We start from the raw sequence: 259,321 nt of genomic DNA on the forward strand, positions 1-259,321 counted from the left end.
ATCATGTTGCCCTGATATGTAAAGTTCAAACCTTAAGGCCTGGGCTTGTGATCTTGTTCTCTCTGCAGGGGAAAACCCAAACACCAAAAACATTGTGTTTTGGTTTTTTTTTTTTTTGTTTGTTTGTTTTTTGTCAAGAAAAATTCACGAGTTAGATTTTTAGGAAACGCTATAATTGACTTGTGAGGCATCAGTGTTTTGGTATCTGAAAACAAACAGGAACACATTCATAGAGATTAGTGAATATTTTCCGCAAATAGTGTTTAACTTGTTACTTGAGGTTCAACGTGGCACACTGATGTATTCACATTCAGTTTGCTGATGTTTCTCTAACCTCACTTTCACTTACAATTGTGATTTTAGGACATTACACCGAGTTTGGAAAGAAGTCACAGTCCACTATAAAAGTGTGAGTTGGAAACTTGAAACATTGTTCAGAGAAAAGTTGTTTTGAGTTGTTAAACTTTTAAAATGAAAATATTGGCATATTTGTAGATTTTGGAGTTCATTTTTAATCAGGGTGAAGGGATCCATGTACTGAAGATTACATTTTTCTGCACCTTGTGAAAACGAAGCATATAAGATCCACAAAAAAAACCAATTCAACCAACAACCTGATTTCAAACCTACTTTTTCAGAGCTCCCTTCAGACTCAACAACAGCCATGCAAAGCTTCTAAGTTCAGGATATGAGCAGCACTTTCAGTTTATAAAATCCCCCAAATCTTCTCACCAGACAAACACACAAACAACTCAGCTGTATGAGCATGTGATTATAAAATCTAGGTCATGCTATCTTAATGTGATGCTCTGCTGACACCAATAATGAAGTGTTTGTCTCTCCCATCTCTGAGAATGAGAACTGTTCACCCTTGTTGCTCCCCACCGTCTCAGTGGTGTAGGCAGTTTTAATGCCGGTGAGCACCTTTCATGGGTGGTGTCACCAACCACTGGCCCACCCTCGCCCATCCTTATTCTCTCTGTATCAAGCTGAATGATAATAGTGGAGGTTGTAGTGGATAATAGCACTTCTGACCCAAACCTAACCTTTCTGTTACAGCATGACAATTTTCTGTATCCCCTTTCTTTTTTAGTTGTTTACAATGTGACATGCTTGACTTTTAGGCACACGAAAGATCACGTCTGCTTGTGTGAACATTCACTATGATATTTGCTTACAAAGGCGAATGGCTCTTGCCCTCTTTAGCCAACACCCATATCTAAAGGTTGCCTGACTCATGTGTGATACAATATGGGAAGACCGATATGATACTAGTGACTAGAGTAGTGGTTAAAAGAAGAAAGAGCTGGGTGGGTGTTCTTTCAACAATGAGAATTGTTTCCAAGATGACCGTCAGGATTGCAGAAGATCCTCTTTTCTGTCACTCACTGCAGTGAGTCACAGTATTAGATGTACAGCAGGCATGTTTCTGTTGAGTAACGGTTTCATTTTAGCTCTAAATTTAGGGTTTGCTGCGCAATGGTTTTCCCCTCTCGCTTCTTTTTCTTTAAAATCAGTCAGATGACACCATGTAATAATCTAAATCACTTTATTAATTTAAGTTAGGTAGAGACACTAAACATTGGAACCACATTTGCTCGGTTATGGAGCAGTCTTCAGAAAAAAGAAAAAAAAAAAAAAAAAAAAAAAGGCTTATGTCATACTGTCAAAAAAAAAAGGCAAAAATTAAGAGGTAGAGAATTTAGGCTCATCACTGTGACTAGAGGAATGATGCCTATTGGAATGTAGTTGAAAGTCAAAAACGCTTTGTCATCCCAAAGGTATATAAAATATTCATAAACCAAATATTGTAGAGACAGCCATTTTGGGATATTGGGGTATTCACAACATTTAAACATTTACATTTCACTTTAACTGTACACAGTGGACAGGAGCATTAAAGTGTTACTTTGGAAATAAAAATGGAAAACACATTTCACTCAACCACACATCAGTGTTGGGACAGCGGTTTGCCTGGATTTACAGTCTTTGTCAGGATTTTTTCTTCTTTATTAAACAAATAATATCGGAAACATAAATTTACAATATTAACACCACAGAGCCTGAAAATAAAGATGAGAGAGAAATAAAAATGTATTTCCTCTCAGTTTCTCCCAAAGCAGTACACTCTGAATGCCAGTTCAACCAAGGACACTGAATCCCTCATTTACATTTCATTTGAGAGGTTAGTCAATAAAGACCTGAAATAAGTGGACCGTTAAGGGACACTGTTGAGTGTCATTACACTGGAAACGCCTTTGATTTAAAAATCAGCCACAATCTCGACTTTAAATGTCCTACTTGGAATGCATAGACTTCATTTTTCAACATGACACGTCTGAAACGCATTACCAAATGGAAAATATGGTAAAAATTAAATTGTGAAATGTTTGATTATTTTAAATAGTAAACGCTAGAATCCGTGCCGTAAAGGCCACAAACCAATTTCCTGACCTGCTGAAGAGACTGTGTGTGGGAGAGGTTGGTAGATTGACTGGCTGTGTTGAACCTACACAGAATGCTGGCAGTGTAGAGAAAAATCTGAAATTACAGTGCATGTCTACAAAAATAAAATATAAGTGAAACAAACAAAAAAAAAAAAAAAAAAAAAGATTTACTGTTTGTACAGTAACATACTGTATATTTCCACAATGACACTAGATAAGGCTGGTGACTACATTATGTAAATAGTTAATTATTGGATATCTTTTCTGTATGATTTCAAAACTAGTGACATAGTATATAGATGTTGGTTTCTTTAAACAAACCTAAAAAAAAAAAAAAAAAAAGACAAAGTCAAATAAATCCTTTGTGTAGTACACAGCTTTCTTTGTTCCAGAGGAACAATATGGTAAACCTTTGCATTTACTCAATGCAAGTGCACCAGTCTAGATTCAGTCTTTTCATTCTTGCTTCTTCCACATTTTCATCCTCAGTGGTTGTTTCCTCATGCTTGCAGGTTTATGTGCCCCTGTTCGTATTACAAACAGCGCCCCCTAGATTCCATTCTTTGCCTCATTGTTGTTCATGGCCTCCTTTCTTTGAGCTAGGAAGGGGTACATGCACTTGTCGGCACCTAGGAACCGGTACATGCACACAATGGCCTCGAAGGGCAGGATGCTGCGAAGGCGAGACAGAGATAAGATTAGTGTCACCAGAAGTCACTGAGCATTTTACTATGAGCTGATGGAGCAAAAGACGTGAAAGAAAGGGGATGTAGAGCAGGAAAAAGGCTGTTAGATCGTAAGAAGCGGCTCACCTTTTCATGAAGTTGACCATATAGACGATGCGAGGTGTGCAAATCATGGGCTGGTCAGTGAGGATGGCCCTCATGGCCTGTTTAACGCAGAACTCTGGCTTGAGCGGAGGCAGGAAAGGCTCAATCTCTTTCCTGAAGGAGCAGAAAAAAGAAGACCCAGATTGAAAATGTACATTTGATGAATTTATTTAATTTCAGCTAAACTTTAAAGAGCCAGAGTCAGAGGAACAGCTCCACAGTCAAGAGTAAAGCTGGAGGATGTGCCGCCTGCTGACTGTAGCCATCAAACAAAGTGAGCACTATTAGAGAAGCTGGGGGGGTTCAGACCAGGTGCACCTGTTGGGGGACGCTTTCCCCAGGGAAAGTCGCCCTCTTTGTTTAAGCAGAGCACTGACCGGTTCAATACAAGTGACTTTTTAATGCAGCCTCACAAAACTGAAACTGTCAGCTGCTGCTTTGAAGTTCAAAAGGTGTTTGTGAGGCAATTTCATACGGTGAAAATTACAGATGACAAACTCTTCCCAGGTGCAAGGAGAGAAAGAAAAAAAAAAAAAAAGAATGGCATGTACAAAAACAATTAGAGTGGGTGGCGTGCATTGAAACTAACCTTATCCTGCAGCCTTTGAACATTCCTGTATCGACCAGGTAAGGGCACACCAGAGTCATGTTGATGCCATCCTTCTCTGAGGCCTTCAGCTCATGGCTCAGTGACTCGTGGAACCCGATGGCACCGAATTTACTGGCGCAGTAATCCTAAAGGGAATAAAGAGAGAACAGGTTACTCCTGTAAAACTCTGCCCCTGCCCGCACCCAGGAACCACAGAACATTATCAAACATGCCCTGTGGGCACAGAGGTCTCTCCTTGCTGTTAATGATACAGCCACAAAAACCCGAGCAAGGCCGTCCGCTGCTCTACGGTTTCATTAGCATTCTTCTCCCGTGCATCAGGAGACTGCTCGGCTTGGTGGGAAGGTTTTGATGTGGTTCGCCGTGGAAATAATCTTTAAAAAAAAGGTTTGAGCAAACACAGATGCATGTTGATAAACACGGGGAGGATAAAAAGATTCAAATGGGCCCACATGACAAGCGAGGGCTTTGGTTCCCTGAAATTAATGCGTGCGTCTGAAATCCCATTCAAGGCAATTCCAGGAAGCACAATACGTTAACAAAAACTGACTACACCTCACTCTCTTTGAAGGGAGACTTAATCATTATGGATGAATGCTTTTACAACAAAAGCAAACGTGCAGCTATAAAAACAAAGGCAAATGGAGTAGTAGTCCCCACAGACTGGCTCAAAATGACACCGTTCTCCGCTTCAGAGATAAATGAGAACTCTGTTCTCTGAAATAGTGAAATAAAACCTAGGAGGGCCACCGAGTCCAAACCCGCTGTGGCTATGGAGATAAATGACTTCACTAGATATTTTAATATGCATTTAAATAACAAAAAGAATCTATACTGAGGAAGAATTTATATGGATAAATTAAAAAAAAAAAAAAAAAAAAACTATAGGAAGGAAAAACCAAAACTTTTATTCGATGAAAGCTGCTGTGAGCTGAATACTGAGTGAGCACCGAGTTGTTCACAAAGCAGTGATGAAGATGTCTCTGTCCCTTGGGGAGCTGTCAGCTCATTCTGGCCCCAGGGCCAGAGCCCCATAGGGGCCCCACACCCCCACTGCTGCAGATAGAGGAATCCATAAGAGGCTCCCCAACGCTCATCTGTGTCCCTTAATTTAACGGGTGGAGGGACAACTAGAGAAAGGGGGCCTAACCTCCCCCGGCTCAGTGTGCTAGCTGGCATGCTGATGGTTTTGGAGAGCAGCACTGGTTTTTGATGGTGGGAACGATGGGATGTGTATGTGTTGTTGTGTATGATACTAACCTCCACTCCAGCTGTGCTGAATAAACCCAGAGAGCTGGCAACCGTCACAATGTGACCATGATTCAGCTCCAGCATCTTGGGGAGAAACGCCTTGGTGGTCTGGGGGAAGGACAGAAGAGACAGAAGGGCAAAAGGGAAAAAAAGGAGGAAGGTTAGTTCACTTGTGCAGTTTGTCTGTGCCAAAGCCCTTTGATCCTCTCTGCTTCCCTCTCGTTCCCCCATCTGTTTCTGCCTCTTCTCCATGGTGATGCAGAGAGAGGCGTCTGAATGAGAATTCATAACACACACAAAAAAAAAAAAAAAAAAAAAAAAAACGCGGGTAGGGAGGGGGACTCCACATTGGAGGTGCAGTATTATTTACATTCATAAACACCATTTAAGTCATTCTCCTCTGTGGCAGCTGTGAATAAGTCAGGGAGGAGAGTGATGGAGGTTTCCCCTCTACAGGTAGTCAGTGAACAAACAGGGATGAGGTGTGTGTGCTGCTGTACACTCTGTTCTTTTCCCACACAGATCTGGTACCCGTCGTCGGGCCTGGCTCTAAAGAGTTGGTGACAACACCAATCATAGGCCTCCGTTCACTCAACACTTCCAACAATACAATTCAGCCCATCATCTAATCCTCGCAGCCTCACGCCCAGCCCAAGCAGCAGTCGGCAGAACGATCTGAGGCGGATGAGGCTGGAGATGAAAGAGTTTCACCACAGTGCCACGTGAGAGCCTGAGCGGTTCCACCAGCCCGTCCGACAATAGCTAGTGAGGTGAAGAGAAGAGCAACACCAGGAGCAGATTCAGTGGGTTACACTTGATTAACCTACAGATACATTCCTCATTGTGCCTGACTGCCAGACACAGTGTGAGCCAATCAGCAGGTGTAACATGTGACAGCGCTGATAGGAACTGACCAATCACTCTCCCTGTAGGAGGCCTACAAACGCCCGGCAGGCCTTTTCTTAGCAGCAAAACGACATCTATTCAAGTCCAATGTGTGCTACCATAGTGATAAACAATGCATAGAGCCTACAACACTCACTTTAAATGTCACTAAGGTTACAAAACACTCTGGGAAACTATATTTTATAACGAGATTCCCAACACTGCCGCAACTGTTATTGGATAAGTTTGATAATTACAGTATGTTGAAATTTAATTACGGCCAATTTTAATGAATAAAAACACTCATCCTCTGCTGGTTGCAGTTTGTAGTGTAAAATATGGTACCTAGAGTTTGTAAAATATCACCTCAGGCTTTGGAAAATTGGGGTTAGCATTTCTTGTTATGTTTGACAGTTTCATTCCTACTTTCCGATTATTTTTGTGGTTATATAAATGAAAGGTAGCGTTTTTATTGCCGGGTACAGTGTGTAAGCCCAGCCAGAGAAATGATTCAGGCTCCTTTGTAAACATTTACTTGAGGGGAGCAGAGCTGAGAGAGCATGGTACCACGTAGTACAGCCATGAAACCGCTGGCAGGGGAGGAGAAGCCTCATTAAAACTGCACACAGAGATTAACTGCATCAGACCTACTGACTTCTAGTGGAACCTCTGAAAGGCTTTATGTCTTTCTCCTCGTTTTGTGAGATAAATGAAACTGGAAGCAATAAGTCAAGTCTGTGCAGGGGAAGGCTGGTTCGGGAAGGTGACGTCATTCTGATGGAAGATTGTTCGATAGGCAGGTAGAGTATAACTGATCTGACTCAGCTTCAAACATCTGCATTTTCACAGAACAGAAATCTTGAAGCAGCTGCAAAATGTTCAACTCATCGAACGATGGGGCCCAAAGAGAGGCAGCGAAAGAGCACAAGCCCTCTGCGAGCCAGAATGGCAGTGGCATGAGGAAGGGAGTTGCGTGCAAATGAAGCATTAACTTAAAATATGCCCATACCTGACCTGAGCCAAACTTTCCCCACTCCTAGCACGGAACGACTTGATCAGGCCCAATATTCTACAGCTGAGGCCAACACTCAGATTCAACCAGACAATTTTGCTGAGTGGTCTGAAAATAACTGGAAGTGATCGAGGGGTGGGGGCCGATTCCTTCAGCTGGAGGACGGCGCTAAACGTGACCAACCGTCCTTTCCTGCTCCCACCCTCCAGTGATGTTCTGCTTCTCATGGCAGCTCTGGCATGCGGGTATGACCCTCGCCGACCTCCCAGACACAAAATGTGTGAAGGCAACGAGGGGCTCGTGTCTTACATCAGAGCTGCCGTAATTGGGTCTCAACGCTCCCTTGTTACGCTAAATTACCCGCTGACACAGCCGGGCCTCCTTGGCCTATGAGGATGTGCCCTGCCCATTGCACCCCCTAATTGGTGTGTGCCCCCAGGAGCATTTAAGGCACACAAAGCTTCTTGCAGCTGGGGTGTCAGGCTGTATTAGTGCTAGTATCTGACCAACAGGAATATGAACAAAATATTGGCCTTTGTGAAGGGCCAGATGGCCATTTAATTGGGCTGACTTCTCCCAGGACAAGAGGACGATGGGGAGAGAGGGAGAAAGGCCAGGAGCCCGTCTGATCCTATACCAGATCGTGGAATTTGAGTGGGTCGGGTTTAGTGGTCATCTGGGACGATGGATGCAGATCAGTCACATTGTGGTGGCTACACACTGAACTAATCCAACAGTTGACTAAACCCCCTGCTGACTGTGACACTTGCATCCACTTTACCTAGAAAGCAGAGGAAGTGCCATCAAGTTACTGGAAACATGATACAATAGTCCGATAATACAATGCAGTGAGTAAACTAAAAATTAAATATATCCAAAAAACTACTATATCTTGGTCAGATTTCTGCTGAGCATTTGCTTAAAAAAAGTTGGTGTCTTCAGGCTTTGAACTCTGGCTTGTGAATCTTTACTTAAGTCTGTAGAATGGTTTTGTCTGTCTGGCTTTGTCTAATCCATTATATGAAGTGTTTTACTATACTATGAGGTTTTTTTGGATGTTACACCTGTTACACCAGTTCTGTGAAGCCATTTTTCTGCCTCTAAAATGTTAGGACAGTGGTTGTCACCCGATGAAGAAGCATCTGCGTTTATCGGCTAAAACAAGACGTTTCTAACAACAAATGGTATTTTCACTGTATAGTAACAGAGCAACAAGAAGAGGGTCGTGCCCTAGTCCCATCCATGAATGTCCAACAGGTGCATGTTAAGGGAGCGGCCCAACATGGGAGAACTCATGGCTGAGGAGGAGTACAGGTGCACGAGGCCGGAGGAGGGGCCCATATAAAACCAGTCAAGTAGGACCCTTCTGCCTGGCTGCTTCCTTTCTCTGGCTGCAGCAGGAATGCAGCCTGCGGAACTTGGCTCCTGTCGCCTGGCATCTTGTCAAGCTGATCCACAGACAAGAAACCAATTGTCAGATAAAGTGGGTCAGCAGCAGCTTACCATTACCCTCTCGCCTCGCCTGTGGATGGGATGGCACTGCCTTCCTTCCTCTTTTCTTTCCTCTGCTCTTTTCCCGCCACGGCACTGTCAAGTGTGTGGCGGGTTCATGTCATTGTGCAAGAGGCTGGATTTCCACAAGAGGGGGAACTACCGCTTAGTGTTCAGCTGTTGGATAACCAGCTCAAGATGCTGAAGATTATTTTTTTCTTTTTTTATAAATATCATTCCACAAGACACACAGTGATCCTCAAACAAACTCTGGTGACACTTAGAGTATAAATGACCGCACATTCCCCATCCCAAACCAGATGACTAAAACTGAGCCTCAAATATCACAAATTGCCAGCTGGACTAATCAAAGCATCAGACAAATTGAACATGATGACCCCCTGCCTCATAAAAACCTCAAGGGAGCAAGGGACTGAATCATAGTGTGTGTGTGTGTGTGTGTGTGTGTGTGTGTGTGTGTGTGTGTGTGGTAGAACCGGATGAACAGAGCTGGCCTCCATGACTCCAATGCAGCTGCACCCACTGCCTCCAAATCAGGTTGGGAGGAGCCAGAGGGGCCTGTGGAAGGAGGACTGAAGTGTGGATTCTAAGCTGGCAGACATACTATGATTACACTTCCTCTTCTGCGTGTCTCCATCACTGCCCCAGTCCCACTACACTGTCCAACAAAGGAAAACGCACCAAATAAATATTTTCAGTGGGACATCTGGCTTTGACTACACGCCTTTTAACCCGTGGTGCATTTTTGATATTGGAGTCTTTGAACCTGCTGTCCTGTTGCTCTTGAGAAAATTTAATTTACTGGCTGGAATTACGGCTGGGTGGAGGCTGAGTTTTGCTTGTTGACAATGTTTCTCTGATGTCTCCTGGAATGGCCAAAGTCACGATGACGCAGGACAAGCTGAATAAAGATGAAGGCAACAAAAAAGAATGCATTGTAGGCTATTTATGTCGACTGCTGAAGCATTCAAAATGTAGGAAATTAAAAGCTTAGCAGCAGCATGAATTGTGAAGCAAGCAAACTTGCAAGGCCACTTCTGTGAACCGAAATAACAGGTCTGAGTGGATCCAATTTAATTTCTGTCTAAATGTTTAAAAAAAAAAGAGAGAGGGAGAAAATAGTCCTGTTTCATATTATTCATTTAGTCTCAGAATTCTGTCAAAGATCTTGAAAGCATGCAAGTCAACACACATGGCTTAGCTGTCACTTAAAGACATTGCATGACTAGGTCTAAACTGTGAGGATTTGTTGACTCACTACAATTTCAAAAACAGCTGGTCAAAAAAAGGAAAAAAAAAAAAAAGATGAAATCAAAGTGTTGTGGAATACACCACCTGCATGCAGCTCGGTGACTGTACAATGTTTACGTAAGAGGAAAATGGACAGGTCCCTGTTAGTCTAAGCTCTATTCATCTAAGCTTGTGTCTTTAATGAACCACATCCTCCATATTGGCCATTCATTAAGTACTTCTTTCATCTGCCCCTTCCCCCTCCCCTCCTGAAGGAACCACACTCTCCACAGAATAGAGCTCAGACCTCTGTTAAGAAGCCCAAATCTGCCACCCAACCACTGGATACTGACTCCAAATCCTGGATGCACAAAAAAAAAAAAAAAAAAAAAAGTAGCTGGCTAGCAGATGCACATGAATAGTTGAATGAAGCATCTGTGTTTCACTGACAACACAAGAGATTTTCATGCTCAATTAGTGAGCTTCAAATCACTGTTTTCATGCTATCAGTGAACGCATTTCTGTTAAAAAAAAAAAAAAAAAAAAAAAAAAAATTCTGCCAATGTCTCAAAATGATCATCATCCGCTTCACTTGACTCGCTGCTTAATATATTTGGACAAACACAATCAAAGATGAAACGGTCAATTCAGCGGCATGTAACTAGTCAAAGGACGCATTACCAATCCTCACAATTTACTCCACAGCAGGCGTTTGTACTAATTTAGCCAAAATCCCTACAATTATCCTACACGGATGGCTGTAGCCAAGCGAAGCAATCAATTCTCATTACTGGTTTATTTGGGATTGAGGACAGAGGCCTGACACTTAACCAGCTCTCAAGCCTATCAGTGGGGTTTCTGCTCTCATTGGATTTCTAATTGCTGTTGCAGGCTGCAACATTGTGTTTCCACACCCGCAAAACACACACAACACATACAAAAAAAAAAAAAAAAAAAAAAAAAAAAGAAAATAAAATAAAATGCTGTGATAGCACTTGGCCTATTTTAACACTGCAGCATATGCTTATCTAAAGCACAGCATATTCACTCCAACAACTCCACATAGCTTTTCTGATAAGTATTCACACACACACACACACACACACACACACACATATTAAAAAAAAAAAAAAGCACAAGGAACAGAGCCAGAGTAAAATCTGATACACAATTCACCCCCTGCCAACAAAATGTGGCAAGCTGATCTGAGACAGATCCAACCCATGAGGCCCCTGCTTCCATCACAGAAGTCAGATTTGTGCAGATCTGAGTGGCAAAGAGAGGAGAATGAAGGACTGACATACCACAGGGACCATCATTGATTGGTGCTGCTAAAGAGCAGCAGACGCAAGACTCAGAAAGCCAAACCCGTGACTTTCCTCTGGAAGAATTCATTCAAGTGGAGCGGAAATCTGCACACTCAACACAACTATTTATGGTCATATTTTGTCGATCCTTGGGGGAACACAAACACCCCTCTCTGACTCCTGACTTTGGCACATAAAAGGAAAAGATTATGAATAGGCATGCAAGACAGACTAGAAACATTCCTGTGAACCTGCCATCAAAGTAAACACATCTGATAACACTGTGCTCATGGAAACTGAGACACATATCAAACCATCATACTATAAGACCTAATATACTGGATCTACAAAGTGATTGAGTCTAACTCTTTTCAGCCAATCTTTAATAACTCACCCAGAAGTGTGCGTGGCAATTGACCACCATGGTACGCTCGATCAGTTCATCGGGGCACTCCAGGAGGTGATGGCCAGAAACGACACCCGCATTGTTGATCAGTATGTCCACCTCGCCCACCTCCCGACGCACCTTCTCGGCTGTAGAATACACACTCTCCCGCTTCCCCACATCACATACGTAAGTGTAGACCTGCGGCTGGAAAGGGGGCACCTCCTCCACCCCCCCAACAGGTCCTGTAGAGGAAAAGAAACAAACCAAACAAGTAAATCATCAATACATTTAATTGAAGTTAAATGAGACGGATGTTTTTTTTGTTTTGTTTTTTTAAGTGATGGTTTCAAACAGCCTCTCCATAGTTTGGTCTTCCACACTTTAAAAATAGAAGAGAGTTTCTGTGCAAATCCGCCTGCAAGGCGCCGCAAGCACGTCCGCGGATCTGGCCATGTGAAGCATTTCACGTGACAAATTCAACGTGTCTCCTGAAACAGGACCAGAAACAGCCCTGTGTCCTCCAGATACCAGAAAGAAACACATCTGAGGGACGTCAGACCATTTCGCTGAGCGTGCGTAAAAGCTGATCACATCCAAAATTGGAGCAAAAGAAGAAGAAGGGGGAAAAAAAAGCAGACTTACCGTCTTTGGTTATGGGAGTGTCCAGTTCATGGTAAATCTGCCGCACCATCTCCGCCGTTTCCTCGTTGCTTTGGCTGTTTATGTCCCATAAGACCAGTATCGCTCGTCTCCGGGCGAACTCCTTGGCAAAGAGCCGCCCGAGGCCGCTTCCAGCGCCGGTGATCACGCACACCTGTCCGGCCACGCTCTTCTCCTTGGGCCGCACGACCCATTTAGCCCCGGCGGTCACAAAAGCCCAGAGCACTTTTAAAATGACCACGAAGAACTCCGCAATAATGATCATCATCTTTGACCTGGTTCGCAGTCAGTCAGTCAGTCTGTGAGGAGCAGAAGACGCGCAGGGACCGATTCCCTCTGTGGTCACCCTGTTTGCAGCGGATCAAACCGAGCGGACACTCTGACGACGCGCTCTGTCTAAAGTCACCAGACAGGCTGAATGAAACTGAGCACAAGTTGAGTCCGGTTGGCAGTCGGACGGCCGGCTGCAGAGAGTTATGAGAAGCTGCTATGAACTGTGCCTCCTACTTCCTCTGCTTCCTCCACTCATCTCATCCTCAGCCGCATCTCACTCCCTATTTATTCAGTCCACCCATCACTGCTGGGTCCAATAGGACAGAGACTTGAGCGCCTGTTGGAATAAAGCGCCAGGTCTATATTGTACATTCAGAGGTGATGTAACCTGAAGCATTTTACTTAACACTAATGCACCCCCCCCCCCTTCTCTCCCTCTCTCTCCTAGAACAATCTGAGATGAGCTTCTCTTGTCCTTTGAAAGCTGCTGCTTGCATCTGTTTGGGCTTTTGTTCTTTTAAAACTAAAGTAATTGCTAATCAGAAATGTGGTTTACAATACCTCAAAGAAGAATGTGAGATTACACTGTGATTTATTTCATAAACAGTCTGGATATTTATATTAATCTATGCTATTTTTATTAAGGAAAGTTTTTTTAAGAGGATTTGGATTTTAAAAATATGTAACGCAATTACATTTATTTCTAGGTTTGTCAACAGAAATCGATTAATAATTTCTGACAGCCACTGATCAGGGCATGTTGTATAAGTCCGGCTCAATGCCCACCTATCCATAAAGCAAACAAAAAAAAACATCTTGTAAGAAACTGTAAGAACATCCAGATTACATATCATCCTTTTGAGGAGATCTATTAAACCTAAATCAAACGTCAATGTCACAGCATCTTTGTACCATTTATCGAAAGCGATAGGGATGGTGAAAGTGGATCGACAAATTAGGCTATGTACAGATTTGTAAAAAAAAAAAAAAAAAAAAAAAAAGAAAGAAAGAAAAGAAACAAACATACAAACAAACACAACCCCCCCCCCCCAAAAAAAAAAAAAAAACCACAACCAATTCTTACAAAGACTTTTTTTAAGTTAACGTTTGAATTATGCAACGTCATTATCAGAGTTTGATGCGTGATGGGCGTGTCCTGAGACACAATCCTCCGATCATCTAAATCCTTTACCAATCCCAAAAGCAGGAAAGGGATTAATTAATTAAAAGTCCTACATCGAAAAAGAAAAAACATTACATTTTAAGAGCAACAGTCAAAAGCAAAAGTAGATCTACTGCCAGACTGTTCAGTCAGTGTGGGGTTTCCTTTACTTTGGCAGAAAATTTCACCTGCTTTAAATGCAGAAAGTTTGGATATTTGCATGTAAAATTATACCTAAGAGATATTTAATAAATAATAAAAATGGCTTTAAAACAAAAAAAAAAAAAAACAAAACTCACTAAGCAGCATGGAAAAAGTAAAACATCGGTCTGACTGTGGACTCAAACTAAATGTGTATCTCTGCCATACACGGCCTGTAAACCCGGTGTGCTTTTTGTTGCTTTCATGTCCTGGCTGTGCAACACACAGCCTGTGTTTTACAACATAAAGCAGAGAAGGTGCTTTTCTTCCAGTCTGATCCAGGAGATCTCACTGAAAAGGTCAGCAAATGAAACTCTCCCCTACAAACGCTCCTGAGCTCTGCCGGCAAAGTGAAGTGTTTGCTCCCTCTGCCGGATCAGCTCCTGCATAACATCAGCTGTGGAAAAGGAAAAGTGCCGGTTGAAGTCACCGTCTGCGTTTTACTTTCACAACAAACTACAATAAAAAATGGCAACACCTAAAGTTTGTAGTTAGATCATTAGTTTTTTCCTTGTTGTTGAACTTGTTGCAGCACATTTCGAATAACATTAAAAATGACCAAAATAATGCACTGTAACCGTATCCAGTATTGAAGAAGTAAAAAGGAGAGGTGCATTGATTTAGTATTTTATTTTTACAAAAATATGATTGCGCTAAATCTAGAATAAATTATTATAATTATACAAAATTTGCCAATTAATCAGGCAGCTGGAAAGGCAGTCCGTGGGGTCCTAAATGCTTTAACTCACACATGCGCAAAGGAAAAATTCTCTTTCTCGGTGGACGCAATGGCGGACGCAGAGTGAGTGTCTGCCTCCGTGTTAAAATCTAAGCACATCCAGTGTTAGAATAGCTATATTTGTTAATTTTACATCGCACATGATGTATTGAGTTTATATATATCACAAATCTAGCAGCATTGTTTAGGATTGTTGTTCCTAATGGTTTTAAATGACTTCATGCTGGTTGTGTGTAGTCAGATGATGGAGTACAACATGGCTATCTCTGTAGCCTTCTGTTCGCATACCAAATGGCTATTTTCAACGTCAGTAGTGAAGACACAGCTCACTACGAAACGTTGGCGGCTTTCTGTGCTGCAGTAAAAGCTTTTTGATAATGTAGGTTTGTGTTAAAAGCGACCAACCGGCCAGTACGGAAGCCGCTAATAACAAGTTAGCAAGCTAACAGCTACGACCGCCAATGATGAAACGTTTCTGTTTAGGAAGTGAAGTGTGTCAGCATTTAATCGGTAGTATCAGTGTACTTATAAAACAGTGTAACCTTTCAACAGAAAAAAGGTTCCGGCGGTCCCTGAGAGCCTTTTGAAAAGGCGAAAGGCCTTCGCCATCATGAAGGCCACGCGTGTCAAGAAGATGCTGGCGGAGAAAAAGGTAACTTGCGATGTGACTCTTTAAAAGTACTGCTGTTGGAGCTGTAGACGTCAGTGATGTATGGCTGAGCATGTGAGGATGTACTTTTTGTTGTCATAGGCCCGCAAGACGACCAGGAAACTGATCTACAAGAGGGCTGAGAAGTACCACCAGGAGTACAGGCAGATGTACAGGCGTGAGATCCGCCTTGCTCGCACTGCTCGTAAAGTGGGAAACTACTATGTGCCAGCTGAACCCAAACTGGCCTTTGTCATCAGGATCAGAGGGTGAGTACACTCTGCTAGGCATCATTATCATCAGACTCAACACGGAGGGCTACATTTTACATGGATTGCATGGGTCTAATAATTCTTCATTGGCCTGCTTATGTACCATGCAGTTGCATGTGTACTTATTGGGAACTACTGAAACTCTAGTGATCAGGGGTGAACATCATCCCAAACTTGTGTTGTACTGTGGTGATACCTTGCTTGTTAGATCAAGCTTTTTGAAACAGCTCTATATTAAACAGCACATGTAGCTTGAATAAGGCATCTTTGTCATGGCAGGATAAACATTAACTGCTGCCAGTGGCATCCTAAATCAAAGGTAAAACTGGTATGGTGTCTTTAAGACAATCTCACTCAGCAGTACCTCAATGTGTTTAAAAAGGCAATCCATGTAAAAGTTGTGCTTCAGCTTGCGTGGTTTATGATGTATGCTCTTTCCCCGACTTATCGACTATGGTGAAACATATGTTTAAATAAGCCAATTATGATCTGAAACCACAAATAATGCAGACAATGGAAAACTGCGCTTTTAATTTGAATGCTAATGTCAATTGTCATTTATTTTTCAGTATCAACGGTGTCAGCCCCAAGGTCCGTAAAGTGCTGCAGCTGCTCCGTCTGCGACAGATCTTCAATGGTGTGTTCGTCAAATTGAACAAGGCTTCCATCAACATGCTCAGGATTGCTGAGCCTTACATTGCTTGGGGGTAAGGCTGTTACTGTTGGATGTAACTCATTTAGGGATAAATCTATTCTCATTGATGCAGAAATTCTGATGAATAGGAACTGGGATAAAGTAAGGAACAAATTGTTTTGGCAGAGACTAAGTGGATGCTCGTCTGGAATGTGGTTAATGATGCTGAACTTTTTTCCCCATCGTATCGACAATGGTGAATATTAACTGAAACTAAGCCAGTTTATCTGAAACCACATTTCATGACTTCACTGAATTAGATGAATGTAATTTTAAATACGGAATTGCAATCACATCTGGTAAACTGAAGTAAAGAATAATATCAGATACTTTGTCATAGATTGAGCAGTACTTTGTACGTGCTTTTTGTCTTAAACTGCTAATGAGCACTATAACCTTGTGTAGTGCAGGTAATGCTTTCCTTGATTATCTCAGCTGCCAGAGAGAGCTGTCACTTCCATTAAATGTGGGAAGCATGGCAACACAGAGGTGTAACTAATAGCTGTTTTATACCTGTTATTTGGTATTTTACTCTGCTTATTTCTGTTGTAAAATATTTAATTGCTTGGCCTTTACTGAAGAAATTGAGGATAAATCTGCCATTGTTATTGACATCCCTTAATATAGAAGACCTTAGTTGCCTTCTTACTTTTGTGAATCTGTAAGTCTTCTATATCTTGAATCTCTGTTTGTATGGTGAGAGAACTACAGTGCAGTTGGTTTGACATCCAAATGTGGATGTTTGTGCCTATGTGAGTGGTGCACATTACACACAGATTAACTGTAAATAGCTGTTCTTACTTTGAAGCTGGACGGTGACATGACATATTGTTGGTTGGAATATAAGACCAACAATATATCTGTGGCTGTTCATCAGGTGTAACCACCTGTGTTCACATTAATAAAACTGCTGAGCTGCTCTAATCCTCAGGCTTTTTTTTTTTAAACAAAGTTTTATTAAAAAACGCATGACATTTGATATCAGAAATGTCACGTTTTCAATAAGTAGTGTTGTAGTGAAATAATGATTGTCTTATTTTGAGACATAAAAGGTATTTGTACTAATTTCTCTCTTTGGAAACTTGTCAAATACCTTCTGTCTATTCTAACAGTTGATATGAATGATGAACATTAGTATAAATTCTCTAATCCTGGAAAGATATTACCTGTAGGCATGTCTGTGTTGTGAACTAAATGACTCTGACTTAATTTATCCTAATTTCATCATATGTAACCTGTTTCCTTAGATACCCCAACCTGAAGTCTGTGCGTGAGCTCATCTACAAGCGTGGCCATGGCAGAATGAGGAAGCAGCGTATTGCCCTCACAGACAACGATCTGGTGGAGAAGGCTCTTGGTAAGCCATCACACATCAATGAAGATGTCTGCTTTATCTGTAGGATTAACAGTATTATTCCTCATGAGGGAGTAATAAGTGGTTATGGGGTGTCCTTTCTCTTTGGTCTTGATAATGTTAAATATCAGATTAAGGCTTACTGCTGAATGTGGTTAATGATGCACACTTTTTTCCCCGTCTTATCGACTTTGCTGAGAAAACTGAAAACTAAGCCAGTTGTGTCTGAAACCACGTTGGCAGGCCATTGATTTTGATGGACCCCCCTGATTCTTTGCACTGGTAGAGATTAATTTATGCAGTTAAATTGCATAATTTTCATCTGCAGGCAAATATGGCATCATCTGTATCGAGGACCTCATCCATGAGATTTACACAGTTGGAAAGAACTTCAAGCCTGCCAACAACTTCCTGTGGCCCTTCAAACTGTCCTCACCACGTGGTGGTATGAACAAGAAGACCACGCACTTTGTGGAGGGAGGAGATGCTGGCAACAGGGAGGATCAGATCAACAGACTGATCAGGAGGATGAACTAAAGTTATGGTGAGTTGCAGGTCTAGAAATTGGTTTAAATCATTAGATGTGGTTAATGATGCATATTCTTTTTTCCCCATCTTATCGACTATGGTGAAAACCATCTGAAAATAAGCCAATAATGTCTGAAACCACATCTGAACTATTCAAATAGTTGACAAGTTTCCAAATCCACTTAACTTGAAACCCTCAAAAGTTGCTTTCATTCTTTTAAAACACAGGAAAACTATTATAATTCCTGAGATCTGGAATAAAAGGGACCAAAAAAGAAAGTTAAATTTGTCTCTTTTCTTTTTCAGGTTTTGAATGAACTAAAGGTGTACAATAAAACATTCAAAAAAATATCTTTGTCTTGTCTTTTACTTGAGCCATATGATACATCACAGCACAAACCTTTGAAACATGGTAATAAGTACAGTTGTCTGTTTTCACCGTCACAGTTTGATAATCAGCTGCATTAAAGGGCAGTGATGGCTAAAGTGACATGGGCGACTCCATTAAACTGAAAGGTCTGAAACTCCTGAACAGCTACAAAAACAACGACCATGTTGGCTCCTGTTCACTAAAACTGCACATTTGAGTGAAAAAGCTTGAATTAACCAAACATCATAAATATAACGATGAAGGCTGCGGCGGGCTTCCTGCTCCCTGTTTCCATGGTGACGCGGTGGCCGGGTAGCGTCTACCACCTGGAGCTGCAGCCCTCCGTTGCGGCTCGGAGATGCCCGGTCCTCACCGATCCGCCGCCGTCATGCTCACCTGCTGCAGTTCGGCGTAATAACGAAGTAATGTCCCAAAGATGTTTGTACGGCGGCTCCAACATGATGACTTTCCAGGTTAACGCATCTCTACCGACCGGAAAGCCTCCAACATCACAGGGGAGCTCAAATTGCAGCCAGCGCGGCCTCGATGCGGCTCGATATCCAACATACAGGAGCCTGAGGATGGGAGCGGGACGAGGACCAGCGCCTTCCGCCCAGAACCACCACCGGAGGAGGGCATTCCCCGCCATACAGCCCCTGAGCAGTGAGTAAGCCAGCTCCATGTCCGTGCTGGATTCATCCACATACAGCTAGCTTGACTATATGAGACCGTCTGTGTTGCAGAGTCCAGGGAGGGCAGATCCTCGGTTAGTGGCTTCATCATGGGAGGGTAAGATTTCAAAGAGCTACCGAAGCACCACCATGTTTCTGTACCAACATCCTCTCCTCCACCTCCATGAAGGGCTCCAACATGAAAAACAAGTGTGCATTTACACAGGCCTTCCTGTTCCTGCAGAGTAGTATGTTTTGTGTCATCATCCACACACACATTCAAAAAGGGGTTCAGCTGTAAAAGAGGACTGCATTGATGGAATGGCTGCCAGTGATTTCTCATTCCTGTGTTAAGGTCACCTACCTTGGGCGAAGACCACACGATGGAATCGGAGAACAAGGATTCAGGGGACATCTGTGGGAGACACTTTTTCTTTGATAAAAAGTGTAAGAACAAAACTAGGATCTTCCATTAAAAACCAGTTTTGTTTTTTTTTTCTTTCTTACTAAGAAATCTGCAGATCACATTCTTAACATTCAAAACTGAATTGTCTTTAAAAGTGAGCCCACCTTGGATTTGATGCTTCCCTCTGGATTGTAACCTGACAGCCAGTAGATGGAGTTGTCATCATTAGTAATGAGCACAGGACCCATTTCAGGGACTGCAAATAAAACATTCAATCCGTGAGGGAAAGTTATGGATATTACAGCCTTAAAATTCAAATTACTTACATTTTTACTCGTATTGTGTTTTGTTTTAAAATCTGTTGTCCTCACACCAAATGCTTATAATGCTGAATGGATAATTATTTGTATTTTTAGCTGTTAGGTCAGAAAGGAACAGAACAGTGATTCCTCCACTGCCGAGAGACTACCATGTGCACAGACCTGGAAACCTGCATCCCTTCAGCCTCTCCAAGCAGCTTTCCCACAGCCACGCAGGACGGCCCTTCACCCTGGGGTAACCAGTCAGATTAAAGTCACTGAGTCCTATAGTTATAGCTGTACTCTTCATTGCATATTTCTGCAGACAGCTGCGCACATTACGGTAATTATACTGAGTGACTGTTCCATTTCCAACCACTTACAAGAACGGGAACAAAGAAAACAGCAACAATTAACATTTTGACACGCATAATTTATCTGTCACAAACAGACAATTGCCGGCTGCTGTTTTTATATTTGATACTCTGGTAATGTTGGGTGCATCTTTATAGTTGAAATATCACTGGGATTTTACTTTTTTTTGCTGAATTATTTTATCACCAGCTTCCATCAATTTGAAAACAGTTGAGTTTAATGACTCTTAAACTTTGCAAAATGAAAGAAAGCCTTCTTTGTTTTCACAGAGTAATTGACACTATTAAGTATTAGAGAAGATAATAAGTTGGACTTATTAAACCTGCAAATTAAATTGAACAATTCAGAAGACACTCAATAAATAGGATGTATCCATTTACCCACTTTGTTTTCTATTATTTGAATTTTGTCTTTTTCATTTTAGCTACCCGGAAAGATATCAGCTGAACACGACTCCAGCCGTTCTCTTCCCCTCTGCTTTAGTCCTCAATGGCAGAAACACCTTCCCAGTTCAAAACTGCAAAATCAGCAGGTATTTTTGGCTTATACACTAAATCAGACCAAGCTAATCAATAGTTCTCTCAATTATTCCTCAGACCTATGCCTCATTGGTTGTCCCTCTGTTTTGCAGGGCTAAGGTGCATTACCCAACCTCCAATCTACTGACTGTTAAAGACAATCAGAAGAGTGAGTTATTTCACTACTTTGACTGCAGAGCTAAGAATTAATTTTATGCTCTTCCGATACTCAGGCATTTGTTGAGGTCTTGAATGGTCTTATCAGACCAGACTGCCCAATGAAAAAGAGAGTCTAACCATCGACCTGTTCAGTTGTTGATGGCATCAATGTGCTGGCAGCAATGTAATAGTAATAAAAATGGATTCTCCTTCTTTAAATAAAAACAGATCAGAGGCCTCATTAGTCTCAATTCAGGGTACCTCATTGGTCGTGGTTCATAACAGAGTGGGTCTGAGTCACTTGTAAAAAAACAGTTGTGATTTCTTACCCCACTGGGGCTGATGCTACATTTTCTTTTAAATTTCCACTGAAAGCACTCCTCACACTCAGTTTTTCTTTTGAAGCACACGGTCATGAGGCAAGCGTTTAACTGCTAATGGATGTTGATACCATTCAAAGTGGGGAAAGCAGTAGAGTAGACAGTTTGAGGTAGCCTTTGAAGCGTTGTGCACACAGACAATCATGGCTCCAATACAATTTATATTTTCTGTGTATACAGTGCATCATTCATCTCATTCTAATATCTGTTACCTTTCTCTTCCTTGACCCTTGTCGTACAGATCAGTCCTATCCAGACCCAGTGGCTGGAGCCTCTCGCTCTTTTATCCACAGGATATCCGAGCTGTCCTCTTTGGAGGCTGAGACAGTGAGACAAGAAAAGCTGAAGAAAATGAGGAAACCTAGAAAACCTCCATCCTGACAATCACCTTCTTCCCAGTCACATCGATCGAGAATTAAAACTTTTGAGTCTGTGCCAACACCATCTGACCAGAATAAAACATTTAGGGCACCGTGTTCATTTCAGTGGCTTCTTCTAACTGCTTGTTTATCCTCAGTGATATTAGTTTCCTGCTTAACATGGCTGATCTTAACATTTTGGGACTCTTAACCTGAGCTTCTCTCTTTCAGTGGCCACACGTAGTATTTACTGTGGTAAATTGCAGCATTTACCCAACAATAAATGCTCGTGATGAATATCAAATGAATGAAATGTTTTCTTGTAATGGCTGTTATGTAATACTGCCATCTCTCTTGCTGTATCATCAATATGTTGCAGATGCTGTCTGGCTTGGATCCCGTCACAACAGCGTTTTGAACATTGCTGTTAATCAAACATTGTTAAGCCTGTTGGCTTTCTATGTACATATTAAATAGTTTAGCAAAACTATTATTGTGCCTTGTAAAACGTCTTCCTGAAATTAAACTAATTTATTTTTCATATGAAGAACTTTCTGTGTTTTTTTTTTTTTTTTGTTTTTTTTTTTAGTCGGTAGTTACGCTCTTTTGCCTCTGCTAGAGACAGGCTAGTAATGGGAGCATCATCCTCCTTTTTGCACATACAGTACATACTGGTGATCAGAATGCCACAAACTGCACAGCTACATTATCTGCATTCCATATCTACAAAGCAGACACAAAACTGCCCCCAGATCCCAGAATGTGATATTTCCCCACATTGCTCATTGTTTTGTTGCTGTATAGAAGGCAGCTCATGTCTCTGAATAGTCTCGTTCATTATATTTGACAAAGACACCAGTCACAGCAATTGTCTTTCTGTGTAGTGAGAAATTTGGACGTCATAATTCACTATTATTTGAAGATGTAGCAGCTCTGTATATTAATTTTCATCATTTGTACGCTGACTTTTGTAACATCCTCCTCTCTATAGCACAACAAAATGCTGCCTTTACTTTGAACAAAGGGTAATTGTATCTGTGTCATTATAGCGTGATTAACTCCAGAACACTGAGGCCAGAGTCAGCATTAAAGTATTTAAGTTAAACACATCGATTATTGGGCGCATAAAGCAAACATCAAAGGCGAAATATCAGAGATCAGAGTTATAACACAAACTAGGATGTCAGACATTATACCTGATTCCTGAGGAGGAGAGTCTTCTGTGTTCTTCACACCAGGAGAAGAAGAGGACATGGATCTGCATTGAAAAATTAGAGAAGCCTGGTGATTTTCAATATTCAATCACTTGTAAAGTAACTTACATACAAACAATTTATAAATATTAAAGACAGAAAAGAGGGGAAGACAGTCATGATTATCAACTAAATATAGGTTCATAAGATTAATAGGATTTTCAGCCACCGTGTCACTTTGAGCCTCAGCTGACTGTGTTTATTTCAGGGAGTTGTCAGAAGTCAGGCAGTGTTTGTATCGCTCTGTCCTTCTCTGTAAATTCGAGGTGTGTATTTCAGGGACACACAGTGACCTAGAAACACAGAGCCATCCCCTTATTCATACTAAGTGAAGGGGTTGTATTCACGCTGAAACAGAGGCCGGGTCTCCGTCTTCTTGCAGGGCTTTTACCGTCCTTTTCAAGTGTACCGAAACAAAATGACCTGGAACAAACAGTCAACAATGAGGTCTTTAATAAGAGCTGTACTGGGGCCTGCCAACAAGTGGTTTATCGTTTCACTGTGAGTCCACAAAACTTCAACCAGGACAATGTGAGACCTAGAGTAAAGTACTCATTTCAACCGGCCAGTTTCCATAGATTATTGAGCCACTGATGTGTAAAATATAATCTTATTTTAATATTGCTCAAAGGTACATGTAACGTTTAGCTGTAGCTACACATTTTAATATGTTTAATGAAAAGTTTCTCTGCTACAGAAATCCTCTTGCATAGCCTTATAAATGTATGACTTTCTATAAAAAGTAGGGTTGGGAAGAGTACTCGCCTAACTTGTGCTGCAGTGAAGAACAGTCAGCTTATTTTACTGCTTCACCTGACTTGATATTGTGCCAGTTGACTCCATCAGCAGGGATCAGAGAATGTAGCCTGTCTGCCAAATTATAACTTTGCCAACAACTCAAATCAAAAATGCCCTAAATAATTTTGGGTCTGTATGAAAGGAAAGAACCATCTTGGGTCTGAGGATAAAGTATTTCATTACCTTCAAAATGCATAATGTTGATGAGTTAAGGGTAGTTGCCGCATTTGATACATAATGCAATAAAGTTTGTAAGTTGTTGCCTGCTTGCAAAAACTGGTTTTGACATATGATTTCTTTGTCAATTTTAGGGAAGAGTTGTGGATGTCTCCAGTATTGAGCACCGATTTGGGAAATTCTTTGCAACAGTTTTACTTTGTTTACCTAGATGCATTTTTGTGGGTTCTCCTACTGCTGCTTGCTAATTATTGCACACTGATCGAACACATCCTTGAAAGAATTTATAGTTTAAAGATTGCAAGTATCACTGACAGCTGTATGCCATCATGATAGTAGTAATATGAAATACTGAATTTCCTAATGACAGACCATCAGAACAAAAATGTAAAGGGACCCAGATTGGAGCCTAGGGGTACACCCCAGCAATGTATTATTTCATAACTAATGCAGAGCTTGTTTGAGGTATGATTTAATGACATTGTCCAATGGCTTACGGGATCAAAAACAGCAGGAAAGAGTAAAATGAACATTGCAATTATCTTGCAATGTTCATTTTGATCATTCAATTTCTTATATCAAATCTTCATTAGTGCTTTACTATGGATGGAATTTGAATTTGGAATTTGAAATGTTTGTCATCCGTCAAATCATAACTGAGAAATTTGAAAAATAGTTCAGTTTAATCATTTTAGTGCCGGTGCTTGATGTATATATTTTTGGTTTCATATTTACATCCTTTGCCCTTGGCAGAGCCACACACACACACACACACACACACACAAATTGAAAAAGGCCTGACCTTTTCACAGCTTTTAGACATTTCATAATGTGAGTTATGAAACCCACCCTGATATATTCACCCCCTCTCTTAGTCATTATCATTACCTGTAAGCTTCATCTCTCTCAGAGGCAGGGGTCAGTCCCATTCCCCTCCCACATGTCTTGCTTCATCAGCTGGCTGCTCCCTCTAATATCCGAATTGATTTGCATACATATGGAGCCATGTTCCAAGGCAGACGACTGATAGGGGACAATTATCAGTGATGATGTCTGGGAAAAACTTTCATCAACGTCACTGTCTGTTGTCATTAGACTGGCGCTGCTCCGAGGCCAGTGACTGCAGATCTGTTGCCAGGGTGTCATCATTCCTGTCTGCTCCCTTGGCCCTTGAGAAGTTTGTTATCATCCACAAATGACCATGAATAGGATGCACTAGATGGCTCAACACAATAGACTGTCATGTAAGGGTGATGTGAAGAGCAGGAGATTCATTTCGGGTCATGATGTTGATGTCACATGTCGCCTGTCACATCACAGGCACTGTCACATTTCCCTTTATTCTTTAAGGAAAAGCCACACTTCAATTGCCACCTGAAAACATATGAAACAAGCCAAGTAAATCATTCACTTTCTCAAAGCTTCAAATAATGAGTCATCTCACTATTTTCCCCTCGGGGAAGAATAAAGTAGTGATTCTGATCTGGTTTGCTGCCATACTGTCCATCCATCTTCTCCTGCTTTTCCGTTTACAGGTTGCAGAGGTGCTGGAGCCAATCCCAGCTCACTCTGGTCGAGGGCAGGGTACACCCTGGACAGGTCGCCAGTTGCTGCCATACCTGTATATATGTGTGTATACACACACACATATATATATATATATATATATAGATATAAAATATCTATATATATAAAAAAAAAAACATATGAAATTCAGAGACACCATCAAATACTGCCACGTACCAAACCTACACAAAGTAAACTAATTTACACATGAAGTGATAACATATGAAAATGTGTGTGTGTCTTTCAGAGGTGTGTGTGTGTGTGTCTTCACACACACACACACACCTCTGAGTGTACAGATAGAGAAAGGAAGCCGGTGGCAGCTGTGCTATAAATTTAAAGAATAATGGACAAAGGCTTCTATTCATGGGACAGAAATTGAGCTTACTCACCAGAGGGAAGCACCCTCATTAAATGGGTTACATTTGGTTAAAGTTAAATATTTCCAGGTCATGCTATTTTTTTGTGAATGTCTCACTGACTATCTTTTTGTGGAGGTGTTTGAACAGTATTATAAAAGGGAAAAAATTGTGTCAACAAAAAAAGATGATTGTCCAAAAAAATGACATTAAATGAAAATGATGAAAAGTTAGGTGCACCATAGAATTGCACTGCTGCTAGTTAATGCTAAAGTATAGAGACGACACTGCTCTCTTTAATTCTCCACAAGGCAGAAATGCATCTGTGGTGTTGGTACAGAGAGGGCGTTGTCCTGCTTAGGGTGACTTCATCAGTGTACCTTTACAGCACGTGGCAAGGTTAGGTTAATTTTAGCGTTTGTCAATAAAGCCTTTGAAACTATAGCAACCCATGTCAGGCGTTACCATGGGGACAGCCACAGTTTGCATTCCACATATAGGCGAGATGGAGCTAGAGTTTGCCCTGTTTTTTCTCTTGAACACCCAGTGCAAGAAGTCAAGACATGTATATGTTCATTTCCCACTAAAACCAGCACAGCTCCCATTATATGTCCTGCTATGGCTGCTCTTTGCCTTTCGAATCGGCAGCGTTTAATGTGATTGTCATCAGTACAGTCTTGGAAGTGGCAGCTTGCGGTAGTTTAAACACCATAAACACTTTGTTCAGACACATGGGCTTAATCCCCTTTTGTCTCTACTCACATACACTAAGAAAACTCCAAGCAGGGCGTGTTTCTGTGGGAAGGCTGATCATCTTTGACAAGTGCACAGTAAGGGCTTGAGGCCCAGGGTTGGGGGCCTGTCACATGTAAAACACACTGGCTTTGATGTGTACTTCCAACATACTGAGTCCTGCATCAGTGGACAGATCAGATGAGACTACTGAAACTGCAGTAGATTTCCGGGGCATCCCCTTTGTTTTATGATAAACAAAGGTATTACTAAATTTCAATTTATAAAATGAGATATCCAAAATTTAAGACACTGCCAAATGATTGACATTAGGTTTGTGTAATCTTTTAAGAAAAGAATATTGCATGAGCACAGTTGTTTATCATTTAAAAACACATCATATTTATTATTTGTAAAGAAACATTAGCTAAATTGCAGGATCTTCAGTTCCCAGGCCAGTCGGGGTTCAACCCCCCTCAAGCTTAAATATACACTGATTGGGACACATGCTCTGTAGTGATGCTGCTGCTGATGATTGTGGTGAAGATGAAGGCTATTACTGTTGCTTGACCGACCTGCTCCCTAACAAGAAGGCAAATCAAAGAAGCAAAAGAGACCCCCCTCTGCTTTCCAGTCTGCAAGCTTGTTTGGTAGAGACAACGTATCGAGGTTATTACAGAAATCTGTCCTTTCCATAGCTGTGGGCATAAGGAGGCCTCATCCTCGCTACTGCTCCCTAAAGAGGCCTCATTGGTTTCCCATGAGATGGAAGAGGAACTGCTCAAATAAAAGCTGACCTTCATCAGAGTTCGGCGTTTTCAGACATTTTCAGACAGCAAACAGTGAAAAATGCTCTTGCTCTGAACTTATGTGATTCATAAGCACGGCTTTTCATCAGTTACTGATGCCTTTGTCATTAGACTCTGCATTGAGTGTGATAATTTCACCATGTGACTTTGCTGTTTACTGAAATCTTCACAGAACAGCTTTCTTCTCTAAGCGTGTTTTAATTTCACTTGCAGCAAATCTAATAACCCCGTTAATCAATCAACTGTCAGCAACAAGATGCATCCTAATGAGATATGACAATTAGACTCACAGAGCCTGTCGGAGTCAGGCTCAATTAAAATAAATGAAATGAATCTGTCATACACAGTTAACCTGCACTGTATCTCACACACTGATGCAACTCCCTGGTCTGCTAAGACTGTTCTGTACACTCGAGCTAGAAATAAGAAGCTTCAGCTGGAGGGCGTTAGCTTGGCTTAGTATACAGAAAAAACTATTATCTGTAAAACTCTGTTTAATGTTTGCATTAAAATTGGAAGTACAAAAGTATAGATTATAGTTTTATGTGTCAGGAACTACGACTTCCTGGAGGTTTTACAGCTTTTGGTTTGTTTTTATGCCGATATAGAACATTGAAATGTGATTTATTAATTAGGGAACTTCTGAGACTGTCAGATTAGCTGCTGCCCCACATGCTAAGCTGAGCTAACCAGCTGCTGGCTCAAATTTTTAATGAGAGTATTGTTGGGTAAACTTTCTGTAAGAAGGCATATTCCCCAACATGTTTTATTATTTTACAGTAAGTAAACATCTGAAAGATTAATAATTATAAAAAATAAGTGAGTAAGAGAGAGAGCCTGTCTGTAGGATTAGAATTGCTGCTACATTACAGTAACCTGAAAGAGAAAGGCAAAAAGGGAGAGGTGAGAACCAAAGGGTGGCTTTACAACACTCAGTGGCCCCCTGGCACAATTGATTGGACGCCTGCCAACTGCTCACATTCCTCTCTTTCTTTTGGGACCCAAGGTATGGGGTGGGCAAGAGTGACACAGGGTCACAGAAATTCTGCACTGAGATAGTGAGAGAAAGAACGAGATAAACAAGGATGACACAGGTGGGAACGAGGTGAGGAAGAGAGAGAAGAGAGTCACTGGACAGAAACACTCACCAAACTCTGCAGAGCATTACTCCTCCCTTGTCCTTATTGTCTCCTCCCGTGTTGTGCGATTGACTGGAGGGAGGTACTCAGCTGGGAGCAGGGAGAGGGTGCACACACAACGTGAGACGGTGGACTCTGATCATCGCTGGGATGGGGTGTTGTGTTGTGTAGGTGGCTCTGCAGACCTGTTTCTGGAGGGAAACAGAGGGGCTGGACACAGGAGACGGAGACAGGAATTCCAGGTCACAAGGGTTTCTGTGGCACTGCATAGTCTTGGGTGAGTCGGGCTGGACTTGTACTCCAACTGCTCCCTCTCACAGTTTTGGGCATGGCAGGGGCTGAGTAGGACGTGAGTGGGAATAAACATATTTAGAAGAGGAGAGCAGCGTGTTAAATCCCACACCAGGGACGCCAAGTTTGAGCCTGAACCCCTCAGGATGGGATCCTCTGTGCAGTTTGCCTGTTTGTTGCTGGTGATGTCTACGCTGGGAAAGGACCACTTGGTTTCTGGTGGTTGTTCGGGAAAATGCTGCCAGTCCAGAGACCTGAGCTGTGTAACCACTGACTACAGGATGGACCGTGTGCATGGGACATGCTACTGCGACAAGGGCTGCACCAGGACCAGGGACTGCTGCTTTGACTACGTCACGGAGTGTCCAGGTGAGGGATGAGTGGAGGGACCACTCTGAGCGAGAATGAATTACAGGAGGTCGTACCATTTATTTATTTATTTTTTTTACACACACCTAACTTTATGACTTTGGTATGAGATAACATGCTGTATGAGATAACAGAAACTCTGTCTGAGGATAGATTAGAGGCATTTGGATAGAACTGAATCTTTTTATCAGAAAAAACATAAAGATAGTTGGAGCAGAAAGAACATTTTCACTAGCTGAACTGGATTATCTGTTATCGAAGACAGGGTTGATTGGGTGTATAACTCAGAAAGTTCCATATATGTGCGATTGTGTGTGTTTATCTCCATATCGCTGTGTTGTTTGTTTTGCTTGCTTCACCATATAACCATGTCGTGATCCTAATGAAACGCCTGCTACACCATGAAAGTGCACCAAACACCCCGAGCAGCTTTGTGTCTACCCTCATTTTAGTGGACTGGCCCACATAACAGAATTAGTCCAAATATTTGAAGAATGTGATTCTGTCAATCAGCTGCAGTTCCAGTCAGAGAAGCTGAGCATACCTAATATCTTTTAGGCTGTTAGTCACAAAATCTGCATGTTTAAGCACAGGGAGAAAAAAATAAATAAATAAAAAAGGCACAGGACTCAGTGATTGACTGGGTTACGCACTTTGCTTTCAGCCCACTTGTAGCAGAGCAGGAAACACTAATACTACAAGTCACAATCAATGCTTCATTGATCAGAAGTTATTTTCTGGAAACTTAGCTTAATTACACTGTCTCATAAGAAATTTCTAATCATGCTGAAAGATTGATGCAAGATTGGTCTGTTGATCTGAGGGAGTTGGTTAGTATTAGGGCCAACATTTCTGAGTTTCATGCCTGTTTCAGATCACAGAGTATATTCTATAATCATGCACCCCCCCACCCATCCCTTCCCCCACAACCAACATCCAGGTCAGGACTGTGTTGTGAGCGACTGGAGCTTTTGGAGCGGCTGTGCAAAACCCTGCCAGCCTTCAGTACGAGTTCGTGTCCGTCACATACAGCAGCGGCCCAGTAATAGTGCAGATCCCTGTCCGAGCCTGGAACAACGAGCCGGCTGCAAAGAGTACAGAGACCACCAGAGCAACAACTGTGGACGCAACTCAGGTACACAAACACACATCTTCTGTGGCTGCAAAGGTTGAAGTTTTGAAAGGCTGAATTGGAACTTTTCTTTTCAGCTCCTGCAATCATCACCAGCATGGAGTTTGGCAAGGGAAGGCCTAAGCATGACAGCTATGGAAACCCCCTGGACCCTGGGTAGGTTTCATATCATACTCCAGAAAGGCCTCAGTTAGTACCCTGACACTGCACACTCAGGTGTCTGCAAATTCAAGATTTGAAAATGCAGCTGGGGGTTAATCTCAATTTACAATTTACACTTTGCAGTGTAACCCAAACCATTTAGAAAAAAGATAACAACCCAACTTTGCCTCCATCTGAATTAGCTACCAGTAGGTGTTTGCTCACCTGTCCGTCTGTCCACAGACCACTAAATAAAACGGCGCAGAGAGGCTGCCCACAACCCTTTGAAATTAAATCCGCAGACTTTAATCAGGACTGTCACATGAAAAGCACATGCACAAAAGGTTTGGATGACAGGTGGTGAGGCATTGTGAGCTGCTCTTTTGGCCTAGGTTATTATTTCCATTTCATGCTAGACCGAATCAAGACCTTTTTCAAAGTTACTGCTTCCATTCAAAAAAATGAAGAAAGCAAATTATATCATTCTGTTGTGCTTGCTTGGGTCCTCCATCTGAGTCAATGGCTCTAATGTCCAAAGAATGACTATGTGACCAATCATGACCCTAATCCATACTCCCTTCAGGTTTTGTGTGGAATTCACACTGGAGTCCCGGACATCCCACTGTACTCTGCAGAACAGGCCTCACACACACTGGATGCGCTACATAACAGAAGGCTTCAAAGTGTGTGTGGCATGCGAGCCCCCCGCCATGGGAAACAATAGCAGGAGCTGCCAGGGAGACGGTCAGGAATCAGACAAGTATGAAGTTGTAAATGTCTACGTCTTTACATGTGCCCTTAAGAAAAGCAATAAACATTTTCTACCGCACAGATATTAATCTAACAGACAGACCATTAACATCTGGTGGTTGTGTTGTAGAGATGCGTTGCTTCACTGGCAGGCGGTGGGGAACCCTCAGTGCCATGGGACGTGGAAGAAGATCCACAAAACCCAGCGGTGTCACTGTCCACCACAACACAGCTTCATCTTTATCTGATCCAAACACACTAGCACAGAAAAGCGCTCTGATCTTCTGTCCATGAAAACATTTTGCAGCCAAGCTCATTTCATCAGTGGAATTGAGACAGTGTGCGCTCAGATCAGATGCCTCAACACTGCAGGTTTCCAACACTAAGAAGAAAATTAACAGATGAAGGCCATGCAGTGCAATCACTGGTATATCTGTGATGAATACTTCACACATTTCAGGTCCTCTGCATAAAACATTTTAGCGCAACATATCACCGTTTCCCTGTACACATTAAGCATGAATCAGCTGATATTGTATGTTTTTATTTTAAAATGCCACTATTCTCATTTTGTTGTCAAAAGTATTTATCTTAAAATTATAAAAACACTTTACAATTGTGACTTCTGTATCTGTCCATAAAAAAAAAAAAAAAAAAAAGAAGGAAAGAAACACTTTTCAACAAAGCGGGTTCAACTGCCAGTTACAAGTTAGAAACTTGGTATTTGACCATAAAAACATCTCTATTATGCAAAACTATTCCAGAGGTTCAGTTTATTGCTCTGTGTTGGGTGCCCTCTATTGGCCTGTTGGTGCAAATATCAGCTACAAAGTATAAAATGACTAACATGAAGGGACAATTTCTACTAAATAAAATAATTGGAACAGATCAGTCACTGATTTAATTTATAGGTAAACTGCTACACTGTACAAGCTGGGGAGAAAGTTCAGCTCACTTCATGTGCTTTCAGTAAGACCCTCCAGCGATCTTTGAGCATGGTCCCAGTGCGCCCCTCAAAGTCATAATCCTGTAATATCCGAGACCACTTCCCAAGACCGTGGCGTCGGACACCAGCCTTCAAATAACTGTCCAGCTGGCTTGTCCATTTCTAAACAAAGTTAAACAAAACCAAGCTCAGAAACTTGCCCCTACTGAAAAAGCACTGAGTTAGCTCTGATTCATTCACTGAATACAGAGCTGAATGAGTGCTTTAGGTCAACTCACCTGAGGGGGTTTTCTTTTTTTTTGGATCTCTGTGGTGCCCTTCGACTTCTCACACTTTAGCTCTGAGAACGCTGATGGAAGGAAGTTAATTCACATTCGCTTTTGTTCATTCTCAGAAACACGACACATTTAGTTTTTCTACATTTTACAGAAAGCAAAAATACTGAGACATTATTTTAAAACAAAACATATTTTGCTCTGAACAGAAATATTGAAGGTAGAGGAAAATTCTTACCATTCTTGGATAACCTTTTGAGAGACACACAGGGCTTCTTACATGATTCAGGGTTCCACAAATCAGTCATTTTAGTTGAAAGTAATTTCCTTTTTGTTCTGTGGAGACACAATACAGTGTGGAAATATTAGTTACCACACATCATTTTCAATAGTACTTGCTGTATTTCTAGAATTACCCAGACAGGAAAAAAATTCGAAACACTTATTCTTACCAGTATTAAACATTCACCACTCCCCCTTTCATTGGTAAAAAAACACAAAAACAAAAACATAAGTGTACTTGTACGGTGATATGACTTGAAATCAACAACTTTAAACGTGTATTATGATAAATGAACACTTATTTCAACGCTTATCTCTCTCTCTTTTCACTTCACGTGTGATCGTATTCCTGGTGATTAAACAGATGGTGGTGTTTCCTTTCGTCATTATGCTTATTGTATTTTTCCCACTGTCTGGTATTTGAGACCAATAAGACCCAGACTGAAGGTGAGGCAGGTGTCTCAAATCGGCATTTCCAAAGGTTTTTGTTCTAGGGGCTCATAAACTCAGAGATATAGGATGCCAGGCATTAACACAGAAAAAATGTGGACATTGTCTGAGGTTGCCATCCATGTCGCCATCTTTTCATTTATTCGATGTGACTCAGAATGAGATTAGGCGAAAGGGACAGAGGCATGAGACGGAGCACAAGGGCTTCATAATTATACTGTGAATATAACTGTAATATGACCAAGTGTGATAACCAAACTGCAGAAGCTGCAATTATTTTGATAAAGATAAAATGTGTTGCTGTGTCCATAGCACCATAAGGTGTTACAGAGACGCCCCGGTCTACAAATCATATTCTCCAAATGGAAAGGAGCATGTTTGCTTTGTGCAAGCTACAACCAATATCACATAATTTTTTTTATATATATAAATAAATAAAAAGGAAAGGAGAAAAAAAAAAAACAAAAACAAAAAAAAAAAACGCGTCCTTTGTAAAATCTGCCAACCTAATCACAATAGTGCTGAGCAAGAGGTAGTACTTGAAAGTGACAGCTCATGAATGCACTCAGTGGGAAACTATTAACCAAATTATCAGACATAAGCAAGATTAAGCCATTGAAAGTTTTTTTTAGGCTTTTTGATAGTACACTATGCAGAACAGAAGCAGATGTGTACATTTGAATAAATTAAGCAGTTATTAAAAAGTTATTTCCTACTTGTGTTCCTTCTCTGGTGACTCTGTGTTAGCCTCTTCTGTGTGCTCCTGCGTCTCATCGTCTTTCAACTCCTCAGTGCTCCGTGATGACAGGGCCATCTCAGTGGCTGCCTGATAGACAGAAAGATGGAAACTAAAACACTGACAAACAGCCATTATGATTCAAAAATACATGTCTATTAATTATATCACTTGTTCATAATTTTCCTAAACAATTAACTTTCAGGTGTAAGCATCGCTCTGATGTGAAAGTCAATGTAATGAGGCTTGTTTTATAATAGATATTTAACCTTGGATTAGAGTTAAACTCTTGGAAGAGTTTAACCTTGGTCAGTGGCCTCTGTAAATCATTCTTAAAAGTGTTATGAATAACTATGAACCCTCAGGACGGCTCTGCCAAATGTAGCAGTTTGCCCTTCCAACCAACTTAATGACAAATTGTCAAGTAACTATGACTGATATGTTCACATCAGAACCTCTAGTTACAACAAGATGCCATCACTCAGAAGAGCAAGAGCACAGCTAATCACCTCTACACAAGACTAGGAAAACGTGCTGGCTGTATATTTATTTGTTAATCTTTGCAGTTAGCTGGAGCGAAACGCCGGACACCTTATGTATTTGCCAAGTAAATCATGTGTAAAATCCATATTTCATAAACAGCTGAGTGGGCAAAACCTGAGAATTCCTTTCACACTTGCTTAAACATTCAGATTGGTCAGATTTATTTATGATAATGACATTGGGATGAATTCCGTTCAGAAGAATTGAACCATCCAACACAGCAGCATTCAACATACGTCTTTCATTTGTCAGAAAGGAGGGAGATAATCCTCTTGGTCGATAGCAAGACAAAATAATGTCTCCTTCTTATTCATTTATTTTTCAATCATACAAATCTTGAGCCGTAATTTTACACTGAGATTAGTCCTACAGGGCCAGCCATATAAATTATTATGTTCCAAGTAACGGTGTAGAAAATGTACTTTGCTCTGCAATAAAACGAAGATGATAATTTAAGACTTTTTTAAGATTGGCTGATACCCCATGATACCCCGGTCTATGTCTTATTTTATGTCCACATATCCCAGTGTGCTCATGTGAAAACTGTTGAAACTAATTTATTTTAATGAATCTCAACTCTAAGAAAGGTATTGGTGGGTAATGTTTTAATTTTGGCTCCACAGACTGACTGAGCCTACTGGAAAACTGGTCCGTACTTATTAAGAACTAAGCTGAACATGATAAGAGTAATTTTGACAAAGCCTCTGATTTATCTGTCTTGTACCTTAAGAAGGTAGTCAGATGGATTCCTCTCCAGGTAACTATCCAAATAGGACTGAATTGTCTCCAGCAGGCGGCTGAAGCTGAAGCTTCTGAGAAATGGGTGGTAAGTGTCTCTCTTTGTCACTACTGTTGTCAGCTTGACCCTCAAGTTCTGTTGGGTAAAAAAAAAAAAAAAAAAAAAAAAGAGTTGCTTGTTATGCATTTAAATTTTTTTACATGAATCTACTTGGCCTCAAATTTTTCCAGTATTGACTGTGCTTTTCAAAAGAAAAAGACACAGCATACGTACATACCTGCGGGAGGCTCTGGTTGTTCTCAAACCACTTGATTGCAGAGGAGGCGCAGGAGTGTTCTCCATTCTCCAAACATAAAGTAACACACTACAAAAAGGGCAAAGACACAACACTCAAAATCAGGACAAAGCATCTCTGTGTAACATCATTTGACTTCACTTATTCCTGAAACTCTAACTTTCAACATATTCATATTTCAGTGATTCAACAAGATGTCTAAATATTGTCATTTGACAACCACTGTAGCAAAACAAATGGCCTCTGTATAAACTACAGGATTACCTGGACAATCAAAAGCGTGGCGACGTTTTTGAACACACTCTTATCGGCCACAGTGTCTTCCAGTTTGGACCAGATCTTGGTAGCAGACATCAGAGGCATCACTTCTTCCTCCTGCTCAAACTGGACATCTGGAGGAAAACAGTGTTGCATAGCAAGGGGCTGAGAGAATATGTGCATTTGTAGTCATCAGATCACTATCTTCTGTCTGATATCTGTGGATTCATACACAAGTTTAAATCTAAGCAGGGATGAGATTGGACTGGAAATGGGCAGATAACCTTTGGGGATCAATAACTTCAGTTTCCCTGCTGGTTAGATGTTATCTCATAAGAACTGTTCGAGTGAACATTTCATTACAGTTCACTCGAGTATTTGTTTCTGTTTCCAGCTTCTTCTTCTTTTTTTTTTTTTTTTAAACCTTCTCATTCTTGAAAAAGCGAATTTGGTTTTTCTCTACTTATACTGTTTTTGCACTTTTGTCTTCATTCCCCCCCCCCACAATTTGTCTTCCTTGTTTGCCTGGTTTTCCTTTTCTTATTGTTTCTTGCTGTGTGAGGGATGTATGTATATGACCAACAGACTGTTGAATTTCTCCTCGGTATAAATAAAGCAATCAATCTATCCATCTTGTTGAACATTGGAGAGCAGAGAGGGGACTTTCCCTCAGTGGAGGCTGCTGAACATTAAGAACTGACAGCTGTTATCTGAGAAACAATACGTTAAATGTTGTGTTAGATATTCAGAAAAGCAAACATCACCAACCTACCTAACTGTTTTCCATGCATGACTCTGGCCAGGAAGGCGGATATCATGATTTTCTCCTCGTATTTCTCGCTTTCAGGTCGCAGGTGAACACAAATTGCTTCAAGATACACACGAAGCAAAAAGTTAGCAACCAGGACTCAACGTGTTTATTCAAATTAAAGTTGTTTTTTGCGGGGTATAAACTACTGGCGTTGTTCCCAGTCGACCATCTTTTCCTGCTAACACCGAATAACCTACCCTCAAAAACCGACAGCGCCTCGTTGAACTGGTCAAATTGTCTTTCTTCGAAACGTCGGCAGAGACTCACAAACATGAAGTCCAGCATCCATCCGGCAGAGACAGCTGTAACACGGGGAGAAATCACACTTCTGTCCACTTTGTCTCCGTCTTCAGAGCTTTTTCTGACTTCCATGTTTGTGTTTACTGTTCTTCTTCTGCTCCTGTAAAAGTTGTTCGATTTCCGCGCGCTTTCTTGTGACGTTTGTGTCTTTTGGCGTCACCAGATCAGACTGCACCGCCCCCTGCTGTCCAGGAGCAGCTGCAGGAAAAAACAAGACAAGACAAAACAAAAGCCTCAAAGGACAAGAGGATCATTCAGACAGTTTGGTAGTTTGTTGGATTAAATTGGATTCCAATGTTTCCCCATTATTTGAGGACTACAAAGAGGAATAAAGTTCAGTCAAACATTGTGATAAACCATTTCAGTTAGCTAAAAAACAAACAAAGAAAAAAACTGTAACCCAGAAACACATCAGAAAAGTTTGCACAGTTAAAAAACAACAAGAAAAAAAGCAAGAAAAAACAAATGCAATACTGAAATCTGTTATGCAATATATAGATGCAATTATAGTCCTCCACCACAGCAGATGTAATGGATACTGACGTGATAGCCCCATGCGGTACAATGGACCATCAGTATCAGTTTTGGTTTCACAACAGAAATGTAGAGATCCATTAATTGCATCTAATGGAACAGAATATGTTTCCTGTCAGTGATAAATCATTTATTAGCCAGCCATTTCAGATGGCTGAGTTCTCTGCATTTTTGGATTATGAAAAAACAAAAACATCTCCATACCACCTTGCAGCAAATACTGGATATGTTTGGCCTAATTTTACACTTAGATTATTTTTAAACTCATGTTTGTATCATAATCTGTAATTATCCTTTGTGTACAAACGATTTATTCATAAAATGCAGATGTAGTCAACAAACACCAGCTAATTTGTAGAGCAGAGAACACAGACACGCACTCGAGTTATATACACATTTATTTGTTACTCTGCATATGCTAATAGACGCAATGGGGAACAATGCTCTACAGAAATGTTGACATACATGTACCATAACAAAGTGTTCTGTGGTCACATAATTGGACTACTACATGCATACAAAGATGTTGCTTTGTACAGAAACAGTCTGTAGCTCAGAATGTGTCTAATGATTATGTTCTCCAAAGCTGAACAGAGAAAAAAAAAGTAAGAGGCAGAATACACAGAGACATAAGAAGAAACAATAAAGCTTAATGCATTTTAGGGAGCAAGGTTTGGTAAGCACAAGTGAGTGACACGGACAATACCCATTCTCTCAGAGAAAATAAAGACACAACCTTTCCACTCTGTACAGTATCTCAGATGATAATGCCGTTGTGAGACAGTAAGACAGAGCATGATCCTTTAGCTGTCAGCTCACAGAATTAATTTCAGTATCCACACAAACATCCCAAGGGGATATAGCTGATCAATCCAAATCCCTTGTTTCCCTACCCTACCTGTCAAAATGAAGGATTACTTGAGGCTAGCATAGACATGATTACTAAAAATAACGAATGGAAAAAAAGAAAAACTTTGAACATACAGGTACAGAAAAAATAAGTATTTTAAGAAGAAGGTTATCAACTAACCTTCTTTGATAAAGAAAAAAAAAACAGACAAATTAAAACCCCAAACAACAACAACCACCACCACTGACCTCACATTTTGCTTTGGAGAGTACCAAAGAATCTGCATTTCATGATTGATCATTTCATAAAGATAATTCCAACAGCTCTCACATGAACCTGATTACTGAGTCATATTATGTTGGTCTGGGCATACAGTATGTACACAGACAAAAATAAACATGGACCACAACTTATATGATGTAACCACACAGGAGTGCTCATTTTCCTCCCTCCTCTTTACTCTTACTGCATTCCCTTATCCTTATCTACCTTTCAGCCATTGATCACGGTTCCTGAGGGCATGCCACAGGGTAAGAGCCTCTGAAGCCGCAGGGACTGGAGCATTCACTGGTGGCAGCATGGGAAATAATCATTCAATGGATCACTTCAGTGACAGTAGGGATCTCTTCCTCTGCCTGTCTGCAGTCAGTTAGACCATGCTCTTTTTCTCTGTTTCTCACCTCTGGAACTTTAACGGTCCAGCCTGTCATTTTGTTTGTGCTCCTTCCTGCTTCACTGAAGACTGATGGGGGTGGATACTGAATGTGGTACACAGATTACCCAGGAGGAGAGAGAAATATTGCCGCTCCTTACTCCCGGAGCCAAGACATCGGTATGGATTTGACAACATCACTTCTCAAAAAGTACAGAAGTAACTAGTTGACATGAACTGAAAACAGAGACTCTATCCAATCAGAACATCAGAGAGTTATAGAAAACCTGAGAACTCAATAACATTACATGTATCTATTACATAAAGACCTGATTTCTCCTATAAAATTAGAATTTTCTGTACAGTGCTATATGAACAAAGCAAAATGACTTGCTGCCTTCTCATAAACTGTGGTGTTATGAAAAGGCACGCATCATTTCAACCACCATATGGCAGGAAATTGTGGTCGTGCTCCATTTTGGTTTTTAGAAAAAATAGAATCATTCTCAACGATAATTCACAAAAAACATAAAATCCTTTGTGTGTGGCCATTGAAATTAATATATTTTAATATTTTCAACAGACATTTTTTAGATTTATGTGTAAATCTAACAGCGATATAAAAGGCCCAAAGAGGTCAATTTGGATCCCTATTCCCACAGATAATCAAATATGAGGTCCATTGATGTCTGGCATTTAGGTGCTTGAAAGCTTTATGCCAGCCTTATAATATGAAAAAGTAAAAGTCGAATTCTCATTTGCATTGTTTGTGAGATTCTGGTAGTTGCAATACTGTTTTGCCTCATATTAAAGATATAACATTTGAAAAATACAAGTAATTTCTGCCTGTACACTTACAAATTCCCATAGACAGAAAATAAAGTGCCACAATTCTTGGCCTGCATAGATTGCAGTATGTGGTATTGCACATTCCACACCTCTCTGTGAGAACAACAAAACATGATAATAATAATTGGAAAAAAAGAGAGAAAAAACAATCCAACAAAAAAACAAACAGAAGAATTCACCAATATACTTCCTGTCAGTACCATTCTGGTTTGTGTGGCTTTCACAAAAAACACACTATGAACACACTCAGCCAAGTGTCATGCTGAAACGATAAACAAATATTCCAGCAATAAAATTGGAATCAAAGGCAACATACGACAGACGTTTTCAGTCAGTGTAAAACAAAAGCGACAGAAGAGACAGAAGATGAGAAAAAAATTACTCCTTTGGGTTTAAGTTTGACTGCAAATTGTTTTGTTCACAATAAAACACAATAAATTACAGTCCAAGACACTACAAAATATACAAAAAAAAAACAAAAAAACAACAAACTTCAGCAGGATCGAATAAACTTGCAGTAGTATAGAACGAGTGGACAGGACAATGAACACAATGCAGATGAACAAACCATAAGGAAAACAACACACAAAAATATAACTACATGTTATTTCCATTTATGTCATGATGCAGCTGAGATAGATGAAAGCTTGTCTGTGTGCTTGATTTGGTCCATTGATATCACAAGGAATATTGTCTTTTTTTTTGGTGGTAGTTTGTCCCTTTTCAAGAAATAGATAATTATAGTTTAAAGCATACATGTGTATTAATGACTGGGTCTACTGTGCTGGATTCATAAATAGTCTTAAATTTGATTTAATGCAATCTCACATACCTACTGTAGAATTTTTCTACAACCGAGCTAGACCTACTAATTTGTTTTATTCTTAAATCTACTTTATCATGTATATATCTTATGTCTGAGTGAGTAAATAAGATTTATTTCTGTGGTTTGGATGGAATCAAAAGGCTGAACAAGGGGGGAAACCTCTTGAAACTTGTCCCGACTTCTGAATCTGCATGATAAATATTTTAAATAAAGGTATTATCTGAGTTTCTGTCCTTACTGGTTACATAGATATGCATTTGGCAACTACGGGTGTATGCGCTTCCGAGGAATCTGGGGTTTTTGTCCTTTTAGCCCACGTTCATGAATTCAAAGACTGAATATGCTCAAAATGAAAGTTCAACAGTCATTATGAAAAACCAAAAACAATAATCTCAACGTTACAGTTTCTTACATATTTTTTCACACGAAAAACATTACAGGGTCGTCATGGGAACACTTTGCATTTCCACAAAAGGTAATGATATGTTTTGTTTTCTTTTTTTATAGGTCGCTACGATGCAACTCCGGTTTGAGCTGAGGGCTCTCGATTCAACCTCTCCTCCCTTCCCATTTCACATTACAAATATTTGTACCTTCATTGACAGTCATCCTTTGCCGTCCTGTGCATTGTCATTGCCTTAGATGTCCTAGTATTTACAGTGGAGCGCTTTCAGCAAACTAAGCACTGTAAAATATCTGTCTTTTTTTTAAATGCATGCTTTTTACAAATAAGTCCCTCTGTGCATTTCTTTCTTTTACTAGAAAAAGGAGACTGTTAATATAGGGGGGGGAGGGGCAGAATGTGTACATTAGTTGAAGAGCCTCCTCTTTGAGCCCACTGTCAGTCCCAAAGTCATTCTTCAATCTGCACAAAACACTGCAGTTTCTTTTTCAGCGATACACAACAACACAAGTAAATGGGACTTGTCATGCCATGCACAAGTATCTTTCACTACAACTGCACCCTTGCCCTTTCCTGCTGCTCTCTCACACGCCAGGCTGAGGTTGCAGTGGGTCCATTGTCTTTAAAAGCCTCCATTATAGTCACATGCTGGTTTCACAGGTCGGAGAAAGGCTGCCGTCCCCGGGTATCAGGTGGATATCGGATGTAAACATGTGGTTCTCTACTTTGTGTCCACTTTGGTTACTGCCAGCCTTGATATCCTCGCCTGCCCCAACCACCACACCTTCGGTGCAGTTTTGTGCTGCTGTCTTGGGGGACAAGGGCGCAACTACAGCACCTGCCACCTCCATCAGATGCTTCTCCTCGTGCTTCTCAGTGGATTGATCATCGTCACCGGGTGGGGTGTCTACCACAAGCCTCTTAGGGGACAAGGGGCAGGTCTCCTCCTCTGTGATGGGGAGCAGCTCTTCTGAGCTTTGGATGAGCGGTGATGTCTCTCCCTCTGGGGACTCGTCTTCCAGAATGCTTGAACTGATGTCTCCAGGAGATGTAGTGCTGGGTGGTGTGAGCGGGCCCTCAGCGGAAGGTTTAGTGAAATTGACCTTTAACACCTTCATTTTCAGAGGGTTATTCCCTTTTAGAGAGCTCTGAATTTTCTCAATTGTAGTGTTAAAACTTTCGCCTTCTTCTATATGGAGCTCTGATTCATCTGCTGGATGGACTGATTCATAGAGACCATCTTTGGGTTTGATGACAGGAGAGCTCTGGTAATCACCAGCCCTCCGTTGGCTAAGCTCCAGAGATGCTGGTGCCCGTGGGTGTCTGATTTGACATTGCCCACCATCTTCCTCACCTGAGTCGGAGCCCTGTTCTCTGAGGTCAGCTGAGCAGCCAGCAAAGTTATCCGGTGAGGAAGGTTGGACTTCCTTCATCTCCAACTCCACCTCCTCTTTTGATGGAAATTCTGGGCTGTGAGATTTCTTGGGTGAGGTGGGAGCAGTCATAGTTGTGCTCAGAGTGCTCATGGAGCTTGTGGTGTTGAGGTTATTGAAGGACTGGGACTTGGTCATCTGATTGTATATCTCCTCCAGTTTCTGAACATTAAGGTGTTGGGGGGTCCTGTTAGTCCGCTGCGGACTTCCAGTGGTGGTAATGGTTATACGATGAAGGGAGCTTTGCGACAGAGACTCTGTGTTTCCTCTATCGGGGGACGTTAGGTTGATTTCAGAGCTGGCATGCCTGGTTGAGCTGCCCCATCGGCTAGGTGACAGGTGGTTGTCGAGGGAGGTTTTGTCCTCTCCTACCACCACATCCATCAGTTCCATACTGCGGGCAAAGGCATCTTTAAGGTTCATTGACACAATGCTGCCATTCCTCTTGGCTCTCTCCAGTGCCTCCCTCCTTTTGATGGCTTTCTCCTGCCTCTTCTGCTCCTTGTAGAACTCAGAGAAATTGTTAACGATAATAGGTATGGGAAGGGCAATTACCAGAACTCCTGCAATGCAGCACAGCCCACCCACAATCTTTCCAAGCAAAGTCTGTGGGTAAATATCACCATAGCCCACTGTTGTCATTGTAATGGTCGCCCACCAGAATGAAGCTGGGATACTGGTGAATTTGGTGGCATCTTCATCTTTTTCAGCAAAGAACACCAAACTGGAAAATATCATGATGCCCATGGCAAGAAACAGAATAAGAAGGCCCAGTTCATTGTAGCTCCTTCTCAGGGTAAAGCCAAGAGACTGGAGTCCTGTGGAGTGTCTTGCTAACTTCAGGATCCTCAATATTCTCATGATCCTGAAAATCTGCACCACACGGCGTACATTTTGAAACTGCAGCACGCTTTTATTGGACTCTGTTAGGAAGATGGTGACATAGTAGGGCAAGATGGCCAACAAGTCAATGACATTCAGTGGGCCTTTAAAGAACTTCCACTTATTAGGAGAGGAGAGGAAGCGAAGGAGGTACTCCATGGTGAACCAGGCTATGCACACGGCTTCCACGTGGGCAAGCTGGGGGTTGTCATTGGCCTGGCCGTACTCATCTGTCACCTGGAGCTCTGGTAAGGTGTTGAGAGACAGAGCGATGGTGGAGAGGACGATGAAGAGGATTGATATGATGGCCAGAACCTGAAAGAGAGCACAGAACGTAAAAATGTGTTAGTAAGACATCAAACACCAGACTAATTTTTACTGAAAAAGAGGACTAAATATTTTCGATTTCTAGAAAGAAACCTATGTAGAATATAGACTCAAGATATACAGAATCATATAGATCATTAAATAAAATATAAATTCATACAACAGCCTGTAACCCTTCCAGAAATCAGATTTGGAAATACTGTAGATGACTATTTGTGTGCAATCTCATCTAAAATAGCCACAAGGTTCAAAGATTTCGGTTCCACCTCTTGGCAACAGTTTAAAATCCTGTCGTGGGAGGTGCTGGAGCCAATCCCAGGTTACACTGTGGCGAGAGCGGGGTACACCCTGGACAGGTCACCAGTCTATGGCAGGGCTAACAGACAGAGACAGAGACCAACAACCACTCACACTCAGACCTACGGACAGTCAACCTAAACATGATGTCTTTGGATGGTGGGAGGAAACCCATGCAAACTCCACACAGAAAAGTCCCCAGGCTCGAGTTTTTAAAATTATTGCCTGCGCTTGTAAAATTTACAATAGAAATACAATGCTTTGGTATCCTTCCCTGTGTCTTCTGCTCTGCAAGGGGATGAGTAGGCACATCCTGCATAATCCTATGAGGTCAGCTCAGCATTGGGCTGCATTTCAACTGTAGCTCTTTACCTTGACCAGGATTTATTGACCTCAGTAGATTAAATCTGTCCTTAGATGTTCTGACTGAGGTTTGACATTATAAAATGAGATTGTGCAAGCGATATGATGAAAGGAAGGGTAAGTTTGAATGTCACATCATGTTATGTGATGAATATGTGTTGCTTTGCTGATGCTGAGTGAAAAGTATTACATCGCTCACTCATCATCTGTCCCTTTACTCTTAGAAGTGCTCCATATTTTATCTCTGCCTTGAAGCTACAGCCACAGATACTCCTTACAATGCTGCTGGGATTTGTTGATGTCCTTTTTCCAGTCTCTCAGCCCACACAGGTGAAAAGCGTCTCTACTGCGCTCCAGTATATCCTCAACAATCTCAACTGAAATACAGCAAAGCGGGGTAAACAAAATCAGCATTTTTTTGTGTGAATTCCTGTATGACCTGAACAATATAAAAGCCATTAAAATCCAACAAACTAAGATTGAAGAGATTCAGTCAAGATAGGCAAACAAAGCACTCTGAATACCAATCGCAAATCACTGTGCAGTCATGAGAAGCTCACTGCTCAATCTTTGGGACATTGGGACTTCATTAATTTAGCCAACATTACATATTAGCAATCATCATATAAGGATAGACCTCATGGATTTTGCATTACTCAGAATTGATCCATCCCTATGGTCTATCCATTAGCCAGCAGACAGTGCTGACACACTGGAAAAGTCGCTAGTAAATGCTGACGACTTCACCTGAAGTAGACAAATGCAAATGTGTGCATGTGTGAAAGGAAATTCCCTCTCTTAAGTGAGAAAGACAGAAAAAAAAAAAAAAACAAGAGACAGAGTGAAACAGAGACAATAGGGTGTGACAGCTAAGCAGAGGAAGTGCTATCACGAAATGAATGCCGGTGCTGATTAGGTTAAACCTCTTAACAGCTAAGTGAGGAAACCTGGGCATGCCTGGCACTGAACTGAGGTGAAAGACTGCGCAGTCACAGTAAGGATGCAGATTGCTTCCATATTTGAGCCCCCACACTCAATGCCAAGTCTCTCCATCAGAGGCGCCTGTGCTGGTGTCCCTGTTGCTGAAAACCTTGGCGCCGAGTCAATTCCAGAGGTGGAAGAGTAGATTAGCGCATGAGATAATGATTTTGCACAGTTTATGGTCTTACTGGCAGTAAATTGTGTAGGTCATGCATCAGATTTTTCACGTACACTACAAGAGTATGAACAATCTTTGAAAATTCAGGCAAAATGTTATTAAATCTTTAGAGGTTGACTGTTCCTTTTTTAGATTCACATTAACTGCTTCAGAGGAGGCAATTAATCTCTACTGTTCCACACTTTGGAGCAATAAAGGCCTTTAAAGTTACACTATGAACAGCTGATTGAAAAGGCATGTGGGCATGCACGCTCACACAAGCACACACAGGCAGAGAGAGAAAGTGATTAATGTTTCACTGATCCATACCCATGTGATCTCACCTTCCTACACACCCATGCTCCTTTTGCTCATGGACACCAGTAAATGCCATTTGAGCGTGAGGATGAGCAATCTTGAGGTGGCTTGCATTAACCTACTATAATTGAGTGGGAGTAGTTAAGAAGATCAATTACTTGGACTCAGTCTTCTTTGCTCCTCATTTGCATGTGCGGCAGCATTAAACATAGCATCAAATGCCCTGAATGGTGGATTAGAAAACGGAAACAAGTACAGCCATTCCAGTTGACCTGGAAGTGACCCAGTGAGGGAAGAGAGCTGAAATGAGAAATTTAATTGAACTGGATGTTAATCTCTGGAACTACTCTCTAAAAGGGAGGTAAGGGAATGAGAAAATATAATCGGAATGAATCCACTGTACCAAACAAACAAACACTCCACCTACCAGCTGCTAGCATACAGTGACTATTAAAAATTCATCTAGGCTACACAGAAACACTTCACTGTGATGTTTTTGGAAGATGTAAAATTGTGATATTGCCTTTTATTGTTATGAATAGCCATGAAGAAGAAATCTTTTCCACAACGGGGACAACAAATATCAGCAAAAGGGAAACTGTCATATGTTAGACATGATTTGAAGATACCACCCTCCTCAAATAAAGTACAAAATGGCACGTTTTTACTGCCTATAATCAGGATTAAATCTCCTTCTCCTTGCCCGGGAAGATTTTGACCTCAGGATGCAATCGACAGGTCATGGTCAGGGCAGACATGATTGGCTGATTGGCTTAGACAGGAGGGTAATACCTATTTGGAGGCTTTGAAACTTTCCCTGCACAAAACACCACAAAAGCTGTTGAGTTTATCTGAGCAGAGGGCTGCTACACTTTTACAATCAGATGGAAGACAGATGGAAAGAGAAAATTATTTAAGATCACATGACTTACATGTTTATACAATACTCTGAGGATTTTCTTGAATACTTTGCTCTTTATTAAAAAAAAAAAAAAAAGTAAAAAAATAAATCACTTCACAAACGTCCTCAAAAAAACAAATACCAGCTGGCTCAAATCCTTCTGGGACAGATTTTAAAAAGGCAAAGATTTAGGTAGCACTTTACTTGATATCTCTGCTGTAACAGGAGGGAAAGTGCTTTAGCCACAGACTACAGATGTCCTCAAAATTTCACTCCCCATTTTTTTTTTTTTTTTTTTTTTTTTTTTTTTGCGGGCAGTGTTATATCCTCTGGGACACCTGAGCGGGAAGTGTGAAGCTGATCCTGAGGAGCTAAGATGCAACAGCCACTGAGTTAAGAGCTCTCTTGAGCCTCTCTTGACTTTCATTTTCAGCTGTCTGTCATCACCACTTCTACATCTTAACATCATACGACTGGCCGTTCCCAATCCTCTTCTACACGCCACAGGAAGTAGTCAATAAGGGCACTCACTCCTCACTAAATGCTCTGTCATCAGCGACAATGTCCTGTGGTTATAACCCACTTCCTGCATCACCTCCAGCGCCCACATCCCTCTCATTCCTTACCCTGAGGGAGGAAAGATGCTGTGGGGAAGAAAAATAACCCGCACCTCACCCATGGGCCATCTGCAGCTTGGGAGAAGCTATTGATTGTGTACACATCACATTATGGACACTAAGCCAGGCCAAGCGAGTCCTTATTGATCTGCGGAGCTCAGAGCTCTTATGGACCATGATCCACCTCATAGGTCCCCGCTGACGCCCCCACCACCTTTTACTTTGGTCATCAATTTGTATGCTGGCCATATTGAGGCATTCCTCAGGTAGGATCATTTTTTGCAGTGGAATCAATCCAGGTGATTATGGTTATGTTAATCTGGATTGATCCAAGGACTTGTGGGGTATTTCATCTTATGGGACTGTATCTCTTCAGCGTGATAACCCCATCAACACATACACAAGTGCTGGACATAACATGGTCACGCAGCTTTGTGCAAGCATTGAAGCAAGCAGGTTGTGTTCATTCAAGGAAGTTACTCCACGCAATGTAGATGTACCAAAGCCAATTATTATTCAGCCCAGTTGCTTTATGTGCAGGAAATAGGTTTACTGAGACCCAACTGACAAGGTTTGACTCCTAAATGTGCACTCAATCTGTTAGTGAGCTATTACCAGGAGCTAATGATGGCACCGAGCAAATATGACATTATTAAGGAACCTGGCTCATATACTTTAAATGAGATTTATAATCATTGATTAGTTAGGGTACGACTTGAATACATGCAACCTTAGAGAGGCTGAATATTAATCAACAAAAAAGGAGAGATGTCTTTCGTCCAACTCTGTCAAGATCCTGCTGGTAAAGTGCCTTATTCTGTGGCCAGTTTCCAAACACTTTACAGCGAGAAGAGAGCAGAGGGGAATTGTGAGATTTGGTGGCCGTCCACTGTTTTGTCCCGCAAGCTCCTACGAGGTTCAGAGAGGTTTGGAAGAATGCCACAGTCATTAAAACATGGGCCTCAATTCTAAAGCCATTAGTCTTTGGACAAGATAAATGTGCTCATAAAGCGCTCTCGAAAAAAAATGTCACAACTGATTCAGCTGAATTCCTTGAAACCAGTACAATATGTATTGCAATTCAAATGTGGCCCATTTTGCAACTTTGCAGCAAGATCAGATAATACAAATCACTTCGGTGTCCATCTGGTTAACTATTTCTGGCAACTCCAGTGGGGGCTTTGTGCATAATAAAGACTTTCATTTCAAGAGAAACTATTGAGCTGTTCATACACCATTGACAGCTCTCCCTGCAGTCAATAATTGCAGTGGATATAACCCATTTGTCTTGGCATAATGCAGCATCACCATACTGTGTCACTTACAGTTTAATTTGTCGTCAGTCAGTGAGACTTTATAATGTGTCCCTCTGTGCTTGACAGGCTTTGTCAGGAGTATTGGCACGATGTGATTAAAGTAACAATTTCAGGGTCAATCTCATTGAGATGCCTTTACAATTAGTGGGAGAGATATGCTCACGTAAATCACAGTTCCTCTCAATTTCTTCTTTTTATTGCACGTAACGCACTGAGCCACTGGTGTAATATCGGTAAACAATGGAGGACACTCGTTCAGTTTCATGTTATCCTTGCTGGAGGCATGCAGCAGCCAGGGTCCTCAGGGTTTCAGCCAGTGTTGTGTGAGGTTCACCCAGCAGCACAAAAACTGGTTGAATGGGCTGACAGTGTCTGACTGGAAGCTCAATCAGTAACCACTCCTCATCTGTTCGCAGGTCACACACACCTTTTGCTTACTCAGTGTGTGGGTCCATTTTTAGCCACAATATTATAGAAGAAACAATTTGAGAAAAAAAACTAAACAATAAATACATTTAAAAAATCTAAATTTATTTTTGAGAAATGTCTGCACAGTATTTTTCTTTACCGAACTTTAAAGTGATACCTTTTTTTCTTGTAAACATATATTTCATTTGTTTTTTTTAGCCTCCACTCCACTTTTTTAGCACTTTCACTCCTTTCCTGGCTGTATTTATAAGGGAGTGATATTTGTTTGTGTGCTACTTTCTCTACAACCAGGGAGGAGAATGGGCTAATATGAAATATTTATAGTTTGGTCATCTGTTGGCAACAGAGCCGTGTACGTACATTATTACAGGCCAGAGGAGTATTTCTGACAACACCCACTTGGGTGTTTGAGTGTTTGACATATAATCCCACACTCCTCTGCCCTTGCTAATTCACTGTAACAACAGGAGAGAGAAATATGCAGTGAATCAAAAATGCATTTCCCCCTTTTTGGTAGAACAGGAGTCCCATAAACTTAATATTAATGGGAAGTTGAAAAGTTCAGCAAAATCAATAGTGCAGTGTTTGTGTACCTCTCAAAACTGTCAATCATTTCCTGGACAGAAAAGGAACAAGATGGAATTCATAATTATGGTTAAAAGAAGAGGCTTCTCATTCACAGATAACAGTGAGGACAATAAAAAAAAAACACACAAAAACACACAATCTTCCAAGCACTTATATATCTTTCACTAATCGATTGACTTTATGCAACATACAGTACAGGCCAAAAGTGTGGATACACCCCCTCTTTCAAATGAATAGGAAAGTGTGTCCAAGCCTTTGGCCTGTACTGTATACAGTAGTACTGCACAAATGAAATAAAAATAAAACAGTTGAATGTTATTGGTTTAGTGGCTGAAAACCAAGTTTGACACGGAAATAAACTCTGTATTTACCTACACTACTGAGTAATCGGGAGCCTGAGTGACCTCCAGCATTGCTGACAAGTGTCACATAATTAGGCCACAATGCAAAGTGCAGCACAACAGCACTCAGGTAAACTGAAACATTTATTAGTGTGCTGCCACACAGTGAACTCACTGTCACAGTCAAAACGGCAATGCTTCAAAATGCTGAACTTTGCATCACAAGCTAACAAGGCCATGTCTGAACTCAACCTTGGGAGAAATTCAGCATCTCTTCTTCTCAATCAAGTGTATTGATGAATTTATTTAAAGCTCTGATGGGATCCTTAAGCCATTCACTGACTGAAATAGATACCTAATGCTTGTTCCATCCTTCTGTGTATCCTGTAACAGAGCCCTCTGCATCTGTTATCAGATTTCTTTACCCAGTGTCACATTCAGCACAGACATGATTGCAGGTCAACAGTACTTCATGAGTGTCTTAACAAAAAAAAGATATCCCACAGTGTGGTGTTGCTATGTTATGTGGAGGACTCAGTGGTTTTATGAATTAAGCATTAGATGTGAACGCAGTTTCCCGCTGAGACCGAGCCTCCTTCTGGACAAAGGGCAGTGAGGAAAGTCATGCACATTGCACCGTCAAGCTTTTCACGTAAAAAAACAAGAAAAACAACAACAAGAGTAAAGACAGTATGACAGTTGGTGAAATCAGTGTAAGGTCTTTGAACATTTGCTAAATTTCTATTCACAAAAATCTTTGTCGCTATTTCTATTTGGCCATCTCAGTCCTTCCTCTGTAATCGGGCCATCACAATTGCCCTCTTAGGCACTTTACAGCCAATCAGGGTTTGTGACTTTCACAACAAAAATGTCAGGGTGAAAGAAGTGAGAAGAGGAATTACAAGCAGATCTGGTGTAGCAGACAGCAGGTTTTCTGCTAAATCTGCAAGGCAAATGCAGAATCCTTTTACAGTGTCAGAATTAAAAAGATCCAGGGGCAAACATTATTTCTGAAATAAAACTAGTTTCTAATGAGTTTAAAACCTGCAGTAACAAACAAATGGCACAATTCACAGTGGAAAAATCCAATAGCACAAATTATTTCAGAACTTGCCATGAGGTAGGACACGGCCAGAACTGAAAAGTTGTATGTCTCTTCTTTGTCTTTTGTTGGTGTGTTGGTGTATATCTTCTTGGGCAACGGTCTTCATATATATATATACACAAACAAATTTGAATCCAATTTAAGCAATGTCCTTCCTCCATGTCACTTTCATGTTCTGTGGCAGTAGAAATGGTTGTGGATGTGGAGAAAGCTTGTGTGCATGTGCATATGTTCTTCTGTGAATAGTGTGTCTGTGTTTCTGCGTGTGTTTGTTTCTGGAGAGAAAAAGCCTTCAGCCTTCGTGGCGTGACAACATTATTAACCTATATGCCTCTGACATACCCCACTGAGAGGGGGGGAGAACAGCAGGCAGACCATAAACACAGCCAGTAACCCCTACACATCACTCGCATACTGATGCACATGCACACTCAGGGGTTTTTCCAGTGATGATCTCTATATGAGAATTATAAATCCACACCGTACATGTCATATTAAACCTGTATCTGTAACATATGAATCTTTTGCAGATACATAAATACATAACTAATAACAACATAAATAAACACCTATTTATTAAAATAAAAAGGAACAAAACCTACTTAATTGGCCAGCTCTGGGTTCCCGAAGGAATCTGTGCCTTCATATGTGACAGGGAAAATGCTGGAGAGATCACGCAGCAGACCAAAGTATAATTACAGCTAAGTGTGCTAGCCCCTTTGCCTGAGTAGCAATCACTGTTTTAATCACCCGGCCAAGGCACAATAATTAACATTTCCTCGAGCTACAGAGCAGAGGGGGGAAGGAAGGAGAAACAAACACGCACTCGTGGACCATGTAACTGTTAATATTCATGATGTGCTGTTTGCTGCAAACAGCTTGCAGGGCGCCCGGCTGCTCCGTACCTTCCCTGTTTGCATGCAGATAACAACAGTGGAAGGATCTCTTACAAGCTCCCTGAGCCCCTCTACCCCCGAGTCTGCTGATAACATCATCCATCTCCTCTTAGAGATTGAGGGAGGGGGTCAAGGTGGGGTTAGAAGTGGGGAAGATTCATGCATGTATGCATGCATGCAAGCTGCGTGCGTGTGTGTGTGCGCGCGTGTAAGTGGCACTTTCCAGAAATGTACTCAGAATAAGAATTACCATCCTGTCACCTCTGCTGGGTGCTTTCCTTTCACAGATAAAGACAGGAAAACCTCACAGGAAGAACTCACTCTTCCCTTCACCTCCCACACACATATGCACACGCACACACACGCGCATATATTTTGGTTGTCGCCTGCATGCTCACAATAATTTTTCTCTCTTTCCAAAACACACACTGTCACATTCAGCTATGCTCAGCAGGCTCCTCTAGCCTCAAGCACATTCACATTAAAAAGAAAATGCCCCGCCCCTCAGTCCCCTTGTACTTCTGTTATCCTCAATGACTATGCGTCACCTTGCGCTCTGAGTAAAACTGTGTAGCCATGGAGATGTCTCCCAGCACTATTACAGCAAGTTGAGCAGAGAGCAGCTTTGTGACTTAAACATTGTTATTTTTTCTATCTGGGATATAGCAGAGTTACCATTCAGCTGAATAATCTGCAGAAGCCCTTTGAGGAACAAGAAGATGGAGATGGATAAAAGGTAAAGAGAGGTTGGTTGGCACATTGGAATTCAAAGCAGAAACTGTCAGCCTCAATGAATGCCTCCATGAATTTCAACAATGTGAGATTACATTTAATATTTTGGTAAAACTTTTGTTAAGGTGCTGCAAGAAGAAACTTTTCAGGATGCCACAAACTGAAAAGAACAGCATTAGTCAAGGAGTCACTTATTACGGAATAACCCCTGATACATTAAAAAGGGGAAATATTTCATGGAGAAACTGGAGATGAATTCAACTAGGGAGAATGTTTTTTGTTGACTTTTTGATTTGCTGTTTTTCATTTCTTTGCAAAGAGGTCGGTTGGAGGCCAGTTTCAAGCTAAATTTCGATGGGCTAACTAGAAATTGGGATAATCCCCAGCCAATTTCCTCTATCCTTCACGCAACGAGTGAAAAACACACTCCCCTTTCTCCCGCTGTCTCCTTCACTGCCTGTCAAATGGGACTGCAGGAGGACTAGTGGTCACCAAGGAGCAGCTAATCCTAATCAAGTATAAAGAAGAAAGCATAACCCTGAGTGCTGGCTGGCACGACCTATTCCCCACACCATCAGCATCCAGCATCCAGGCCAACAGTATCAATCCAGCATGAGGGCTGTTTGACGATTCAATCTGCTTCAGATGTGCAGATTGTGTCAATCTCAATTGTACCCTTCACAATATCTCTCTCAAGTTATGTGCTGGCAGTGTGAAACTGAGTTTGTGCGTTGGCTGATTAATTGTTATTCAGCTATACTTCCAAGGACAAAACTCCTGCCTGCATCACTGTTTCTAAAGTTTCACTCACATATACAATTCAAACACACAACTCCAGATGCACACAATTTTGCACCCCTGAATTTTGTTGTACATCTTTTTCTCTCTCCTCTGGGAAAAAAACTGAGTTGAATATGAAACTCAGCGAGAAACACAACCGACTCAGAACATGGTTCCTCTTTTAATGATGAGTTTGGCATGAATACATTCATGAGTGAGACTGATGCAGAGGAGAAACAAGACAGACACAAGCGCACCCCAGTAAATGAAGAATCAAACATGCAAATAATGCTTAAAAGAACACAACCTTATTGAGAAAAACAAAAAGAAATCCCACAACTTTGCTTGAGATCCACCAACATGTGAGTCAATATCACTGTGGCTTCATCTTATTTTATACCCATTACAGTATGACTCTGTTGATCCCAATTACCAAACAACACCTTGACATTGCTGTCTGTTGCAGCTGGCAAAGGAGAGAAGCCTAGCAACATGGAGTCGGCAACATATTGACGCTTTTCTCTGTAACCATAGAAACTTGTGAATGAATTCCCATTCTCATTAGGATAAAAATATAAAATTGGAGGAGATTTTATGTAATGCTGATATCATGCATAATTTGTCACACTTTAAAGCAAACATACGCACAGCAAGTGGAAGTTTTATAACTATACGGAAGAGCTGATAGGTTTCAGTAATTATCTCAGCTGGAGCAACCGTTTGTGCAAAGCAACACATGCTGCTCTCTCCCTCGCAATGTAACATGATGTTTACTTTTGTAATGACTAATGCTGGATCATACTCCGTGGTCGTCAGCAACAAAAGAACATCCAACACACACCACAATAGCAATTTGACTTTGCAAAAAAAAAAGCGGTATGAATGACGGAGCAATTGAGCTGAGTGCTGCTTCATAGCTGAGGCAAGCAGGGAGCGCCGATAAGGGAGCTGTAATAACAGTCAAAAATTCACTGCCTTTGTTCTATGGCAAAGAGTGATGTTAGTCGGGTCTGGGAGTGGTGCTGGGCGACTGTTTCCATGGCGTTAGAGTGAGGCATGCCTGTGTACACGTGTGTGTGTGTGTGTGTGTGTGTACATTTGAGTGGGTGGTGGCATTGTGTGTAGGTTGAGGAGGATGCAGGGGTTTTATAGATAGGCTGTCTGTCCTTGAGAAGGCCAGATTGGGACGCCCCCCCACTCTTCATGGGAGATTTCCTTTAATTAATCCAAATGAGGACACACTTGCAATTCCAACGTACACACACACACACACACACACACACACACACACACACAAGCAATCACCACCACAGTAGTGAGATAAAGAATGAGAGCGTAGTTCATTTTATAGATTTTCTTGCTGTACCAGCAGCTGTGTCAGGATGCGCATCAGTACTTTTGCTGCATGCTAAAATCTACAGATAACCATAATCATGATGTTTCCCTGATCCACTATTTTAGTTATAAATAAAGCCCGATCGAGCAGACAGGAATGCTGGTGGTTTCACAGGTGTTATGTCACAAACCAAATTACTGGACACGTGTTTTTGATTTGTTGTCAAAGAGCGAAAAAGGAAGTCACAAAAGGGAGTGTTGGGATTAATCTAGAAATCACAAAAATCTGCCCAAAATGTCAAACTGATGATGACGAAACACGGCAAAACAAACTATCCTTCAGAATGTTTCACCAAAGGTCTCTGACAGGGAAAACGTGTCATGTTCCCAGTATTAGACACCTCACTCCTTTGACATGAGTGATTTGACACTTCTGAAATGACTTTTCTGTGCAGTGGCTTGTACAAAGAAAGATTTCAGATGTGTGTCAGTGTGGCTGCCCGGTTTATGGCCCGGTCAGATCAGGTAATCAGAACAGTTGCGTTGAGGCAGGTATAGGATTAACAAATCTGTGTGTATAAGACGATAAGCTCCCACAACATTTCCACAAACACCAGGAGGGTTTCAGTGCAGGTGGAGGGGGGTGGGGGAATGAAAGGCTAGGTGTGCTGTCAGATTATTTGTGTATTACCTCTCATGTGAGGGGAAAAAGTGAGTAACTGCTTATAACACTCTTTATAGCCTTACCAAAGATAGACTTCAAATCCTATTACAATTATCCTGAGTCATCCTCAGATTGAAGGGTATGAAGGCCCCTTGTAGGCTCAACACCCCAAACCACAGGCCCCCAGGGGGGGCCGATGACGAGTGAAGGGAGAGCTGCTGGTGTCGCACCCACAAATGCTTGGTAGGTTTTTAACACTTGAGATGTTTGCTTTTTTCTCAACACGGGTTGAGTGCTGCACAGTTATTACAGCCCGGTGTGTGGGCTGAGGGTGGGAGAGGAGAGTATTGTTGGGCTGAACATGTATAAGCAGATGCTGCAAGAAGCAAAAATTACAGATGAACATTTATGGATAATAATATAGTCTTCATGACCTGGGGCTAATTCACTGGTAGATCCGAACACTTGAAAAATTCACACGTGGGGGTATGAAGTGGCTTACCAAGAAGAGAGGCCACTTTAAGCCTACATGCTGGCAAGCACCTGTGCAACGGAATATGCAAGACACCAAATCCCAAAGAGCTTTGTAGTCATGCATGACCTTTGAACCCTGTCATCAGCTGTGCAGTCATAAATCAAGTTGAAATTCCCCAAGTCTACAGACTGTGAGCAATATCGTCACTATTTTCCCTATTTCCCGGAAACATGGAAAAAAGCATTAATAATTAAACCCCTATTTATTTGCAACCCATTTCTTTTCCACTGCAAATGTAATTCATTTTATCTACAAATTGCAGGACGCAGCAAAGCAGAATGCAGGAAAAAAATAATGCAACTAATAATCAGTCCTCACGCTGCTGTGATGACTAAAGTAGGAGGATGGGGGGCATTTTGTGTAAATCCAATGAAGAGTGAGCAAACAATTAAACCTTTACACACTGACATTCCTGGATGTGTAATCCTATTACTGAGAGAACTCCTGTGCTCTCTATTAGGATACTGTGAAGGGGGAGTTAACATCACCTTTGTGAGATAAGGGTGATGTTGTAAATTACATCTTTTGCGCAGTTCTGGCAGTAACCCAAATTTATTTTCAAAAGACAGGACAGAGATTACACAGGGAAGAGAGCATTCTGCTAAAAAAAAAAAAAAAAAAGAGTAGCCTGCGGTGATGTTACTAAAGGTGCCGGCCAGCCATTTTCAACAATCATGACCCTGATGCCGACCCATGGCCTTGAATTATGGCCCTATACTGTCAGGTCAGAGTTGGTGAATCTGCAGTTCTTTTAAGAATGCCTCACTTCTCCTAGTTAAGCTGTTTAGTTGATCAAAACATGTTTTCAATTAGTTTAAGAACATGTGATGATAAGCAGGCACAAATATCTTATCAGAGTCACATGATCATATATTTTCCTGATGTAACAATGTACTTCCAGAGTCTCAAGCATCTATTAATCCTTTTTACTACGTAGACTCATAAAAAGGAAACACTGCCACGTTGTAAGGAACAATTACATTTTTAAAAGTCTAATAATTCCACCGCACATGGAGAGAAAACACCATAAAAAATCCTAATGTGGAATCCGAGGTAGATTATATATTGATCAGAGCACATTCTTCTTCTTTCACTTGTTTTTAGTTTGTAAAAACGAGACCTTTGAATTTTATAAACAGTCTCTCCAGATGAAAAGAATTCCATTTGATGCTGCATCATAGTTGTGCGGCAAACTAATGACGTCTTTGGATAGCAAACAGCTGCAGGAAATATTTTAAAAAATAAATATCCTTATCATATAACTTTGAAATGAGAGCAGGAGGAATGAGTTTGTCGGTCTTTGTGCTCTCAAGAAAAGTTTAACGGCTAAGCTTAGTATGTATAATTTACAACTGTGGTTTCTGACTGAGCATGTAAAAAAGTTGAGAATTATCTCTGAGGGTTTTCACACTGTCAGTTTTGCAGTAATTGGCTTGCTTTTTGAACTTTTTTTTTTTTTCCGTGTCTCCCAGCTTTGCAAATCCGAGCACTGTTGAATATCACTTCACACTGAGATACTGCTGCAGGAGGACCTCGACGTCATGACACCTGGCCACGTCTCTTGTGGATCCGCTGATCCTTTCCGTTTTCTCTGCTATGTTGCTTCAGCTCTATAACAGCAGGTAAACAATTTATCACTTTGCCCGATAAAGGCAGGGTGGGGGGGGCTCTTCCACTTCACTATTTAAGCCAGGATTCAGGAGCAAATCCCCCATGCCTCGTTGTGCTAGTGATGCACATCGAGCTAACACCTCGCAAAATGATTCTTCGCTGAGCAAACAAACATAACCAATCTGCACCACACTTAGCTTAACACGATTCATATGCTCGGGGCCTGTCTTAGGAAACTGCAGGCTCTCTGTCAGACACACACACACACACACACACACACACACACACACACACACACACACACACACACACACACACACTAAGCCTGAATAATGTACAACATAATGAGTGTAAACCTCTGCCTTTGGCTTACAAGGTTGAATACATTCACAGTTTATTTTGAGAAATAGTACATTCAAAAATTACTTCGAAATTACTGCAGTCATGCTACCATTAAAAACAAAAACAAAACCATAATTTGGGATATTTGTTACATTTTACTGATGCTTGGGAAATTTAATGCACGATCTTCAGAGTGGGTGTGTTAGAGTTGATATCAAAAAGAGTATCATTGTGTATTTTAAAATAGAAAAATTTACATATTGTGTTGCCTTGTCACCTGACCACTAAACCCCAATTTATTAAAGAGCAGCATCTAAAGTATCTAACTCTCTGTATTGACCTCTCTTCACTCTTCAACTTCTTTTAAAATATAAAATGTAGGCTAATTAGAATAGCTGATTCAATCTCACAATGTCAAATATTGATTCTCTTTCATTAAGTCTGATCACAAGCTCTCCCAGTGAGGGGCTTTCACCCTGATAATCTTATTTGAAATTTTCATCACAATTACTGCGGGATTGGATTTTAAAGAAATTGAAACTTTTTTGTTGATACCATTTTGTGTCTATTCCACCTTTCCCCCAGCTGACTGGACTGTGACATGACAGCAGGACTGTGTAACATGAATAACATCGACAACACTTGTAAAGATGGTATTCTTGTAGTGATACTCAATCTCTATGTACTGGTGTGTGTGGGTGTGTGTGCATGTCTTTGGTTTAAAATCTTTCCTGCGCAGCTGAGTGATGATGTCATTGCTGGCATCAATGGCTCAGTGGATCTCGTGGCTGCCCATGATTGTGGCTAAATTAGGCTTGGGGACAGCAGACCGCGCTCTGATGTCACTACGGGTCTAAAGAGCAGTTGCCACAACAACAGTGGGTCTAACCTTGGCGCCCACGATGCATTGCATTCCACAACTGCATTCGTCTCAGATTATCCCTCATTTGCTCTGTCTCATTCAAATTTCATGTCGCCAGCCTCCCTTATTCTTCTCCCGAATCAAACACCAAATGTCTTTCCTCCTTCTTCTGCTGTGGAGATCTTTGTGTCTTGAGACAAGCTGGTAACAAATTTGAAATTATCCGGTTTCCTTTTTCCACCAGGATATTCAACTCAGCTCCGTCTCAGTGGCAGGTGGCCACCGACCCCGAGCCTGGTTCTGCTCAAGGTTTCAGCCTCTAGATGGGCAAATTGCCAATGTGCTTCATCATAGCAGAAATTGCTGAGTGTCTGTAAATAAGGTGTAAAGTGTATGTATAGGGCTGCTCTGAATGAAAAGTGAACTAAGAAATCTCTATGCTTCTATATTAAAGTCAAATTCACAGATACTGGAGACTCGATCTAACAACCTCTCTATTTGAATCCATCAGTTTCTTGGTAAATATTGCTCTCTACATCATTTGCAAGTGACAACTATGGCATGATCAAGTTTTGGGATCAAACATCGTTATGTTTGGATGTATGGTATGTTATCTGTCATTTAGTGTGTATTTGTGTGGGTTGTTTAGTGGTGTATGTTATTATAAAAAGCAGCCAGCTAATTCTGAGATTTGCTCTGAGATGGGAGATGTGCTTCCTGTGCATCGATCACAATGTACACTGAAAGGTGAAGAGTCACTCATTATGGATGTCATTTTTAGTGCACTGGGCCACAGAGAGAGTTGCTGGTCTGCACAAAAATGTCTGCAGAGTGAGCTGTGACTCTGCATTAAAACCTGCATAAACTATCCTAAACAGTGACCCCCCTCATGGGATGCTGTATTGTCATCACTATTTATTAGGGTAGTTTCAGCAAAAAAACAACTTCGGTTATAAAAAATAAACGGTTTATAGCACCACACATTATGATTTTATTACCCAACTATGAACCCCAACTGCTACAGACTGGAGCAGATCTGATCCAACTGATCAGCACTAAATCACCACCATAATAAGCTTGAGCTTTGAGTATCATGTACAGTAATAGGCATCCCCCATTAAGAGAGATTTGATCTTTCCCTCAGCCTGCTCTCTGCATCTCCTCACGTCAGTCCAGCTTCTACCAGCAGTGTCTCGTATTTAACTAACACATCATCACTCGTGAGCGAGTGAGTGACTGACTGGATGAAGAATAAACAAAGTCTGACACAGTCTTTGCTTTCTCTGACGTTTCTGCTCAGGACAAGAAAAAAGACAAGTTGCTGAAACCATCTGCAGAGTAATCCCGCCTGACAAGCCCCCACCCCTCCTCATTCTGTGTGGCACAGTCAAGTTTGTTAATGCCAAACAGGCCGATATTTATGATTGTGAGTGGCACCGCTCATATGCTGCATTGCGCTGGAGCATGTGGCTGCACTGTGAGCTTCTGGATAAACAAGCAATATTCTTTTTTTCATGTCTGTGTGATAATGTGTGAGGCCTCACTGGGAGACGAGGCAAATCAGAGAACAGGGAACATGTGGAGGCCTGTGGGGCAAAGGGAGCAGCAGCATCTTAAACACTTGAATGCCTATTTGATGTATGCCGTTGCAAAAGCACACGCAAGCATGCACACATGCAACACACTCGAACACCATAAATATGCTGAAACATTCATTTCTTCTGGCCTGTTCCTTTTAATTAGCTAACTTACACCATTCTTTCACTCACCTAATGATTGCAAATTTGACCCTTAGGATCTCTAGAGGACCAGACTGTGATTATCAGAGACAAATGACCAATTAAAATAGAAGGTATGATGCTGATTCTTATTATATCCTCAATAATCAATCTCTCTCCATTATTAATTTAAGAAGAGATAGATGTAGCTTTCTCTTGTTGTATCCCAAGTGTGCCATTACTTGTCTTAATGGACACACAGGCATATTATGCTGATCCCCCTGTACAGAAATACACTTGACTGGCTCTGTTTTTTTTTTTTTTTTTGGAGCCGCCTGTTCAGGGTCAACACAGACAGACTGGTTATTTACAGAAGTGTTCAATGGCTGTGAGCAAATAAGACTTTTTTCAATGAGAATTTATATCAAAAGAAAGATTTGTAAGTTTTAATTTCATTTATTTGGTGGGTGTCAGAATAAAAAATGAAAATAATCCTCCAAGAGAGAAAATCACTCTAACCCCTGGATGCTTCTGTGAACATAATAAAAACGCGAGGAATGAAATCCAAGTGCGGCAAAAAACATCAGAGTCGAGAATTGAGAGAGCAAATCAGGGGACGATGTGACAAAAGAGAAGTGAAGGGAAGAAACGAGAGGTGTAGAGGAAAGGTAAATGGCTTTCTCAGGAAATGACTATTAATATTCTTAGCCACTTATTCTTTCGTGACTAATGAGCTACACACACACGTACACACATGCACACACAGACACACACACTGACAAAAATAGACACTACTTTTTAAGCTAATTTCTCTAGACTTTAATTTCAGACTTATTTCCTTTGTTAATTCCAGAGAGTCTGAAAATGACCAAATATTAATAGAACTCTGCAGCAGGCGTGCAAATTTGAATGCTCACTGGGCTGCACTACTTGCATATGTGCATGAACTCACGTACACAAGCATGCGTGTGTCTGTGTGTGAGTGTGAGTGTGTGTATGTGGGGAGGGGGGGGGTTCACACATTACAACAAAATACTGCAGATGGGAGTACATGTGGGAGGACCACGGAATCTCCCCAAGAGTCTGTGCACGCCATATTTGGTGCTTCAGAGTATCGCTGTCAGTCAAGCCAAGTTTCAAAGTACAGTGTGTACATCCAGTGAACCTTGGATAAAAAGCCTTTCCAAATAAATTCAAGTGTTTGTGTTATCCTGCTTGGACCTTCCTGAAGGCTGGCATTTACAATATCAGTGTTATTCTGATGTGCCAGATATTGTTGTTCACAGGAAATTATTATAAAATGACTGGAAAATTGTCGAGGGATTGCCTAAACTTTCTGCAAGTCAGGCTGGTGCAAGGTGTCTACTAGGAAATCTAACCCATTTGGCACCTAAAATACTACAAAGTCAGCTCAAACAACCCATAAAAACCCTTGTGTGACATTACAGCTCCCTCAGCAGTAAAAAATAGGCCTGACTGAGCGTGCTGGCTTCCCTGTACGAGACACTGTCCCACTCCTAGCTGCTTAAAGTATGCTCCAGGCGTCCTCTGTTGCCTGGCTTATGATCCCTGACCAGAAAAAAGCTCAGTCCCCGCTATCGACTTTATGATCTACAATCCCAAAGACACACTGTCGCTGTTTTTCTCTTCAGAGCACTTGACTGACGGAGAACACGTTGGTATCTGTATTTGTCCGTGTGTGTGTGGTGCAGATCCTCCTGCCTGCTGCTCTCTCCACTGATCTGCAGCAGCGTTGGTGGAGTCGCCCACTCACCTTCCTCATCATCAGTTGCATCCTGACTCCTCTAAAGTAGTAAGTCCTGTGAGTGCACCCATTACCAGTGCCAACATTTTGCCACTGTTAGCCTTCACAGTGGATGTTTGGAAGGTTGAGAGTAACTTGACATCAGGGGAACTATTCCATTTTTAGATGCTTACAGAGCCACAGGCCATTGTGGCTCCTCGAACGAACTATCATCTCACATGGGGACACTCCTATACAGATCAGAACCAAAACCGATGACAGGAAGTATAGACTGCTTTCAGACAACAACAATGAAAAACACTCGGAGATAGTGAGCTCTAATTGCTGTAGGTAATAAAAGCCCGTTGAAATGAAAAGGTAGAATGAAAGGGGGAGTAAGAGCAAGAGGAGCACAGATCTTGACATAGACATATTACGTCTCAAGTCATGCATGGAGCAGTAAGGCGGAAAGAATCTCTGTTAACTACCGTCAACCCTCGAAAAAGACAGAAACAAATCCCCTCCAGATGACCTCGCCCTCCCATCCTCTGCTTCTCCTCCTCCTTCCTTTGAAGAGGCCACCTTTAACCCAGCAACAAGAAGAAGATCCATTGTCTTCCTCCCTTTTCCCCCCACACCTGTCACTGTTCGTGCTCACAAAAAGGCCTCGGCGATGGGGAGATTGCTGCCTTTCATCTGCCTAGCCCACTGCACAGCTTACTGTGAAGCTGTAATTAGTGTCAAGAACAAATTTGTTGGTGCTAATAAGGCTGCAAGCTGTGGTAGCAAGCAAGCAAGCACAACGTGGCTACACACAGAGAGGAGGGACCAGATGTAGCTGCTGCTGGCCCATAGTTTGGGGAGAAAGGGAAGCTGGGATTTGAGGAAGTATCATGCAGCTTTTGGCTTTGGAAGCCATATCGCTCTAATGATGGCAACAGCAGCCCGTCCTGGCTGAAATGCCTCAATCATTACTGAATGGGTTACAACGGAATTTGTGTGTTAGCAGACTATCATTGTCAGGGTGAACATCAGCACTGCTCCAAGTGCAGCCATGCTGAAGCACAGCCTCAGTTAGTATGGACACATATTCTTGTTATGAGAAGAGCATCTCCCTAACATGAGCAGGCATTAAAGTCTACTGGTCACAGTCGGCTTACAAAGGTCCGATCACAACATGCATGATGTGCTTCAACTGAATCTTGTGGCTGTAGCAAAAACACGCAATACAGCTATCTGGTTTGACTTATTCCTCACAGAAATATCACATAAAATGCAAGTGAGAATATAAAAAAAAATAACAACAGTGCACTGCAGATGAAGAGTGTATACGGTTGACTTACTTGATTTAAGATTATATTACGACACAGAAAGGAAAGCCTTAATGAAAAGATTTATTGACATGAGATTTTCTCTAATCCATACAATGATCCTTAATGACAAAGGCAGGCTGAAACCAGCCAATGTTAATGGAAACCTGAGCAGTCTGGGCAGAAAAAATATATATTTCCTGTGAGATATAATGGCCAAATATATCACTTTCATTTGCAATGAGGAGAAAAACCCAGGCACAATTTATCTCTCTTTAGAGTTAAAAAATCTTTCTGCTTAAGACACTCCTTTCACATCCACAACATACAGTGGTTTGTAGATCTATGAACATTCCTAACCGAAGCAATACAATGTCACTTCTTGGCTGCCTCACAGAAGCATGTTATCAAATTCATATTACTCGAGCATATTCAGGAAGAGACAATCCATATGTGGTGGGGCTCTCAGCAGGAAAAGACATTTCATACAGCTATCCAAGTTTTATTGCTTATGAAAGAAGAGCAGTAATCATTTACTGTCGGCAGATATATTAGGAAAGGTCCTGTGTGCTTGATTGAGCAAAAGCAACAGTGTTTGTGCAGCTCAATTGCCTTGTTATTTGGGAAGCAAATATAATTCATAAATAGGAGTATAAAGTACGATGTGCTGAGTGATTTTTTAAAGCAAACTTGGCTTATTCGTGATCATCGACAAGCTCCATGAAAAGAAATAACAGGGTATTGGCCTTTATTATCTATTCTTTTGGCCTTGTTTCAATCCACCCACATCTCCCTCCTGTCCCGCCCCGCCATCTGATATCCCTGTCAGCACTGTCCACCTGAAATAAAGTTAGCCTGTTCATCAGATAGTGTAGAGTGTGTCAGTGCTGATTAAAGCTCTGCTGAAAAATCTCTCTTCTTCAGGAACACAAATGGAGCTATAGGTTACAGAACACCCTCTGAATGTGTAGAGGGAGATTCCTAGAAATATGAGCAACTACCTGTATAACTGCACTGCGCACAGGAAAGAAACGATGAAAGCCGTTTCTCAGTTCAACGAGCAACATGCTTAATTAGATAGTGTTCATCATCACATGCACACTTCCGCTGTGGATTCAGACATGGTTTCTTCTCGGTGAGAACATGGACTCTAATGAAAGGGGAGGCTAAATAAACCTAAGGAAGTCCTGGTAAGGGGAGAGGGGGGAAGACATGAAGGGCCTTTTTGCCTTTTTATTGGACGAAGGCATGAAATTCAAGAGCGGTTTCACTGTCTTCATCTGCCGTCTCTCACAAACGTAAAAAAAAATGTACTTTGTGATTTTATACAGCGATTAAAAACCAATAAAAACACACAGGACACACAGGCACTGAGTGACAGAGAGAAACTCAGAAAGTCTGGTATATGTGTAAAGACATAACATAACATCATTGGTGAGTTATTTGTGCCCCCCAGAGCCCGGAGGCTTGTATGGATAGAAGAAAAAGAAACAGAAGAGGAGGCTGGAAGGGCAGAGATGATTATGTCAAGGGCAATTCTGCAGCAGCAATGAAGTTCAGATTCCTTCTTTTCACCCTTTTATTCCCCTCGTCTATTTATTTCTCTGACCTGTGCCCCCTTGCAGTCTCTGTAACATCTGCCCACAGGGGAGCTAAAGCAGATTAATTGAAAGATTTGGATATCTCTTCATTTACTTTGGCTGACTCCAAGATGCCCCCCCAACGCCTGCTCTCAATCGCTTGACCTTTTCCCCCACAGCCCCGGCTGACTGCTCTGGCTACACATATCACTGTTCGAACTGAGATGAAAATGAAACCCAAAAATACTGTGACAGGACTGTTTATTGCCACATATCCCACTGCAGACTTGGAAACCCTTCTCTGCTTTGTGCTAGGAGTGGAGATTTATGCTTATCGTTTACAGAGGAGATAAAAACAAACTGGCAGGGAAAATTACAAGGCTGTGTGTCTGACTGTGTGAGATGAGGACACAAAGAGCTGAATAAAAAATATGTCATGAGGGACATAAACTTATAATCATTCCGTATGTCCCCACAATGCAATGAAATGCTAGCTTGCCACACTGCTAAGTGCTAAAGAGGTTTTCGACAATGGCATCACTGATTCTGTTCCACAGCAGCAATACTGGGATTTCAAAACAACGTCTCTCATATTTCACACATAAAGGATAGTGTTCTTCTGAGCATCTGCTGTGGTATTCCCAGACAGCAAAGTTTTGGAGGACATGCATAAATTACAGCAGAAGTAGACGGAAAAATTGGGGAACAGGGCAAAAAGCTGTGGAGAGGAAATCGTTGGAGAGGAAGGAGGCAAGTACAGCTTGTAATCTGGAGTTTTGAAGGTGAAGCTTAAAGGTAGCTATTACTGGCTCCGCGCACGTGGCTGAACTCTATTCTTCCAGCTCACATGTAAAACTGCATGTCCAGACACACACACACATTCACAAATGAGGTGCGAGTGGACCCATGCATACACATATGGACACATACACACAACAACAAAATCTTGCACAAACTTTCCACTTCCCATGAAAAGGTCACATTGTTTGCTGCTGTTTCTGAGGCAATTGATTTTCACTCATTCACTATTAGAGGGCTCAGAATAAAATTTGCTGATGAACTGGAGAAGAATGTCAAATGTTATGGCATGTAAAAATGACATTTTGCCCAAAAATCCTAATTTCATACGGCATTACTAGCAGTGAATGCTTTGAAATGCCAGCTGAGAACAAATCCAACTCACTAATCGTCATTTGATATGTTCTATATGAGCCAATTACCGGACAAGTGATTAATAAGTAAGTGAGATATCAGCATGCACACGCAATTGTACACATAAAAGACACAAATCACAGCTAATAAAACAGGAAATTACATCCTGCATAGCACACATGCAAACACACATAAAGACACACATGCCCACGGGTGCCATAATGAGGCTGTCTTATTTAGTGTATTGATCAGATGTTGTAAGTTGCGGAGGGTCCTTGGAGAGTGCGGCATCACATAAAAGACAACATTACAGCTTATCAGCTGGGGCCAAACACAAGGTGACCTTCACTTTACTGCCTCATGGTCCAGCCTGTTACAATTAGTCGCATGGTTGGAGAGATAAGTATGTGTCCCAGGATTTTCTCTGTGCGCATGCAGTCCTCGTGCATGTGCACGTATGTCAAAAGCACTTTTACAAGTGTGGAAAGGTTGAACAGGTTTTTATAATGTTATGGACATACGGTGTTTTGAAAATGCAAACTTTTAATTTTATGACGTTTGCATCCCTGCTTCAATCCAGATACAGCATCATTCATATTCAACAAAAAATTTCAGCTGTTGTCACTGATGAAAAACAAAAGTAAATCTTGAGAGTTTTCACCTCAAGCTCATATACATAAATTGCATAAAAGGAGTCATTTCAGAAACACAAAAGTAAAACATTAGCGTAGAGACTGGAAGCAGACAGAAACAGACAGTTCGGCTACTGTATGTCCAAATATCAACATATGTTTACCAGCACTGGAGCTCACTAATGAATGTCAGCACTACCCACTTCACACAAATTTGGCTCGAGCCAGATTAGCCATTTCCTTCTAATTCCTGTCTTGATACTAAAATGACTGCAACCTGAAATTTAGTGCACAGCCTGAGAGTGCTCCTCTGATTACTCTTTAGTAAAACCGATAAACAGTTGGAAACTCGACCTCTAAAACTGGCTGTTACAACAGGTGTTTGCATGGGATATCATAAATTATAGCTGTGTTAAAAGTTCCTTAAGCTGCGCTGAAATGCTTTACACATGCAGTATCATCCCAACACAGCAGCACGCCTGCCCTTGAATCAGGCACACACTGCGCCGAACAGTGTGTCCGTACAACATCCTTTTACAACAAACAGCTTATTGTAGCATCATTAGCCTGCTCCTGCAGGAAGGCAGAACATTTTTGCTTTGTTTTGTTTGTCCTCCCTTGTACTTCTAAATGACCATATGGCGTAGCTGTATATTATGTATTAATCACAGCCACAAAACTCTGGAGCTACAAAATGAGTGTGCAGCAAGATGTTTCCACTCGTCTCAACCAGCAACTTTTCATTCAAATTGCTGCTCTGTTCGGCCATCAATAAATACGTGCACCAGAGAAGCCAGAAAAATTTTATTCTAGATGGAAATAAATATATTTATCATCTGTCATTTAACCATGCAGCTCTGAGGACGGATACAGCCCATTTCCAGATGAAAGGAAATACGGGGAGGAGCTCTCTGCTCATGACCTCTGCTCTCACAGTGGCTTAGATCTGCATCACTCTATAATCCTTCCTGAAGAAATGACAGGTCCCGAGAGCCATCAGGAAACTACATTTTATAGGTGATTGCATATAAAAACATTGCCAGTGGGAGCTTTGAGTGATATTATAATTAGTCGTAGCTAATGCTGTAAATTTTGTGTATTTCGTGTTTGAGAACCTTTGATTACCATACTGTGAAATCCAAAAGACATTACGCTGAATCGAGTTGTTTGTACAAGTTTGACCACTGAAGCAGTTTACTGTGGAAGCAAGGGGAAGTGCACACAGTTTGCTTTTTTTGTGTTCAGCTGAGGCACTAACTGAAAACAGACTGTCCTGTAAAAAAAAATAGGTTGGCAATGTAAGCATGTTATTAGAACCCATAGCTACATTTTCTTGTTGAACGACCGCTAGAACACACAGTAATTATAGCAGGATAAAAGGAGGAATCCAGCTGATGTGGGATAATTTAGACAATTTCCATGTCATGAGGAACTGTCACGAAGGAATCCTCTGTTCTTTTTATTGAGTGAAAGCATAATTAATTCACAACTGTCGCATCAAAGGGCACCTAATGTTAGGGATGAACCCAAGCTGACCGTTTTCCTAACTCTACCCATTCCTCTTTTATGACCACACCTGACCAATTCAAGGCGCAACACAATTACTATGATGACAAATGTCCAGTGGCACCGGTACACTCTTCCATCCATCCTCTGTACAAGGTTTGGAACAAGTGAGCTATAAATTGGAGGACCTGATAGTAACCAGAGATATGGATATAAGAATAGGTTGTATGAATTATACCTTTGCAGACTACTGTACCATTTAAGTACTTATGGCAGTGAGAGTAAGACCTCTGTGTCAACAGAAATGATATAACTGCAATACATTTGTAGAACAGTGAGAGTATATCGTGGTTACATTACATAAAAGTGGTCACCACTTTGTTCCCTATTCATGGGGATTTTTAAAAAATTTGTTGAAAAGTTACAAGTTTTCAATTTCTAGCTCCACCCGGGGGGCTGATTAAACTTTAATCACCTCTAACAGTGGAGGGAAATATAGGCATTCTTTCAACACTCATCCATCTTGATTTTCCGAACCCATTTAATTATTCAGTGGTTGTAGAGTACCCACGGAGCAAAGTTGGATTTAAATAGAGAGCCACAGCTGTAAGCTAACAATCACCTGTGACCTTAGTTGCCTTTGAAGCTCTCAGATTATACAAAGCCACATCATACGGGAAGTCAACATATCACATCAACTTATATATTTGCCTAAACTGCTACTGCTGAAATGACTCAGATAATGAGATATACATCCATTTCTAAAAACAAAACCAAAAATTTGAATAATTTCATCATTTTACTGGGTTCCTTGGGCCAGTCCAGTAGAGAGAGTGAAGGCTTAAAGGATGGTATATTTTCGGGGAACACTTTTTAAGTGCCCTGTCCTTCAGGGTGGGAGAGCAATACTCCTTGCCAAAAACTGAAGAGCACTAGGATCAATACTGCCACAGCTATTCCAGGAACAATGACAAAGTGGATGTATTGAATTTTCCACATTTTGGTCCAGGACAGGTGATGCTGTTGGTGGGAAGTTCAAAGTGTTTCCCAAGAATCAGGACATGACAGCCAATGTAAACTGATTTCTAATAACGTCCAGTAGGTCCACTCATGTGGTCAGATATATTTGTTCAAAAGTATTCAGTTACGGGCAGAAATATTTCTGACCTGACGACGCGGGACTGACATCAGCACTTTCAATACCTGTAACTATTTTCCTAAAATAACTCACATTTAATAATGCGGCAGTCATTTATGGACACACAGCGTACTTGTCGGTGTCCTGGTGTGCATGTGTGTTATGTGAAGGTGTGTGTGATACTGTGTGGTGCCGTAGAGCAGTCTTATTGCTTCGGTCATAATTTTCTTTTCCCTTCCTTTACTCCTTTAATGAGGTGGCCATGGTTACGGTTTTCTCCCGCCCACAGTGTGAGAGGATAGATAAGGTGTCCATAATAGAGCAGTGTAATCTATTATACCTTATGATCTGGTGGCCTGAATGGGCATTACAGCCAGTGGGAATGACCGGGTATCCAGAATATGGGCTATGACACTCATATTTCTTTATATGGACAACTTTCTATTGCCCTTTCCAACATCATTCTGCTGGCAGGGTATTTGCGTCAATGAGGTAATCTACTCTAATACTAAGCTGTTGGGTTTGGCACTTTCTTCCCACCTCCCTCTTACGTTTATTCATTTCAAACAATGGAGTAAAAGTAAAATATGTTCACTCCGCTATGAGGTGTCTTTTGGGTGAGTGGCTAAGATCCATTTTCCAAGTTACTGGAGTGTTTGCTCATAGCTCGGGGTGCAAAACTGTCCATTTCCCTTGGCTGAGTGAGCTTTATTTCCCTGCTATATCAAAGGTTACTCCATGAAAAGGCGAGGTCATCCTTTGTCCTAAAGTTGATAGGAAATAACAAAAGTAATATGGATCACACATAGAATATGTGAAATTATGTGAAAAATCTACCATAGAAGCAAAGCAACAAACGTACACAATGATATGATATTCATGTACCAGTTATTAGGGCTGACTAATGTATCTCAAAATAAGGCACGCATGGAAGAATAAAACAATTGATTAAAGTGATTTCAGAACAATAAAGCTCATTTTGGATATCAAAAAGAGCTGGTTAAAAAAATCTTCAAACACACTCAATGTGACCACCATTCAAAAAACTCAATGGCCATTAATTTTGGTTTGGTTTTTGAAAAGCTCTGATTTTTCTTTTCTTCTTAAATAACCTTCATGTTGTAATTAAAGTGATGTGGATGTAACCTGAACAGTAAAATCTCTAAAACAGCATCTGTGGAGCGACGTGGTGCTGAGCCTGTGCTTTTGTAATTTGTCCCATACATGAGCTTTGGCTGCTCCAACTGGATTATTCTTTTTAAAACTTTTTGTTTTTTACCTTTCCCAACATTGTGGATGTTCATTAAGAAATTAAATTTTTCCTTAGGCCATTAACAACAAACATTTTGTTGAATGGCAACATGATATGATCATATCATCATGACACAATTCCACTAAAGTACAATAATTGGTGGAATGAAATTATCCCCTACCCAGCCCAAAGTTATGGGGTTCTCAATTCGATTTTAGAGTATTACACTCCATCAGTTAAACGTCAAATCAGAGTTCAAAGAAAAGTTAAGCTCATCAAAATCCAATCAGTGTTTTTTCCTATGATGTTCTTATTATTGTGCAAAGTATGATTTCTAAACTCCACCATGCCTTTTTCTATATTTATGGTCAGACCATTTTTTGCAAACTCCCACATAAAGTCCTAACACATCCCATCATCTTAGGTGATGTTTCACAAGTTTACTTAGCTGCTGCTGAACTTAATAAAAACCAGAATTAACTTGGTTTGTTGATTTTTATAGACTCAAAGTTGATTCAGAAATATAGCTTCATGCAGCTTTACATATAACAGCACATTGCTACAGGATCAGTCCAGCTTTTGTTCCAGTCAGAGCAGATGGACAGACGGAGAAAGACAGTTTGACCCTCATAGCCTACAACTGGAAGATCTTCATATTATGCTGCAGTGATAACAGCCATAAACAAAGACCTGTAGCATCACTGGGACATCACTTCCCCTGTGTTGAACTCATGAGGCGTTATATAGTAACTGGTCTTATTGTTTATGCTGAGAGATCTTCATGCTTTATATTGACATTGCATTGATTCACTTTAAATCAAAGGGGATAGGTTTAACGGCATTACAATTACACCACTGGCCAAAAATATAAATAGAATGAGTCGACACAACTATGGTGCTTCATGCCAACTTGATTGACATAAAATGCTCCATAAAAATGTCTTGTTTTATGATGCTAAGCGTGTCAAAAGCAGCTTGACACATTAAAAAATGCATTACTTCTAAGGCAGGAAAAAACATTTCTCATCCAAAAATACAATAGAGGTCGTGTGGAAATAAACAACAGAGGCTTTTCTTCTTGCAGGCTGTGGATTGCTGGTGTCAGTCTACGGAACACACTGCCATGTGTGTTATGTATGCCCTATCGGTGTTTTCTCAAAAACAATATCACCCACATGCAGCCACTGCATGCGGAAGCCCAGTAAGTGGCAGTTGGAATGATAAAGAGACTACAGATGGTAGTAGAGTTACTCAGAGGTGAAATCAACCCTCAGGCCAAAGACTGCGTGATAACGTAAGAGGTCAAGGCATGTCAGATTGTTAGAGACATGACTGCAGGGCAAGGAAGTAAGGAAATACAGTCAGCAGTATGGAAATGACAGCAGGATTAGGGTGGATTGAACTGTGCTGATGAGGTGAGAACAGTGTGGAGGTGAGGTGTTAGGGGAGCTATCAAGGGACAGAGACTGAAGAGGTACGGTTAATGAACAATTATGGTAGCTCTCGCACTTAAGGTGAAGTAGCAGAAGGCTATGAATGGTCTAGTCAGATAAGAATGTGAACTGAAGTGACTAAAAGAGGGAACAGAAATAGCAGATTTCTCTTTAAATAGTTTCTTTCTAATTAAAAGTCTGGTCATAGCTGCGAGGGTCACAGTAAAAGTCATCTTGTGTGAGTCTTTTTGCAATGTTGGGTTGTAAAAACTTTTGCAGTGGCTTGTAAACTCCTGTATCTGGGGAACTTTCTGAGCTGGTATCTATTTTCTCTGTGCTGGATCTCTAACTGCCCTCTGGTGCTGTGCTCTGAGGATTATTTTGATTTCATTAAATAGTGGATAGAGGTTAGAGGGTTTTTAGACAAGTATGCTTCTGTTAGTCAGGAGGCACAGCAGTTCTCTTTCAGTACTTTTAGTGGTGCAGTGCATAATCAGAATTGACGGAAATGCCGCCTCACACTCAACCTCCTAACTTCCTAATGTTAATAACCGTCTCTTCTTTCTCAGCTCACACTCCGTGAAATTGGAAGATAAATAATTAGACTGATTAGGAGCCTATCGATGAGTTGGAATGTTGGCATAGAGAAGTTTCCTTTTCCTTCCCACGCTTTGAAAAGCCACTCCTGCTGTGGACGCAACAGACAGAACGCACCATCATGCAAACACATTTACAAAATGTAAAAACAACAACAAAAAAACAAACAAACAAAAACAACACACACTCACACACATATACACACTTCCTGATAAGGAGGAATGAGTTAAGATGCCAGCTTAAGGCTTGCTTGGAAAATAAATCCATACATAGATGGAAGCAAAGCTGAGGAAATTCAATCTGTTGTGCTAACCTTTGCTGCCAAGGATAACACACAGGCTTTTTCTCCTCCCCTTTTCATTTGTGATCCCCGTCCATCAAACAATGGGGGGGGTTCATCCGATACAGCTTCCACATATCACATCCACCTTAGTTACTGAGGGACGGCAACCAACCAAAAAAAAAAAACCCTAACCCTAACCCAATGTCTTTAGACTGGTTTACTGGGGTTTACATTTCAAACATCCTGCTACAGCATCTTTATAATAGTAATTATAGTATTTTAGTTTCAAAAGTTTGAGCTACCATAGAAAATAAGGGTTAGGGTTAGGGTGAAAAAATAAGTGTGAAAGGTAAAAAAAAAAAAAAAAAAACGCAGAAGGAGAGTGGGGAAAAAAAAAAAAAAAAATTTGCACAAATTTTACATTCAAGACTGCAGTTGAAGCACACTTCAGGTCAGCTGCATAGCAAGTTCTTATGTAAGTCCCATGTTTTTCAGTAGTCCACAATCCCACCCTCAATTTGCACAAGAGAACAAGCAGCCAGCTGAGGAAAGTTGCAATACAGATGTGACGACCTACAGTCACAGGGTTTCTAAGCTGCTTAGACTTCCTCCAAAGAACATTATTTATGCAAACCAGGTTCTTGAAATTTGATAATGAGAAATGATGTGTAATGCAATAGAGCTGGTATCACATTGATGCCATCTTCTTTCAAGGGCTCACTTCCATTTCAAGTGTTCAGCTTCAGGTAGAAAAGTAATCTAACACATTATGTTGAAGGAAATGTAAAAGAGCTTATTTCACACAAGTCTTACTCTCTATTATTCTCGATTAAGCTTCACCTTCATACTGAAATTACTGCAGGTGCATTTCTGCATCACTAAGATGTGAACACCAGTGAAATGAATTTTGCATAGCGGATGAATGAAGGTAAATTAAAGCCATGCGGGTCAACCACAGCTATGACATGTAAGTCTATAAGAAGCTTAAGGTATTGTTGAAATGTTTATGAGAGAGCTTTCTTTTCTGGGAAGCTTTCCGCAAACATCTGCCCACACCAGGCCAGGAGGAACAACTAAGCTGCTGCTCAGTGTACTCACATGTAAACACACACATGCACACACTGTGAGCATTAACACAAACGCAGGTACATGCTTGAGCGCATGTGCGCCTCCTGCACAGCCACGAGCATAATTCTTTTGCCACATCCCATATTTTCATTTCCAACTTTATTTCATGCTCCTTTGCTCCAGTGGGGTTTACCCTAACCCATCGATCCTAGCGACAATCCAAGAATTACTGTTAAACAACGGACATTTCATGGCTCCACACCCTGCTGTGGAAACAAACTGCTATATCTCGCACCGTTCAGAAATCAATGCTCCCCTGGGTTCGTTTCACCAATCACCTTCTACTCACCCTCCTTACCATGCTGTCTCACCACTGCTGGGAAAAAAAAAAAAAAAAAAAAAAAAGGCTGCGCCACCAAGCGTATCTATGGATATGTATGCATGGCAACAGTTGCCTGGAGCTACCAAAGCTAAGAATAACTTGATTTTGGAGCAAGGGCGAGAGAAAAATCATTCACAAGAAACCTTTGCAGCTCCAGATAATGAGTCTCCGCTCTTATGCTGACAGTTAATTTTAATGAAATGCAGTCCTTTCAATTTGCATAATGATCCTTCACAACAAAATTAATAACAGAGATGCAGAGAATCAATCATACCTAATTACGATATCAGAAAGTCATTTGACTTTTTATCTTTTTGTACTTCTTTATGGAAGAGCAGTATGGAGGGAAAATGCCTAATTTAGGGATTTAGGGAAATAATTCAAAAACCCCTTTGAAAACTTAGAGAAGCTCAATGTTCAATGTGAGAGCCATGCAATACTCAAGCCCTGAATTAGTGTAAGTGCCCACACAAACACACAGATACACACACAAACACAGCTGTGTCGAACTTGCCGTGGCCTGTAGTCGGTAAATATGGTACATGCTATGGAAAATGCCACAGCACAAGTGGAGCACATTTTACCCAGTGGGAACTTGCACCATTAATCCAACTGAATGTCAAAAGAATATTCAATAAAGTATCTCATATCTCTGGGGAAATAAAACAAAGAGCAGTGTGCTTTCTAGCCTTCTTCGGCAAGTCTGGACTGTGAGGGAATTGATTTGGAAGGCCTCCTCATGTGACAAAGACAGATGCCGGGCAAATCTAACTGCAGTTTGAGGACACAGCAAATGTTGGTGAGACCATCTTGGCAGCAGATACTGATGACTTAACTCGTATGAACAAAGAAGCAACGCTTAATGTAAATGGCTGTGTTATGAAAACTATAAATCTGTGTGAGGGTTGACGCCTCTCTCCATATGTCCGCCTCTCTGCCCCTCATTCCTTTCTGCCCTCCTCAATCTTTCTGTTCCATCCCTGCTTGTTGTTGCACCGTCTCCCCTTAGGGCTGCTTGGTGTCTACTCTGTGGAGGTCTCTATGCTGATGTTTTTAAACCTCCGCTATCCTGAGCACACTAGATGGGCGCTCAGCTTTACCTGGCTCTCCTTTGATGACCCTGCTGCTATCATTAGCCGGTGCCTTTGTAGGAAAACTCACCCCTATTTTCCTCTGTCGCCCTAATAGTCCCCCTTCTTCTCTGCTTTCCTCTCCTTTGCTCACCCACCTGGGAGCAACAATTAGGGAGGCATTAAACTGGTGAGCCAAACTACCTCACTCCGTGACCTCCCTCATGGGGAAGGCGGGCAAACTGGAAGAGAGAGGACCTGAAAAATTACCACCCCACTATTACCCTCCTCCTCCAAGTCTGTAACCTCTAAAAAAAAACACCCATGGTGAACAGAGGGAGACTGTGACTGGGAAAACAGCAAACAAGCTGTACAATGCTTTCATGTTGTCCATGTTTATCCACTATGGAAGGAGAGCACGGGAGTAAAGGCTGAAATAATTCACAGCAGGCTCAATCTATCTGACCTCGCTTGTCTGCAAGTGCGCCTGCTGCAGAAAATCTGAACAGCGCCGTATCCTGTCTGGTTGCACTTGTAGGGGCATGACCATTGTTGTTCAAGTCCTCTGTGACACACACACACACACACACACACACACACACACACACACACACACAAAAAAAAATATGAAAAGAGGTGGAAACTGCTTTTCAGGTTAGAAACACCTACATTTCTCCTGACTCGAACAACAGGTAGCACAGACACAAGTCAGCCATAAAGAATAAAGAAAAAAGAGTGAAAGCTGACAGCTTAAGTGCAAAGAAAGATGATGGGCCAAGAAGTGAAGGAGATGAGAGAAGGAGAGAAGGGACGGGGAGGGAAGATGAACATTGGAAAGTAGAGTGGGTACAGTAAAAGCTCTCCTCTATGTTGGCACGCCGCCAGCCCCAGGACAGAGTTGCAACTCGCTGCTCTCCGCCTACTGACCGCCTCCTCATCTGAGCGCTCACTCTGCATTAAGGGCCCCAATCAAATATTCATTCTCCAAAACCAGCACTTATATAACCAATACAACAAGTACGTCTCCATACTGACCTGATTAAAAAAAAACAATGTGTTACACCAAGCGTGGAGCAAATGATCATCTGTGCAGCGAGCACTGGCCCACTCAGGAGGACATGATGTTCTTGCAGAGCAGCTAACAAGCTCTGCCCCTAGAGTAATCTTTTGCCACTAATTAATAAATAAATCACTTCTGAGGAAAAGTAGGAGCCTCAAAACTGGAAAATGGGAAAACACGGCAATGCCAAGGTTGCTTTTATTTGCTTTGATAATGAAAGTAAAACAGCTCTAAATAAATTGAAAGGCTGCAGAGCGGAAAGAACTGTTTCCTTCTTACAGGTGAGGCGGATGGGGCCTATTACATAGTGTTATAATCACTCAAACACTCTATATATCCTTAAGGTCTCTATTTGTTGAAAGCACTTTGTCAGCCATCAAACATCTATACATCCGAATGAACAGCAATTCGATTGTGCGCTCTGTGGGTGTATTGATACATTTCTTGACACATTACAGGAGGAAAACTGATGAAGGGACTGGTCTGAAACAGGTAGTAGTATTGATTGCTGTTTGAATCACATGCACATTCACCCTCATGTGTGTAACATTCTAACACTGCAACGCTGGCAGGTGCTTTTTTGTTTTTTGGCCAACAGGATGGATAATCAGTTCTATCCACGCACTGACAATTGTCAATTCTGCTGAAAAAAAAAAAAGAAAAAAAAAAACTTCTTGTTTCTTATTAGATTAGTTTCAAACTTATGTAAAAGTCATTGGTCGCGCGGTTTTGTCTTTAAATGTCAAACAAAAGCAATAGACTTGAACTCTCCACCATCCCAATGGCAACAGCAGCCACAGGATTTATCAAGAATTCAGCTCTTTACAAGACAGGGGCCACTTTGGTCATCACCGTAAAAAGCCTTATCAGGCAGACCCCATTGAACGTCTTTGTTATTTATCAATTTTTAATTTAATTTTTTTAAACAAGGATCCAACCTTTGTGTGGATGCCATCTCAACAGAAAGACATTAATCTGCAGAAAGAACCAGAAATCTGCCAAATTTTACTTTGTAGATCATTCATGCTTATGAAAAGTCACTCCACTGTGAGACATTGTCCTGATAGAGTAAATTACACTGTCCTTAGTACAAATCAGTCAACACTGAGAGAAAAAGAAGACCTTTATGCCATCAATCAAAAGGTGGTTAATCTAAGTACTAAGGCTGTCACGCTCTTGGCTATATGGTTCAGTGATTTATGGGTCATAGACATTGAGACATTGATATTGAACTGAGTGACTGACAAGTACCAAGTAATAAAACTTCCCATGATCCTTAATCAACCATAAACCATAGCAGTGACGCTTCCCAATATTCTTCAAGGGCAATGAAGTTTTATTAGAAAACAAAAGTTAAAATTTTCAATTAATAACTTCTAATTCCCTTCAATACTGGCTTAAGTTGCATCAGACAGTTTCAACTAGAGGCTTGATGTGTATTTCTTAGTTTTCTGCCTTCAACCACTGTCTCCGTGAAGCGGGTGAAATAGAGTGCCTAACATCTAGATTTACACAAACTAGATGCTAATCTTTGTGTGTGTGTGTTTCAGCAGGATGGGAGACCAAAGTCTCCTCTGTTAAGTGGTCAGTAATGGCAATGTAATTCGATCCATGTGGGTCTTCCTCTATCCACTCAAAACTTCCTGTACTATCCCTCTTTGATACGCGGGTGGGCAGCTTACCGGAAAACACAACAAGACATTTTAGTAGCTCTGCCAACTTGCTCGTGATGCAATGGCAATTAGAATGCAATTAGCGTTGCCATTGTTCTTTAATTGAATTGGGTTTTGGTCTTAGAGGCCAGTGAGAATAAAGCATATAGGCCACATCTTAATCTTGTGCGTGTTGCTGCCTGCTGAGGCAAGACAGTGATGCCAAGGTTTAAGAACAGTCTGAATTTTGTTCTAATCCCCATCGGAACATAAGATTAGGGCTGTGTAGGATGAGCTTCAGGCCTGGGAGGAGGGGGGGAGAGAGAGAGAGAGAGAGAGAGAGAGAGAGCGGCAGACAGTGGGAAAAGCTCAAAGTTTAAGACGAAACAAGCCTGTTTTTGTTCCCGCACGCACAAAGGTCATAATTATTCTTTTTTTTTTTTTTTTTCCACTAACATTTTGCTCCTCTTTAAATCCTGCGAAAATCACCTCGACCTCCAGAGGCATAAGAAGATTGTTTCGCTGTGACTGTAGATGCAGTCTTTTGCATCGTCTTTGTATTTTACATACTATCTCAAGAGAACTTAACTTTTTACACACAGCTTTTGATTTATGCTGCGGCTATTTTGCATTTATAGTTATAAAATGGTCCACCACTACAAAATTAATAGAATCTGCCTCTGACTCCCACAAAAAGCTGCCTGCCACAGAGAATCCCACGGTGGCTGAGTGAGGAGTGTTGAGTGTTCACCCGAGGCGGCTGCTGCAGAGGTCAGACCTGTTTGCTTGTAACAGTTCATAGTTCATACTTGGTTGTCATAAGAGAAGGTTTATTGGATGTCAGAATGTCATATCAGCACTAACACTTCCAGCTCAGTGAGCTGAAGCATTCTGCAAATCTAGAAGAAGTGCTAGGATATCAAAGTTGATGCCAAAAAACACTGCTCACTGACAGAGCGCAGCTGTCACTATTGAGATCTGAAGGACACCTGAGCTCAGCACCCCTCCGTGCTATTTGGCTTATATAATTGGAGAGAGTTTCATCTGAGGTCTTGTTTCCACAGAGGGAGGGAGACACAGACCTTTTTACTGGATGAAGTTGCTTCTAGTAAACTGAGAAGGAACCTTTATTTTGTGTTAAAAAGCGTGAAAGTACCTAATTACATACTTCATAGGTTACTTGGCACCCATAAATGGTTGAAGAAGCAAACAAAAAGCTAAGTTTAAGTAGCTTGGCTTATGAAAATGATTCAGTTTAGCAAATTCCCACTCAGTTTTATTTTTTGAAACTCTACTCTTTGCATCAAAGCACACTCATGTTTTAGCTCCTTTTTTCAGCACATTCAACACTTACAAATAAAGCCCTTGGCTTCCATCCTGCATACTGTTGCATGCCAGGCACATTTTTTCACTTTCTCGCTTACCCCTGAATTTCTTTGAAAACTTTTCTAGCTAACAGCAATGCAATAACCACCGCTAGAGTAGTACATCTCGCAATCCCATTTACCATATTAAACTCACTCAAACATGCAACACTGACTCAGACAGGTTGTTCAGCAACTCTTACCAAGCAGTCTGTTTAATATAGCCCAACTATCCCCCTCAGACACACACGCTGACACACATGTGGAGAGAGAAAACATAGTAAATGTCTCTCTGACGTTATGATTTATTAATGATCTGCACCAATGTCTGTAGTGAAGGTGGAAAAAGCAATGCAGTTCTAACTGGCGTGACAAAATGGTGGCAGAGGCTTGTTTAACATACATGTTCTGCATGTTCCTCAATGCTTTTCAAAAGGCACATCTGTACTGCATATACTGTGTGTACATACTTTTTGTTGCGTATATGTGAAAAGATTGGGGAGATAATAATACACACTGTACGGTTGGCTAACTTTGTCACACCTATGTTTACATCAAGCTTCAGGAAAGTGACAGGCAGGCTGGATGCCAACAGCCCTGCTCTTATTAAATGTCAGTGTTGGCTTTTCCAGGAGGGCATTTGACAATAGACGTTAAAGACATGATGAACTTGGAGACAACACGGCTTGCTGCCCTGACCTCATCTGTTGAGTCTGAGTGTCTTGTGCCCATGTAAACAAACAAGAACATGATGACATTTTCCTCAATAAACTGCTCAAAGAAGAATAATGTGACCGATCAAGAGTTTCTGAAACTGCCAGTCAATTAACTGGTGAATTCACAGATTAATGGACTAACCACATAATAGATTCAAAACATGACAATATCTCTGTTTTTATAATAAAGTGTTGAAAAGAAGAAAATATTTTCAGGTAATGACAGAGCAGAATATATTGGTAGTGGCATTAATAGTATTTGGATTATGAATTAGACATCAATGAATTTGAGTAGAAACTTTGGATGTTTCTTTCTTTTTAAAATTATAATTCTTCAAATGATTATGAATGCTATGAAATTTGTCTTGTGACAAGCGTCCTAAATGGATTTTTTCTGAACATTAAGACGCTGTTTGCAAGTCTCTCCCAACAAGTGTATTTAGCTTTTAGACCAAATACACTGAAGTAAAGTGGGTGAGTGAAGAGGGCAACGTGTGGTAGGAAAGCTTTCTCCTGTGCTGGCAGTGATCTCTAAGAGCTTTTGCCATTTCTTTTTCCCAGAACAGATTTGACGGAGGCTCCCATATCTAACAATTAACAGCTTCCTTCCAACAATAGGGGAGTGTATCATTAATGACCGCAAAACATTTTGGCCATACTACAGCATTGAACCAGATACATTCATACACTTGCAGATACACTTGCAGATATGGCATTGCTTTCTGATATATACCGAGCTGCTTTGACTCCAATTATTTTATAATTTGCCAAATATATATAAACCAAAAAAGGATACATTCAAATACAAGATCACACAAATCTGTATCTTTGCCAGTATAAGGTGTTGCACATGCACTAAACTGCTAGGTGGACATGCAATGTTAGGTTCCATCATAAAAGCAGAAAGTACTTAGTGAGAATATGACTTCTACATGCAGGCAGTTACAGGCAGTGAGCCACACTGCATGCTGCATGGGTGTGGATAAAGTAGAGTCATGAATCATTTTTACATGGCAAAAGCCACGGATAAATCACAATCGGTTTTATCTGAATCAGACGCTAGTGCTGGCTACTAGACTGTGTCTGCAAATTTCCGCGGGGATGGACAACGGTGCGGGGTGATGAAGATGGCTGGCTTCTCTAACCTCCTGGAATGGGTCTCATCATAAGATGCAGACAAACTCTCTGTCTCAGTTAGCAGAGCCTCTCACGCAGTGCCACACCTGCCTTGCTGTGAGTTGAATGAGCTGGTGTGTCCTATATGTCAATTCATGGCAATGACACACACACACATTAGACACGCAAAGGGAAAGTCATCAAGTCCTTGACAGTTGCAAAACTGATTTTCCCCATGGACCTTCATGCACACACCCATAACCAGTGTCCATCCCATCGTGATAAGTATCGCCTGCGATAATGGCCCTGTTAATGAAGTGAGACGTGCTTCAGACCAGCGGCTGATGCAGCTGATGGTTATCAGTGGGTGGAGCCATCAGTGGTGCAGTAATAAAGTCAATATTTCCTGGGACACGCTGCTGGGACAAGGATGAGCTTGGCTACGTACACTTGAATTATCTTTGCAATCTGTGTCTTTGTATGTGTGGCTTTGATTATGTGTCTGCATAATGTGATAATCCTGCAGGATAATGACCTAATGAACATATGGTGAATATACTGTATGTGTCTGCGTGTGATTCTATAAAAAGACCTCAAATTGCGACGCAGTACAACGGAGCCCTCATTGCTTCCTGCAATCAGCAACAAAGTATCACTCTGCAGTGCACGTTAATGACGGCTTTCATGTAGAGTACAGCCAATTACAACATTCAATAGTAATAGGAGATCGCAGCGGAGCCTCTTGACCATTAGCAAGCCTGCCAGACACGCATCACACATATTTAACTCTGATCATTGGGAAACAGCCACATAGAGGATGTTACCCCTCTTAACAGCAGTTTGATGGGATAAAGGTTTGGGAAACGTTCTGTAATGTGTCAGTTATATGAGGCTGCATATTGAACCTCATTAAATTTCTCCTCCTATCATTCACTGACAAGATTGCTAACAACACTGAACCTCAGAAACTGTTTACGGCTATTTGCAAGAAAAGAGTCAATGCATTCATTAGAACCAGGCTATCGGCAGATCGGACAAATTCTGCTCACGTCCTTTTATCTGGCAATGAAACCCTTCAGGTGTGTCAGTCTGTCATATAATCAGCTTGCATTAAATTAGACCATGGCTAATGTCACCCCAGTCTCAACAGGGTGGCTAATGTCTGTCAGCCATACTTTCATCCCCCAGAGATATGAGGTCAGTAGGAGGGTCAGGTCCAGGCAGTAAAAAGCAGTCAGTGTGACCTCTCCAGAGAAGGACACTCAACAAAACAACAAAGTCAAAAGGAGAAGAGTTGAAAAGAAGGAAAACTGCCTGCTTCCATCCTCCTAGAAAATTTAATTGGAAGATGGACTATTTAACTGACAGCTGTAATAGACTGCATTAGGATTTTGCCAAATCTTTGGTATTACAATGTTTCCAAAATGTCAAATTACACAGATGAATTACAATAATAAGCCCAAGGGGGGAAGGGCACGATTCATTTTCCCATTTGTAGATACAGCATTTCTATCTATCTATCTCTCTCTCTCTATCTATCTTTTTCAAGGTGACTGACAGCCATCTTCTAACACCCTCCTCATTGATATCAATCACAAAATCTTGCTGCTTAATGCCCGCCGCATGTGATCAAAAAAGAGGGAAAGACACATCATTCTGCAAATGCTCCCCCCTCCCCCTGTCATACAGATCAAGTTGAGAGTCAGAATGTAAAATGAAGACAGGGATGTAAGGGGGTAACAAAGGAGATGTGCACACCCACATAAAGACTTCATTAATCACAGGGCCATCCTGCACGCCTCATGTGACAAATGAAACAGAATAATGGTTTCTGTGTGGAGGAAATGTGGCATAGAGGAACCCCTCATACTGTAACGACTCCCACACTCTTCTTACATATATCAAATATAATATCAGCTATAGGAGCATACTTAAGTCGGCACAGCCCATTTCTACATGGGTATTTTAAATTGAATTAAACAACTGCATCAAGTGCGTTACAGAATTCCCATGAAGTCATTTTCCAATCTTCAATTTTCAGCTTTCAGTAGTGATTGCAAACACAAGTAAATTGGTCAGCTTTGATGATAGCAAATTACTTATCACATGCACCTGCCTTTTCCAGAGAGGTTTGAGACAAAACTATTACAGCAAAAATGCAGGTTGTACTTCATTTCATTATAATTCACTGAGTTGTGAGAGGTCTCGAGATGAGCGGTATATCTCAGGATTAATGATGTTATGCCTTTGGGCAATGGGAAAAAAAAAAAATCTACACCAAGGTAAGGGCTGTACTGTAGGCCTAAAACCAGCCAGCTAATAACTTTGACTTAAAGGAAAGATGAATGATGAATATTTATTATTAATTATATTTTCAGCACAGCAGCAGAGTGAAAAGCACTTTTGCACCACAATAAGAGGGTCACAAGGTTGAGCAAGTATGGACAATTTAGAGTCACCAGTTAATCTAACCACGATGCCTTTGGACGGTGGAAGGAAACCCACAGGGACACGGGGAAAACATGTAATCTCAGCACAGAAAGGCCTCAGGCTGGGAACTGAACCCGTGGCCTTGGTTTGTGAAAACTGCACTAACCACTATGCTGCAGTGCTGCCCCTCACTGAATTTCATTAGATATAATTCCCCACTTACTTTTAAAACACAGGTGCTGGTTTACAGCTGTTGTGGATTGTTGATATGAATTTGGGGTCTCTATAATAGAAAAGCAAGTCAAGTGTATGTTAGTTTGGGCTCGAGTGCACTATTTAACTTCTCGCAAATGAGGACAAAATTAACTAATGAGAATTCCACCCTCTTAAACTTCAAAGTTTTCTTGCATATTGTATAGTTTTAGTTAATTTGTTAGTGTGTCACAGAATTCATAATTAGAAGTTGGGCAGCAAGGGAGAACATGAGGCATAGGCTCGACTGTAACAGAGCTAATGTTTAACTTGCTGCCTGCCAGAAAAGCAGTGGCTTGCTGCTGCGCACCACCGAACCTGATGTTCACATTTTTTGTACTTAATGTGAACTAAAAAGACTTGGGGGTGGGGCAAGACTGGCAGCAGAGGATAGTCTACCAACTATAACAGCTTCAGAAGTCACATTTTTTTGTTTCTAGACAGAAGACGAGCTTGCTGGCTCCTTAATTGCTTGGGAGTTCACAACTGTATCTAAAAAATATTCCCAACTTCATGTAAAAAAAAAAAAATAGTTTTAAATCAAAGTTATTTAGCACTTATACCACCTCAAAACTGGGCCAGGTGGGTTTTCAGGAGGCTGAACAACATCAGCTGTGTTATTCATTCCCCGTGTTTCAGCTTCAACTAATTTATTGCCAGAACTCTCTTTGTGTTTTGGAATAAAACAAAAGAGTCTCACTGTTCCATTCCAGAAATCTGGTCAGTTCATTTGTCCACCAATTTCCACCAAATTGTCACATTTAGAGATTCTGTATTACATAGTGCCCATGTTCAGGATTACCTGATCTTGTCAGACTGTGTGTGAGGATCCAACTTCAGAGTTAGACAACAACCTAATAAAGCCAGTGTTTCGCTGACTGTCAGTAAAACACCCTCAAACTGATCATTTTTAACATGCAGTCAGCCTACAGCTATTCTCATTTGCTATTTCTACTTTTGTTCAATACTGAAAATGTGTGGGTGTTGAGATTTTGGAGTTGTTTCAAGGCCCCTTCAACTGTGCTAGGATGAGAAACATATACATTTATTTATTTATTTATTTATTTATTTTTTGCCGTTGAATTTGTATTTTTGGAGCAATTTACCCACAATTACTGTGAATATATTTATATAGTGTATTTTGTGAGAGGAGGCATTCATACAGATAAACTCTAATATTTGCTAGAGTCCTCCTCTACCTGCATGTGGTGAATCCAGAGATTTGGAGGAGACGGTGGCGGCGGTGGGGGGGTAACAAATCTGCCAACTCTCCTCTTCATATCATATCCAGCTGTTTAGCACCACATCACACCCTTGCATTTGTTCATAATTGATGCTCTGCAGCATTGTGGGACTTGCAGAGGAGGATGCAATCCAAGCTCCTATTGTCTGAGTAAAACATGAGGATGACACATTTGTTGTTTGTGGTATTACACAGGCTAACAAGACAAAAAGAGGAGAGAGACAGATATTGGTTCATAAGGTAAGAAATATTAATGTAGCAACACACACTGCTCGCAGCTCCTGGTTTTTCTTCTCTGGGGGTTTTAGATGAAATGTTGGTGTTTGATGAGTTGGGGACATATGTGTATCTGTTTGTTTTGGTTTATGAACATGAAAGGGAAAGAACCAAGGTAATAAGAGCATGTGCACATTATGCATAGAGTATGGTTGATCTGCTCAAACATATCGCTGTGATTCTCTGCAGATAGTATTGCTGAGGCTTTCATGTGTTTCTGTATGGAGGGGTGGGTGTGTATCTGTGTACATCTCTTTGCTTGTTTGCATTCGTGTGTGTGTGTGTTTGCCCTAGCTTCCATCAGGGTCATGTAATATAGTCTTATTGTTCTCTGTGAAATAAATACAAAAGAAGAAAAGAATCCAAGAAAAATTGCTTTTCAAACTGGTAATGCCATCTCACTGACAGCAGGTTAATACTCTCCATCAGTTTAAATATAGAAGATAAACTGTAGGTTCCTCTTTTCTTCTTCTTTCTGTGTGAATTGAACAGAATCACTAATATACAACCAAACTCAATAACGAGTCGCAACAATGGCCCAAACGTCGCCAAGTAAACTGTGTGCAGATCCACACATCCACACAGCTTTACCTCAGAGTGCTTCCTCACACTCCCACAGAAGTGCATTAGCTTGTCATTCTCTTTCTTTACAGTCATTCAGCTTTTCACATGGCCCATGGCAGTGTGGAGCGGCTTGCTTCACATGAATAACAACATCTGATTATTCAGACAGGAGCTAAGTGACTCAGCTGTCTCTACTGTATTCTTTCACCTCGACTTCTTTCCTCCTTTCTTTCTTTATTTCACTCTCTTACCGCTGAATATGTATTCAACCATAGATCTGCTTTAGTCCTCATGATTTCTTTGTCTTTTTCCTTCCATAATCTTGAATCTCTCCCTGCTGTTTTTTTTTTCGTGTGAGAACATACATCATCTTATGCATGTGGAAAAGCCAACTTTGCCAACTGCCACGTCGGCTTGTTGTTGTGTTGGCGGGATCACAGAAAGATGAAGGGGAGTCTGCCACATTCATAGGTACACAGGTACAGCGGAGTAAAGTCAGTCCTGCTGCTGAGACATAAAAATAAAGCCTGGGACAGAGTGCCCACTGGGAGAACCTATTTCCACCTTTGAATACACTTAACCTCAAACTGGATATATTTAGACTAAACAGGCTGTTTTCATTTTCTCCCTCTTATATTTCTGCTTTAAACTATGAATGGCTGGCTGAACAAACAATGCACAGCTATGATTAAATTAGTATAATTAAAATAATAAAAAACATGAAGAGATATTAACAGGAATAGGCATCAAAAACAAGAGTCATCTCAGCTTCTTGGAAAATCCAGAAACACGTCATACTTTTGATTTGATCACACAGTCAGCTACTGGCCTTCTACTGTTTACTTTTCCATTGCTACATATTTGCCATATTAAAAATTTCATGCAAAAAATAAATAAACTTATCAGAAATTGTATTCCATGCTGTTGCCTTGACAGATTTTTGATGAATGAGGCCAGTAAATGCCAGCTACACAGTGTTTCACTGGTCAAAGGCTTTAAATGTGAACTAACAGCAGAGGGAAAGAAGGAACAGATGTACATCATCAGAAAATCCATATAGTAAATTAATAAGACACTGAGAATTATCCAGTGAAATAATGAACCAATAAAATCCTATTTTTTCATGAGTGGTGGAAAAAGATAAATTCTCAGAGTTTATGCAATTCTTAAGGCCTGATGTGAAGTTTATGTGCTGAAAGACAAACAAAGAGAAAAGAAATCTCGCTGTAAAACATATCAACAAATCAGCTACAGTGAGGCAGAAATGGAAATGTATGAAGCACTTGTCCTGTTCGCCTAGCTTGCATGAAAGCTGGATTCATTTAAATGAACTCACAAGCCAGACAGTAAGCCAGCCCCACAGTCATGGTTTCTGAGAGGTAGCGCCCTTTGATAAGGAAATAAGCCTCGGAAAACTCCAAAGGGCTGTCCGAGTCAGCCCGTTTCAAATCTGGGCAAAGTGCACCTGAACAATAAAGGTGCGCTTCTCACCAGTGCCAAAGCAACTCTACATCAAAGCACGCCCGTCCTTTCGTTTGCCTTTCATTGCTACCTTTTCTTCTTTCTCCCTGCCCTCACTTCCTATTATCTGAGAAGTTACTGTACGCCTTCTCTCCTTTTTTCCTTCATCAGCCATTTCTTTTTTCAAATCTTTGTCAAATACTGCAAGGTAGGAAACCTTTTTATTTGCATAAATGCAAAGACAGATAATCCCCCCTCATCCTCTATATGTAGGTGCTTCCATCTCTTTCTCCACCACTCTCTGCTTTCCCGTGGACATGTAGCGTCCTTCATTTCTCCTCCTCTCAAGCAGAAGACCTGGTGACCTCAGACATTATGCTTTAATTGCGATGATTGAGTGCTGCCCTATGATGATGGGGGCCAGAGGAATCATTGCTGCAGCAGGGCTCGTGTGTTATTAGCAAATGAGGAGATGTGGGCCACTGATGGAACTGGAGCAGAGGCTCTGCGCTGCAGGTGTGAAAAGTTTCTGATCCTGTGTGAGACTTACAGAACAGAGCACTTTGCAAAGCCTGAGTCAGGATGTAACTAATTAAAAGAGGTATGATAACACATTTATCCTGCCCTACCAAATGTTGTGCTCCTGTTCTATGTCTCGGGGCTTTGTTAGATAATTACCTTGCTAATGAGGCTAAGGGGGGACCAGATCAAATCAGTGCAGATAATCGGGGTTAAGTGAATTTTGAAAAACAGAATGTCCCTCTGTATTCCTCTGATGCACTAATTGCTGCTCACTACAAGTGTATATCATAAGGTCGAAGGTTGTTGCTCTCTCCAACACAAAGGCTGACAGCGACACAAACATGGGTAGTAGAGATATCGAATGTCAGGCAGGAACCAGGGACTGATGAGAATACGCAACGGGAGGCAGGAAGACATTTGAAATATAATATACAGGATATGTACTGCCTTTTGCTGCGAAGGATACTTGCGCAAAGCTTCCCCTCTAAAGGAGACCTATGATCTATGACTGTCACTCATGGATCAAGACCAGCTGGCTGAAGTCAGTAACTGAGCAATTCCTCTGGAAAAAGCCATCAATGATGGAGAACGGCCAAAAGATGAGACGAGCAGACAACGTAGTTCTGCTGCATTAACCATGAAAGGGACTCCCCTTATTAGTCTGTGCCAAGCTTATTTAAGTTAAGAAATTTAAAAAAGAAACACACAGAAATCAATCAGGTTAAGAACAGGTGGCAGGTGTTCTGGCTTCGTAGAATGGCTGGGGATTGATCAGGGGAAATGGAAGTGAGGCTGTGGGCACAGTCTAACGCCTGGGCCAGAGGCCAGAAAGAACACAGTTGCGCACTTCCCACTGTCCTGGCCAGGGCTGGGATGAGGCAACTCCATCTTGTGCTCTATGTCGAACATGCCTGATTTGCCAAGTGCACTTTTTTAATTAACTACTTCATACAGCTGGATAATTACTCCTCTGACTTCCCCTAATCAGTGGTGCACCAGTGCATTGTATATTTTTCTACCCTTGTTCATTGTTCATCACCTGAGTACTGCTCCTCCTCATTTAGCGCCTTAAGACCACTCAGGATCGACAGCTCTGGACCTGGGAAGTACAGGCGATGCCACTGGCAGCACTGGAAGCAGTTTTAAGACCGAGAGAATGACGCCAGTGGAAATATTTTATGAGATGTTATTGTCTGCAAGGTGTTTACGTGTTGCACACTCTGTCCCACAGTCGCTTGCTTTGGGATGTATTCACCAGCTTGTGTTCATTATGTCTCTATAATCAGGCAGCTGTATCACAGTGAGGGCAGAGACATAATTGTATGCTTTCTTTTCAGCCCAGTTTTGTACAAAGTGTGACAGTATCCACTGTTGTCTTGGTTACATCTTCCTCCTTTTCTCTTCTGCCTTTATAAATAACGCAGAGGGGTCTGAACTGAGAGGAAGCCCCCGTCGGTATGAGTCAACAGTTGGAAGACAGTGGGGAACGTCAAGCAGCATAAATGAATGGCACAATGTTTCAAAAAAAAAAAAAAAAAAAGACATTTGAAACCAAGGACGTCATATAAACCATATTGATCCCGAGGTGGGGTGGGACATTAGGGAGGAAACTAAAACACATGACCTGTCACCATATCCAAGACGAGGCCTGTTTAATGAACATAAACAAATGCAGCGTATTAGAGTACAAAGACACAAAACAACATGACAGATTGGCATGTGATCGCCATACTTGTGGCGGCATGACCTTCTCTTAAGCCACTGCATGAGCAATCTGACACTGGAACAGAGCCGATATGGATTCCAGTGAGTTGCTGTTGATCCGAGTTGGCAGGTTGGATTTAGCTCAGCATTTTAACTGCGTTTTGTATTGAGTCTCTTTGCTTCATTGTGGGTGTTGATGGTTGAATGTGTTGAATGAGAAACCAGCACCTGTCTTCTCAAGAATGCAGGCAGGCGTACTAGCAAAATTCAGCACCTACAGCGTTATATACTGGTTAAATACTGGCGTTATATAAGGTAATATGGCAACGCAAAGGGACAACTGCACATGAGGTACTCTGTCTTTCAGGCTTATAGATGTGGATTCAATTGGTGTGGCACTATTAGTACACAGTCATATCTGGAGCTCAATGTCATTGATTTTCTACATGAAAGTGCTAATATTATCAGAATTACTAAACTAAAAGTCATTTCATGAAGTAGATTTACTGAATGATTTCTACACAACTGAGCACACACACTGTTAGGGTCATATACCTTTGTATCTGATTTTTCTGAATTTGAATACTTGCAAATGGCTCTGATCCTGCAGGTGACAATTCTTCATCAGCATCTTTGGTTTGATCACACACATGCGGGAAGCCTAATATTTTCCTACAGTGCCAAATTCACATGCATGTGAATTCCTGTATGTCAAACAAAACCTGCAAGGGGTGAGTGAAACCCACCAATTGGTGCGCCCCTTTTGCAGACAACACTTATATTTGTTTTGTATTGTTTATGTGTTGTTTTCTCTGTCTGTTGGCATTCCAGCATGAGGCAGTTTTATCATACATGCGGTCCTCCCCCGATGTCACGTGTAGAACATGCAAAGCAGCAGTAAACATGCCTCAACCACAGCAGTTGCTGTATCCTGCAGACAGGCTGCTCCCATCCCTATCAATTCCCTCTGAGAGTTGTAACCGCCTGTCTGGGATGGTTGGGTGATGTCACCGATGCTTTCCGGTGCACTGTTCATGTAATGGAGTCAATTTAGCTCCACACTGAGCCATTTCTGTCCAGCCTCACGCCATGAAGGACACAATTAGTCGCCCCCCAACCTCTGTCCGACCATCTCTCGTTTCCTTCTCTCATCTCTCACCAACTTCCTGCTGCTCCCGCTGATCTCCTGCTCCACAGCTCTCCTCCTTTATATCTTTTCATGCACATGTTTACATTTTGTTTTCTCTGCCACAGTTCATCAGTATTTCCCAGATCCCACCTCACCGCTGCACCAACTTTCTCTGCTAAAGTAAATATGCTCCGCCCATCAATGATATGGCCCAGCATCAGGATATAAGCGTAATTATGTTGGAAGTCTTATGAGATCCGGAGTAAAAAGTCTTGATGAAATGCTAATCAGTGACAGTGTGTTCAGTGATAGGACTTAGGAAAATGTGTACACCGCACTCACACATAGACATAAACTCAGAGACACATCCCACGTAGCCTGAGAGAGTATTTTGGAGTAAAGTAAACATCACTTTCACTGGGTTGTTCAGTTTTCTTGGAAGCAGTTGTGTAGGAGTGTGTTGTATTGAAACACCCCACTATCTGAGGCGAGCATTCCCGCTGCCTCCTTTGAAGCTGCTTCAACTTTAACCCCAGACAAGTTTCACATTCTCTCTGAACATTTCTGAAAAACTCTCTCTTAACCAGAAGCATAAACACAAGCTGCCATCCATCACGATCAAAGCGCATCACAGTCTTTTCCCTCACTCTCTATCACGTTCGCATAGCTCCAGAACTGTGGTATTTTCCTTTCGCTCTGTTCTGACCAGATTCCTTCAAGCTTATTAATATACATCTATTCAACCTCCAACTCCATCCCTTCCGTCTCTGCCTCTTACATGACGACACAAAGAAGGGATTAAGTTATCAGGATGATAAATTGATATCCATATACTTCTGTAGCTGTGCTAAATTTGACTTGTCGCAGTGGAAACTGAACTTTAAATAGCCCTCTCTATGTTTATGCCAGATTAGTACTGGCACACGCACGGCTCACTTGCTAATTTGCCTAAGTTGTTTTACGTAGCGTCAGATTAGGTGGTGGAATGACTTGCACTCTTAATGCACAGGCCGGTGGACTTGTCATTTAGAGTTCACCCCGGGTTAGAGGATGCACACACACAAAAGGGTAAAATTTTGATAAAAACAATGCCTGAAATTGATGGAAAAAGGATTGAATGCAATTTTATCAAGAAGCTCAAACACACTATTTGGGATGATAAGAGTGTGTCCTCCACAGGGAGGACTGAAATGCAGGGCAGCCTTCTCTGTGGGAGAGCTGCGCAGAGGATAGTGGGTGGGCGTGTGGGTGGAAGCAAACGGAGGCCAGAAAAAGGGATTGGCATCCAGGGCAGAAAAAGAAGAGAAAGACCGTTAAAGTAATAGACTGGAAGGAGATGAAGAACATGAATGAGGAGAGTAAAAAAGTGATGTAAACAAACAATATTCTGTTGTTATATGGCATCAAAAATGTGATGGAGGAGGTGCAGGTACAATGGAGCACCTCTGAGCAGATAACATATTCTCTGACGTGAAGACACCTCAGCTCCCCAGACTGCATGAATCTGTCCTGCTCAGTCACACTTTTTGTCTCGTTAAGAGGAAGGTTTGAATATAGTAAACAGCTACCTCGAGATGGGAGAAGCAGCCTTTCCCTTGAAAGAAGTAACGTGTGCAATGCAAAGAGTGCTACACTTCAAAGCACGTACTGAACACACAGTCATTAAACATTTACCTCAATCTCCAGCGGCCAATGAGAGCGGGGGAGTCGCCAAATACATTACTTCATTTGACAGCAATATTGATGAAACTTCTAGATCGAACAAAATATATATTAAAAAAAAATGAGGAGTGAAATTATTCAGGAACTATTGATTGTACTTCAGTAGCATGCTTTTCTTCCATGTTCAGTCATCTATGTGGCCTAGCAACAAACAAAGAGTCTGGCTGCAGTTGCAAGCAGGAGAGGAGAGGAGCCCTACAGCTATCAGTAAAGTCTTGAGGATCGTGCTAGCCTCCCTGTTATGGTCACAGAGTCACACCCTTAACCAAAGCATTGGCTTCAACTGAAGCTGCATTTTGTACACTTTTTCATAGCGACTGCTGCACTCTGCTCTGACACTCATACTCTGACACACATACAATACCTCACCTCTGTCTCTGTCTCTGTCTCTCTCTCTCTCTCTCTGACTATGGTATTTCCCCATCCTTGCTCTATCTTTCAATTTTATCTTTAGACAAAACGCCAGGCTCTCCAGGATATCAATATTTGATATCAAGGTACATCTCCCTTACTACTTCCTCCTTTGGAATAGTACTGCACTGGCGCTATCAGACATGAATGAATACAACAGATATCTGCATCTGATAAGCTGGAGATTTCATTATCAAACTCTTCAGATTCAGAAAGAAAGCTGCCTTGGTAAAATGCTAGCTGGTGCAGAGCCCATGATAAATCCAAAGGACAAAGGAAATTTGTCTGCCATTTAATGTCGAGACTGTGTTGAAAACATTCATATGAATGGAAGTCCTGGCTTACTGCAGAGCGCTCGAATGGCAACATACTATGCATGATGCTGTTCATGCAGTGTTCTACATGGTAGGCTACAGTGTGCTGCATCCAACTCTGACAAGTCATGCACAAGCATACATGCAGCATACACACATGCATGCGGTGAACACTAATGCTATCTGCAGGATGTGTTCACTGCGTCTTTCGGTAGAGGGCCCTGTGGGGAACAATCAAAAGGATTTTATACGCCGTCTCTATCTGCAGGCATCCATGAAACCATACTTAGATGTAAACATACCTGTGATCACATAGACCTACACTCTCAAATACATACTGCAAGGACATGCATGTAAGATCAAATATGTATGTATTTTTGGTAATAAAACTATAAAACATCTTCAAATGAATTGAAATTTATTCATTTCAACTAAATTTTGTGTTAATGGTAAATGAGGTATGACTATCAACGCCACCACCTGAACGTTAGCTCACAGCTATGGGACACAAACTTTGCCTACCAGGATTACATGTCTGGTCTATTAGCAAATAATTGTCTTCCAGCCACATCCAGCCTGTTTGGACACACATCAGCACTACTGTTCCAATGTGCTTTGTGGATTTGTGTTTTAGGTGACTCGACAAACCTAAATTTAATATCAACTCTGTTTTTGGTCTCCACCACCTCCTGGGGATACATGTAGCTTTCTGTCTGAGTTTTTCCAGCTAAATAGTCAACAGTGCTCACCAGGTTTCTTGGTGCTGCAGGGAGCAGATCGGGCTTTACAGCTTTTTTAATTTCTGTATCAATGAAACAATGCTGAGGTGAATGAAGTAATGAACTGCTGTTCATCGTACACAGAAACAGTGAGCTGAAAGAGTTTAGAGACAGCGAGAAGCCAAAAATTCAGATTAAGCTGTGAACCCCAAGAATCTACAGTGTCCCTTAGTAATTCCTCCCCTCCCCCATTAAGCCTCTGCCTGGCTTTCTATTAGACAAACCGAACAGACAACTGCTTTGATGGGGCTGCCTTCGGCCCTGTTTAGCCTTAATCTGATATATGCCAGCAATGCTAATTGATTTGTCATCATCACATGCATGTGATTACAGTGACGGCAGGCCGGCAGGCAGGCAGGACGCCACAGTTGACACTGTGTAACAGAGCTGCTAATTTCTGTCCTTAGAGTCTGTGGTGTCGTCAGAGGGGATTAGGGTAGCAGCACATCAGGTTGTGGGTGTGTCTGCATGTCAGTCCGTCAGACAGGAGCCTGGATTTATACATCTCTATACCAGCATTAATCCTCACAAGAAGACAGACTGGTTTCCAATTAAGAAAAAGTCATTTGTAGAATTTTTGTTGCGTTCACAGAGACAAATTGCACAGCTGTGATTAAATCAGCTCAGCTCATAACCATGCCAAAATGGTAAACATTTTTAAATTAATATTTATTAAAGTTTTAAACTATTAAACATAAACAACATTCCTCTGTCACAACTTTCCACTGCCAAAGTGTGTACCACTTCTCCAGACACATTCCTCAGAAGAGATTGGTCAGCTGTATAAACCTGTAAAATCTGAGGGTAACCTTACTGATATAAAAGGAAATTGAAGAAGTAAAGTGTAGAAATGAGACAGAAACAAAAAATAAAAACAAGATTAAATGATAATTAAATAACTTGCCAAGTCAAACTAAATACGGATCAATGTTAATCATTGATCTGACTGGCTGATACTGAAGAAATATTTCAAATGAAAGAAAATGTTGCCACGATTTCATTTTGTCTTTCATTTGGTTTTTGGTTTTTGTTCTTTGCATTTTTAGTATTCTTTGGGCATTGCCTATACACATACGCACTGCTATTTGCTTGACAGTGCTTAAAAATTACATCAATGCCGCCGACACACAGTGAAAGCCTCGACAAATGGACGCACACGCAGACAAAAAGGTCACCCTGGAAGTGTGTCACTTCATAAACTTCTACACTGTCCCATCTGAATTCATCAAAGATTAAAGTCCAGGCTTTCATCAGCTGTGACATGTGAAGAAAGGGAATAAATACATATTGAAGTAATAACAAAAGATGAATCATGCAGGATGGATAAATTGCTGCTTTAACCGATTTAATGCCTCAGATTATAATCCGCATTAGCCTCCATCCATTCACAATGCAGCTATATGTTTAAATGAGACTTAATCTCTCCCAGTAGTCCCCATGACTAAATAGAAAGAGAAAATCTAGATTTCCAGGTTTTATACTCTGCATGAATGCACATTGTTGTTTAGTTTCACTTAATGTGTTGTGGAGTTGTGTTAGTAGTTGCCTTGTGGGTATTTTAAAGGGGGGGGGCTTGCCTTTTTATCTCACTTTAAGCAGTGAAAATCCAAGTTATTTTTAATGCTAAGCTTTATAATGTCTATTTGTGACATAAAAAGACTTTTATATCAACATTAATGCAGTTTTAAAATGGTATTAGTGTGATTCAAATAGAGCAGAATGAAGCCTCGTATAGTAGTGGAAAGCAACCACTCAAAAAGGTGAGAATATTAACATTGGAAATGTGACAAAGGTCGGTGCTACTTTGCCTTGTATCAACAGTCATCCATCAACATTAGTATTGTTATTTGCTTTCAGACACCTTATTCATTAAGTCAGAACAGGAGGCAAATACTAGGGATGCTTAACAGTGCTTGGTTTCTTTTAGATACTGTCACACTACTTAAGAGGGATTTATTGCAAAACAAATATTCCTTTAAAATCCTTAAATGGGCTTGTGCCAGAAACAGCCGCCAGCACCTGTAAGTCTAGATGCAGGGCGGAACTCACAACACAGTTGGTTTGGCAGATCCTTGGCCAAGCATAAATAGCAGATTAAATGAGAAGTCCTATAAATTAATATTAGTTTTGTGTGAAAGAGTAAAAGAGATAGAGGCTGAAGAAGGAAAAGGTGATTTAGGATCAGGGGTGAAACATTGGTGGAAACCAAGGTTGAAAAAAAAGGAGGGGGGGCAGAGAAGAGGAAGTGAGCAAGCAGATTTTAGAGATGTGGATAATCAAAGATGGTATGAAGAGAACAGGCTTTACAGTGAGTCACTGAAGGTGAATCACAAACAAGCACAAAGAAAAGAACTGAGAGGCTGTAAAAGTAACACCAAGTTCAGGGAATATAAATAAAAAAATCCAGACATAAATACACAATATGTGCTGCAGCCAAAGAAGTGAAACAAATATAGCAAATATCTGAAACATGCGATTGTGGAAAAGCACCAGTCGAGTCATAGCTCAGTGATGTTTTACAATTGCACTCTACATACGACACAACGTCCTGTGCAGCAAAATGAGACAGGTGAGCCTTTCAGCACACTGGTCAATAGTTGAGTCATCTTATTGATTGGCAAGGCCTCAACGAAATGTCAACGCCCAACAGACCCAAATCTTTCCTGATCCTGCAGTGATGGAGGACAAATCCCTCCTGCCTCACATAAAGAAAAGAACATTTGTGCTGTGTGAGACTGGACTTCAAAAGATTTCCAGTGTCACCATCCTTTTTAAAACCTCACCACACATAGTGTCACACTTATTTTAAATGTTTGGCTGCGCACAGTCGACCAAATCCGCATCTGCACACATACACCGGAGAAGTCTGGGTGATCTTTCAAGCATGTCCGACATTGTTCTTCTGGCCACTGCTTGGCTTCCTGACATTGACAAGGGGTCACATGGTTGGAGTGTGTACTTTAGTCCCTGTGTGCCCTCCAGCCTGCCCAAAGGCACATCCGCCTCTGATGGCAGTAAGCTGATTACAATCATACAATTAGGGAGTTAAAGGAGTGTATCAATGTCTCTTGTCCCCTCACCTGACTAGACACACAAATGGACAGCTCCAGTTGGGCGCACATTTAGTGATGATTTTGACTGTTTGATTTTGTTTAGGCAGGATTCCCTTCCTGCTGCAACCTTTGTTTGAGGGAGCCAGTGAGAGCCAGTACTATTTAATGAAGTGCAACATGATAGTTAAAATGAATCGTTTTTTTTTGTTTTTTTTAACTAGCTTATGCTAGCAGCTCTGTGAGTTGTTAGTTTAGTTTAGTTTAGTTAGTTTTAGATGGTGGGGCTGCAGTTGCTGAGTTAAAGCCTGGCCCAATGTAACAGACCAACTAAGAGATGGCACATATCTCACTAAAGTTTATATTACAAAATAATGCCAGAGCTTGAAATATATTTTTTGTTAACTTTTCCCAGATGTGCAACATAAAAGAAATTTAAGGTTCGCAGAGTTGCTGTGATCAACAATGAAGAACTCTGGTAGCTCAGCAGAAGACGTGGGAGGCCCACATACACAACAAAGAGCAGGATATATAGTAATTTTTTCTGTCACTTCGTGGGGTGACAGGAGACAGCAAACAGCTGGCAGCACAGCCTATGGTGATGCCGCACGAACAGCGCGATGACACAAGATTAAAGCGAGCTGAGAGAGTAAGGAGGATGGTGTAGAAAAATGGAAGCGTCCAACAGAGAAATGCTAAAAGAGGAAAAAGGAGTGGGGGTGAAGAAATTCACAGTATCATAATAACTTCTGCTTCGTCACCCAGTGGTCAGCTGTCAGGTGGCTTCAACCCCTTTCAGCCTCCCACCGATTTGCTTTATCAGTCTCTTTCTCTTACACCTCCTCAGAGGCTCCTTCATAGAGCAGACACTTTCATTAATATCTTCTGCCCTGCCAAACCAAGCCCCTGGACTGCTGCTGACGCTCTGGAGACTGTGATTGGCCTGGAGACCTGGGGGGGTGGGGGCATTCTTCTTCTCTCAACCACATAAACACAAACCTGACTTGCCTGCTGTACTTTCAACATTTTCAAATGGAGGAAAACACGCCATTACAATTTGGTGCAGTTAAGTTATTTTACACTCATGATATGACAGCAGCCACTGCACCGCATGTGACTGCATGAACTTATTTTGCACACACTGCTGATAGGTCATTCCAGTGTCAGTGAGAACTAATGAAACACTTGGTAGAAATGACACAAACAGAAAATTACCAAAGACACTTTAGCATCCCAACGAGGACGCATGCAAACTGAGGGCAAAGAGTCAGTGAGACGTGAATCGAGTTGATAATGTGGAGCCCAAGCGTTTCCCTTACATTTGCATCAGGGATTGGTTGTGGGGGCTGAGGTACCAGCTGCTCTGCCTCTCACACAGCCTGTATAGAGATGAATTGCTCCCTGGGTGTCAATAAGTCACCGTGCACACCACAGTCACCATGGAAACTATGCAAACACAGTATTTCGGAGGAAACAAGTGAAATGAAGATGATTACGCATTCCTTTTTTTCCCCTCTGCAGGGCTTCATGGGGGTGGGGGGGGGGGTTTCCTCTGTTGGCGAAGACTGCCAGGACTCGAAAGGACATTCCATTTCTTTGTGAGGATTCTCAACATGCATCACTTGGTTTTGTTTCCTCACTTGTGCTGTTGGTTTTGCATTCAGAGCATTCGCATTTTATTTTTTTTTTTCATATCAAGCAACAGCAGAGCACTGCTGAGCTGCAGCTCTGGCAGCACACAGGAAGTGTAGATACCTGAGGAAGTATTTTTTCTCTGAAATATGATTGATAAAGGGTCGAATGAAAAAACACCACAATGAATACCAATGCCCTAGCATGCCACTGCTTCCAAGATGGAAAGGTGAGCAGGATCACAAATCAGCTCTCACCCTGTGAGGAAATAAAGACAGAAATGTGGAGGGCAACTGAAAACAGAGCAGAGAGATGAAAGGGCACAGGAAGTTATAAGTAGAAATTGAGAATTGTAGGGTGACAGGTGATGAAAAATAATATGTAAGGGAAGGTTATAAAAGCAACTGGGGTGGAATATGCAATGAGGCAGGGGCTATTGAAAAAAAGATGGCACGGAGAGAGTGAGGCAGACAACGTTGTGGCACTGGTTGTTGTGGCACCCACAGAAAGCTGGCTCAGCCATATTTGAAGGTTTTCAGATAGAGCTGTGTGTGTGTGTGTGTGTGTGTGTGTGTGTGTGTTTGTCTGCTGCATTTACCAGCGATATAATGTGTGTATATGTGCAGAGATGTGGAAGACTGGCAGTGAGCTGTGACTTTGTAGTGTGTCTTGGCGTGTGCAGGGGGATCACTGAAGCACATAATAGAGACCCGGTGCTCATAGCATTTAGAATGATGACTCTCTTCCAGCCCCTGTCCTCTCTCCATCTCCCCCTATTTCCCGACGCTTTCTGGGACAAGAAAAACAGCACAATACAGGGTGAGCAAACCTAAGAAGAGGCAGGATTGGAGGCAATAGGCAGGAGGACGTAGGGGGGGGGTGCAGAAAACAGGAAGCGGAATATATTAGCCTCCTACCCGGAGTGCCACTTAAGCTGGCAGTGCCAACCAGCGCTGCCACTGGTCCACAGCCACTCCCAGCCTTCAGTGGGATTTATGTCTCGCTCTTACGGTGCTCAAAACTTTTTTTTTTTTCTTTTTTTTTTTTTTTAACATCTTATAGACTTTTTGCATTCAGAAAGCATTAAGTCTAAATTAGATGTAAACAAAATGAATCCTCCTTACGTTAAAGCAGCTGTAGCCACAATTTTGACATTAACCAAAGATCAGGTAGCTATTTGTGTCAGAGAGGGGTTTAATTAGAGATTATTGGGTAACTCAGCGGTACTAATAGTGTTTGCTTATTGTTTTGGAAAACCATCCCACAACTTGAGTATTTTGGTTCAGTTTCACTGCATTCACTCTAGTTTCAGGCCATTGCGAAGTTCTTGGTCAGCATAAATTGAAACAAAGTATTTGCAGAGCCAAAAAGCAGAATGGAAATGGAACTTGGACAATCAATTCAATAAACAGTAGTGCTCCGCTGTAAATTGCAAAATATCCATTATATCAACTTAAAACGTTATAATATGTCGATGCTTGTTTCAACAACTTCATATACATGTGGCATTGTTGCAAAGTGAACAGTTATTAGGTTGTCAATTGAATGTCTGGATTTGTATTTGTGGCTCGACAAAACAAGAAATCCAAAGATATCATATATGGTTTATGATTTTCTCCCCTTATATATAGAACACCATTGATAGATTGTGAGTCTTTGTTTCCTAGCAGACTCTTGGCTATAAAATGTGAGGGTGCATTCTAAGGATGACAGTAGAATTACTAATGAGACTTCAGCTATCAGGCCTCTCACACCATCTGGCCACTCATTAGCCTTGGCTTCTACTGGGTGTGTTGTTTAAACTGAATTTGTGTTGAAGTGAGTTTTCTTTGTTTCTGTTACAAATCAAATCAAATCAAATGTATTTATGTAGCACCAAATCATAACAAAGTTATATCAAGGCACTTTACACATAGAGCAAGTCTAGACCAAACCCCCAAAATAGCAGAAGCAACACACAGAAAACATGCAGCGATTGCAATCTGGTGATTCTAAATGCGCAATAGTAAATATTAGGACGGGAGAAGGAGAGGTCACAATGGGAAGTGTGTAGCAGTGTGTGATGATAACGAAAGGTAACTCTTGCAGCAGCAGGTACTGAGCGGGAACCTGTTAGTTGCTGTTCTCTATTACTTAAACTGTGCAGAAAGCATTGTGCTTTAACGCTGTGCTTAGTTGTGCTTCATGAGTTTTACTTCATGCTATCTTCTTCATCAATTGCTGTGTGCATGGTCAAACACAATAAGCCCTAAGACGGGCCAGCAGGGACATTTGGGATACTCTTGCCACTGAGCTGCATCCAGACTGTTGCTCCTCTATTTGCAAGTCTCTGCTGGTCATCAAGGAAATATAATAAAGCAGCAGTTGGTTCTCCAGAAGTAGGAGACTCTGGATGCATGCTTTGCAATTACAGCACACACTCATCTCAGTGCTTTCTTTACTAATCTAATACTTCAGCATGAGTTCATAAGGCAAGTTTTAAGGCTCAGCCGCATTGAAAGCTTCCTCTGGCGTTGTCTTAAACAACTTCCTCTGCCTCACTTTATATATTCCACTGCAACCCTGGCAGTGACACCTGGAGAAACAACACTTTAGTGCGATCAATAAAGGGCAGCTGTGTCCTAACCTCCTCTTCATTTTAAATATGACCCTGTGCTTCCGCTGCTGTAAAACTCAAAACTCAAATGAAATGTAGTTGGCCTCTGATCGCTGATAATCTCACCAGTCCATTTCTCAGAGCATTTAAAATTAAAAATAGCTTTTGTGTGATTAACTGTTGATTTAATGATGCCCCTGTGAATTGTGTGCCACATACATTTCTATTTTTGTACATACAGCAGTACATGAACACCATCGGCAAGACTCATGTGCTTCCAGCATGAGTGTAAACTCAAAAAATATAATGTAAACAGATCCAATGCTACATATAGTTTGAGCTGCAAGAAATGAAATCACATATTTTTAAATTATTTTAGTATTTCCTAGTCTTGTAAAAATCACCATATAAACAGATATAAATCCTGGTAAATTTTCATTGCTGCTGTTATGAAACTTGATATTTGCTGCTTAGTAACATAACTATAAATTCCAACAACACTAACAAAACTGAGGAGAGTGGAAAGTGCTCCATCCACTGCTTACAACACGAGTGCAGTTTGTTCTCCATATGAGGAAATTCATGTTTAGAGTGAGTAAATAGCAGAACAAACTAGTATTCTCTGCATACACAACAAATCAGACACTTTTCATTAAAACTATTGAGGACTTTGCTACAAAAGCATCAGAAAAAGAAAGTCTATGGGGTAATAAAATGGATGGGTGCAATTTAAAGAAGTCAAATCAATTCATGAGAAGTGCTGTTGGTTAGTCTCTGTGACTTTACAAAACATTCATTGTCCTTCCTGCTCCAGTGTCTTTTAATAACCTCATTGTTATTTGGGCCAAACCATTCTAAACGTATTCAAACTTAAGATGTGGCAACTTTTACAGAGAAAAGAAAGACAGTGGTGGACAAGGGGATGATAAATGCTGCTAAAACTGCCCATACAGGCACTATAAGAACTCATGCCACCTATAATCTAGGCGGCTCGCTCTTATCTGATTATGATTGTGGGGTAAAGAGGATTTAGGTGCTGTTGCCTAAATGCTAGGCTGCACTGATTACAAGCCTGTTGGAAGGCTTACGTAACCAGAAGGCTGCAGGAGGGGTGAAGGTGTGCACCACCCAAATGATATGCTCCACTCCTGTAATACATCCTGACAACTTGCTAAGGCCAAATAAGTTAATAATAATAATAATTTAGTACAATCATAACTCAAATTGGAGTTATTAATCTGATGCACAGATACGTCACACTGAGAGAATAAACTGAACACACAATCTGACTAACAGCCAAAGTCAACATCCTGTGGGTAGGGTTTTTACAAAACAAGCAAAACGTGGCTACAATTTCATTTCCCAGCAAGCTAAAAAGATAAAACTTCATTAAATTCCAGAAAATTCCAATGCCCATTGACTTAACATTTTGAATTTGTGTGAAGTGAAACACAAAGTAGTGAACTCACTGCTTGAATTTCATCTTGAGGGAAACCTGTATTGTATTGTTCCCAAATTAAGGTTCATACATTCTGATTCTGTGATAGCTATATAACATTATGTGAGGTATATTTTAGGACTCAGGAAAGAATCTAGAAAACAAAAAGGTTCAATCTGTTTTTCTCAGAACACAGATATAACCATATAAATCCTGGGGGATGATTAGGGACAATAGGACAGATGATTATGACACCACGAACAAATATGATTGAATATGACATTTCAGGTGTCTGTTATAGCACTTTATCAGGCTACAGCTTCCTCACATTGTGTCATCATCGACAGCAGAGTCTGTGTTGGACTGACTTTGGCTGCTTCAAGCGTGGGAGGACCAAACAGTGCAAGTCTGCACCCATGCAGGCCCATTGCTAATCATTCCCACAAGATAGACTAGCTTATTAGATCAAGAAGAGAGTAATGGTGCACATCCACATTACGAGCGAGCACAGGGGTGGACATGGCTGATGCAGAGAGGAGGGAGTGGAGAATAGAAAACCCAACTTGAAATGTCTGGCAAGTAGAAACATTGATCTTTTAAAATGCTCTGTATCCTTGGCCATTATTTTCCGGGGCTGCCCAGAGTGAACAGACTCTAAAGTGAAGAAAATCCTAACAGAATGATTTCTGTCTCAGAGTGATTGGTGTGTTACAACTTCAACATTTCATATTCCATAGTTAATATTCTGAACATCGTACGGGAAGCGTAGCATAAGAACTAATCAAAATAGGGATGCAGCTATAGAAAAACACTGATGCTATACATAAACTGCAGCACTGTAGCCATCCATGGAACAACTCATAGCATTAATTTATGATGCCAGGAACATAGCCTGACTCATATGTTAATGTTGAAGCTCTCAGTAAATCACTGTTGTGAAGAAATATTTATTACACACTTTCTGCATACCGTTCTTTGTATTTGAGTACAGAGAGAAATAGATCTGAGCCATCTACTCACTGACAAAATGGTGGAGAAAAAACCTCAGCAGGTTCCCAACTCCATTTAGAGTCTCAGCATGAATGATGATTGGTAATGGTGATGCCTTCGCACAGACCAAAAGTGGCTTATTTACTGTAACTCCACAATCCAGTAATTTGGATACAGCTCCCTCGTACGAGCTTGTGCTAAGTGTATTAGCTATACGACTACACCCATGACTCATTGTAAACAAAAGAGGGTCAGGGCAGCAAAAATCCTTCTGGCTCAATATCAAGGATGACACGTTCTACTGGATTAATAGAAATTAGCCTGCAGTAAGAAAACTCTTAACATCCATCTGATGTTTCCTCCAAACATTACTGCCTTGCAATTCTTATATAGTTTAGTAGTACATCAGAGCCTTTTAACAGTGGCTGGAAGTGGGTGCAGACACTCAGACTGACTAAAGATGTACCACATCAGGATTTATTCACGACTTTAATCTTGCTTTGTGATCAAACTCTGCAGTATTTATAATACAGTTTTCGATAAAATCTTCCTAAACAATTTGCGTGATGGAAACAAGGAGAAAGAAAGAAAACTGTACAGTGTATCGCAACACAATCTTTGCAGGACTCTCCTTAATGACAAGCAGAGCACCAGATAGACCTGGACACAAAATAATCCTCTGCTCCTCCTCACTCGCTCACTCACTAACTCAATAGGGCACTCAACCAAAAGTCACGCAGTAACACAGAGGCCACTGCATTAGCCTGTGTCCTGTTTGTTTTGAGCATTTCATTCATTATTAATTGGAAAAGGTTTGCAAAGATCCAGCTCAGCATCCTCAAGCATAACTTGCATGACTGCACCTCTTACATCACTCTCTCTCTCTCTCTCTTCGCTCAGGGATTTCCTCTGTCACTATATTTTCTGCCAACTCTCCTCCTTCACTTGTGGCTCTCTTTGAAAGCCCCTCCATCACGTTCCACAAATGATTTTTGGTGCAACGTCTGCATCGCTTTCCCTTTCACACTGAAAAGGTGTGCCTCCACAGCATGCACCACGGTTATTGTGGATGATTGTAATCTTAGCTTGATTGACCCTGCTGAAAAGGTCAGCTCTCTCATGCTTAACCTTTATTTAAGGGCAGAGAAGGCCATAGGTGCTATAATGGAGCACAGTGGGCTCTAATATCTGATTAAGGGTGCATGAGAGAGAAGCAGAGGGAGCAAGAGAAAAGAGATGGCGAGGGAGAGAGAATACATGTGTGCTATGAGAATCTGGGTCTGGGAGTGCATCTGATAAAGGGCTCAGGTTGTTTTATATGAAAGCGCATGCCCGTGTATCAACCTAGTAATGGCATTTATTTGGTCAAGGGCTTTCAAGGGTTCTCACTGTACGCTGAAAGGCTTCCCTGACCCCAGGGAGCTGCCATCTGACAGTCAAGCAGCTCCAGCAGCCTATTTGAAAAGTGTACTTTTCAGGAGTGGATAACCAAGGCTGAACCATTAGAGTCACGTTCAAGTTCTCCTCGTAGAGCACTCAGCAGAATATCAATGCAATTTGAATTAAGGTGGGATTTCCCTTTAAGGTTTTAGCAGGCTTCCCCCACACACAATAGTGAACAGGTCAGCAAAAATGGAGATGTGTCTGCAGCAAGAGCGACCGTGTTGAGGAGGTAAATCACTTTAAATATCACACAGTGTATCAAATTACCCCACTGCCAACACCTGTGTTTGCCTTAGACTAGATATTGGCAGTCTCCCTATAATTGACTCATATGAAGCGCCTCTCTACGGAGACTGATTCCACTTATTAAACTGAGATAGGATCATTGTCAATCACAAATCTGTACTTGATTCAGGGAAAATAAGCCATGTCAAAACACTGCAGCAAGGAAGCGCAAATGCAAATAGTAGGAACTATGTATTGAGTTTCATTAGAATAAATTTGCTTTGTATAAAGTTTAATACCGCATGATAAATTTAGGGCAAGGCACCAGGGGGCTGAAATTAAATCGACCATGATTTCCAACCTGTCTCAACCAATAGAGAACATGCTTAGCTTCGAGGGGAAAGGGCTCCCAACAATGCAGCACATGCGGAGCTGTGTTTCTCACACAGAGGCAGCAATGTTGATTCGGTCACACTTGCATGCACAGGCACAAGACCCCGTGCTTATGATCCACTGGAATGGAATATAACCCCAGCCAGGCCAGGCCTGCACTGCCTGATGATGAGATCAGGATACTGGAGACCCAATGTAAATTACCACAGACTGGATTTGATCAAGGTTGACCTACCTAACTGAGGAGTGAGTTAGACTGGGGATGGAACGCGGAGGTGGTGGAGGAGTCGGGACTCACTGTCTCTGCCATTGTTTTAGGAGGGACAGCTTTCACATTACTACACAGTCATCTTATTTCTGTAGGATTTATCATGTGCAAGTGAAAACTGTACTTTATGCGAGTGATGCAGCCATCTTATAAACATGTGGTACGTGGGAGGGCAGAAACACTCATAACCACCTCCACCCTCAAATTGAAATCAAAATTAAATAGAATAAATGTTGTCATAAAAAGCTGAAAAAACCCTATTTATGAAACAAGTACTTGACATCATCCTGTCACTTGGCTTACTCACTCTCAGATCAAGAAAGCACATCCGATCAGTGAGACAGACTCAGACATGATATTGTCACATAACAGCTGTACCTCCCTTCAACAGAAGTGCCATGTTACAAGCTATTGACAGATTTGCTCAAAACTGACGTTTTTTTACTTTATCCATGCAAAGAAAAACACCAGAAACTGACGCGCCTACCAATTATTCTGTCAAAGTGGTGTAAAAGGCGTGTAAATCTGTAGCTTGGCTCCTGCAGGGATTCCACCACTAGACTATCAGTTTCTGAACTATAAATCCGACTTCACCAAGTCACACATCTGCTTCCACTCCTCATGTTCTGCTTTGTTTCTTCCATTACACTCACCTGAAGACTGCAGGTTTCTCTATATTTAATCCAGTCCGAACAACTGTTGCTACTTACAGCAAACAGATGGTACAAGAAAGCACCTGATGAGAGTACAGTACATGACTGTTTAAGTTTCAAATTGATTATTTTTTACAGGTGGGAGTAGATTTCTAATAAGTGTGCCTGTTAAGTGTTATGATCCGGGCAGAGTGCTCTGCTTTGAATGTGAACAGGAAATGTGAGATGGGGGCGGTGTAATCACACTTCCAGTTTTGTGTCCCCTACCTTGGCAGCCACAGAGGAACTGGGCTTCTCCAGGAGATCCCACAGCTTCTTCCTTTTGTCTGGACAGCAGGTGTTATCAAACTCTCCCTCGCCCTCCCGTTCCCTCATTGTCTCTGCCTCCCTCCGCAGCTCCTCATTCATCTGCTCTTTCTTCTGATGGTAACGGGCCTGGCAGCAGGACTCCAGGTAGATCTCGTCGATCCCCCAGTAGTCTAACTCCTGACCAAATGAAAGGGCGCACATTTCCTCCATCATGTGTAACTTGCCTGTGCGGTAAAAGTTCAGAATGGAGGTGAATGCCCCTGGATGTCTGTCAAAGAAGTATTCGTTTTCATTCAGGCTGTAGTCATCACACACTTCCATCAGGGACTCATGGGTGTTGCAGTCCCGAAGCTTGCCAAGCCGGGTCCGGGGTAGCCGGTCCAGGGTCCGCCACAAGACCTCGTGGTTCAGACCCCCAACATTAAGGCGGACTCTACGGGAGCGGGCTTTGGTGCGTATGATGTCAATGGGCTCAGGGGGCATCGAGGGAGTGCTTCTGATGTTGGTGGGTTTGAGTCCCGCTGGTCCAACCTTCTCAGCCATTGTGATGGACAAGGAAACTTATCTTAAAAGATGTTATGATGAAACCAAAAAGGAAAATTGAAAAAAGTAATTATGTTGGATCCTCTTTAGGCAAGTCCTTCCATGGCTGAGAACACAAAAGAGACATTTTGTGAGATGACTGAATGACCGGTGACAGACTAGTTAAATCAATGTCAGCACAAAACAGGAATGGATTACAATATTATGCACTGCACATTTCCAAAATCAAAGAATAAATCAGCTCTCTTAGAGAACAGTCACCTGTTACTTCATATTGGCAGTCAAAAATAGTAAACAGCTGCACAATGTTATCGATCGCTTCATCACATTTCTAAGAAGGTGTTAGAGAGAATCAATGACTTTGTTTTAACAGTCAATATGGCTGCTTTGCCTTGTACTCCACTCCGCCACAGTTATGGCTGTAGTGAGGCAATGAACTCCTGCTGGAACCGTACTTTCTATGCAGCCCATTGCTCAAAATGAGACTCTGTGGTAGGCTCCGGAAACAAATGATCTGAAAGAAGCCTTGATATTCATTCACGTGCTATCACTATTTGGATGGGGGATGGAGGAGGCACATGGGACAGAGATTTCTGGAGTCTTATTTAACTCCAACCTTCTGGTGCCATTGCAGTCACACTCTCTGACAAATACAAATCCGTGCACATGGAAACAGCCGCTGCATAGAAGTTACAATTTAACACAGAAACTGCAAATCCCTTCACACTTTGAACAGGCCTTTAAATGTAATACAAAGTTATAGATAATAGAAGCTTTGATTATGAACTTCAGCGGGTTAATCATTTTAAATTAGGAATAAAGCTCAAATTTCAGTGGAGAAATAAAATGCTCCCTGAATGCAACAGTGTATATTTGCATTTGACACTGCCAAATTTTCTGTATATTCCAAATGGAATAATTTCATAATTTCAAGTAAACGCGTCTGTGTGTGAGAGAAAGAGAGAGAGAATAATAATCTGTGTAGTCTTTACTTGTTTTGCAGTTCAATAAATTCATACCTGTTACGCTACAACGTATTTGGTGTTCAGTGAGGTTTTTGATGCCTTCACAGACCTGCAGTAAAACAGTCCGTAGAGTCTGTACACATTTTCTGCACCGGACTCTGTTCAAAGTAGTGTTCAAACGGACAAAGATAAAAACACATACAGAAACAATCAGCCTCACCTTGCCGAGATAAACCACCGTTTGCATGCAAAGTCCTCTTGTTCCTGAGGGAGAAGAAGCTGAAAAGGGAGCCGGGATCCCCCTTTAGTCAAGCGGCCGCGACTGAAGGGAGCACTCCGCGTACTCTGCGCAGAGAACGCGCGTCCCACATTTTGTTGAAAACGACTCGGGGAAGGAAAAGAAGAAGAAAGAAATGAAGAAAGACTAATATCTTCCTCTAAGCGGGATCAGCTGAAAAGAGCTGGCGCTGTTTCGCCATCGGAACACTGAGGAAAGAGTCCTGCCTTCATCCAAAAGCTCGCAGCGTGCGGAGGAGACGGGCTGCCTGAATCTCTGAGGCTGCGGATGTCGTGCGCGTAAAAAGGCAACGGGAAGGAACGGGATAAGCCAACTGCGGAGTGTCCCGCTGCACACTACTGAGGGAGGAGCAGGCAGTCGCGCTGCAACACATCCTATAGGGGGAAAAACCCTCAGTGCAACTGGCCACCACATCATATGTCCAAACACAACAAAATAAAGCTGCTCTGACTGGAGGTTTCAACAGCAGGCAGAAGTGATGTTATATCTTTTTTATTATTTCAGCTATTATATCGGGGGTTATAGTATATTACACACCCACACACGGACCATAACCGCCATGTTATATCTTGTTTCTACTTATTAACATCCAGAAATTGAATCAGAAGAGAATTCTCTATCAACAGGCTCTCAATAGAGGGAGTTCAAATACTAGTGAAGTGTGATATTGTTTCTCACTTTTAGTGAAAAGACCATGAAGTGTTGTGTTCAACTCACTGTGAATACACATTCAACCCTTAATTTGCAATACTTGTTAAGAATATTCCCTTAAACTGATATTTCAAAGAGCTTCTTTTTTAGAAGAAAAGGCAAATTACTTCCACCGCCCCCTTCACTCTCACAACTGCTACCCTTTACAGTGGCAATACAGTCCAAACCTCAAAGGTAAAAACTAACCAAACATTTGAGATGCCGCATTTGACCCCCAGTGAGCAACCTGATCTGAAGGAGACATGAAGACGGCCACCTCCTCCTCCTCGATCCGCTTTCAAGAGCAGCCACCAATAAATCAGTGATAAACCCAGGCAGATACACCTCATGCCTCCTCCTAGTGATCAAAACCCATCTTCTCTATTAGCTATCAATAGGTAATGATCTCCCTTCTCCCTGGACTTAAATGAATAAATAGAGATATTAAATTATGTATTCCTTATTATCCCTCACATCGTTACCTACACTGCTGGAGTGTTCTCTCTCGTCCTTTCTCTTATCTTTCCATCCCTCACTTACAGCTCTTATGAATAGTGTTCAATACAGCAATGATATTTCCCCACAGAGCTTATGTGTCAGTTGAACATTTCCCCTTAGCCAAGCGCTTTTCCAGAAATTTGATTATACACTGCATATGTGTAATTGATTTCCCTGGCATGTTCCTTCCTTCTAGTGACAAGTGATCAATAATGCCGCATTGACTAAACAGAGTCTTTGTGTGCAAACGTACTATGTCTTGACAGTGTAGTCACTGTTATTTGAAGGTCAAAGGCTTTGGCACTGTCTACATGCTACATGTAGAGCTGCAAGATATACAGATTCTTAACATCCCCATTGCATATTCATGGTAATCACATATATGGTTCTAATTAATGAATTGGATGTGACTTCAGCACTGGCTGACCTCAGGCTGTTTATATTAGGCTCTGTCTATGGATTTGCTATAAAACAAAATGGTTATGAGGAATGATATGAAAATAACTACACTGCAAAAAACTTACCATTATTTCTTTTTTCAGCAACTGAGATGAAACATATTTTGCAGACTTTTTTGCTAATTTTTCCTTGAGCCTTCAAAGCCCGGATGACATTCATTTTGTTTTACTCAAGTCTAGAGCGGTGGAGCATCCCCTTGACCCTCGCATAAATTATTCTGGTGATGATAACAAAACTGCTGATGCTGCAGTTTTTAATTACTTAGTGTACAGAGAAATGATTAAGGGCAATTGACTGTGTCCCTTTTCATTAACTACTATCAAATAGGCAGCCAATCATCTATCCTATGAGTGAGGATGTGCGAGGTGAGAATCATGTTGATATAAAATAATCATCAGAACGGGGATTATGCACCACAGCTTCCACAGCAGGAAAATGTATTTTCTGGTATAATAATTTTGCAGCAGATCCTTCCAGTTCTATACTAACACCGCATGCCTCCATGGGTACTCAGGGGAGCTGGAGCCAGCCCATGTCCCGCCATGTGGGTGGAATAAGCCCAGTTACCAGCTTGATATCTATGATAATTAACTTAGCATATGAAAACTTGCTGGTGCACTGCAGGTTACAAAGAATTCAAATGTTTTTCTTTCTCACAGGGTTGCTCTTTGAGATGAGGTTGTGCATTTTCTTTTTTCATTTCCATGCACAATGTGGGCATTTTTGCTTGTGTGGGCTGTTGCTATAGCAACCCAAATTGTAGCATCATGCTGAAGAAACACCTCAGGCCATTGAGCTAGAGAAACTTGTGAGCTGGTATAGTTGCTCTTTGTGACAGTGATTGAATCAACTTTTTGGCAATTAACCTTTGGTGTCTATATTATCAGAATATATTACAGAGTTTGGCAGCAATGATGTGGTGTGATGATAGAGGCTGAATTCTAATAACTTTCATATTGTGCATTCTGTGCGTGAAGAAAAGGGGACGTGTGAAAGTCAAAGGTGAGGAGCACACCCCCGTTTGGTAACACAACCACCTCCAGGTTGTCCTTTAGTACACACGCTCTCATCAATTTCACAATGAAAAGAGTTGACTGACTGCACTGGCTGCCTCATCCCTGAGTCGTCACTGCCTGCTGTATTTTCCCTTTCCAATTTGTCATAAAGCGTGTCCACTCCATCATCCAAACAACACAGTGAACACTATTGCACCCCACAGCTCCCGCTTCTGATGCGTCAGCACATACAAGAGAACCGCACATCATCTGTTCATAACAGTCATCAGACAGATATACTAAGGAGCCAAGTGTGTATCATTTTGATCCTCATGAGCAGCTGAATGAATTTGCTGATATAAAGAATATGCTGCTTTGCAGATTCCTTAACTACTGCAGTACAAGATAAAAGGTATTCAAGTCCTAAACATATTATGCGTCTCTAGTGAGGGCTGAATTCCGCGAACAGGCCAAACTGCCTTGCACGTGAAATGAATGTGGTGGACGAGATTAAGAGAAGAGAAAGAAGAGAGGATGGCTGTAATTTGCTCTGCACTTCTACAGGAGGTGGAACGCTAAAGTCATATTGACTTAAATTACAATTTGCATTCAATAAATGTTCGACACCTTTCTATTAATAGAAAGCTGCCCGGAATTCAATACTTGTGCAAAAAAAAAAAGAAAAAAAGACTACTGGCGGGGTGGGGTTCTCAGCATCTGACTTCCAGTTTTGAGGCCTTGGATATGATGTAATTTTCAAAAGTGTCATTTATTATTCTGTGAAATTCAAAGATATTAAAGAATATGTGAGACCACCACAAGTGAACTTCAACACTTTCTAAGTCCACCATGATAAAGTACAGCTTATACAAATGAGTGTGCTACTGCGCGCGCAGCTGAACTCTTTGTCAATAAGAGTGAGCAGCAGCCTGTTTATTCTCATTGGCTATTTTTAGCCGTTGGCCATGTCAGGGTCCACACAGCCACCCACCCACAGTGGGCAGCCGTGGCCTTCACCATAATGGTCTGCCACAGACCAGAGTCATTAATCTATGTCATCTTTTCATCCATCCCAGAAAACACACCTGTTCAGCCCTGACGCCAAAAACACCTCAAGTGTCAAATATACACAAACACTATAAACATGTGCTTGCTTCGGTATTTGGTTTTGCAAAATAAGAGTTATCACTCTAAGTCTGTAACATTATAACCTTGCTTCAAATCCATCCAAGGACCACTGTAATCTGCCATGTCTTTCTCTATCTCCTCATGTTCATTGTCATTCCCTCCTGCCATCAATCAAAGTGAGGTAACGTTTTTAAAACAATCTTTAAAAAAAAAAAAAAATGCCTTTTGCTTGTCTGTGGCACTCTGGCCACGATCTTCTGCTGGATGCTGCTGTTAGCAGATGACAAATAAACATGATTGATTACTACTCCATCCTCCTGGCTATGTTTGCATAATACATCCAGGGTCCCTGATCACTAACTGAATGGCTGTTTATTTGTATATGTATTTTTTATTGGGATCCATGCTGCTACTGTCTCATAATCAGGTTGTCTAACAGGAAAAAGCATGAAAAGCCATAAACAGAAAACACAAAGAGATGCTTTACTCTGCTTTCAGTCTACAGCTCAGCAACACTGTTTACCAAGTAGAGAATCTCACATTCACTGCAGCACAGCTTTTGCTTTACCACCAAACTTCAGGAGTTTGCGCCATCCTCATCAGTTTCATCAGTGAGAATAATGCTACCTTGCAGGGTAGACAAGATGCTCACTGCAGCACCTTTATCCAAACTGCTCGTGGCAGCAAAATATGAATATAATTCGCTTGGTTTAATTACCGTGAAAACACTCTGGTAAGTTGACCTGCTACTACTGTCAAGAGTCATCCTATGAGTGAGCATTTATGTAATCAGGGCAGGTGTGGCACCTCAAGCATGTTCTAGTGATCACTGTGCTGTACACTGGAGGGAAAGACAGAGGACAGACTATGGTATGAATAGCAATGAAGTCACTTGCAGTGTAGCTGAAAGATTATCTGGGCTTGAATGAACCAGTCAGTGTGTTCGGTTTGTACCGGACAATTGTGCCCAACTTACCAAACACACACTACCCCCACCCGGATATGACAGGGATTTTTTAGATAGTATGCTTTGGCTTTGTGATATAGTATTTAGCATCTTTACCAGTCTGATAATCTATGAAGACCATTTGTATAAATCATTTATGCTGATAAAGTGCAATGGTTGCCATGTTTACACTGTCATAGTCAGAGAGCTGCATTGATACTGTCGTCAGTTGTGTAATTAGGTCCACAGGTAGTGTTATGGTGTTATGAGGCCCCTCTGCAAAATAATGCAAAAGATTAATCACTTGGACAGGAAGCCAAAACTTGCCGACTCTGGGGAGGGATGTTGTGATGGGGAAATTCTTTCTTCCTCTCACAAATGAACACAGAAGAAAGAGGGGGGAGGACTTGGTGGGTGACACTTGACTATATCTTTTTTTTTTCTTTTTTTTTTAAACAAATTATCTCATTGTCTAAACTGCCACAATGATAAGAATTTCATTAACGAAACTGTTAGTCCAAAACTCTAGAAAATTAAGTATTTCCATTTATAAAGGCAATAATGGTGTTGGAGTTTGTTAAGATACAGGCAAAATATCAGAATGAGGTGTTAAGCTTCCTGTATTATTAATATTGTACTTCAGTACTAATGTGCTGCAAGTCCAATTAGGTAGCCATTTGAGGGAGTGGACCGCCTTAAATGGTTTTTGTTTGCAATAACTAATTAAATATGCTGTGTGCCCATTCTTGAGGTTAAGATAATGACAAAGAGCAAAGTTCCAAGACTATCTATCCTGCTATACACCAAGCAAAGTTGAAAAGACCGCACATTTACAATCTTAAAGGAGTTCTTATGGAACTTCCTTTTCCTGTCTGCTTTAATTTATTTTGCTCAGGCTTGATCAATTCCCAATTTACTTGATTTATGTGTTCATGTCTGCTTTTTGTGTTCTAACAATAGGTGGCAAATGTTTACTAAGAGGTACATCTATAAACATACTGACATGCACAGTGTTGAGGTCAACCTGGCCCTATCCAGGTTGGTGTGTACCTGCTGACATGAGTTATGTTAAGGAGATCAGCCAACACCAAGCCATTTCAGGGGTTTAAGTATGGGAGATGGTATTGCACTGTCATCCAATCCCCCACCCCGTTAGCCAACTAGAGTTTGTGTGTGTCCCTCTGTGTGTGACTGTGTGAGTGAAAACCTTGGATATTTACATTAACCAATTTGTCAAGTAGTAGTATTAGTAGCGGTGTCCAGTGGTGCTATGATATGATATTTCATCTTGCTCGTGTCCTTCAAAGATCTTGATGGACACTTCGACAAACTCTCAGGAAGTATCTTCTAATTTAAGCCACCCTATTAAAGAGGTCAATGTTGCCGATCCTGATTCCTGACCATGGCATTAGTGATCCCCTCAGTTGGTCTTACAGACTTTTGTCTGTAAGACCAAAGTCTATCGCTATCAAATATAAAAAGCAGGGGCATGTAAAACTGAGGCTCAACAAATGTATTCTATGTCTACTGGTTTGTTCCAATTTGATAATTAGTTGGGGAATGAGAACAACTATAGGACCACATGGTTGTGTCTCATTTGAAAACCTCCATTATGTCATTTTTTCCAATTTAAAACTGGAGATTTGACTATAAGTGCTGTTACTTTAGTTGTATCTAATTCAGTTTTTTTCACTTCACTTGTTTCGTGTGCTTTGTGCCCTTAAATACGAGCACTTCAAATGGCAGAGTCCAGGGACTTCCTTTGCTTTCTACTGTGAAATAGATCAATTGCGCCGGACCTCTCTGTGCTTCTTTCTCCGCCCTCCTCTTTCTTTCTCTGACTCGCTGTACACAAAAACCGCTATGACTGTTGGGATTCATATGAAGGGGGCAGAAGCTGTAAGGTAGTCTGAGATATCTCCAAGCGACTAACCTTAGAACACAATTTGCTTTTCTTAATAGAAGGACAAAAAGGTTATACTGAAACTTTTTTTTTTTTTTTTTTTTTAAACCAGAAGTGGAGCCAAGTCCCTGTTTTTTGGGTCACAAATAAGTCTCACGTCTTGAGTCGAGCCAGGAGAGTCTTAAGTCAAGCCTCACGTCAAGACATGTTAGTCCAAGCCGAATCAGAAGTCCTAAACAAGTCAAACAAATAAAACACACTCATTACCAAAATTTGTGCCATTTCAACAAAGAAAGTTTATTCACTTTACACAAATTATGCATTCTAAGAATACTTTCCAAATAATAATTATGAAAGCAGTTCATAATGATCCTATAATGTACAAACCTGTCCAGCTTCTATTAATATTTTCCTGTTTTTTCTATAAACTAAAGGGGGAGAAGGGCGCAGTTATTTTTATTATTTAACTTAATCCAATTATGGGAATTAAGCATATTTGCTTTTGATGAAAATTTCTTTAATTGTTGTCCACAATAGACAGGGACAAGTTGCAATTGATAACCAAATCAGAGAGCGCAGACTTTTTGCGGTGGATGATTTCAACTGTATTTTCCTACACGGATCTCTTGCTGAGATTGAAGGTTGTTGTTGGTCATTTGTGGTACTTCCTGCTCTTTTGTATGTATCAAATGTTTCTAAAAACAAAATGAATTGTAATTAAAAAAGTGCTCTATTATTCACATTGATACTCAGACTTATAGACAATTTAGAGTCACCGATTAACCTAAAGATGATGTGGTTAAATGGTGGGACGAAGTCCATGCAAGCAAGGGGAGAACATACAAACAGGCACGGGAATCGAACCTGCCACCTTCTTGGTGTGGGGCAAGAATGCTTACAATTGATTTGAGTTAAAAGTAAGTAGACTGATTGCGAAACTTTATTTGACTTTCATACATACAGACCACACACCCTTGTGTCTAACACCAGAGAGCTGATTGTGTTGACCTGACATCAAATCTTTAGTTTGGTATCAACTTCATTGCTGCTCAATGCTAAGTGCTAGCATGGCGTTACATAACGCATCATTAAGCTAACTACCGGGCTAAGCTAGCTGTTAGCTCCCAGCGCCAGGAAGCCTCCACTTACCGGACTTCGTGCGGCTTCAGGAGCAGGAGGGAGTGGGTCTTTGTCATCTGTTGTCACCGTTGGTTTGTTCATGTTTTTGTCAGTGACGGATGTGGACGACATGTTTTATGGTTCGCTCTGCGCTACGCTTATCACGGCGCTCCCTCAACGGTGATCACGTGCGACATGATTGGCTGTCTGATTGGTCCGGGGCCCATCAGGCTCCGGATGTCAATCAAAGTCACGTTTGCCGCTGACGCCGCGATGGCTTGCTCACAGCCATTGATTGTATTATTTTTAATCTTTGGCTGTGTTCAGGCTGTCAAATCTTTCTAGGAGTAAAAGATCAAGTCTAGGTCTAGTTACAAATCCTTACCAATTTCTCCAAGTCAAATCTGAAATAGTCAATTTTGTGACTAGAACCAAAATGGAGGCCAAGTCTTGTTACTTGAATCCACACCTCGGTTTTTTACATTTATTAGCGCAGTCATGTGAATGAAACATTTCCACAATGTTCAATATTACCAGTGACTTCCTGTGGTTTAAATATTCAGTCCCATGCCCATTTGGGGTATCAGTGCCTAAGAGTCAAATACAGCAAAGCTGCTTGAAATAGGAAAGGTATCATTTACTTTGGTCCCACCAGCTGACTTCTCTAACATCCAAAGCACGAGTAGAATCTCAAAATACTCATCCAATGAAATCATCTTCGACATTGTTGATATGTGTGAATACTCATATAAAAATAGATCTGAAACACACAGAACTGATACACAAGCCTTCCTGCTATACCATGCCAGTACAGTGAGGCTGAATGCACATTTGTCTTTTAAAGTTGTTTATTGCTGGGTCTGCTTGTGTCATGAGTTTTACACACAGTTCTTTATGGCCTTTTACTTCAATACACTTAGCCATCAGAGGAAGTCAATAAATGTTTTTTTTCCTATCACTGTAAATCTGAAAGGCCACTTAGCTTTTCCTCTGCTCCCAATTTTTTATTTTTTATTTTTTGTTTCTTTCTCTACATAATTTTGGGATAAATTTAATGTTTCGCTGATAAGAGGAAGCCAAACCTTTCCAAAAAGCATATCATAACTGTACCACCAAGGTACCAAAGACCTATTGAACCAGTCAGCATGAAATCTATAGACAGAATTCTTTGGTAGTTAAAAATACAAGTATGATTTATTTCCTGCTGCAAAGTGGTGGCATTTAAATACATACCAGGTGAAGAACCTGGCCACATTTTACAATAACATCTGGAGGTAAGGAGGATCCCATTGTGAAGTGCATGGGATGAAATCATCAGAGACTTTTTGTAGACCAGTTTCCTGATTGATTCTTACTGCGCTAAAAATCTGTCATGGGTCCATGCTTTCAAATCCCCAATGACAAGACAGGCTGAATGGATCTTGTCAGCACAAAGAGTTACTTCCCCTAATTTATCATGCAGTGTGCTTGGCAACCCTGTGCACCTCAACATGCCCTCAACCCAACGTACAGTTGCCCACTTGTCCAAAAGGGGAGTCATAAAAAGGTATCAAAATGAATTATAGCTGTCACCGTAAAGAAGAACCCCTGAGGACAGATGGCGGTCCTTGGATCATTGCACCCACATTAACCTTCCAGTAAAGGGATCAGGTGAGAGCTTACTTTCACAAGGGAGTTGCATCATTGTTCCAAGAATACTTTTTTTAGTTTGTGGATGGTACTAAAGGAGACCTGCCTTCAGGGGCTCCTGTGGCAGAAAATCCTTCCAGGACTGGCAGGTCGACAGAAAAGGGATGAAGTCCTGCAAAGAAAAGGAAGACAGGCCTTAGGCAATGATGGAAATGTTATCCCACGGGGTGCTCTGTAATTCACACCTGAGGGAAAGGTTAATGCACAGCTGAACTCTATCCATTTGATTACTGTGATAGAAACAGAGGTAATTAAGTTCATACAATTTAATTATATTGAGTAGGATTCAATGAATGTTTCATTGTTATCTGTAGCTCCCAGCAATGCTCTGCAGTGTATGACAAACCGTCATCACATGATGATGGTTTGGACCTGGTTCCAATACCACAGCCACTACACCTGGCCATTTATTGCGTATAGAGAAAAGACACCTTCCAGTTAATTTGACTTTTGTTTTTAAATTAGAAAATATGGTTGTTGTTTTTTTTTTGTTTGTTTGTTTTTTTGCTTTCATTGGTTAAAGGCATTAATTCTTAACGTGCCTGCTTTGCAAAATCTTTGAATTAATCTTAAACACTGTGCCCACTTAATTTTATCTGAGAAGTTTAAAGGTCATCATCTTTCATACTGAGAATAAACAAGCCCCATTACTCAAGTTGGATTTAATTTGAATTCAACTAAGACCCTTCTTCCCATTTTAAGTAATGAACTCCCTTATGTAACAGTTTGAGACAGACAAGACATTAAAATGTTTTTGGTTTTTTTTCCTGAACATGTTATTTCTTGACTGGCCCATTTCACTTCAATGTTGACTTTGTGTTTGCCTTCTAATGTTGAAACAGTATTGAGTGCTGTCTTTTTTAATGAGTACATTCATCAGTATAAGCTTTCAGTCTTTGAAATACAGCTGTACAGTGTTCTATGCAAGGTGTTTAATTGTTTGCTCTCTAAGTGCCCTCCTGGTATTTTATTGATCTAAATCATTCTGACTGGAAACCCTAGTGGGTACAAAGCCATCTGTTTGACATTGACAGCTGGATCCTGTCCGATAAGAAACATTTTTAGAAGCAAGGTTAAGCTTTGGGGTTTGAAAATGCGCAAAGCAGTAAAGTCAGTAAGTATAGACTTTTAAAATGATTTGAAACTGATTCAGAGGAGAAGCCGCGGGAAGCACACCGATTAGATCATAAATTATTATCTCAATCTTGATGCCCTAAACTAAAGACAGAGTATTTGAAAAATCGATAAAGTACTTTGTGCAGGAAAAGACGCTTTAAAACAGCTGAAATAACAGCTGAACACCTAACAGAAGATAGAAAGAAATTTGTGCAATGCCAATGAATAAATTATTGTCTTTTTTTTATTGCAAGGTCAGCTCTCTTGCTTGGCTTCTCCAGGGAAACCTCCGCCAACACATATGAGCTCACACACAAACACACACTCACACATTCTCTCTCTCTCTCTCACACACACACACACACACATGCAGTCCCACACACCGGTCAATCATGGGCACCTAACCAACACATGCATCACTGCAGAAGTCTTCCCACACAGAAGTGCATCTTATGAAAGCACCAGCATGCAACAGCAGCACAGATTTAGCACATACTACATGCAGCTACAAAGAAGAGAACCACTTGAGCCTAAACACATATCCTGTCCTCTCTGAGCCAAACATGTTATAATGGATACTGAGTTATACAAGAGGCACCTTTACACTTACTTTCTTGACCTGTGCACGTGGGAAGCTGTTTGCTGTGGGAGAGAAGGTTCAAGGTTGACTACAGCTCCCAGCAAATACACTGAAATTACTGCAGAGGATACAGCCAATAGAATTTCAGCTGCGGTCCCAAAAACCTTTTACACTGCTGGTTTCCCACAATCACGCTGGAAAAACAATATTACAATGTTAGACAATATGAAGGTTACAAGTTGAGCAAAATGAAAAGACAGTGCATGTCTTTGCCTTGAGTGTGTGTGTTTTACAGTATATATCAGCTCATAAATATAACCAAAATAAATCGCAGGGATTGAGAATGATTAAACTTTTTTTTTTTGATTATTTATTGTGTGCTGAGCAGAGCATGCTGGAAGTTTTTTATTTGCAGACCATCAAAAACATTTATGAGTCTGTTTCAGCAGTATGCTCTCAACGCAAAGTCATAAATCTACCAGTGTATCCTCACTCTCCCCTTCCTCTCTCTCTGTTGAGCTGTCTCACTATCTCTCCCAGCGCCCCGTCTTCTTCTCATTCATCATTTTTCAGTTGCCCTCATCATGCAAGTAGGTGCTGTCCTTATAAAGATTTGTCATCAATTTCAAATTCATCAGCCATGATTGGATTTTGAGAAACAGTTGGGGGAAGGAGATGATTGTGTTTGATTTTGGTGTTGCCGCTTAAAGAGTGAAGTGGAACACATTTCAAAACCAATGCCCCTGATACAGCAATTCTGGTAGATGAGTAGGATAGACTGTGGCCACAAGTAAAAAAAAAATGAAGTGCCTTACTTTTCAGGGTTTCACCTCCACCAGCACATTCCTATATTTTTATGATAAGCATTTTCTCTTCACTGAAAAGAACAGCCTGCCTGTCTAAGTACAGTATGATGTTCCTGAGTGGGAATGTGTCTTAAATAGTTAAAGAGTTCTTGCGGGTTCTCTCAAACTCCCTCACCATGAGAGCCCCTGTCAGATATCTGTGTTGTCTCCACAAGGTGGTGTCATGCTCATTAGCGTGTTGCAGCTGAATTTAACAGCCAGTAGTTTTACAGCTCATACTACTTCACTCTGTCTCTCAGACATTGTAGAGTAGAGCAGAATTTAGTATAATTTCTGTAAAAGATTTGAATAAAGGCTGATGTGCTTTTTATTGTTGCAGTGATTCAAGACAGTTAAAACAGTTGGCCTTTTGTTACCCTGTGGTGTGAGGTGTCAAGTGTGACTATACAAAACTGTTTGACTGCTGAGAGCGGTTCATTGAAGTGAAAGGGTGAAGCCATCATTACCACAGTTTGGAAAGTATCAGTCTATAGCGCTGGCTGCCATGACCCGACCATTGACCTTCAAAATAATGGTTGCAGTGAAGTGGAGACAGTTTATTACGCAGAATCCCTGTCAGACCACTGGCTCATACATCCTCAATCACTAAATAAGGGCAAGCACACAGGGCAACCGTGAGTGGAGGCCCTCATCTCTATCTTCTCTGTGTTCTTGCTTCTATCCACTGAGCTTTCCAGCCTAATTGCTTCCTCTCTATCTCGCTCCCTCTATTTCATCATCACTCTTTATCAACACCAAAACCTTTTCTTGTTCCTTTATGCTATTTCTCTACATTTATGTTTATTCAATTAATCAGAAATTAATCACCTTCTGATTTATTTAAACTAGTAAGCCTGGGCTAAATCAAATAATATTTAATGACACAATGCATTCATGTGTAAACAGTTTTTCTGCCTCCACGGATGGCTGGTGGTTAGCCAACAGGTCAATGCTGCAGAGTTTACCCAGGCATAACCCCTTTGGTGTTAGGACTAACAAGCTTTGTCTGAGCAGAGCAGGTGGAACTAGCCATGACTGATGACTGCCTTACTGATCCCAAGCCAGCATTTGTAGTTTCCCAGAAAAAGGACATTAAACTATAATTACTGGCTCAAGCACTAACTATATCAATGGGTCTTTTATATAAGTGATATACAGAGTACATTTCACAAATAGGCTATATAATAGCTATTTATGTGACCATCATTGTACTGAATATTCAGTGTTTTAAATAAGTGGACGTTAGTTGTGATCTCTGGAAAGTGGCCACAGAGTCATGTGACCTGACTCTTGATCAAAACGCTGTTTTATATTCTGTAAATAAAGATCTTCCATGTCACAGTACAAAGTCAAATTTCAAAATATGCTAATGTGCCACTAGCTTAGCACAATGAGCTATTTTCCACTCATTCTTGCTAACACAGAAACCATACATATCTCTTCATGTATGTAAGTATAATCTACATAAAAGAGGTTATTGATGATAGTGTAATATAGATTCCTTGGCCTGCTAACAGTATTACATCTGGTAGTTTTAACTTATGAAACAGTTGCTTGATAATTTCATTAGATTACTGGGTGTATTATAATACCTGTTATCTTAAAACTGCAGCTTACTCATCTGTTGCACTGTAAGCTGCTATGGATGAGAGGATCCCCCGGGTGGGTCGCTCAAGTATAAATGTAGTGTTAATGATCAACACAGGGCACAGCGATGGCATAAGGAAAGAGGATTATACGGTAGCACAGGGGAAGGATGTGACCTGCATTCATCACTTTCCGGAAGCAGCAACACAGATCGTTCTCTTCTACAGTCCTTGTCCGGTGTTGCTGATCAGGATGGTTTGGTGAGGAACAAAGACTCAGGCTGGCATTGTCACTGGAAAACAAATCATTAGCCATGAAAGATCATTATGAAACAGGTTAGGTTGGTGTTATATTACACCCAAACCAATGTGGTAAGTGTTACTCATAATTGCACCAAATAGATTTAATCTGTTTTGTATATTTAAAAAATTTGATTGCAATAAATAGTAATAGTGGTTAGATGTATACTGCACTTAGTTGAGCACAATAAATGTTCACTACTACAATTTGAGGAAAAACTGACAAACACAATTCTTGTCAGAGGGCATGGCCTTATAAACTGAGCAGATGGTATATCTGGGATCGGACAGAAATTATATGGTCGCTGGCCTGACAAGTAGCAGTAGCAGCCTGTGAAGCTCATGATTGTTTTTTCAATCTGACCTGTGCGGATCCACACAGATAATCACAGTCACCAGGATCAAGGATTTAGATCAAGGGGTTCCAGCATTCATAATGCTTCCCGTAGTCTCAAGACAATGCAGTTGAGCTCACCTCAGCTTAGCTGGGACCAGCTGGGGCTTGGACAGAAAGACAATAAAGGACTGAGAAGGGAGAGAGGGAGATCTATTGAAGTGAAACAAGAATTAAAGTTTAAAAGCAAACTGCTAAACTTTCTCCTAAACAGCCCCTGTCAAAAATGTTTGTTTGATTTGATCGGCCATCATTTAATCCTCAATGATTGTTATTTGCCTTTAACTATACTTGTCAATGATGCACACAATGAAAAAGTAATACACACAATATAAAAAGAAGAGCAAGCATCTCTTTCAACATATTTCTTCTTCATCTTTTTTTTTTTTTTATCTTGTCCTCTCTAGGACTGCATACACATGTCTTTGAAGAGGAAGCTGGACTTATAAACTTTTCATAGCTTGGAAGTAAGCAAAAAGTTAAAACAGGCTAGGTTAAAACAACTCTGAACAACTAGTGGAGCAAAATAATTGTGCTGTACACTGTCTAAATTGGACAAGCACTTAATACCGTTAAAATCACACATCTTTAGAATACATTCAGTTTTATGTGGCATAGTCTGAAATGCATACTTTTGAGCTGTAAATTACATGCTTAGGAAAAAAACAATCCTCAGAATGACTAAAGAGATTTGCTGTGCAAACACATGTATGTTGAAATTTGCATCTTCTATCTCAAAGTGATTTACACCGTCTGAGAGGCTTGTCACTGTCAGGTAGGAGAATCAGCAGGCGAGCATGAGCATCATAAAGTTTTGTTAGTCCATGTTTGTTGAGTTGGTGCGAGAGTGTTTTGACATGATCAAAATTAATTTAAAAAGTGAAACATACTTAGTGCCTTTCCAGCAAGAGACTAATGAAGTATCAAAAAGCAGTCTGGCAGCTGGGTCTGCTGCATGCTCCCCAAGGACAGCTCGGCTCTTAGGAGGTAACCTCATTTATAAGTGATGGAACACCACCGCAGCCCCACATTACTGTGACCACACACTCCCATTCACACCAAGACCACTTAGGCTGTTGTGAACTTCTGATTGACAGCTCAGTGGTTAATGCACTCTGCATATTGCAGTTCTCAGCCATTTTTGTGTACAGCAACACTTTAACCTGTCCTTTTTACACTCTGTAAACCAATAAGAGGGTTTTCTATCACAACCAAGGTACTTTAAATAGTGCTTATGGGTGACATTCTTCACAATAAGCTCCCCTGTTGCCTGAGGAGGTTTGGTTGCCAACAAAACGCTCAGTATGGAAATTGGGGGCAAATGTGGAAAACGGTAAAATAAAGTTTTTATGTGTATTAGTAATTGCAGTATCAAATGCAGAGCTGAGCATTGGGGGGTGAATGTAAGAAATTGCATTTTGTATGCAGGGGTGATTTTTACAGTGTTCAGTATGCCCTCTAGATAATAGTATGAATATGTAATTTGGTCTGCACTAGCCTTCCAGCACCAGAGCACGGTAACCGAGTCATCAGCAGCTGTGGCATCGTGTGTATGCAGTGAAGCATCTGAAAATAAGCACCACTGCGCTGCTAAATACACATTTTCTCCATCTGTATGTCTGAATATTCAAATAATACACATCCATTACTTTGCCTTCCTTACCCTCACTTCAATCCCAGCCTTTGTACATTGAAGTCGTCCTCACCACTAATTTCAAAGACAAACACAACCGTATTGTACTGCAGGTATTACTCATGTTTATTAATGTATTGCAGTTTAATTCAGGTAATTCATCAAGCTCAGCTAGCAAGATAATACTCTCTTTGTGGAAGTGGCTCCGCTTTGCCTGCACATGTGGATAACAACAGATCTCTAAGATAACCTGTAAGAACAATAACCGGGCAAATATTAGTTTTGAGCCAATCTTTGTGCGGGGGATATGGACTGTGGTTAGTAAAGTATACCAGATGACATTTATTGTGATTGATAATTTTGTACTTTTTCATTTAGCATGAAAATGGAGGATTGTTCATAAAATTATAGGGTTATTTGCTTGTCTGGTAATGCACTGGTTCATTAATTGCAATGTGCTTGTCATAAATCAGACCCTCATCAATAGTTGTAAATTACCTTTTAGAGTGTCAGCTGAGAGGTAAAGTAAGGGACACCAGCTTTGCTATTCGCAAGTAACACATTTATGTCCTCTATCTAGCTAAGAAGACAGGACTGGTCTACTAAAGAGGTATTCACTCACTCAAATCATCCGAACAAATAGACTTTCTTTGTGTACTGTGCTGTTTTGTGTTTATTCAAAATCCAATTTTTGACACAGTGTTGTCTTTTGTAACTTTAACTGTCCACTACTCATGAGACCTCCTACTCCCAATCTATTCATTTGAGAAGTTTGCAGTTCTCAATCAGACAGCTGGTAAAGAACTTGACTTTATTCATACCTCATATTGTGCCACAGTCACATCTCTGCCCCTCTGAGACTGCTGTTTCCAAAGCTTCGGCGTATGCCACTGATTCCACCTCTTCTGGTTTCAATTTGCCCCAACCCCAACAACGTGTCACCACCCACTTCTCCACCATGGTCACCTCCACTCCATGATGCCACACAATATTACTGCTCTACTCAAATCTAATGTCTGTGTAGTCTGTGCTTATACCCATCAAACGTGCCCGCTCCGACCTGCCTCTAACTTATGGCTGACTAAAACCAATCTCGGACCTGCTGAAAGAAAATGTCATAAAGACAGTGACCCTGACCGAGTTCCCCTTAAGGGCTGTCAATCACTCATATCCTCCACCTCATCCAACAACAGTGTGGCCAAAACCAATTTTTATTATAAGATCATATTTTCAAACTATTTTCCACCTTCAGAACTTTTCTGTTTTCCACTACCCTGACCAGACGCAAATCTCTAAGCCGATACCTAGAACTTTTTAAAAAGTTGTTGCCAATTCTCCTACCCCATTTTCCAGAGTCAATAAAAGCTTATTGACCCCCTTCCACTGACAATGTGTTTCCTTTTCTGTTTGGACAGAGGATGCACGCCCTAAGGAGTGGTGCCATCTGATGACACCTGATATGACAAATCTACCCAGACTACAACATGACGGGGTAAATCCCAGGTCAATGGCATCCTTTCTCTTAATCAACAAACTCACTGAGAATGACAAGTTCACTGGACCCAATCCCCTCAAACCTCTTACAAACTATATCTCCCATACACACTCCAGCAATAGTACATGTGATAAAAAAAAGCCTCTAAAGTCAGTCGGTCCATTGTTCTTGCCCATAAGAGCAATTTGAGCTGAACATCTTGGTAGGAATTATCCACTAGCATAGATTCTCAAATTACTGCTATGCAGTAATGTGTCAAACATGTGTCAAACGTTGTTCACAACGGCTGCATGGATCTTGAATCTTCTCTGACATATTCACGTCGATTAATGTGATTTTACTCATAGTCATCCCTGCATCATCAAAATATCAGCATTGCATGTTCATCTGTTGCTTCAACAAGGTTAAAAAAACTGGGAGTTTTATCTTTGATGGCCAGTTATTTTTGACCATTTTGCATCCTAACACCTTTAATCCTTATTATAACCTTTTTCACAGCATCTCTTAATGAATGACAGAACTTACACAAGGCCTCCTACTAAACTGAAGCTTTTGTCTTGTCCATCAGTTGGAAGTCATTTTGAATAAAAGTATTTCCTGAAAGGATCTGTGGATCTGTATTGTAATTATTCAAACCTTTTCAGTCTTTAATTGAATTTACCTTTAAAGCCACCTTTATGTGTTTTGTAAAAAACTAATAATTATAGCTTTAATATAAATACTGATTCTGGCATACAGAACAGTGCTTGAGTAAATGTACACGAAAGCTTACGATTAGCTAAATTGTTATAGAGACATTCTTGTCTTTACCATTTTTTGTGGTTTGAGCACCCGACAGATATCACTGCCCTGGAGTAACCATTATCATGGCTTAAAAGAGGTTGAAAATACACTAAATTCCCTACTGTTGTAAAGTGCTTTATTAATATAATCTAATATTCTTGTGTGATATAAATGTTCTCTTTAAAGTAAGATTTAAAATCAAATTCTGCACAGAGGGAATGTATACATTTTATTTGGTCAAACATGAGTCCCACACAATATTTATTCATTTGATATCCATGACGGTAGAAATGCCAGTATAATCCTCAGTTAATGATTTACTTTATCTGATAATCCTGTCTGATAGAGATTCCCTAAGGAATATTCCTTAATCCCTAAAATCAGGTTTCAAAGGTTTTTTCCCTTCAGTCTTGTCAAGAGTCACATGCTCTTGAAGTGCATACAGCAGAATGGGCCTTGTTTCAAACAAGCAATGAAGCAAATATTTTTCTATTGCAATAATTGTTTGATAAATGGTATTCAGTATATTACATGCAGCTGAGAAGTCAAGTTGTTTCTCTGGTTTATTGAAAATGTCATGGAGCCTTGCCCGACATCAACACAAATGCTAACAATAATAAGGCCAGGCCTGGAAACTTAAAATGATGGAAAAGGCTCTTTTGGAAACAAACACATAATCTATTCCTTCCTGCAGAAAGAACGTGCCAAGTTTTACCAAAAAAGGCTAAAAATCTGAAAAACTAATTTAACATCATTATGGTGTAAAAAGCTTTAAAATTCCATCATTCATCCATCTAAGTGTCACGTTACAGTACATGAAGTGTTCTCTCTGGAACAAAACTACGTGAGCGATGACTGGTCATAGGGGGCAGCGTTGCCTTCTTTCCTGCTTTAGGAGGCAGACTGGGAAATAGCTCCCTCTCCACACTATTTAAAGCCTTATTGCTGTGGTTAGGAGAACATCCAGTCTGCCCAACCCAACAGCAGCCTAATACAGTAAGTGCACATATCTCTTTAATATTGTCTTCAGTGTTTGTACTTGACTGCAAATTTCTCAGAAACAATTCAGCTAAATGAAAAATGTTAGGGATGTTTTGGTACTGTAAATTCTTTTTATTGTGATGAATATGTATTCAATTTAAGTCTCCTTTAAAATATGTTATATCAGCTATAGAGTGCAGCTACATCCAACAAGTGTGCACCCAGCATAGCAATAGGATTTTTTAATTAAATATGTATTTTATAGACATGTAATACATCATAGTTTATTCATATAATTTCAGAATTTATTCATCAACTTTATCCGTTATGTTTGTAAATCATCATGTTCCATAATAATCTGAAAGTAATATGTGCCACTCTGAATTGGATTATAGTTATTTTGCTGCAGATTTGTTCTTTTCTCAGTTAAGACTACATGTGCTACTCATCAGTGCAGATATTCTAAGATAAGCTAGATTTAGTTTTTAAATTAAATTTCAGCAACAAACATGTACGTGAACAACATTACTGCATACTGATGAAACTGTCAAGCATGTCCCTGTTACAAGAAATGTTACTTTTCAGTGTTGTTTTTCTACTACTGCTGTGACTGTGTTTAGCAGAGCCCAATAATGCACTTCCTGTTCACTTGGCTTCAGAATACAGATTAGTGGCAGGCTCAATTATAAAAACCAATGACACTTATTAGCCACTGATGATCGGAAACTGAGGATGCAGATAAACAGGAGGTCACCGCTGAAGTCACTGTTAGAAAAAAACAAGGCCAGCCCATGTACTCTGAAACATGCTCTGAAGTTTTCTCTGGACTATGAAGAATGTAAAAAAAAGTTATAGATAACTGATGCAGCAGAGGCATTCATTGTGAGTCTTCATTCTTCTTAAATCCAATGATGAGCCAAATGTAAGAGGCACTTTAATATTGATGGATCATAATGGAAGTGTACCGTCATTTTGGAAATGTTCAGCAATCTCCTATGACAAACAGGACCAGATTTTTATTGCATTTTTAAGTTCTCTTAAGATGTAATGCTACATCAGTTTTGAGCAAGAGGTAAACTTTTCATTGGTGGTTGTTTTCTTAATTTAGCTCACTAGTCAAAATAGATTATTCAGGAATCAGGCGAGCAGGCTGATGGGTGATGAATTGAACTGATTGATTCTTAGAGTTAATGGCACAATGTCATGACTTGTTTGGAACATCCATCCAGGAAAACTGACCCATGCAATGTTGTTTAAGTTATTGAACACAGTTGTACAGAACTGCGCGTTTAATTTCTTCAAAATGACTCTTTTCACAAAAGGTAAGGCTTTGCTTTGTCCTGAGAAACAACTTCAATCAGTCACAGTCCAAAGGAACGCCACTGCATAAGGTCATGGGTATCCAATGAGAATTCTCCATAGCAAATTCCCCACCAAAAATGTAATTTGCTATTTGTCCTTTTGATGTGACTGAGGGGCCTCGTACAATACAGTTACAAGGTCTTTCTCAATCTTGCCCACCCAGGATCACACAGGGACACGTGGGACTGATTCAAACAAGCAGCCCTCACCACCCCATCCCAGCTGTGAACGACCATAATTGCTTTCTTCAACAGAAGGGCCTCAACCTCCAAATGCTTCACGGATCTGAATGCCCTTCTGGGTAATGACAATGTCATCTGTACCCATATCCCCTCATGGCAAGGGGATCGGGCTTAAGGCGTTATCTGTCCCCTCCTTTATGTTTTTCTGGCTTGTAAAGCAGGCCGTACGTACTCAGTCGAAGGACTTGACTGGTACTCTGGGGTGGATTTGTTTTCCATATTAGCAGTTTGCTGTTGCCTTCATATGGTTTTGTGTGTATGTGACACGTGTCATTGCAGTCACTGTTCATGAGCCTCGTCTCTCCTGAGAGTCTGTAAAGTGATGAATTTCAGCAGGGAGGTGGCCCGGCAGACCAGCTGTTATACATATGTGGTAGAAGATGAGGATCCAGCCCTTGCAAGCCTCAGTGTATTCGAGGTGAATTTAAAACTAACCTATCTGCACTACAAACATAAATAAAAAATGTATGTATTACAAACCACAAATGTTCAAAATATGAACTTTAGGATGTCATCCTTTCCTCTACAATTCAGGAAGTGTTTATGTAACACGACATCTAATCCTAACCCTGTGTAACCTTTAATAAAGTCACTGTGAGGAGCAGACTTGATAACTGCCTCAGTGTTGTGTAATAATGTTACGTGATTGCTGTATCACATTCAAATTTAAATTCAGATTGTAATGGTCAGTGGCCTGGACTGACCATTACAATCTGACTCTACCAATTCATATTTCAGCTGTCAGAGCAGATATGTTAATATGATTCTTAACGCCTGGTAGCATTTGTAGTTTTTTTTTTTTTTTTTTTGTCACATCACATAGACAGACATAAAAAAAAGGACATTAGGAGCAGACCAATTCTCTCACTTATTATGTTCTGCCATGCAGTTGACCGAGAGGGGTGACCTAGCTCTCCTGGAGAACCTGGTGAGGAAGAGCCCAGGGGTCCTGAGTGAGAAAGATGAATGTGGAGCCAGTCCCCTTCATCATGCCGCTGCAGGGGGCCATGTCACCCTCATCCAATTCATCACCAGTGTCACAAACTCAAAGGGTAAGCATACCTCAACCATCAATCATAAGATGCACTTCAGCACAGGTAAAATATGAGTGTTGTTGATCACCATAATTCTGTCTTTAAGTTACTAAATGTAGCATTATATTTGTTTTTTATGTGTTGCCTCTATACTGCAGGTGGCCGTACATATATCTTTATGAATTTGTATACGTGTGTCTTGTGTGCTCTTAGAGCTGGATAGTTGTGATGACCAAGGTAACGTGCCCTTACATTGGGCGGTGGAGAAGAACAAGGCAGAGAGCTGCAGGGCTCTTATGGACCTGGGAGCCAACTCCAACATCCTGAACGCAGCCCTGCTGTCCCCGCTGCACCTGGCAGTCACCTGCCAACACAACAGCCTGGTGGAGGTGGGCAGCAGGAGAGTGTCCAGCTGAAATGACAATTCATAGGAGCTGATTTCACGCTTTCTTTTGTTGATGAATGTCGATGAAGAAATGCTAGAGTTATTTATGTCCACATCACCCACTTCAGGGCTTTTTCGCTAAAATGATCGAGCACATATTTTAATTTTATACTTGAGGGGTTTGTTGGACTGATGGTTATGCTGTGATCTATCTAACATTATGGCTTACACTGCTTTTTCCATAAGTCTGATTGACTGTTTATTTCAAAAGTTAGGCCAATGTAATTAAGGTCTTTTTCATCATACCATCTTTGGAGAAAGAAGGCCTTAAAGGAAATTTCTTTTAGTATTTAGATATCTTAACGTTATATTTTCTTGAACAACGGTCCAGCCACTGTAGTCTTCATGTGACTGTCTACATATCTGACAAAAGCCTGATTCGGTGGTGTACCTGTAAGGACCTTATAGTCTTCTCCAAAGCATTGGCTGCTGCCCACAAGTGGATGGAGTTGCTAGCAGAGTTGAGGACCTGTAAGAACAGGCTGGAGCTCTCTCTGAGGTTTTTCTTTCTGCCCCCGGCACAGCTGCTGGTATCATACAGTTCTACGGACTGTAATCTGGAGGGGGATCTTGGGAACAGCCCGTTGATTCTGGCCTCCTCTATCAATAACTGTGAAGCTCTCAGCATACTGGTATGTATAAACTTTTCAAACCTGATGCACGATCCTGTAGAAGGTTAATACATTTGTGCAGAAAATATTATGCAGCATTGTTCTAAATTGACAGCTCACTACAGCTTTGTGTCTGACAAAGGGTTGTTTATCTTCCTCGCCACCCATTCTCAAATCTGTCAAAGATAAAGCATGGAGGACGACTCTGCAAGCAGAACAAGCTTGGCCACTTTCCCATCCACGCAGCTGCCTTTGCGGGTGCAAAGAAAGCCATGGAAGTGATCCTGAAGGCCGGTATGATGAAAGAAATGATCTATCATCAAAAATTGAAAGTGCTGAGAATAATGAAAAAGTTTTCACAAGGCCAAACAGCACGTTAAGCTGATAGATAACAAGAGACTTCACCTCTGCCCTCAAGAGACATTTTGTCGAAAAATGTTTGTGCTACTTTTTCCACACACCAGATGCCACAGACTGACAGCGTGTTTATTCACAGTGGGAGGTCTGCTTGGTAAATCTTGTGTTGCTGGAAAAAGGTTTGGTTAGAACACAAAATATTTATGATATTTCTGCGATTGGTCAGCAAGGAAATTAATGGGTCCTTGAGCTGTTTGAAAATTTACGTAGACAGCCCACCGTGAAAGGACAGAATTACTCATTACCTCCTGACAGTAAAAAGTACTAAATAAAAATCCTTGAAATCAACGCCGAATGTTTAAGATGGGGGCTCTGCAATTCATATTCCTCTTACTGTTGTAGGATTAACTAGGAAACCTTTACGTGTATTCAGTATGACATTTAGAAGTCAGAAACATTTTATTTGTTCTCTGCAGGAGAGGAGTGTGGCCACTCATACACTGCCCATATCAACTACATAGATAAGTCCAGGAGCAGCCCCCTCCATCTGGCTGTCCGTGGAGGGAACATTGAAGCCATCTGCCTCTGCCTTTCTACCGGGGCAAAAGTTGACCAGCAGCAGGTACTGACAGCACAAAACAAACAAAACATCCGACATATTAAGCCTCTTTATTGGTTTACCTTGTAACCATATGCACTTCTCACAGCCCTTCAAAGCAACTGTCAAGAAGGGGACAGATAAGTTTGGCTCTTCCTCACATAGCCATAAATGCATGAATACATTTGCATTTATTCTGTCCATCCAATCCATTGTCAATTTCGAACAGTTTTTAAATATTGATCTAATGTCCTATACCTGTGAAGCATCTGCCTGGCGAAGAGTATGAGTGTTAGCACTGTTAAAGCATGTCAGTGTTATCATGGCCATCTGGGAGTAATACTTTTGCCTCGCCCCGGGCTAGTGGCCAGAGGTACAGCGGGAATAGTGCGCGCAGTAATAGCATCAGTTGGCGTAATTGATACAAATTACCTCCATTTAGGCTGTGGAGCGATTGCTGGGCTCCTCCTGCCCATCCTGGTTATCTCATTAAAGGCTTGTGTTACAGCCACAGCGTTCACCAGCAAGTCTGGAAGATACTTTGCTAGCGTTACACTAAGGAAGTGTACATGAGAGAGCCTGTGTGCAGACTAATTGTTGTGTGTGTTTATGTTCTGCTTTCTATGGAGCAGATGCAGGCATGTTTGAAGAGCTGGTGAATATTTATAATTTATTACTCATATCCTGTTTGTGTTTTATATCTGTCCAGAATGACAAGTCTACACCGCTTCATTTGGCCTGCACCCAAGGCGCCACTGATGTTGTCAAACTGATGCTCTCCACCTATGAGCAAGTGGAGGACGTCATCAACCTGGCTGACGGGGCGTGTCAGACACCTCTACACAGGTAGACTTCCTGTCTCCATCCGCTCTTATACTGGGACAAGCCTGTTCATCATATTTTGGCACTTTCATTTTCTTTATTTTCAAGTTTCATTTTTTGTCTTTTTGACCAAACTCGTTAAATATGGAGCTGTAGTGACACTTCTGAGCAGATTTTGTTACTTTTGAACAGAGCCAGGCTAGCTCACTGTTTATTTATAAGTTACTTTAACCTCCTGCCAGCTATAGCAAATGTTTGTTTTACAGATATGGGAGTGGTGACACCCTTTTTTAATTGTCCAATTCACAACATCAAGTACAAATATAAAATACCTGTATTCACTTTATTTACAGTGGTTGCTATCTGAACTGCTTGATCATGGTTGTGTACAGTCCATCTGCATAATATCAGGACTGTAACACTGTACAAACAAACGGAACATCGATACATGTTCTGCGCAGCTAACAGAATAATGAGCTTTAATTGGGGACAATAAGAATGATAATGAAGATCCGTTCACGCATTGATTTTATCTTGGAGCTGTTTGTGTTGGCACAGGCAGCAGCAGAGTAAGACTGCGGTGGGGTTGGTGTTTGTGTTTGTGTTTTTTTTTTTTTATCTTATTGTGATACCTTAATATACTGCAAAACATATATAAGAGCCTGACTAATGGCTGATGAGTCCTATCCATGACTGCTAACACACAACATATACAACATACATACAGTAGCATCATCTGTGTCTTGCAGATTTTAACTGTGGGATTTATCTTTTTTCTACTTAAGTCTCTGTGCTGATTCAGACTGTGAACCGAATAGCAGGAATGAATAAAGTTACAGTTATTTAGGAGCAACATAAAAGTGGACCATTGGGCTGCTGGAGATAAAAGATGTCACCACAAAGGCTTGTTATATCACACTTTGACAAAGCAAGATTATAATTCTACCATCCTCATTTGACATCTGACAGTATTAGCAAGACCTTGACTCACAAAGTAATGTGCTGCGCAGCTGGTTAACAACTGTGTTTACCTTTCCAGGGCTGCAATATTTGACCACGCAGAGCTTGCAGAATACCTAATTTCTTTGGTAAATAAGGCACACACACACCCAATTCCACACAAATACACTGCAACTTTTTTTTATTAATCTTTTGCTTTAAGTGAAAGAATTTCCAAAAATAGAAAATTGCCTGTTTCTACAGTTATGTTAAATGCAAGTTAGTGCGTCTGTGCTGAGGATTTTCTTCTCTGCTTTTTACCCGTACAGTTATCTGCTCGTTCTCCACCTTTACTATGTGTGTTCCCAACACTAAACTATACTTTTTAAACACACATCTTAGCTCAATAAAGATTGTCGGTGTTGCCCATAGCCTGCAGACCATCTGTCACGCTCTCCAAACCTTTTAAACACGACTGTGTTGCTAGGAAAGAACTGGCTTTTGAGTTTCATATACTGTTAGCAAACAGTACAACAAGGAACAAACTTCCATTGGAAGTAACCTTCCATTTGATTTAGATTGAAATGAAAAGTTGCTGCCCACATTCATCAACTCCTGCTAGATGTTTAAATCTGTTAATTTACGTTAGCCAGATAAATAAGAACGCGTCACAGTTTCTCCACAAAAAGGATCTTGTGTGTTAACGGTCTTAAATATGCACTTAATGACCACATACATAATTTTGTAAGGCTAAAACACCATGTCCCAGATAACAACATAAAAATTGTTTAAAGTCAGCAAGCTTGAAAGTATTAACAGCAATGTCACTTCGATGTGCCACTTTATTTTATAATTTTGTAGCAAAGAGCTATTTACTCCTGTTTATATCTAAGGTCCATTTCGTTTGTACAGAATTTAATATAACCATTAATTCAAATGCGTTTGTTTGCAATACTTGGGGCTATGTGTGTTGAAATGAATGTGGTAATTGATGACTTAATTTTAAGGCTCTGGTACATTCTCTGCTCAGGGTGCCGATCTGAACAGCACTGATTGTAAGGGAAACACTCCTTTGCTGCTAGCTACGAGCTGTGGAGCATGGAAAACTGTATCTTTGTTGCTATCAAAAGGTCAGCCACACTACTGTATTTCACCATAAACAATGCTCATGGAACGTGTAACACTGCCTAATAATATACATATGTTTATATCATTGTAGGGGCAAATGTAAATGTACAAGACAGATTTGGTTGCAACTTCCTTCACCTGGCCATTCTGCAGCCTCAGGGTCTTAAGAATCTCCCAGAAGAAGTACTGCAGGTACTATCAATCAATGTCTATTTGGGGCTTATCCCATGCTCTGTATTATGCTGTTTAGTCAAAAACACGATGAAGAGACTGGAATCTAATTACTATACTGTCCCTAATCAATTTGCCTTGAGCCTCAGCTGCATGCATTCAAGGTCAGCTGATGAGTTTCATTACGCCCTCACTAAACCAGATATTGGTCCTTCTAAACACTGTGAGCTCTACCTTAAGCTGCAATAATGGGAAAGCCCTCGAAAATGAGCCACTGAGGAGGGCTGATACATTTATATTTAGTGACTGTTTATAGAAAGCGTGCGAACTGACATTATTATTCATGTAATCGTCGGTATGTGTGGGCGTGTGGATTTGGCTCTGTCCATGGCAAAAGCTATTATGGTATTTTTATGACATTTCCGCTGTATGACTGTTTTAACAGAGTCAGGTTTACATTTGTGTTGTGCAATGCGCATTATACTGTATCAATGTAATCTTTCTATAATGTGTTAACCTTTAGCTTAGCTGTGTGAAGGCATTGCTAAACTGTGAGGACAATGAGGGATGCACCCCACTTCACTACGCTTGCAGACTGGGCATCCACAACTCGGTGAAGAACATGCTGGGCCTCTCGGGACAGGTCGGCCTCACATTCAAGTCCAAGGACAAGAAGTCTGCAATGCACTTTGCTGCTCAGTGAGTTTGATTGGTCCCTGTGGGAATGACATGCCATACCACACGAATAAAAATTTCTGATTTGACCTGATTTTTACTCAAAGTTGCTTAAACTTAGCAGATTGAATGAAAGAAGAACCAGCATTATCACTGCTTCTGGCACTGCAGGGAATGTTCACTCAATTGAAAAGTAATCATTGGACACTGTGGCGGCAGCCAGATCTTACTAATCTATTCTTCAGAGAGATTCTTACCCCTTCCAGGTGAAGGTTATTGGTTAATTCTCTGGGAAAGTTTCCTCATCTGTCTGTCCCCTTTTATTTATTTATTTATTTTTGCTGCTGTCTGTCTTTTTCTTAGTTGGAGCTGCTTTTTTTATGAAACCTGAAGTTCCCAGTGAGATCAAATCAGGCCCAATTTGGATATTGAGATAATCAGAGAATATGATCACTGAATATGAATACTGTGAGAAGGAAATATCTTGCGAGGCTTTGATTTGAACGGTGGAGCCTGTGGATATCAGAAGAATGAGATGATACTGAGAGTAAGCATTAAGCTGCTTCAGGCACTCTTCCGAGGTCCCAATATGGGGATTCACATTTCCATCAAATTTTCTCATGCAGTCATGATTGCTGTGATAGAAAGACAGGTTACAATAAATTACAAAAATGTGGCACCTCTGTCACAATTTGGTGAAAGTGTCTATTTAGAGATGAAGCACTTTCAATACTAAGTAAGGTGTAGGAAGGAAGGTTAGGTTTAAAAAACAAACAAACTCCCCAGCAGTTCATTCAGATAAAAGGTCACTCGTTGTAAGAATCCATTATCAAACGAAGATGATGGAATGAAGCTATATAAGCGAAATGAAAGTGAGTGACCTGTTCCTCAGTTTAATTTGCTTCCAGCCCGTGACCAAGCAATGGTGCTTCTACAATAAACTGATTTATCAAAAGCAATACAGACACTGTACTTTTCACACCAACATCAGCTGAAGCCTGTGAGGAGTTTATTTAACGACCTTGACATCATTTTCATTATGGAAGTTGTTACCTAAAATATTCAAAAGAATCTTAAGACTTTAAATATTTAATTTCCACAAACTGTTATCGTCACATCCATACCGACATACCTCATCTACACTGTATTACTATTAACACTCTGGAGCCATTACTTTCTATACGATTTGATTAGGAAAATGGCGTTATTAGTATTTGGAAAATGACAAGCAGTTTAAGACCTTCTTCCCCAGGTATTCTGTTGCAATGCAACAACGTATAGATCAATGAAATCACAAGCTTATTAAACGTTAATCAAAAAATGGCTCCAAAAAGAACTTTGACATGCAATCTTCCTAAGTAAAGACTTCCATTGAACAAGAGCAGTCAGAGGCAAAATAAATTTCATTTAAAACCGTTACCTCAAAGATTTGCTGCTTTAATCCTGTGAGAAATGTCTGCACTCAAAAGCTTTTCTTCTGTTTTTGAAGATTAATTGCTATGGCACACCTATTACACAGTGACCTAAAGCAACTGTCGCAAGCATAGAATTCAATTAGTGAGGCACATGTGACAAAATGTTACGAAGTGCGCGAATCCATGTCTTTCAACATTATTATTGATTTTTTTTTTTTTTTATCATATACATCCATTTCATTAGAGCTTCAGGGCAAATGAAGGTCATGCTATGATATCATACTTTAACTCATATAGACCCTAACCCTATACTTCTTAAAAGACTGAAAGATGAGGAAAGATCACAAGGACAAGCTAATATGCCACTTCTGTTCATGGAGCTCCACGTTAGCTTTATTTTACTAACCGGTTCAAAACCACATAACAGAAATCTTTAAGTATGTTCATATATGTATGTAACAGTATGTTCTAACAGATAAAAAATAATAAAAATAAAATAAATAGTAAAAAGTTCTACATTTTAACTCCTATCCCTTTTCCCTTTAAGGTATGGGCGCATCAATACTTGTCAACGATTGCTGGAGACCATCACTGACTCTCGCTTGCTAAATGAAGGTGATGAGCGAGGCCTGACACCACTTCATTTAGCTTCGAGAGGGGGCCACACCAAGGTGGTTCAGCTGCTCCTGCGTAAAGGAGCTCTCTTTCACAGGTAAATCCAAAGATGGAATATGAATGCATGCAAAATGCGAAAAAATACATGCTCCCAACATGCAAAAGCATACATGAAAGCACTACCATGTGTTTGTTGTTTACTTTACTTGCAATCATGCAATTTGTAGGATTCAAATCTATACATGTACTTTATTTTCATGACTGAAATAACTCATTATTTACAGTGATTATAAGGGCTGGTCCAGTCTGCACCATGCTGCATCACAGGGATACACACAGACAATGGACATTCTGCTGTCTGCCAATCTCAAGCTGCTGGATAAAACAGAAGAGGATGGGGTATGAAATATCATTATTTCTGAAGTCAACCTTATCCAAAGACTGAGGGCACTAATGAATACAAGTATCATCATCAATAATACAGACATGCTTGTTTCTTTCTATGTTCTCTTATGAATTAATATACCAGAACACTGCACTCCACATCGCAGCAAAAGAGGGACACGTGGCCGCAGTCCGGCTCTTGCTGGCTCGGGGAGCAGTGTTTGTCTTAAACAAGAACGACACTTCGTTCCTCCATGAAGCTCTGCAGAGTGGGAAAAAAGATGTGGTGAATGCTGTGATTGACAGTGACAGGTACGTTACTGTGTTAAACCTTCTAAACCAAGGATCCTCAACGTTTTCCAGGCCAAGGAGAGATGGAGCAGGGACCCCCTACTTATATATATTGTATAAAATTGTGTTTTATATTAAACTGGTCTGATACTGCCAGTGTATAAATGTATCTTGTTATTGTGCATTCAATACTAAGATATTCAGATAATACACCGGTTCATATATTAATGTTTTTACTTTAACATGTGCAAGGTACAGTGAGTAGGGTGACCATGCCACCGCCAACATACCTCAAACTGATCAGCAATGTCTGTCAATTGCATGTAATCATGCATAAAAGCTATTCAGGTTGACATTTTTATTTCAAACATAAATGTGGAAACGACAATGAGTGATGCTTGCTGGTGCCACTCGCACTGCATGCAACACTGTACTATTATTTCTCTTGTGCTTTCTGTTTTTTAGTCGTTTCACAAAATGTTCATTTTCTAAAAATGTGCTAGCTGCTAGCATAATAAGAATGGAGAACCCGACAGAGCCAGATTGGCACAGATGACTGATCATTACTGATGGCTGTTCAGCTCAGCCTACCTGGTCACCGCAGATCCGTAGTGTGTGAATCCGTTCATCCATCCCGTGGCTAAAGAGCTAACGTTAACTTTCGTGCTAACGTCGGAGAGGTCACGGTACTGCTGTAGCCACGTGATCAATGAACGAAAGACCCGAAGACCCGGAGTTATGAGTCGTTGTGTCATTCCTACACAACGAATATGCAGCAGAAAGATCCGTTCGTGAACGAATCTGAGCCTGTGGCGCGCATGCGCGGACCAGGGAGAGCGGAACGAATCGACTTGAGATGACTTGATACCCCCCAGAGACTAGACCAGACCACTCCAACCCCCCAAAGACTGGAGACTCGACCAGACCCCTCCCCCCCAGAGACTAGACCAGAGCCCTCCAGCCCCCCCAAAGACTGGAGATTAGACCAGACCCCTCCCCCCCAGAGACTAGACCAGAGCCCTCCAGCCCCCCCAAAGACTGGAGATTAGACCAGACCCCTCCCCCCCAGAGACTAGACCAGACCCCCCCCAGAGAGAGACCGGCTCCTCCAGAGAATGGAGACTAGACCCCCCCCCTCTCTCACAGACTAGAGACCCCATTGGTTACGTTCCTGTTGAAGACCTCTGTTCTAAACTATCTTATCCAAATGAAAAGTGTGTTTGTCCAGCAATTCCATGAGGTCCTGTGACAACCACACATCTTATGAGGAAAAGGAGCCCTTTTTCAGGTCAACGATGATGTTCATTCTGTTAAGGGAAGCATTTATTAGAAAAATCCAAACTCAACAAATCTACTGAGAAGTTACAGGGTTTTCACCAAACAGCATATCTTTAAATTTCAGTCCATTAATTTTATAGGTTTAATTTAAGCACACCATCAGTCGGTTTGTGTGAAAAGAAAATGAAAAAATCTTGGGGGTGCCGAAGTCACAAGTTTTTCATTTCCAGTTATTGTGGTGGTTTGACGATTCGTCTGTGTGGTCCTTTCTTAAGATGCACTGAGGCTTTAGGACTGTTCAAACCTGGTGGAAGCCAGCGACATCCCACACTGGACATGATTGAGTTTCTGCCTGAGACCTACAAGGTTTGGCAAAGACAAACATCTGTGAAAACAGTAGTCATCATAACGCATGTCTTGCAGAAGTAAACTGTTGTATTTTTTCATACAATCTACAATGTGCATCTCTGTGTTTTCCTATTCTTTCAACAGCACCTGTTGGACTGTTGTGTTAGAGAATCTGATGATGACCACAACTGTCCTGACTATCATGTAATCCAGCTATCACTCACTCTATCAAAACATCTACACACTTAATAAAAATGGTCTGTAAATATTATTATATCCCCCAACCAACTACAAAATTGTGACGGTTTGTCCATATATGTGGTGTAGATTGAATATAATTTCAGATGGCTCCAAGGTTCCCTTTCAGCAAAGAAGTCAACTGACAGCACAGTGATGTATAAGCCGCTACCTGCACTCAACGTAAGAAACTTTTCTGTCTAGTATATATAAACTTGGTGCAACATAGTGGAAGTATTGTGAATCTGAAGAGGCGGGTTCTACCAGGTTTGGCCTGTTCATCTATAGTCCTCCATCAATTTCTTTTTTTTTTGCCACAGTTGCGGCATAGTCACAAAACTTTACTTCCTCTTTGCTTGCATTTATTAGTAAGGAGCAATTATGTGCACCTCAAATATCTGATGCCAATACCTTACCCAAACCAAATTCTCACCTCACGTTGTCCTCAGATTCTTATTCCTCTGGCTCTGATTAGATATACTGCTGCAATTAACGTTAGATACCAAACTAGCTGAATAGTTTGGTACCCAAATTGATAAAAAAAAATGATGCTTTGAGTCAAAAAGCAAGGCATGCTGTGACTGTGTTATTTCCACCTCTTTTTCTCATTGTGGTTGGTCTCCTTGGTCAACACCTCTAAGCTTCAGCTATTTCTGCCCTTCAGTACGAGGTCATGGAATGAGGAGGCTGGCCCCAGCTCACCTTATTATTTACTGAGCACCACATGTCGCACGCAGTGTCGTTTTCGGTTTGCTTTATTTTCTCAGTTAGAACATCTGGGAGTGATAAATCTGGCAGTTCAAAAGCCACTCCAGTGGCTCTACATCTTATTCATCAGGGTCGTTGGGGGCCTGAAGCCAATTCCAGATGACACTGGGCACAAGCAGGGTACATCCAGGACAGACAGGCGAACTCCACACAGACATGCCAAGATCTGGATTTGAACCTAAGATGTTCTTGCTGTGAGGTGCTTACCACTGCACCACGGCGAGCAAATCTCAGCCTTTATTTAATCTTCTCCCACACCAACCTTTTAACAGCAAGTCTGTATCATTGGAGAGAAACAATTTCATCTTCTACCAAATGTTAGGAATTCTTTTCACATTTCTGCCTGCTGAGATGAGCCGTTTCCTGTGGAGATCAGTAATAAGCACGTACTTTTAAATCTTGTGGGCTTTTCTCTCTGTTCTTTTCAGCTTGTGAAGAATGCACCAGTAACACTGGGATATTTTTCTCTTGCTCCTTCTGCAGGCAATGGTGCAGTACAACCGCATTGAGCTCCTCAACCACCCTGTCTGCAAAAAGTACCTGGCAATGAAGTGGTGCGTATTTAGTGTTACTTAACCTGGGAGATTAGTAAATTTAATTCAAATGTGTCGGTGAGGTAGTAAGAAGAACTAATTCATTATTTACTTAAAATGTCTGCTTTGGTTTGATCTGCAGGGTTGCCTATGGGAGCATGGCTCATGTGCTCAACATGTTTTTCTACCTGCTAGGCCTTCTGCCTCTGACTCACCTGATAGTGACTCTGAGGCCCACTATAAACACCACTGAAACAGGCGAGCACATAATCAAAATGGTGCCCATATCTTTCGTAGAGGTGCGAGACAACAACAGTGATCAGAACTATAGAAGCAATTTTGTGTAACATAAATGATTCATACTAAATGTGTGGATAAGATGCGGTGTCACTGGAAAATAAATCTCTGTTTTTTCATCTCACAGCAAAGTCTGTTCCTGTCCTTCTGCATGGTGATGGTCTTGGTCATGAACTTGTATTGCATAGCGAAGGAAATGGTGCAGATAGTACAACAGGTACGCTGTGTTACACAAGTGTCATCATCTCACACGAAGCATTTGCTCATAAATCTGGTCAGTAGCAGGTCTGTGTGGACACACTGGTGATCAGGTTTGATGGATTAGTGGATTTTACCTCCATGCATTATCTATCCATTTTGAGTATAGCTGTAAAAAGCATTAGCACATCAAAATGCGTATTGAATAATTTACAGTTATAATGATGAAATTAAATTCTACACAATTCTGCATGGTTGTTTGATTAATCATTTGTATGCTTTCTTATTTTTCTTTTTGTGATGCCTAAAAGCGTTGGAATTACTTCAAGGATTATTCCAACCAGCTTGACTGGTTCTCAGCCATCACGTCTCTTCTGTTCATCATCCCCGTCATGCTCAATGTAGAGGGATCTTTGCATTGGCAAGCAGGGGCTCTGGCAGTTTTGAACTCCTGGATTGGATTTCTCCTTTATCTCCAGAGGTAGTGTTTCAACACAAAATTAGTTTTTCATGTCCAAAAAAATCAATAAGTGTCATAATTGATAATGATTTCTCCTATTTCTTTAGGTTTGAGGGTGTTGGCATCTATGTTGTGATGTTTGGAGAGATCCTGAGGACACTGGTCCGCATAGTGGCTTTGTTCATCTATTTGATGTTAGCATTTGGACTGGCTTTCCATGCTTTGATGCTCAACCAGGTAGGAAAAGGGAGCAATGAGCTCAACAGGCTTCTGTGTTATTTAGGGATCACAAATGAACAATAATGTCTATTAATTTAATTCTAATTTGCATCAGTACTGGAGCTGCAACTGATTTTGTACCATAGGTGGATAAAAGCTTATTTCGCCATAAATCAAAAAAGGTTTTATCTTTTGTTAGCATAAATGACTGCTGCACATTTTATATTACATTCTTCAAATTGTTGTTTGTAGAAGTAATGCTTTTTCTCACAAGATCTCATGAACTGTCAAAATCTTTCTCCTTGTCTGCTGAGATGCTAATTTCAAAATAATGCATCTGTAAGGGTGGAAACGCAATGCAATAAACCTCAATTGAAAAAGTGTTGCAGCATTAACTGTGTTAGATAACTGTCCCTCTGTTTTGCCTGCAGAAAGAGTTCAACAGCGTGCCGCTCTCAGTGATGCAGACCTTTGTGATGATGGCTGGGGAGCTGAACTACCAGAATAACTTCCTTGATGCTTATCTGAGCAATAAGCTTCCTTTTGGACTTCTGACTTATTTTATTTTAGTGCACTTTGTGCTGCTTATGCCTATACTACTGGTGAACCTGATGGTAAGCAAGTTCTGAGAGGCCCCACAAACATTTCACCACAGTTGAATTTGCTAAATGTTTATGAAAGTATGAAGCTCGTTAGTTGTAGCTGTTGGATGGCGTTTTCTCTGGCTTTCAGGCTTTTACTTACACTTTAGTTTCATTAATTAGATAGTGCTTATCTGTCTTTGGCTGGTGTTGTAGATTGGTTTAGCGGTTGGAGACATTGCTGAGGTACAAAGAAATGCTGCCCTTAAAAGAATAGCCATGCAGGTATGTATGGAACCAGCTTGTATGCGCCTAAATATGTGTTATCTACAATTCCTATCCTGCTTTCTCCATGCATACTGTCTGCCCATGATGTTGACATGGTGGACAGACAACCAATGAAAGAAATCTCACCCTCTCCCCAGATTGACCTACACACTGCTCTGGAAGATAAGTTGCCTTATTGGTTTATGAAGCGAGTTGATAAACCCTCCGTAACCATCTACCCCAATCGCAAGTGCTCCAAGGTATGCTCACTATCACAGAAACAGAAAATGTACAACATCCACTTGTCTCTGTAAGTTCGCTAATAATTCTGTTCACTTTATTTGAATAGAACTTTATAAAGCAATTAATGGCAGGTGAAGAGGAAACAAATGAAGTCTGGACTCGTCTGCAGGCCAAATCACAGACCTGCACCGTGGTAGAGAAAGAGCTTGCAAAGCAGAAGTCCAGGTAAAGCAAGCCGCCGTGCAAATGGTGATCATAAGCGTCCTCTCTCTGTAAGAATAAGCAGAATAATTGCCTATATATATATATATATATATTTACTGCGTGAGACAGCAATTCCAAAATCCAAAAGTCCAAATCCAAAAATGATTTGTGATCTCATGCAGGGTGCACTCGAAACAGTGGGAATAATCAGTGATGAAGAACAATTTGTTAGTTGTTTTTGATGCATGAGCAGCCCCTAGTGGATAGAAAGAATTGAAGACTGACCATTTCAAAGATGTGACCTTTTTCAGCTCATGGTACCTCTCTGGAGCTTCATCCTCAAGAAACGTATTAAATCCAATCAAATAAATCTAAAACTGAGTTACATTCCCATTCAGGATGAAAGAAATGTCGAATCTGTTGGAGAAGCAGCACAGCCTCCTGAAGCTCATCATCCAGAAGATGGAGATCACCTCAGAGGCTGATGAGTACGACGGCCCCACCAACGTCAAAGGCAGCATGTGGCCAAGTGTGAGTCGGGCCAAGCCAAGACGACAGGGGGTGTCCCAGTGGGTCCCGCTGATGAAGGCCATCGAGGCCAAAAGAAATTGAAGATGAACACACTACACATTCAGACATGTCAAAAATTTCATGACTTCAGAAAGTGAATAATCAACATGTTGTCTGTTGCTATCTGTATGGATACTGCATAAAGTAGTTCAGGTGGCCTTTGTCTTTCTGATATACAAAGCTTAAATATATGAATGTTTACATCTATTCAAGCTGTTCATTTTAACCAAGTGCAATATATTAAATAATATTTGTGTGCTTGTCATAGAATTAAAGCCGATAATAACAGTGATATTTCTGTAAAATGCTGTCTTGTGTGTAGTAACCAGGGATAAATAAATGCCTTTTTGTGGTGTCTTGTAATACAATACACAAAGATGCTTTTTCTTGTATTGTGCCTTTCAATGAAATATTGTATGTCCTTCATCATCCATCACACGTGACATGTCACCCCTCCTTTCTCTCCATTCCATCATTAAACATTTCTCTGAATTTAAAACAGTAATGAGTATGTTTTGTGTTTGTTTGTTTTTATCCATAAAACTCAGGTTGTAAATCAGCTTTCAATAAATTTCAGTTTGTAAGTTAAACACAGTGCAAACAAGAAGCTGTGTAGCTGTAATGAGAGTTTGTTTAATGCGACAGGTGAAGAGCTCATGTCGTGTGGTATTTGCAACATTTCTATTTGAAAAAAAGAAAAATGAAATTATGATCGTCCTCAATGTGTATCAAAGCTACACAAACACTTAATGTCACAAACTGTTTTCTAAAAAAGAAACTGTAGCTCAAATCTGAACTTTCCAATGAGGATCATAATAAGAACTTTAAAATTTTTGCAAAGCGTGATGAATTATTGTCACTGGTTTGTACATTGCCTCTTCTCTGGCATTGCACGCCATCTTAGTGCTGCTTCAGCCGTGATCATGGGAAAGAGGGCGCGCCGGGAGAGAAACTGAGGAAGGCTGCTGACATCATGAGCCTGCACCTGTCCCTCTGCTTCTCTACTGCAGGGCCCCAGCGGAGGTTGTGACCCCTGAAAGTCTTCACTGATAGACAAATGCTCACTCTCCCTTCAAGTCAACTTCCAAGTGATATTTATTACTGTTGGCCCTGAATTTAATTATTCCCAGGACTAATACAATAACCATGTAGCCATCAATTACACTGATGTTTTGGACAACATTTTTTGCTTTGACTTGAAGAGCTACATCCACAGAATGACTAATGAGCCGAGTGTTTTATGTCACCCTGCGTCTACTTGACAGTGAATGAAACAGCAGGTTGAAATATGTGTCATCTAACCAGTACCTTTTGATGTTATGTAAAAAGAAGGAAAAAAAAAGACTGTCTGTCAACTGAGGATTAAACCTGACAGCGGAATTGCTTGGCTTGCACCTTCAAGTGTGTCAGTCAGCCTGTCCACCTCGCTGACTGATGTAGTGATGGGCGATGAGATGGCAGTCTGCCTGAAGACCTGACCGTCTTACCAACATAAGTGGAACTCAATAGCTCAACCTCTACACACATCCAAGGCTGAACTAAGAGCAAGGATTCCTCAGGGGTGCAGCGCATGTGGGGTTTTGTGAAACTTGTTTGGAAGAGCAGGACTTCGGAAAGCATGCCAATGTTTCCTTGGATTAAAGAGCATTCTTGGTCTATGGCAGAGAGCGAAATCTGAGCAGAGGGAAAGCAGAGTGCTTCAAAACCAGACGGAAACGGATTTGATGGTGAAAAACTGAATTTGGACATCACATTTGTCAACATTAAAAACTTAACTTATGCAGCTTGATGTAATGAAAATCAAGTCATCGTGGTGCTTGATATCACACACTGTCTTGGGAACTGAGTACAGTACAGCAATCAGGCAGTTATTCCTCCCTCTAGTGACCCTGGCATGGCCAGCTACCAAAAAAATCAAGCATGCATCTCAGCTGCAGTTAGGTAATCCCTGGCAGAGTCATGCTATTGTCATAGAAAAATCTAAATTTCACACACATTATATGGAGTAATGGCAAACAGGGACCTGGGATTTTCTGGGAATATCTTGAGAGAGAAGAAGAGGGATTTCTTAAAGTGCTACAAAACCTTGGGCTGTTGAAACTGCTGTGAAATGTGCCCGCGGTGTTTTACTTTGTCATGTTTACAAATCTGACAGGATGTGCTCTTCTGTTCCATCTGAAGGGTGGCATTCACTGCGGCACGTGCAAAATTTCTTTCTCTGAAACTCTCCAGGCAGTGTGGCAATATCTGCAGATTTGACACTTTTACAGCTTCTCATGCTCAGCCTCTTGGCCCCCCATATAGTTTCTGATCTGATCTAATCCACGATCAAAGCGCGTCGTCACTGCAGGTCGATGCTGTCAGAAAAGTTTGGAGGACAAAACTAATTTAAAGCTGCAAACACAGCAAAACAAAACCGTTGGTGATACTATGGGAATGAAGATGGTGCCTCCTTTCTCCTGCCACACCCTTCTCATGCCAACGCTCCAGATGTCATGGGAACCGATAACAGCTGGGCCTGGTGCTGTCGGGCTGCGTGTGAAAAGCTGCTCCATCTGCAGAAACCCAATCCCTCTGTGAAACCAGCAAGGGATTAGATACTTTTGATAAGGTCCTCAAGACATTTCTATTACCGAAACAAATGTGTGGGACCGACAAACCTGCGACATGTTTACTCTCTATATTCATTTAAAAAATGATGCAACAGGGTGTTTGTATTGTTATGAGGAACATTTATGGGCCCTGTTGTAGGCTGTGACAGGAGTTATCTCTCTTTGAACAAAATCAATCTTCATGTATTCATTTTGCAATTCAAGTACTCCCGAGAAATCGACTGATAATTAGCTGTTTGTTTAAATGACTTAATGTAATTATCAAGGTCCAGTTGACCAAGTCCAGTTTGTAACAGTCTGCTCAGGGAATCATAGCTGTGGTTTTTCAGGGGTCATGGTGGTTTGCAGAAAAAAGGGGAGGAGAAATGTGCTGAAGAAACTGTACAGTTGCCAAGTCCAGGACACTTAAATTAGAGGGGTAGCAAAGCAAGGAGGCATGTTTGACTTTTAGGGAGAGCTGCAATTTTCAGACTTGTCCTTGTTCAGTTGGTATCTTGGTCCAGTCGATTAGTGACGTTTAAAGGCTCCACGCTGGTTTATCAAATGGGAATATTTTAAAGGGTTATGATAGATTCCTGCCTTGGCAGATTTTGCAACATACTAACATCACACCAAGCAGCGAATCTAACTCTCCAGTCAGTGGTGTGCACAAAGGTTCTCTCTCCAGGGCACAGGTGCCTTCCAGCCATGTCCACTGGCTCTGCAGCCAGCGATGCTGAGGACTATGACACGTGTTGCAGGAGGACTGGGAGCCCTTTGAAAAGAAGCAAGATCTCCTGCTTTCATCCCGGTCCGTACTCGGACGAGGAGCTGGAGGACGAAGGCGTGGACGGCAGGATCAAGCAGCAGCGCAGACCGCCCAGGGCGCACGGGAAGGAGGCGCGACAGTCGCAGAGGAACGCGGCCAACGCCAGGGAGAGGGCGCGCATGAGGGTGCTGAGCAAAGCTTTCTCCAGACTAAAAACCAGCCTGCCCTGGGTGCCGGCGGACACCAAGCTGTCCAAGCTGGACACGCTGAGACTCGCCTCCAGCTACATATCTCACCTGAGGCAGCTCCTGCAGGACGACCGGTTCGAAAACAGCTTTGCGCATCCAGTCAGTCTGGTACGAAGATCCAACTTTGTTTACTGACTTTGTTATCAGGCTTCAATGCAGCATTCACCTCCTAACATCTAAAAACTGCTGTAACTAATGGTGACTTTTGGTTGTCTGTCTTTCCTGATGAACCTGCTGTCTTCTGCTTTGACAGAGCTGGCCTTTTATGATGACAGGCCGATCAGAGGACCAAGACATCCCAACCACTGTAAGACTTTGTGGAGCCACAGCATGAGGACCAGCTCTTGTTCTTCCACTGAAACATAAACACCAGGAGGACCCTCCCTTCTCCTCTGTGGAAAGTGACCTTAGCATCTGTGGTCCTGTTTCCTGATGAAAGCCTTTGAACTCAAAACTGTATTTTGTTGTGTGCATGTTTGCTGAAATCAATATGACGGCTTGTTTACAATGAGTTTAACCACTTGTCTTCATTTATGTTTGATTTTTAAGTTTTACAAACGTCAGCACTTGTCGGGGCTGCTGTTAATGCTTGGAATGTGTATCATTAAACATTACAGTTGATCCCAATCTGTGAGACACACAATAACAGCCTTATCTCTGTGTACATGGGTATGTAGCTCTCTGTCTCTCTCTGTCCTACTTACACTTGAATATATCAGAGCATCACAAGGGCCACATGTACAGCAGGATGACTCCATTATAGTATTTATTGTATTTGTGGTATGTATCTGCATGTTTGCATTACAGATACAAGTTTGGTAAGATTGGTTGTCTTTTCCTCTCCTGGTGTTAAACTTAGACATGATTACCACTCTGTTAATTTAGTAGCATGTCACTGTGTGTTAACTTCATGCACTGTTGAAGTCACAGAGGTTGTCATGTGAGTTAAAATGTTCAGTAAACAGCTTCATGAGCCTTCGGAGAATGTGGCCTGTGACTGCAGCACTCACATTACTGTCATTTGTGCATGTAATCCTACAAAGGTTTCAGGGTTCAGGTCGCTAATTTATCTTTTTAGCTACGTTTTACTTTTCATTGCTGAAAATTTAAGTGTGATATTAATATGTCTGATATTGTGCAGACGTTGTTGTATATTTGCCATAAAACAAACAAGAACACAACCACTGTATCCAACACAGAGACCATGACAATTTTGTAAGTGTATTTATAAAATACATAAAGCAGATGAAATACAAAAATGTTTAATAGTTTGGGAGAAAAAAAACCCATCATCCTCAATTACAGTTGTACCACTTCATCACACTGCCTATATGCCAGTAAAAAGAAAAAGAAAAATAAAGAAAGAAAGAAATCCATCACAAAAAAAAAAAAAGCTCAGATGTCCCAGTGGAGGTTGAGACCATTCCCCTTATCAACTGTACTTGAACAGTCACACACTCATTTGCACATTTGCTCATAGCTGACAGTGAGAGAAGAGACAGTGATCTCTTGATCTAGGACTCCTTTTATTCAGATAAACCCCCAGAATGATGTGAGTACAGATGGATGGAAAGCCAGGCCTGTGCAGTCTGATGGGATAGACAAGTAAAGTGCTTTAGATGGAGAAAGAGACAAAGGCAAGAGTTTTCATCAGGTTCATGTTGAGTTGCAGCTGTTGGCGTGTTGGTGAGTTTCCCAGAACTCTGAAGTTTTCTCCTGGGACAAACCAGCCACTCTGCTGGACCCGGACAGCTAATGAGCTGCCGTCTCGCACTCAGTCTACTTCCTTTCTCATGTCATCCACTTCAAATGCGGCACCCAGAGAGAACTAGTCAAAAATCTCCAATGAGCATCTTGACTGCACTGAAAATAAGGTGCCATTAATCAAAAAATGACATGTTAATAACATGATGGTGTCTGGAGCTGGATTTCCAACTGTGAGCTGATGTCACAGGCAGTTTGAATTTCACAAATAAAACAACAAGCAGTTTGTGCCAGTGCTGGCTTAGAGCAGCACAGACATCGGTGCTCAGGGTGATAAAGTGTGGCCGTGGCAAGTTTCCTTTCAGCGTATGCAGCTGGTAATGTTACACGAGTGGCATCTTGTGGTGAAGGATGTCAACACAGAGCCGCAAACTTCCTTTATCGCTGACCAACAACACCTAAAGCAGCCTGTCATACTATACGAACCAATCAGCGTCATTATTCACGGCATCTGACAGGGAGTTAGACCAATAAAACACAAAGTAGCTGCACTGAAATAATTGTAATGATAATTTTTATTAATATACACATTGAAATGACTGTAAAATGTCACTAAGTCACATTTTAACTATTGGAAAAGCACAAGTTCAAATGATAAAATGGTATTTTTATCCTCTAATCTTCAATTTTCTTCTTTTTTTTTCAGATTATTGTACCACATGTTTTGAACGGTTGCTGTGAAAAGTTCCACATGCAGATTCTGTTTTTGAATTGTTTGAGAGCTCATGTCCAGCAGAGGTCACCATATCTTCACGATGGTCTGCATGGTCCCAACGACGACAGAGACACTTTCTGCCTTTCTGGCACTGCAAAGAGTGTTTGGGAACCCTCAGGATTTAATGACCATGAGTAAATTACTTCCGATTTTTTTTATTTAACAAATACAGCTATACAAAATAATTGTAATACATTTATATATCTGTGTGTTTTCTACATGAAAAAAATTGAAATCTTAAATTCTCATTACTCTGTTTCCCCCTTGTTTTCGAAGACTTTAAATTAATTCAGTCTGGACACATTGCTTTGATATAAAATTGCGTGGTCAGCCCTCAAACCTCAGCAAAATCCAATTGTAGCACTGAGGTACTTTTTTAATTTGTGGAAGAATTTCCATGCACAGGAAGGAACTATAGGTCCAAAGCCAACATCAGGGGTTCAGGAAGGCCGCCTCCATAGCTGCCCAGAAATCATGAACTTCAGGCCTTACAAATTGTAAGAATCAAACTTGGACACTTTGAACGTTCCAAATCTACTTTCAGCATGTTTGTTATTAAAATCCAGTCACTTAATACCACTAATGAGAAAAGGGACATGCAAATCCCAAACTGTTCCAATCATGTCCAATATTTACATTTCCTCACGAGAAGATTAGTTCATCTCCTGTGTCCAGCTTTTGTTTAGAAAAAACATTCTTTCCAGTGATAAAGATGTCCACCCTTGACCCTGGAGCTGACAAAATTTAAGGATAGAGTTGATTGTATCAACAAAACGGCTGTAATTATATTAGTACATTAGGAGATGTGCAACATGTTGTTTATTGATAACTAGTTCTAATCAGATGTGGTGGAGCATCTTCAAGAACCTGCACTTGATCTTGCTTTAAGGAAACCTGCAACAGAGCCCCAGAGCCCAACAGAGCCCACATATTTGTATATATGTGAACATTTTTTATATTTAAAAAAATGGGGGGTTTTGCACTTTTTTTTTATTCCAAGCAGCATATGTAGAATCTGAAAATGTCACATTCTCTTTGGAGTTTAAACAATAAGAGAAACCTGGAATAGTGTCTCATTACATTTTTGATGCTGTATGATTTATGGAGCATTTGTGCGCTCTGGAGTCTAAGTGTGAACGAGAGGCAGACGGACGCAGAGAGACGCAGATCTGTCTTGTGTGCAAGACTTCCTGTTGCTCTGTGGAGATGACACACTCTTCTGTTAGATAGGTGATTGGGTTACAGTGCGGGACTGGCAGCCTCCTCTCTGGAGGGAATGGAGGCTCTTTGTGGCAGGATGAACTGGACACCCTGAAAGGGAAGGTCGAGCCAAACAGAGACAGGGAGAGAAGAAGACGGGAGGGAAGATGCATAAATTGGAGTGGAAAGGTAATGAGGGCGCATCTAGGCAGTAAGGGATGACAAAAACAGCATCCACCCGAGACCCCTGGCCTTCTCTTTGCTCCATCTCCCATTGTCTCCCCAGCAGGACAGTGGGTGAATATTGGCTCTGTGCTGCTGGGTGGTGTCCTGGTTCCACTGCTGCTGCCAGTGGTAGCCCAGGAGAAACAGATATTGGTGTTTGCTCTCAGGGCATGTGGCGCTGTTTACAAGGACTGGGCGGTGCCCCCTGGCCTATTATCTTGTTCTCGCCTTTCTGTCGCTATTCTATTTCATTTATTTCTCAGAGGTTCAGAATGTGTAAAGTCCACATCCTGTTATGCTCCGCCTGCAAAGACATATTTCATATATGCACACAAATATAAAAATCATGTCATTTTTGCTGTAACAACTGATTTTATTTATTTCTTCAAGAGACAAAACTATAAGCAGCCGAGAAAAAATAAACTGGATGTCAATATAAATTTTTGTTGGAAATGATCACAATAATTTTAATAACATCAATAATATTATATGACATTTTTAAATTGACATATTTAGAAAAGGAATACCAGTAAAATCAGTTGAAATATCAACACCAATTAATGCAATTGGACACTGGCTTTTATGTGGCACCTTAATGGGGTCAGAAGAATTTGTTTTTAGAGGAGGTTTTAAACTAAAAAAACATCTTCACTCGGCTGAATAGTCTTCACACAGTCTGAGCTGGTTTCACTGCTGTCCTAGTCCCCCTCCGGTGGCACATTCTCGCCAAGTTCATCTTCTGACATTACAAAGACGGCCACAACCTGACAATAGAGATAATATTTTCCCTTTACAATGGCTCCCAGTCTCTGCTTTGGGCAAAGGTTCATTCACCGTGTGTAGCCTGGGTTTTCCCATCCCTGTCAGACAGCGGCCCAGCCCAGTGGAGAAATGAGTCCCCAGGTTGCTTAAAGGCCCAACCTGTCAGCGGTCCAGAGGGATTAGCTATTCACAGCTCCATATTGTTCTCCAGGCCACAATAGGCTGCATGGGGCCCAGCCCTTTGTCATCAACTCTGTTGTGAACCTCTGCTGGGGCAACAAAAGTGTAACACACCTGCAACTATGGACTAAATCTTTTTTTTTTTTTTATCCTTTTTTCTTTTCGCTTGTCCTCTTCTCTTTCTTTTCTGACACATTGCCCATGGCAATGTTGGCCACATCAAAAATGGTCCTGGAGGCAAAAAAGAAGTTTTCTGGCCCACACCATGATGATTTGGCTGTTGGAGACATTTATTTAGAACAATTCAGGCCACCTTTATTTTTTGAAAGTTGAAAAGGAATGGTTTAGGAGAAATCCATCACTTCTATCAAACTAATTACACACATCCAATGTTTTTACAAGCCCAAATAAATGCCAGGAAGGATAACTTTTCCAGGCATCAGTCTTATTTTGACAGCCTCAAGCGTAACCTTTAACCTCATGGAGAAAATACTCTCTCAGGTCTCTCTGATCGCCACATCCAAGCAACTAAACCCCGAATCCAACTGTTTGTATAAGAGGCTTGAACTTTGCATGACCACATCAGAAATCAAAGTGATTTCATGCTTATCATGTAGAACGTGATGTTCTAAAACATTTCAGTGGAAGGGAGAAATTTATTGAGATGTGGTCTCTTTTCTTGCTTGTTTCTTCTGATGACGGTATGCTCTGCACAGGTGCAGCAACAAATGCGGGTCCTTTGAATGTTGAGAAGAGGCGAACAAATAACTGAATTTTGTGTGTTAATATTATCCTCACTTGGAATGACTTAAGTTATGCTACTTAGGTTGTGTTTTTGCCCAGTATTTGCTAATTTTTGTGGCTTCTTCTCCCCACCTGGAATATTTCACTGATTATATGTTTTTCCTAAGCTTTGTTTGGGGGTCGAACTTAGCATCATTAATGGTTAACGGATAACAGTCAGCTTTATGATCCTCGAGGGCCGAACTGTGTTACAGTCGGCAGCACAACACACAACAAACATAGTAAACAAATGTAAAATGTAAATGTTTTATTTAATTTGTTTCAATGGGTTAGGGTTAGGGTTAGGGTTAGGAAAAAAAAAAAAAATTACGAATTACAATTTATTAATTCATTTTTCTGTTTGTATGGATGATTACTTATAGAGGAATAGTAGGACATCATAATTCCATAAACTATAGAACAGGTCTGTCCTTGGACTGATTCTTCATCATATACTGTACATGAATAGAGAAATCAAATATAAGCCTTTTAACCACACCTAAGGACTAACACATGTTATCCACCCAATTTACCTGACTTCCACCAAACCAGAAAATCCCTTTAGGGTAATTGGTAGAGACATCACTGCTTTAGGATTAGTTTTATGGTGCATCCAATTCCAAATTGCTGAAGTGGGGATTGTGATTATGGCCCATGATAGTCTCTTTGGGCTAACCTCAGGGTCACCGTCATACACCAAGACACAGCTGACACTCGGCCAGTTAACACTGTTTGATGGATCACCTGTGCGTGTAAGCGTGCAAGTGAGCAGGTTTGTGTGTGTGATCTGTGTGTGTGTGTGTGTCACCCTGGCGAGCCTCTATGGCCGGATGGTGTATCAGATGGCACGTTAATTACTCAGCCTTCAAAAGGGGGCTGTCCTGGGTAGAAGTGAGTGGAGGGCTGATGGCTGTATGTTGGTCAGAGAGGCTGCCCGTGGGGAAAAAGACATGGAGATATGGAGCACATGTGGAGTGAACACGCTAACATGCAAAGGCACACACAGGTGAGTAATCAGATAGTCACAAACAGAGAAAGATTGCTGTTTTTCACAGTTTGTGACTATCTGATATAGTCTATCTGCTGAAAATGTGACACATCTGGGGCACAGTTAGACTCGTCACTTAACGTGAAGCTGATATTTCTTCCATGTTGCAGAATAAAGAAATTCTGAAGCTTTTGGTGGAGTGAACCAATCAACCAAATCCTGGCCACTGTGGAGCAGCAGAAATAAGCCATAAACTTTATATGTTGACTTTGTTAATGTACAGTTTCCTATTTAAACAGGCTAGAAGCAGCATTAGCATTTCATTCAGCAGTTCAACATTCATTCTCCTTTTCGCTCTGTTTTGGTTTCCACACCAACTCCTCTGGGAAATATCTGGCATAAAGCTTTCTTAAAAGCTTAACTACAAATGACACTTGTCACATTAGATCGTTGTTATTATAGATTTATCAATTACAGCAGCTCTAGCTTTACTGTGTCTATGTGTGTGGAGGCATGTGTTTGTCTGAGTGTGTGTGTGTTTGTACATGTGTGGTGGCTGTTCCTCTGTAGCTGACAGACAGGAGGACAGTCAAGATGGACAACGGCCTTTGACCCCACCTGACCTTCACCATCCCCCCTGCTTCTCTGTCTGCTGCCCTAATCACCCACCCACACACACACACACACACACACAACACGTAGAGTTCCCAAAGCCCTCTCTTCTCTTCTGTCCGTCAGATCAAAGCTTGCCATGGGGTTGAGAGGGACCTGACCCGTGGGAGAGGCAGCTCACCCTGCTGTTTGGCTACTCGGTGGTGTGGAAAGAGACAAACAGGCAGCTCCAAGGACGTCCAGCAAGCCCCACAGAGGCTGATGGAGTCCTAAAGCCATAGAGGTTTCTCAAGGCCATGCATGACAGAGGAGCTCATTTGGTCTGTCATCAGAGAAAGACACAGTCAAACACACACTCGAACAGGCACAGTCACTGTGTTTCTCTCACTGTCTCTTCCTTCCTCTCTGCATCAGTGAGACACACACTCTCTCTCCTCCTCTATTGCTACATCACAGATACACACACTCAGTCAGTGCCGCTGTCTTCCTCTTTTGGTGTCACATGATTTCAATGCAGACATTTTTCATCCATCATCCTGCTCCCACTGTCTGTGCCTTTGACACAGATTAATTTGTGTTATATAATGGAGACACAACTAATATCAAAGAAAACTGCTGTGCAATTATTTATACATTGTGATGGAGTGGAAGAACATTGTGGGACATGAAACTAAACGTAGTCTATTAACACAGTCTGAATAATGTTTTAGTTTGCCCGAAATTGATTAACCAGTTAATATACTGAATAAACTGTACAAATGTTTGAATTCTGTATTTTCTGTATTTATTTATTTAGAGTACAGTAATAAATCATAATCAATCAAAAAGCAAATGATCTGTAATAAAACAAACTCAGGTAGTCAATGGTTAGAAAAAGCATTTTCTTTCTCCCCACATTATTTATCTTATATCTTTCTATGGTAACGTCCTCGTTCTTATTCTCATAACGTCGTTCTTGCACTGTGAGTATTGCAGCAGCCTGCTGCCGGAGCTTGTGGCATTGATTAATCTGTGCGATAATGAGGACACACCATGCAAACCCTGGTGGGTGTGTAATCACCATAATCATTTAATAATTATGTTGTATTCATAAGGAGCTGATGTTTAATGATCTGTTTACTCACTTTATCTCTCTTGATTAGATCTAATCACTCCTCCATATTACAAGATTGTTTTTCTTATTGTTAATAATTACTTGTAGCTCTAGATAATTTGTTATTAGTTCTTTCCACTATACTGACGTGTAGGTATTGCACTGGCTCATTTGCATGTATATTGCAAAAAAAAAAAAAAAAAAAAAAAAAAAAAACAAAGAAAGAAAGAAAACTAAACAATATCTAATATCAACAATCACGGGCTTGTGTTACAGTCTCTCTAAGCTGAGGACCATAAAATACTCTTTTTGCAACATGAAATTTCCTTTGAAATCCCAGAGACACCTGATGCTTGTTTGAGCTACTTCATGCGTCTCATACTTGCCTCCTCCACGTTTTTATTAAGCACTGTGCAATTTCAGAGCCCATGTGCTCCCTCTGCCTCTTGTGTGCAACAAAAAGACATACTGCGGTTACACTCGTTGACTTCCCCACACTTCTGTCTCTCCTCTTTCGTTTACAAGGTGACAAAGCTTGCTGCAGTGTCTCAGTGCAGCTGGCATCCCCAGTAAACGGGGGGCTCCCATGTGATCTATCTGCTTGGCGCTCATGTTATCTCCAGTGAGGGCATTTAAAGCTCTATGTCTTTTCCACATGGCCCAGGCTAGTTTAATTACCCTGCCCTGCCTCAGCTGTGACTGCGAACGCCCACCACTCTGCTTTGCGATGTGGGAACCAGGACGGAGGTGGACACGGCCTACAGCAAAGCTGCATAGTACTAATATGATGAAATGAGTATATATAGTGTGCTATAGTATAATATGTTGATATTTATTAAGTGTTGTATGTGAAAAGAAATACAGAATAAAGGATGGGTGGATTTTATTGAGTTTTATTTCATTCTATGCTAATTGAAACAAGCAACAAAGTGTTGCTTCACTGATACACACAATGCCATGGAGTAGGTCTGAAGTGGTATAGATATATTCTTTTTTTTGTAATTGTTGTCTCCAAATCTTTTTTAGACTCTACTATACATTGATTTTGCTTTACAAACATATACAAACATAACTGCAAATTGATACAAATTGATATAGAAGCATATAAGTATATTTTCTTTCCTGCTCTCCATAGATTGTAGTTTTCCAATACGCCTGTTGTCATTTTATTTACATTACATTTAAATTATTTGTTGCTGTAGTAACACATGAATGAAATCATCAAAAGTTGTTCCTAGCATTTTGTAAGGAAAAAGTTTTTATTCTTTCTTTACTCTGTTTCTTTCAAATACTGTGCTTGATTGTTTTATTTGCTAAAAATAGGATTTCTGTTTCTGATTTACCATCCACATACCTGTAAGAGCAAGAGGACAAATTAAAAACAATAAAGGTTTTCTAACAAGAACCACCCAGTGCTGTGTTCATATGATACTGCAGGCTTTTTTCTGCCTGTCTCAGGCCCACTCTCGCAGTATCGCAGTATGAGAAGGTGAAACACTCTGATAGGATCAGCCAGAATGACCTTTTCATTCCTCACCTCTCTCTCCTCAACTTCCCTCCCCATACCCATGTCACCCCGACCTCCCCCCACCCACCATTCCCTCCTGGCACCGTTGGCGCTGGGTGGCACCCAAGAGCCACTCAGCTGGTGGGTAGGGTTACATCAGTCAGAGCCTTCGGTCACATGCTTTAACAATTTCCTCTGTCCTCTGTGAAATTATGCAAATATTTTAGTCTAGTTTTCTTGAGTCTGGAACACCAATTAAGGGTGTCTGTTTGGTTTTCAGCAGACAGCTGTTGCAGACAGGCAGGCATAGCACTGGAGGTGAAAGGCTCAAACCAAGTAGGCCCGGAGCACAGATGGAAGACATGCAGGTACACAGGAGACTGCAGCACACATAGGGAGGCGCTACTGATGAGGTGAGATTGTGACATAAAAAGGAGGAAATTCTCAGATAATGAGGCTGAAAAAAGTGAAAAAAAAGAAGTGAGAAAGATGGAAGAGCAATACTGACGAGGGAAAAAAATCCAACAACGAAAGAAGACACGGAAAAGGAAAAGTGAGTTGCATTGTAAGGAAAATGAGAGCAAAAAAAATTATTTTCCAAAGCTAGCATAAGAATAATAGACCTTTGACTTGGTGGGAGATTTTTTGTTTTGTTTTGTTTTTTGTTTTTTTTGGAAACCCCCTGTGGGTGGCTTTCAACACAATGACAGAATGGAAGCTTATCAATTTGCCTTCATAATGTTCCAGCATTGCTCCTCCAGCAACAGGTAAGGTCGTATCTGCTGTTACTGCCATGTAAAACCACAGACAATAGTATGAGGTAAAAAAATGAGTATGGGCCTGTCCTGCATTTCTAATCAGTCCTGCTCCAGTGCTCTGCCTTGCTGTTTTTGAATTCTGCCTTGGTCTTTTACCTTTTTCCATTTTCACAAAGACCAACTATTGGTCAGGTACAGCACAGAAAAACTTGATCTGAGGTCTAAAAGGCTATTGAGTCCACTGTACCTCTCTGGGAGTCCATCTTTACTTTAAAGACCCACTGGCTCCAGAGTTTCCCCATCATGCTGAAGGACTTGATCCGGGGGATTGTGCTGTCTGGATAAGAGTTCACTGTGCTGTATAAGGGGAATGGATTGAGGTCACGGCACTAAAGTATCTCCTTCAGTTCAAAGGTGGGCATGAACATGAGTCTGGAAGAAAGATTCATCTTGGTCAGGAAAAAACTTCTTGAAAATCGGGCATGTAATCGCACTATGGAGCGTGACCCACCATATCGTTATTAAATGGTATCGTTAAAGGGCATAGTAGAGAGAGGTCAAATTTGATGTAGGCAGCCTCATTGGGACATTTGAGACGAGTCCTTTACTGGTGCTGGTGATAGATCTTGGGTTAGCTTTGATGAGCTTATCCATCACTATAAATAATACTATAGAGCTTAATGGCATTTCAGGGGAAAATATTTTATGTAATTTATGCTAACTTGTAAAGCTAAATTATTGCAAAGCAAGGTACCAAATCTTTTGTTTGTCTAGATTAGCCTTTCTTGATATTACAATAGCCCTTTTGGAGCTAATTGTGGACTTTCCTTACGCTTGCCACAAACGTAGCTACAGCAAACAACTCCGCAGATCCGTTTGCAACACTTGTGTGGCGTAAGGATAAGACGGTGTAAAAAAAGGACAACATAACTTTTATGATATCATAGATGGGTTTGTAATTTGTGCTTTTGAAATTCAGAGTTGGCTGCTCCTTGAAGGCAGGTGGTCTGGTTCTGTCTGATGGTTAAAGGCCTAACTAGCTGCCAATGGTAGCTTCATATTTCCCATGAAGACACTTCTCCTTTCTTCTGGCACTCAGCGAACAGGAGAGCAAACTTATAGCAAACTTGCTATAAGAAGGGTGATTTTTTTTATGTTCCTCAAAATGGTGTGTAACTTTGCCAGTTACCAGGTTTTTTATATTCTTTCATTTATGACCTTATCATCTATTTTGTATGTCTGTTTCCTCATATCATACGTTGCCTCTCACTTCCACCACCCCATTTCTAAACTCTACGCTCCGTCGTATCTCTCAGAGGTCTTAGCATGGCCAAGCCTTTCTGCTCCAGGTGGTCTGCAGCCAGCCACCTGTGTTGTCTTTGTGGCGCTGTCATCTGTCTCCAGGCAGGCTTTGTGGGGTTGCCAGTGTGAAGACAGGCCTGGTGAGCACCGATGATAGAGATAGTGCTCTCTGCTGCTGCTCACCCCCGACTTTCACAGGACTCCAGTGTTGCCAGACACAAGAAACAATGTTTACACCCCCCATCCAGTCAAAGACAAATCCTGGGAAAAAGTTTCACAGGTCTCCATGCCTGGTTTTCTGTGTCAAGTAACAAATATAAAACCTGAATTTATTTGTCTGTGATTTTGACCTATATGTGTGTGTAAGTGCATCAGTCGCTCCTGTGTCTGCTCTGCCTGTGCTGCAGCAGAGGAATAAGTTTAATGCTGAAAAGAGGAAGTGAAGTGCGTGTTTCTTGGTGTAAATCTACATAATTATAGGCTGGTAAGAAAACGCCGACCTCTTCTGGAAATAGTGTAAAGTGTAAATCCTGGCTGACAAACTAAGGTCCAATTCTGCCATTTAATGCCGTTAATAAATGATTTCAGTTTTGGAGAAAACAACTATATAATTGTTGACAAACAGATTTCTTGAAACATTAACAGAAATCCGCACAACTGGATCGACCCGCATGCTCTGAACAAACCACTTTCATCTAATAACATACAGGGACTACAATACACAGCTCTCACAGTAAAGTGTTAATCAGCAGGTAACACTGGAGATACTTCTCAGCACCAAACTAATGCTATTTGTAAATCTCCACATGAGGAAAACATCCTGGAGCTATGGCACCTACCAACCTGAGAAAAGAGCTCATAATTAATCAATAATTTGAACAACGCTGTTGCCCCACAAAAAGAAGGGTTCCTCCCACCATCCAAAGACAAAGATTAAACCACATTTATGACAAACAATTACTTATACAAAAGGAGAAAACCCTATATGCTCCTGTAGCATCATTACACACAGTAAACTCTTTGTTCTGCATTTGTCCCTCCAGCTGAAATATTTAGGGCATCCATAAACTTTTAATGTGGCATCAAATACACTCATAAAAGATATGAAAACAGCCAAACACACCACTGATGGAAAGTATCTCAAAGGAAAAAGATGTGATTTGAAGGAAATATTCGATAAATAAATAATATAAATTGATGACTGCCTGGGGGTCAGAGTTTAGGCACTTCTTTATTTACCATTACACCACTGGATATGCTCAACATCCCAAGGCACCCTCCTCTGCACTCCCTCCATTACATATTCAGACTTTTATTTACTCGTCATCCTGGGGGGAGAGTGTTGATGAATGGCGGCGCTGCGCCCTGGGACTCTCCTGTTTAAGGAGCGCCGAGGCGATTTATGAGCGCTCCCTCGCAGGCTTCACTGTGATTAATCGACACCGTCCTCCACGGCCACAGCCAGGGCAGGGGCGGCCGGCCCTCCACTGTTTGGATAGGGAGATAACATCAAAGCGGCCTGCTGCTTGTGTTAAGAAAATACTGCATTCTGGGTCAGCGCAAATGAATCCAGGAGGAGCTTGAAACTGTTTTTAATGGCATTCCCATCGATATATTATCACTCTGCAGCATTTCAGTGTAGAGGTCACGCATGACATTTGCAAATGTCTTTGTTCCCGCAACCCCAGAGCTTCCTCCAGGCTACGGCTGACTTTGATGATTTAGCTGTTTATGTTGGAGTACATTTATGAATGGAGGAGAACGCTGGCTGGGCGTATTGTCAGGGAGAGTTAACATTAATAACTGTTGCAGCTCTAAAAGATATTAATTGCCTTCCATTACTTGGGCATTCATTAGCATTTCCCTGACCTAAACTCAGCGAGGCCGAGGCTTTAAACTTAAGCTTCTTGCTTGAAGTGATGTTTCAAATAATCCCATCTGTCAAAGTTCATACAAATTTGTCGCTAATGAGGAGTTAAAGGTGTTAGCCTCTGAGATATTTACCTGCCCTGGTGTTCTCCTCCACACCTGCACCACTGATGGGCCTGATGCTTGAGGGCTCACAATGCTGCTCTTTTGATCTCAAAATGATCAGCTCACCACAAGGCCCCAAATCCCTCTTGTCATGTCAGATTTTCAGTTTGAAAAAAAAAAAAAAAGAAAATGAAAAAGTCTGTCCCCAGGAGACAACCACACTCTAAGTGCTTCACAACTTAATATTCTTATGTTATTTTTTCTCTTAAAATAGCAAAATCAGAACTGAACGCAGCGAACATAATTGGTATACTGTGGTCTGGGCCAGTCTATTTGCACATGCAGCAAAGTAAAACAGTCCAGGCCAAAGCTCCTTTTTTCCTATCTCATTTACACATCAAAATCGTTTCTCTCCTTTCCCATTGTGAGAAACACCGTACTCCTCAAGCCAACAGGGAATCGTTGGGTGAATTTCCGCTCTTTATTTTCTACTTCCAACTGCTTCCCGTCGTTCCTAAAAGGATGCCAATTTAGCTGAATTCAGGCTGAGTTGAAAGGCGCACTGTTACTTGTCTGCTGGGGTAGAACCTCTGCGGTGGCTGCCCTTTCCCATGCCTCGACTACAGGACCTCGACCACAGGCAGACAGAGGGGACACCTGTTCCCTCAGAGAGGTTGGCCAGCATCTGAAATCTTAGCGTCGGCCCTGCCTATTGAGAGCATGCAGCACGATAAGGCCCCCAGGGCTGTGATAGGGCGGAGGAAACTTGAGGAGAGAGCAGGAAAGGAGATGCCTATAGCCTAATGAATCTGGTGCAATTTGCCAAAACACAGTGACTCCCTCCACAAGATGATTACCCACACTTGCAATAGAAAAGCCATTGTCTGATACCAGTCTCCACTTATCTGTGTATTCTTTATCGTAATGCAGAGATATAATGCTCCATCTGTGCTGTAGTAGAGAAATACATTTATTGCTGAACTGAGTGTTTTTTAGTGTAAATCCGCACAATTATGGACTGTTAGGAAAACGCCAGTGTTCTGAAAATAACTTTGACTCAAAAACAATAAATTGTTGCCAAAGAAACCCCTTCACACGTGCTTGGCTCCACTCAGCCATTATTCATATCCTAAAGAAATAAAAGAGCAGCAGAGAAGTTGATTTGAGACTCAAGATGTGGAGCATGCCTCATTGAAAATGATAACTTTTTAAATATGTGGTTAAAACAGTGGAAGAGTGAAAGATGAACCGAGCGCTGCCACTGCCTGACTATATTGTTCTGACTTTAGCTCCTGAGAGGCTTCTTTCCAGAAAAAGCATGAACATTTCTCCTATTCTGGCCAAATATTGTCAAGAAGACGGGTCACAAAGGGCAAACACAGTGCAGTTAGAGTTTGTCCAAGAGGATCCCACATCAACCCCTCGATGAGCCTCATAGCGTTGCCCTCCTTATACCATATATCAGCCTTCCCCCAGGTGATTTCCCCGGCGAGTCACCTTACTCATACCACCACCTTTGATGTTCAGAAGATCCTGGAGCACAATTTGTAATTACTGTGGGACCAAGCCATAGTGCAGCAATAGTGCAGCTATATGCAGGCCCCCATGGGCTGTGATCTATAAGATTGTTTTAATCCCAAGTCTTTATAGTTCCCTCCTCACTTCCGTTGTGGTAACATCTTGCAAGTGCACCCTTGCTGATATGGTTGAGTTGCATATGTTAAAACATAAAAATGTCATGCACCTCAGCACTCAACTATGCTGACGATGGACAGGATGGCCACGGAGGGGCCATTACTGAGGCCTAGGTCAATGTCTTTGTGCTGCCTTCAGAAGCCACAGGGAAATAACCAGCAGCTCTTGTGGAGGGAGTGAACTGTCCGTGAGGAGCCCAGATGCACACTCCTGAAAATCTTCAAAAGATTTCCTTCTCTGACTTTGACTATCAAACACATGTGCCAAAAGAAGGCTTTATATGATGGTCATAACTCTGAAGAAGGAAGACAGTGTGAAAGTGTGATTTACAAAACTGCCGAGTCAAATCTTAAGCAATAGGTATAAGACAGTGGTGATATTAAAAGACGATGGTTTGTTGTTTTCTGTGCTGCTGTCTCTGCAGTGATGGCTTCTTTGAGCACAGACAGTTAAATTGAGTAGTGAAAAAAAAAAAATAAATCACATTAAACTTGACTTTTTCTCAAGCTGTGGCTGTTATTTGGTTTAAAATGAATAACTCCACATGCAGCACACAAGATAAAACCTCGGGATTAGTAAACAGGCTTAAAAATGAAACTCATCCATGATTTCATTTGATGCATTTTATTCATGAGCATGGTTTTAGCTGGACCAGTTGTTCAGTGTGGTTTCTGAAAAGCATGATCAGATGTGAAAAGCCAGTTTGTGTTATTTAAAGTCTTGGTTGACATCTTAATGTGGTTCCCTTATTTATATCCACAGCTATCTTCTGACTCAGGTCTGAAGAAAAGAAAATCCCTTTTGTAGAAGCAATAGAAGAGGGCATGCTATTGGGGACAGTCCGTTAAGCTGTCTTCACCTTTCCGCCTGACCTGCACTTGCTTGAGATGTTTTCTAGCTGAGGCATCCTTCCTGCCTGAGAAGCAGAAGGGTGATTTATGGCCCCAACGTGTTGAGAGGGAAGTGCAAGGGCATCGGCGGAGAATTATCGATCCTGGAAATCAGCAGTGAGGAAGAAGCATTGGAGAGAACATGCAGAGCGGTATGAGAAGGTAAGCAAGAGCCAGAGGCAGTCAGTGAGACAGAAGATTGATACAAAAAGGGAGGACTATATACTGTGTGCAGCAGAGGCCATTAGCCTCTTCCCCTTTGCAGTAGAGTCCAGGCAATGATGGGTGCTCTCCTGTAGAAGGAGGAGGAGAAGGGGAGTAGAGGAGGGGCTCTAATAGGATAACTCCCCCATTAACCCAGGGGAGCTGCCTTTCAAAGATGCTATCAATCCAAGCACACGTCTCCATCATGCCTGGCACACTGTCGCGACTGCAATACACAAACCCCAGAAAAAGCACCATATTCTATCAGTCAAGTGGTTGTGTGTCTATCATCCAATCACATTATATGTAAGCCAGATCCTTTAGACAGGACGCATTATGGTGGAATAAAATGTGCTTTATTTTCAATCTTGTACATTGTACAAAGAGGGAAAGTATTGGAGGTGGTAATCGCCTGCAGACCTTCTGGGTTTACATCATTCTAATATTCACAAAATGTTTACAGTACAAACATCTGCACAGAGCTGCTGAGCACTTAAGAAATTGTGCCTCTAACAAGCAAAACGTACACTTGTTTTCTTAAAGTAAACATCATTTCCATGGTGAGTGTATTATTTAAAAAGTACCTGACAGTGCTCATAAAACATCATGTAATGCCATTCTAGCCCCAAATTCAAAATATGATGTAATCAGTGTCTAATTTAGTGTGTTTACTCTTTGCTCACATCCAGTGCGGCTGCTTTTTTCCAGAAGTTTAAATGAAAAAAAAAAAAAAAAAAAAATAGAGGAGATACTGTGATTAAAGAAAAAAAAAGAACTTTGCGAAAGAGAATGACTGAAATTCTTGAAATCCATTTTATCACATATATTGGGATATTATTCATATAATGAGGACGTACAACTTTTTATATAGCATATATTTTACATACAGCTTACGCAGACAAGCTTTTGCTTCTTCAAAGTAGACCGACTTTGATTGAATAACCCTCTCACTCAATTGTTTATTGGAAATGTATGAAGAACGAGTGTCTCTGGACACCTTGAGTGGATAACCATATGCTGTCACAGTAGACCAGACGCGCCTCATATTGAGAGCTCTGTTGACCTGGGAATTGTGTGGGAGGTGGAGAGCGGGGGTGGAGGGGCACAGGGGACTTGTGAGACTTTCGAGAGGTACAAATCAAGGATTTAACTACGCCAGCCTTCTCTCCTATACCCAAAACGTACAGGCAAGTGTTCGATTGTGCTTGTGATTGTGCGTTCTGCTCTTCTGCTCATGAATGACTGTTTCAGCACAGAAAAGGAGGAAGTGATCTGAAAGTACCTGGTGCTGCGTTAATGTGTGAGTCAGACACTTGTGAGGATACTGAGAGAGACAGACAGATCTAACAATAGACAGAGACAGAGAAAGACAGATATTGCACCGGTACCATGGGTCTTTATTTGGGCCACATATTAAATCAGAGGCAGATGTTCATTCCCTTTGACCAAACCACATCAGCTGTCATTCCCGTTGTTTCCCCCAGCCTCCCCAATTATTCCTCAAAAAGCACGAACCAAAACCAACTATCAGTAAACATGCAGACTCCTCAAAGTCCGTAAATGTCAAGCTATTCGGACGACAAGCCAGCCAGCCTCTGTTTGTATATCTGGGAAACCCCTCTCTGGTTCTGAAGCAAGGGAGAAGTGTTATTATGGTTTACCGTGCCAGCAGTTCTCCCTCATCATGAAACAAACCCACCAGCCTGTCAAACAACTGCTGCCTTCTCAAGGAAGCACATTGTCATTTTGCTCTGTTGCTTATGGTCAAATGGTGGTACCACAGAGTCAGTTTGTGAATTAACAATGAAAGTGGACAAAATACAAATGTTGCTTTGTGATCCATAGCGAGCTGTGAATATGCAGCAAAGAAGGTCTGGAGGATATTTACATAATGTGCTCTTGAAGTGATCAAACATTTGCAGCTTAGAAATGTGTCAGTCTAAACTAAGGGAAGTGTGCGTCAACCGGACTCACATATATTTGGCAGTAGCCTGAAGCCGTTAGATTAGAGGTGAACCTACAACTCATGCAGCAAAACCTCCACAAATCCATTTCTACTTAAATTTTCATGGGAGATAGAAGTTGTTCCCTTTCATTACTTTGATTTGTCTTAGGCTGTATGAAAATGTAAAATTTTCTACGTGCTGCATATTTAGTTCTTGCTTGCCCTAATGGTGCCCAATCAGTTCCACCAGGTCTGTTCCAATGGGCTAGACGGCTTCTACCCTGATTACACTGAATTGTGGGTATTTCCTGCCTCTAAGCCTCGCATATGGATTGAGTAAGGCAGCGGCTGAGGGACTACCGTTTCTCTCCACTACATCTTCATTTCTTTCTCTCTTGCTTTTTTTTTTAAACGGAAAAGCAAAACACTTTTGTTTTTTCTGGCTCTGCTGTCAAAATACTGAGCTGGGCTTTGGCTCAGTGTCTGCTCGCATGTAGCCAAGGAAAATCCCATGAGACAAGTGTGGCTAAATGCAGTTTAATCCACATGATCACTATCCATCTGTACACTCAACCACACCTATGGCTGACCTGTTGCTATGAAGAAAAAACATTTTCATTGAATGTGCATTTCCCATTGTATAAGGGCAGGATGAATGCTTTACGATTCTAAGAAGTCTCTTCAATCTAAATAAAAAATGACAGCATCATGTAATGTAATGGAAGAAAATGTCATGATTTAACATGTAAGTAGCAATGTGCATATAAAAGCTTTTACAGCAAACATCTAGCCTCCTATTTTTCTATAAGTAAGCACTCTTAGCCTGACTATCAGTTATTGTATTATTACATAAAACCAGACATAAGCAAGACAAACCTGTCAGAAAGTGGTCTCAGGATAAAGGAATGAAGTGCCATAAAAGAAGCAGGCTGGCATGTCAGTGGAATCATATTATATGGAAGATGAGTGAATAAGGTCATTCTCAGGTTTTCCTTACAACATTTTTAACCTTCAAAAATCAGTTTTCTCAGATAACTCTGAAGTGAATAAAAAAAAAAAACCTCAATGATAAAAAAAAAGAAAAACTTTGGTAAAGTTAGCTGACGCCTGTATTTTTTTTTTTTTTTTTTTTACTTATCATCACTGAGTAAAAGGGGAAAAAGAGGTCTTGTGTTTGGTGCCAGCTTTCTTCATGACATATGAAAAAGCCTCCACACATACCAAATAACGGTCCTGAACAGTTTTGGAGGACCTCTCTGCACTGCAAATTTCCCATACTTTATGCAATCCCACTGGACTGAGGGTTCATAAGCTCTTTTTGTGGGAGGTTTTGGCATTTCATGCCGGTGCTTGTATGTTTGTATTAAACATTTTTTTGGAATGGGTGGCTCATTATTTTGCACTCTACTCTCAAACACTGGCCATACTTCCTCTCCAGTAGAACCGCTGATAGAGGACAGATTGGACTGAAGTTCTCATGGTTTTACATACCTGTAGGGATATTTGATTTGGCACCAGGATAGCTTTCACTTCGAGGCCATATACCTCTGAAGATACTGAGTATTTTGAAGTCTATTCTTGTTGCTTTTTAAAGTAAATTGATATTTTGTCAATATTGTAAATCCTCACATCCGAATTTACACTGAAAGTAAACCTCTTTGTTATGTAAATAGAAAATTTGAACAAATTTGACGAAACATTTTGAGTGGGGCTTGTGTGGAATAGTTATACAGAGTTATCAAATCAAATCAGCTGTTGGCTATCCAAATCTAAACCAAATTAAAAAAAATAAAAAACAATCAACCCAATAACACCCAAAACAGCCAGTGAGAAAAAACATTATTATTTTTAATTTAGAGGTCATACATTCACGCATGAGAAATACAGATACAACTTAAAATTGATACACGTCCTCGATACTACAAATTCTTCACCTTTGCTTTTGTTGTATCCTCAGCTTGTTTTGTTTTCCTGCTTCCTTCTCTGACTCACTGCTGTCCTGTGGCTAACAAAGGAGATAATATGACACCTACTAAATTACTGGTGTACAGATTGTGATTGATTGACTTGTTGTTGGTCTGTCATAGCCACTGGAATGCACGTTGTGTGAGAGGTGCCTCCAACAAACACACTGGAGCATACCTCCTCAGGTTACCTGCATGGTTGACACACCAGGTATTAGAAATCTCATTGGAAAAATAGAGGCAGGAGAAAGAAAACTGAATATTCGAACGAGAACACTGCCTCCTTCCTTTTTATGTATCAAAGAAAATATGTACTTGTCTCCAGGTGTGGGTTATTTCACTTTGCTTGTAATGGGAGAGGACACTAATACAAAACACCTGACCTCTAAATGAAATGGAGCATATAATGTAATAAAGTGCATTGTCTGATTGGTTATGGTAATTCTTCATTTAGCCACAATAACCTTAAACTCAGCCGCCTCAAATCCAGTAAAATCACCTAAAACAGATGTGGTTCTGAGTTTCCAGATAGATCTATGAAAAAAGTATCTCACTGCAGCCATGCCCCCAAATGTGGTCTTCAAATGTGTAGAAGTATCTTTATGCTGAGAAAGCATTGGTACCTTGTTATATTTTACTGTATAGCATAAATCACAAATTATAGAGGTGCTGAGAATAAAAAGCATCTGACATTTTTAGCGTGACAGTTCCGCAGTTCCCGGGTTTAAGTGGTGGTGGGAGCTTTGTGGCGCTAGGCCGAGATCTCCTCCTGTTAAGCGCACATCCTGTACGCTTTGTCCCCTGGCAGTGACCTGATCCAGCAGGAGGAAGCAACCAATCAGGAAGATATTAGATCAGCTCCGGGAAAAATTAATAAAATTCTCTCAAGTCTGCCTCACCTACTGTACTGAATCATGAGATTCAAACACAAGAGTAAAGGCGTGCACTTTCATCAGAGCGACTCCATTAAACTCCCCCCTCGCCAGGTTCAAATGATCTATGGGCATCATGATATGCTTGTGGAAGGTGTTGTGTTCCTTACAGCCAACGTCCAGACAAGGGTGGTCTGTGCAACAAGATCCTTTGACATCACAGAGAACATGAAAACATGAAACATAGTTATTGATCACAGAGTCTACACTAATCAAATATCACCCTGGTTTGTTTGAAGTTAAAAATGGTTACAGTGGGTGTTTACCGTTGCTCTTCAGAACCCTCCAGCCTCACCCCTCTTAAACATACACAGACAGAAGTGTTATTTGTATTGTTAAATTTACATTAAGTCCATTTTAATTGCATCAACTCACTAAACAGATCTTACAATAATGGGCCTGACAGAGAAAATTGCAATCATCTGTGAAGAGCCTGTGGCAGTGTAATGGACAAACCTGATTAATTTAATCTTGTTGCACTCCATTATGGCTGCACTTTATCATTTCAACAGATGGAGCACCAAGAAATTAAAAAATGCTCTCAAGGATATGTGGCACACTCAATCCACTTGCATCCCTTTATCTGAAGGTGTGTGGGCTGCTGTGCTGAAATGAAGGCTCAGCCTGGAACCTTTGGATGAGTGCATTTTCAAACCCAAATGTAATTATGTGAACAGTCAATTGATGCAACAAATTATCCAAATTGTCTTGTGATGTTTTGCTGAGGGCTGTTGAGGGATGTCCATCCAACCATTGTCCAATGAGTTGATACTATCAAAGAAACAGAACAACAATGGCCTTGCTCTATGAAGGCCATAAGCCAGAGTGCTGCATTCATTCAACTTTCATCTACTCTAAAAGTGACTGTTTTCACACAGAAACAGATTTTTTTTTCTGATGCGCTCCAGTGCAGTGTAAAGACAATTAAAACTGAAGATGCATTTCAAAAAAGAAGCTGCATCTGAGATCAACACATGGAAAGATCAAATCAATTATTACCAACTCTTTTTTTTTTTTTTTTTAAACACAAGTGACCTCTTGATCCAAAGCAATACTTCCTTTTGACCTCTCATCACAGGTCACATGTGTTGTGAGTAGTTTGAAAAAGTCAGCGGTCCTCTAACTGACCATTCAATTCGAAAAATGGGAAGAGAGTTGTATTTAATAATCTAAGAGTAAGGAAAAGTCTAAGAAATTAAATTTATTTTGTGATTCACAAGTTTAGATTCAGAGTTTCTTCTTCTCTACCTAAGAGATTTAAGGGCGGAAACCTCCAAATTAAAATATAAAATGTGTGTTATTATTATTATTATTTTAAAATATGTATGATCTTTCTGAATAAAACCCTCAAGAAGGAGCAGCTCTTGGACAGTTTAGAGACCCATAGGTGGCGCTGTAGATCACATCCACAGAGAGATGAAGCGATTTACTCTCAAGTACAACTCATCATGATATGATTTACAAGTAAAACCATGAAAAACATGACCACCACCTTAATTTCACTGGTGAATCCAGATTTTTTTTTTATTAATATTTTTCCGAAGTTTACCCATAATGGTGAATTGTGGAGATAATTGCAGAATAAATGTCAGACACAGTGAAGATCCTGTTGTTGTCTGTGATTCTCTAAACTTTCCCTTTGCCTCCATTTCCTCGCGCAAAATTTCACACCGGCTGGGGAGCACGCGCGCGCGGACGCGTTCGGATTTACCGCGTCAATTCGCTGAAAGCGTCGGACTGCGCCGGCCGAAGCGGAAACACTCAGCCCGTTTTGTCGGACGGCGTTTGGCTTTCCACGCCGCCTCCGCCGTCACTTTCTGTGTTTCCCTCCCCGGACAAGGCGGAGAGATGTAAACTTCATGATCTTGTTTTTTTTTGTTTGTTTGTTTGTTTGTTTTTTTTTTTTTGGAGATGGGAACTTGTTGCATGTTGTGACAGCGGTGACGCGCACACGGTGGTAAAAGGTAGGCGACGGTGACGAGGCCGTGTTAGCATTTTTCATTTTAGTTTACTAATTTCCCCCCCCCCAAGTTTTTGTTACTGCCTGTCACGGTTTCCACACTCTGAACACGCGTTTCCTATTTGTTTGACTTGTGTGGGGGAATTGACCGCGTAGCGTTGAGCCACTTCCAACATGGGCGGGGACAGCAGTCACTTTAAGTACGGCAGATAGCGCTCCATGAATCAGAGCTGCTGGATCAGCTGTGTCAGGCGGGCCGGTCTGCTGTGATAAATTAGCTGAAGCGCAGGAAACTGACTTTCACACAACAACAACAACAACAACAACAACAACAACAGTAAAGCGAATTCTGTTGCCTTTCCCTTTCCTCTGAAGTCTGGGCTTTGTTGCCCTCTGTGCTTTACCTCGCAAACTTCAGGGGAAAAAAAGTAAATTGTTATCCCAGAGTAATGAGTTAAAATTTGATTTCACTTGCGTTGTATTAAGTTACACGTATTGTCCCAGATCTCCCCTGTATTAAAAAAATAACATGCCTTCACTCCCAGAAAGGGGGCTATGCAGGTAGAGCAAGCTGCATTTATCAAAATATCGTTTGCCTTAACAGCAGTTGTACCTCAGTTTTACTCTCATTCATTTTGCCCCAGGCTGCAGTCATTTTTCTGTCTAATTATTTCTTTTTTACCGTGCACCGCATTTGACAGTGATGGATAACAGGTTAAAAATGGACATTTACTTCTCAGTTAGTGTATGTTGGATTGACTCAAGCATGCATGGTGTTCTTCCCTCAGACCAAAGGACCTTGGAAAGATTGTGTTCCCCTCTGCTTTTCCCATTCCAACGTGATACAGTTTGTCTTCATTTTCTTTTGACTTGCACTCATTTTCATGATATATAGCTTAAGCACATCATCAAGACAGAAGTGTAGATTATGTCAAAGTTATGCCATCATGATAACAATCTGGGTTGCAGAGGCAAGCCTTCCATTAGTCCAGTACTGAGTAAGCATCACACAGAACAAACTGTGTAAAGATGGTGATCCACTGATGGGGTGTTTTTCTTTTTCTTGCAGAACCAAATTGTTATATGTCAGTAGTCCTGTTTAAATGTCAATCCAAGAGGCTGTCATATTTATGCACCTGGTTAAATGTTGATTACTGCTGAGAATTTGGCTCATTTCTCATTAGTGCTCATGCTATAAGTGCATGGGTACATGGTTGCACAAACCATGTGGTGCTGCAATTAAACAGGTCCACAGGTGATGTTTGCTTTGTGTGTCTGTTCTCAGTGACCAACAGTACAATGCTCAAAAGATATTAACCACATAGGGCAGAAAATAGCAACAAATCTCATGTTTGAAAGGCTGCAAGTGGATGTTTGGCAGCGTTCATCTTCTAATGCTTCAATGTGCCTCATAGTCTAATTGACTCATCATCTGACTAGTTGACAGTTCCATGACCTTTGGTTTTCATATGCAGAAATATCCATTTTATGAATGAGAGAGGGGCATAGTCATAACCCACCACACCATAAATGGTGTATGTATTGTGACTTGGAGTCATCAAACTGTAAACCTCCTTTTTCTTTTTCGAAGGGTGATCTCACATGTTCTGAGTGATATATTTTATGGCTGTCTTTATTGACATTGTGGAACATCTTGTTTTGTTTTGACCTACTTTCTTTTTGCTGCAATGTGTGTTTTCAGTCATTGACCTGAGGTGGAACAGCTGTGGCCTCAAGATTTGAAAAGTGAATTCATTCACTTTTTAAAAGTGTGGTAGCTCAGCGGGTATACTGCAGTGTATCATGTCTGCAGCAATGAATAGAACAATTTTCATTCACATATGTACCAGATTCCCTACTGTACTGTACATGTGCTTCACGTTTTCTTTAAGACTTGACTTCAGAGGAAAGTTCTCCAGTCTGTTCTCTTTACTTTTGAAGTTACATGCTCCTCCAATTACTGGGGCCATGCAGTCTCCCCTATGGTGTCCTTGGACAGCTCTTGGAGTGCCTGAAAATGTTGCGGACCATTAATTCTGGATTGTCTTCATCTGTTTGCATAATTTTCCCTCTATAACCATTTTCCTCCTGCATTTTCACAGTCTGTGCTCTCAGGTTTATTTTTCTCTTTTATAAATGTTTGGGTCTTCAAGAGATTTCAGTTTTATATTATTTTTCAATACCACCGACAGCTGTTAAAATTTTACATCAGTCTGTTTTATGGCATACAGCCTTTCAGCTGTGTACTGTACACAGTCTCAGCTTTACAGCCTTTGTGCTGATGTTGCCTATTGAAACACATCACCTGGCAGCAGATAGGTTTACAGCTATGTTCCACGTTGTTTTCTGTTTTCTTATTGAACTAGATAAAAATGTATAAAATCCTCAACACAGCTGACTAGTTAATAAATAGAAAATCGATTTTATGTCTTAAAAAAAGAAAAAGAAAAATTTTAGTTTTTTTTTTTTTTTTTTTTTTTAAGAACCTTGTGCGTTTTCTAGGCTTTTCAGTTAGACTAATTTGCTGTCACGCAGGAGGTTGTTTTTGCAACTCAGGCAGACTCCAGAAATTAATTTATCCAAATAACCAAGTCCTCCAGGGCCATGGAGGTTGGGACACTGAAATGGCCCTGGTAGGCAAAGCTTCCTTTTGAAGTCTGGAATGTTTTGGCTGACTTAGTGCAGGCGACTGGAGTGGAAGGATCATTTTCACTGACCCATGGGATTTTTAACCATTTTCATATACTGAGAACAAAACAAAGTGAGGAAAATGCCTGAGCTGATTTGCATCGACTTTGCTATCAAAAAAGGAGGCGAAAAATGAAGTGAAGCTGATTTAGGGGAAATGTTGGTTTGTTGTTTTTTTTTTTTTTTTTTTTTGTCCCCCCCCTCACATTTGTGGAATATGTTGCTCATGACATCAAATCAGTGATAAGCACTAAAAGACTGATATGAGATCATAACATATGCTGATATCATATTGCCATTTACCCAAAACTACCCAAACTGTCCCTATTAGGATTTGTATTTGGCAAGAAAAAGGAAAATAAAAACAACCACCCACCATTCATATAATAAAAATCCCCTTTATGAATTAATTTGAAGTGCTCATTATACTTTGATTGCATACATGGCATCATTAAGCACACCATATATATATATATATATATATATGTATATATATATATATATATATATATATATATATATATATATATATATATATATATATATATGTATATATATATATATATATGTATATATATATATATATATATATATATATGTGTGTGTCTGTGTATAAATTATATTACTATATTATTATAAAATTTTTTTACATCTAAATGCTATGCTTTTATTAAACAATCCCAAGGAAAGGGAAGTGCAGGAAACCAGGCCATCTTGAGTAACGGGCGCTTGAGTTTCCAGCGTAATAAATAATTCACAGGTCTTGTGTGATGAGCTGCTGAGGACAGAAATCCCTAATGACAGCTTTTTATAACCTATGACTCAGCTGGCCATTATGCTTCTGACATCCCTACACAGACCACATCCCCTCTGCATTCTCAGTGCTCACTCTTTTCTCACTCCGCACTGCTTTACCCACTGCGCCGACAAGTTGGAGTTATATTACAACCTACTATATGCAATCATTTAATGAAAGACATGAAAAACATGTTCAAATTTAATCATCAAATATTAAATGTATACTTTTGGTATAACCTTGCTTGCTTAAAGATGATTTACTATTTATAAATTTTTTTAAATCACATTTTTCATACAGATGCCATTTTATTTTTCAACTTTTTCAAATGCGATGTGGTAAATTACGCAATTAATAAATGACACCAAATTTCTTTGCATAATGTTTTACAGCTTTAGTATGGAACTGCTAGATTTATACAATTAATTCAGTTTCTCACTCCTCTTTCTTTCCTCTTTGTCAGTCAAAAAAAAAACCTTTTGCATTAAAGCATTCAAAAGTTTCTCCTTTATAATGTGTGTTCTTACAGACCTGGCATAGTTTAATTCAAGTTATTGATTTCAGTTTGTCGTTTCCTCCATTAGATCCACGTGGGAGGGATTGGACTAACATAGCGCTTGTTGCTTCCACTGAATGTGTGAGGTAAGAAGACTGAATAATTGAGTTTCTTCAGTCTGCTCCAGGCCTGTGACAGATCAAGTGTTGTAGTGTTTGATTGGCATAATGGCACAATACCCCCCCAGGTAAGGTCATTCCGAGCAACATCTGGGTCTATCATGCATTATGCAACTCCCTGTATGAAAGGCACAGCCTCATATGGTAATGGTTGATATCATTATTGTTATCATTTCCAAAGCCCAGCTCTCACTAAGAATAGGTGGTTAATTTTAGATGCAAAAAAGATCCAATTACTCAGGCCTCGGCTTGTGGTTGTCCCCTGAGTTAGTGCAAGGAAATAAATCTGGTGGCCTTGATTAAGTACCTGACAATAGAGTTAGCACAGCACTAGTGGTTTATAGTAATACAGCGGACATGGGCAATTAGGCCCACCAAGTAATTTACAGTAGTGCTTGCAGGTGGTGACCTGGTATGAGCTGTAGACCACCTCAGTAACAAATTGGATCGTATAGGCAAGCAGAGTCGCAGCTCTGTAGGACTTCCAAATAAAGCACAGCAATCAAAGATTATAAAAAGCTTGGCATGCATATTTCAAATTTGCTATGATTTTTTTAGTGACGGGAAAAACATATGGCACTGGGTTTTTCACACGTAATTTTCTGCAGAATGAAAGATCACTTTTATATGTTGTTGATCTTTTTACGTCAGCGTGGACCGGTCTCCTCTCACTGCTACCTATTAATTATGAAATACTGTAGGGCTTGCCCATTTCTTTTTACTACTTCTTCCTGCTGAACTTGGTGTGAAAGACTGCTGTTCTTAAATAGGTGTATAAAAGTAAGAGTGGGGAAAGTTCCCCCTGCACCCTGTCTCTCCAGCATTATGTCATCAGAGTCAAAAAGGCACAGCTGAAGAAAAATAGCTTGTTTCACACATGATAGACACCTTCACACATGGAGCAAATGGAGTGGGGTCTGTGGCTACCACTCTTTACTGGAGGAGGACGGACAGTGACTGCCTTGACAAGAAATACATAAATTCTTTCAGACAGAGAGTTATCATTCTTGAATTCACCTAATGTACCATTTATTTGTACTATTTTCTGCAGTCATCCATATATTAGAGTGTCTATACAGTTGTATAAAGAGCGTTTGATGGTTTCTAGGGTGTTTCAGTCAAGTCTGCTAGATTAAGACATTTATCATTGCCATCCACTCTGTGTAACTATGAAGAAAAACACTGCCCTCTTCTGCCTGTCGGCCTGCCTGTCTGTCTGTCTGGTCACCCACAAATTGAAACATTACTTTAAGATTTTCTCTAGTTTATGGTGTGGAGACTGGCATTCTGCATCTGTAGCTTATGAGACTCATGTACAGGTCAGCCATTGGCTTACAGAATAGCAGGACCCATGGAATAACTCTGACCGCCTTGATCCCTACTGTCAGCACATTGGCCTTAGTGTGAGCTGATTTCATCAAGGCCACCACAGTACGGTGGTTGCCCTGGTCCCCATGGCAGACCACTGCTGGGCTGGTTTTTCTCAGCAAGCCTGTTTCGTTTAACAGGGACAAGTCCTCTGCAGCCAGTGCAAATGATGGGTGTTTCACTCAACTTCATCACATACAAAAAGTGTGTTGAATGGTATGTTATAAATTAAATAATTTAAATAAATTGATGTCTACTTCAGTGAATACATTGCTGCATGACAGTGGAAGTAGTTCCATCTATTTTCATTCCACAACAAACACCCTGCAAATAGGGAGAAATGCTAATTGGCACAACGTCCAATGATGGAAGCAGCACCACACCAGCAACAGCTGTGTGTGGTTCTTCCGTACTTGCACAGCTATTTTAGAGCTCTTATTTAAAAGACATACACTGTATATCTGTGCTCCACCAACTATTAAGCTTTTTCCCTTGACACAGAAAGGATTAGTTTTGGTGAACACAGCTATTAGTGCTTTGACCCTCTGTCAAGACTAATAACTGAAAAAGTTTTAATTTGTAAATCCTGTTTCCTGCTTGGATGATGCATTTTCTTGGTAAATCACAAGTACTCAGGACAAATATCACAAGAAACTCCCGTTTTGTTTTTTTACATTTGTTTTAACACTCATTCTTCATTTTAAACAAGAAACCAATACTTGAATAAGCCTACACTAATGAGTGTGTAAGTTCCATTCACTCAATAAGGAAATGTTCTCTGGGTTATTTCAACAGATGCACGTCCAAACTCCTTGCTGGCCTACTGGAACAATATTTAACATTGCTGCTACTGATGTTTAATCTCTCATTAGCCTTTAGGTGACATGAAATAGCATCAGCCTCAATCGTACATTGGCCAATCAGAGGCAGATTGAGTGACAGGCACAGGACAGCACATCCCTTATGTAAACCCTTCCTCTACCAACACGAAATTAGAGTGGCTGTTGCTACACTCTGCCGCCTCCTGTTTCTACACGAATGAGAAAGTAAGCACTCCGGTTCAGAAGTTCACATTTTGGATGATTGCCGGAACTACTTAAGGCCAATGACGTTTTTCAGAGGAACAGGTGGTCAGAGTGACATAATTCTGGCTCACTGTTAAGACCCTTAGAAACTAGGCCCTGTTGCTCTACCAGAAGGGTTATTACTCTGTCAATATGTATAAGTACCAGATTATCTGACTTGTTACTAATGTAAAGTGATAACAATGGAAAGGCAAAATTAAGATGCTGACAAGGACACTTCTTTGCAGCTGCTTATATACTTAGAAAATATGCCCACAAATGCACAAATAACATACATGTGCACCCATCTTTGTCATGTCTCAAGGCTTGGCTGAGAAAGCTATTTATTCTCATACACTGTTAACTACTGGCACGTATGCTTTAAAGTGGAATGCCACTCAGAATGCAGAAAATATATTTAGTTCTCGCCAACAGACAGCAAAAGGCACCAGTGGGTCTAGCCCCTGTGTGAGAACAGTTATTTCTGTCACAGTATGGACTTTCAATTACTGTAATCTGCTGTTTAACTTCAAGAATATCAGGGCTGATTATCAATTCATAGACATCTGATGTGACACCCACAGCACACATTATAAATGCCCCATTAATTAATTTTGACATTAAAAATAATTAATTTTATCTTTTAATGTTGAAGATACCAAACAAGGGTTTTAGTGTGGGACAATATCAAAACGATTGAGAAATGAATCATGCCGTATCCTTGTGTAATTGTTACATATTGTACGTCACATATGAAAACAAAGAATCAGACAATATCATGGCCTTTGGTTTAATAAGAGCACAGTAACTGTTTTACAGATATGAGTTAATATGAGTTTCTTTAAGCCTGTTAATAAGTAGGTGCTTATGGGTAGTGGAAATACCCCACAGCTGCAGTCTGGCTGTTGCTTCATATATGATCCTCCTGTCAGACCATCAGAAAACACTCACACTTCACTACCATTCAAATTTAATCGCAATTACAGCCATCCACGCGTCCAGCAAAAATACACAGTTCACAATAGATTCATGGATAGTTAGCTTTTTCTCACAATTTGATTTAGATTAAACATTATTGGCCACCCATTTGATCTAACAATGGAAATGAAAGCTATATGATGTAGAGATTTATTTTCTTCATCATTTAATCATTTAAATTATTGATATTGATAAGTCACATATCCCAGGTAACAAGACATATTCAACATGGTTTTATTTGGGGACCCTGTGAGGTCTGTGCTTGTATTTGGTGAAGGTTTTATCTAAAGCCGGGCACATCTAATTGCAAAGCCATGTGATTCAACAGGGATGAACTGAGAACAATGCCCAGATAAGTGAATTACTTACCTGGTAGAAACAGACAGGGACTGTTGCCTGAAGCTAGGCAACTGGCAGGGACACTGTTTGTATTAGGAAACAGTTGAACAGCTCCTGCAAACAAACCTTATCCGGTTTAATTGGTGCATAATTCTTACAAAGTTGTCATATATGCCTCTTTCTCCTGCCATAGACAAACAGTAGGGGTTATGTTAATGGATATTGAGTAGCTAAGTGGAGGTTTTGTTAGAGGGCAAAGAAGTTGTTGCAAACATACTATGTAAACTTGTATAAAGACTGAATCCTTAGTTTATTGTAGTATTTTTTTTCTCTTGTAGCAAAGTTTTTGTTGTAGTGTCCTAGATTGTATCGTATTATTGCAATATATTTATAAAATTTTAAATAAATGTCTGAATTGCAAAATTGTAGATCAGTAACTCAGTTACTGTAAGTCAGCCAGCAACCACAAGAACCTACAATTGTGAAGTTGGCGGAGTGTCCATAAAATGTTACAATTTGATTGCTCATTAGTCCGAATATGGATATGAAAGAAAATGATGTTTCACTGCCTTATTGCAATCGAGTTAGCCAATAGAACAGAAATAAAAGCAAAAGTCAAATTGTAAAAATCTCTTTTAAATTAAAGTTTTATTTCAGTCTACCCTCTGTCTTGTCTAAAACCTCAATTAATACGAAAACTCTTTACAAGTTAATTACATCTACTTTGCAATTTGGAGTGTATGGAGACATAGCCACTGAGGAAATATAGAAATATATATATAGAAATTTCAAGGAGGTAAAATGGCCCTCACATGACATAAAGTTAATAATCCTTAGTGTGGAAGCACTGAATTGAATTGAATTGCTGGAGAACACAAATCAAACTCTTAATGTCAAAGTTAAAAGCATAGATGGATAATGTGATACTCATCATAGCTGCTCTAATGTATCAGACTTTTACCCCTTTAATTGACAGACTAAATTTCACACAGATATTGGTATTTTTAGGGAAATTGTGGGCTAACTAAGCTGAAGCATGTTTAGTGAACAGTATTCCAAACAAACAGATTTTTTTTTTAAAGAAAATCTTACATTTGCAATATATCCTCTACTATGTGTCCTCATCTAGAGAAAATTGTCTAGTTTTACTAAAATAATAACGATTGATTTCTTAGACATGTCTCTGCTGCCATGAGTGAACCTTCTCCTCATTCTCAAACTTTTTAAATGTCCTAGAGGAGTTCTTGTTTGAGTCCCAAACCTACTGAGATCTCTAATGAAGGCTTTACCTTCCAGGCAAGCATATTTCTCCAAATGACAGTAATTTACATATGATGTATTTAGAGAAGACGAGGGCAGGCTAATTCTATTTAGAGATTTTCCTTTGTTTTAGGAGTCATTAGCAGCTAGCTCAAATCTAATTTTTACAATTTCATCAGGCCATCTTGGAAAGCCTCTGTGAGCTCATCAGAGAGGAGCATTTATTGCTAAGTGTTCTCTATTGCATTAGCACACAATAAAGCGGCCAGGGACTGCTACAGACGTTTATGTGGAATCCAGTTAACACTCCGCCAATTCGTTTTTTATTGGGACACAATCAATTTTTATTCATTTTAAAGCCAGAATGCTTTCTTTCATTGTGTGCCTACCCCAGCTTATTATACCCTAAACTAATTACTCAGTTGTTTTCACAAAATGCTAATGTTTATGTTAAAGATTTCCTCTTTGAAATGCAGGCCTGACATGCATACATAATGTGAGTCTTTGTACATTTTAATGTGGATCTGTCACACATGTTTTTCGTTATTTAGCACTTCATATTTAATTTTAAGTAGTATAATTTCTTTCACTTAACACTCGTCAGACCCAGTACTTGGTTCAACTCTGGTCCTTGAGCATAATTATCGGGCCCTTATTTTGAAATGCAACAAAACTTTTGGCATGTTTTGAAAATGTGTTGCAGGGAGAGGGATATCATGTGAATGCCTCGGTTTGTGATATGCACAAAGCTACTTAATAAAGCTCAAATGATGGATTGATTATGGTGTGAAAACAAGATCAAATGAACTCACAAGGATCTCTTAAATTAAAACATTAATAACATTTATCAATATTTTTGACCAAAACAGCTTTCATCTAAAGACACACAGGCCTGGCTGTGAAAAAATAAAGATCAACACATTCTCTTGAATCTGTTTTTGTTATGCATCATTTTGTGTAATTCTAAGAGGGAAATGTTTTTAGGAGCTGGTGGTTTTGACTGACATGGATGGTGGTAAGAATGTAAGCCAGCACAAAGCTTTTGAAATATTGAATTTTTGAACTTCAATGGAGCAACTAAACATAATGACTGGCTTTTGGATTTATATGGTTTATTTTACATTACCACCATAAGAATTTACTGCAGGGAAATGGCAATACTACTTTGCTCATGACATATCCAGTGTGCAATGATTTACAATTAAAGAGGAAAAGAAGAGCTAATCAAATATCTTTTTAATAGTTTGTGGCATTGTTTTGTCCACTACATTTGAGATTTTTGTTATTATTATTATCATATTTTATTGCAGTCAAAGCTTTAAGATGCTATTCATTTTAGTGCTTATGTGAAGAGCAAAGAACCTGATCTGTGGGTGGCAGAAAACCAGCTTAAGTCATCTTAATGTGAGCTAGATGTGTGCATCCTCTCTGTGGTGTGATAATTAGAGTGCTTAAGTGCTCCTGGAGACAGCACAAACTCAGATACTCTCTTCCTCTTCAGCCCCTCCTCTCATTCGCCAAGAAGGTCTTTAATGGCTACTATTCGACTCTGATATCGTTTGTTGTTTGGTATCGGATGTACCTTGTACCCTTCCCCATTTAAACAGAAATACATTTGACCTGAAATGTAATGTCTGCAAAAGGCAACAAGTCTTTTTTGTTCTTCATCCAACACCCCCATCTTTCCCATCAGTCGAATGCTCAGGCATTTTCCACTTGACATTGAATATGACAAAATGACAAAGAATATCCAAAGCTACATCCGCAGATAAAAGTCAGTGGCATGGTTCAGTGTACAGTAGATGTGGATGTTCTTGCATTTGTGTGTGTTTTTTGTTTGTGTAATACAAATATTTTTCTGTTTCATTTTTGGGATATATTGCAGTGGACTTTGGAATGCCCTCAACACATTTATAAGATGGCACGTTATCCTTGATCTGTCCTTACTGAGTGGGATCTATTAAATAATGTATGGGCTCTTGTGCATTACCAGTGCATTCCCCTGTCTTGACCCATTAGAGGAGCAGGGCTTGGGGCCCTAGTGGCTCCAGGCCCTCAGAGGTCCTTGGGCTTTCATTTAATTAAGTTATCCTATAATGAAAACTCCCCTAATGAGATTAATTTTAATTATTTATTAGGAGCTGATTCAAGGGAGAGGTTGCATCAATAATGCATGAATGGGCTAAACATTTTTCAATTCATCACCTTTTCCTTTTGTTAAAGGTGCAATTTATTAAGTGCTCTGCAGTTGCCAGAGGTGATGGCGGTGGAGATATGGACAACCACCCCCAGAGGTCAGTCAGAAAGGGTGCTGGAGCACTTGACTGTCACTTGATAATGTACATTATGGTGATAAGTTTAATATCCACTGCTTTTGTCATTAATTCATTAATTGTTCTTTCCACAAGATTTGTCCACGAAGCTTGATGCCATCTTTAATAATACCTAAAGGCATAGATATAATCAAAATTATGACTGTAATTCTCTGCTGATGTTTCTATCCCTCCATCAGGTTGGCATGTTGAGTCCCCCTGTGTAAGCACATTAGAAGGCTTTGGTGGCTGGCCAACAGAATAAAGGAAGATTGTCGACTGTCACACAGTGTGAAACTGTAATTAGCTGTCATGGAAGTGTGTTTATTTGAGTTCCCAGGCAGCAGAGATAGTGGTATGGTTGAGATCTGTAAGCCGATATGTTGTTTAAAAACAATTACTTTCTTTGATTTGAATGAGCACATTTCACGTCTTGGGAACTTTTCTTTCAGTGGACAGAAACATATGGGCAGGGGGAGCATCAGCAGTGGCATAGGGCAGGAGACAAGAATGTCATTGGGATGGTGAGCCGAGTACATTTATCAGGCCTTCATCAATAGTTGATTAATAATTCAGGTAGAGTTTGGGGCTTCTTTAGGACAGGGTTTCAGCTAGCTTGTAATTTTGTAAATTGCATAGTCATCATGCACTGGATGGGCCGGGCTTCTCTGAGAGTCACAGCTGTGAATGCAGGTTGGCCTACAGGATTTTTGTCATAGGTACAGCTAGAGTTTAATCCACGAGTGGTAGCATTATTTTTAGGTGTCCACAACAAATGCAGTAAGGATTAAAGGGCTTCATTTTCTTTGCAATAAAAATACATTTGGCAGCGCCTCGCTTGTGAACAAACAATGTATTCTGATGCACATAAAGAAATTGAAGCAGGCATGGAACAAGATATGAACTTAAATGGTTGTTAAAGAAATCTAATACATTTCAAACTTAGTTCTCTGAACACAATTGTAGCCAGAGGAAATACACTGCTTTCCACTTTAGCTTGGCTACAGAATTAACAATATTGCCAAAGTCAAAATGGTATTCAATATTCAGATAACGGCTTTTTGTTACACCATCAGTCCTGTCCTTTGACGGAGCGACTTCCCCTGCGGCCATTTCTTTCTATTGTAAGTTGTTCAGGGTGCCTTGGCGCAGGTGCAGCATTAGTAAAACAGTCTGTATCCAGTGAATGAGCAAACCCCTCAATTACCCCAAGCCAGCCCTCTGATAATTCCCTTTCAACAAAATGGGCCCTCTAATTGCCCCGACCGGTATTACCAGTTCCAAAAGTGCCCTATTCTTCCACATTGTTTCCTTGGCAACTGGAAGTTTTTGTGACCTATAAAAGTTGCAACTTCTGTAACCGATACGAGACGAAGCGGTTGTTTGTTTCCATGGCAGGCTACTGAGCTATTTATAGGTTTGTTTCGCTGGTACTAGTAGGTGCAGAAAGCATTGCAAACTATTTTGTCCATTTATTTCGAAGAATTAAATTCACTGTTGTTTTTGACAGACTGAAAGTCAACCAGAACATTGATTGGCTGATTTTTGAACCCTAACCCTAACCACATTTCCCACCAAAAAAATAAATAAAATGAAAGAAGACAGAAGTAGATCCTTGTAACAAAATATAATGCTTATTTTGGAGTCAGAGGCAATGCCCCGGATGACCAGACATTCTCTGTTGTGGTTTTGTTTGTGTTTTTAGATAAAGAAATGCAGAGCTGCTGGTACTGATGATTTAAATGCTCATCATCAGATGTCCCAGACTGGTCACTAGATCGTACCTCACTGTGTGTATCTCGACTAAAAGGTTAATCAAAGAATTCACCATATTTAAGTGATAATTTATCTCTGATTCACAGGTATATTTATTATCAAAGGTTTCAATTACAGAGTTCATGAAGGGATCTCCCTTAAGGCAGTTGGCAGCTGTAGCCAATTTAACTCCAGTTTCAAAATTGGTGTCTTACTTTAAGCTTTACTCACCATCTTTACAAACCAGACATAGTATATCTCTGATACACAGATATTAGCGCAATGCTTTTAAGCTGCTGATGATTTTCCCTAAAATGTTTTCAAAGTTAAGATCTTGATTTGTAAGCATTTCCAAATGAAAGAAATAAAAATTTTACTGTAAGCATAGCTGACCAAATGGAGACACAGTAAGACAGGTTTTAGTGTACAGATATGATTAAAGAATGCTGTGCAACAGATAGAATAAGATGGACTTTTAAAAGAGGTGATATATCAATAGGAATCCATTTAGTTTATGGACTAGATACATTACCTTGACAATCAATCAATCATTTCTGTCTTTAAAGCTCTTTAATGCGCATAGATATAACCTGTCAATACTTTTTCTGCTTCCATGCCGGGTCTTAACACCACCGTTGTTATTACATGTCTGCCATTGTCTCTTATTTCCCCCCTGAAATTCAACTTTTGATGTACAGCCTACCTTGTGATAGCTGTTAGATTCAAGGAGTGCTGCTTTAAAAAGAAATACAACTCTACAATTGATATGTGTTTTGTGCTTTGGCAAAACAAGTTTAAATAACATAAATTGGCTTAAAAAATTTAAGTGGTGTAACATCTCTGCCTTTTAAATTCTGACCTTTTTGTTGAGCATTTTTTTCATTTATTTTTTGTTGTTATTGCCATCATTAATCTTTCACCATAAAAGTAGTGTTAACTCGAGCATAAGATCACATCCAAAAACTGAGGAACGCTTTATATGTACACCAATATGGAGAATAAAGAGCAAGATAACAGGAAAATATGAGACTGTAAGAAGTTCCAGCTACATGAGATAAAACATATTTTCACACAGTACAAAGGGAGAGTGTGCTGTAAGGAGTGCATTACAAATTCCATTTCCTCATAGAGGAAGTCACCTTTTAACAGGGCCACTGCTGTTCCGAACACATCAAGAGGAAACAAACAGAGGAAAGTTGGCATATCATCGAGTCCAGTCGGTTCTATTGATGTCTTACACAAAGATATGCTTGTCCAAATGAACTGCATTAGGAAGTCAGAGATTTCAAGAAAGTGGACTAACATTACAGTGCAACTAGCTCGACAGAGAATTGATGTTCACTTCCAATGAATTCCTGAATGCTTTGTTACTTTTTCTCTGGTTTAGGACCGACTGTAAGTGGTTTCCTCACTTGGATTATGCAGGCTTTAATTTTTCAAATGTAAAGTAACTTGGACAGCTCTTCCTGGTCACTGGATATTGATAGTGCAGCAGTAGTACTCTAGTAAAAACAATAAATGAAAGGCTGTCTCCCTCAGTCATGACATCTGCAGCAACAAGTACCAGACACATGCACAGAAGTTGCCACGAGGTACTTTGGACTAAGGAATTTGCATATACATCGGCACTTTTCTGACTTAGACTTAAAGTGTGATTATACCATTGGTTATTTTGGGACCTCACATGCTTCATATCTGTCTGACACCAGCATGAATGGAGGTATCCACTACTTTGGAAAGCTGCTAATACTTCACACTGTTCTCAGGGCTGTGAAAAATTGTGCTGCTCAGCAAGTTTCCCGCTGTTCTATAAAATGAGTGACATTTGGTGCCTAGATAATCTGGGCTACATCTTTTTTTAAGTGCCCATGCACAAGGTGGCTTGGTAGACAGATAAGCCCAGCTGTTAAACCCCAGGAGTTAAAAAATACTGAAAACTGGTGTCCAATGGCAGTGCCCATTCATCACTGCAAATACCCCTGCTGTGTTCGCTTGCACTTGCTTTTCAGAGAACAAATGTGGATGTAGGTTAAATATAAGTTCTTTTCCGGTCTAGTTTTATTTATGTAGGGTAGATAGCTGATTGGTAATACCCCTGGCTTAAATAGCCTTGTCTGTGCTCTTGTATCATCCCTTGGCAAAAACAGAACCATAACTTGAATGCTGTCAGAGAGACAAACCACTGGCTTGCACAGGACTGCCTCTTTTGTAACTGTATTTAGTCACTAAGCAAAATGGCATGGACCCAATCTGAGTGGCTTTCATCCATCCAATTCAAACAGACGTTTGACCCCAGACATTTGCCTAATGTGTTTTTGTTATGTGGACTCCTGGCTTCACAAATGTCACAGTGGCTGGACAAGTGGGGTTTCGGTTAGTGACTCAGGGGGTTGGGAGGAACATGGAGTCAGCCAGAGGGGGTGGGGTTGCATTGCAGTAGTTATGTCTATAACCTCTGCATTTTGTGCTCTAGCCCACTGGGAGTTGGTGGTGTGTTGACCATAAGTTCTCCATGATGGCCACCACTCCAATCCACCCCCATGGGCCAGATCCACTGGAACCCAGCGGATCAGTCGCCTGGCCTCAGTGTTCTGCTGACCTGGGCCCAACTGCCAGGCAGCTGTGCAGGGGATGGGGAGTGCCACATTTCTGGCCGCCTGCGTTGCACAAGTCAGAAACCAGCTCCAGACAGTTGGAGCAGTCATGACAAATGCTGCCATAAGAGGGGTGCTGAAAATTTATTACCAAACATATTGGCATTTTAGGGTGCAGCTAATTTTGATTTGGTGGCATTACTGGTGGAGGTTCTGACATAAAAGCTAAATACAAGACTAGCAGTGGTAGAAAAGTTATCTTGTGCCATCTTCTTATTTACTTTCAAAGGAGAGGGCACGCAGAAGATTTGCTTCAACTTTAAGATGATTTTTTGAAATGTGAGACAGAAGTAGTCTACTTGAGGTTTCAGAGGAGAAAGGCAAATAAGAGCAGCATCATATAGTGTGGCTGATGCATACAACGTGAAAACTCATCATTTTGTTGGAAATTGGTGGAGTTCTAATTTAAAATTTGTAAAGTCCATACGTTGCATCAAAAAAGACCCATATAAATAGCTGATTATTTTTATTTAACTGAAATGTGGTCTGTGTAGCAAATGAAATAATTTACATAATTTCCTCATGTCTCCTCAGTCAATAAAAACGCTACCACAAATCTTTTACCTACTAATAGTAGAAAAGAAACCCCTCTTACTGAACTACAGTGTTTAGGTCACATAACTAGTTATATCTTTAAAGTCTACAACATTTATTCCAAATGCATTTCAATATTTCATCACTCTGCAAAATTTAAAACATGTACCAGTAACAGCTTAGCAAGTCATTTGGACCTCCACTCAGGTGTAAAGATTTAGACATTATCTATATTTCAAGTGAAGTCGACCTAAAATAAATGCATATTGAGTCGAGTATAAGGAAAGTTAAATCACACATTGATATCTGTGGTGAGGTTTTAAGGAAGACATGAGTCTCCATACATATGAAACAAACCATATTTAAGTGACTTATTATACCTAATTTACTCGTCTTACTTATCTCAGAACAGGCTATATATCCTAAACATAACGCCTGTGGTGATACTTCGAGCCATAGTGATGTCTCATTTTGAGTAATAGGTCTCTAAAGTGTGCTTGTTTGGGTTTTTTGGGGCCTTTAGAGGGCTATAAAGTGTCTGTCTGAGGGTTTTCGGGGTCCACATAGACTTTCACCAGGTGTGCCTCACTGGTCATAAAGTACAACTTGTCTCTCATGGTATATTCAGTGATAAATGTGTCTACTGAGCATTCTTAAACTGAATACAAGTCAGTGTAGACCACAATTTTTAAATCAACAATTAAAATATTTAGAAATTACTTTTATAATTTTTTGTAAAAGAGTGTTGTCTTGTTTTAAAACATTCACAAGACAAACAGATATTTCACTTAACTCGAAAAATGTTCTCATTGTTTTGTTTGAAACCAAGATGGCTACAACAGTAAGGTCACTCTCTTAAGTTAAGTTTGTGACGTCCACTGAGGTTAACCATTTCCTTTGTTTCTTGCTCTCTGCGGAGGAAAGCTCCAATGTATTTTCATGTTGAGGTATACTGTGTTTACTTTTATCACTGTTCCTCGGCAAAGCGGGCCAACCTGATGTTTGTTTATAAGAAACTCAGGCTTCACTTGGAACTTTCATTCACCACATGAAAGCACTTGACTTGCTACTAATTTACCTTGAGTGACTTCAAAATTATCTGTCTGCACTGTCAAAATCTTTTTTTTTTTCCCTTTTTTTTTTTTTGTGGTGACAACTTGTTATCATCCATGATTTTCTCTAGCGTTTAAGGAAAGCTTTGGAAATAGATGGGTTAACGTTATATTGTATAAACTTGTTTACTGCATGTAGAAAGACATCTCAAACTTAAAGTAACATGTTTTTCGAGTCTTCAATTGATGGTGGTCGTTTTTGTTTCTGATTCCCAAGCTTTTGCTGTCACTGTGGCTGGGCAAGTTGCTTTTGAGTTAGTAGATTTGAACACAAGCAGTGGGAACGGAGGAGGAGTGGAACAGTATTCAAAGTGATCTTGAGTTTCCCTCGGTCATCAGTGCTGTTTTGCTTTACCAAGCATATGTCACTCTATTGAGCTTGCTTATATTCAACAGGAAACTATGCACATTGAATAACTCAGGAATATCCAGTGCCTAGCACTTCCAGAGCTCTTTGACGAATTGCCATGTAGCTAACTTAATGTCCCACTTGTGTCAGGGGGCAAAGCTGGAGGGTGGGGGTTTGTGTTGTTAAGAGCTTCTTTTTTTTTTTTTCTTTTTTTTTTTTTTTATATTATTATTGTTTTCTCCCTAGTCAATAGGTGAGCACTTCACCTGGTAATGCCTGTATAAACATATAAAAAATGTTATTTTATCCAAAGTTATCCCAAGTTCAGATTTCCCCTCTTGGAAGGTTTTGAGTATAATGCTCTGCTGAGACTTGTGTCAAAAAAGGAACTTGATCTCCCCGGTGTGTGACATTGTATAAACACTGTAGTAGCTCCACCCACACAATTTTGCAGTATATGCATATGAAAATATTGCAACTGTGTGATTGGGGTGTTAGCATTTTGTTTCATCCGTACAATTTGACTCCTTGTCACGCCGTTTCTGCTCCCTTCATACTGTTTATATATTTTTGTCAGGATAAGTAAACTCACTTTACTGAGATGTCCTCCTCTGAGGAAGAATGGGAAAAAAATCACCCCAGTTTAGGATCGAAAACTTTCCAAGCCCTATGATTGTAGTTAGATGTAGATTAATCCGGCATTCTTTATCACAAAAAAAGAATCAGCCATTTGGAAGTGAGTCTATTTTCATGTGTGAGAAGCTGAGAAGATAACCTGTTGGCAGTGGGGGACAGTGTAGATCTCTCTTCACTCTAAATTGCAGGCAGGCATCCTTGCAACCCCACATGAAGACCATTGAGTCCCATCAAGATAATCCTTAATAAAGAACGGCTTCACATTTAATCTTCACTCACTTCTCAAATTTCTTACTTGATATAGTTTTTGGCAAGTGGCGCTTTATTTCTGATGTCAGTTGGACAGTATCAGTCCATCTTTTGTTAAGCTTCCATTTGGCACATATGGAGGGTCTAAAGCTTTTATAGTTGCAGAAAAGATTATTTTATTGTTCTTTAATGGCATTTTCTTTTATTTAATATGTCTCAGTTAAATTGTAATATTCTATATCTATATCGATATACTGTGCATGTATATAATTTTTGCAAAAGTGAAAGAAAAATAGCCTCTTTGCAGTTAAATTCCAAGTTAAACTACATGTTACTCAGAGTTATTTTTATCTAACTGCATTGTATTCAATGTTGTTTAGCACGAAAATAGTGAAACTAGTAGGTTGATGGGAGCCTTGATTTAAAACATACTATACTATACTATACACTATATGAAAAGGAAAATCTGGGTTTAGTAATCAAGACTGGATAATGATGCAGTACAATTTGGAAACAGTTCACTTAAAAATTCTACTATTACTACTACTGCTCTTTTAGCTGTGGGTGTTATGTCTCTCTCACCACCTCTTTACCGTAGTAAATGTATGGTTTCCTCTTCCTTGAAAATAATTTTTCAGTGTTGCAGTTGGTATTTTAACCTCAGTTTTATTATGTGAAAATCAAACAAATTTCAAATGGTGCATTGCCCTTTCAGCCGTTCATTACACAAAGTTGATATTCTTTACCAAAGAAATGAAATGACATAACATATTGAAGCAAAAGCCTCATCACCAGCTTAAATAAATCACCATTTGAGCTCATCAGTAGCAGCATGGCCTCATGTAGCAGCTTTGCACAGTTGAAATAATAACCTGGAGCAGACAGAAGGCAGTCATTACCTTGCACACAGACGCGGTGTGTATGTGTTGACAGAGGACTTCCACTAGACTGCTGTGGAGACGGACAGAGCCGAGACGCGCTGCTGTTGTTAAATCTCCGGCTCCCCATCACGTAAGCTAATGACCTGCACCCTTGTTTACTCCTCTGAGGTCCCTCTGTGACGGAGAGAAACAGAGAGAAATCCAGCAGTGCCCTAAGACACACAAAAGAGAGCAAAAAATATGTGGTTTGTGGTGGGGGAAAAAAAGCATAACAAAAACAAGAGTGAAAGGGGGGAGAAGAAAAGTGTGGGCCCTCGGGGTGTGTGAGCAGAACCTAGTGTTTCAGTGGACAGGCAGGCCAGTGGAGAGATATGCCGTTTCATTGTCTTAGTCTCCACTGATACAATCTGTAGAGTGCTCTATTGCTTAAAGCTGTGAGTGAATGACATATGGGGAGCTGGTGTGAGGCGCAACTCCCGCGTGCCTCCTCCAGACCCAAAGTCTTCCTGTGAGAGAACACCGTGCAACTTTTCTGCTTTTTCAAACAGCAGCAGCCTCCCTCTCCCTCCCTTATTCATTGCCCTTTTCTCTCCCTCCCTCCCTCCCTCTTCGTAGCTCTCTCTCTCTTTTTTTCCCTCTTCCTCAGACACTCACTAGTCACTGCCTGAAGCAGTAATCGGACAACTCTCTTTCTCACTAGGACTGGGTCTCCAGAGATACTGTGCAGGGCTCCATGGGTTCCAACACGTAAAATGAAAAGGGAAAAAGTAACCTTGTAGTTTACATTTATTGTGCTACAGGTTCTACCAACACCTGAAGACCACTTTTAGAAAAGTTTGCTGTCCATTCTGCTGGACTGAACCATCTATCTGTAGAAGAGTTTTTTTTTTTTTTTGAAAGAAGATAGAGGAAGGGATAAACACGCAGGGATTCAACCAGAACTGTAGTGAGTATGATTTAAATTCCTGTTTTTCTTTATCTGGTAGTTCTCTTTTTTTAAATTGTCTTGTCTAATTTTGAGTATGTCTGTGTGTGTGTGTGTGTGTGTGTGCGCCTGTGTGAGAGAGAGAGAGAGAGAGAGAGAGAGAATGTGTGTGAGAGTTATAAGTATGTGTATTTGTTAATATTTCTTTCATTTTATTGAAATATAGTTTAAGATATAATTTCCAATTTAATTCTCAATTAAAGCATTCATGTCAAAGTGGTTGGGGCAACAAAATTGTTTGGATTTAAAAATGGACTAGGATCTTTTTATTGAAAGAAATAATACTTTTGAGCTATACTAAAATTAATGACTAGGGATAATAATAAATAAAGATAAAGGGTTTAATGTTCACATGGCAGCTGTATTTCATAGATTGATAAATAAATAGCTGAAACAGAAATGCAATTGGGTGAATGTTTAGTTTAATTTAAGTTGTAGTAAATATAAACCTTATTGTTTAGATAATGCTCATGAATTTCCAAATGGCCATTTTGTCTTCAGAAAATGTAATTTGTAATTTAAACATATATTTACACCCTTTCTGCTGATGAACAGTTTTGCATCCTAAAAATATATATTTTTATAACACAGAAGGCATCTTCATTAGCATTTAAAATAATATTATCAGCGTAAATATTTTTCCAAATTTACCTCATAAATATGGGATCCCCTTCTGCTTAGTTCATATTTCTGATTGGACAAGGCAAACATGCTGGTCCCTGCAGGAGTCTGTTTTGGACTGGCAGAACAAACAAAACCAACACAGTTAAAGCAGTTGACATTTAATGCCATCTGCTGAGGCCAGGAATGCTGCGAGGAGACCTGAGAGCCTCTCAGCATCTGACCAAGACAACAGGCCCCGACTCCCGGCCGTGCGGCGTCTCCGCTCGCCAGTATTTCACGTGTAGTGAAGATGACTCACTTCTGTAATCGCTAGCCCCTCTAATTGAAGGATGTTCTGGTTTAATGTTGTCTGCAAGATCACAGGCTTACATCACAAGTCAGGGAATAATTGTGTGGTGTGTGTGTATGTGTGTGTGTGTTTTGGGGCATTGAATCTTTCTGAAATTGTGAGTAGTTTTTTTTTTTTTTTTTTTTTTTCCTCCCTTTTCATCTTCTAGTTCCTGTCATTTTCAAATGCCTGCCCTTTCCCATGTGTTTACAAAGGTGTGTGTTAGCAGATGAAAGAGAGGAAATAGAGAGGTTAGGATAGGCTAGTGAGCCAGACTGCTTTCAGAGTTGCTTCTGCTCTATGTAGACAAACATAAGTGTGTGTGAGCGCCTGCCGCAGCCATTCACTCACACAATGACCTTATTTATCCAATTAACAGATAATGAGTGGGCTGATTTGGGGCTGTTTACACTGTGTATTTGCTTTACACAGGCAGAGATCAGGGTCTCTCTGCCTGGCTATGGAGCTTCATGCATGTGTAGCAGTGGTGTGTACAAGAAAGTGGTCGACAGTGACGGTGGCATTGTTTGCCCAAGGCCTGATACCTTCCGTATGGATGTGCCTTGCCAGCCAAACCCTTGCTCTCTTCTCTCAGAGGAGAGATTGAAAATGGTGAACGACAGAGAGGGCTAATTGATCCTTCCTCACTCTGCTGTTAGTAAAAGACGAAAGGAGGAGAGAGAGACAGAGCGCGAGGGAAAGAAAGAGGAAATAGATGACCTCCTATTAAGTAGCCCATACTGGCTGATTAATGTGCAGGGTTGTTTAGTAAATACTGGAGGTGTTATTTTGTTAACAGACCACTGCTTGGATCTAAAACCTGTGGCTGAAAGAGCAGGAAATGAGCTTTAAAGTTTTCCGTTGATTGTCATTAGAGACCTGTAATCCCTAATACCCACGTGCGTGTTTGTTTGTAAATGAAAATATGTTTATGTGGTGCAAAATAATTTGAAAACTGCTGCGCTTTTAGTCTAAACAGAAATCAAATTCAAAGGGACTGCATTTGATTGCAAATAGAGCAAAACGTACCTTTACATGTATATAGATCTTGACAATGTAATTTTATTTGAAAAATAAATGTATTTCATGATCATTCCGTAATGTTAATATAAATTAAGCAATTTTAGATTTTGACTTTCCTTCCTACCCTACAAAGATAATAATTTGAGTCAGATAATCTCAGATATCTCAGATTTGTGATCATTAGAATAACAAGATATAAATATTTAAGGGATATAGTTGTTAAGATTTGTCACTTGACGTTCTTTCATCTCTGTGCTGTAAAGCCTTTATCATTCTGTGGTGGTCACGGTGGTAGGCAGGTTGTGATAAAATGTGCACCTTAAATCTAGTTTGATGGCCCCTCAAAGGCGAACTGGCCTTCTGGAAATAATTTTGAGGGTTGAGGAGCACAGTATTAACAGATTTAATGTAGCTATTCAGTGAATTGCTGGAGCACCATGTCAGATTGAACCAAATGAGAGAGACAAATTGCACGTCAACAAACAACACATCTGTTAATAATTGTACTTTTAAATATCGACAAGCGCAAAATATTAAATTGTGTGTGAAACACCATTTGCTCTAATTTTGTCGCCATTACTCTTGTGTGAGCTGCGCTTGACTGTGATGAACATCCCACAGCAGCAGATTAGTCCAAATAAATATGCAGTACATGGAAAATAAAAATGTTAGAAGTGCTTTCTTTTTTATCCATTTTATTATTTTTGTTTAGATAAGTGTTGCATTTCTGTACTTGTACTGAAGTAACAAAATTAGAGCAAACTGGTTTTCTCAGAAATAAATGTCTAGAGAAATTATTTTAAATGTCATTCTTATCGAAAAGGTGCAACAGTTTTTCTTTTTTTATAGATACTTTACATTTGAAGAAAAGTACCAAGCTATTTAATGTTGCATTTGTTGGTAACCCTTTTTATTATTATTATTATTATTATTATTTTATTTTTTTATTTTTTTTGGTCACATATAGAGACACAAGTGAAGTGTAGCATTTTGTAAACTGTGCCTAATTCCTCTCACATCTGTGTCCAATTGTTGTCTGCATCTGCATTCTTTGTGAGTGGATTTATTTTTCCTGGGCCACCATGTGGATTCAGCTGACCAGCCAAAGTCGGGATTAGTTGTTTTAAAGTTAGATTTTGATTAAGGCATTGTTTTTCAAATGTTGTAACTCACAACACATGGTTTACATAGTCTATAAAATCCAAAGGACTGTAAACTTTCCCTTATAAAATTAATATCTATTAAAGATGAGACAGGGAGTGGAAATTGGAAATAAAACAAAACTTATTCACATATTTCTTTTTCACTTGGATTTTCTTTTTGACGATTTGTCTGATTTGCAACACTAATCAGGGCTACATAAAAAATACATAACCAAAAATTTTGCAGTAGGTGCAACACCTTCCCATTGAAAATAGATAGCAGATAGATAGATATAGATAGATACAGATAGCCTGTAGAGCAGGTACATGAAGCGAAGGAGAGAAAATAATTTGTGTCAGGTCAGTTGGCATGCATGCTGAGATGATCTATCCTAAAAGCTTGGCTGGGACAATATTTACCTTTGGAAATGTAGGTCTTGAAATAAGGAAAGCAAAACAAAAGAGCAAGCAAACAACCACGAGTGAAGCGTGTTGTGGCGCTTCTTATTTTCCCTTCTCTTGATGACACTTCCAGCGCTTCATCTACCTGCCCTTTGTTCTTACTGGCTTCAAAGACCTACTAGTTCAGGTTGAACTAAAGAAGCACATCAAAGATGCTGAGCACAGCGCCCTTTTTTTAAAACAATAAATATTTAGTGTGGCAGAAGAAAGGCTTGTTTTTGCTTTTAAATCCCTGCCCCCACTCCGCCTTCACCTCACCCATCTTCCTTGCTCTCCCTCTCGCTCCTCACCTGGCTGGTTTCACCTGCTGGCAATGGCTTAGTCACCAGCATGGTAATGTCTTCACTGAGCTTCACTGCTGAACGGAGAAACAAGCCACTGCGCGCACACACACACACACACACACACACACACACACACACACCACATCAACCTACCACAGCACTCTCTCCACAAATTCCCCCAACTCTGTGATCACTGTTAATGTGCTGTGGCAAAATGTGTTTCTCTTTCGTCTTTATGGCTTTTACCTCTGTGGACTTTCTTTTCCATTCATATTTTTGTATTTTTTACAGCCCCACTACATATTTCAATATTGGGAAATGCCAGGAGGAGGCACTGCTGTTGTCTGTGAGAGTGAAATATAATGGTTATTTTTGCTAAGATGGCTGTTTCACAAGCAGTGGGAGAGAAGGCAGATTGTGAAGCTGGAATGGTATTCATGAGGACTTTGCCTTGGTGTGAGGAGCAAAGCCTGCAGAAGAAAAAAACCCCCAAAAAACTTAACACCATGTATGAAGCTCAGCTTATGTTGGCTCGTGTAAACAGACAGCCATAAAAAATCATGCCAGAATTTTTCAAAAAATACCTTATATGTCTTTTTTTTCCTTTTTCCTGACCAGTTGAATACCTTTGACCTTTTCTGGACCTGTATCCCCATGGTGGGCTCGAGTCAGGTCTAATATAGTGTTATAGTCGTGTAAGTATATGGCTCTGCTTGATGTTTGGAGAGAGACGAGCAGAGCAGGAGCGGACAGCAAAATGTAACTGTCAGCTAAAGGAGAGTAATAGAGGCATTCGTAGCGTCATAGGAAACATATGTGGCTCCATATGCTCTCCGTGTTCTTGTTTCCAGTTTCCTTCATTGTCTGAGATGCACCACTGATCTGGGGGCCTCTAAAGTGCCCTGTATGTGCAGGTTTGTGTGTGTGCGCTTGTGCGCGTTTGCACCACTGATGTGGGGCCCTCTGAAGTGCGTTGTGCACGAATGTGTGTGCACATGCAGGCATGAGTTATGCATGTCTGTGTGCTAAAGAAAGAGACATACGCATGGATTTTCACATTGCCACAGAGGAAGAAGAGATTTATATAACAACAGTGCCAGTGTGTATATTCTTCTCTTTCTGCTTTTCTGTCTATTATGAACAGAGTGTGGAGTAGAAAGTTGTGTACTTCTGTGCTGTGCCATGGCCCCAGGCTGGGGCAGGCCCGCGGAAAGCAGCCCTGACGGTCATTAGGACCTGTCAGTATGCTGGGATAGGGAGTGCTGATAAATTTCAGATAGTGTCAATTGCAGATGAAAGATCTGCTGAAGATGCTAGGGGTGTCACGCTCGACTTGCCTCTCATCAACAAGTTCCATCTTCCTTCCAGAAGCAGACTACTTCAAGCAGGAAAGCGCAAAGGCTCTCCCACCCTCTACTGCCCCACAGCCCCTGCTATCCCCAACCCCTCACCCCTCAGCCTACCTTCGCCCCCACAACCCCCCACCCCTTCCTGCTTACCTTGGCTAAGCAGCTTTGCATGTTGATTGGGGGAGGGATAATCCAGTTTGCAGCTGTCGTAGACCAATGATGAATCACCTTTCCGTCATTTGGCCGTGCTCCCCTTGCTCGGGGAGGAGGGAGGAGGGTGGACCTAGAGGAGGAAACAACAGTGAAGCAGGGCTGCGGCTTGGAGAGAGACAATGTGCGCCTCTGTTCCCCTGCGAGCCCTCTCTTCCCATTCTGCTCCAGAATAACAATAATGTTTTCTCAGACAAGCCTTTTTGTGTCATGGATGGCTCTGGACTGTGACATCGAGCCGTAATAACAAGGAGTGACATTGTTTCTGCTGGGGCAGGTGGAGGCAGAATAAAGACAGGGAGTGTGGTTTGAGAGGACTCAAAGCCATCTAGGTCCAGGTAAGAGCACAGTTGAGTCAGTGCCAGCAGAATCAGAGATAGGAGGCTCTCTGCATGGCATCAGAGATTGTCTGAGACTTTTCTAAACAACTGTCAACTTGTCTGTCTGCTGTTGTCTGATCAGAGATAGTAATGGCGTTAAATTCATTAGCTAATAAGAAAAGTGGTTGGGTGGTGGAGGATTGCGTGAGAAATGCAGGAAAAAAGGTCATGTGATTCTGGACAATCCTGAAGTGCTGTGTTTTTGGACGGTGAGATATTTTTAGCATAAAGTAAATGAATATACTTTTGGCAAAATGATAATACAGCGTCATTATTGGAGCATGTGTGAAGGTTGAATTAGCATTTTGCTTTTTTTTTTTTTTTCTTACAATTAAATTTTTTTCATTAGTTGTCTCTTTTCTTTAGCATGTGTGTATGAATATATACATACGCGCGCACACACACACACACACACACATACATACATACATATATACATACAAAATCAATTAATAATTGCATCGGATTTGAACCACAAGAAAAGACTGCATTTGTGTAACTGTACTGCAGAGTATCATAATATCATCACATAATATAATCTTAAATACAGTAAATGCGTATCATAATTTAATATTTTTATCTTGTAATTCTGGTTTCTTTCATGCAATCTGATAGCACTCAGACTACTTAGAGTTACTTGAGCATTTGTCTTTGTGGGCTTGTGTAAAAGGCCAATGTTTATCGATAGCAGAGATATGCAGAATTTTGGAATGTAATTGGAAATGACAGCATAATATAGAAAACATTTTGTCCTAATTTCATTAACTCACTGTTGCAATGGGAACAGTGACAGAGACAAATGGAGTCTGGAGTTTGTAGCTGTACTTTTCAAATCACTCGTGCCTTCTTTCTACTCCATTGTCTATACTTGATCAAATCCTTTGAGCACACAAATGAGAAGATAGAATAATGTTTTCAGTGGCGTGGTCTTTTGTATAAACACAGAAACAATTAAGGAGCTTGCCAGAGCAAACACATGCCTCGTGAGCTTCTCATCTGCCCATCACTGAGCCATGGGCTCTTATAATCAAGCAGTGCGCTGCACTTTTAACAGGCACATTAACCATTGCCTCAAACCAGCAGACATCTGTTAACAGTCTTCAGTACCACACAAAACGATATACACTTAAGGCCATTCTTCCTTCAAGAGACACCAGAGTAAATTGATAGTAAACTCTTTGTGTTCACATCAAGTAAAACAGCAACTTGTTAGAATTTGAAATTGCTGTAATGGGAGAAACTGAAAACTTGTCAAAATGTTTACTATGCATTTCGTGGTTTTGCATCCAACTGTTTTTCTTTATGCACTGGTGCGTATGTGTGTGTCATATTTTGCCATGTGTATATATATATTTTTTCCTTTTGACAACTACATTTTTTTAGCGTTTGACATCAAAAGGTTACTCCTTACTTTAACTACATTGAAAAGATAACATATAAGACAACATTTGTAAAATTGCTATAAATTTTAAATGCAATTAGAATTTAATATATATTTATTACTCAATAATACCGTACTTTTTTTTTTTTTTGTATCACTACCGTTTTTGAATTTTATCCATTTAAATCCATATTCTGTACATAGGAGTGTTTGTCGGAGCTGTATGTCTTCCCTGAAGTCAGAGCAATGCGTAATTCGATTTTGTGTGTGTGTGTGTGTTTCTGTGTGCGCATGCTTGTCAGGTCTATGGAAATGCAGGATCTAGCCAGTCCTCACAGCCGAATAAGTGGAAGCAGTGAATCTCCTAATGGTCCCAACCTCGACAATTCACACATCAATAATAATTCCATGACACCCAATGGCACTGAAGGTAGGTGTGCTGTGCTATATCCTTTCATTCTTTCTCTCTCTATGCTCTTCTAAATATATAAAAAGTGCCGTGAATGTTAAAAAGTACTTTATTGTATTATTCAGTGTGAATCTCGCTTTTAATAAATGAAATGAGATTTTGTTTCAATATTTTGAGTGTTGCATAAGGGTAAAATTGCAATTTTTTAATTTTCTAATTTGTTTTTGTTTGTTTTGTTTTTTTGTGTTAATAATATTAAACAGACAGTAAAACAATAGAATATACTTTTATCACTGCCAAAACAATTCACTATCTTAACATTTCTATCTCAATGATTTCATTGCCTCAAGTGGTTATTTTCCAGTGACTATTAGCTGTTTATTTAAGCAACCATGTAATCATTCAAAGCCTACAGCATGGAAATTATTTCATTTTGCATGAGGTTTTTACTGTACATAGTCATTTACTCAGGTGATTCATCTGTGCTTTAAATCCAACCCTTTGTTTAGTAAAGCAGACATGCTCATGTCACAAACCAACAAGTTATTAAAAACATCCCTCACTGTCATGCAATCTTCAGTTTAGACTGTGCTCTGAGTTCAGGGTTGATTTTTTTTTTTTTTTTTCTTTCCCCCTCCTCCCCCCTTCCTTTTGTGTGTGTTTGTATATATGACACGGGAGCCATAGGCATGGTGCAGACTGTCAATGTGTCCCTTTGCCATTCTTTCTTTCCCATAGGTGATAACATCACAATGCTTACCACTGCAGACTGGTTGTTAGGTTCTAACTCACAGTCCACTGCAGGTTTGTCTACTCTTGGTGACACAATGAAAGGACAATACTTGGTGTTTTCTCCAACTGCAACATTCTTTGTAGTTTACCCATTTCCACCTCCCTCATGAGAAGTAAAATTTTTTAGGCCCAGGAAATACACCATCAGCTGTAAAATTCTAAAGTTGCCTCAACTATTGTGCCTTTCATTTAAAAAATTATTGGTATTTGTTGTAATTGTTGTGCTATTCCGCTTCAAGCATGGTTTGACATGACTGGATTTTGAGTCCATTGTTAATGAATGCTCAGATTGTGAACCTGCATACTGTGCATTTTGTTTTCATTTTGGACTTTCCGTGCCATTTCCTGAATACAGCAGTTATTACGTACTCTGTGTGTGTGCCTGTTTATGCATGCACCTTACCAATATAATTTTATCAGTGTTATCCAAAGAAGTTCCTTTCATCTACATATGTTTCTGCACTGAATGTGCATAGCGGAAACATGCAAAACATGACAGAAAATGGCTTCTTCAGCCTTCAGGGATTCCACTGAGCAGGAGTCTCTTACCCACATTGTCAATTTGTTTTGCCAAAAAAAAAAAAAAAAGAAGAATGGGGAAAAAAAAAAACTTCCAGCCAGCCTGAAGTGAAATGGATTGATTTCAAAGGTTCCTGAGCTGTCAGATAGCTGTGAAATTGTCTTTGCAGATCTATTGCTGAGCAGTATAATGGAGTCAAGGTCAAACAGCATTCGCTACACTCTTCAAAAGATTTTATACATCATATATTTCCTTGACATTTCAATTACACTTTAAGTCCTTTCAATCAATGCTCCTGTAGTGATCAGGACGCATGCTGTTTAAGTACTGATGGGAAAATAATTCATCATTTAAAAAGATCACATATAAAATGTTGTATTTATTTATTTATTTATTTATTTATTTATTTATTTAACTAATGCAATTCCAAATTTGTCTTTTTTATATTGCTCTCCTAAGGTCATTCAAGTGCCTTTTTGAAATAAACAGAAGATGCTTCACAACAACAAAAAAAATATTTAAAGACAGAGACAGCTATAAAGAAAAGTATAAAGAAAAACAGCATGCAGAAATCAGTAGTAAATACTACTAAAAAGGGTGGTATAGTTAGACATTAAAGAGAGATTTTTCTTTCTTTTATTCCTTTCTCTTTTTTTTTTTTTTTTGTCTTTGATTCGGCCCATTTGATAAAAATGTGTCTTCTTTGTTTGCAGTTAAAACCGAGCCAATGAGCACCAGTGAAATCGCCACCTCGGTAGCAGACACCTCTTTAGACAGCTTCTCAGGATCAGGTGAGCGTGGGCATTCTGTGTATGTGTGTTGGTGTATGTTTGCTGTTTTTTCTCAAACTAATACACACACACACACAGATGCAGAGCTGATTAGTGGGAGATGAATCTAGTGATGGGTGACTGATAGGCTGGGCCTCAGGAAGTTTCCCTGCAGCTAAGAACGCCAGTATTTGTGTGTGTGTGTGTGTGTGTGTGTGTGTGTGTGAGTGAGAGAGTGTGAGAGCGTTTAAGAGACTCTACCTTACTTATGTCAGCAAATATATTTGCTGTGCTAGCTCACATGTATGGGTATGTGTGTGTGTGTGTGTTAACACTGCTGGTTCCCATGCCAGTGAGGCCTGAATTGTGACCTGACCTGTAATGTACTGGGCCTGTCTGCCCAGAGGAGTGACATGGCATCCCAGTGGCCTTGCTCTCCACGGGCTGTTACCCTATCACCCTGTCAGAGCCGGGGCTTTCACACCCTGCTCTCGGCACGGGAACATCAGACTGATACACACTCACTTACATAAACACACACGTGGACATTGCTAAATAAAAACCAAGTTGTAGGAGTATAATGTGTTGTAATTATTGTAGAACAAATAATGACTAATGTGATATTTTTTTTAACTTGTTTCTTTTCTTCCTCTGTAAGTGTTAACTTCTGCCTCAGTGTTACATTTTCTATAAAACTGCATTAAGCATTGCATCCAATTCTGCATGGTATTATCTCGCTGCTAATATTCCTGTTTTTGCTCAGCAGTTCCACTAAATACTTGATACTTTAACGCTAGAGGTGCATAAATCACTGGTATGACTTTTGTCTGTGACAGTATTAATGAAATTTAGTAATTGTATACCCCATATCCTCCATGGGGAAACCCAAAGCTCCACTTAGAAGAGCAGGTTTTGTGCAGTGGCAGGTGCTGCTGATGTGGGAAAAGTGTTCAATATTAATAACGTGTGTGAGGGGTTACAGCATACAGTTACATACAGTTAGCACTCCCCCGCAACCAAATCCCATATTTTACATGTCATGACCAATTAGACAGATGTCTCAAAACTGTGCCACTCGGCTGAAGTTGAGGGCAAGAACTGTTTGTTGCCAGTCAGAATTAGTCTTGTTTTTAACAGTATTTTTGATAATAATGTGCAAATCTTATAAACATGAAGTGTCTGAGTTAGTCCTGTAATACTCATGTTTTTTTTTTGTGTGCATTTTCAAATTATGAAAAAAAATTATACAGGCTCTTTCAAAATTAATTAAGTTTAAACTAATAATGCTTGCACTTGCAGACAGATTCTTTTATCTGCTAAGAGTTCCTGTTTAGGTTCCATTGATTAAACTTTTTTCAAAACTCATATATTTGATGAATTAACTGAATCCTGCTGGTAGTAATACTAATCTAATATATATCACATTTTCTTACAAATAAAATATTTTTTTGCATATTACTTAAAAAGGTATACTGAATTTTAGAAAAGTGTTCCACCTGTGTTACATGACTGACAAACAATTTAAAACAAGTCTACCTCTGTGAATTATTAGTGGTCTTCACAAGTTAACAGCACCATGAAACCGCATAGTCATACACTTAATGAAGGAATGATTATGCAGTAGCACTCATTAGCTGCAATCAGTGATGTCACTTCCAATGTGGTTGTGGCTTAAATAGCCCAAGGCAACTGAAGGCGCTGGTCAAGACTGGTTCAGACCATCCTGTGAGTGTTTACACCAGCGTCGTCATAGCAGCCCAGAAGTATCTCTGATAATGTGGGTCAGCAGAAAAATGTGATGTTCTTACCTGATTATTTTACTTCATTATTACTCTCCGGTTTTCAACCTTAAATAAGGTTACCGAAATAAATAGAATAATGCAATGTAATTACTGTTTCCTTGGACTCCAGGAGTTCTGTTGGCAAAAAACAATATTTACCTTATTTCTTAATGTTTAAATATGTGCTTGCCTCTTTTTTAACTCTCCTCAGCTATTGGAACCAGTGGCTTCAGCCCAAGACAAACTCACCAGTTCTCTCCACAGATTTATCCTTCCAAGTAAGGCTTCTTTTATTTTTCTTTAAAAAATAAGCAGCATCCAACTTCGTTTGGATCTTTAATTAGATCCTTCTGTTAGATCGGGGGTTCTCGACTGACTTTGTTTGCCAGGCTGTCTGCAGCTTGAACACTCTGCAATCTGTTGTAATTATTATCTTGCACAAATTTCCTTTGCCATTTATTGGTCTTTCACTATGTATATGAGGTGTGCAATGCTATCTGTTTACTGTTCGGCTCAGTGTTGAGAATGAAGTAGCACATTCACAAGGAATTTTGCAGTTAACAAAATTTGTGTTTCTTTACAATTTTTTTTCTTTTGTTTCTTTTCCCAAACAGCAGAACATATCCGCATATTCTTCCTACCCCTTCATCCCAAAATATGGCTGCGTATGGGCAGACGCAGTACACCACAGGAATGCAACAGGCCGCAGCTTATGCTAGCTACCCCCAGCCTGGCCAGCCGTATGGTATCCCAGCTTATGGTAAGACTTCTCTAACACAAACCATAACCTTTCTCTGTCTTGTTAAAGTTGCCTGCTAACAATGTTAGTATCCGTAAGTGTAATGCATGAACACAAAGAGAAATCCACAACTAAATGTGTTTCCTTCTTGAAGGAAACAAGCCATACTCCTTCAATTCGTGCAGTAACGCATGGCCAGGAGAGATGCAGATCTTTAGTGCCAGTCTTTCTACCTAAATACAATAAAACTGAATTTACATGTGAAATTGCTCAGAAAGAATTGAAAAATTACCGATCTGAAACAAAAACTCCTCCTCTCCTCTTGTGCTGCACGAGAAAGGTTAGAGTGCATAGCCAACTGTACGCTTTATTTGCGCAAAGTCTTTGGGGTGTTTTGACCCCAGAAGATGCTTGCATATGCAGAAGAATTTTTGCTGTTTATTTGAATGGAGCCCTGCAACTTACCGTTGCAAAGAAACTGCTTCGAGACTGAGTCAATATCAGCAGTGGTCTGCTTGGGTTTCAAACACAAGCACAAATGTAATACTTGTGCATTTTCTTTAAGATGGCTTCAATGATACTAATGATAAGGCTAATATTTTAAAATAAAGTAACCACAGTTCAGATATACATTTTGAAAGTATGTCAGAATTCCTATGTGGAGCACACAGTATATGAGAATCTTTCCAAACATCCAATAATAGTAACTTTTAATCAGATAATCAACACTTGTCCAGTGTGATTAGTGCTTTACTCAGAGAGAATCTGTGTCCCTTTGCTGTGCACAGTGTAATTTAAACCTCTGTGTTGACTGTTGTCTGTGCATCAAACCGATCTGGTGTCACTAACTGATTTAGGTCCATTGTGGGCAGGCATAAAGACGGAGGGGGGTCTGAGCCAGTCCCAATCCCCGGGACAGACAGGCTTCCTAAGCTATGGCTCTGGCTTCTCCACACCACAGACAGGACAAGCTCCCTACAGCTACCAGATGCAGGGTGAGGACATTTTGTGCATTATCAAGTTCGGGTATCTGTATGTTGTCAAAATGAAACATTTTTTCCAGCCTCTTGTGTAGTTTTTCCTGTTTTTCTTTACTTACACCTGCCTCTGAATCTCATTGTCAAAGCTTTTGTCAGTGCTGTCTTTACTTGCCTACTACTTTCTCTATCTTCATTATGTCTGCCATGCGTTCCCTCTGCTCTGCCCAATCCACATAAAGTTTGTTCTACTCTTTAAACAAGATGAGAAAGAGTATATCTCTGTCCCTGATTTAACAGCATGCAGAGTCAGACTGATTCACAACACGGCCCTCGCCCTCACCCCAGAGATGGTTTCATCCCAGCAGTCGTTACGTGCAGCCACAATGGCTGCCTGCCTCTCCTCTCCTCTTAAAAAAATCAACACAGATGGAAAAATGGCAGGCACTTAGGAGACACCAGCCATGTCCCCACTCCCCAGCCTTTGTTTTTTCTCTCCCTGTGATCATATTTGTATTTGTTTAAGAGCTGAGACCATGGAGATTTATGGCCCTAAAACCGATAAAAATGAGTTGTTGCGCCTGCACTCCTCCTCTTTTGCTTTTTCTGTCCACTCTTTCAGCCAGTTTAAACACAGCCCAGGCCTCCTGCCATGTAGTATTTCTGCTATTTGCTTCACATTGGTTCAAAAATGCTCAGTTCCTCAGTAGCACCTGTATGCAGGCAGGCACAGTTAGCTAACAGTTGTTGTAGTGTTTGTGTTCTCTCCTGTAATATCTAATGTGTGACAGAAGAAACATCTCCACACGTTGTTGACAAGCCTCCAGAGCATCTCACAATAAATAAAGCCAGCTCAGCAGCAGATGTGGCAGGGGGAAGCCTCTTTTCCACGCCTCTTAACCAAATACAGAGTCACAGCCAGAGTTTGCAGAATGAGTGCCTGAAAAAGTAGAGGCAGAGAGAGGGAGATTAAAAGAAAGAGGACAGGAGATGGAGCATGTGTAGCAGAATTCACAAGCTGCTATCCTGCCCTTCGTGCTTTAACTTACGATGACAGAATTATGTGCACATTCATCTTCCAAGTATTATGCTCTTACTCTGTCTCGCTCTCTGCTCTCGCCAATCTCTGTTGTTCCCTCGCTCTCTCCCGCTATCTCTGGCACTACACAGCAATAAGTGTGTTCGTAATTGACAGCCATGTTAGATGACAGATTGACCACTACTCTGGCTATGGGTCCTTTAACTATGGCTCTGGCCCTATGCCACGCCATCATCATTACTCTTTCTGGCCTATTGATCTCCCTGGCTGAGGTGCCTCAGGCCTGGGTGTCCCAACCAAAGAATCTTTTTCCACATCTGATACTCCCCCTCCCTGTTGGTGTCCCTGCCACCAGCCTGTGGCCAGCTGTCAAGGCAGAGGACGATTAGATTAATGTTTTTGCTCATTGCTTTCATGTCCAATGCCATGGAGCTTTGTGGGGGCGCTAAAGTTGTGGCACCAAATCATAAAGGAACAAAGGCGTTTTTGTGTTTCATGGGTTCGCAGTCCCCTCATGGAAGTTTATCTATGGCATCTCATGGACACCTGGTATTTTAGGCCATAAAAAGCATAAAACACAAGAGATGTGTAAAGAAATTGGGAGATTGTGCTGATGGTGGGACTGAGCAGATGCTAATTAGGTGAATAATTGGATTCCAGCATTCTATCCCAGTGGCAGCTCAGACAGAAGAGGCTGGAGTCTTGGTTGCCTTTTTAAAAGGAGGGCCCCATCTGGACTTGATAGCCTATTCCCAAGAGGGGCATACAAACTTCTGCTACAAATATTGTGCACTGATGATAGACATAGCCCATGGCAAGGGGACTGATCAAGCAAAGCAAATGGACTTCCAATTGTGGAGCCAGAAGGCAGAAGGGTAGGAGGAGAGGAGGGAGGGATGATGTCTGGTCTTGAGTGAGTGAACTAACTGGAGCAGGACAGGGGGAGGGAGAGAAAACATGCCCCCCGGGGAACCACAAGACCCCTTTTCCCCCCCTACTATAACCAACACCACCAATCCCAAGAGTATGGGCTCATTCTCACTGGGCTTGCAGGGGTCCCCTCAGCTTTTATGTGGCTCCTTGTTCTCCACAGAGAAACCCTCAAACCCTGCCAGTGAGAGCTTTTATGACTGTTTGAACTGTGCATTAGGCTAATTTGTTGTCCTTCACAGTGCTGCTCCTCCTCCTCTCTGTCTTTTTGTTCTCTTGGACTTTCACTTGATGTTGAACTTTCTGCGGAGAACAGAAAAGTTTTCAAATTCCCCCAACAGGCCTTGACATATCAAACAAAACAACAAAGAGGGAACAGTTCTGCGGCCAGGTTGAAAAACATGTAAAAAATTTGCTGTGTGTGTGTAATTGCTGGAAGGAGAAAGGAAAAAAACTGCACAAATAATTAGTGGATCCTGGAAATCTTGGAAGCTTGGGAGGCGTTTGTCTTTTTTAGCCTCAGTACTCCGTACTTTGCTAACTGACAAGGCTAAACACTCATACCCCCCCCTCCCCATTTCCCTGGTCCTATCCCCTGTTCTAAAAGCTGCTTCATGTTTGTCACGGTGTGGGAGGGCCCTCCTGATGGGGCCAATGTCCAGAGGATGAAAGGAACTCGCTCTGTTTGTCTCTGGGAACAAAGGTGTAATTACGCTCCCATTTAGGAACAGTAAATTTATCTCCCCCTTCGTTTTCATTGAAGCAATGGGGTATTTTTTGGGTCGGGTGGGATTTCTGCAGCGATAAGTGCAGAAGCTGATAAAAGAATCCAAAGGTAGTGCTCGCTAAAGTCCTTCGTGGGTGTACAGAGACCAGTAATAAAGCCCAGGTAAACGTTGTGAGAACTGCTATAAGGCAGATGATTTTATTATTTCTGTAAAGCTCAAGTACTTAATGTAGAGAACGCAAGCAACTTCCTAGAAGCTTTCTGTACTTATTGTTTTAGATATTATATATGATGTGATTAGCATGCAGAGAAATGTTCTTCTCAAGTGGTCATTTACTACTTACAATCATGATTTCCACAATCAATTAAAGTGGATGCAATATTTATACTTTGCATTTATAGTGCCAGTGCCTCTCTTCAAATCAAGCACTTGTACTCAGAAATTCTCTGACTGAAACCGGGCTTTGGTTCTGAGCCTAGGGAAAAAAAAAAAAAAAAATTGTCAGCAATTATTTAGTTATCATGGTAATTGTATTCTACCAGCCATCAATGCTGCTTTTCTCTGGCCTTGGATGACAGTATAGGTGGAAGGCCACCAAACAGAGTAGTCTTGGCCCTCGGGGCCTCTGCTGCTCCTTCGTGAGCAACTCATGTCATGTATAATATTAAGCTATTAGATCCTATCAACCTCTGTGAATGATTTAATTTTCCTGTAGGAAGGTCTTTGGAGCGAGTGGAAAAAAAAAAGAGCATACATATTCATTTCGGCTCGATGTCAGCAGCCAACCCCCAGTACATCTCACTCTGATCTCATCCTTACTTGTATATGCATCTCTCACTAATTGCCCAAATGCACCCCCCATGCACCCCCCATTTCCATCCCCCAACCCCTCTTTCCAAACGCCTTCCTATGGTGAATCGCACACAACAGTCTCTTGTATTCTTCACATTGTGCAAGCTTGGATGGCTTTGGAAGCAGGTTCTGTCCATCCGTCACCCTTCTCTGCCCCCCCCACCCCCAAACCCCCTGTCATTCATCAGACCTGATCCAATCAATGATAAGGAAGGAAGAGGAGAAAGATAAGGTCATTGTTGGGAGCTCCCTCAGGCCTCCTTCTGTTCACCACCTCAAATAGTTGTTTCACAAAAGACCAATGTTTTTCCTAACAATGTGCCATTTCATTTCTGTTCCTTCTCTCCTTTGCAATACAATTGATGAAATAATGTTGTATACATTACTCAAACTTGTATTATTTTTGTCTTTAAAGGTGGTACCTTTACAACAACTTCAGGATTGTATGCAGGAAACAACTCCCTGACAAATTCGACTGGCTTCAACAGCACACAACAGGTAGCTAAGTACATCTTCCTCAGAGTTACATACTGATACCAGATCAGATGTACAGAACTATCCGTTTATATAAATCTGAATTGCAGACTTATTCCCAGCATGGAAATCGTTATAAAACATGCACATTCAATATGTTACATTTAATCCATGACACATTCAAACATAAATCACTCAGGATGTCAAAAAGCTTTGTACACAGGATTATCTACCGTGCCTCCTCCAACACATATGTATTATGCCAGAGAGGAAAAGAAGAAGAAAAAAAAAATTGTTGTCCAGATGTAGGACAGAACAGACATATGTTTGCATTTATGTTTTGGAATCTGCACTGTAAAGTAGCAACACTGATACTGGGCAAATCTCACATTACTCTGCCAAACCTCCTACCTCGGCTGCCTTTTGTCTTCCTTTGTCTCCACCATTTTGATCATTTTTTCCCTCTCACACCACTATGTATCAATTTTTTTTTAATTTCTTGCCCTCTGGCCTTGTTTTTATCCAAATGTAACCAACTTTTTTAAAATTTCCCTTCACCATCTATCTTTCTCCATAGGACTACCCCAGTTATCCAGCCTTTGGCCAGGGCCAGTATGCTCAGTATTACAACAGCTCACCCTACACTTCACCCTACATGACAAGTAACAACACCAGCCCCAGCACACCCTCCACCACCACCACCTACACCCTACAGGAGCCACCCGCTGGAATCACCAGCCAGGCTCTCACAGACAACTCTGCAGGTAGGATACAAATCCAAGACAGCCAGCGCTCATTTTGTAACCTGAATATCAGATACACAAGTAGGAAAATATTTCATCAAGCAAGAAAAACGTTTGTACTGAAAGTATATTCAGAATTTTCTATAATTTCCTTGTGGTCTTTATGGTTCGTCTGGCAGCGAATCATATTTTCTTTATAATTCATTCAGACATTTGTGATTGCATTTGAAATTGTCATCAATCAACACTCATCCAATTTAAATAAATTACATCTTTGCTTTTTGTAGCTGGCATGTACTCTGTCATGTCTTGTTTATTAAATCAGCAGGCAGCAAAATAGATTCTAGTATGTTTTCTGCTACTGATGTGTTTGTTACCTGTAGGCCTGTCTCATCCCTAAATAATGCCCCAGGAAACTGTCTGTTCTGCATGAAGACAAATACTCCCTTAAACATTTTTGCTAAAAGCAAATAATATTTCATCTTTGATACTTTTTTTTTTTAACACTCTGCTCCTTTCTTTCTTTCCTTTCAGGAGAGTACAGTACCATCCACAGTCCATCAACCCCCATTAAAGATTCAGATTCAGATCGATTGCGCCGGGCCTCAGATGGAAAGTCACGTGGCCGGGGAAGAAGGAACAACAACCCATCACCGCCGCCCGACTCCGACCTTGAGGTAGGGTGAGCCTGCTACCTTGGCGACAGACAACCTCGCCCTGTCTGAGGCACATGGACACTAATCCACTTACTGTATGGCTGCCACACCACCTTTAACACTTGGTGGACATTAATACTTAAAGATTTGATTCCTTAATTATAAATGTATTATTAATTCATTGTGGAATATATGACATCACTAAACACATATGTTATAAAGTTCTTGTGTCGACATCATAAATAAATAATAGGCAATGTGATTAAGTGAGTCTTCACTGACGTGAATAATATATATGTATATATTCTAATCATCAAAGGCTGTACGTGAGCTCTGACTAACAACAGTATTACACCATGAGCTATAAAACACTTTGATCGTGACCATATGTCAAAATAAACTCCTGGTAATTCGGACGGCTCTTCATTAATATGATATGAATTTGAACAAGGTTAATAGCACCCATTATAGAGCTGACATCATGGCATGTTAACATATCTAGTTAATTAGTTTGTCACTATTGATTACTCTAATGTAAAGGGCTCGGGCTGGAAAGCGTGTGGTGGGGTGATGGGAGGATTGCTGCGGTGACCAACCCAAGCAAATGGATCTTGGTCCCTGTGGCGCACAAATACACACTCCTGGCCTATTGACCAGGAGGATCACCTTGCAGTCCTACAGAGTGCACCATTGATTTTGCCTCATTTCTCTCTGTTTTTCTTTGTTTCTTTCTTCCCTATCTGCCCTCATATCTCTCCAGCGAGTTTTCATCTGGGACCTGGATGAAACAATCATCGTTTTCCATTCCTTGCTTACGGGTTCTTATGCCAACAGATACGGACGGGTGAGTGACATCAGACTGTGGCAGTAGCAGTGCACTTTATCAGTAAAACACATAAATATTAAAAGCAGAAAAAGGATCGGGGGGTGGGGGTGGCCTATTGAGTGAAGTATAGATTTCACTTTGCATTAATTCCATAGTGAGAAGACAGAGCAGAACTCAGTGTACAGATAATTATTTCTTTTTTTAATAGGTCCAATGAGGCTTGGCAAGTATTTGACTGCTCTTTGCAGCTGTTGGAGCTATGCATGGCTGGTCAGGGCTCGGCTTTAAGAGTTCACAACAGTTGCACTCTAGATGTCTATTGACACATCTTAAGTGTTCCTTTCTCCTTCAGAAATGCCACATTGTTAGTTTAATTAAGTGCTTCTCAATCCATCCCTTTCAGTCAGGATCTCCCCAGAGACCCTGCCAGAAGAGAGAATCTACCAAATCTAATTTAGTCAAACTCTCACGAAATATTCATGTATGTATGTATATGTATATACAAAGTAAAGTCATTTTATATCCCTTTTCATTTTGTATGCTCAAAGATGAAGAGTTCACTTCTCAAGACATTATTTGTTGTTCCATGTAAATTGCTTGTCTAAATTTATATTTTAAAAACAAACAATTTGGGAAGCACAGCAAAATCCTATTCTCATGGTTTTGTTGAGGTCATAGTAGGTTCTACATCATTTTCGAAAGACATCATCCTCTTCCTCCTTTAGTACATGTGAATAACATGACAGTAGAATCTTAGCATTAATTTGAAAAGGATTTTTCAATTAAATTAAAAATCAAAAACTTTTTTTTTTTTTTTTACTTTGTCTAAATGCAATATTTCTTAATACTAGTTGTTTTGGCCACAGAAGTTACTGGGTTTGAAGTTGAAAATGACATATTGCTCCTCATATGTCAGGCAGCTTAGTGTCTGTGGCCCATGCTCTATGCCTTTGTTCTGGTATGAAGGGGTGTTTGGTGGGGGCAGTGTTTTGTTTTTGGGGTGAAAGAGGGCTGCCCCACGACCCTGCAGTGTTTATTTACTTTATTCTCAGCCCTGCATGCTGAGTAAAGAGAGCTAAGACTTAGGGAGCTGTGGCTCGTTGATGAGGGACTCTTCTCACACACCCACACAAACACACACACACACACACACACACACACACACACACTCTCTCTCTCTCTCTCTCACACACACACAATTTCATACATGCATAGACAGGGTCTCCAGTGTGCTCCTCTGAAACAGGAAACACTCCTGACTCCATAAGGCCCCATTCCATCAGAGCCCAGCTATAGGATATGACAGCCGCTAGAGTCCCTCTCGCTCTGTTTTCTCTTTTGTTCCCTGGTTTTCTCCTCTGCTGCCCATTCACTCCCTTTTTACCACATTTATTCCACCAGTGCTCTAACCTGCTGACTCTATCATAATAAAGCATATCAAGGGGCAGACCTGTTTACTGACTGAAACCACAGCTTATCAGAAACACAAATCTGTAAACTACCTCCCTGTGTAGATCAACTACCACATCCATTTATCTGCCACAACAACCACCCATTCTACACCCTCCTGCCTTATTATTCTTGTCATCCCTAGCTTAATGGCACAAACAAAAAAGTTACAAAACAGTTTTTCCTCCAAGCTGCTTTGAGTTTACTATAAATAGATGAGTATCTGAGTAAGCACACATCCACACTTTCTCTCTCTTGCTCTGACCTCCCACTCTCTCTCACTGACTACATTTTTTCCTTCTCTCTCTCCCTCATACACACATAAACACACTGCTGTTCTTATCAGCTCTTTTAATTGGCATCAAGGCAGCTCTCCCCCATAAAGCTGATGGCTGAGGCCAGCTGTGCTGCTATTGGGTTGGCCAGAGCTAGAGCTTAAAGTGGGTGGGGATGGGGGTGTTATTGGTAGGGGGGTGGGGGTACTTGGCGCCCCAGTGGATGGCACTGACATCTCGAGACAGGTGGTGCTGGAGCAATGACAGCAGCAGCACTTTGGCCTTCTGGCCTGCTTGTATTCTTAACTCTCTCACTGACTGATTGTTTAGATTTAATTGGAAAGGATTCACTAATGCCAGAGAAGACCACATTTTCCCACCAAAGCAGCTCAGTGCTTAATGCTAAATTGCTCAGCAGTGGGATAGTTTGGGAAGGGGGACCTGGTAGCCTGTTGATGTGGGAGGCTAATTATTTTTGATGAATCCTGCCTGAAAGATTGATTGCAACTGGGAGGTTAAGAGGAAGAAGAAAGCCTCCAGAAGTGGGGATTGAGCTCTACTTGTGTGGTTTGTCCCCTGTCATCTTAATGAAAACATAAGCTTTGTGGGGTGTGACAGCTAATCAGGAAAGAGCTCAGGTGTGTCTTCAGGTGGTTTAACGCTGTAATCCCTGCTTCTGGTCCTGCCTGGCCTGTTCTTAATGTCGGCTCAAGCAGCTGTAGAAAATCCTCCTCTGCAGCCTGCTATTGTCTCTCTTCATTTGCTATTTGCTGATTAGTGATTTTAAGATAAAGAAAGAATTAAATTTTCTACAAAGAAATTTGGTTTTATTCCTGAACCCCAATAATTGTAATGTGCTTCAACAGTTTTGTTAAAATGTGAAAAATAATTGGAGAAGGCTTAAATTGTTATAAATATTTATGTACAAAAGCACCATAGACTTTTTGCTTATTCATTATCTTCTTAAAGGGCAAATTGCACGCATTGTCACAGGCTCATTAACTATTTATAGTATAGTTCATTCCTCTCTAGGTATTACCTTTCAGACAGTACTACCATATCACCATTACTGTGTGTCACATTACTGACAGTGATCATGATTTAAGGAAAAATTACAATTGTGAAAATGACTTATTTTACATTTGAATTGTTTTTGATGTTAATAAACACGTCACCCCCTCCGCTGTGTGGAGGGGTTGACATGTTATATCACCTAGAGAGTAATGTAATGATGTATAAGCACAAGTATGTGGAGGAAAGGCAATTTACGATGAGACTGTGACCCCAACTCTTCTAAATCGACCACCCCTCCTGAGAAGAGGCATTCTTTTACTGCATTACTTCAAGTCTGTGGCTTTCTGATGACTGTTTTGGTCTGTTTCGAGAGGTTGTAAACAGAGGCTGAAACTTTCAAGTCCAGCTAATGTCTTCTTTTAAGGGAATAGCCTTCCGAGGAATTTCAAAAGATAATTGAGTGACTTACTGTGAACAGCATTATTAACTGTATAAAATTAACTGCTTAAAATGAGGGGCAAACTAATATTCAATTATTGATTTACTTGTTATCTCTTTTTCAGGACCCACCAACATCTGTATCATTAGGCCTGAGGATGGAAGAAATGATCTTTAACTTGGCTGACACACACTTATTCTTTAACGACTTAGAGGTGGGTCTGTTTACGCTTTTCTTTAAGGTTTCTCAAGTACATTTGGATGTTTGTGGTGATTTTAGTGGTCAGATGAGTTATACATATATGCATTAAGATTTTAGCAACAACTGCTTCATAGCAAGGATTCTGATTCTCAGTTGTCTGTCCTACATTGATAAGGTATTGCCTTGAAGCCCAAAGGATACCATGAATTTTACATGTGCTGTCAGTCTCCTCCTTTCCTGGGTCACCAGCCCTGCCCCCAACCCCACCTCCTTCCCACTCCTATAGCATCTAGTGCAATTTGTCAGGCTCTAGTGTTTCTCTGGCCACTCCGTCTGTCTGTGTGTCATGCTGTGTGCTTGGTGTCGCTGTCCACCTACACCACAGACCATTCTACCACAGCATGAAATCCCCCACCATCTCCCTCCCACGCCTTTTTACCCCCCTGATTCATGTACAGCTAGTGTAAAATCTGCCCTTGGGGCACAGGAATAGAGGGATCAGGGGTAGGGAGGTGTGTGAGTGTACATGTGCATGCATGTGTAGGGGTGTCTGAGTGAGCAGTGAAGTAAGACGGCAGGGTCAGGGATGCCTATAGGCTCAGACTGTATGTACAGAAAAGTATGAGCCTCATTTGTTCATCTATTTAGTATATAGAGACGAGAAATGTACCCACTGCACTGTCCAGAGCCAGATGTCAAGCCCAACTATCTATGCTCGTAAAAGTTTTAGACATTTTTAGCAAGAAACAAAAAAATCACCATCACATTATTTCCTTCAATACTTGATCCATCCAATTCTCTGTCTTCAAATTTACAGATTTTTTTTCCTTATTTTTTCCTTTAATATTTCTCTCTGTCTTTCTCCGGCTGAATCTGATCCCAGTGACCCAGTGCTTTCCCTCAGTGTCCTGCCTTGTGTTGACCTCACAGTAGTGGAAATGTTTTGTTTGATACTTAAGTGTGAAGAGATGTGTGGCCAGTCTGCCAAGTCTCATTATTCACCACCACCATGTTCGGCTTTGTTGCGTAAAGTAAACCCAGAAAGGAGGAAAAATTGGAGAGGGGTGAGATTCAGAGAAAGAAAATGTTCTTACTTCCCCAGACTTAAGAGTGACTGAGATTCCAAATGCAGTCATCATGATCAAAGTTAATTGGCTGCAATTGGCTGGTTAAATATTTCCTTATGCCTTGGCCATGTAGAATCCATTCTTGCTGCACTTTATTTAATAGATGTGCCCCAATCATTTGAAAAAAATGGAAGTTTGTGACAACGCTTAAATGTGGTTTTGCTCAACATCTGTCCCGTGTTTTGATTTCTTTTCATGTGTGATGAAACTGCTCACAGATGAATTGGCAGCTCGGACTGCTTATGAAATTATTTAAAAATGCAGTGAATTTATTTCTTCTGCTCTATCTCAGTAACCAAATTATTAGATTTTGTTATGACACTTAAAAAGCTTCAGATTTTTCCACTATGACTGAAGTAGCCTTCTGTGGTCTGCTGCAAGAATGGCTTTTTAAATTGCACAGCGTAAAAACCTTACTGCAGACGTTGACTTAATCAGATCAGAGGAGGACTGTCGGTCTCTTCCAGTCATATAGATCTGAAACTGAGTTTGGGTACTCTGAGTGTTAAGTGCCAGGTCCAGGCGATATCCAACCAGTTGTGTTTCCTCTCTGCTGATTTACAGTCCTCGGTCTCAGATAGAGCTAAACAGAGTCCAGCTATAAATACCACATCCAGCAGCAGTTATGTATTTAAGCATGTGCAGAAATGCATATGGCCCATCTAATTTAGTCTAAGCCATAAAGGGAGACCCCAGAGGCTGCACAGAAACACAGGTGCAGAGTTAGTGGCCTAACGGTGTGTGAGCGGTCCATCGAAGTCTTAACACTGTTGTCCTGCACAGGAGCATTAAATATGGACTCTACTCCCTCAGTTCTTCACAATATGTGCAGTTTAGCATCATTTGCTTTGCAATAAAATCTTAGTTTTAAAGATTCATTCACCCGTTCATAACATTTTTAATTCAAAGAGTTGTTTACAGCCATATGACATTACAATAAAGTATAACAACGTGCCCAGTCTCTTAAAGCCTCAGCAAACACGCTAATCTAGTGTATTATGTGCTTTCAAGTGTGTGTGTGTGAGTGAGACAGTATATGTGAATGGAGGCTGGGCCGTGTTGATAGAGCTGGTGAGTGACGATTCAGAGGAAAGTCATAAAAAGAAAGAGGGCATGCCGAAGGGGTCAACAGGGATCAGTTTCACCCTTGCATTGGTCCCTCTCTCTCTCTCTCTCTCTCTCTCTCTCTCTCTCTTTCTTTCTCTGCTAACCTTCTTCTGGATCACCGCTCTTTTTTTTTTTTTCATTCACTGTTAGATAGTGGGTCCCAGAAATACTGCACCTCTCCAAAAGATTTCCCCCCACAACCCACACACACAAATCTTTCTATCGATCCTCCTACACAAACCATTTGCTGCTCAGCCTTTTTAAAGGATGGGTGTAGTATTATATGAACAGCACAATCTGTTTTTATCATCAAAAATGCTCTCACTGAAGAAAGTATTAGGAAAGTAATTCAAGGCAATATGATCCCTATTGATGTGATCTCCACTGTATTCATTTTCCTTGTCAAAGTTGTATTTCAATAGCTTCAGAGATAAACATACAATTACTGCATCTGATACAAAATCGCTCACTTATTGGTAAGGTAATATCAGTAATTATGTTATTAACTTTCTTTTTTTTATACAATTATACTCACGCAAATGATTTTCAAATTAATATTCTTTTACAGGCATTAGAAAAAAAAATTGTTTCTGTATTATTACTCATTTTTGAAATGTTATTAGTTTGCTTTATTGGATGGCACTTTTGTGCTGGGGCTGTGGTGTGGGTTTAAATGTAGAGTTAATTGATGGTTGAAAGTGATGTGTGTAATGAAGCCCACTGAGGTTGCGCTCACAGAGAAGACTGACAGCTCCGCTGTGCCTCAGGGTGTGAGTTTACTGTAGGTGCACTGCTAGAGCCCAGCACTAACACTAAGCAGTATATGGGAACCAGAGGCCTCTCTCTCCTTGGCCAACCTCCTGTGTTCCCCTCGCAGTGGGATATGGGGGCTGCCGTTTCCCCCCTCCCTGAGTGAGAAAACAACCCTCCCTGTCTGGAGGATAAAGGGCATGGGGGCAAACCACTCACAGGGAGAGAGAGGGGGAGAGGTCTCTAAAGGTGGGAACATTTTAAATTAGCCCACTGATACCTCCGTGCTGCGTGCACACACTCTCACGCGTGCACATGCACTGTAAACATGCATGCAGCATAATATACTCATATGTGTGCAGGTAAATGGTCGCATAGTGTGCATGCACACACATACGCATACATGTCGAGCAACCCTATGACACTGCGAGCTGACTGCCTTTTATGCCCTTTTATTGCTCCCACCCTGCATTCACAGGTTTAAAACCACCTCTGTCACTCTCACCCAGGGGCTGCCTGTTAATGAGAGATGCTGTGAAACGTAGTTACCTTTTCCTAGTTGGTTGAAATGACCCTCTGGAGTCTCTTAGAATGGAGTTTTTCTGCAGGTTTTATGCCCCACAGTGGAGAGTCAGGTCCTTTATTTGCATTTCCATATAATTGGTAACTTTATCAAGTTTTCTTAATTGTTGATTTATTTAATTATTTTGTTGCAATTAAAGAAAATGCATAATGTGAGCTGTGCTTTTCATTGATCATAACATTAGGCTGCTCAGCTGATAGGTTACGACAATTTTTCTGTAACTTTATTTCAAATAGTTCCTAACATCATAGCAAAGAATTCTACACAGTGTTAATCTATGGCACTCGGAATTAAAAGCCCATTTTAATTTTTTTCCCCAATATAAAATATGCTGCTGAAACCAAATCTTAACAGTAAACTAGGCCATTTTTAAATTTGGTATATTTTGTCAGATGGTCTTCTTTAGGTCTACGCACACTGATGTGGGTATTTCATCATTTGCCTGGCCTCTAATGCTGCAGTTCTGTCATGCTCCCCGACATAAGTCCATCAAGTCTCAAGGCAGGGCTACTGATGTGTGTTGGAAAGACTACAGAGAGAGATTCGAGGTTTCAAAGCCATTTTGTCAGTCTTTGCTTCACAGAGCTCCACTTCACCCCCACCTTCTACCCACTATCCCAACAGAGCTAGTGCACACACTAATAAGGGTTGCGGGTAAATGTGGACTATAACATTACTGTCTGGTGACAAATGATAATATTTAAGAATAGATTTCTTGTCCTGAATTAGAAAGGGAGACACAGCACCTGCTGAGTGTGGTCTATGGAAGAAGAGAACAGAACTTGTACGGATTTGTCCAAACAACAGTCAACTTGGCAGGAATAAACTGTTTCTCTATGGGTACATTTGTTGCGGGGGGAAAATGCTGAAATGGCTGAGATTTGATATTGTATTTAATGTTGCTCTCCTTTGAGGTGTGGTTTGGACTTGCAATGCCAAAAACAGGAAATAATGAGGAGCAGTTCATCCATCACCCATAACTAGTTTATACTTTTCCGTAACTACCTGTAGGGGATGTCCTTCTTTTCCTTGTTTTTCCAGTCATTACAGGAGCACTTTAAATACAGTTTTGTTAAAATTCATGTCTGTGCCTCAGCAAAAGCTACTTCTGTTCATTTTGGATCCCTTTTGCAGATTGTGTGAATTTTGGTTAAACCATCAGGGACTTCTTTATACCTGTGCTTTGTTTGGCGCTGCTGTTTGAATTCCATGACTGTTCAAGCACAGATTGTGGATTGGAATGAAGTAGGTTCGAAGAACTCTTCCTTTGTTACCCACATCCTGTGTTTGACCCCCAGGTAATCAAAGTCCCCCTCCCTGCTGCACCCTCCCCTTTTCCTCACAGACAGGGGTGCCTGTGGTGGGAACAGAGAAGGAAGTTGCTGGGGGTCACAGACCACGGGGGTGGGGGGGGGGGGGGGGTGGAATGACAGCCTCTGCCAGTGGAGTGGTTGCATTGAGAACCTGCGAACCATGGATGAGTCTTTTTCACATGGCATTAGCCTGTAGGGTCAGAAAGAAGGCTGTGATGACGGCTGTTATCGCTCACACTGTGGTTTTGACCACCCACCCCCACCCCAGCAGCTCACCTGAGAGAGAAGACGAGGGGACAGCTGGGGGGAAGCTTGTATCCAAAAATAGACAGTGTTTGTGCACTAGAGACCTGTACCTTATGGGTGGGGGGGGGGGGACCTAAAGGTTACAGTAGTTCAGATAGCTCAGCCCTTTCTGTGTTTTGATAACATGCATTAATGTGTTTCTTTCTTCTGCCTGTCTCTGACTGTTGTAGTCACCACTCAAAGCTCTCTCCAGGGCTACAGGAAGACTCAGCCCGTCACTGCTGATTGCTTAATGACAGATACCAGGGGAACAAAGAGGGCTCTGATAACTTCCTCCCCAGTGAAAAGTTGTCAGCAGACTAGCAGCGAGACGGCAAAAGGAGAGAGTGAATGATGCAGAGGTGGACTTATCCTGAGGCGGAAGCCTATATTCATTATCTCTCATCTTTCCATTGCAGATAAAGACTGCTTGGTAGCTGACTCATCTGAGATTAAAGACAAAGAATCTCACTAATGAATTTAACAGAAAGACACAGAGTTCGCACATGCTGTAATTGTGATGGCTTCTGGTAGAAGGTCTTCACTCCTGAGTACAGTAGGAACATCTGGTGTGAGTTAGCAGTGATTGTAGGTTTTAGAGAGACCACTGTTTGCTTGGTGAGGGGAGAATGGGGGAATTCGATGGAAAAGAGATGTTCATAAGGTTCGAAGAGATTCTTAGACTATTTTTCAATGGGCCACCATCTTGAAGGTATGTCACAGTATTGGTTTTAGTATAAACAAAATAATACAGCAAATCATTTGTTTTCTTCATAAACTTCCTGTGAGTAATTGGGTCATTTATTAAGTCACGTCCTTATGCATCAGCTACTTTTTACAATGTGAGAAAATGGTGTTTATCCATTTCTATGAAACACATTACTTTTCATTGCATTTTTATGTGCACTATACATGTTTTGGATCGATTTTATTCATGTGGCATCCTATATTCCACCTATCTATCAATGGCTTTCTGCATTTGAGACCTCCTTCAGTGAGTCTAACAGTGAAATCCACCTCCCCATTGCGATTTTTTTCCATCCCAGTTCGACTGTATGACTGTACTTAACTGACTTGAACCTGCACCATCTATGGCTCTGTGGTGTTTACGAGGCCTTCAGAAGTGGCTCCTAATGAGTATGTGTAAGAGTTACTGTACAACATTACCCAAACCCACCTCTTCTATTAGCTTTCCCAGTCCTCCCAGGGAGCTGGTGCAGAGGTTTATGCCAGCACCAGCTGGGAACAGTAATTGTTGGAGTCTGCGCATTTTCCAGCGCCCCTCACCCTTTTTTATCCATAGCACAAAGATATAGGCAAACCTCTACCTCTAGGTCTCATGCCCTATTAAGCACCTAATTAAGCCTTGTGATAACTACAGAATAAATAAAAATGAATATACAAAAATGCTACAGGCCTTCAAACCCACACTGCTGTGTTTAACTTGGCTTCTTCGATTTTTTTTTTTTTTTTTTTTTAACACTGCAGTTGTTGAGGTCTGATGGGTTTATTAGCATTAAGGATTTGGAAAAGTCCATGAAAAATCATTCATAATCAGGCCACAGTCATAATGGCTACAGTTCGGCCTAATTACAGAGACATATTTATATATATCAGGTCCTGTTGAAGTTTGGGCTTTGGCACCAGACGTCAGCCCATAATGAACATGCTGAGTAATATTCTTCTCAGATATCTGTTTTGATCCATGCTGGCTGTCAGACTGTGAAAGAAACACATTACATAGGATGAATAAACATGAGAATCTATTGTCATCCAACAAGGTACCAGGAGACAGCATGTAATTAGGCAATAATTTACCATTTGAGTGGGACTGAATGGTCCAGCCCCACAGTGAAAGAGATGGCAGGGGCTTGTGCAGTGGGCTGATTGTGTCTGATTCATCAGCAGGTAATTACTGGATAATGGAAGTATTCCAGTCACTTGCACCAGAATGAGAGGTGATTTAAAGGAGGCTTTACATGGTGCTTAACCTAGGGTGCTGTTTTTTTTTTCCCTAAACAAACAGACATGTCTCCACTGCTTAAGCACATGAAGCAAATGAACTGTTCTGGCTTGAGTTCAGTTTCAAATAAATGTTTTTGTGACAATTTGTGAACATAAATTATCTACGAGTTTGTTGGCGGTAGATCCTCAAGCTGCGGCAAATTGCTGCTTTCTTCAACTATTAAAGATCGACTGGCGAGTGTCTGGAAGCAGATTAGGCCAACTGAGCTTAGGGCCCTGACCTGCATCTCATCTCCAATTGGCAGTCCATCTTCTGGAACATGGGGCTCCGAGCTCACTCCATGTGAGGTCACTTTGGACTCTCTCCCCTGGCGTTTACCCGCTGCTCGCCTCCAAATCCACCTCTCTACCCTCCCACTGCCTTATCGGGGTGCTGGAGCCCCAGAGAGGAGGGGAAAGGGGTCACAGGGTCAAAGTCTTTTCCTCTTTGGATCTCGAGGCTTGCTGGGAGAGGCTTGGTGAGAGTATAGCTGCATTAGAGCTGGGGTTGGGGGTCAAGATTTTAATTCTGTTAAAGAACAGCTGGTTTGAGTTTCTCCTCACATCGCTCTCTCCTCCCTCTCCCCACAAATCCAGGGAGATGAAAAATTTGTTCAGAGGGGAACCAGTAAAATAAAAAAGGTTTACGGTCCAAAGCCCTTACCCTTACCCTGCTCTAGCATTAGAGAGGAATGCAATAACGTCAGCATTTGGCCTCGGTTAAATTGACTTAAAACAAGGAAGTCCTTTTCTGTGTTTGGGTGTCTTAACAGCCGGATGAAACTTAATTAAAAAGCTTACAAAATCAGGAGGGATTTTTCATACTTGAGGCTGAAGGAATTCTCTTTCTCAGGTTTCAGTTATTATTTCTCACATAACTTTAAACAGGGAGACTAACTTTTTGGCAGTTAGGAAACCAATGTGAAATCTGTAGCTTTCCAGGTTAAGTCTTTGAGTTAATTCACATAGAATTCAAAGAATCTTTGTCATTCATTAGAGCTGATTGAAACAAATTGAAGGGTTGATATCACACTGGAGCTGAAGCCATCTGCTATTAACAAAGCTAGTTTAGCAAAAAGAAGCTCAGCTAGTCTGTCTCTGCATTGCCCCATCTGTGTTGATCTGAATGCCAAGGCAGGACTCCCTCACATTTCAAGCTGGCTGAGGGGGGTGGAGAAAGAGGGAGGCACTACAGCGTTCCTATAAATGGAAAACTAATAACAGATTTTTAGTCTGTTTTCTCCTGCACTCTGTTGCCGGCTGGCTGGCTTACTAACCCTGGGGCTGTGTTGGTGTGTGGCGCAGCAGCAATCAGAGGTCATAATTTCATTGGCGGTTAGCATCAGGTTCAATTTTTCTAGTAGGTTACATTTACCAGAAAGTCTGGATTGTGTTACTGCGTACCAGTGGAATCAGTGCAGAGCTGCAGAATCCTTCTACCTTTCCAAGAGGAGCTAGGCACCCCCCAAAGGGGCAGAAGAGTGCACACACATGTTTAGAGATACACAGACACACACAAGGCCAGACCATTAGTGCTAATTCTCTTTATATATTTAGCTACCCTATACACATCCTTCTACTGTTATGTATATGTTGTGTGTCTATGTTCTCAGATATAGCTGATCAGATGCCAACCTCTGTCTTTGGGTGTGCATATCTTTAGACCCCCCTAGTGGTAGCCATCAGTTCAGACTGATGGTTGGGTTCACTTTTGCTGAAATAGAGCTGGTGAGTGTACACATAAGGAAAAACGTGGAGGGTTAATTCAAAAGGATATAAAGAGTATTTCAAGGCAAGGAGCTGAGGTGTCCTGCCAGAGCACGATTTCCGGAGTATACGTATTCTTTTACTTGTGAAAAACCTGAAACATGGGGAATATTTTCCCTTATAAATGAATTGCACATCATTCAATGTGTATCTTTTATGCATTTCAGGAATGTGACCAGGTACATATTGATGATGTGTCCTCTGACGACAATGGACAGGATCTAAGGTACAACATTGCTGCACTTTGGTTCATGGTTCATTAATAAATGTGTCAATGAAGAAGCAGCTCGCACTAACAGATTCTCCCTTTGTCTTGATCTCAGTACGTATAACTTCAGCGCTGATGGTTTCCACGCAGCGGCGACCAGTGCCAACCTATGTCTGGCCACAGGCGTGCGGGGAGGCGTGGACTGGATGAGAAAGTTGGCCTTCCGCTACAGACGAGTAAAAGAAATCTACACCACCTACAAAAATAACGTTGGAGGTAATCCCCAACATGCAGAGCTTTTCTGTACGATCTGTCGAATAGAACTTAGTTTGCAGATGTACATGCCCTCATTGCCTGGGCGTTTGTGCGTACGTGTGTGTGTGTGGCTGTTCACGTGTGTGTTCTTAAAGCACACATGGCACACCACTTGGTCAGGGTAAATTTTGAAAATTTCAGTGGTATTCAGAGGGCTGGTCCAACCTAAACAATGTTACCCTACGTTTCAGGTCTGCTGGGCCCAGCCAAAAGGGAAGCCTGGTTGCAATTGCGAGCAGAAATTGAAGCCTTGACGGACTCCTGGTTAACACTGGCACTGAAAGCACTAACATTAATCCACTCAAGGTAGGACTCCAGCGAGGAAAATTGTACCCAGTCCCATACCGCACATATATAAACTTGCATGTGGTGTAAATAAGTCAACTCCATACTCCCAAGCCATCAAAGCAACAACAGTCCTCTGAATTTGTCTTTCACACAGACTTTGTGTCCATATTTTGAAAAATAACTATGCTTAGAGATCTAACTTCATAACTTAAAAACTCCTCATTTAAAAACATTAACCAATCTTTTTTTTTTCTGGTCCATTTTCAGTGCATTTCAGTTTTTTCTGTTTTGTTTGTTTGTCTTACGGCAGAATGATTTAAAGTGATGCCCCTTTTTCTCTCCTCTGTCTCTCTTATACAGGTCAAACTGTGTGAATATTTTAGTGACAACCACACAGCTCATCCCTGCCCTGGCCAAGGTTTTGCTCTATGGCTTGGGGATAGTGTTTCCTATTGAGAATATTTATAGTGCAACCAAAATAGGTAAATATTGCAAAGTGTGTGATTTCAGTTCTCTTTGTGTACTTTGTAACGTTTCTTCTCTGTCATCAATATATCACTTTGGGATATGGAGGCTTATTATTGTAGCAATGTGAGTGTAAACAGTTAAGACATACATGCTACTAAAGTGACAGGACTGAGGCGTGGACGGGGTGGGAGATTCAGTCACCGGAGAAGGTTGATGTTCTTCGATGAAGGAATCGGCCTAATCAGCCTGGGATTATTTTTCTGGAGCTGGGTCTGTGCTGGGCCTCCTCAGGCCTCTCCTGCTCAGTCTCTGCATATGAAACCACTTCTGCACATTTATGTCATTCCATAGCAACAGGAGACCCCCTCCCTCCCCCCTTTTCTTCCAGTTCTCTCCCTTCTTCACTGTTTCAAATGCAAAATAAACATCAAACTGCACTCCCGCGCCATTTTCAGACCCATCAGCACACAGTTGGAGCAGAGTGCAGCTCACGGTTTCTCGGAGCATTAAGCGCACCAGCCCTCCTAACCAGATCCTGTAGCATTCTCCTTTAGCTGATTTAAATCCATTTGTCCCATGTTTGAGGGGGAGGAGTGAGTTAATGCTTTTCAGATTGTTTTTATCTGAAGGATGATCTTATCACATCTCCTTGCTGAGCTCTAAGTGTTTATACTCAGCCCTATTTTGCATGTGTTCTGTTTTTAAAGGGGGCTTTTGTCACCTGGTGCAGCTGAATCAACTAGATGGTTTTAAGTTTTCAAATGTCTGAGTGTGTATGTGTGAATTTGTATCTGTTTGCATCCATGCAATGCTCCGCTAACATCCTTCTGTTGACTCTTCCACAGGGAAAGAGAGCTGCTTTGAGAGAGTAATTCAAAGGTTTGGGAGGAAAGTTGTTTACATTGTTGTTGGAGACGGTGTGGAAGAGGAGCAAGGCTCAAAAAAGGTGAGACCATATGGTTTTGTAGTTTCAGCTGATGAAATCATTTAACAAAAGCACCTTGAGCGAGGAGAAAAGATAAGATTTAGACCCTTGATTACATTCTGTAAGGTGGAGAAGTTCATATGAATGCTTACAGAGCACAAAACATACCTGCCATACCTCTCTAAAGAAAAGAATCTGCACTTCAGCTCTCCTCCTTCAACAGTCGTCCTTTACTTTTATGAGCTTATCCTCTTATAGTGCAACCAACTACAACGGAGAAAGTCGTAGTGTGTAATCAGCAATCTTCCTTCGCCATCTCAGGTTTACAGAGCATGGGAGGGGAGAGATGGCATAATTATATATTCCTGTTCTGTGCCCTGAGCAGCGTGAATGCTGTATGTGTAATGTTAGACAAGCCCTTTCAGGCATGATGAAGGCACATCGTAAATGGAGCACTCATAAAGGAGACTTAAATCATTGTTGATGAAATTAGAATATTTACTGCAATGACAAGCTTGTTGGCACGAGACGGATCAAGAGGGGCTCAAAGCCGACATCTCCCGCACTCTTTCAGGAAACATGACGGCGTCTGTTCAGATGAATCTGACTCGCCCTTTTCATGTTACCTGTTCTCTGGCTCTTGCTCCACAATTTGTGTATTCAGCATTTTCTGTCAAGTTTGGATGTAAGCCAAATGCCACATGCAAGCCACACACAGCAAACATATTCATTAGTAAATTAATCAGCGGCCCAGGAACATATTTCACTGACAGATATGGTGAGCCACAGTGTCAGGGTGAAGACATAGAGTTTCCCTTTGAAAAGCCTCCAGCTCCCTTTTCACCTGTTTCTCAGTAAACAATGAGTAGAAGTGTGAGGACAGATGAAGAGTGATTAGGCAGCGATTAGGAAGAGGTAGCAACCTTAACCCTGGATAAGTATGTAAAGCAATAGCTCCTTATTATGAAAAGAGAGCACACCCTGGGAATATGGTCTTGAGGGATGATTGTCGAAAAAGATGCAAATATTTTTACTCAGTCTTGAGTTGTTGGAGTGTGACACTCATTTAAGGATAAGGCAGGGAGTTTTTTCTTTTGTTTTGTTTAGTTTTTCATCGTGTCTGAGTGGTGTGAGTCCCACGACACGCCATGCGGTAAAAGGTTTCTGTGTCAACATCAGAGAGGATGTGAAATAACACAAATTCACCCGTCAGGAGGCGCAGATCAGATGCGACACTGTGTGGAACTACAAATGCAAATGCCCTCATTCCTTCACCTTAAAAAAAGATCCATGAAACAATTCTGCCTTCAGTTATTCACAATTTCCTGGGAGAGAGGGAAGAGATAACATCTCCAGCTTTTAAACTTAAAAGCAAAGACAATTTACAAAACAAAAAGCAAAGAGCTTTTTAAGGGTCAGTGCAGGCTCTCCTAAGCGGAACATATGCCTGGGAGAGGCCATACCTTTGATAACGGGAGGGTTGGGGGGTAATGGTCTCTACACACTGAGGAGCTGAGGACTCTACCTGACAAGCTCCTTTCATTCTCTGCGACTCAGGTTTCTCCCCTGTCCTCTGCTTGGAAACAACAGCTCATTTGCGCTGTCCTAAACACATACTAACAGGCAGGAGGGACATTTAAAAGAGACTGTGGGGAGTTCACTTCTGTTGAACCTGAAGACAGCTTCTGGATCAGTTTGATGGTATAAAACTACAGGGCGAAATTAGTCAGAAGAGCTGATAGACTATTTGGCCGCGTAGATGTGTGCACAAGGGAGCACGAGGAGCGGTAGTGTTAGGGATATGATTGTTTTTCCTGGTGAATGAATTACTTCATTCTTATGTGCTGGTGCTGTGGTGCAAAGCATTAAATCTTCTTCTGGCTTCCCTTAACTGTTCAACATTTTTAATGTTGGTTTTATTTTATGATTTCTGTCAAACCTGTCGGAAAATAGTGAAAACTGTTCATCACAGTTCCCCAAAGATGCATCTTTGTCCCCACATATTATATTTAAAGTGACATAAATCAGAACTAAATAACTGACAATACCTTGTCATTTATTTCAATTCTGTTTCAAACCTTAAAGTGAAACTGCTGAAAATATGTTAATTTATAAAACACAATATCTTTGGGGCTTTTTTTGTCTGCAGCACAACATGCCCTTCTGGAGGATCTCCAGCCATTCAGACCTCATGGCCCTCCACCACGCTCTAGACCTGGAGTACTTGTAGCACTATACCACCATCATACACCCTGCAACCTTTCACCTTCACCCTCCAGCCCTGTCCCACGCTTGCCGCAGACTCCACAGCTCAGAAAAAAAGCCCCCCTGTGCTGCCTGGCGTCTATCTTCCACTTCACAGGAAGAAAAGAAGAGAGTGGAAAAAAGAAGGCTGAGCACACGGTTAATGTGCTGACATACGGTCACACTTCGTCTTAACCCTAGACTTTTCTTTTTTTTTTCTTTGCTGGAGGCAATGGACAGAGGTGAATTTACGGCGCTGCAGCTGCTTACCCTGGTTACTGTGAATTGGCCGCTTTCTGAAGCTGTCAAAGTGTTTTACGGCTCCCTGTTTGTGCCGGGACTCTGTCAGGGTTCACACCTGTGAGGAGAGCAGAGCTACTGATGGCCTTGCCTGCCTCGCCACAGAACTCAGCTACAGTAAACCACAGGCCCACGACTACTGGTGGTGACATTTCTCCGTCCATCCAGGTCATCCCCCCTCTGCTCTCCACCTCCTTCTCTTCCTGTGCTTTATCTTTCTACCTACATTTTATTCTCCTTCCCGCCATGGGACAGACGGACAAAGCGACTGCTCCCGTGTCATCCATCGGCCTGGGAGTCCTGTGTTTCTTATTTATGAACTGACACTTTGTGAGTGGCGCCGTGCCACTGAGAAGGTACCTCGATGATAAAAGACTTGTGCCTTTTACAAAGTACTATTGATTTCCACCACACCCTGAGGAAGACATTTATGGAAGAAACAAAAAAGAGGAGGTTTTCTAATAATTTAAGAAAATTACAAAAAACTTTATTTACAATGCTGAGACAATCGTGTACAGAGGAAATCTTTTTTTTGTGTGTGTAAGTTTGTAATCACTGGACTATTCCTTCCTATATTCATTTTAGGTACATGCTCTTGAAAAGTGGCAATGCTTTTTCATTGAAGTAAAAAAAAAAAGAAAGGCCTCCCATCGCGCATAAGCTTGTGCGACGCCTGAAAGCGTTGATGTGTTCGAGTTTTGTTCAGTAAAAATATATGTAGATAATGGGATTTTGTGATAAATCGTTTTGTCAAGACCAAAAGCATGGATGTCAAGTGTCAATGACCTTTCATCTGATTCTGTGATGTTTCTCGTCCTTACAGGAAACTTCATTCTCATCTTTTAATAGCATAACAGGTCTCTTCTATTGCAAGTCCATTTTAGACTCGTTTCAAAGTTGTTGGGGTTTTTTTTGTTTTTTTTGTTTTTTTTTTTTTTTTTTTTGTTATTCAGAAAGGTAGCTCACAACTTTTGTCCTTACAGCATTTCACCAGCTTGCAGCACTGACCCCATATATTTGGAAGCAGACTTAATCCTGATGCAAGTTTTGGAAATGGCATACGGCAGTTTCCTGCCTCCTGAGAGCCATTTTAACAACGAATTTGAATAAATATGATATTTAAAAAACAGGCTTGAATAGGTTTTATTATCTTTTATACAAGCGCTATAACAACTCTTGTACAGCGAGCGTAATTTTGTATGATGTAGTGTTCTTATTTCAACTTTGGAAGTACATTCTGTGTCCCTCTTTGATGTAGCTGAAACACACGAAGCCCTTTCCATAGTGCTTCTGCATCTGTGGATGAGGAAACCATAATTAACATTTAGAGAAAAGCCACTAACTTTGAGGGGTTTGTGAACATACAGGATATGTGCTATCGACTGTGAATTTCTTAAACGGAAACCGACTCGTCGTGTTTCTAATTTTTCCCTCCTTTGCACATGATCACTGCAGGCCTTTTACGTCTCAATTCGGATCCCTCTCCCCGCTAACACAACACAGCCCCACCCCTCGTCTCCCATCTATTCAAAACAACTTCTCCCCCGCGCTGCGGGGTATCTACATATTGCTGCTAGATCAAGGTAATGGTAGGTAAATAGAGGAAATGTTTTATAGATTCATACAGCACGCTTTTTTTTTTATTATGTTGCAATCATAAATGCAAACTGGAAATACTTTACACTACATGGGCCTCATTGTGAAATGCAAAAGATTGTTGTGTCTGCAAAATATGTGTACAGATGTTTTTGACATTATTATTTGATTGTGTTTAAATTAATAAAACTGATTTGTGAACTGTTAAATCTGGCTTGTTTTGTTTTGGGTTTTTTTTTGTTGCTTTTTTATTCAAACCTAAAATTAAAATAAAATAATTTGGCATTGACACTAAAATACTTTCACTAACCATTTTTCGTTATTATTTCCAGGAGTAGAATTACTATTATCCCCCAATGTCCAGCGACTGATGCTGCTGTAACTAGTCATACCAGCGAGCAAACAGAAACCTCAAGCTGGAGTCAATACCAAACATCTGCATTCTAATCACATCCAATAAATCCACGTAATAGCTGCTATAAAATGCTGTTTCTTACATCAAACGTCCATCTAAATTACAAGCATTCTTTATTGACTTTTGTTTGGAATCACTTTTTAGCTGAATGTATTAAAAAAAAATTCTTTTCGTTGCTGTTAAAGGGATATTTTTCATAATCCCCATACACAGCGCTAAATTTCTTCATTGCCTCAACATGCATCGTACATTCTTGAGGCTCCTGAAGCGAAGCCAGTGCTCAGTCCAACATTTGTAATCGCTCTGGTCTTTAAATGTATGTCTGCAGGAGCCTCCATGCATAATTTACATATATCAAACCACTCCAAGTCCTAGAGAGCTGCGTTTGTTTAAATAACATGAAAAATATTTATGAGGCTGATTTTATGAGGTGGTCACAGCTAAGACGGCCCAGCATGTAACACTACACTGGACAGGGAAGAGAGTGTCCGGCCTCCAAAACCACCTTGGAGAATTTAGCATGCATGGAATTCTATTTAGAGCCGTTTAATATCCAAATCAATTATGCTTTCACATGGAGTGGGAGTGAGGACCAGGGTATGAGCGTCTGCCAGGTCGGACAGAGCAAATCAGGCTGCTACCACCGGAATGCACCAACAACAATGACCCCAGAGGAGCTTTTTTTCCTACTTCCAAACAGCTGAAAGACTAAGTAGCGTCTGAGGGCCTGACTGGCTCCTGAGAGGAGACCTGCTCTCTCTCTGCCGCAACAGAATAAAGGTCTGTTCTCTTTGATAAGTTTTCCTGATGCTCAGAGACCTGGCTGAAAAAGTCAGACGCAACCAGACCAGACATTTTGTCAAAGAAAAAGTGGGTGTTGTGGCATGTTGGCCAGCCGCACTGGCTGCACATACGAATCAGACGGGAATAAAAATGAAAGGTAGATTGTGTCTGTTTGGCCTGTGTCGTGCTCTGACTCACAATCCTGCCAGAACGCTGATTTCTATCATGCTTTTATGTGTTGTGCTTCAGGTGGCCACTCAGTAGACATGTCATGCGCTTGCATTTATAAACAAAGGTGTCCGTGTGCTTTAATCAGGCTTTAGAGCCATCATGTTATTCCCAACAGGCCTGAGCTTCACTGAACTCCCATCAACCCCCTCCTGGAAATAAAGGGGCCATTACCTTACAGGTCCACAGTTGGGCATTCCTCTCCAGGACGTCCCAGCAAAGCACCCGCCCTCCATAAAACTGTACTGCAATAATAAACAACGCCATAGGTGATTTATGACTTCACCCAGACAGTGATTTCATGCAGATTTCCATAGAGGGGGCCTCTGACGGTGCATCACAATTGAACTAATATTGTATTACATGCATATCAAACTCCCCCCAAAAAACCTGATCTGCCACATCTCTTTTACGAGCAGGAAGCCTATTAATAGGCCTGCGCTCTCCACTTGGTGGCTAGTGTGTCTCAAGTTAGGGGAATTTGTCTCTGTTGCTCACAGATGTCCACAGACTGAGACAATAAGAAAGAGAGAGGGGGGGATTAAATGCAAAGCCTCCATCTCAAAGAGAGCTGCAAGGAGTTTCTGCTCAATCTAAGAACCAGAACAACATGCTATTAGATTGTTTCAGTCTGTATTTCTTAATTCTTGGTTTGGCTGATGCCGTTTGTCTCGAGGCAGGATAGATGAACCCACTGTCGCTGATTGCGGCTCCTCCTCCTCCTCTGCCTCCTCCAGTGGGTTAAAGATGAAGAAAGGCTCTCCAGGGCGCTCGGCTATCTTAGCCCCAGCAGCCAGCAAGAGTGTCGAACATGTTGTCAGGCTGTGGCGGGCGGTGGTGCTAAACTAGGCCCTTTGTTTACCGTTTGTTTATTTCTCAGTTACTGGGATTTGACAGGCAGAGTGGGGCAAGGACAGCTGGTAATCAGGAAGCTGTGGATGCCAGGGACCCCAGCCAGGAGTGTCAACTCTGAAGGGGCTGGGCGTCCACAGCAATGCCTGTCCCACACAGATGAGGCATTCCCAAGAGAGTCTAGACTTTGACAATGCTATTAATGCATGTTGGTGCAGAGTTTGAGCCTGATTAGTGTTGCAGAGTGGGTTTGTGTCACGTGGAGGTCAGCGAGTGTTAGCTACATATACGCACACATTCAGATACCCAAGTTGCATTTGCTGTGTATCAGAGTTTTCTGGAAACCAGAATGGCAAATTATGAGTCATTTTATAGATGCAGTTGTTTCAACGAAGCCCATACAATAAAGCACTGAGAGATAAAGTGGTCACCATTGTAGAAGTCTCTCATACAGCCGTCCTACACTACTGCAGCTCAGCAATACTTGCTGCAATGCATTCTTGATTAAATATCATCAAAGACCAGTTGAAAGTGAGTTCTGTCTGCCAGTCCTGTGGCTGCTGTCAGTCTGATTTCAGTAGTTAACTTTTTTAGCTTTTCATTTTCGTTCATTTTCTTTGGAGGTTGAAAGAGTGACTTCACTCACTGAGTAAATTCAGCCAATAAAGGAGCATTTCAACGAAGCCTCTCACCACAGCTCACAAACCACTGCAGGGTCGTAGTGTTTGAGAGCGAGTGGCGTTGCCAGGTCCGAAGCTGGAGCAGCACTAACCGTCTGCCCAACCACACCACAACTCCACCTGCATCTGCGGTCAGACACACAAACTCCCTCATATTTACTGGGCCCACCACGCCACTCCATTTGATGGTGAACGGCAGAGATTTATAAGGTAGGCTAAGGCCACCCTACAACTGTGAGTGTGGGAGCGAGAGTGCACGTGCACGGCTTCTTACCTAACTCAGAGCTATAAGCTAGCTGGTCCCTGAGGGTTTATTTGGCTGCTGCAGCCACTTCAGACCTCCCTGTATGCTCTGTGTGAGTGTTTACATGTATGTGTGTGTCTGTACGAACTTCTCTCTCTCTCTCTCTCCTGGGCGTTAATTGGGCCAGCTCTCTCCTGCTAGGTTTTCGGACCAGGGCCAAGCTCCCTCTAGTCCGGCAGGAGAAGGAGCCTCTCAGCCAGTTTAATAAACTCAATGTCATCTGGTTAATAAAACAGCCACGTGTCCCACCTTGGCTTGTTTTTGCTCGATAAGTCATGGGTGATGTTTTTTCTCTCCCCTCATATTTTTCTATGAGTACAAATGAAGGAAAGTGAACCCCGTTTCGAAGGCAGCGCTGCATGTTCCTTCACATTTGATTGTTTTTTCTCTCTGAGTCTGGAAACTCTGTCCTATTGCCGCTTTATGTCCTGAAATGTGACACTGAATATAATTCATTTCATTATATGGTTGGGGTTATTGGAGTATTAAAGCTTTTTCTACACATGTGACCAAACCAAGAAAACAAAATGCACTTTGACAGTTAGAATTCACATGAAGATTTAAAACAGGGACGAATGTGTGATGTAGATTTTTTTATATAAATGTTACTCTACTATTTCTTGCTTTCAGACCATTTGGGTGTTAAGTCTTAAGATTCTCTTTCCAACAGACATTTTTCAGTTATCCTTTTGCAGAGTCAACACAATTTAGCTCTTTAATTTTATGCCCATGAAATGTCCTAATTTGACTACATGGCAAACTTACATTAGCTGTTTTCTTCTTAACTATTTTGTGTGCTTATTCCTTGTGTGCCATTCCTTTTGCAACAGCAATCTCTTTGCTCAAGGTTTTCTCCTGCCACCTGAAAGCGTTAGGTCTTTTTGTGAAAAATGTAAATCAGCAACATCGCTGAACAAACCAAGTGCAACTCTGGAGAAAACAATATCAACCAGGATCATGGAGACTATTTCTCAGTGTGGAGTGTTATTTTATAGCTGACATGCTGAAACTAAAATTTACCTTCATTGTATTAACATTAACTGAAATCTCAGGCAGAATGTTTTGTTTACCTAGATACCACCAGGGGTATGAGAGTTTATATGTATTTTCACAAAATATAAGAACCAAGAGGGGCATTCATTCTGTAAAAGAAAAATAGCCACAAGAGAGTTGTTACATGCTGCATTTCTCTTGCTCTCCTAGTAGCTTTACTTTGCTCTAACTCTCTCGAGCTCATGCTGCACCAGTAGGAATGTTAATGTTTCGTTCCAGTTGGCTGAAATGGTTTCTGTGCTTTGCCTCTATCCGAGCAGGGGACACACAAGGGACAGAGACACAGCACGGGGCAAGGAGCCACTAGTACAGGAGAAAATATTCCATATCCTGGGTGACTCTGCTCTTCTGGGGGATTACAAAGGGTTTAAATGGCGGATGAAGGAGAGCAAAGTGGTAAGTGACATTTCTGGTCTGGGAATATAGCAATCAGCACTGTGGAGCCCCGCCAAGTCTCCCAGCCCAGCCAGAAAATGCTAAAAAAGTTTGGGAGAGTGTAAACAAACGCAGCACTGGCTAGCAGTACGGGAGGGGAAAGAAGGGAAGGCAAGGAAAAGGTGGGGGGGGGCAAACAGGGGGACAGATCTGTTAACCATCAGTGGCTGCGTTTCATCCTGCCGCCCCTCTCCAAAACCTTCAAGGGAGGCTTTGTGTACCTGCTCCACAGACAGGAGCTGGGAATTTGGGGAACAGGAAACCAAGCACTCCCACCCCCACCCACCCCAACACACACACAACCAACATTCACCCCCTGCTATGCCCTCTATTCTACGCTACCCCCTGCTTACCCTCTCTCCCTGAATAGGCATGTTGTACAGTATGCCCCTGACACCGGCCCGTCCCATTACTCTTCTCCCCACATCACAGGTTGAATATGCAACCGTGCAGTTGTATAATCCCACTTTGAGTCAAAGGTGATGTAAACTTCAGCCAACAGCAGTCATCACTCAGCTCTGGAACCAGAGTTTGCCGTGCATAATCTAAAGGTCTGCATCCCACAGGCTGAATAAAGTAGAGTCAGGGTGTTTAGACCTTCATCCATTATTCATGAAACAGCAGTCCCGAATTTGAGCATTGACAGAGTTCACTATGTGAATGGTTTCACTTGCATGAACTGCTCAGGACCGTTCAACCACACAGTCAGTTCACCTCAGCTCTTAGTTTACTAACAGGATATTATTCCTGACAAAAAGCTTCTACGCCTATTACTGACTGTAAAGGTTACCGTGGAAGGAGGAGAGAGGTCAGATAGGTGTTGCATGGATGGATGACAGTGATTGGCATCCAACCACAGATTAGCAGCTATTCAAAGGCACAACAGTTTTTTCAAAGTTTGGATCTCTAAGATTGTCCACCTGTAAAAATGTAGCTCATAGCTCATCTGTGCAAACAGCTCATTACACTTTTGTATCATAGCAATGATAACAGGATTGATGCCGGCTTCAGGGGTCAGTTCACCAAACACGGTGAGCTGCCATCCACATTTGTTTCATTTGTCATATTTCTCAAATTCGCCATTTGATTTGAAGTTCTGTGTTCTATTTGATATTTAAAAAAGTTGGTGAGTCAGTTCTGTTCCTTATTGAATCACTGGACACCTTTTTGAGTCCCAGCACTGGATGTAAACGGTGGAGCGAGTGAAATATGCAGCGACTCACACTGGAATGGGTAAGTTACAGGTAACAGCTGTGTCTGTATAGAAATCGTTTTAAGAGGGAAGAGAATGAACAAATATCATGAGGCAGAATGTGCATGACTAATTATCGCCAGTTTACATACAGACATCACACATGGGCTACATACAAGGCAAAACTCGTCCCTGGCACTGAGTTGACACAGATCATAAAGGCTTCATTGTTACTGCTGACTTATCTTCCAGTGTACTAAATTAAAAAATGAACGTAACCCAATACGGGATGGTAGCGGCGATAAGATCTGGAGTCGGCTCGTGTCCCTGCAGGCCTGTCTTCTCCTTGCTGCACCACAAGGGAAGGCAGTACAGTGACAAGAGGTGTTCGGGAGGCAGTGATCACCCCACAGATCAACAGATGATATTCTTTTGGCAAATAAATTCATTCCTGAACCTTAAATTACATTTTCACCTCTCAAAAAGATGTCTGCTCTCGAAGCCTGAGGCTGTGTTTGTCTGAGACGAAGGGAGCGGGGGTGGGAAGAGGAAGTGCAAGGTGTGAGCTGAGTACATATACAGTATGTGTCTGCTGTATTGTGCAGATGAATGTTTGTGCTTTATATGTGATTGAAGCCCATGTGAGGGAATGTCTACATGTGTCATGTGATGTAATGTGCGTTACTTGCATGCATGTGTGTATATAAGTGCATCCATGTGTGTGCACAGAGAGAGAGAGTCACTCTGCAGCACCATGACAACAGTGGGGATGTCTGATCCTCTCTCTCTCTAATTGTCTGTGACCTCGTAACTGGAGACGTACTTTCAAGGCAGGAGGAGGGCCTTTCACACGGCAATCACTTTTGGATTTGTCCTCTATGCAACTCCTGAATACAACTGCCAAATAGGTGTGTGTGTGTGTGTGTGTGTGTGTGTGTGTGTGTGCTCAGACGCAGGTGCAAATGCTTGTGTAAATCCCAACCCCCCACTGATTGACAGTCGAGTAGAGTATATAGTCAGACAGGGAGAGGTATGTGTTGCTCAGGTTAGCACACTCTAAACATAAAACTGATTTGATTAAAACACAATGTGCGATTACACCACGCTCATTTCACACAAGATAAACCACAGTGAACAACAATGAAACTTTATTTCAAGCGTTTTGTGAAAAGGGGAAAATTCTAAACGATGTAAAAATCATACGTGAAGGATCATCTGTTATTTCAGTGAGTTGCATGCAGTAAGCAGAAAAACACAAAAGAGGCAACAGCTCAATTTGAGTCCTCATAAATCCTGATTCCAACCTTGTACCTCACATGTTTTTCAGGAAATCCATCCTCCCATATCTCCTCTGTGTGTGTGTCTGTCTGTCTTTCCCTCCATCTGTCTGCAGACGCTGGGCTCTGCTGATGTCTCTGTTGTGTTCCACCATAAAGGGGCCTCAGTAATGGCCCCTGTCACACACAAAGGTATTAAGGCCTAAAGCCTCTCTCTCTCCGACGCCACTGGCAGCTGGGCCAGGGGAATAATTTGATTTGGTATTTTATGCTGGAAAAGAGCCTTTCTTCCCAAGCCACATTTGCGCTTGGCTTCTCCTCAGTTTCGCAGCCCCCTGAAAGACTTTACATGACATTAACACATTTCAGAGAGCATTATGGCTTGAAAAGAGATTTGTCTAGACAAAGACATGGTTTATTTGTAGTTAAAGCTTCATTTCCTGCCTGTTCCTCTCTCCTGCACTCTCTCCCTGCACCTTTAGCCTCCGCCCCACCCACCACCACCACCACCTCCTCCCTGCGTGACTCCTGCCAGACGCACAATGGTTGGCGCCCTGACAGGTAAGAGGATTTCAATTAGTTTACCTCGGAATGGGCCCTGCAAAACGTGATTAATGAAAGCAATTAGTCTCTGTCATGTCTTCAGCACACTCCTGCTAAATCACCGGACCGCTCCTCACTGACACTAAGAGCAAATTACATCACCCAGATCTTTTCTCTCTCTCAGCTTCTTTATGAGCTCCCCACGTCTCAATGAAGAGAGTAAAGGAAGGGAGAAGGAAGAGAATGAGACCCAGCTGATATCCATGTGCAGGTTTTTTCTTTTTTACGCTCTCCGAGTATACTCCATTTAACATCCACAGTTTATAGAACCCTTGAAATAAAACAGAAAAGTTTTCATAGAAACAATTTACAAAGATTTAGGACACAGCTGCTTAAAAATTAATCGCCCTCTACAGTAAGAAAAGACGTGCATTAATCATTATAAATATGTGTGTGTGTGTGTGTGCACATATATCAGAGGCTGACTAATAATATTGAGCCAGTGAGGAGTGTGTGTGTTTGTCCACCGGTAGTATATTAATCAGAGGCCTTGGTTTCACTCCCCTGATTATACCACAGATGATCTACACTGCGACACATGTTTACACTCCACAAATGTACTTTCCCCTTCACAACAGCATACAGCGCACACAAACTTATAAACTAAAGTGGGATTTATGAAGGCATGTTTTAAACGTCTGGCCTTCCAAGTGTGCATGCATTATGGGCTTCTGTCACGGAACCACAGAAAAGATCAAATCAAATAAAAGGGAATTTACTGAGCCATAGATAATGTTTTGCTAGCTGCAGGCAGAGTGGACGTCAGCCAACAGTAATCACTTCCCACCAGGAGGAAAACAGCCCCACCTGCTCCAAAGCCATCGCATGCAAGCTTCCTGTGCTCACAGTTCTAGCTCAAATTTTTTATTTATGCCACCATCCCACCTCAGCCGCCCACCCAACATCTCTCATACTGACTTAGTGGCTTCTCCAGCCTGTCTGCAGCCCTCTCATTCTTACTGAAGATGTAAATCTATAAAAATATATGGCTCCTTTTTTTACACGCAGTAGTTTCCCAAGACAGCCGGGAGTGAAGCTTTCTGAAGCATTACTCAAACAGAGTTTGCGTGAGCTGGAGATTATTTTTAAATGTGGGTAATTACACATCTGATGCTCTGCCTTATATTTCCTGTATCAGGAGGGTGTATGTGAGCTGAAAGGAAACTACAGTGTCCATGATTCTCATAATCTCTCTGTCCGCTGGCGGCCTTTAACAGTTTTAAAGGCCATTTGATAATTTGAACTGACCTTTAAGTGAAAAAGTTTCTCTTCCCTTCCTCTGTGCTTGCAGAACACATTGTTAAGATGACTGAAAAAAGTGATTGGTGCTTGTTGTTTTTTGGATGACTTTAATTACCACTTCATGGGCTCTTTTAGGAGCTGTAGACGTCCTGCTTGCTTTACTGTAGTCATCAGTAGATTTTTGCTCATTGTTAAAGACATTTTTTAATAACCTCCATAGAATTGTTTCACCTGGCAGAAGGTTAATCTCCTAAATCCTGTGGTGGATTGTCTGTGGCCTTTGGAAAGGTGTGCTCAGGATGATAGGGCTCACATATTTTGATGTTATCCTATTTCTTCATTTCCTGCATTGGCTGGGAAGGGGGGAGCAGTGCAGGCTTTAGCTCGACCACACGTTCTCCCTCTGCCTCTCCTTCTCTACCTCTCTCAGCCACTCTGTCAGATAGATGATAACAATTTGACAGGTTTGTTCCTATTGGAAATGGGATGATTGGAGGTTCTTTGGCATCCACCCTGGCATTGTGTTCTCTTCTGTTCAATACACAGAGGCTGCATCCATCTTGTTTCAGACTGACACACATTCCTGAGCATGGCTGTATGTGGGTTTGTGTCCATATTATCTAATGCAGTTCCCTCATGTGCCAGGACTTGTGAGGGTCCTGCTCGCTCCTGTAAATCTTCGAATGGAGGCTTCCTTGTCAAACTGTCATGCTTGAGCACAGTAATATCCCCCCCCAAACACACACACACAATCTGTCAGCCTTTTTTTTTTCACACCGTCTCTCTCCTGTTGTCTAAGGTTTTCCTGTCACAGGGCCAAAATCTAATTGTTCGGAGCTCTGTCAGCTTCCAACACTTTGATTTTTCTCCCAGGCTTCAAAAGAGCACGGCAACAATAAGCCTGTGACTGTAGGGCACACTGAGGAAGCCAAGACTATATTAGTTATCACATCTTTATGTCTTAATGTTCGCTGGCATGGCTCGTAGTCTTTTACTGGGTGGTGGATGGTGTTTCGGAAGGAAGCAGACTTGTTAGTGGTTTCTCAGGCGGCTTGTTCGATGCCTCAAGATATATTTTGGGTTTGTGACTTGCTTTTCAATATGAGCGCAGGTAAATATCAGGGTGTGTACGGTGTCAAAGCTCAGAATGGTGCCACGTCTGTTCTATGCTAATAGCAGCGTTGAGGTTTGTGTACTTGACACCGCCTTAATGGGTGTAATTTTTTCACACATTGTTACACACATAACCACGAGGCCCAGCATGTTTTTAAGGGTTTGGGATGATTAAAGCTGCAAAGGACAACAGCTGGGTTCAGATAATTTGTTGCAGATTTAACTTTGAAATACACCATTTAGCTGCTGCACAGTCTGGTGAGCTTTGGTTTGTGTTGGCTAGCATTAGCTCAAGCAGGGCAGATTTTGATTGTTCACATCACGAACTGTTACATGCTTCTCAGTCCTGAGTGAAATGTTGCCCAATAACAGAATTTGCCTTTACAACTGAACTGTAACTAAACCAGCCCTAATTTGAATGGTGTGTTGTATTTGCATATTTTCATTCCTGACTGAAATTGATCTTCACTGTTTGTCTTTGGGACCCACCCAACACTGATGAAAATGAAAACACGGAACACAAAACAATATATTCGTTTCTTGGTTTGTTGGTTAATTTTTATTCTAAAATTGACTTTAACACTATTTAGGTTGCGAATTTTACTCAATTTTTCAGACATATTAAACTACAAAACCTTAAGACCTTGTTGTTACTCAATTACTTGTAATGCAATTCTGTCAAGGGAACCAACACTTGCAAACAATAAGTGATAGATTATGTTACACTTTCTTGTGTTTTACGCCACATAACGTTAGTTCACTTTTCACACAACAGTGATCCAATTTCTGTTTCTCTGTAACAAGTATTGTTTAGTGTGGAGGTTGCCAGCAGCAGGTTAGCACCTCCTCAGTCCTGCTAACATGATATGCATTCACCTCCATGGGGGATATGCTCTGCACGTTCTATTTATGGATGCTGAGTAAAATGACACTTCACCATCAAACCCCGCTGACAAAAAAAAAAAAAAAAAAAAAAAGGACAGAGACCACTTTCATATGTTACATGCGAGGAGGCAGATTAAGACAAGAGATCGACAAGCAGGATTCGTGCCTGATGTTACAGCACTGCTGTTCCTACATCCTCCAAGGAAGTCGGTCCTGTCACTTTTCTTTCTGAGGCCAAAAAAGCTTAATGCGAAACAGGCAGTACACATCGTTTCAATATCAGTGACATATTGAATCAGTGCTGGACCTCAGTCTCCGAGCTGTAGTTTCATATGAGAAGAACATTATCAATCATTTGACCAAAACTATTGAACTATGACTCGAAATGTAATAAACCGGGATTTTTTTCTTCAATGTAAAATACATCAGACTAACTAATTTTCCTCTCCAGCCATCCATGTAATAAGTAAAGTGACTGCAAACACCTTTACCAGGTTGAACAATATGCGAAAATAGTTGTGGGCCCTGACGTCAGCCTTTGTTTTGACTGAGTCTCTTTTCAGCTCTGTGGGATTTCCTCCAACATCCCAGTGCTCCCGTTGAACCAGCGCTGGGCTAAGAGAGAGCTGCCTAACAAGCTGCTTTCTCGTCTAAGCCCGGCCTTTCACTCAGTCTAGCAGAAAATGGCACCTTCCGCTGAGACAGGCGAGGTTTGGCCTGGGCTTCAGACGCAGATTGTGGTGAGCCTGCTGGCAGAAGCAGCCAGTCAGCCCCCCCCCCCACTCCTCTTCCTCTGGCAGCTGGGAATGGTGGGAGTTGCGGGTTGCTGTGATCACTGGCCAGGACAGAGCAGAGGTGAGCTCAGACTAGCAGCTTTTCAATAACTCACCAGGATCTCTGTTTTTACAAGCCTCAAAATGTGACAGGAAATGGGTAGAAAATGAGCCATGATATCCTTCATCAAAACGTGCTACAATAGAATCCCATGCATTGTACATGCACAAATACAGAAGGATCAAAAGTTAAGAAACAAACTAAATAAATTACAGGAGAAGCCTCACAGCCACTCCCACCTCATCAGGACTACTTTCCTCTTCTGCTGCACTCAGCTGGCCCTGATCACCAATCAGGTCAGTATAAAAGCCTCTCCTGCTCACTCACTCACTCTTTGCCAGATTGCGCTCAGCCGTCCATCTGACACTTTCCAGCACTTTTCCCCACACTGACTCCCTGTTACCAACCGTGCCTGCCTCTGACCCGTCTCCCCTCTATTTGCCCTGAAAACTGACCAGCCTTCTGATTCAAACCTCGCCTATTTTCTGCATCCTGCCTGGTTCCCTTCCCCTGAGGGCCCAGTCCATTCAGAGGTCAGCACCTGCTCACGGCCAGTGGCATCCAGCTTTTGGGGTCCAAACCAGAACTCGCACAGAAACATAACAAATGCAGGTACGTCTCCAAGTCACCCCTGTGTAGTACAATTAAACAATCAGCATCCAGGAAACTGACTTGTATAAATTGTTGCGTGATTCCAGCAGATTTTAATTCTGTATCATGGTGCCAAGAAGAAAATATCAAAGTGACTTTTATAGGGGGCACATTGTTGAAGAAAAACAGAAGAGCAGCTCTTCAGGTGACTGAAAATGTCACTGCAGGACATCATCAGCCTGAACAGTCTGTCAGCAGTCCATAAACCTCTCATCACAAAGGTGAGCATGCATGTGCGCTTGTTGTTGCACAAACCACAAAAAAAATGAGGTCAGATGAGTTTTCCTTCACCATGTTCTGCACAGATGGACGTGCAGGCCTGAAGGTTTGATGGCCGCTGTGGCTCTCATAGTGGAAGTGTTTGTTTCAGTTTTGAGTGATCACGTTTGTGTTGAAACATTTCTACCCTGCTGGGAGTGGTCCCTTTTAGGGTGACAGCCCCCCCCCCCCTCCAAAAAAAAAAAAAAAATTTGGCAAATCATGTGACTCGCACGCAGGAGATCTTAACCTGATTGAACACTGGCATGTTGAACAGCGCTCTTTTCCAAATACCAACGGAGTGAATCTAATCCTTTGGTTTTATTCATTTAATTGATTAAATTTGTCACGTCTCCATTTCTACTTTGTATACGGTACAACAAAGATGTAAAATTAGTGTATGAGAAGCTGCCAGTAGTAAAGTATCGAATATCAATTCTACATTTATGTTCAGGAAACAGTAGACAGTATTTACACAATAGTTGGCCTTCACTTGTATTACCATAAAATCAGGTGTACAGACTACAGAAAACAGCACACATCTACATCTCAGTCTCTCTATCGCCAGTCTTTCTTTTGCCTTTCTCAGGCACTTGGCATGCAGGGAAATAGTGTTTGTGCTTGATAACACAAAACTTCAGATTTTTTCCTGCATTTTGCCTTCCTTGTCTCTTGCCTCCCTGCTGATTTCGGCTTCTCATCGCACACTCGTATTTCAAAAAATACTGAATCACACGTGCAAAATTGAACAGGCAATTTCCTTTGATAAGCAATCAGTGTCTGGTATATGTGTCATAGAATCAAACATTATTCCAGAACAGATTTGCTCCCAAATTCAGAATGATCTTTTCATCATTTCAGTGAAAACACAAAGGAAAACAAAGAGCACTGAGAGACACCCTGGTTCTCATTACATGTAGCTCAAAACACTTAAGTTCATTCCAATTCCCAGACTGAGACAGGTATGTGGTGTCTATGAACTGTTTTCACACCGATGCATACCATTCGTTTTTAAACAAAGGCTGGCTTAAGGAAGAAAGGAACAAATTAAGTGATTGCAGGGGCTTCTCATTTCACCGTGTATATTTTTGTCAGTAGCATTACAGACAGTAGTTATTATGCAATCAGCTGCCATCCCGCCTGTTTCACATGACTTCATAGATCTAAATGGAGCAAATTTTGTCTGTCGTGTAAAAATGTATTTTCATGTTTATATATGATAGCATTTGTTAATTTCTATTTTTGTCACTGTGAAAAGGGATGTTTGTATTTTTCTCGTCAGCTTTATTTGGTGTTTTTAAGAAAGACTTCTTGTTTATGCCACACTCTCACCGGGCCTGTGGCAGCGAGTGGATTTATGTGTATGTAGTTGCCCAGAAGACCCTCTACTGTACCCTCCCTGCAGAGCCTGTCACACAGGGCTGATATATTCCCCCCACCCCCTTTCCTTCACCGAGCTTTATGATGGAAACTGATACAAACGCTGTGATAGGGTTTCTGGATAAATTATTCACGCTTCCAATGCTCTCTGCTGCTGTTTCGTTTCTTAGAGGACGTCCATTTTACAAATGGCCCTTTTTTTAGACCTCATCCTCTTAATTGATCTGTGGCAAAGACAATCCATGTGTGATTGAGAGCGGAGGACTGCACGGGAAAAGCTCAGCGAAACACTTTGGCCGAGCTGGCGTATGCTGTCGGGTGTTGGCGGCCTGTGCTGTGGGGCATTAGGTGCCTTAAGATTTACTGCCTGGTAAATGAAATGGCTGTCCATCGGCTGCAGGGGCAGCATGTCAACAGAGCGCTGGCTTAATGTCTCTACCATCTGGTAGGATAGGCCTTTAATTGAAAAGAATTTCTGAACTGAAGGGGAAGAGCTGGACCAAGTCTTCCAGTCCCCCAAGGGAGACAAGTAATGAAAAGAAAATAACTTCTCTCCTCTTTAGTGCCTATGGAAGTCATAAAGAATAACAGGACATGGTGATATAACAGACGCACACTGCCGTTGTGAGTGGGTGAATAACTTTCATATTACAGCCTACCATCTGCTAAGACGGTTTTGGAACTAGGAAGCCAATTGGATTAAATGTTATGGCCACTTTGCTCACCGCGGCTTTTAGGGCTACCTTCAGGTGGCAGTTCATAAAGCACTTTTTTGTCAGATTTATTTAGGCATGAAAGATGTGTTTTTACTTTTGTGTCAGACGCACCCATTCCATACTCCCACTTTGAGAGTGGGGTTTTTCTTAAAACAAACAGGAGGGAGGGGATGGCAGACATCCTGGAGGCCATAGAGGATAACTGATGAGTCTACCAGGAGTGAAAGTCAGAATAATGACACTCACCTTTAATGTGGCTTTTACTATTGGGATTCATCGAGTCCCAGACACAGACTGTGTGTAAGTCTGTGCAGTATGTGCATTACCCTAATCATGGATCTGATGGATCTGTCACTGACGTGTATGTCACAGCTTTGGTATGCTCATGTGGCACTAAGACACCCTTCCACTTGACAGGGTTGCCTTTTGTGATGAGCACGCTGCCAATGTGTGTGTCTTTTCACCTGGGTCAGCTGAGCTTTGCTGGCTGCCTCTGTGACAACCCTCTCTACTCTGACTATTCAGCTATGTGAGAAAATATATCATTTACATCCCCCCCAAAAAAAGCGTTCCACCAAAATTTGCTCTAGGAGCCGATTCCACGCTTACTTCAGTTGACAAGTGTGTATACGGGATGAGGTCATCGGCTAAATCGCTTTAAGCACCCAAAGGAATCGCACACACACCCAAGGTAAACAGATATAGATACTAAAGGTAAACAAAGTAATTTTAAAGTAGGCAACATCAACGCCAGATACTGTACTGCAGTAGATGAAATAAAAACAAGCAGTAATAATGATTTTCTATTTTTCCATGCCTTTGTAAATGTTGGTGATGTTGGAATTAGACAGGCTGTCTTTGAGCCTACACATCCAATGTCTCGTGTGTTTTGGCATTTGTTGCGTTTTACAGGCATCACAGCAGTGTCCACATGTGCACACAGACATGAAAACGTACACAGCTATACAGGCACACGCATAGATTTTGATTTCAGACCAGACTGTAAGTCATTTTACCGTCTGGCCTTGATTTTGAGGTGACTAAGAACACCTTCTGTGAATATTCCAGCATGAAGGAAAATGTTCCTGCCAACAGAGCCAGGTTAAGTCTAACAGGAACAATGCAACCATATCTGTCAAACCACACATGCAACAGTGAACAAATTGCTCCTGGGTAAACCTGTTTGTTAAAACAAAGGCCAGAAATAGGCAGGATGTCCCCGAGAGTGTGTCTGTGCAGGCATGGGTCACAGCTTGTCCACTGACATGGATCCCATTAGATCAGATGACAGCACTTCATAATATTGACACATTAACAGCATGAGGTGTGCTATTCAAGAGGTCGGTGCACTGATGATATACTGTACACACCTGACATGTCTCAGGCTAATTCTGAATCAGTAAAACACCTCAGTCACAAGGCATATGAAGGAAAGCTGAGCTTTATGGAAATACATTATTCTAATGTAGCTCAGAGATGACACGGTATAAACACGTGTTTTTTAAAAGCATATAAAAGCACAATTTTTAACATAAATGAAAGCATGCTTATGTTGTTTAAGCAAAATCTAACATAAAGAAACTGAATAGACCAAAATGATCTCCGTCATGTAAACTGCGTTGATTTTGGATTAATACACTTAGCACATAGTAAACACTCATTTAGAGTTACTTCTGTATTATCGGGCTTAACTGTTTAAGGGATCCAAGCTAATTTTCTACACTGTTTTGTAGTTATTTTTTTATGTCAGTGTTAAGTATTTAAAATCACTGACTCAACTGTGTTTTCCCTCTCAGAGAAGGTCAGATTACCTCAGAATAATTTGTCAGTGTTTGGAGGGAAAGTGGGGTAATTATGATGTTGACGGGACCAAGATGATTCAAACTCGTCCTGAAGCCTCCCCAATTATATACGTGAGGTAAAGAGGCCTCAGCTAAAGCCAGTGAGAGCAGCTGTGCCTCTCCTTGCCTCCTTGCTCTTAAACAAACACACCAGTCAGACATCAATAGGAAGCGTCTCTGTTTTAGCACATCTGACCTTTAGCCGCTGTCCCAGCCTGTGCCCACCGAGACTAGACTTGCATGTCCTGTACGTTTAGCTGTAATCACTAACACCCACACAGCACGCCCAAGCGAAGTACATCGTAAACCTGGTGTGACCCCCCTCTGCCACCAGTGGCTGCTGATCTGTGAAGCATGATGGACGGAAGCATTGCTTGAGAGAAGGACAGGGGACTAAAATAAATAAAACAGGGCTGCTGGATGACAGAGTGGGGCTTTAAATGGTGGGTGATTAAAGGTGGTGGGAAAGGGGGAGTAAAAATAGTGTGTGTGTGTGTGTGTCTCTCTCTCTCTCTCTGTCTCTCTCTCTCTCTCTCTCTCTCTCTCTCTCTCTCTCTCTCTCTCAGAGGCGGGGGCCCTTGTGGGGTTGACATAGTGTGTGTTTTGCCATGCCACGGGGCCAGCTGGCAGGGCCCAAAGCTGGCACGACAGAATGTGACAGAGGATCCGGAGAGCAGGGACTTGGGGAATCCCGACACAATAATGCTGATGGCAGGGGCTAGGGCCCAGATTTAATCACAGCCATCACCCACCTGCCAATAGACAATTACACAGCGGATATCAGTGGCAGCTTCCCCATACTGCTAGGCTGGACCTGCTTGTCAGTCACTGGGATTTAATGGTGGAGCTTCTGCACACGCAAAAACGATGCATTGCTAAGCAGTGAAGACAATATAGTCACACACCTGACTGAATCCTCTCCAGAAAATAAAGCACCAGAACTTTTATCGTTTGGTTTTATACAACTTCAATGTACTGAATCTGAGAAATTGCATTAGATAAATAAATAGAATGTAATAATAAAAAAAAACTAGAATTCTAATAGTTCATGATTTTATTACCTAACATGCATCATACAGCTTTCCACACATCTGAGCATAATTAATTTTATAGGTGCCACCGAAATATACTCTGTCTGTGAAGCACAAAGAACGTATATTTTTACAATGTCAATAGTGATTATAATCACTAATAAACCTATAATTTTACATTTTGTCAATTTTCGGTCCACAAAATGGGGGAAATGAATGACGTGTGTAAAATATGTAAAAATCTAATTCCAAATTTATGTCTTAAAGAAAAAAAAAATCAGATAACCTCACATTTCAAGAATGGAACAATGTATAAAACTTGAAATAATTTACACAATTGCTAAAAATTCATCACACTGGTGAGTCGTCATTGTCGTCAGTGCCTAAGTTTGAAAATGAATATATTGTAAACTACGTCAGTGACTAATGTATGCTGCCAAGTTTTCACCATCATATAATTGTGAAAAAATATTTGTCCGGTTCATCAAGGCCTATTTTCCTGTCAGAAAACAAATAAGGCAGAATTTAGATTAGAAGATGGCGGTGTCAGTCTGGAGCGAAGCAGACTCTCTGATTTTAACCAGAGCTTTTTTTAGTGTCCCGAGCAGGCCTTGGTTTCAATCATACATAATCATGTACGTACACACAAATTTAAACATGCATACACACACACGCACATCTCATCAAGTTAGTAAGAGCTGCTCAGACTTGACAGGTAACGGTCCTGTGGTTTGGATACCAATCAGACTCTGAGAATGTTTACATTTCAACTGTGCTGCATGCTTTGACTCTCAGGTGCCCCTATATAGATTACTCCACCACAATTAAGATCTATCAAAAATGAAAGCAATTTAACGCGCACACACACATTCATGCAGAGAAACATGTTTTTGGTTTCACCTTATTTTTGCTTTTCCCAGAGCTGGAGTTTAGATGCTGGGCTAAAAAAAAAAAAACAGAAGAAAAAAAGAAAACCATAATAATGTTTTAGTAATCATCATCATCTTCACTGTTTCTCAGATTATATTGAGCAAAAACTCACACATAATGCTTGATTTCACTTTTTCTTTTAAGTCAGTTTGGTTGGACTGCTTGTGTTTATGTGTGTATGTGTATGTTTATGCTTCTGTGCGTTGGATCCTGACAGCTATCACTTCTGACACAAAGTGGTTGTTTTCTGAAGGCTTTGCTCCGTTTCATGTTGTAATAGCTTCCCAGTGATGGCGGAGAGGACCTCTGCTCTGCGCTGCTCTCAGCCATGACTCCTGCAATATTTACATGTTTACGCTCACAATTTCCATCTGTTGTTTCTGGAACAATCAGCAGTGGGGGCCTGGAGAGAAGCACAGGGAGACGGCTGTAAGTTGCGCTCAACTTGGGTTTCATGATTGGGAGGCTGGGCCTGATTATGCTCGACTCAGTGAAGGGGAAGAGAGGGGGAGGAATAGGAAGGGGGCTAGTTTTCTTTTCTTTCAAGGCCCTCTCAAGGTTTTTGACAGAGGGCTGGAAGAAAGCAAGGGCTCTTGGGAGTTGTACGAGCTCACCCTCATAGACGCTTCACCAGGGTGAGATCAGTCATTGCAGGCCTGTAACCCCGCTCACCCTGATCCAACTGGCCAGGGCCAAACTCACTAATGGATTTCAGATACATTACAAAATCGATTGCAATGTTCAGATCTAGTGAAAATCATTTTAACATGGCTGATTATAACAGAACTTGTCATGCTTATCTACCATGAAGCTACAACAACCATTTCAAAAAGAGTGGAAACATTTTTGTCATGATCAATAGCTTGTCTAACTGTGAAAAAAGTTGATATATATTAACCAGAGTTTTGAAACCTTTATGAAGAAAACTGTACCGTGTGTTTTAAAAGTTGTACTTATTGTTCATCTCTTGTCTCAGACTACACCATGACATGGAGGAAAAGACATTAATTGTAGAGGGGTTAGATCCTATCAATGTATCGGTGCCCCTTTTATGCAGCACAAAATGCCATGCTAAATAATCATTTAGAAGTCAAAAGAAAACTATTACTACTGAGAAGGAAAGTTAAACCCCCCAAGGACAAGTGGGAGCTCTAAAAGAAAGGGTGATACTGATGACTGTGTGGATACAGGGAGAAAGAAACCAAAGAAACACAAGCAGGATGAAAGGGTGTGTTGGTCCCTGGTGATATGGCTGCAGACGTAGCGGGTCCTAGCGTCAGCCTGGCCCAGCGTCGGGTTTCCCCATGCCGGAAGTGGCGCGTTTCCCCTGGTGACAAGCTCTTCCTGCAAAATAAAGAAATCATTAGAAAGATGACAGCTGGGCCAGCCAAAAGAAGGCAAGGGGGAGGGGGGGGGCTGAAGGAGCTGCCACCCAACATTGGCTAGCTGCATTTGGCTTCACCTTCATCAGAAGGTAAACAACACGGCTGCAGCACAGCTCTGAGAGATCACAGCTCTCTGTCACTCTCTATTGCTTTCTTAATTTTTCTCTTTCCATCTCTCATCTGAACATGCTTATCTGACACTTGGCCTCGCTCTTGCACACATCCCTGGACTTTTTGCAGTCCCAGAGGATGATGGGCGGAGGAACAATGTTGGGGCCAGTCGGCAAGCTGTGAAATATCCTGACATGTGAACCCCAAATCATACGCAGTGAGCCTGCAGCTGAAGGGTCCGAACTCGGGAAGTGGCCCCTGGCAATCACGGCGTGTGGCAGCCACACTGGGGCCTCTGCTGCACGGCCTTCTGGGAGCGCATCAGGCCGCATTCCAGCCAGAAGTCTTCCCCAAGCATTTCCTCCACAAGCCATTGCTTACTTCTGTCTGCCAGACAAACGCAGTCAAAGAGCCAGAAGACTTAAGGGTGCATTAAGAGAGCTCTTCCGAAAACCATCAGTACTTGACCTCAGCTGAAATGATTACACTGTAAGGAAGATATTTTGAAGTTGATCCCAAAAGATAGTCTCATCATGTGCTTAAAGGTCTTCAAGGGATGAACTGATGCTGTCTTTGGAGAGCACGTTTCTATCCTTGCATTTAGTTGCTTGTTTCAGGAGACGCCTGATTCAGTCAGGGACCTGTTTTACTTCCAGACTTTCTAATCAGTCAACGCAGGCTAATGAAAATACGATGTTATTAATGTTAAAGGGATGGTTTGAGATACTTCTCTGTGCAATGCAACGCTGGAGACACAAAGCTTAGTTTCACATAAACAGGCTGGATCTGCCCAAACACTGCTAAGAAATGGATTTTTCCCCCAAAGTTGTAGTGTTGCAGTATCGTTGCTTTAAAGATGCTTGCAGATCTTAGAACCTGCTTCCATCTGCTCCTCATTAGCATCAATATTTACCTTTTTGGCATATGAGGTCAATAATCTCCAATATTTCCAACCTTCATATGTTCAGTGCTTTTGTATGATATATATATATATATATATATATATATATATATATATAAAGCGGATAGAGGGGTGGAGATGAAAACGTGACACACCTTCACACCTCCAGGTGACATGACTCTGTTGCCATGGTGATTAGGAGTGACATAGGTTAACACCTGCTAGCGCTCACTCATGGAGATTAATGTGGCTGCTCAAGCAAGACACACGCACACACACACGCACACACACTAACACTAGACCCCTGTCCCCTCTAATGGAGACTGATAAAAGACAGGCTCCATCTCTCACAAACAGGGCTGACTGGGCAGCTCAGGGTCAGCTCCACTGCAACCACTTCCATGTGCTGCTGCATTTAGACATGCAGTCCCATGACTAGGAAGCAGGACACAGTCTATTTGCACTCGCTTGGCTTCCCACTGTAACAGCAGGCCCGTGGATGTGTGAGATCGCAGGGTTTTCTCTGTGATATTAAGTTATTAGGTTGACAGGGTGACAGATGCTAGCTGCTTTTCACACAGTCTCTCCAAGACATGTTTTAGGCGAGCGAAACGAGTTACGGATGAACAAATATAAAATCATCTATGTAAGAGGGAGAAGCTGACAGACATGTTACAACAGCGGCTATCAAGTCATGCAGTCAACATTGTCACCATGGCACAGCAAATCCTAAATGAAGCAGGAGAAACTGTTGACACACTCCGGCTCATTTCCATTGCTGATGTCTGAGCCAGAGGCCAGTGTACTCCTGGCTCAGGCTTATTTACACACACAAATGAGGCTGACAGCAGAGGCAGACGTTGCCCTGATGGGAAGATTGCCAGCATCTGCATTTGACAAGACGAGGATTGTGTTAAATTCCCTATCTACGCCCAGTGTCACTCAAATCTAAGAATGCTTTTTTTTTTCCCACACTCGCACATATTTTACCATTCAGATACATTTTTCTGCCCGTGCTTTGTGTATTCGTTGCGCATGTTTTGAATGAATGAAATATTAATCGAGTTCGCAGAACAGAAAATAGACATTTGTAACATTTGTAAATTGAAACAGTTCAGACGGACGTGAGAAGAAAAAAAACAGCATCCCTGTTACTCTGGATATTCCATAGACTTGCTTGTCTACAGATTTATAGAGAATATTCCGTCTGACAACATCAGCTGTTTGGTCTTTAAATTTTAAAAATAGCTTTTGGATGGATTGTTATGAAAATTAAAACACAGATCTTTTGACACTTATGAAAATTTCCCTGATTTCTCTTTGAGCACCATCTTAATGTTCATTTCATTAAAATAACCTTAAAACGTTCTTTTTCTAATCGACTGTATCACACAATGCTCAGTATCAAATGTCAGAGTACTAGCAGGCAAAGCTGACAGTGAACAGTAACCAACTAAAAATAAGAAAATTAGCATTTCTATTATGAGCATGTTGGCATGCTGTCATTCTTGAGTCCAGCCTTTCAAGAAATCGTAGCATAGCTATCTCATGCCCGGCTGCTCAGGGCTCATTTCCGACCAGTGCAGTTGTCATTTTCCAGCGCCAACATTGTTTAAATAGCAAATACACTCGCAGCCATCTGAGCACCCATGGGCGTGTTCCTCTTAAAATTAAGCCGGTTAAGTGTATCTTTGGTGTGGCAGTGATGATGACGATCTCAAAATCTGCACAAGTAAATCCTAAATTACCTTCCCTGCTGGATATATCTTGGTAGATGTGATTAGGAAGTAAATAATAAGTATAAATAAGTAAATTTCTGGGTGAAGCTGCTCGCTTTTTCTAATGGTTGCAATGTAATTCTCATTGTTATCCACCTTCATTCAAAGGTTTGCATACTTCAAACGTGCACCACTGACTCCACAAGTAGCGTTTATTGGGCTGCTTACCCCAGAGCAGCTTCTAGCCTCCATGTTGGCCCAGTTGGCACAGTAAGCCCTTAATGATGAAGGGATGCTGAGGTAAGGCAGGTACGCTGACTTCCCTCCTAAACTCTGATGGTTTTTGGACAACTCTAACTCCCCTGGACTCAAGTGTCCATGTGGGCCAAATCCCTCACATGGTACTATTTATTTGGCCTGTTAGAGACTCTGGGATAATCGGACCCCCCTGTTTTGTTTTGTTTTTTTCTTCCTCTTTTTTTCGTCTGGTCCTAATAGCAATTGATATGCACTATTAGAGGGTATTCACTGTGTAGTTTGTGCTCACATGAAAGCAGTGGTCTGTTTACAGAACTCTAAATGATTGGGATTTGGAAACCATTGTCATCACGATTAAGACAAGGGAAAGGATACGAGGCACTTAATGGCAATGAAGAAAACGATCCACCGGCATGCTTCACTGGCAGGGCAGAATGTTAGGGAAGACGAGTGCCAACTTCATACACTGACACGTAACCAGTAAACTGTGGACTGGCCTGCTTTTCTGAAGCATTATTATGAGTTACTGGAGAATTTAAGGAAGTCCATTATATTCTAATAACTTGAGGTCCTTGGTCAGACAGAGCCAATCAGTCCGAAGATTCTTGGTTCACTGTGACGTGGTTGTGTGTTTTTTAGGAAGCTGGTTTGAACTCAACTTGGTGTTAAAGACCTTCCAAAACCACTTCTACCATACTTATAAAAACAAGCTCATTCTGGTTAAAATGGACAGTAATACTTCATTTTTGAGGCGGGCGCATCCCATCAACTCAAACAAATACTGTAAAAAGAATGGGCGTAATGGCATCATTTTCCATACTTTACACTAACTGCAGCAGTCGCTAATACATGCAATATGCAGGATCTGAATCTGTTCATGATTATCAACAACACGTCACTCAGCTCTAAAACTGAAAGGGGCTGTTGTCAAAGTGCTGTCACGCTATGGGCTGCCACCATAATGACACAAAACAACAATAAGGCCTTTAGTCCTTTGTGGAACAACCCTGTGGGCCACATGCACTTATTCCAAAGTTCCCAAAATATATTCTGCAATTGATCGGCCCTGTCATTTTGTAAATTTCACGAGAAGAGGCAGAACAACAAAGCTAGGAGGTGTAAAAATAACCCCAGGCCTTGGGGATGCATTGTTTGGTCCCTCAATACAAAAGGGAGGAGCACAAGGAGCAGAGGCTGGGAATCACCCCCAGGCGTGAGGGTGGAGAGGTGGAGGCACGCAAAGAAACAAAGTCCAGGTGACATCCTAGTGTCAGTGTCACCTATTCAAGGGACAGCTTACCCATATCAGTGACAACGATTGCTGCAGGCCGTGGGGCTCTGTCACTGCTGCTGTGAATCTGACAGCGAAGAAAAGAGTGAAATGTTTCAATGCACACCTTAAGTAGACAATGTCTGTCTTACATAAGGTCCCACTTATTGTACAAGCTAAATGTTGCCCTCTTTCACCAAGTGATGGATGTGTTTTTGCTCGGTGGTTGGCCTTTAAAATGATCTTCCCCCAGTCTTTTCCTCAGTGGGAAGAACATGATTTATATCTTATGGAGAAGTGTCCAAGAACTATTTTTAGACAAAATCTGCACAAAGCAGCATTTTGAATACACATCTAAAAGTAGCGTCATGCTAATACATCTGTGATGTCATTTTTTTTGCTCACCATCTAAAACTCATGACGTAGGTTGATTGGCAGACTGACAGCATCAATCTCCGCTTATTTGTCACACACTGATCTGATGCTCTTTCATGAGCAAGCGCAGACTTGTTCAAACTTATATATGTGGACTGTAAACTGCTAGGCCTTCGTATCATTCACAAAAACTATGGCCAATGGAAAAAACAAAGCAGACACTTTCCCAGACAGCCAAACTGTCCGCTCTTCAAGGCATGCTTGATAGAACTTGAAGGATTGAAAGGATGGCATAACTCAACTGGCCCTTTAAAATCTCCAGATCCCAACAAAGAGTGAAAATAAGGCTACAAAGACAAATGTGACATCCTCTGAGCTACCTTAACATGAAGCCAGATAAGTGGCAGAAAATGGATTCAGATTTTCATTTGGAACTGTTTTTACGCAGCCATCTCTCTCAGGTGTGAGTCTTTTCTGTTTTGAGATCTAGACTGGGCCTCTTTCCAATCACTGTGGTGGTCGGGCATTTCCCAATGATGAAGTATGGTCGAGAGTAATGGATCCATTTAGCAGTAATATTCCTTAATGGAAACAGCCTAATTACAACCGCAAATAACCACAAACCTTCACAAAGGATTAAATATACAATAGTAGAAAAAAGTCAGGTATACATTTTCCAAATGATGAAAAAGTGAAACATCTGCAGTTCTTAGCAGGTAAAAAAAAAAAAAAAAAAAAGCTTGGCCAAGGGCCTCGGAGGGAGAAAAAATGCTTTGTCACTTTACATTTCACAGCAGCAGTTTGAGCTGCAAGGCGGTCGGTGTAGATTTCAAAAGCCTCTACTTGCAGCAAAAAAACAAAAACAAATATTTGTTTTGTCGTTTGTTTTGTTTAATAAGGCAGGCAGATGAAATGTAAAGAAAATGCAGAAAACTAATGCAGCTGTTGAAATCAACAAAAACTGTCTCTCTGACAAACAGCTCATGGGCTGTTCGAGAGCCTCCTCAGAGGATTAATCCTCCTCTGAGGGAGATTTGTAATTTTGATTATTTGAGTTTTCAACTTTTGATTATGTTACTCAGATACAGGTTTCATACCACATAGGAACTTTGTCCATGCTCTCAGAGGGTTTGTTTGATTTACAATCCTGTCATTTTAACTATGGCCTAATTTCCATGTTATGTTACTGAGATGATTTCAGATTTAGACAGGTCAAACCTCTTGAGAGCCCAAAAGAAGCAAGCGGTATAAAATAGAAACCGAATCATATAAACAAGTAACAATAGGTTTCTAATCCCTCTTGCTCTGCAAATAAATTCAAATAAGGCCTTAGTAGAAAAGCAGCAGTGTTATTAATAGTGCCCATGGGTGATGGCAGGCTACAGTAAGTAGCAGGTAGAGCGAAATGAGGCCATTGGGGACAACTGATTGTGAGTGAAGGCCTGTGATCGTCACTCATCACCAGCCGTTACACCCCTGTCACTGCTGTCGGTTTGCCCCACTGGCTGCTAAAATTGAATCTCAAGTCGTGACCTATTTTGGTTTGAGGAACAGGTGATGCACTTGGCCCGACAGGCTCCCTTGCCTCTACACCACCCCCTTGGGGCCGTTAGTGAATGCAATGACAACATACAGTAGTTCTCCAAGAAAAGGAGCAGAGGCAAAGCACAAAATTTGACCAAACAGATCAATACTTGATTAGCAAAGCGCTGCAGGACTGTTGTAGACTGGGAAAAGACAAAAAGACATTTCCGTCAGCTTTTGTTTGGTAAAATAAATCCATGTTATACAGCAAACAGTAATCATTTCAGCGCTGTTTAATTTGCTGTCAGCTTGTGTAGCAAAGAACTGTTTGTCTCACATGTATGGCCTTTACTGACAATATCCATTTAAATTAGGCTAATGCTTTGTTCCTCAGGTGCCCAAGCGTTAATAATGAAAATATCACTGCAGCAAGCAAAGAAATTAGACTTAAAAAGTCATTTTCTAGTCGAGCAAATTAAGTATTCATCTGGTTTCAGAATCAAAGGCAAACAGTAAGATGGGGATCTGTGTCATTATCAGCAACAGCACACCTGGACTTTCCTGTGTTCTGCACCTGCCTGCCTGCTCTCAGTGTAAACTTCTCCCAACCCACCATTTACATGCCGGTCAAATCCTATTCAAATGTGTCCATCGAAGCAGGGGAGCATTTCAATACAGATATCCTCAACTGACTAGTGATTAAGTGTCAGTTTGTATAAGGTCACCACACCTGCAAAAATGAACGTAATCAAAACAATGCTGCAGACCTTCTGAATATTTATTATACCAATTTAGTATTGTCCAAAAATTTATTATCATATTTGTTTTTTTAATTATTACATAAGACCATTTATTTCTTGACCATCTTAAATCTGTGTCTGGCAGCTGTAAACAAAAATAACTTTCCTATTACACACAACAAGGGTGGGATTGGCAGAAATAAAGTTCCATTCCTGTGACAAAATACTTGTTATTTGTCTGGCACAAGACCCAAAACTTTCCTACAATCTTACAATTATTTCTACCATGTGGATGATTACAGGGAGAGCAACAGATATGCTCAGGCAAATTACAGCCCAATCTGGGATGCTTAGATTTGAATACCAGCATGCTTAACTACAAAGACCATGCTAAGGAAGAACACGAATCATATGAAAGGGGAAAATAAGAGGAAGAGAGCACACAGCCAAAAGTTCAACATCCCTGCTTTCAGAGGTACAGCATGTCTGACGGACAAAGTATTAACATGGAGTTGTTGCATATTAAGTGTAATTATGAGGCTGAATTTAAATGGTTGCCAGGTAAAAGTTGTACAGGATGCCAAGAAATGACATCCTGGAGCAGCGTGGCCTGATGCTGTAATTTCATTGAAAGAATTTCCCTGTTTATATTAACCACAATGGAGATAGAACAGTACAGTGGCTGCTCTTTCCTGTGAAAGTGATCACGTCTTTATGGCTCCCGTCACTGCTCTTTACAGATCTGTTTCCCAGAGGTATTTGATGGGAGAGCCAAAGAGGGAGGAAGTGTGCGTCTACAGCCCCCGTGTTAACAATGGCTTTCCTCAGACCCCCAGCCCAGGCCCAGCCAGTCATGAAACACCATGGAGATGTTATTGACCTCAAGGTTAACTCTCCTCAGGTAAGCCTGGGAGATAATGGACAAAGAGCAGTTCTTTTACAGGTGGAGTGACACGGCATATCCGTGCAGTGCAGCTCCTCTCGCATTGACAGATTTTCTAATTCATTGCAGATTCCCATAAAACTGGGTGGCCAGGGCCAGCTTTGCCCAACAGAGGGCCCATTCATGCTGGGTGGGATAGGGGGCCTGGCCAAATTAACCTGGATTAATTTAACAGAGCAAAGGGCCC

At 41.1% G+C, this 259,321-nt stretch overlaps 8 protein-coding genes and 3 non-coding genes across 26 annotated transcripts; 8 read left to right on the forward strand and 3 right to left on the reverse strand.

Moving 5' to 3' along the window:
* Positions 1 to 1,656: 1,656 nt before the first annotated feature.
* rdh10a (retinol dehydrogenase 10a) lies at positions 1,657 to 12,649 on the reverse strand. The gene is made up of 6 exons (XM_029528743.1): positions 12,115 to 12,649; positions 11,479 to 11,714; positions 5,148 to 5,246; positions 3,867 to 4,012; positions 3,260 to 3,391; positions 1,657 to 3,120 (listed from the first exon to the last, which is right to left on the reverse strand). Exons 1-6 carry the CDS (start codon positions 12,398 to 12,400, stop codon positions 2,997 to 2,999), a joined length of 1,023 nt encoding a protein of 340 aa, XP_029384603.1. The 5' UTR covers positions 12,401 to 12,649; the 3' UTR covers positions 1,657 to 2,996.
* A 1,874-nt stretch (positions 12,650 to 14,523) lies between these two features.
* Positions 14,524 to 18,353, forward strand: rpl7 (ribosomal protein L7). The gene is made up of 7 exons (XM_029528862.1): positions 14,524 to 14,570; positions 15,060 to 15,159; positions 15,259 to 15,425; positions 15,998 to 16,135; positions 17,370 to 17,479; positions 17,805 to 18,020; positions 18,311 to 18,353. Exons 1-6 carry the CDS (start codon positions 14,557 to 14,559, stop codon positions 18,011 to 18,013), a joined length of 738 nt encoding a protein of 245 aa, XP_029384722.1. The 5' UTR covers positions 14,524 to 14,556; the 3' UTR covers positions 18,014 to 18,020; positions 18,311 to 18,353.
* LOC115061384 (small nucleolar SNORD12/SNORD106) lies at positions 16,272 to 16,362 on the forward strand. Its single transcript, XR_003842329.1, has one exon. It is a non-coding gene; the product is annotated as a small nucleolar SNORD12/SNORD106 (small nucleolar RNA).
* Positions 17,625 to 17,714, forward strand: LOC115061385 (small nucleolar SNORD12/SNORD106). Its single transcript, XR_003842330.1, has one exon. It is a non-coding gene; the product is annotated as a small nucleolar SNORD12/SNORD106 (small nucleolar RNA).
* LOC115061382 (small nucleolar SNORD12/SNORD106) lies at positions 18,057 to 18,149 on the forward strand. The gene has a single exon (XR_003842328.1). It is a non-coding gene; the product is annotated as a small nucleolar SNORD12/SNORD106 (small nucleolar RNA).
* A 10-nt stretch (positions 18,354 to 18,363) lies between the features above and the next one.
* Positions 18,364 to 36,775, reverse strand: terf1 (telomeric repeat binding factor (NIMA-interacting) 1). Of its 5 annotated transcripts, none has more exons than XR_003842291.1 (16): positions 36,590 to 36,775; positions 36,354 to 36,449; positions 35,588 to 35,715; positions 35,306 to 35,392; positions 35,014 to 35,163; positions 33,727 to 33,836; positions 32,517 to 32,614; positions 32,282 to 32,352; positions 28,384 to 28,584; positions 24,658 to 25,143; positions 22,738 to 22,799; positions 21,395 to 21,501; positions 19,934 to 20,001; positions 19,616 to 19,707; positions 19,410 to 19,460; positions 18,364 to 19,283 (listed from the first exon to the last, which is right to left on the reverse strand). XR_003842291.1 is itself a non-coding variant. In XM_029528859.1 (9 exons), the coding sequence occupies exons 1-9, from the start codon at positions 36,762 to 36,764 to the stop codon at positions 28,417 to 28,419; spliced, it is 1,083 nt and encodes a 360-aa protein (XP_029384719.1). In that variant the 5' UTR covers positions 36,765 to 36,775; the 3' UTR covers positions 28,202 to 28,416. The 5 variants fall into 5 exon arrangements, 2 of the variants coding, with proteins under 2 accessions (XP_029384719.1, XP_029384720.1); XR_003842292.1 differs by having other exon boundaries at positions 19,410 to 19,478; XR_003842293.1 differs by lacking the exons at positions 18,364 to 19,283; positions 19,410 to 19,460; positions 19,616 to 19,707; ... (1 more) ...; positions 21,395 to 21,501; positions 22,738 to 22,799 and adding an exon at positions 23,105 to 23,217.
* sbspon (somatomedin B and thrombospondin type 1 domain containing) lies at positions 28,455 to 33,509 on the forward strand. Its single transcript, XM_029528861.1, has 5 exons — positions 28,455 to 29,034; positions 29,975 to 30,169; positions 30,244 to 30,322; positions 30,891 to 31,067; positions 31,188 to 33,509. Exons 1-5 carry the CDS (start codon positions 28,812 to 28,814, stop codon positions 31,303 to 31,305), a joined length of 792 nt encoding a protein of 263 aa, XP_029384721.1. The 5' UTR covers positions 28,455 to 28,811; the 3' UTR covers positions 31,306 to 33,509.
* A 4,672-nt stretch (positions 36,776 to 41,447) lies between the features above and the next one.
* kcnb2b (potassium voltage-gated channel subfamily B member 2b) lies at positions 41,448 to 107,738 on the reverse strand. The gene is made up of 2 exons (XM_029529441.1): positions 107,154 to 107,738; positions 41,448 to 43,436 (listed from the first exon to the last, which is right to left on the reverse strand). Exons 1-2 carry the CDS (start codon positions 107,736 to 107,738, stop codon positions 41,448 to 41,450), a joined length of 2,574 nt encoding a protein of 857 aa, XP_029385301.1.
* Positions 107,739 to 128,116: 20,378 nt separating this feature from the next.
* trpa1b (transient receptor potential cation channel, subfamily A, member 1b) lies at positions 128,117 to 145,548 on the forward strand. The gene is made up of 29 exons (XM_029529384.1): positions 128,117 to 128,156; positions 129,667 to 129,804; positions 130,025 to 130,163; positions 130,635 to 130,797; positions 130,993 to 131,168; positions 131,749 to 131,856; positions 132,021 to 132,129; positions 132,669 to 132,814; positions 133,500 to 133,636; positions 134,652 to 134,700; positions 135,582 to 135,681; positions 135,771 to 135,871; positions 136,374 to 136,549; positions 138,488 to 138,652; positions 138,840 to 138,954; positions 139,085 to 139,251; positions 140,784 to 140,874; positions 141,001 to 141,060; positions 141,184 to 141,276; positions 142,345 to 142,415; positions 142,537 to 142,693; positions 142,819 to 142,908; positions 143,201 to 143,370; positions 143,457 to 143,586; positions 144,000 to 144,182; positions 144,366 to 144,434; positions 144,575 to 144,676; positions 144,766 to 144,884; positions 145,262 to 145,548. The coding sequence occupies exons 3-29, from the start codon at positions 130,068 to 130,070 to the stop codon at positions 145,473 to 145,475; spliced, it is 3,357 nt and encodes a 1,118-aa protein (XP_029385244.1). The 5' UTR covers positions 128,117 to 128,156; positions 129,667 to 129,804; positions 130,025 to 130,067; the 3' UTR covers positions 145,476 to 145,548.
* Positions 145,549 to 148,604: 3,056 nt separating this feature from the next.
* On the forward strand, positions 148,605 to 150,279 carry msc (musculin (activated B-cell factor-1)). Its single transcript, XM_029529397.1, has 2 exons — positions 148,605 to 149,149; positions 149,295 to 150,279. The coding sequence occupies exons 1-2, from the start codon at positions 148,610 to 148,612 to the stop codon at positions 149,373 to 149,375; spliced, it is 621 nt and encodes a 206-aa protein (XP_029385257.1). The 5' UTR covers positions 148,605 to 148,609; the 3' UTR covers positions 149,376 to 150,279.
* Positions 150,280 to 176,581: 26,302 nt separating this feature from the next.
* Positions 176,582 to 231,401, forward strand: eya1 (EYA transcriptional coactivator and phosphatase 1). Of its 12 annotated transcripts, none has more exons than XM_029528982.1 (18): positions 176,582 to 176,620; positions 200,615 to 200,742; positions 201,460 to 201,525; positions 202,747 to 202,824; positions 204,796 to 204,862; positions 205,199 to 205,344; positions 206,181 to 206,318; positions 210,265 to 210,347; positions 210,901 to 211,087; positions 211,601 to 211,743; positions 212,483 to 212,566; positions 215,850 to 215,939; positions 225,030 to 225,088; positions 225,186 to 225,346; positions 225,577 to 225,691; positions 226,034 to 226,155; positions 226,987 to 227,086; positions 229,214 to 231,401. In XM_029528982.1, exons 2-18 carry the CDS (start codon positions 200,619 to 200,621, stop codon positions 229,503 to 229,505), a joined length of 2,055 nt encoding a protein of 684 aa, XP_029384842.1. In that variant the 5' UTR covers positions 176,582 to 176,620; positions 200,615 to 200,618; the 3' UTR covers positions 229,506 to 231,401. The 12 variants fall into 12 exon arrangements, with proteins under 12 accessions (XP_029384842.1, XP_029384843.1, XP_029384844.1 ...); XM_029528983.1 differs by lacking the exon at positions 176,582 to 176,620 and adding an exon at positions 193,044 to 193,090; XM_029528984.1 differs by lacking the exon at positions 176,582 to 176,620 and adding an exon at positions 198,707 to 198,889 and having other exon boundaries at positions 205,202 to 205,344.
* Positions 231,402 to 259,321: the final 27,920 nt, after the last annotated feature.

Source organism: Echeneis naucrates, chromosome 20 (genome assembly GCF_900963305.1).
Source record: "Echeneis naucrates chromosome 20, fEcheNa1.1, whole genome shotgun sequence".
NCBI classification, from domain to species: Eukaryota; Metazoa; Chordata; class Actinopteri; order Carangiformes; family Echeneidae; genus Echeneis; species Echeneis naucrates.

What these genes read in the sequence shown, in the direction of transcription:
- msc (XM_029529397.1), top strand. Translation starts at nt 148,610, where the DNA reads ATGATAGATTCCTGCCTTGGCAGATTTTGCAACATACTAACATCACAC. An exon ending in TTGCGCATCCAGTCAGTCTG is followed by an intron (nt 149,150 to 149,294) that starts GTACGAAGATCC and finishes CTGCTTTGACAG; the next exon opens with AGCTGGCCTTTTATGATGAC.
- terf1 (XM_029528859.1), bottom strand. Translation starts at nt 36,764, where the DNA reads ATGGAAGTCAGAAAAAGCTCTGAAGACGGAGACAAAGTGGACAGAAGT. An exon ending in GGCGCTGTCGGTTTTTGAGG is followed by an intron (nt 36,450 to 36,589) that starts GTAGGTTATTCG and finishes TGTATCTTGAAG; the next exon opens with CAATTTGTGTTCACCTGCGA. An exon ending in CAAAAGGTTATCCAAGAATG is followed by an intron (nt 32,353 to 32,516) that starts GTAAGAATTTTC and finishes TCCTTCCATCAG; the next exon opens with CGTTCTCAGAGCTAAAGTGT.
- sbspon (XM_029528861.1), top strand. Translation starts at nt 28,812, where the DNA reads ATGGGATCCTCTGTGCAGTTTGCCTGTTTGTTGCTGGTGATGTCTACG. An exon ending in CAACTGTGGACGCAACTCAG is followed by an intron (nt 30,170 to 30,243) that starts GTACACAAACAC and finishes TTTTCTTTTCAG; the next exon opens with CTCCTGCAATCATCACCAGC. An exon ending in GACGGTCAGGAATCAGACAA is followed by an intron (nt 31,068 to 31,187) that starts GTATGAAGTTGT and finishes GTTGTGTTGTAG; the next exon opens with AGATGCGTTGCTTCACTGGC.
- kcnb2b (XM_029529441.1), bottom strand. Translation starts at nt 107,738, where the DNA reads ATGGCTGAGAAGGTTGGACCAGCGGGACTCAAACCCACCAACATCAGA. An exon ending in GTTCCTCTGTGGCTGCCAAG is followed by an intron (nt 43,437 to 107,153) that starts GTAGGGGACACA and finishes GCTCTCTTTCAG; the next exon opens with GTTCTGGCCATCATATCAAT.
- rpl7 (XM_029528862.1), top strand. An exon ending in AGATGCTGGCGGAGAAAAAG is followed by an intron (nt 15,160 to 15,258) that starts GTAACTTGCGAT and finishes TTGTTGTCATAG; the next exon opens with GCCCGCAAGACGACCAGGAA. An exon ending in TTTGTCATCAGGATCAGAGG is followed by an intron (nt 15,426 to 15,997) that starts GTGAGTACACTC and finishes TTTATTTTTCAG; the next exon opens with TATCAACGGTGTCAGCCCCA.
- trpa1b (XM_029529384.1), top strand. Translation starts at nt 130,068, where the DNA reads ATGAATTTCAGCAGGGAGGTGGCCCGGCAGACCAGCTGTTATACATAT. An exon ending in TTTCTCCTTTATCTCCAGAG is followed by an intron (nt 143,371 to 143,456) that starts GTAGTGTTTCAA and finishes CTATTTCTTTAG; the next exon opens with GTTTGAGGGTGTTGGCATCT. An exon ending in ATGCTTTGATGCTCAACCAG is followed by an intron (nt 143,587 to 143,999) that starts GTAGGAAAAGGG and finishes TTTTGCCTGCAG; the next exon opens with AAAGAGTTCAACAGCGTGCC.
- eya1 (XM_029528982.1), top strand. Translation starts at nt 200,619, where the DNA reads ATGGAAATGCAGGATCTAGCCAGTCCTCACAGCCGAATAAGTGGAAGC. An exon ending in AGACAGCTTCTCAGGATCAG is followed by an intron (nt 202,825 to 204,795) that starts GTGAGCGTGGGC and finishes AACTCTCCTCAG; the next exon opens with CTATTGGAACCAGTGGCTTC. An exon ending in TCTCACAGACAACTCTGCAG is followed by an intron (nt 211,088 to 211,600) that starts GTAGGATACAAA and finishes CTTTCCTTTCAG; the next exon opens with GAGAGTACAGTACCATCCAC.
- rdh10a (XM_029528743.1), bottom strand. Translation starts at nt 12,400, where the DNA reads ATGATGATCATTATTGCGGAGTTCTTCGTGGTCATTTTAAAAGTGCTC. An exon ending in ATTGCCACGCACACTTCTGG is followed by an intron (nt 5,247 to 11,478) that starts GTGAGTTATTAA and finishes TCCTTCCCCCAG; the next exon opens with ACCACCAAGGCGTTTCTCCC. An exon ending in TCAGCACAGCTGGAGTGGAG is followed by an intron (nt 4,013 to 5,147) that starts GTTAGTATCATA and finishes TATTCCCTTTAG; the next exon opens with GATTACTGCGCCAGTAAATT.